Here is a 284,407-nt window from a genome sequence, read left to right as displayed (position 1 = left end):
CACCTCCTGAAGCCCGGAGACCCAGAAGGCGGGTGGTGTTCGCAGACACCAAGGGGCCCTCGCTGACGTCGGTGCACAGATTTGAAGATGCTGTGGGCGGAGACTCGGAGGAGGACTCCTGCCGCGGGTCCAGCTGCGCGCGTCCTGCACAGCCCAGCTCGCCAGAGCCAAGCCTCTAGGCTCCGGGCTGCCCCGCCACAGGCAGGACCCCGGGATCTCGGGAGGCGTCTGCAGACCCCTCGGGCGCCGGGAGCAGTGCGCGGGGCCGGCGGCCTCCTGCGAGGCGCGGTGCGGGCGCGCGGGCTGGGATTCCAGAAGGTGTTGCAGGTGCGCATCGCCTTGGATGCCTGGGGTCTGTCCTTGAAGCGCCGCGTGTCACACGCCCGGTCCTGGCGGAACGGACAACACGTCGGCGCGGTGTTGCCGCGAGGTCCCCCGAGGCGGGGGGCACCATCCAGTCCTGCTTCTCTTTAGAGTGTGTTCAGAGCTTTCGAGGGACGATGATCAAGGTCAAAATTATTGCTTGGCGCCTAGTTCACAGTCCTGCTCATCGGAATGAAAGTGAACTCGGCGAGGGCCCACAGACGGGAGCCCTCGGGGGTACTTTTTATGCGCAAAGCTTCAATCTCTTGCCCAGGACGTGCGCCTTTCCTCTCTCCCCTGGAGCCCATCTCAGACCCTTCCAGCTCCTGCATCACAGTGGGCAGACAGGAATGACGCAACTCCTAATCCTCCAATAAGCCTTGAATGCCTTGCATTCTTATCCCACAAGGTCAGGAAGTAGACCAAAGAGATGAGATTTCCTTTAGGAAGATGCCGCCAATGGCGCCCTTCATCCTCTGCAGGAAAGCCTTTGGAGTGTGGAAACAGAAGAAATGTAAACAAAGCTTTTCTATATAATTTGTTCAAAGGCCTGGCAGGGAGTGTCTGTAAGGACGGTGGGGGAGGGGAGGAGGGGTGAGGGAGGGGTTCTTTACATTGAAGGCAGGAGAATGCAGCACAGAAATAGACTCTTTTACTTCCCTCCCCGTTTGGAAAGGCCTCGTTTTCTGGTAACTCGAAATCGTCTTGCTTCTTCAACTTTGGCCAAGGGAAATATTTGTTAAAGCATTTTCAAGTTGTAAACACTTGACCTTTCCCCTCTTCAGCAGATAAGAGGCAGGGACAAGTCTGTCTACCTTAAAGTAGGTAGACTTTAAAAAATTAATGGTTTAGTACCGTTTCTTTCAAGCCATAATTTACTGAGGCCCAGAAGGCTGACCTTTGCTCCCATGGCCACCCACACTTTCCCTGTTGTATTTACTACCCCGTGAAACTGCTGACTGAACTGTGCCTCCGTAAGGTAAAGAATGTTGCCCACCCTCCAGCTCTACAAGAATCAAGTCGTTAGCCAATGCAGTCGCTGGCCTACAACACACTCTGAAAGGAATTCAGGGCGAAGATCAGGATGGGGCACTTTGTGCTCTGTGAAAACAGGCCAAATGAGCCCTTAGATAGTTAGAAATATTGCAGGAGAAATTTTTTATGAACGTGGATTCGTGCATCTTCCTCTCCTTAGAAAAGCACTAAAATCATTAACTGAGATACCTGCTCTTTGTAACTAGCCGCAACCCTTCTGCTGAGATGTACGCTTGAGTGCACATACCCTTTTGCCAAAGTCACATGTATACGGATCTTATCTCTTCGGAGCAGGTGCCTCAGAGCTATCTGAGAGGCTGTCTCCCTGGCTATAGTCCTTAATAAGTTCCCCAATAAAGCTGAAACAGCTCTCACGTCGTGGGGGTTTATTTCAGTCAACAACTCCCTCAGGTCTGGGGAGGCTGGGACAGGCCTGCCATGTACACTGCTGGCCCCCAGCCTGGCCACCGCTGAGACGCCCAGAACGTATGGGTTGGTATAATTAATACATGAGTATTTGTGCCAAGTATGCTTCTAGCTTCAGTTTACAATATTCTGAGATCTTTAGGCTTTGGAAGATTTTAATCTCTTTTCAGAGTTTGTTCATTCTCTCAGATTATTGTTCATGGATGACAAATTTTAAATAACCGTGCTTTTTAAAAAATCTTTATCTGTTCTGATCCTTGACTTGTTGGGCTACAATTGTTTGTGCCAGTGGCTGGCTGTATAAATGCAGTCATAGTGGTCGAGCAAGCAACATTCTCTTTATTTTTCTCCCTAAAGGGCCTGCCCTGGCCAATTCGCTCTGTAAAACAACCAGGTGGTTAACATCGTAAAGAGAGAGGCACCCAAACACACAGGCTTCCAGGGACAGTGTGAACACAGCTGCAACTTCCTCATCTGAAAAGGGATGCTATCGTGACCGCCCCCGTTTCCTCCCCATCCCTATATCCTGCCTCTAGTCCTGACTCCATTAAGGGATGATGGGGAATAGGGTAGGTGGTCCCCACAGGGTATGTTGTCAGGATTGGGGAACGAACGCTCTCTGAAATTAAAGCTGGTAAGACTTGTCCATGAAAAAGTTAATCAACAGTCAATCTAAGAAAGAAACGGAAAATTTTATTCATGCCAACCGGAGGATTATAACCCAGGAGACAGTCTTTTAGAAGGCTCTGAGGACTCTTTCGAAGAGGTAAAGGGGGAAGCCAGTATATGTGTGACTTTGGCAAATGGTTTGTGCAATCAAGCAATCATCTTGGTAGAAGGTTACTGCTATTCACGATGAATAGATATCTTAGTTAATGGTTTTAGTGCTTTTCTAAGTATGGGAAGATGCAAGAAACTGGATTCATAAAATTTTCTCCTGAAAATATCTAACTGCCTCAGGGCCAGTTTGGCCAGTTTTCCCAGAGCACAAAGTGCCTCATACTGATCTTCCCCCAGAATTCCTTTCAGGGTGTCCTGTAGGTCAGCGACTGCAGTGGCTAATGACCTGATTCTTGTAGAACTGGATGGTGGGCAACATTCTTTATCTTACAATCCCCTCCCTTGCGGTCTTAATTTAGACCAAGGTTTGGGAAGCATTTCATGACCAGTTTGTCTCACGTCGCTAGGAATGCTCATTCCCAGGTCAGGCGAGGATTTTCTTGATAGGCCTCTCAATGTGCTATTACTGCATTTGGTCCTGTTAATAGTAGCTCAAAGCCTCTGGATCGCCAGTCTTACTGGTCTCTTATGGTCCAGGAAATGGTTCCCTCTTCTTGCTTCTTCCCTTATCTAGAGTTACAATATATTACAGTCATTGATCTTATAGAACTATCTAGTTCATCAATCATTTCAAGTCACCTAATAATCATTAACTTTGAGACTCAGTCACACATTTGCAAGAAACAATAATCTTGTAAAATCGGCAGAATACAAGTATCAATAATATAGCTAGTAGCATTAATAAGGTCATAAGTAAGTATTTAAGCTAAGAACTTCCATTAGGTGTGGCCCAGTGTCTCCCCAGGTCATCTGACCAGTCTGTTCTACACCAATCACTATCTTTAAGGGAAACAATCTTTTGGCATTGTACAGAAAGCTCACCAAAGGTGTCGGCACATACAAGGTGAGTGGTGGGTCATTATGACCCCTTACAAGATTGAGGAAGGAATGTTATCTTCTAAGGAGTTACATGGCTGGCGCCAGAAGAAGAAAAATGGATCTATATGGCAAGCATTTCTGCCATTGGAGAGGTCTGGTTAACTCATAATACAGGTGCACAGTGCACACTGGAGGGGAGAGAAGAGGCCTCAAAGGACAGATTTTATGTTTAAATTTTGTGGGTTTTTTTGGTTTATATTTATTTTATATTTTATGTTTAATTTTTTGTTTATTTTCTATTTTATGTTTTATTTTTGTTTAGTTTTATTTTATTTCAATTTTATGTCTTGCCTTAAAATGTGAATTTTTATTTCATCAGTGTCAACAGAAAAAGTAAGTAGCCAGCTATAAAGGTGACTTACCCCTAGAAATGTGTTGTAATATATTTGTAATGAAATTAAGGTTTCTAAAATCTCATCGATGAGCCTTTGAAAAAATACAACTCATGTCAGAACTCACCACTGGGGAGGGGAAGTCTGGAAGACCACGTGGGTCTGGTCTCACAATTATGGGGACCTGGAATCTAGGCTTTTGATATTATCTCCAATGACGTTATGCATGCCACCACAGCCACAGCTAACAGGATTGAAAAAAGATGCTACTCACCATCATCTGTGAATTTCGCAAGCCTGTAGTGCACTTTGAATTAATATTTGGTATTTTATAAAGCCTTATCTTGTAAATTGCACAACTGTGCTTATTGCCCCCTTTTCTGTTAGAATTGCTGATTTTGGAAATACGCACATGTACTATATGTCACAATAATAATCCTGTAATTCTTTTTTTATAGTGACAATCTCAAAAAAAATGAAAGTGGCTCAGGACCCTCTTGACCTCTGAAGACTCCAGACTAAGATAAACTGGTCTAATTTATAACACCCTTTCTTATCTGGGTAATATTTCCATTCACTGAGCTCTGATCTTTTTGCTGTTAAGAACCCCTTTTACTATTTTTCCCACACACAGTGTGTGCTGTCTACCAAATTTCATGCATTCAGTACTAGTTCATTTCATGATTTCATTAACTGCGTAAATAACTTGTCAAGTTTCTGATGGTTACATTGTGTAGTTTTTACTCATTCAACAAACATTGAGCAAGTGCTATGTGCCAGATACTAACTACTAGGGATGGAAAGATGAATTTAAAAAATTCACAATCCAGTGAGGGAAGCCAGCCATATAAATAGATAATAAAAATGAATAGGGAATTCCCTGGCCGTCCAGTGGTTAGAACTCCGTGATTTCACTGCCAAGGGAGGGAGGGCGTGTGTTCAATCCCTGGTCAGGGAACTAGGAGTGTTACGGACACGAGGGAGAAATCAGAGACCACTTCCTGTTGGAGTTGACCGCTATCATGAGTCCCTACAAGCTGAGCAGATGTTTGCCAGAAATTGCATTTTAGTTAGCTTAAGTGGCCTTATTTACATATGTAATTTCTACTAGACTTTTTCAATTAAAGCAACCGAAGCTCCCCTTTTCTTTTCTTGAGACTCTCTGGAAGGCAGCCATTGTCTTAATGGAGGTGATAATGGCTGATGGGTGTGAATTTTAGAAAATGGAGAGCCTGGCGAAGAGGAGTAGTTTCCCATATTCATCCAAGAGGATGCTTTGCTCAACCAAGGTTTTTTCAGCTACGTGGCAGGTAGAATGCTGTACAAGTAGAATTTCCGGGGTGTATCAAATTGCCAGAGCCTTTACAGTCACACATTTCCTTTTTAGAATGTTATAGTCAACAACAACCTATTGGTATTGATTTGGTTTCCCAAGTAGATTTCCTACCGCTAAGGGTATGAACTGACCTATGGATTCTATTATCCCAGTTATATCATTCTATTATTCTAGTTAATTAAGCATTTTCAATTATCCACCTAAATTAATAAGTAAGCCTTATCTTGTTATCAGTGTCTCCTGTTGGTTTGATTACTACAGATCAATCCCCAGAGCCAGATCATCCTGCTGTGAATTGGCAAAATTGAGTCTGTGTATTTTCAAACTGAGGACCACAGTGTGGATACAAACTGAAAAACTTGTCTTCATTTTGCTCTTAACTGCAAAGTCCTACTTAAGACCGAGTGTTCCTGTATTAATCTGATCCAACATGTATATCATCCATATTCTGATGATTCTTAAATTTATATTACTAGCCTGGATCTCTCCTCCCAACTCCAGACTCATATATCAAAGAATAGCATCTCAAATGGTGGTTCCCCCCAAGTTAAAAAGAGAACTACCACACAATTCAGCAATCCCATTTTGGGGTATATAACCAAATGAACTGAAAGCAGGAACTCAGATATTTGTACGTTCACGTCCCAGCAGCATTATTCACAGTAGCCAAAAGGTGGGAGCAACTCAAATGCCCACCAATGGATGACCAGGTAAAGAAAATGTGGTCTATACATACAATGGAATATTATTCAGCCTTAAAAAGGAAGGAAATTCTGGATGAAGCTGGAGGGCATTATGCTAATTGAAATAAGCCAGTCACAAAAAGACCAAAACTGTGTAATTTCACTTATATGAGATATGAGTACTCAAACTCATAGAAATTGAGAGTAGAATGGTGGTTGCCTGGAGCTGGGGGAAAAAGATTAGGGAGTATTTGTTTAATGGATACAGAGTTTCCTTTTTTCAAAATGATAAATTTCTAGAGATTGAGTGCACAATAACATGAATATACTGAACACTACCGAACTGTACACTTAGAAGTGCTTAGGATGGTCAATTTTATGTGTATTTCACCACAATGAAAACATATTTTAAAAAGAACCCAACTTTTGCTTAGTTTGGCCTTTTCTCTAGGGGCTTGGAAATGAGCATTGCTGTTGCTGGTTGTGGATTCACCTCTCAATAAATGTCAAAGGCTTTGCACACATAAAGGTGACTTGGATGGGAGAGAAGTTATACAGCACACGAACGGGATTATTCTACTGGGGGAAGGAGTATCTTTTAAAAGGAGTATCTTCCCAGTTCATAGCACTGTGTGCCACACACACAGCAAACACAGTGATCGCAGAGGCGCATTTTGGGAAATGAGCTCAAGGTTAGGACGGCGTGGGAGGTTATTAAACTTCTCACTGAGCTCTTACACACTGTGATCCCCTGCTCTTAATGGACTATCCTTCATCAGGTTTTTTAAATTACTCACGTAATTTTTGTAGTATGAGAGTATATTCATTCTAGAATGTGAAAATACCTTTAACAATAATCTAAAAGTCCAAATTCACCGTGACAAGGAGTTTACTGTTGGATATAAGCTGATCATGCTATAGGCAAGAGGCCTCCTCTGTAGGTAAGCCTACTTTGTGTCTAACTTTTCAAGCTACTTGCTCATTTTCTCTCTCCCATTTGTATTTCTCATGCCTAGAAATGACCATGACAGAGATGTGACCAGATCACTGACCTTTGCAAACAAAAGTTTGGAGCCTAAGGGAATTATATTAACCCGGTTCTTATTGGCTTCCTCTTCGGAGAGAAGTTTGATTGCCTTCCTGCACTCAAGAAGTTTAGAGATGATCTCAGGGAACGTGTACATATTCTCTCGCGCGTGTGTGTGCGTGCATGTGTGTGTGTGTGTGTGTGTGTTGATATAAAACAACTGAGTCTACTATTTGGTTGGGCAAAGAATCAGTCAACACCATTTGTGTTCAGTTTCTAGTATGTGTAAAACATTTTTAAATTTCAAAATTATTATGTACAAAGAAATGTAGTGTATGGTAAGAATTGTGAGGAAATTTAAACATGAATATATATGAGCAAAGCAGGTGAATGGACGACTTCTACATTTTGACTGATTCTGGATCAAGAAAGGAGAGCAGATGTAAGAACCCAAAGAGCATTTATGATGGTGGTGGCCACTTTAAAGCCCTATGCCTCGCGTTGATGATGTCCAGTTTCTCCTTTTATGGAACTTAATCTAGTTGAAGATTAGACATAGCCATGCATTGTTCGGCTTTGCGTCATTGGGACCAAAATTTGTTAAATGAATGGATAAATGATTGAGTTAATGAATATGGGATAAGTCCCACAGGTGTGGTAGCATTTAGCATGGGGATGAGCGGTCCAGTGTTTGAGAGCAGAGCCATCATTCTTATACGATGATTTTGAGGTCTAAGAATATGGACTTTACCCTCAAGCCTTACTATCAGATCATTTAGCATTTGGCAATCTGACAGCTGTGTGCAGAATAAACTAGGAGGGAGGGCTTGATCTTTTAAGAACAGGAAGGAAAAGGGCTAATTTCTTTTTTAAGGAGAACCAATTTTAGGACAGATGATACAGGCTTGGGTTAGGCGTTTGAAGTTTAAAGAGATGGTGAGCAATACACATGCAAACTCCAGCAGGTAGCAACTAGACTTTAGCAGAGAAGTAAGTTACAAGTTGAGGTAGACGTTGGAAAGTTGCAGCTGCGAGGGAACAGGGAGATGCCTACACCAACCCTTGAACTCCTTGGCTCCGCTAGTTGGCAAATGAGACTCGGATGATGATGGTGGTGGTGATGACAGCTAATATTTCTTGAGCGTGCCGGCCGCAAGCTAAGTTCTTTCCATACCGATCTGTATCTCACTGTATACTCACAACAGCCCCAAGATGACAAGGCCATTTGGTGACTCAAATCTCTTCTCGCTAATCAGGGCTGATTTCACTCTCTCCAGAACCTATAAGAGTGTTCTTTGCGGGAAGCAGCCAGCATTCGGGCCCTGGCGCAGCTCAGAAGCGTGGAGACCTCTCTTTAGGAAGTGCTCCCCTTATCACAGCAGGAGTCTCGGGGGCACGCGCCAGGCTAGCAGCAGGCGACCAGGGCCCGGCGCACACAGTACCAGTCTCTGCAGCAGGTGGCCCGGCCCAGGCAGCGGTCCTCGCCCGCCAGGTGGCAGCTTGGCGAGTCCCGGGCGCGCCCACCTGGGGCTCGTAACGCGGAGCCCCGCCTCCCCGCCTCCTCGGCCCTCAATTCGGCTCTCCGTCTGCCCGTCTCCCCGGCGCCCCGCCCTTCGGAGCCCCTTCTCCCCATCGCCCCTCCCCTCGGCGCCCCGCCTCCCCTCCTCCCCGGCCCAAGACTTGGCGCCCCGTCCGCTCATCTCCCGGCGCCCCGCCCCCATCTCCCCGCCCCTCGGGGCCCCGCCCAGCCCGACCGGGCGCGCGCCAGCGCGTGGGTACGGGGCGTGAGGTTAGATGACGGAAGGGTGGGGACTGGACGCGAGGGTCACGTCAAGGCGGCATAGACAAAGGGCGGGCACGCGCACGTCCTTACGCACGCCTTGGCCGGCGGCGGCGGCGGCGGCGGCGAGGGCGGGACGGACGATCCCCGGAGGGATTTGCCGCCTGGAGCCTCGAGGTAGGTGAGTACGGTCCGGCCGGCCCGTTCCTGAAGGTCACGGGCCTCTGGGGGAGCTGGGGTTTGGGCCGGCGCCCAGGAGGGCTACGGTCGGGCGGCCCCGCTCCCTGCGCCCCCCTCCGCCCCCGGCGTTGGGAGGCACCATTGGCGCTGCCGGGGGGTTCCCGGCGCCGGAACGTGCCGCTCTCCCTGCGGTGGAGCGGGCCCGCCCGTCCCCGCGGCGCCCTCCGGCCCGCGCCCCCGCGTGTCCTGCCGAATCCCGGCCCCCGCGGCCTGCCCTCCGCGCGCTCGGGAGGGTGAGAGATCGCGGGGAAGCGCCTTCACCGTGACTGCTCAAGTTCTTTGGTGTCCCTGGGATGTACGTTTTCCGCTCCTGTTCTCCAGAGGATCCCCATTTTGCTTTCTTCAGGATTTCTTAACCCTCGATATCCCTTGCCTTTCCGTTTTGATTTCACGCCCTGCGAAGCATCCTCCTACCGGAGGGTCTTGTTTATTTCCTCACTCTCGGTGTCACAGAGGGCTTTAACTTTCACAGTTAAAAAAAAGTTAGGGAAAATATACCATATGAAACATACTGTAGTTCTGTGGAAGTAAGCTCCATGCTGTACTAGATATCAGTGCCTCACTGCTCAAGGCCTCTGTGCCGCGGACCTTCTCGCTGATAAGTTTCTTGAGATCCGTTGAAGAATTTGCTTTCTGGTTCATTTTTCTTAATTTTGGCTGAAGTTTGAGTACCTCTGTTTAGTTTCATGTCTTGTAGATTCTATCTCAACCCAAGGGAAACGGTATGAAAAGCAATTATCCTTATGCCACAGATGGTAGAAAAGAGTCCTATTAATGCCAGTTCGGTATTATTTTCTCACTTTGACAGTGATGTTTTTTTCAACCTTGTATTATGGAGAATTTCAGACATGGAAGAGTAGATAGAATAGTGAACCAGCATGTACCCATCATCCAGCCTCAAGAACTCACCTATGACTGAGCATGTCTAATCCACATCCCCCTTCCGCGCGCCCCCATGTCTCTGGGATAAATCCTTGATGTCAAAAGTAGCTTGAGAGTCAAAATAAAAATCTTACTTTACAATTTTATGGAGTAAAGCCATAACTTACTTTTATTGGGACATAGTCTATTACAAGTCCTTCAAGTCAGAAATGCACAATAGCATTGGAGAAGCACCAGAAAAGGGCATCTAAAATAATTAAGCGGCTGGAGGACAGGTTAAAACAGAAGGTGTGGATGAGAACTTCCAGATCACCTTGTCTTTTTCATTTTTGATGAGCCGTTAAGGCCCAGAGAGGTTCAGTGACTTGTCCAGATCTACAGGGAATGAGAGGTCGAACTGAGGCTGGAAAAGACATCTCCCAGCTCCGCATCTAGTCTTTCTCCCGTACCATGCTGCTTGCGTTTACGTTGTTTCCTTTGGGAAAGAGAAATGTGTGGGAGGGCTATGACTGAAAACTCTTCCGATGAAGGGCTTGGGTAGGCAAATAGGAACCTTTCCACCAAAATCTGGAATAATGAAACTAGGGGATAGGCCTTAAATCATTTCTTAAGCTAGATTTGGGACAAATTGAGGAGTTCTCATCATAGCTTTTAGGAAACATGGGAAGATGCTGACCTTAAAAGTGGAATTCCAAACAGAATAAGCACAAGCTTTAAAAGATTTGGACGACATTTCATAGCTACTGAATGAAGAGTGACTAAGGGAAACTGGAATGATTTTTAGGGGGTGTACCCCTGAGGTTATGCTCTTGTGGCCGAGAGAACAGTAGCACTCTGCCATAAAAATATCCTTCCTTGCCGTGAGCAGGTAAGAATCCTGGGCTGGGTGCATCATGGGTTAGGCTTTTTTTTTTTAAAAAACAAAACCATGGTCTGCATTTCCTAGCACACTTTAAGCAATTAAGTTTCCATATCTCAAGAAAGACAGCTAAATTCAGTACTTGGACCTCAATTTTTTTTACCCTTAAATGCTGCCCGAGGGATGCTGTGAACAAGGGAATCCTTGTGTGTAGACTTCTTGGAGTTTGCTTGTAAGTTCAGTTTATATGATGTGACATAATTGTTTATAAATTTACTTTCAGGATGGACTTTTCTTCTGTGAGTTTGTGACCTAAATACAATAGTTGTCGTGCACATCCAGTTTATGGAAATGCCGCTCAAATGAACAGCATCAGGGTGTCTTGGTAAATCATCGCCCCTGAAGACATGAGGGGGTGGGGGAATTGTATGTTTTGGAGGAGGGGTTGGTGTGTGTTAGAGAATATTTGGTCCTGGTTAAGCTTGAGCTGTACTGCAGAATTGTTTCTTCACGTAAAACAACCTCCCTCATCATGGCATGTCATTTACTTCTAACTGTATCATTACACTCACGGGGAGGACCTGAGCAAATGTCATCAGTTTCCTGTATAATAATGCTTACTCTATAGCATGATGAATGCTTTTTAAGAGCACAGAATTTTAGAGTTAGGAGGAGCGTTGTAAGTGCTTGGAGTTTTTCGTAAGTCCTTAAAGGTACTCTCTCCTTTAAAACACATTGATACGTGCACACGCCACCCAGCCATACAGGCTGGTTTGCTCTCTCTGGGAGCTCTTTTTATTTTGTCTTCATAATAGTTGTTAGTGTGTTTGCCTTCTATTAAACTGTTAGCTCAAGATCTGCAATTCTAGAATGATGCTTTGTAAAAATTAGGCACATGATACGCTTTTGTTGACTTTTTGAATTAAAAAAACAGAAACCAAAAAGCTGGTGAGGAAACTTAAATCCACAGAAGGTGAATGACTTATTGAAGGTCACACAGAGCAGAGAGTAACAGAGCTGGGCCTCCAACCTCAGACGACTCCTGAGTCCAGTTCTCAGCCCCTTCCTTTGCACTGTTCTCTTCACACCTCAGAGGAGGAGGGCGGGGAAGATATTATATGTATGTATTTTTTCCCTTACCAGTTGGAGATACAGTATCTCCAGGGTCTGCCTTAAAAGTGTGCGGTCAGTGCTATCTAATAGAAACATAACACAAACCACATGTACAGTTTTTTAAATTTTATAGTAGCCACTTTAAAAAAAGTAAAAAGAAACAGGTGAAGTTTAATAATACATTTTATTTGACCCAGATTATCTAGAATATCACTTCAACGTGTAATCAGTGTACAAATTATTAACGAGATCTTTTACATTCATTTTTTTCACCCTAAATCACTGAAATTCCAGTGTCTGTTTTACATTTACAACACGTTTCAGTTTAGACTGGCCACATCTCCGGTGCTCAAGGGTCAGATGTGGTTAGCGGCTGCTGTGTTGGACGGTGCAGAATCACTGTCAGCTGAGCATAGAGATGAAAGAGCATTTTATGTTCCTGGTAATATACAGGTCTGAGGTTAGAGTTTGTGGTTTTGGTGACTTTTCTTTGCACAATTAGGGTTGTTTCAACCTTGTGGCAAGTTGAACCGAGAAGTCTGATGTTTCACAGATTTTGTGCCTTTGTGATGAAATGCTTTCTCATTGTAAAGAGACTGCTTAGTCATGGGGGGGGGAATGTTTGACTTTTAAAAAATGGCTAGTGATAAAACTCAGTAATAAAATAACCTGATAAAAAGTAGGCGAAAGATCTGAGCGCTTCACCAGGGAGGATAGACAGCTGGCCAGTAAGCACGTGGAAGACGCTTCATGTCATTGGTCACGAGGGAAACATTAAAACCCTGAGATACCACCTGACATCCATCAGCATGTCCAAAATTAGAGAGACTGATCATACTGAGTGTTGGTGAAGATGTAGAGCACGTGGAACTTTCAGACACTGCTGGTGAGAATTAATGCAAGATGGTACAACCAGTTCAGAAGCCAGTTTGGCCGTTTCATTAAAAGTTAAACGTACACTTATGTCATTCCACTCCTAGGTATTTATGCAGGAGAAATGAAAGTGTATGTCCATGCAAGGCTTGTAGATAGCGGCTTTATTCGTAACAGTCCCCAACTGGAAGGACCCATCACTAGGTGAGTGAATAAAGAAACCGTGGCCTGTTCTACCAAGGGAAACAGCTCGGCAATGGGGAATGAACTGTTGACACGGGCAGCAGCATGAATGATTCTCAGAGTGATTATGCTAAGTAAAATAAGCCAGACACAAATTTTTGAAAAAAGAAGGCCAGGAAGTTGCTTCCAGTTACATATACAATACTCAGATGTCAAAGCACTGATTTTGAAATGGAGGTCTGAGAGCGGTGTTCAGGTTGGGTAACGAAACCTCTTGGCTCTTATAGCCCTAGCAAATGAAATTGTCCTTTCTTAAACTGATGGCCCCAGAATGTCAGTGTATCCTGTATCTTTGTCCTTTTTTTCTTTTCCAGCTTTGCAGGTTATGTTGCTTTGGGTTGAACTTGGTACCATGTTTCTTGTTACCCAGGTCCAGCTGACGTGAGGCCTTTCTAGGCAAGGAGAAAGTACTGAGGGTCAGAATGACCTTAGTTAAGACCAAGACCCTGAAACTGACCATGTTCCTGTCTTCTTCCTAGTGAGTTGAGTCATCCTTGAGCCTGACACATCCTGGCTTTGTCTTGGACCATCTGTTTTATCCAGGATTGCTGTCGGCTGTAAGCATGTCCCTGGTTTTTCAGCAGTTCAGGTTCACTTCACCTAGCAGCTCTGTGCTGTCCCAACTCCTTGGAAGCATTTTTACACCTTTCCTCCTAAGCAGCAGCGTCCTATTCAGGCATATTTCTTATACTCCACTACTCTGACATGCTTGACATCAAATTCCCCCCCAGTGTGCATTTCCTCTGTGTACGTGCATTTATTTACCATCACATCAGAATGGGGGCATTTGCTGGGTCTGTGACCTGACAGAGTAAACTAGGAAAAATGGATGGCTTTCCTCTCAAGTGTAACCTGCCCCAAAGCAAAGGAGAGACTAGCCTGGGGAGCAGAAAGACCACAAGACGGGGGGTTGGGGGGCAGATGTAAGTTCTAGTCCTGCCTCTGTTACTGGCCAATTTTGTAGCTTGTCGCCTCACTCAACTCTTCCAAGCCTCAATAATTTAAGCCATTAGAGGAGCTTGCATTAGAATTCTCAGTGATTCACTAATAAAGTTGTGGTTTGCGCCAGCCACCTTAGGGATTGTAAACACCTTTAGGCAGGAGTGGTGTTGAAAGATTTCTTGTCAGTGTAATGTCATGACTTCTTGGGAAATACCTTCCAGTGCCTCCTTCTCCTTCATAATAACAGGAACTTAGTGTAGCAGTAATATAACAGTTAATGTATTTTGAACATTTACCTTGTTCTAGGCACTGTGAAGTGTGAACAGTCTGTTTAGAAGATGTTGAGCAGAAGTTTAAAGAGATTAAGTAATTCACGCAAAGTCACACTCACACTACCAGTTAAGTGATCGAGTGAGGATTCAAACCCTGATGTGTTTGTTTCGGTTCTTGAATCATGAGTCTGTTACCTATTCAAAAAGATAAACACAGTTTTAAAAGTACCAAAAAGATAGAGTGATGCCTTCCTTCCGTTCCTAGAGGCAGCTGCCATTGCCAGTCTCCTGTGTCTCTTCCCAGAGGTGTGTGTCTTTGCAGGTACACATGCACACTGTATGTATTTGTCCTTTTCCTCCCTCCCTCACAGTTGGTATTTGCAGTGGACCTTGTTGTTCTGCATCTCACTGGGAGGTTGTTTCTTCTCGGTGCATATGTAGATGTCTCACTCTCTTTTTTTTTAACGGATGACTAGTATTCCACTATATCCTTGACTGTCGGACAGTGATGTTTCTCTTGATGTTACAGACAGTACTGGAGTCAGTAACCTTGCACACACCTCCTTTTGCACGGGGTTTCTCAGCCTCCGCACCGTTGCCGTTTGGGGCTGGACACCTCCTTGTGGTGGCAGGGGCGGCCTGGGCTGTGTAGGACGTTTAGCAGCATCCCTGTCCGCAGTCAGCGCTGGATGCCAGGAGCCCCGCTTCGCAAGTTAGGACAATCACAGATGTCTGCAGACATTACCAGGTGTTCCCCAGGGGGCTACAGTCAATCGCCCCTGGTTGAGAGCTACTGTTGCAGTTTAGCATAAGTTTTTAGAAGTAGAGTTGCTGGATCTAAGGTTATATGTATTTCAAGTTCTGACGGTGATTGCCGAATTGTTCTGCATAGAGGTTGTACTGTTGTACACTCCAGTCAGCAGTATTTGAGGGTATTTTCTCATTTTTACCAGTAGGGTGGGTTATAAGAAACTTTTTTTGCCCCTCACTGTACTTTTAATTCACATTTCTTGGCTTTACAGCTGACCTTTGTATGAGCACTTAGTGCTTGCTAGGCACCACGGAGTAGTTTTTGGTTTGTGGGTTTTGTGACATACTTTGAAATGCCTTCCTCTGTATCTAGCCCTCTTAAAAAGTGGGGTACTTAGAACTGCAGACAGTGCTCTGGGTGTCTTCTGATCGGAATGAAGTGATAATATGTGCCATGTATTGAGATCTAATATATATAACAGACATTGTGCTTAGTGTGCTTTAAAAATGCATTATCCCTGTGTAGCCTAAGCACTTATTTTTAATAAAATGGCATATCTTCTCCTTTTTGAGTTCATATGTGGCGTGTCTCTGGACATATTCTGGTAGTAGGTATGGTCCCCTGAAGTGTAGGATGTGTCACAGAGTCATGGAGAGCTAGCAGAAAAGAAGTTTCTATAGCTACAAATCATAATAGTCCCTGCCTTGTGATCGAGTCAGAACTGGTTTAGAAGCCCTGATTTAAATTTGTAAGTTCCCTCCTTTATTTTCTCTTCCAGGACTCTTATATTCTGTTTTTGTTTTTGTTTTTGTTTTTAGTTGAAGTGTAGTTGATGTACAATATTATGTAAGTTACAGGTGTACAAAATAGTGATTCACAATTTTTAAAGGTTATACTCCATTTATAGTTACTGTAGAATATTGACTGTATCCTCAGTGTTGTACCGTATACCCTTGTAGCTTATTTTATATCTAATAGTTTGTACCTCTTAGTTCCCCACCCCTATATTACCCCTTCACCCTCCTCACCGATAACCACTAGTTTTCCCTCTATATCTGTGAGTCTGCTTCTTTTTTGTTATATTCACTAGTTTGTTGTATTTTTTAGATTCCACATGTAAGTGGTAGCCATACAGGATTTGTGTTTCTCTGTCTGACTTATGTCAGTTAGCATAATGCCCTCCAAGTTCATCCATGTTGCTGCCAATGGCAAAATTTCATTCTTTTTTATGGCTGAATAGTATTCCATTGTATATATGTACCACATCTTCTTTGTCCATTTATCTCTTGATGGACACTTAGGTTGCTTCTGTATCTTGCCTATTGTAAATAATACTTCAGTGAACATTGGGGTGCATGGATCTTTTCGAATTAATGTTTTTGTTTTCTTTGGATAAATGCCCAGGAGTGGGATTGCTGGATCATATGGTAGCTCTGTTTTTAGTTTTCTGAGAAACCTCCATACTGTTTTCTGTCATGGCTGCACCAATTTACACTCCCACCAACAGTGCAGGAGGGTTCCTCTTTCTCCACCCAGGACTCTCTTCTTGTTGGCAGTCATCGAAGTGGGAAGTGATGACTGTGTATGTGCCTGTTTGCTGAGTACTTGTCTCTAGGCACTGAATGCCTAATGCCTAACATGGTGTGTGGCACATAGTATGTGCCCTGATGTCGTCACCCTGAGAACTGAGAAGCCCTGGAAAGTGGGCCATTTGGGGGCCCAGATTTGCCATTCAGTGGGTTGAAGAGTTTCATTAGCTTAGTGGTGGACTGTCACATTCCTAGGATGAGGCCATCTTCCCTCCTAAAAGGCTCAGAACTAGTTGGGTCTTCTGTTTTTCTCTGGACCATGTGGACTGTTGGGGGAACATTGGTTCAAGCAACTCTCAGTGGATTTGGCTGAAAGGTGTGGAATGGAAGAGAAGGGGTAACTAGTGCTTTAAGCTGATAGCTTCCCCTGCCTCCTACCAAGGAGTTGTGGTTATACTTGAGGCAAAGTGATAGCCTCTCTTACAAAAGCATTTATCTAGAAATTGTGGTGTGATGGAGTTCTCATGTGAGCAGTTTCCCGATATTTCCAGAGACTAAAGTCTGTGTTAAGGGGCCTTAAGACGCCAGCACCTCTGGCTGTGATGGCTGGTTCGCTAGTCCGGCAAGACGTTTGGAGGCCTGTTTGATAACCACAGCTTGCTGGCCTCGTCTTTGCCTCTAAGAATTCTCGGGAGGATTGTTAAATTTGGCCACAGAACTCGTTTGGCTAGTTGCTGTTGTGAGTTCTGGAGTCTCTGGGGGTGCGGGGAGTGGAGGGCAACAAGGGGGAGGTCACTGCCTCGGAGGGGAGGAAAGAGCAGCAGGGACAGAGGTCTGCACACTGTTGCTGTAAAGGGTCAGATAGTAAGTAGTTGAGGTTTTGCTGGCCGTGGTCTCTGTCACATGTTATTCTTTTTTTTTTTTTTTTTACAACTTTTTAAAGATGTAAACACCGTTCCTAGGACACGAGCCTTGTAAAAACTGGCCCAGGTTTGTCCTGTGGGCCTGGTGTGTCCACCTCTGAACTAGGTGACGAAATTATTGCTAACTGTGTTTACTTTGATGTTTTGGGGACACGAACCCAGAATAATCTTGGGAATTCTCAGTTGATTGTGATCCAGAGGAAAGAGATCTAAGCTCTGGCTTGGGACGTCAAAGTGACCCCGGTGTTGGTCGCCTTAGGTTCATGGAACTCAAGGTAACCTTGGCTAATGTGACAGCAGCTGTGCAGTGGGACAGGGATGGGAGAGTGGGACGGAGGTGTGGCCCTGGAATTAGGCTGGAATTGGACAGGTTTAAGGAATACAGTGACTCAGCGAATTGACTTAAGTCTCAGAAATACATCTAATTTCCTGAACCTCCGTTTGGCTGTCATTAGAAATCTGGCATGTACTGTCGGCTTGGCCAGTTTATAAAAATGAACGAGCAGGTTTGTACCTTGGATTCTGAGAACACCGAATTCCGATGCATGAATCCAGGTTTGTCTTGTGGTTTTTCTCTGATGGCAAGAAGTTCTATCGAGCAGGCCTGGCGTGAAGGAAGTGTTAATGTAGCTCAAGGTAGTTTGAGAGCTAGGAGGGCCTGGTGGTTAAAGAGCGGGGCTGTGAGATAGGCGCACTTGTCCAAATTCCTCCTGTGCCATTTATAGCTGTGTGACTCCGGGTGACTTTGTCCTCTAAGCCTCCGCTCCCTCACCTCTCATAGCACTGATGGTAACTCCCCTGGGGGGTGGTTGTGAGCCTTCAGTGAGGATGGCGTGTGCACAGTGCTTGCTGTATTAGCTCAGCGTCCGTGCTGTGAGCGGTCAGTAAACGTTAGCAGTGATAATGGTCACGTGAAAGTGGAAGAAGTGGAGGATCCCTGCCACTGAAACGTTGTCTTTTTAATTTAATTGCTAGGTGTGTGGGATGTAATGGGAGCCGTTAGGAGTCAGAGAACGGGATCCGTGTCTCCCTCGCTTAGTTTCCTAACTGGTAAAATGGAAAGAATACATACTGACAGGTTGTGAGATAACATGAGAAAGGGCTTTGAATTCTAAACAGCACTGGACAGAACTCAAGGTGAAGTCAGTCACCTGTTCATTTGTTCCATTTCTTGAACTTCTAAAAGTATTGGAACCGAGCCAGAAGGTGATTGGCGTGAGGCCAAAATGTTTGCCAGAAAGACATGATAGGATGCTCCCAAGTTCAGAACTTGGAGTGGTAACTTGTGGTTAAGAAAGAGTAATATAAAACTGAAATAGTGAAATTTTAAAAAATAAGTGGCTGTATTAAGTAAAAGAAGCCAAGATGGCTACATACTCTGTGATTCCAACCATACGACATTCTGGGAAAAGCCAAACTATGGAGACAGTGAAAAGACCGGTGATTGCCAGGGGTTGGGGGTAGGGAGGGATGAATAATCTGAGCACAGAGGATTTTTAGAGCAGTGAAAATATTCTGTGTGGTACCTTAGTGGTGGATACATGTCATTATACATTTGTCAAAACCCATAGAATGTACACCACCAAGCGTGATCCCCAATGTAAATAGTCTTAAAGAAAAAAAAAAAAAGAGTGGCCAGGGTGGCCAGAAAGGCTGGAGGAGTTAATCTATGTAGAAAATGTGACAATATCTTGTAATATTAAAACTGTATTTCCTAAGTCAGAAGCGAAAGACAAATACTGTGTATTCTCACATAAATGTGGAATCCAGAAAATATGAACTTGTAGAAGCAGAGAAAAGAATGGTGGTTACCCGGGATCAAGGGGTAGGAGAAGTTGGGAAATGTTGGGCAGAGGGTGGAAACTTCCAGTTATAAAATGAATAAGTTCTGGGGATCTAATGGACAGTGTGGTGCTTATAGTTAACAGTACTGTATTAGATACTTGAAAGTTGCTGAGAGGGTAGATCTTAAATGTTCCCACCACACACACAAAAAAGGTAAATATTTGGCTAATACTCTGTGGATGTCATGTTGTGATATGCAGGTGTGCAATATGTAGGTGTATCAATCATGCTTTGTACTCTGCAGACTTGCTCAGTATTATCTGTCAGTTAAATGTCAGTAAATCGGGGGGGGGGAATAAATAAAAACAAGAGTTATTATTTTTTTAAAACCTAGATTTCCTTTTCCCCTGCAATTCCACTTCTAGGAATTGATCCTGCAAATATGTTTGCGTGTGCATTTTGTATGCTGAATCATGTAGGCATATTCATTACATTATTTATAATAAAAAAAGGGTAGGAACATTGGTGTCCAACCTCAGGAAAGCAGTTAACCAAATCAGGGAACATTCTTACGGTTGAGAACTATGCACCTGCAAAGAGTAAGGGAGCTCCGTGTGCACTGCGGGAACACTCTCCCAAGACATGTTAAGCTACAAAACAAAACAAAAAGCGGTGTTCGTAGTGTGCCGTCATTACTGTTGCCTGGGTGCGAGGTGGGCCGGAGTGGTTTCCTCGTGTGCGCGTAGAACGTCTCAGGAAGAACACGAAGCTGATGATGCGGTTGCATCTGTGGACAAGAACTCGGCAGTGGGGGACAAGTGGGAGGCACGTGTACTCCGCCAGGTGTGCCCTCCTTGTCTTTTGAGATGCGTCTTATGTCCGTGTATTTTCTTTTTCTTCTGTTTGAAGTCTAAGGTATTGATTTTTTTTTCTTTAATTGAAGTATAGTTGATGTACAACGTTGGGTTAGTTTCTGCTGTGCAGCCGAGTGACTCAGTTATACATACACATTCTTTTTCGTATTCTTTTCCACCATGGTTTATCCCAGGACATTGAATATAGTTCCCTGTGCTCTACAGCAGGACCTTGTAGTCCGTCCAGTCTATACGTAATAGTTTGCCTCTACTAACCCCAAATATGCATACATTTTCTATTAGAAAAGTTTGAGCGGCCACAGGTCATCGTTTCATCGGGGTTGAAAACTGTGTGAAACATCTGTGGTTCTCCTCCGCACGGTCCCTTTGACCTTGACGTTGTGAGAGCGGCACAGGCTCTAGGCTGACCCCAAAACGCACCGGGCCCCACCCCAGAGCATCGTGATGTCTCTCCCCTTGCTTTGTGTTTGTGTGACGGATGGTGTTTCTGTCTCCACCTCCAGCTTCGGCAGCATGTGAGCAGCTTCTTGCCAAGAACCCGGGTCACCGCTGAGAAGGGGGCCTTAGGGAGAAAAGTATCCAGAGGAAACCAGCGCCAGACGCGTCTGGAATTCCACGCACCGCAGGCAGCATGAGGTGTGCTGTGCCAGCACCTGCGGCCTCCCGGCGCGGCCTCTAGCTCTCCAGAGAGGAGGGTCCTGGGAGCAGTGTGCCCGGAGCCTCTCCAGAGCAAGCACGGGGCCGGGTGTGAACGCTCTACGATGGACGCCATTTTCAGCTTATGAAGGAGTTTTAAGGAAAACAGTTATTTAATTTCCACATATTCACGTTCGCTAGCCTTCTGTGGGAAGTGCCAGCAGTCACCCTCCTCCACTGGAGTTATCAGGAATTTTCTGGCACCAAGTTGAACTCTTCTTGGTACTTCTGGCAATGACACATCCTCAGGAGAGATTTATCTGCTAAATGCTCTTGGACAGGAGAAAAAGTAAAACTTCTGGAAGCAGCGCGAGAGTAGCAGAGCCCAGATTGCGCCCTCGCCGCTCACTCGCCCAGACACTCTGCCTGGCCTCGGATGCTGGCACTGAAGACTGACCCTGCCCCGTCCACCCCTGCAGCCCGTCTCTTCTGGGGAGGGCTGGCCGCCTCGGGGGCCCCCTTCTGCTCTCATCCTACTCCCAGGCTCTCTGTTCCGGCCGTCGAGTGACGTGAACTTGGGAATGGAGTTGGTGCCCCTCCCCAGGCCGGTGCTGTCGGAGAGGACCATCTGAGGCCGAGCTTTGTTCGTGGGGAGGAGGGCGCTGGCCTGGCCTGCATCCTCCACCATGTTCCTCTTGCTGCCTTTTGACAGCCTGATTGTCAGCCTCCTGGGCATCTCCCTGACCGTCCTCTTCACCCTCCTCCTGGTTTTCATCATCGTCCCCGCCGTTTTCGGGGTCTCCTTTGGCATCCGAAAGCTCTACATGAAAACTTTGTTAAAGATCTTTGCGGTGAGTGTGCTGTTTACAAACGGTTGCTTCACAGAGGAGGGAGGAAGTGCCATTAGCAAAAAGAGTTGTTCTTGTCTGGTTAATTGTGAACTCGCTGCTGGATGTGGAGAAAGTTGGGAGAATGGGAAGGAAGTGGCACTTTGAGTAAAAAGAATAACTAAACGTGAGCTTGTGAAAGCCTTCAGCAGTCTTTCTTTTGAGCTAAGGGACTTGTGTGTTTGGTCTGTCTGAGCAAAGGCACCTATTCCATGACCCCACACCTTGCCTGTTTATTTCAAACGGAGGGACTTAGAATTAAAGAAAAAATCACTGCCGGACAGTGATGTAACAGATACTGCAACTCAAAGCTGCTGCTGGCATATTCCCTGACTGATAAGTATGGGAGAGTCTTTTCTCTCTTTCAAATGTTTATCTTAAATACGTTCTTGCACTTCAGACAAAAAGAAGTAACAGAAAAGGGCATTTGATGAATTTTTCTATTTTCTGAAAGATAGAGGAGGAGAAGAGTATATTTCTTAACATATGTCAGAACTTAAGTCATTATACCGCTGAACAGAACTGGTCACAGTGGGAAGGAAATGAGTGAGAAGTGATATTTCCTGGAAGTTGATCTCTGCCACAAGCCTTTTAACTATCTCTTCAGAGATGTGGTGATTTATTAGCAGGATCTGTTTTCAGTAGTCACCAGATCTTCAGGTTCATCTTTTCCACGGCTGAGACCATAATAGGAAGCACAACGCAGTTATATTTGTTCAGATAGTATGTTATGGTTCAGAATAGTCTCACTCGTTTTCCTTTGGTTCCCTGTAATTCTGCAGTGGCCCAGGGTATCTATCAGTGATAGATTTAACCAGTGAAGAAACAGTGACTCTGGAAGATGAAGTGAGCTGTATGAAATGCTACATTACAGCAGGAAATATTTTTAGGTATATTACTGAATCTTGAGTTTTGGTATTTTATATAAGAATATGACTTTTTTTCACATTAAAAAAATTGAGGTGAAATTGACAGAACATAAAGGTAACCATTTAAAGGGAACAGTTTGCCGGGTTTGCGGTAGTTGCGGTATTGCACGGTCACCACCTCTGTGTAGCTCCACCACACTCTCACCTCTCTGGAAGGAGGCCCCATACTCATTAAGCACTTGCCCTCCTTTTTTCCCTCCCCCGGCTCTGACAACCGTGAATCTGTGTTCTGTCTCTGGCTTGACCTATTCTGGATATTTCATTTTCATGGAATTATATAAAGTGTGCTCTTTTGTGACTGGCTCCTTTCATGTAGCATAACTTTGTAACATGTTTCAGTACTTTGGTTTTTATGGCCGAGTAATATTCCACTGTGTGTCTGTACCATAATCCGCTTATCCATTCATCCATTGACGGGCCATTTTCACCTTCCGGCTGCTGTCCGTAATGCTGCTGTGGTGCGCTTGTACTTACTTAAGTACTTAGGTTCAACCGTAAGATTCCTGAGCCCTACCTATGGCCTCTGGGGTTGTCTTGCTACTCAGAGAGTGCTCTGAGACCAGCAGCTGAGTGTCACCCAAGACTGGTTAGAAATGCAGGTCACAGGCCCCCTCCAGACCCACTGAATTAGGATCAGCATTCCAGCGAGCCCCAGGTGCACAGTAAAGTTTGAGAAGTAGTAATCTCGTCAGTCTTTAGTGTTTGTTTTAATTAATCAGGAAATGTAATTTTCTTAAACTTCAGTCCCTGAAAATCTTCAGTAGAACCCAGGGTTCCTGTGAACCACGTAACTACCCATGCCCGTTTGCCACTGAAAACCGTACATCAGTATAGAGTGAGTAGAACAGCTGGTAAACTTCTAGGAGACAACAGTGAGTGATGTCTAGCTTTTATTCAAGTTTATAAGCAAGTGATTAATTCATAGACCTATGGAAGTACTTATTCTTAAAACATAAAAATAGGAGTAATCAGACCAGAGTTCTTTGGTAGTAGCTAAATTTTTAAAATTTGGATCACTTTGGGTGGAACAAAAGACCTAGAATCCATATGCATTCCCTATTCCATTTTGAAAATGTCCCCTCAAATTAGTATTTTAAAGTTCATAGCCAAGTAAATCCTTATTACTGTTGACTGTGTTTTTCAGATGTACATTCTTGTGGCTTTTAATGTCGATTATAATTATATATTTTTGGGCCAATCCATGGGACAGGTAATCTTTTTTTTTTCCTTTTTAATTAATTTATTTTTGGCTGCGTTCGTTGCTGAGCGTGGGCTCCCTCCAGCTGCGGTGAGCGGGGGCTACTCTTTGCTGCAGTGCGCGGGCTTCCCATTGCAGTGGCTTCCCCCGTGGTGGAGCACGGGCTGTAGGCATGTGGGCCTCAGCAGTTGTGGCTCACGGGCTCCAGAGTGCAGGCTCAGCAGTCGTGGCGTATGGGCTTAGCCGCTTGGCAGCATGTGGGATCTTCCCGGACCAGGGCTCAAACCCGTGTCCCCTGCATTGGCAGGCGGATTCTTAACCACTGCACCACCAGGGAGGCCCTTAGTTGCCGCAGAGCAACTAAGCCCGTGCACCACAACTACTGAGCATGCGCTCTAGAGCCCGTGAGCCACAACTGCTGAGCCCGTGTGCCACAACTGCTGAAGCCCGCACGCCTAGAGCTCCGCAACAAGAGAAGCCACCGCAATGAGAAGCCCACACACCGCAACGAAGAGTAGCCCCCGCTCGCCACAACCCGAGAAAAGCCTGCACGCAGCAACGAAGACCCAACACAGCCAAAAATAAAAAATAAATAAATTTAAAAAAATAAAATAAAATAAAATACACCTATACTCGTGGGTGCTTTTTAATAAAGACGAGACCTTTATTTTGCCTTTTTTATCCTCGTCATCCCTTCCTAAACTGGGGTACTATATGTAATTTTGCAGTTGGAAGGAAGCTCAGAGATCATCTTAATTCCGTGGGTCTCTTCCTAACTACACATCTGAATCACCTGGGGAGTGTTTAAAAAATACTTGTTTGGGAGCACTAGAATCTCCCCAGAAATTCTGATTTAATTGGTTTGGGTGAGCATTTTTAAAAAGCTCCCCAAGTGATTCTAACATCTACCATCAAAAGGTGGAGTCTGATTACCCTCCTCTTGAGTTGGGGATCTGCCTTGGTGACTCGTTTCTAACATATAGAATGTGGTGGCCATGACGCTGTGTGACGTGTGAGGTTAGGTTAGAAGTGACAGTATAACTTCCGCCTGCCTCTGGATACTTGCCCCTGGAGCCCGGCTGCCACTTTGTGAGGAAGCCTAGGCCCCGTATAGGTGTTCCAGCTCCCAGTCCCAGGGGAGCTGTGACAACCAGCATCAGCTGACACCCAGCCGATGCCGGACCCTGTGCAGTTTGCAGATTCATGAGCAGAATAAATGGTGGTGGTATTTTAAGCCAGTATTATGGGGTGGTTTGTTACACAGCAGTAGATGACCAGACAAATAATGTAATAGTAAAGAATTTTAAACATTCATTCATGTCTCACAGCTGACAACACCTTAAAAATTTTTTTGTTACCTTTCAGTCTTGGCAATATTTTATGGCTGTGTTAATGGCATGTACATTTAATTTTATGTCTACATTTTCTTTTGGGATCTTGTAAGCCGGTTTTACAGCTTAGTAGGTAATCTTCATAAAGGTGATTCCAGCTGGATGTCTGGTAGTCCATGCAGTACACACACCTTGCTTTGGGGGGACCTGGGTCGGCGCAGCTTGACAGATGGTTTCCCACGATCAGCTCATCTCTCCATATAAAGGAACCTTGGGGTACCTGCCAAGGGGGGATGTGTGCGTGGGCGGGTCCTCCAGGTCTTTCCTCCTGGAAGACAGCTCGGTGCAGGTCCTTTTAATGCTGAGTTGCGGGAGACGGTCGTGTGCGGAGGGCAGCGTGTTACTTAAAGTACTTTAGTTATCTTAGTGTTTGTGCTTCAGATGTACCCTCTGTACAGCAATGATGGTATTGTTTCGGGTAGAATTCCTAGGAGTGGACTTCCAACTGAGTTGAGAATGATTTGGAAAAGGAGAGAAGAAAGCCTGGGTATAAAGGAGAAAGATGAAAGAAAAAAAAAAACAACGACTTGAGTTTTCTTGCCTGATGTGAAGGGGGTTGATCAGGTCAGGTCAGAGAAGATGGGCCAGCTGTAATAAGTGACGTTAAGCTCCACAGCAGAATGGGTTGGAAACCAGTGATGGTTGTGAGGAGGCTGAAGAGACTGGACAGGTCGCGGGATCGTGGTGGGATAGGCGTGACTTTTTTGAGGGTTCTTTACCAACTCTGAAACTTGACCGAAGTCCCCAGACCCTGCAATCTACGTCATCCTCCAGGGAGTGGGAGCAGTAATGCCTCCTTCACATGGGTGCGGTCCGTGCCCCTGCCCCCCGTCCCAGCATCACCGGGAGTAGCTTAAAGGCTGAACTGAAGGAGAAGAGAGTGGGATTATGGCGGGGAGGGTGCTAGGAAGTGGTTTTAGGTTCAGGTCTGTCTTTCATACGGAGACCTTGATGAAGAGAAATATTGGGAGCTGGTGAATTAAATGCAGCCCTTATCTACTGCCTGCGAAGTGCAGGGCGCTTGGTCAGATTCTGCTGGACCGTGGGTATGGGTGGGTTCTGGCTCCTGCCCCTCGAGGCAGTTGTAGTTTAGTAGGAAAGACAGATATCTGCATACAGAACTAATTCAGAATGTGACGCCAGTTAAAATACACAGGCGGAGACGAACTGTGACTGCAGGAATTGGGTAGGTAGCATTTCATGTAAGATTTGGCCTTTGAACTGGATCTTAAAAGGGAGAAAGCATTCTAGAAGTGCAGTGGGTAGAGACGAGAAATTGCAGTCTGGTTTAGAGACAGTACCTAGTTCAGAAGAGAAGAGCCTTTGGGTGCCTGGAGGGGATGAGGTGGCCTATAAATCCAGCTGTTGCATGGTGAGACGGGAGCGCGTGTCCAGATGGCTTGGAGCGAGGAAGGCGGGGGAGAGAGCTGTAGGTAGGAGAAGCAGCGGGTGGACAAAGGGGTGGCCTGACACTGGCATCCAGGGAGGACCCTTCTCGGGCGGGGAAGCTTGGGGACCGTGGGAGGAGGGCCGGGCGGAGGGGAGCACGTTGGGGTCGGGTGTGTGCGGCTGCCTCTCACTCTCAGGCCGGGTGTGAGGATGCGGGGACTTGCACGCGGTCATGACCAGCAGGTGATTGGAAACGTGAGGTTGACGCCGCTGTGCAGTCAGGATTGTTGATTTGACAGTAGCTACTGAGAGATTCCCGCTGAAGCAGGGAGAGATGTTGTCGCTGCCTGGGCAGAGGATGGTGACGGGTGCTGGGAGCCTGGCCTCTGGGGTCTGGTTCTTTGGGTGTCTCTGGTGTGGTCGTGCGAAGCGCGGTGGAGGCTGGCTGAGAAGAGGGGCGGGTCTCCGCTGAGATGAGTGCTGCAGAGACTGTCAGGCCTTCCCCGTGTGCTCGGTCCCTAACCCGCAGTGCTCAACAGAGTGAGCAAGCAGCAAAGATGCACCGTGGCGCCGCCCACACCTCTCGGGGCTGGGCCTGCGTTGTTCACCTGCGAGGGCTGTGGTGGGTTTACTGTTAGCTCGAGTGCGGCATTATCCTTGCCCCTAACAGTCTCTGTCTGGGAGATGCTGAAAAGGGAATAATTAAGTAATCTGGTCCTGAACATCCCGGATCAAAGGAAGGGAGGGGGCTTGTGGGGAAATGACCTCTGAACCTGGAGCTCTCGCTTTTATTCTGGGTGTCTGGACGCGGTGCTCCTTGAAGTGAAGCCAGGGAAGCCAGGTGCGTAGCTCTCAGTGCCGCTGGCTCCGTTGCCCTCCCATGAGTCACCGCACCAAGTCACCGCAGCAAGGCGGAGCAGCCCATCTCGAGCGCTGGCCCCTGGCAGCCCCGCCCGGCGCTCTTCCCCTGCTTTGCTGACCTTGGACAGTTCTCTCCTCAACGCAGAGACATTTTGTGATGTGCCTGAAGTTTGGAAAAGTAAAGCTAAAGTACAAAGCGGGAGGGCAGGAGGATGTGTATGACAGAGCTAGGGGACTGGAATCTCATGAAACCAGCACCTTTCCAGTTAAAACAGAAACCACAGCCTTCCTGCACATTCCGTCGTGAGGCAGTCCTCACAGACGGTGAGTCGTAGTGCTCCAGCGGCCTGAAAGCAGGTGCTCACTGCCCGTTAAAATCGGATCCAAGTATCAGAAGTGTCAATACAGAACCAAGCTTCTCTGGCTCTGTGCCTTGCAGCTCCAGTGCAGAGTCCTGGCCAGAACGGGCAACCCTCAGCTCTGGTGTGCCAGGCTTGTTGTGAGCTCTCTCGCCCCTTAGCCACCTCTTCCCTCGATGGCATTCCCAGATGGACTTCGTCTTCCTCCATTGTAGGAGCTAAGTTTACATTTTCTTCTAGAAGGAAATCACCTGTGCCAGAAGCCATCAAGGGTTAACTACCTGAAATGGGCTGTGTGAGTTTTCCTGCCTTAGACCTTTAACTTGGTGACTCTGTAAGCTCTGTTTTCTCTAGACAGTGGTGTTTGAAGAAATTTCCAGATGAGGTCAGACGGCTGATTAAGCTCGTGTCCTGCTTCTGGCTCTGCTGCCTTGCTAACACTTCAGGCTCTGCCAGCAGAATCTCACCAGAGGCTTTGTGCCGTGTGGATCCTGCTGCGTCATGGAATGACGGGGTTCTTTTCTACCTTGCAGAACTGTGGAAACAGAAGTTTGAAAACACACCTTTTAAAATGTCCGTTCTGCTTCCTTGACTCACCGCAGTCATAACTTTGTGTTCTGCGGTACCACATTGCAGGAGGGCGGACGGGAGCTCGTGTGTTCGCCTCTCAGCATGTGAGAGCAGGAGGGACCCAGCCTCTGGCTCTCTTAAGACAGCTGAAAGGATCTTAATGAAGGAAGGGAGGATCTAGGAAGAGCCTCACTTTCCTGGAGCCCATATTATTTCAGTGGTACTGAGGACAATTCGGGGGGTTTGCCGTTTCCCGAGTTCTGTCACATGTGGTCTCATTGGATCCTCGTGAAGTAGGACGTTGAAGGACCATCATCCTGTTTTGTGGATAGAGAAGAGCAGCATCCAGAGTGTTGGAATGAGTTGCTTAAGAGACACAGCATAACTGTCAAACTTGGGATTTGAACCTAGTTTTGTTTTTGTTTTTGTTTTTTATCTCCAAATACTGTTTTTTTAACACTTTTTTTTTTTTTTTTTTTTAAACCACTAAGCTACTCTCAGGCTTTCTGTGTCAAGTTTGTGGGGTCTCCTGTTAGAGGTTACTCAGAGGGTGAATGGGCAGTCCAGACATATATATTATTTAAACCCTTTATCGACTTGAAAACTAAAATTGTTGCTTTCTTGGAATAATTTGGGAGGCAGGCAGCACCAGGTGGCGGGCAGAAGCTTAAAACGTGCTTGGTTTTGCTGTTGGTGAAGCGCTGCTGTTTGGCAGAAACGAAGGAACCCTGAGGTCCGTGGACTGTCGGCTCCTTAAGGACCCAGGAGGCCATGAGAGGCGAGGCCCGAGCAGCTCAGCCCAGCCCTAGTTCCCAGCTCGTGCCCGCCGGGGACGTGGCTTTCGGTCCAGGTTATCTGGGACGGGTGTGCTCTAGGAGGAGAGGGCTCCGAGTTTCCTTCCAGAACCAGTGCGCTCTCGGCCGCAGTCCGCTCTCTGGGGACCGGGCTTGAGGCTGGCACGGAACGGAAGTGGAGGTGCCCCCGAGCGAGAAGGGGGCTCATCGCGGTGTGTGGCTCTTCCCTCCGCAGTGGGCGACCTTGAGGATGGAGCGAGGAGCCAAGGAGAGGAACCACCAGCTCTACAAGCCCTACACCAACGGTAAGGCGGGGTCTCCGTCCCCTCCCCAGCGGCCCCCCGGAACCACGTGCCTGCGCGCTTTCGCCCCGCCCCCACTCGCCACTGCTGAGCACCTCGAGCATTCCCAGCGGGCCGCTTGACCGGCTGTTCTCTTGCAGGAATCATTGCAAAAGAGCCCACGTCACTAGAAGAAGAGATCAAAGAAATTCGCCGGAGCGGTAGCAGTAAGGCTCTGGACAACACTCTCGAGTTTGAGCTCTCTGACATTTTCTACTTCTGCCGGAAAGGGGTGGAGACCATTATGGACGATGAGGTGACAAAGAGGTTCTCGGCAGAGGAGTTGGAGTCCTGGAACTTGCTGAGCAGGACCAATTATAACTTCCAGTACATCAGCCTTCGGCTCACGGTGCTCTGGGGCTTAGGAGTGCTGATTCGGTACTGCTTCCTCCTGCCCCTCAGGTGAGGCAGGGCCTAGCCCGACGCCTGATCTGCCCGCCCATGCCCCCGGCCCCTCCGCTTCGCTCTCCCGCTTTAGAGAGGAGGACAGTACCGTTCTGTCCCCGGCCAGGCCATCTGGCTCTCAGAAGGCTGCACCGGGGCTTGTCCTTTAAGGGCCCTCGGATTGTCTGCGTATCAGACGTAGCTGGGTTTCTCAAAGACAAATTGCTTGTCTGGACTGACTAAACACAGGGACGGGGAACACGATGTTCTTCTGGCCACCCCTCCCCGGGCCTGGCTGATGCTGTTCCTGCAGCTTCCTCTCCAGGACAGAGGCGGTATTGATCTCCCAGTGTCTCTGTACCACGGGCTATTCTGAGTATGTCTTGCCGGCTGCTGGTACCTCGGGCCCTACTTCCTATTGCTTCACAGCGAAGCTGGGCTTCTGCCAGGGTTTTAAGCCAAAGGGAAGGGTAAGACCACAGGGCAGCAGGTGCCTGAGGGCGGCGCAGCCATCAGTAGACCGTCCCATCCTTCTGGCTGCTGCCACTGCCTGCGGAGAGGGTGTCGGCTGAACGCCAAATCCATGGTGTCCTGCCACTCTGGAAGCAGAACGCCCTCTGGTTCTGATAGGCCTGGCCGCGTTTCTAGGGACCAGGACTCCTGTCTGGGTCCAGGTGATCAGATCTTGCGGGGAGTTTTCGTGATGCCCACTTCCGTTTTCACACGTCCAGTTCTGTACTCGGGGCACAGATTTGTCTGCTGTGTTGTAACTTGTCTTCTCGTTACAGGATAGCTCTTGCTTTCACGGGGATTAGCCTCCTGGTGGTGGGCACAACGGTGGTGGGATACCTGCCAAACGGGAGGTGAGCAGAGCGCGGGCATCCGAGTCTACAGGTACTGGGGGACGGCTCCCATCTTGAAGGCCAGGCCACTTCTTCGGGCGTAGCCCAAACCACAGACTCTTAGAGGGAGAAAGTAACCCAACGACAGCAATGACACAGGCAGGAAAGTTTTTTTCCAACTGATCTTGATCTGTGACTGTGTTCTTTTTGCCCTCCAGCCCTCACACTCTTCCCATTTTAAAGGCAAAAGGGAGAAACCACAAGCCCGTAGAGTCCAGGGCTAGCAGGTTTTATAGCATGTTGTTGAGTTTTCAGCATTCTACTGTGTTGATGAATTGGTAAGAGGATAAGACGTGTAGGTAGGGCCTTTTTGTTTATTCGCTTTTTTTTTTTTTTTTTTTAGTAAGAGAAATTGGCTCCTTCTGCTAAGTTATGGGGCTGGCAAACCTCTCTTTTCCCCGGGCTGGTGGGGAGATTTGACTCTCTGGCCTTTGCCCTGCCTCTGGGTGTTGACCAGCAAGAAGGAAAGGAATCTAGGAGACTCAGGTGTGCTGGAAATTCTAGGGCTGTGAATTCTAAGCCCATTACCTTAGGTGAATTTGAGTAGCCCTCATCATTTCTTTCTTTCTTTATCTGTAGACAGAAAGATGCTAATACCGAGTTTTACCATAAACACTAACATTTATAAAAATACTTGGCAGTCATAAAGGCCGTAGGCAGTGATGGTTAGATGGTTGGACTCACACCTTTTCCTGTCTTCCTGTATGTATGAAAAATAAAAACAAACCTCTGTCCTGTTGTCGCAGGTTTAAGGAGTTCCTGAGTAAGCACGTTCACCTAATGTGCTATCGCATCTGCGTACGAGCCCTGACGGCCATCATTACCTACCACGACAGGTGAGGGGGCTCGGGATGGGACAGAGGGGTGGCGCTGGCGGAACACGAGGGGCTGGCAGCCGGCCCGTGGGCCCTCAGAGCGTCGTTAGAGCCGTTAGGAAGCTGCCGAGGCCAGGCGTGAGTTCCAGATGAATTGCTTCACACTGATTTTTGTTGCTTTGCCTACAATTTAAACACAGGAAGAACCGGCCTAGAAACGGCGGCATCTGTGTGGCCAATCATACGTCTCCCATTGACGTCATCATTTTGGCCAGTGACGGCTATTACGCCATGGTAAGGCCTCTCTCTGTCGCTCCTTTAGGCTGGTCAGGGCTGGGAGCTCTTTCTTAAGGGTGTGAACAGGTAAGCACGTTTTTATACACGGGCCTGACCTAGGTTGTTGCCTTTGTTACTGTGGCCTTGGGGACTCCTTGGGACCTGGATGTTGTGAGCAGAGTGAGCAGCGTGGGGAGGGGTGAAGGTGGGGAGGGGTGAAGGTGGGGAGGGTTGAAGGTGGGGAGGGGTGAAGGTGGGGGGGTGAAGGTGGGGGGAGTGAAGGTGGGGAGGGGTGAAGGTGGGGAGGGGTGAAGGTGGGGGGGGTGAAGGTGGGGGGAGTGAAGGTGGGGAGGGTTGAAGGTGGGGAGGGGTGAAGGTGGGGGGAGTGAAGATGGGGAGGGGTGAAGGTGGGGAGGGGTGAAGGGGGGGTGAAGGTGGGGAGGGGTGAAGGTGGGGAGGGGTGAAGGTGGGGAGGGGTGAAGGGGGGGGTGAAGGTGGGGAGGGGTGAAGGTGGGGAGGGGTGAAGGTGGGAGTGAAGGTGGGGGGGTGAAGGTGGGGAGGGGTGAAGGTGGGGGGGTGAAGGTGGGGAGGGGTGAAGGTGGGGGGGTGAAGGTGGGGAGGGGTGAAGGTGGGGAGGGGTGAAGGTGGGAGTGAAGGTGGGGGGGTGAAGGTGGGGAGGGGTGAAGGTGGGGGGGTGAAGGTGGGGAGGGGTGAAGGTGGGGAGGGGTGAAGGTGGGAGTGAAGGTGGGGGGGTGAAGGGGGGGTGAAGGTGGGGGGGTGAAGGTGGGGAGGAGTGAAGGTGGGAGTGAAGGTGGGGGGGTGAAGGTGGGGAGGGGTGAAGGTGGGGAGGGGTGAAGGTGGGAGTGAAGGTGGGGGGGTGAAGGTGGGGGGGGTGACGGGGAGGGGTGAAGGTGGGGGGTGAAGGTGGGGAGGGGTGAAGGTGGGGAGGGGTGAAGGTGGGAGTGAAGGTGGGGGGGTGAAGGTGGGGAGGAGTGAAGGTGGGAGTGAAGGTGGGGGGGGGAAGGTGGGGGGGTGAAGGTGGGGAGGGGTGAAGGTGGGGTGAGTGAAGGTGGGGAGGGGTGAAGGTGGGGAGGGGTGAAGGTGGGAGTGAAGGTGGGGGGTGAAGGTGGGGAGGGGTGAAGGTGGGGGGGTGAAGGTGGGGGGGTGAAGGTGGGGGGGTGAAGGTGGGGAGGGGTGAGGGTGGGGGGGTGAAGGTGGGGGGGTGAAGGTGGGGAGGGGTGAAGGTGGGGGGAGTGAAGGTGGGGAGGGGTGAAGGTGGGGGGTGAAGGTGGGGGGTGAAGGTGGGGGGTGAAGGTGGGGAGGGGTGAAGGTGGGGAGGGGTGAAAGTGGGGAGGGAGGATTTGAAGGCACTGGGCTCGGGGGCTTTGGATAATCCGCCCAGGTAGGGCGTTTGGACACAGGTGTGCTCCGCTTCACGGTTCGTTTTAGGGTTTTCAGCTGTGTTTTTATTAATAGTTACACATCTCTGGTATCACTGATTAGAAGGAGAATTTAAATTCAGAGAGTCTAATGGTGGTTTCTGAACAGTGAGAGCCTGTGGTTACTGATAAAGCGTTACGGGCTGAGAGGTTGGGGTCCGTGTCTCGGGGGACCTGGGGGCTTGCGTGAGGACGGCTTCGCTGCCCTTGCTCCTTTGTCTGAGAGCAGGTGGGACAGGTGCACGGCGGCCTCATGGGCGTCATCCAGAGAGCCATGGTGAAGGCCTGCCCCCACGTCTGGTTCGAGCGCTCGGAAGTGAAGGATCGCCACCTGGTGGCTAAAAGGTAAACAAGTGACACGCAGTCTGCGCTTAGGGGAAGCTGTGCCTCTACAGCCTTCTCCACTGAGCCCCAGCTGCTTTCATAGTAGTTTTTTTTTTGAAACATGGAGTATAAAAAGTATCAAAACCCTAGTGTTATTACTAACCCAAGGTAGTAATGTTTGTAACCTTTTTTATTCCTTGTACCCATTGTAATGAACACTATATGAACTTTTAATGCGATTTGATTTTTCTTTTTTAATATTTATTTGGTAGTGCCGGGTCTTAGTTGCGGCTTCCCGGCTCCTTAGTTGCAGCACGTGGGCTCCTTCGTTGCGGCAGGCGGGCTCCTTAGTTGCGGCTCGCTGGCTGCTTAGTTGTGGCATGCAAACTTCGTTGCGGCATGCATGTGGGATCTAGGAAAATCTCAAAATGAATTCATTGTCACAAATGAAAACACACTTAAAGCAACAGAACAGAGTGCAGCTAAAAAAAAAAAAGTAAACGTGCAGGTGATGGTGAGAGCTTTGCAGTAAATTGAGAGGAAGCAAGCCTCAGCCGAGACCCGCTCCCCAGGAATGGTGGGTCGTCCCTGAATTGCCTGCGCTGTGTCTCGGGGGCTGCAGGTCCCACCCAGCATGGCTGTAGGAAGTCGGGGGTGAGCGTTTCTCGAGGCTGCTCTTTGCCGGCCTCTGTGGAGGGTGAGCCCTTTAGACAGTCCTAGGTCTGAGCCACGGCCCCTGTGCACAGACTCACGTACTTCATTGAACAGCTGTGCACATTAAGTAGTAATCATCCGGTGTTCCCTGTCCTTGGGAGTTTTGTCTATTAGCCCGTGGGTTTATAAAAGAGAGGATCGTGTTTGCTAACCCGCTTTTATACCACATCCAGCGTCACGTCTAGACAGGGTGTTGATAGATGCATTTGGATGATGACGGACGTGAGGCTGTCTGACCCTTTGTTTTATTTTCCTCTTGTAAAGGCTGACCGAGCACGTGCAGGATAAAAGCAAGCTGCCCATCCTCATCTTCCCGGAGGGTAAGCGTCTGTGTGGGGAGGCCGTGCAGGAGGGTGAGTCCAGTGTCGTGTTGGAGCCCAGGCCCTCACCCCTGTTGGGGGTACCTGTCTTCACTGAGTAACGTGGGGGCCCTTTAGATTGGTCGTGGGACTGAAGACTCAGAGGATTCAGAATATGGACTCGGAGTGCCGTCGTGTGGCCTTCCCCGCCGCGGGAGCCCCTTCTGTAGTGTTGCTGCTGGGCTCCTCGAGCTTCTTGCGGAGTCCTCCCTGGGCCCTCCCGAGTCGGCCGGGGCCTCTGGCCTCTCATCTGGGCTGCCGTGGGAACCAGGGAAGACGGTCCTATAAGAAGAGAAGAGGAAGCAGCGCAGTAGTCTGTTCATCTGTTTTCAGTGTGCGTTCAGGAGCTGGGGAGATGACGGGTTTATCCTCTTTGAAGAGCCATTAGAGTGATTTTTATTATTATATTTAATCCTTGAACTCCTAATCTCTGGGGTAAAGGACCGAAGGAAACAGCATTTTACTCTCTCCTGCATTTCAGGAACCTGCATCAACAATACATCTGTGATGATGTTCAAAAAGGGAAGTTTTGAAATTGGAGCCACAGTTTACCCCGTCGCGATCAAGGTACGAGCCCTCTGAGGCCACGTGATCGCCGCGGCCGCCGTGACGCGCAGTGGGGAGCTGGGCCCCCTCTCCGTGGAGCAGCCCACACTGCGGAGCCCTGAGCTTGGTGCATCTCCCCCACGGGTTCCTCTTTCTTCCTAAGCCCCGCCAGTATGGAAGGCAGTCCACCTGAGGGGCTTCCTGCGGGCACGGGGCTGCCCAGCTGGGTCTGTGCCTTTGGTCGGTCAGAGGTGAGGGTGGGTAGGTGCAGATGTGTCCTTGCTGCTGGAGGAAGAGACAGCCCCGCTGCTGTGGCTCACGTGGCATCTGACAGACCGAAGGCCACTCGTGAAAGTAAAGGGGCCTTAAACGAACCTGTTAGTCTGCCCCGCCTTTTAGGAACTTGAACCTCTGAGAGTCCAAACTCGCTTAGGAAGATGGGACGCACTCAGCCAGTTTCCCTTTTTCCTCCTCCTCTCTCTCCACGCTTGTATCCATCTGATTTTTAAATAGATCCACATAATTATTTCTAAAAGAATGCTGTTATACTACTTTCTCCAAAAAAAACACAGCCTTTGTCACTATGTTTAGAGTATTTAGGTTGACGTCTCAGATCGGGGTAAGAGTGAGTCAGAGTTGTTAGAATTTAGTCTGCATACTTCTGCGAGCGTCTTTTGTCTGCAAAGGCTTCTGAAGAAATATTCCTCATTGTCACCTGGCAGCACAGCTGGTGCTTTTGGGGGAGGAGGTTCTTCTTGGTTAAGCGAACGCTGCTTTCCCAGGTAGGCCGAGCACCAGGGCAGGGATGGCGAATGAGGAGTGGCTGCACAGTTACAGGTCCCTGGACCAGGGCCGCCCACGGGATTCGTTGAGGATGCTGGGTCTGGAGCAGCAGAAAACTTTCTGTCCGTAGTGTGTGCCACGGGTGTGGGAACGGGGAGAGATGTTTGCATTGCGTGCGTGCCGTCCCGCAGTTTAATGTCCTGGGAGCCCAGTGCCTCACCCTGCGTGTTCATTAAAAACCGGCTGCTGCACAGAAGCCCTTCCTGCTCGCTCCAGAGCATCGCTTCTGTGCAGCTGCATCAGCATCACCTGGTGGGGCTGTGAAAAGGCAGATCGTTGGGCCCCACGCCCAGAATTTCTGAACTTGCGTTTCTGACCCGTCCCTGGGCGCTGCTGACACTGCTGGTCGGGAACCACACTGAGAGCCTGCCCTTCGCCAGTTTTGGAACATGGACCCTTAGACAGTTATGCCCGCTCCAGAACACGGGCGTGTAAATTTTCCTTCCACCCGCAGGTTTATTAAAGCTCACATGTGATTAAGAACTTCTGCTTTCCCAGATACTTCTCTAGTTTTTGTGAAGACGTCATTGGTAACCAAACTTGTATGACCTTAGCGGTTTTAAAGCTCTTGTTACATTTCCACCAAAATTAAGCCATTGTCTGACTTTGAGGAATGTATTGCTGTTTTGAACTTTTGCCTTGTTTTTCTCTCCACGGTGTCTGCCCAGCATGGAATAGAGAATCAGCCCTCAGCAAAGGTTTCTCTCCAATCATGCTGTGTAAACTGTAACAGCACTTTCTTCCAGTCACACACACTAGCTCCTGTTTAAGACTCGTTCTTCTCCCACATTTCTTCGTGGTGTTATAACACGAACCCGTTAAGCCTTCTGTAGTTACATTCCGATTTTTTAGTTTCTGTAATTAAGTCTAAATGTCTTCATTTCTATAGTCAGGTGTGCAGTTAGGCAAAATTCTCTACTTTTTATTCTGAGAATCATAAAATTTAGGCTTGAAAGGCCTGAAAAAAATCATATAGTTCTAACCGAGCCCCCTCACCCCCAAGTGTAAGAACCTGCACTCGGGCACCTTGGCCGGTGTCCCTTCCCAGGGTCTCCGGGGAGGGGCGTCCTCCACACTGGTGGCAGCTGGGTCCTGTGAGACCGCTCGTGAAACTGCGTCTCTTTTGGTTTTTTCACTCGGGTCCCGGGTCTTTGCGTCGCAGTCACGCACTCCATCTGACGGCTTGTCTCTGAGAGCCCTTCAGACGTGCAGTGGCAGTTCAGCCCTGACCCTTTTCAGGCTTTCTCCTCAGGGACCGGTTCCTCTTGCTGCCCCTTGTGTAACTTCCTGCGGCAGCTCTCCCTCCCGGCTCACCTGCACTTGCTCTTCTTTTTGGGGAGAACGAGGGTCGCAGCTGTGGCCACATGGCCCACAAAATGCCCCTGAGGCACAGCCCTCGCCTGCCTCGGAGCGGCTGGCAGGTGACAGTATCCGACGCCCGCCCGCCCGCCGTGGCCACTGCCACTTCCTCGGGGCAGCGCCGCCCCCTCACACAGACAGGCAGCTCCGTTAGAAGTGTTGTGACACAAGCAGAGCTTTCTGGTTGTTTTCTCCTTGGTCTGGGCACCAGAAGCGATCTTTGAAAGCTGGCAGTTGTGTAAGAAAGTCTCTCTCTGGGGAGGTACGTGTCGAAGTCTTTGTGAGTGTGTGACGTGGCGGGAGGGGTTGATGGAGCAGGTGGGGTGAAACGCTGGGGATTGTTGACTCGGGGCATGGATCTCTGGAGGATGTGCTCCTGTTCTGTTTGCGGACGTGCTTGAGGACTTGAAGAACAGACGATAGATACCTGTGAGTGAGACAGGCCCCTGGCTCAGAGAGGGAGGACCTTGGAGGAAGCTGCTGGTCCTCCTTAGTGATCTGCGCTCGGGGGTGGATGTTGCTAGGTGTCACACGTGCCCAGGTGTGGGGTCCCTGCGGCAGTGTCCGCATAGGGGGCTGGGAGCAGCGTCCTAGTACCGACCCTGCCCCGGACGTGGCGGGGACGTTCAGCAAAGCTGCCGTTGATGCGCACACACGTTAGAACTCCTGATTTCTCACCATCCGGCGTTCCCTTGTCTTGCAGTACGACCCACAGTTCGGTGATGCTTTCTGGAACAGCAGCAAGTACGGGATGGTGACGTACCTGCTGAGGATGATGACCAGCTGGGCCATCGTCTGCAGCGTGTGGTACCTGCCTTCCATGACCAGAGAGGCCGAGGAGGATGCCGTCCAGTTCGCAAACAGGGTGAAGTCCGCCATTGCCAGGCAGGGAGGCCTTGTGGACCTGCTGTGGTGAGTCCGAGCCGGATCTTACCAGCCGAGTCCAGGAGGACGTGAATGTGTGAAGCGGGTGCTGGGTGGTGGACTCCATTTACGAAGGATCCTCCTCTCCCTGGTGTGGAGAGCGAGCCCACCAGTCCTGGAGAGTCAGCAGTTTGACTCACTCTCAGAAGCCTAGGATGTTTGGACGAAGCGGTGGATTTGGCGCCCCTTCCTGGGGACACAGTCCGCCTGCGCACCGGGACAGCCCTGTCTCTGCGGGCAGGGACTCCGTGCCAACCCGGAAACCTCGGACGGGCATTGGGCTCTCTCATCTTGTGTATTTGGCAAATTGGACCTTCCTTAGACCAGTTTTGGTTTTTTGTAGCTTGTTACCTACTAGAGCCGGAGTTGGCAAACTTTTTCTGAAAAGAGTCAGTACGTATTTTAGACTCTGGGCCATGTGGTCTCTGGTGCGACTGCTTGACTCTGCCATTGTAGCGGGAAAGCAGCCAGAGACAGTCCAGGAGTGGGTCCGTGTGCCAGTGAAACTCCACTTAGAGACGCAGGCGTCGGGTGGATCCGGCCCTTGGGCCGTAGTTTGCAGACCCTTACGCTAGGGTGTGAGGTGGTTATACTCCAGCTAACAGGAGGTTGATGCGCTTGAACACTGGGTCAGGGGGGCTAATCCCCCCTCCTGGGACCCTTAGGTTTAAGTGCAGGGGTCAGCTCTGGAGCGCATTTGACTGAGTGGGCGTTTAAATTGCCCTGTAACCCTTTTTTTTTTTAATTAATTTTTTTATTGGAGTATGGTTGATTTACACTTGTGTTAGTTTCTGCTGTACAGCGAAGTGAGTCGGCCATACATATGCGTATATCCACCCTCTTCCAGACGCCACTCCCACATAGGTCACCACAGAGCACAGAATAGAGTTCCCTGTGCTATACAGTGGGTTCTTCGTAGTAGTTATCTTTTATATGTCATAGTGTGTATGTGTTAATCCCAGTCTCCCAATTTATTCCTCCCCTCCCCTCTCCCCCTTGGTAACCGTTAAGTTTTCTACATCCCTGACTCAACTTCTGTTTTGTAAATACGTTCATTTGTATCATTTTTTTTTTAGATTTCACATATAAGCGATACCGTGATATTTGTCTTTCTCTGTCTGACTGACTTCACTCGGTATGGCAGTCTCTAGGTCTGCTTGGCCCTTTTTAAAAACGCTAACATTTATTGGGCGCCAACTGTGCCAGACAGTGCTGCTGCTGCTCTGATGATCTCGTCTCACCCTCAGGGTAACTCCATGAGTAGGAAAACTTACTGCCATTTTTCAGATGAGAAACTGAAACTCGGAGAGGTTAAGTAACTGTCTTTCAAAGCCACAGAATAAGCCCTGGAGTCGCATGTTGAGCTCAGGTCTGACCGGCTTGAATGTTTAGCCACTGGCCCACGTTCCCTGTCGCTGAAGCCCAACGAAGACAAGGGTGGCTGCTTTCTAAAGGAGGCCTTTGCTGGGGATTTTAAAGGATGTGGCAGGTGTCAGGGCTCCCAGGGTAAGGCGGGTCCGGTGGTGAGGGCTTCACCAGAGACTTTTCCTACCAGCCCGCCTGCACACTCAAAGTGTAAGAGAAAGACTGCGGTGGGCTTGGTTTTGCATCAGTCACCGAAGATGATGATGATTCTAGGGTGCAGGCAAGGCGTTGGGGCGTCAGGTGGGGGGAGACTTTGAAGAAGCGAACCCACGTTTAGAGGATTTCTTTGGGGCTATTGGAGGAGATGGGTGGTTAGCCCCACACTCTGCGTTACTTCCATTCCCTTACAGGACCATCCCGTGAGCACGAAGCAGTAAGAACTTGTATTTTCCGTTGTGTTCATTTGCATGAATTTGGAGAATCCCGGGATCTGAATTATACAGATTTTATTTTGCAGATCAGTTTTACAGATTCATTATAAGTCCTAGTATTTCTTAAAGCTTGGCTCACCTTCCATAAAGCCAGGGCCTCCTTTGCTTTCTGTAAGGTGAGGATGAACGTTTGAGCAGAAAGAACTTTTAACTCCTTGGCAGGTGTGAGCAATTAGAAAGCACCCTGGATAAGAGGAGTGAGCTCTGACCCCAAGGCAGGGGTGAGAGTTGTAAGGCAGAGAGGGTGGGTTTCCGCAGGCCCAGGGCCGGTTTCCGAGGCCACCGTGATGAGGGAGCTGCTGCGTCTCTGGCGGGCTTCTCCGGGCGGGAGTGGCGCGGGCAGCCGGTGGGGGGCACGTCTGGCCGGGGCGCGGGGCGGCAACGGGGCTTCTCTGCTCTTGCATCCAGCACTTCTTCTCTCGTCAGGGACGGTGGTCTGAAGCGGGAGAAGGTGAAGGACACGTTCAAGGAGGAGCAGCAGAAGCTGTACAGCAAGATGATTGTTGGCAACCACGAGGACCGGAGCCGGTCCTGAGCCCGCGCTGCCGCCGGGCCACCTCCGCCCGGGACGCAGGCGCCGCGGGCCGCCGCGCGCACAGGACTCTTCGGGCTTCTTTGAGCCGCCCGGGCCGCTCCCAGGACGAGCTGCCTTCTTGTTCCTTCTCCGCGGGAGGAGTGCCGTTAAAGTCCCCTCCCCACCGTGCCCGTGCGGCCTGAGTGCTGGGCCAGAGCCTGCCATCCCCACTCGGGACCCGGGGTGTGGTCTGTCCCCGAGGCCCGCGTGCGGGCGGGGACCTCACCGGGCCAGGCCCGCCCCGAGGAAGGCGCAGCCTCGGGGCCCCGCAGACTCGAGAAGAGAACGTGTGGTCTGTAGGGGCCCTCGGCAGACTAACGGTCCCCGGCCTGGGCCGCTGGACCTCCCACTCCGGCCACACTCTGCCAGCTCGGCCTCGGCTGCCCCGCTGTCCCCTGGGCTGGGGGGGTGGTGGCGACACCTACCTCACCGGGTTGCTGTGGCAGGTCACGTGCTACCACGGGGCGGGGAGGACGGTCAGCTCGGCGTTGCGGATCCAGGGCGGGGGAGGGGCGGGACGAGGGGAGCTGGAGCCGCCCATGGGGCTCTGGATTTGTTTCTGTGAGTAAATAAAATTGTCTTCGATGGTGACTGAATTGCGGGGTCCTTTCCTTCACGCGCCCTCCCCTGGCTGGGGGCCCGAGCAGCACGCTTCCCAGCAGCAGTCTGGTTCTCTGACTTGAGCCATCGCGGGGACTTGGCTTCTGGAACACGGACTAGCGCGGGTGGGAAGAAGGTAGAGCCCTCCTGTTAGGTGTTTGCGCAGCTCTGGGTGGTTTGGGATTCCCCACATGGGTGCCGTGGGACTAGAGGTGTGTGACAGCGGGTGGAGGGCGTGCAAGACGGTCTGGAGGTGAGGGCGGGGAAAGCGACGAGAAAATCCGCGGACAGGGCAGCAGCGGGGGCTTTGGGGGTTGGGTGCCCCGTGGGCTTCACGCAGCCGGAGGGAAGCCGCCGGCCGCCTGCGCCAGCCTGTGGTCACCTGGAGGCAGGTCCGAAGCCAGGCCCCCTCCCCCTTACGCTTCAAGGCTCGCTGAATTCACATCCCTCAGGGGAGAGCTGCCTCTCCCCCCACTTCTCCGTCCGCCTGCCTGTCCGTCCCTCCCCGCTCCCTGCTCTGGCAGAGCAGCCACCACACCCTTCAGGGTTTTGCAGCGGCCAGGGGCGAGTCAGCTGTCCAAGCCGCCCTCCGGCCTCCACGTGGGGAGGTGGCGGCAGTGAGCCTGGTTCCAGGGCCTTCTGACCTCAGGCTGAGTCTCCACCCAGCTGCCGGCTGCGCCTGCCCCCTGGGTAGCCTCTCATTTCCTCCTACCCGCCCCCGCCAGCGGGCGGGAAACTCTGTTTCTCTTTCTAGTCCATTTCTCTCAAACTAAAACACTGTTAGGGCAGTAAGAACAGCCTCTTATGAGCTGTTTCACAAAATGTGCAAGAATAAACAGTGATTCTTAGTCTTTTATAGGCAGTACTGTTCAGTGTTTAAAAGCTATCTGGGGACTTCCCTGGTGACACGGTGGTTAAGAATCTGCCTGCCAATGCAGGGGACATGGGTTCGAGCCCTGGTCCGGGAAGATCCCACATGCCGCGGAGCAACTAAGCCTGTGTGCCACAACTACTGAGCCTGCGCTCTGGAGCCCGCGAGCCACAACTACTGAGCCCATGCGCCACAACTACTGAAGCCCACGTGCCTAGAGCCCGTGCTCTGCAACAAGAGAAGCCACCACAATGAGAAGCCCGTGCACTGCAACGAAGAGTAGCCCCCGCTCGCCGCAACTAGAGAAAACCCGCGCACAGCAACGAAGACCCAAGGCGGCCAAAAATAAATAAATTTTAAAAAACAAAAACTCACCATTTAAAAAAAAAAAAGCTATCTGGAATAATCTTTACAAACTGGTCTTAAAGATCAAGTTCCATTTTTAAAAGTTCCCTTTTCTTTCTGCCATTTAGTACATTTATTTCATAATTTTCATAGGTACTTTTAAACATTTTGGCTTTAGTTTTCTCATTCTTTTCAGCACATCTGTCTGTTGCTGATGACATAGCAGAGGACTGCAAGAACCTGGTCTAGAATTGCTGCTATGTAAAGAAGTACTTGTGGAGACTAAGTAATGTTTTTTTTTACTGTTACCAGCTGAGACAGGATGTGAATTACACCCCTATAAATAGAAATCTCTAAAAATTTTATTTAGTGCTTGTTACAAGTGTACAGACTCATCAGACCTCTCCATCCTTTTAAATTGGGGACCCTGCAGGCCCCCAGTTATTCGTAATTGATTTGGGATAACTGAGTCGGTCCTGTATGGTTAAACCTCCCGACATTTAGGAATAACAACAAGGAAGCACGTAAAGCAACGTAATGTACAAAATACGCTCACTTCTGGGACCCCAGCACCCAGGAGGACCGTCTTGGAATGAAACCAAGTGGTATTAAGTAGTGGGATGAGTACCGGCCAGCATCAAATCACCTTCCAGACCTGCTACTCATTTGCCGTTTGGGCTTTATTTCTATTTCCTGATCCATAACTTGGGACTTGGGCTAGGTGACCCCTAAGGCCCTTTCCACATCTGAAATGTCTGTAATTTTTAAACCCCTAGTTCAGACAACTTTGAGCTGTAAAGTCATCTGGGTTCAGACATAAATGAGTTTGAATCCTTTTGCTTCCTGCAGAACATTGGGCTAGTGAAACTCTTTTGGAGAGTGTCACAACGTGTCAGAGAGTCCCCAGGGTTTTAGGTGGTAGTGGGGCTGGGTGGATTTGATTGTGCATCTTGGGAAGACTTTTTTCACTGAAACCTGAGCTACTTTTTTCCCAGCTAGTTGGAGAAGGAATTTTGTGAAAAGGGTGGTAAAATCCCCCTGACGGGAAGCTCTGTAGAAGGCTGTCTCCAGGCCGGGGCTCAGGGAGCTCAGCTTGGCCGAGCAGTCTGAGGTGACGTCCAACTTCAGAATTTGATTCTTTACTGGGTCAGACTCCACTGCCGGTGGCCGCCCTGCAGCCCGATGTGAAGTGTGTGTGTGTGTGTGTGTGTGTGTGTGTGTGTGTGTGTGTTTTGGGGGGACGGGCCGCAGAGGCCTGAGTGCCCAGACCAGGCCGGGACGAGCCCTCGGGCACCACCCCAGCTCAGCCCTTCACGACAGCACCTCCCCAGCCGTGGGCACTAACGCTGCTGTCCTGTGGAAGTCCTCCAGGTCTATAAACCCTGCCGTTTCCTTCCTGGAGTTGACCGAAACCTCAGTGGTCTGGGGGATGGCGCTTCCAGCGGTCCCTGATGACCAGAGTCCACGGCATGGCAGGTCCCATCCACCTGCTTTGTGTCCCGGGCGGCCAGACTTGACTTCTCTGGTCGCACTCGCCCTGAGTGGCCCGACGCCCGGGCTGGGAGGGCAGCTGCACACACACTGCCTCTGGACAGGCTCAGAGACCACCATCCCGCCATCCGTCTTGCGCTGCGCTAACCCTCCTCTCCCGCAGTCAATATGTCTCTCTCCGATGGGAAAGTTAATAAATTTTGCTCTAGATTAAAAGTATCGATCATTTCATTTGTAAACGATAAATAAAAAGGGGGAACTTTTCATCGCACCAGGGGTAACGTCAGGTGTGTTTTGCGGGTGAAATTGCGCTGGCTGTCGGGGGGGTGGGCTTCTTATATGCATTCCAGCCGGTCAGCTGCATTGATTTCCTATTAGTCTCCCAGCACCACCCAGTACCACATCATTCCGGTACCTGCTATTAATGGTCTTTTGATAAATAATCACTTGTAAGTCAATAAATTTTTATTAAACAGTGTGGCTCTTTGATTTATTAAAATCCGACCGTGTTTGTCTGGGAGAAAAAGGATGCTGAATTGAAGTGGAGGTTTTCATACATCTTCCTGACGCTGAGCAGTCACGGCACACTCCAGAGAAAAACAATTGCGTTTTAACAGAAACAAAACAGCCGAGTTTGGAACTTGGGCCCGGGGAAACTTTATCTCCAGCAGCCTTGAGGTTCACTCTGCAGGGAGCAGCTGCAGGCCGGGGGCGCCGAGTCAAGAACTTGCTGTTTGCTTCCGAGAGGGGCGAGGTGCCGGGGCTGGGTCCCCACGATTGCCATCTGGGCAGCACAGACCCTCGTGCTGCAGACGGCCCGCCGTGCACCCTGGAGTAGTCACCCTGGACAGACAGACGTTTGGGATCCATGAGGAAAGTTGGACGGTGGGACCTCTTAGCTTCCTCCCTGGTCAAATCCCCAAAGTCACATCTTGTGGCAGGAAATGCCAGGAGGTGGTTCATGTGTTAGGTGGAGATCTGGCTATATGGATTATCTTAGAAAGTGGGCTAAAGACCTGAAGATTGGAGTCTTTTTTTGGTGAGATTGTCATTGGCGTAAAATTCGCTGTAAAGGGTTTAATTTGCTGTAAAGGGTTTGGCAAGTTTTCACTGAGACTGATATGGCCCCAAACAGACTTGTGTACAGAGAGGCCCAACCACTGAGTACAGAACCAGAACTTCCAGCCCGGAGGGAAGTATGAGACCCGGGAAATGCTCTTATTAGAACTGATGGCTGTCCCCAACGCTGCCCTGATTCAGGCCACTGCTGCACCCTCTTTTCCATTCATAACCAGCATGACAGGTATTAACGGGAAGGGCTGCTGAAGCGAGGGTGGCTAGTAAGAAGTTCAGCTGAGGGTTTTAATGTTTTTAAACCTATTATAAAACGTTTAAATCACATTTTAAGATGTTTTAAAATTTTAATATTTTAAACCTGCTGCAAGGTTTCTCTTGTTGCTTGAGTTCCTTTTCTGTCCTGGTCTTGGGGGCGACAGCTGCAGCATCAGGGACCCTGAAGGTGGGCAGGACTCAGGTGCGCAGGGCAGGTGAGTTGTGACACGGCTGTCCTGGAGCATGGCCCATTCTGCCCCATTTTGGGGGGTTGCCCGAGATGCCCAGCCTCTCCCCGGAGGAGCTTTGGGTCCTGTCCCTAGGGGTTGGTCCCACCCACCCCTAGTGGGGCGTAGAGGTGAGCCCAGGCCGGGAAGCCACAGGACAGCTGTCTAGAACGTGAATAACAGTAAGTATATTCTGCACTTTACACGTGCACAATTCAAGTCCACTTTCAAGGTGAAACCGGAGATGTGGCCCATGCTTCACCTGGGGTTCACTTCTAGCCTTCGTTAATTCTCCCCGACTTCCCTCTCCTGTCCTTGTTCATTCAACTCTGCGTTAGGACTTCAGTGGGGAAGCTGGAGAAGACTCATCTTAGGGTTTCTTGTACTCTGTGAGTTGCCTTCCGGGGATTCTGAGTCAAGTACATTAACTTGGGAGAGAAGTGACTCCTGCTGTCTGGCTTCTGTTCCAGCTGACAGCAGGGGTCGGGGGCGAGTGAGGTCGGCACCAGGAGTTAGAGGGGCATCTGGCCAGCGCCAGGCAGGCACCTGCCGCTCCTGTAGGCATAGCCAGGCAGGAGGCGGCGGGGGACGGTGGACCGTGGGAAGCTCTGTTTCCCTAGAGAGTAAGAGTGGAGGCCTGAAGCTTCTAGAATGGAGGACCCAGTGATCCCAGAGAACTGTGACCCCAGGGTCCGCAAACTGCACTTCACTGCACGTAATGCTCCGCGTATACAGACTCAGCGCCGAGGGGCGGGGACTGGGGTCGGGAGGCGAGCTGGTACCTTCGCACCTGATGCCATCCGGAACCCTGGGGCAAAATGTTCTGCTCCCCCCCGCCCGCCCCCTCCTGCCCTGTTCTGGGGGTCTGGACAGACACCGCCCCTCCCGAGCTGAGGAGCGGCTCTGCAGGGGGGACGAGGGCGCCCAGCTCTTGGGGCGCCTGGTTGGGCGGCTGCAACCCGGGCTCGGGAAGGGCTGTGAGCGCTCGGATTGATCCCCCAGCCGTGATCTGTCATTTCTCCGAGGCAGGCGCTGTTTTCTCTTGCTTCGGGAGCCCCTTCGACACCTGCTTTATTTTTCTTCCCGTGCTGATGTGACGGGAGACAGGTGTTAAACTACTTAATCACTTTAAAATTGTTTTAATTTTCTGTTTTTTATTGATCTCTCCAGCACCAATTAATCAGCTCACTGGACCAGGCAGTTAGTACATTAAAAATTGTCAGGGAGGCCGTGCATCTTGCAAAATGTCTAAAAAATATTCGGCTAGCAAATTTCGTTTTTCTTTGGCATGCAGCAGCCCTTGGGCCGCAGAACTCCCACTCTCGAGGGGCCTCTGCCTCTGGGGCTCGAGTCCGGGAGTATTCGGGGTGCAGGGGGCTTCCGGTAGGAAGGACGGAAGCAGGTGCCTGTTTCGTCACTGATTTGCATCTTTCCTTCCACTTTTGTTCTCTGCTTCCCAAACAACATTGGCTCTCCTTTCCCCAAGAGGGTTGGGAATTTTCGGGGACGCAGTGCTCGCTCTGGACCCCATGTCTGGACCCCCATGGGCAGGACTCCGCCATCTGTAACTGCCCTTGCGACCGGCCGGGCACCAGGCCCGCAGCCAGGGTCCCTTTCCCCAGGACGTGGGCACTTTTAACTTGCCCCGATGACGCCAAAGCCACCTCTCTGGGGCAGCGGCGCTGCTAAACTTGGTAAACTCTGTTGGCAGGTGGCTGCGTGTCACGCCGCCTTGTCCCTGGCAGCCGGCAGTGAGCCTGAAGTCCGTCCATGGAATGTTCTGCACAGCCCCACCCCGTCGGTCACCCAGTCCTGTGCGGCAAAACTTTGCCACTTGCCTTTTATCACCTGATTAACTGCTTGGCTGTACTTTCTTTTTTTAAAAAAATTCATTTATTTTAAATTTAGATTCTAGTGGAGTCTAGTTGATTTACAAGGTTGTGTGAGTTCCAGGTGTACAGCAAAGTCATTCGGTTATACATACACGTATATTCATTCTGTTTTAGATTCTTTTGTACTTTCTAAATTAAATAAAACGTGGACCGAATAAACCAGGGGCTTCCAAAATCATTTCTTGGGGGTAGAAATTTGTTTTCCAGTTTTCCCATTTTTGCCATTTTTTGCCGCTCACTTTCCAGAAGCAAGCCCCGTATGTCTTCTGTGGCGAACGAAGTCTCAAGCAGCCTGTCTGCGTGGTCTGAGTTGTGTGCTCTCTTCCGGTGGGTACCACCCTCGCAAGCATCTCTCACCCACCGCGCCCTTTTCCTTCTGCCCCCAGCTGATTGCGGGAAGCTCTCTTTCTCTTCCTCCCCGCTTCCTTCCCCGACCCTTCACCGTTCAGTCTGGGGCCCCCTCTGGAACCAGGGCCTGCAGCCCCATCTGAGCTGGGGGGCAGGTACAGGCAGCGCCCGCCTGTGGCTGGGGGACTTACCTCCCCCAGCACCCGGCCGCACCCGTGCTTATTAATTGGTATATGATTGGGCTGGGACATATAATCTCATATTGATTTTCCCTCTGGACGCCACAGCTTTATTTGCTCACATCTGCCCTGTGTTTAATTGGTGCTTTGCTCTGGAAAGGAGGGATCTTATCGGCCGGTTTGGTTTCTTTTCCTGGGGCACACAGGCATGCACACACCCTCACGCTCAAGTCAGTGGCCCAGCCCGGCCCCTCCCCGCCCCTCCCTCAGTGAGCCATTCCTGGGGGGGGGAGGGCGGGGCGGTGGAGAATGACCCAGAAAGGCCTTCTGGAGACTTCCCGTCTTTACACTTTGCCTCACGCGTTGTGCCTGATCCCGCCTGCGGTGAAAGTGCCTGTGTGAGGCTTACTGGGGAAACGCTGGCTTTGGAGTCGGACCCACCTGTTCAAGCCCACCTGCTCTCCGTGTGTGGCCTTGAGGCTAACCTATTGCATTTTTCTGCACTGCAGTACCTTCCTTTTTAAAAATTTATTTATTTATTTAATTGAAGTATAGTTGATTCACAATGTTGTGCTAATTTCTGCTGTACAGCTTGCAGTATCTTCTTTATCTGAGAAAAAGGCAGCATACCTGCTTTGGAGGATTCTTGGGAAATATGGGTCAGTCACCACACACAGTGCCGGGCACTTAGTAGGTGCTCAGTAAACAGTGGCCCCAGTCAGCCCGTGCTGGTGTGAGAGATCATAGCCTTGTGTGCTGGGAAGAAACAGAAAAAGGTGTCTCTGGCAGCCATTGTGTCCCCGTGGGGTGGGGAGCATGTGTCCCTAGGCCCATGGTGCAGGGAGAGAGTCTCTGCCCCGATGCACTGCTGTTACCACCCCCTTGTCTGAGGCCAGCACCTGGGCTGCGAGGTTTTGTTTTTCTCTTCTAACTAGAGTCCCGCATCTGGGCTGGTCCACCCTGGGGTGTTCATAGCAAAGGGAAGACATAAAGGCCAGAGGTAAACACGAATTTCCTATTGACACAACATTAATTCTCCTGCTTGGACAGGTGAATGTGCTTTCACTCACTTTACCAAGATTAATGATGTGTGTTTGCCCACTAAGAGAGGCCTAATGAAGGGCCCTGAATGCGAGCCTTCTGGGTTGGCTGTGGGAAAGAGGCCGGCAAGCTGCTCTACGTGGGGGGCAACCAGCCTCTCCACCACTGCCAACATCACCGCCTTCCCCCTGGAAGGAGCAGGACGAGACAACTGTTGGTTTAAGAATGTGTCCTGGGGACTTCCCTGGTGGCGCAGTGCTTAAGAATCCACCTGCCAACGCAGGGGACACGGGTTTGATCCCTGGTCCAGGAAGATCCCACATGCCGTGGAGCAACTAAGACCGCACGCCACAACTACTGAGCCTGTGCTCTAGAGCCCGTGTACCGCAACTACTGAGCCCACATGCCGCAACTACTGAAATCCACGTGCCTAGAGCCCGTGCTTTGCAACAAGAAAAGCCACCGCAATGAGAAGCCCATGCACCGCAACGAAGAGTAGCCCCTGCTCGCCGCAACTAGAGAAAGCCCGTGCGCAGCAACGAAGACCCAACGCAGCCAAAAAATTTAAAAAAGTAAAAAAAAATTTTCCACATATCAAAACACTAAAAAAAAACCCACAAAGAATGTGTCCTGTCCCAGGGGGTTCTGATGGAGGTCAGCCCACCCAGCACCCCCGCCTGTCCTCTGAAGCTCTCTTCCCACCTGTGCAAACCGGGTCCTCGCCCCACCTGCCCCCAAAGCTGTTGTCAAAGGTCGGGTCAGTCTCTGGTTCATTGCTCTAAAGAGTGACAGAGTATTGGAGGGGCCAGGTCAGGGCATCTAAGGTGGGGCTTCTGGCAGAGAAGCATCAGGACCACCGAGGATGCTCTGAGCCCTTAGGGCAGAAGGCTCCTGGGCCTGCAAGTGACGTGGTAACAAGACTGGATCTGAGCAGCTTCTGTTCTGTTACTCGTAGGCTCAGCACAGCTCAAACATGGCAAGAAGGGGCCTGCAGCTCGACTCTTCTCAGCAGAGCAGCACCAGACAGATGATACAGGAGGCTGCAGGGGGTGGCACGGCAGGCGTGGGAGGCAGTTGCTACTCCAAATCCTGGACTCTAGGGTCTCTGGAGGATGTCCTCAGCCTTGGGGGTGGGGCGGACAGACCGGCCACCTCCTCCCAGGCAGCCTGAGCCGGCAGACACGCCGCCACCCACCCGCCGCAACCTGAGTGTGGCTCCCCAGCAGGGCTAGGCGCTGCTCTCATCAGGAATCCGATCCCGGCTCGGAAGAATACAAGCTGGGGATGGGAGGTTTAACCCGGTCCCTTCCTGTCACGAACGATGGTCCATTACCGGGGGCCAGAGCCGAGAGAGGAGAGCCGGGGAATAAAGAGAGGAAGTGCGGGGACAGCTGTCGAGGAAGGAAGGCTGGGAAACCCGAACCCAGGGCAGCTCCCCTTTGGCCATCTGTCCCCGTGTCCCTACAGTCTCCCTGGCAGGGCCAGCCTATAAGCAAACAACAGGGTTAAAAGAAACATTTTTTTACTGCAATAGTGTTCTTTGAGCTGTAAATTATAGAAACGCAGCTCGACCAGACTAAAGACAAAAGGGTGTGTCTTGTCTCCTGAAAAGGCTAGGCTTGGCTGAAACATTGTCACCAGTTCAGTCCCGCTCTCAGATCCTCTTTCCACCGGGCTGGCCCCCTTCCCGGGCACGCCGAAGGCCAGGCAACTTGGCGCTCCAGGTAGAGAGGGAAGCGGGCGCTCCCCAGAGCAACGTGGTCCTTCGCTCATTGGTCGGGACTGAGCCGCGGGCCCATCCCTGGACCAATCCATCACATGACCAGGGAGGTGGCATTCGCTGATTGGCTTAGAATGGTGTCAATCATCCGCCCCCGGAGATGGGGGTGGGTCGGCCCGCCCACACTAGATCAATCAAAAATGGCAGGTAGGTTGTTCTCCGTGGAAAATCAGGGTGGCCTTATCAGAGGCCGCAGGGGTCCGCGCCTGGCGAGCCCAAACCACAGAAGTGCGCTGTGCCCTTTTCCTCCTCGCAGAGGGGAAGCTGCCGTTCACTGGGCAGTGCAAAGTACTCTACAGTTTTCCTGCAGCTGGGCTGCAGAGCCCTCTGCCCTGGCTGTTTGCACCGTGGCATGAGGTGCCCCGGGCAAAGCAGCGCTGGAACTGCAAGGCCAACGCTGCTTTCTCTTCCAGAACATAGAGGCAGCGAGTTAGCAAATTCCTTAGTTAGGGCAGGGCCTCTCCCAAGAGCCCTTGGAGGTTTGAGTGTATTAGATCTTTCCATAGTATCACAGGCGCAGGACTGATGCCAGTGGCAGCAGGAAACCAGAAGGGTCCTGCCATCTGTCTGTGCTTCCTGAGGAAGAAGATCCAGACCCTTTGCACCTTTTCTTGCACCCCCGCTGCCTTCCCTGCCTATGTGAGTCTTTGTCTCCTGGACAGGAAGGAAAAGTTGCAGAATTCAACGTGGGTCACTGAACAACTCAGGGAGAGCCAACGTGAATTTAAGTCAAGTTGGGCTTCTAAGATCACCATTTGCCAAATTTGTCTACTCCCAAGTCCTGGGGCACTTGTTAACCAGGCACATTCCAGGGCCACACCTGCCCAACTGGGTCAGAACATCCCGGAAGGGCCCTGGGTATCTGTATGTCTGACAAGGCCTAGCGTCAGGCAAGCTTAGGAAACTGCCTAAATGAATATTTTCTCTGGCTGTGGCGTATCTGCTCCATCCAGGGACACTGGCCATCAATTATAAAGCAGCAGAAACCACACCAAGAAAAACGGTGTTCACTGTAATCGTGCACTGCAGTGCACTTGATCAGTGAGCCTTTGATGAGGGGACCTCACCTGGTCCTCTGTAGCTTTCAGGTCCTCATACACCTGGCAGTTGACACAGCCCTGGCCTTAGAATGGAAAGACAAGGAGTTTTGACCTTGGGTATGTAGATTCATAGCATTTGAAACCACATCAAACACAGTTAGAACCCGACTGTGAGCAAAAGAAGAGATCATTCTGGGGACAAGAAAGCAGCTGCTCCAAGGCACACACACAGCCCTCCCAGGCAAGGCCGGAGCCACCTCAGGTGCAAGACTAGACTCAGAGAGGCCCAGAGCCGAAACGCAGGGCGGCAACTGTTAGCAGTGGCTGACAAAGGAGAAAGGGGGATTTCAGAAGCACAGGTCCCCGTGGGCATTTGGTGATGGGATAGAAAGCCCAGCTTAGGTCAGTGCATCTCTATGTATCTAACAGTTTTTTACTGAGCACCTAATTTGGGCCAGGCTCTGTGCTCTGAGAAAAGGAGGGTTGTCCATACACACTCACACGGTCATACCCACCGTCCATCTTCCCGCGCCTACAAACCACCTGGGGATCTTGCTACAAATGCAGATTTGGATTCGGGAGGGCTGAGATGGGGCCTGAGAGTCTGCATTTCTAACAAGTGCCCAGGGGAGGCGGCTGCTGCTCGTCCACGGACCATGTCTTAGGGTATCGAGGCTTCAGAGCAGGACGTATAGACCCACATGCCTTCAGGGATCAGGCAGGGGATGGACCTTGTGGGGACCAGGCCCGGGGATGTGCCAGGAAATCGTGAGGATCATGCACGGGACCAGGCTTGCTCGGCCTACAGACCGGCTAAAGTTTCTGTAAATGCACTGTTCTGCCCCTCAAAGAAACACATCTGCAAACTGAATTCAGCCCTCAGCATCTGACTTGACTCCGTGCCCCAGAGTCCAGAACCTCAGGCTTTTGCCAGGTAAATGAATCTGGTCACACACGAGGCCTTCCACAACCTCCAGATAGCAGTTGACCTGCCGGGGCTTGAGTACTTATAGGAATGGGTAGCTGTGACTTTGAACCTGCCTGTCCCACTGTGAAGAAGACCCGCTTAGGACTGGCTCTGCCGCTTCCTGGCAGAAGGAAGGAGAGGGTGTGAGCACGCTGATATAGGAATGCCCACCCCCTTTTACACCTTGCAGGTGATTTCAGTGCATCTTCTGCTGGGTCTTGCTGATAACCGTATCAGCTTCACTTTACAGATGAGGAGGCTGGATTTCAAGAGGTTACCTAACTTGGTCATGGTGACCCAGCAACTACTTGGTGACATGGGGACCCAGACTCAGGACTGTTGGCCTCCACAGCCCTCTTGAAATAACATAGCAGATACTGTTGGGTGTCTGTATATGCCACGCACGCTCGTGAGTTCTGATCTTACAGAGACTGTGCGAGGTATGTATAATTACTCCCATCTTACAGATGAGTAAACTGAGGCTCAGAGGTTAACTCACTCGCCCAGTGACACAGAGAGTGGTGGCGCCAGTGTTCGAGCCCAACTCTAACCGAACCCAGTCCCCTCTGCCATGCTCAGGCAAAGACTCGGGCTGGCTGGTATCTAGGCGCAAATCCTGGGGGTGGCTGAGAAGGAGGAGGGATTGCCAGCAGTGCGATTTCAGTCCCCAGTCTTTTGATTGTTGCCATCTGGATATGGCCATTCGGAACCTGCTAAGACACTGTCATCCCTAGCTTCAGCCCCGCCCTGCTCGGGACACATCAGGTCTTTCCTACACTGGAAGCCGCAAGCGGGAGGGCTGTTGATGGGGCAGAATCTTGCTTGCCTTGGGAGCCTCCTGGGCTGCTGGCAGGGCAGGACTCGGTCGCTCTCGGGAGCCCAGGGCTGAGCGTCTTTCTCTTTGTTCATCCCTGAAAAGTTTCTCCTGTGGTCAGAGGGAAGTTGCCAGAAGCATGAATAGTCTTAAAGTTGTGTAGTTTTGTTTAACTCAGCATATAACAAGAAGGCCCTTTGTGATCAGGAACGGAGAAGAGAAGGGGGGTGCTATGGCTTATGATTTCTTTATGATGGATGAAGTGAAATAGTCCTGAGTTCCTCCCAGCTACACACACACACAACACACGAGTGTGCCCGCATCCGCAGAGGGCAAAACTTATCCCAAATTACCCTCGGGCATCTGGGCCATTCACCTTTGGCTCTTCTCCTTCTTCAAACTGGGAATCTGGTCCCTTGATGAGGCCTGAGCAGTGCCTCTTCCTCGTTTGGCCCCGTACTTGGGAGCAGGGGTGAGGGAGGGGGACTCCAGGAAGGCTGGAGTCCTTGACCCAGAGGTGCCAGTGGCAGGTGTCCCAGAACTTGGACATTGGAGGAGGTTTTGTTTAGCTCAGCAAATGTTTCCTCGGCGGAAAAAATTTTCCCTCCACTTGATATAATACTGACCCCAAACAATGTGAATCAGACATGCAAGAATTATAGCTATAATAGAGTGTTAGGATTGTAATACACTTACGAAGAAGGCAAACGAGCCCAGTTTTCTTGTTCCTGGCTTCTCCCCACACCTGCCTCATGACTTTGCACCTGCATTATGTTGAAAGCCTCCTCTGGCCAGCAGGCCCCAGACTCTCCTCAAAGTGCTCAGGAAATCCTGGGCCCCGCCTGGCTCGCAGAGTTTTTCTTCTCTGTGGCTGTACCCGGAGGGTCCTTAGGTCCTCTCAGGTGGCCGTCCGGCCTGCTGCAGCTCAGGACCCTCGTGTCAGCTTGTGGTCAGGAGCACACAGGGCAGGTGCTTCCTTATTATTTCCTTCCCACCTTACGTGGAGAGAGACCGAGTGTGGGCCTCGTTGTGGAATAAGGATCACAGCTCAAAAGCGTCCTACATCTTCTTGTTATGGCCCTCCGTCCTCTGGGTCCAGTAGGGTTATGATGAAGGCTTGGTGCCTCCGTTTCCAAGAGGCCCCGAGCTGGGGTCTCCCTCCCACCCTCTTTCCCGCTCCAGGCGGACTCCACCAGCCCAATTCTCCCACCCTTTGGGGCCCAAGGGACCACAGAAGGACTTGCTGGGACAGCAGAGGGGGCAGGCTGCTCACAGCTTGGAGGCCTTGCTGGAGCTGGCGTGGACGGTTACAGCTGGAAGGTCCTGAGAGCACATCTCATCCCAGCCTCTGGTTTTACAGGAGAGGCCTGTAAAAGGCGCTGCCCCTCGCGGTAGACGTGAGGGCCTGGGCGTCAGCTCAGGTGGCCTCATCCCACTTCTGGAACTTGGTGTAGGTACCTTCTGGGCCTGTGTTCTCTCATCCATGCAAGAGGGACAATCCCTCCTCCCGGGTTTCTGGTGGGGTCACGTGACAGAGTCGGGCCTTCCACGTGGGAAGAGTTAGTAGGTGTGCAGTCCTTGTCATTGCTGCTCTTCTCTGCCCCGGGATCTTTTCCTTACGGTACCGAATTCCCCACAGATAATTTCCCCCATGAGGCTGTGAGCGCCTACAGGTCAAGGACCCCGCTGAACGCCTCTCGGGTTTCTGTACTATGGCGCTGCCTGGTGCATACCACCGAGACTTGAGACTGACCGATGCCTGCAGGTTTCCTGATTCCCAGAGCCCTGTCCCCTGGGGGCAGAGACGCTGCCCTCTGGAGGGCACCCCCGGCAGCTGGCACGCCTGGGACCCCACAGACAGTTTTTCGGAAACACATGAGCCATGGGGAGGTTTCTGGGACTTTTATTTTTACCCTTTATTTTTTAAAAGCCAGTGAAGATGGGCGACCGCTTGGTGCCTTTTGTGCTGCATTCCTCTAGGGCCACCCCACTCACCCACCCCCGCCTGCTGCAGCCCCTGTCCTTCTCACCGTCTGGGCAGCGCCCTCCGCAGCACCAGCTCCAAGGCCAGGCTGCAGGGCGCCCCAGGGAATGGAGGCTCGTGGGTTCCATGCGAGCCCCTCCCGCCAGGTCCTCTCCTCTCCTGTGGGGGTACCGCGTTGGAGGAACAGGGGGTTCTGAGGTGCCTTCCTGCCCCGAGTCCCTCCCCGGCGGGAGGCTCCCTTCTCTCTGGGGGTCCTGTCCTTGCACTGGCAGGCACCGAGGGGAGCCCAGGTGGGAGGCTCTGGGGTGCAGCAAGCATGCCGGCGTTTCTCACCTTCTCTCTGCCTCTTCCCCCAGTGGGCGCTTCTAATCTCTTCCCGTCCTGGGTTGGGGGATCCCCTCTGAGGGCAGAGTGGAGAAGGGAGCACAGGAGGACTGCTCCCCCCAGGGGCACGATCCTTGAGTTGGGGTGTCAGGGATATTCCTTCTTTGCTGGGACCCATTTCCCCTCCCTGGGGTGGGTTTCCTCCCACCTGGATTAGGTTTTGGGCTCTGGCCCCTCAAGTGGGATCCTTCCTGTGCCAGGGTCTGAGGAGGGTCCCTGGACATGCCAGCTCTCCTTCTGCAGTCAGCCCACAGGGAGACCGTTGCCGGAGCCAACTGTTTCCCTGGGGGAAGGCTCCCCCCCCGCAGCTACCACGGTGGCCTCTCTGGGACCCCACGGCCAGTGTCCTGGCCGCAGAGCCCGATCGCTTTTCAGCTACCTGTGTACTTAGAATCTGCAGAGCTGGCAGGGCCAGGCCTGGGCCCACAGAGGTGCAAGACGGCAGAAGGGGTGCCCGGTCTCAGGACAAGTTCACGCCTCCCCCTTTGCCCCCTCTTCCCTTAGGAGACTGGCCTCCTCCCCCCCTCTTCCCCTCCATCTCCTGCTCCTCCCATTCCTCCTCGTCTCCCTCCATCGTCCATCCTCCCCCTCCTTCCTCCCCCCTCCCCCCTCCTCCTCCGCAGCCCCCGTTAGCCTTTTGGGAACCGCGGGGACGCGGAGGCCGGCGGGGTCAGCCGTGCGCGCCCAGGCTGAGCACCGAGAAGGCGGCGCGGTGCTTGCGGAGCAGCAGCCGGATCTTCTCGTCGTCCGAGTCGGGGTCCAGCGGCTTGTTGTACTCGTCGTCATCATTCTCCGAGGCCGCGCGGTCCCCGCCCGAGGCCCGGGGCGTGGAGGACGAGGGTTCCAGGGCACTCTTCTTCCGCCACTTGGTCCTCCGGTTCTGGAACCACACCTGGGAGGAGAAGGGCCCTGAGGATCACGCTGGCGCGCGGCGCACACAGGGCCCCTTTGGGGAGGGCGGCTCCACTGGGTGGCAAGTATCCCCCCAGCCTCATCTTTATCGTAAAATAAATGGTTCAGCAATGGACTAGGCAGTCATAGTCACACTACTTTTTTTTTTTGAGGGGGGCAATAAAATAAAAATAAATGTGAGTGCAGCAGCCCTTTCGTCTTAGCTCTAACCCTCCCTGTGGTGTATCTGCCTCTCCTTTGCCATCTGGGTACTTGGGTGGAAGGGGCTGACATACTTTTAACCTCACAGACCTTCACTGAGCTTCACGAATCATTGCCCCCCAACTGTGAAAATAACACACGCTCATTACTGGAGACAGGAGCGTGCAGGAAGGACCCAAAGAAGCGGAGTGATACGGAAAGGTCTTCCTCTTAGACTCGGCGCTTCCTCTCCTTCGGAGTTAACATTGGGCGGAGGGAGCTGCCCGGGTGGGTGGCCGGCTGGAGGTGCAGGGCCCTGAGGGAGCCCAGGCCTGGGTCCGCAGCTGCCCCTGTGCTTCCTTCTCCCCTCAAGCCCGTCGCCTTATCACAGTGCCGGGTAGTTACAGCATAGCCCAGAGCTGGCTTCTTTGGTGCCCACCCCAGAGCCCCTCAGGGAACAGTGAGCCTCTGAGTTGCCAGGGGTGCCCCTGGGAGCCTGAGGGGACAGAAGCTGCCTTACCCACCGAGTTCAGGCCCGAGGTGTGCAGTTTCAGAGGGAGCCTTGCCCTGAGCTGAGCAAAGAGGCTCAGACTTCACGGGCAGGCATGGGGAGGAGTTATCTTCACTTTCGAGTTTGGTGAACCAAGGTGGGCTTGTTTGCCTGGCTAACGGAACAAGCCTGAAGCCAGTTCTGATCCGGCCCAGCGGCTGCCATCAGCTCTTGAAACTTTTAGCCTCGACCGTGCAGAGGAGGGGAAGGCATGAGGTTAGAGCCCTATAATCCAGGGTACTCACTTACCAGCCGGTGACCTGGGGCAAGAGGCTCAGCTGAGATTGTTTCTTCTCCTGTAAGATGGGTAATAAGGCCCACCGCCAGGTTGCTGTGAGGTTTAAATGGGCTGCTACAAATAAGGCTCTCAGAATAGGGCTCAGGAGATGACAGCCATTTGGCGTTAGGGTCATATTACCGTCTCCAGGGTTAGGTGGGCAGGCGGTGCCCAAACACCAGGACGGCCTCCCACTGAGCTGCACTTGCCAGGTGAGGCTCCTCGCTGCCAGGCAGACACCTTCTTGTCCCTCACACACTCACCTTGACCTGCGACTCGGTCATCCCCAGTGAGTATGCCAGCCGCGCCCTCTCGGGACCTGCCAAGTACTTGGTCTGCTCGAAGGTCTTCTCCAGGGCAAAGATCTGGTGCCCCGTGAAGGTGGGCCGGGTGTGCTTTTTCTTGTGGATGCTGTCGCTCAGGGGGTCCGGGGCTGGTGGGAGGAAGGAAGTGTGCGGTTCGCGGGGTTGGGGGGTGCCAGCCCTGCCCCGCCTTTCCCACAGGGTGAGCGCCCGTATGGAGAAGCTGCTGAGGTTGCAGGGGCACGGTGGCACCTCTCACCCAAGCAGCATACCTCTGCCGTGTCTGGGTGGGCGGGGACCCCGAGGGCGCCTGCCCCAGGTTTCAGCTAATTAGGGCCAGAGGATGCTTAGAACTGGGTCTCCTTGTGTAACGCCCTCCCTACGCAGTGATGCAGCCGCACCCCGAGGGGCGGGAGGAGTTTCCTCTGGGTCTCAGGGACGTTCTTGCAGGTCACCGAGAAACGGATTTAGCACCTTCCACCAACCGTCAGGGTCCCAGGGGCCCGGGAGTTCCTCCACTTCCTTGCTCTTGAGATCCCATTTTCCAGGTTTCCGGGAAACCAGAACCCTAAGCTCCAAGTTACTGCTCTCCCCTGTCACCAGGCCTGGGAGTCATGTGGCTTCAACCCCATGGAGAGTCCGGACGCGGAGCCTCAAGAACTGACCCCTGCCCCGCCAGGGCAGCCTCTCAGGAGCTCGGCGGGGGGGTGGGCGGGGGGTGGATGGGACCAGGGGAAGCAGAATGCCCACGTGCAGGGCCTCGTGCAGTGCAGCCGACCCTCACATCCCATGTCCTCACTTTACAGGTGAGGAAGCCGAGGCACAGAAAGGAGACGAGACCTCCTGAGAGGCTGTCACCCTCAGTCCCCTCCCCTTGTGTTAATCCAGCCACTGACTCAGATACTTCCCTGTGTGTATACATGCATTCGGGGTTGAAGAGCAGGGGTGTGGAAACGGGGTGCGTGTGGGTAGGGGGGCATGGAAGGGAGAGACAGGGATAGCTCAGGCCTAAAGCACCCGCAAACCAGGTTATAGCATAGCTTCCAAGAGATGAGGTCTTGGCCCCCTGTGGGACTCGCCGTGTTTCAGGCTGACGAGGGGTGTGAGGGTCCCAAGCAGCATAGCGGGCGGAAGGCAGGTGTGCTTCGGGCTTTCCTGGGCCGCCCCAAGCCCCTGTGCCAGTGGAGGAGCCCCCAGGTGGGACAGAAGTGGAGGCCCCCTCTGCCCCTGCCTGATCCGGGCCCAGGGGTGGTTTCTGCAGCCCCTGTCACTCCCCCTGCCTCCCGGCTGACGCTCCCCTGCCTGTGCATGACCTGCCACCTCCTCCAGGCCTGACTGGCATCCTGGGGGCCCCAGACCAACTCTCTGAAAACCACGGTTTGGGGATGGGTGGGTGAGGTCCCCCGACAGCGAGGGCCCCGTGGGGCTGGACTCAGCAGCTGCTCCTGGAGGCTGGGTGGTACGGGTGCTGCTGTTGACATAAACCCCGAGGAGGGAAGCAGGCCCCCTTGATCGCAGCGGGACCGAGATGGGTTCAGGGTACATTCAGTGTCCCTGAGTGCTGCCGGCACACGCGCTGGGGGCTCTTTGGGAAGGTGATGCAGTGGCAGATTCTCACTGGGGATGGTATTTGCCTGCTTGGACGAAGTGGTGACACGGGCTCTGGGCGGGAGAAGGAAGGTGAGCAGGACCGTACACAGGGTGGGGTTGAGCCGTGTGGTCTCCCGGGACCCCAGCTTCCCCAGGAGGGCCGCTGGTGAGGAGTGAGGGCGGGGGTCAAGACGCCCATCCGAGCGAAGCCGGGGTGGGAGGGGGAGGGGAGAAGCCTGTGCTGCACCAGGTGGAGGGCCGGACCCTGGGGTCCGCCCCAGGCTGTCGGATGGCGGCCAAGGACCCCTGTGAGCGTCCGTTCCCGTCCCCCGTCACCCCCTCCTCCCCATACTCACTGTTGCCGCACGGCCGCCCGCCTCGCCAGTCCTGGCCCGTGTCCGCCCAGCAGTTCCGGGTCCGGGTGGGGTACTCGTTCCCTGCCTTGGAGAAATTCCCCACCTGGGGACCGTAGTAGACCCCCTGGGAGCCGAGCCCACCGAAGCCGGCCACGTGGGGGTAGCCGGAGAGCAGGCAGCTGTTCGGCGCGGCCACGGGCCTGCTGAGGATGTCCGAGATGCCGTGTGGGGTCCCGGCGGGCGGCTGGGGGCCCAGCCCCTGGGGGCTGAGCTTGTAGAAGGCGTTCTGCACGGAGTACTGGCACACAGGGGCCTTCACCTCCGAGAACTGAGCCAGCGGCGCGTTGTTCAGCAGGAACGGGCCCGGCAGGTTGGACTCCATGGCCCCTCAAAGGGCCAAGGGGAGGTGGGAAGCCCAAATCCAGGCCCCTAGAGCCCCCGAGCTGCGGCCCAGATTCTCATGGCAGCTCTGGAGGGTCAAAGCTGCCCGAGCCCCAGGCCGCCCTCCCACCCAGGCATCCGGCCCAGCCCTTGCCCGGGGCCGGGACCACGTCAGCCGCGGGAAGTCAGGTGCTCCCAGGGCAGGTGCGAGCCCTCCCAGCGCCCCTGCCTTCAGTCCCTGCCCGGCCTGGGGAGAAGTGGCTCCCCCCGCCTCAGCTCAGGCCCCTTCTCTGCTTCAGAGTCTGGGGACCCTCCATGAGAAGTTTCAAGTTCAGAGAAGCAACCTTTCCCTGATAAAGATGGGGCCCATTAGAATACAGACCCGAGACTGGCTGAGCTGCTCGAGCCGCGTCGCCATTGGTGGAAACCCTCACGGGCCTCACATTGGCTTTTCCTAGACAAATTGCACTTTGAAAGATTGACTGTAAAATCAGCCAGCGTGAGTGTGTGTGTGTGTGTGTGTGTGCACGCGCGCGTCAGAGAGAGAGAGCGAGAGAGAGATGGGGGGTTGGGGAGAGAGGGGGGGGGAGAAAGAAAAGAGAGAGCGCTCTGGAACCTATGTTCATTCTCAGAGGGTCCACCAGCTCCTGGTCCCCCAAGTGAGCATCTAGGAAAAAGCGCCCTGGGAGGCCCCTGGGGCAGCTGGAGGGCACAGTTCCTCCAGCTGCCCCCCGTGCGGGCTCAGGGGATGCGGTCCTGAGGTGTCCAGGCCCCTTCCTGTGCACACGCCCAAGCCTCTGGGGGAGCGTGCGGTCTGGACACAGATGCTTCGCCTCCCTCCTCCCTGCTGGGACGGGTAAGTGGGGAGGCTGGACTTTGGGGCCTGAGAGCCTGGGGCAGGGGGTGGCAGTGGGGCACCTCTGGGAGTGCTGGCTGTGGGTCCTTCCTGGCTCTGCCTCTGCCTCTGGGCAGCCCTCCCTGATCCCCCTGTCCTCCCTTCCTCCTCCTCCGAGGACTCATTTGTGCCTCTGTCATGTTCTGCCTGGCTGGGCACCTGGGGTGGAAACCTTTGATGGCTGAGATGGCCGTTGATTCAGTGGCGGTGCCTGTGCCGGGCTCTTGGTTGGCGCTCAGTAAATACTGGACGGATGAGAGCAGGGTGAACCGCCAAGCACCCACATGCCCTTCTTTTCCTAATGAATTTTTACAACATACAAGGCTCTGCTGGGGTCTCTCTCCTGTTTTACCAACAGGGAAAATGCGGTAAATAACTTCGGTCATTTCTGCACGGAACAGCATCCTTTCCTGCAGTTTTAAAAAAAAATGGCAATCAGCATGTCGCTGGTCTGGACATGCAAAACGACAGGAAAAACAGTGGCTGCCTGACAGATGGACTTCTGTCCCTCCTCTGCCTGGCAGTCCCAAAGCCGCTTCTGACCAGCCCAGGGTCGCCCTTTGGCAGGTGGAGACAAGCCTGCTTCTGGGTTTCCTGCAGGAGGCCAAGGGCCCAGGCTGCGGGGAGGCTCCCCTCTCACAGAGAGCTGGCTCTCCCCATGCTGCTGTCATCTGCTCGGGCTGGAATTGGCCATGACCCTGTAGCGTAGATGACGTAGGTTAACACAAGAAAGACCTCACCAAGGCTGTGGACCTTGTTTTTCTGGAAATTTGGATTAAAAATGAGAAAAGTTCTTATCGGTCTGAATTGGCTGTGCTCCAAAGCTGCCCATCACAACCATTTGGGAAACTGAACTCCAGTTCCCAGTGTTGCTGCAGGAATCACCTAGGAAGTCGTGATTCTGAGCCCGTGCTTTACAAAACCCTCTGGGCGAGGCCGGTGCACAGCCATGGCTGGTTCCTTGGCCTGGATGTCTTTTCTGATGCCGAGAGAGAAGCTTCACAGTCAGAGTGAGTGCGGGGAGCGCTCCTAGGACCCTGTGACTGTGATTTGGCCATCCCCCGACCCCCACCAATGATGGGAACTTGTGAGGAGGAAAATCTGCAGTAAATAACTTGATTCTTATTTATCGCCAAGCTTGACAAAGGCATTTGTGTTCAGGACTCCCAGGATGACAAACTGAAGAGACTTTTGCAATCGCTTAATCCCTTCCCCCACTTGACAGATGAGGAAACTGAGGCCAGCTTGGTGACCAGCCTTGCATGAAATGTTAGGAACTAGTTAGGAACAGAGCGATTTTCTTGGAAGTTCTTGAACTCTGAATGGCATTGCCTGCAGGGTCCAGATGCCTTCACAGGGAGCACTGGGGGGGAGGGTCCCCCTTGGTGTATGCCCACTGTGGGCTCAGCCACGTACCCTGGTGTTTGTGGCGCGCCCCCCTCCCAACATCTTGGACTTGCCCCCATCACATGGTCCTCAGGTGGGACAGAAATCTGCTTTACCATCTGCGGGGTGGGGAGTGCCTCTCCTAGAGTGGGTGGTCCTGATTAAGGGGATGTCCAGGTTTCCAGAGAAGGTGGGCGCCTCCCTGGGGCGCAGGCCTTCCTGCAGACTGATCACCCCCAGACTCCCCCAGCGCCCCCTCTCCACACTCCCCAAAGATGCACCGGGAAGGAGAGATGGAGGCCTGTGCCATGAGTCGAGTTCTTTATTAATTTTGACATTTGTTCAGCTGGTGTAGGGAGAATGGTCTATACATCAGAGTGGAGTGGGGTGTGCGGTGGGAAGTCCCTCCCAAGAACAGAGCGTGTGGGAGTCAAGAAAAGAATCATTTTCATAACAATTTAAAAAATCAAGGTGATTCCAAAACTTCTAAACAGCGTCTAAGGTGCAGACTGCAGCATTCTCTAGGCATTGTGTGGCGACCCCAAACCTCTCCCCTACAGCTCCTACTAGCAGCGGACGCAGCATGCCGCCGGGGGCCGGGGGCCGGCGGGCCAAGCAGCCAAGCCAGACAGAGCGAGGAGCCAAAGCGCAACCGGGGCCTGGGCCGCGGCTCTACAGGAGCTACTGGGTCGGGGGCGGCGGCGCCCGGGCGAGGCGGCGGCAGATCGCGGCGGGAGGCGGCCCTGCGCCTGTCTTCCTCGGCCTTCACCGAGTCCGGCCGGCCGCGGCGGGGCGGAGGGACCGGCCGGCGGGGATGCTCTGCGCGCGGCCCCCGCAGGGGCTGGATCTGGGGCTCGCGGACAGACGCGCGCGCTCGGGCTCCCACTCCCCGCCCACCCCTCGGGGAGCCCGGCCAGCCCCGCCCGGACCCACCAGAACACTTGTGCGCCGGGGCCAGCCGGGGCCTCAGGGGCTCTGACACCGAGGGAGCTTCTGTGCTACTTGGAAGGTTCGGATGTGTTCTGAGGACATCTCGGCAGAGAGGCAGGAAGGAAGGTGACCGGACATCCACACACAGTGGCCCTTGGGCGGGCGAGAAGAGCCTGCAGTCTCTCTCCTGGCCCGGAGGGCGCCGCGCGGGGCGGGCGCGTTGTGCTGATTCGGGCCTCCCTCTGCCGGGGGCTCTGGTGTAACTTAAGGCTCTTCCCCGATGGCACCGAGGCGAGGAACAGCCGGCCGCCGTCTCTGTCCTGCCCTGACGGGGCCCTGGCACAGGAGGGTCTCCTTCCAGGCTGGGGCCTCCTGGTGGTCAGCCATTTCTCCCCCTGCGCTGCCTCTCCAGGGGGTTCGGGGTGGGGCGTTGGTCAGATGGGGGTACTGAGGTTGCCCAGCCCAGGCCCCCCATCCCGCGGCTGCCTGGACCTAGAGCACCAAGTTCGCTCTGGGAGACCTCGGGCTGGCGGCTGACCTAAGAACGGGCAGGTGCAATCCCTAGCCCTACTCCCTTCCTTCCTCTTTCACTGAAAGACAGGCTGTAGCTCCTTCTCCCGCAGCCTGGAGAAGTCCTCAGGAGCTGAGCTATTAGTGCTTTGTACATACTGCTAAAGTGTTTCTATTGGTTTGCATAGTATTTATTGTTTTTCATATACACAAGGCTGATTACTGTACAGTTGACACTTTGAACACGGACTATGATATAAGTGCTTGAAGATATAGAAAACCTCTTCTCTATTGAACATGCTGGTGCAATCCTGGGACAGCCACCGGCCTTCCCCCAGCTGAGAGTGAAGACCCTTTCGGATGGGCACTGGCTCCCTCGGAGCCCTACAGCTAAGCCTGGGGGTCCTCGCCTCAGAGTCTTAAGTCCCTAACACGAGGAACCCCGAATGCACTCTGAAGGTAATGATTTTCCATTGGAAGATGATTAAAACTAAAACTGGCAGAGAGAGCGACAACATAAAAAAAATTCCAGTTTATCCACAGGAGAGTCTATACAACTTCGGATGTCACAGTAAAATCTGTGTGTATACTGAGCAGAGGGGAGAGGGGTGTGTGTGTGTGTGTGCGTGTGTGTGTCCTGATGCCATGTAGAGCGTTCTGGAAGGTTCCGTCCACGGGGGAGTGGCAGGGCTGGTCACACATGGAGCGTGGAGGTGTAGGGAAGGCTGGCGGATGAGGGTAAGGGATTAAGGTGTGGAACTGATTTCATGTCTAGTTTTCTTTTTTTTTCTTTTTTTTCCTTTCCAGGAAGCTCACATGGATTTCTTACAGATGAGGTTGAAAAAAAAGTACCCTGTAACAAGTCGAAATTGAAATGATTTAAAAAAATATCTCATCCCAGCCACAAAAGAGCCCTTGTTTGCTGTTGCGTTCGGTGCTCTCCTGCGCTTGTTTTACGTCCCCCTCTCTCTCTCCCCCCTCTTGCTGTTTCCGTCCAGACTCCCGAAAGAGATCCACCGTCGCTAGAGGCAGGATAGAGGACTGTAGGTCATGCGTCTACAGTCGGTCGTTCATGCGAACAGGTGACTAAAGGACGTCCCTTACAGAGGTCATGCCGTAAGCCTCCAGGGACGTGTGCGCGGCTTCCGGGGCCTCGGTCCAGCTCTCGGGTGCGTGGCGGAGTGTGTGGAGTTCAAGGGTTGGGTGTCGAGGTGTGATCCTGAGGGACACACAGAGAGGAGTCACTTAGAATTTAGAGGTGCAACTCCCAGCAAAAACCCACTATCCGGAGTTTTGTGCTGGCAGCTCGGGCAGGGGTGAGTCAGGAAAAGCAGCCTCCCCAAGCCAGGCAGGAGCTGAAAGGCGCTGAGCTCGGCCCGGACCTTCCTGAAACACCAGCCATCCTTATCCCACTGCCCGATGCAGAGGCTGCCACTAGCTCCGTGCCCATCGATGAGCTCCCCGGGAGACCCTCCTGTGGGGTGCTCTGTGCCCGCGCGGTCACCTGGGGAGAGGTCCCCGTGTACCCAGCACCTAGGAGAGGGGCAATGTGCTCGAGCCCAGAAAGGGCCAGGCTAGGCGGTGGCAGCACCCTGGCTTGTTTGGTTTGGTTCAGCCAACATGCATTGATGTCTCCTGTGTGCCAGCCTGGGGACCCGGGGACGGAGCAGACATGGCCTCGGGAGCTCACGGCCTCAAGGGACCTCAGCGCCTCTTCGGCTCTGGTCCACACCCCTTACTGTCGGGGCCTCGGGCTCCTCTCCCCATGCCCTTTGGATGGACAACCTCTCTTGGGGCAAAGAGATCTTTGAAAAACAGATGGCTTCTCCCCAGGGGACTATGTATGTTAGGCTGGAAGACAGCAGCTTTGCCAAAGTGAAGTTCAACTCTGCAGCCTGGGAATCACAGCGACACAGGGCTCCTGCCACCCCATGGGGCCTGCTCTTCCAGCCTGGGGGAACAACTCCATCTCCAAGACCAGCCACCCAGGGTTCTGTCTGCAGGGACTTAACATTAAGAGGAGCTGACAATCTCCTGGGTGGGGTGGGAAGTGACACAGAAAGGTGGAAACTCACTTGAGGCACAGCTGTCCCCGGACAGGGAGCTTGTCGTGGCTGTTATAGGTTCCGGGGCTGGGGAGGAGGCTGGAGGTGATCAAGGGGAACTCAACCCTGAGTGGTTCCCCAGGGATGGAGGGTGGGGCTAAGCTCCTCCTCCCCAGAGTGAAAGGCCAGGCCTTCTACTGCCGTGGCCTGAGGAGCTGTTGCCCTGGAGGGGACTCTCCCATCACTGCCAGCCAAGCCGCCTCCTCCAAGTCCAAACCCGCACGCCCGCCACTGCCTGCCTTTGTCGTCGGCTCCCCCGTCAAGGACACCATCCGGTCTCCACTTGGCTGAGGTTCTGCCCACCACCCTTCAGACCTCTCCTCCACAAGGCCTTCCTGAAGACTTCAGCTTCCCCTTATCTGTCCTCTCCTGTTGCTGCCTTGCATGCAGAGTAATCTCAGAGTGCAGTTAAGAGTATGAACTCTGAAGCCGGTCTGCCTGCGTTCATATCCTGTCTCTGCCAATTTCCTGCTGTGTGGCCTCGGTCAAGTTACTTACACTCTCTGGGACTCAGTTTCCTCTGCTGTAAGACGAGGGCAGTAGCAGGACACACCTCGTTTGACTGTTGTGATGTTGGAGAGCTAACGACCCAGGAAGCACTCAGGACACTGAGCGGTATTGGATGCCGCCGTGCTTGGGCTCCAGAAACGCCCTGTCCTGTCTGTCCTCTCTCGTCTGCTTACTTCCCTGGCTAGAGTATAAACACTCTGAGGGCAAGAGCAAAGCCCTTACCCTTCCTACCAGTCCCAGAGCGCCTACCCCAGCGCTAAATAAGCACGCCTCACATAGGAGATGTTATGAAAGCTTGAGCCTGGGGAAGACAGGCTACCATCTCCCTCCCACTCTTCTGCCCGGACACAGAGCAGAGGAGAAAGTTCAAGGCTGAGAGATCATTCTAGCGTAACCGTTCTTCCCATCTCTGGGTGAGCTGAGGCTCCAGGAGGCGCAGGGACGGGCCCGGCGGGAGCATCGGGGCAGCAGCAGGGGTGGGAATACAGTGCGTGTCTATTAGACTCTAATAGAGCCGCAATCTCCAGCTATGTCCAGTACTCTGCCACCGCCCTGGGTGCCCCTGGACACGGTCTCACCCTATAAACGCTTAGAAAATAGCCTCCTGCCGCTCCTAGTGGCTGTGCCGGTCGGGCTTTTTTCCTCGTGTCATCTCTCTGTGCTGTGCCACCTGCCCCCTCCCCCGCCAGCGTCTGCGGCTCTCGCCTCTCTCCTCTCTCCTGCAGCCCCAGACTCTGATACGCCTGCCGGGGCTGGCGAGTGAGGGTGGACTGTCTCATAAAAGAGCAAAGTAAAACACGACCCCTGGCCTCCTTGCCTCCTCCTATTGAGATGACTAATAGACTAAGTTTCAAATTTACTAAAATACTCTATTTAGTCAGAGCCAACACAGGTCTTGCAACCACAGTGCCCAAATGGAAAGTGTCTCTTAAAAAGCGAAACAAGAAAACAACAAGAGCCGTCTCATGGCTGGTGCCACCCAGCGCCCGGCCGGGTGCCTCTAATCCAAGGACACAGGCTGCCTGCTGCCCTCTGTCCTCTGGCAGCGCTGACACCCTGGTTCTTGGACCTACGTACTTGGGCACAGAGCAAAACCCACCAGCTGCTACTGTCTGCTGCACACCATCAGGCTTGACTCCACAGCTATTTTCTAACTGCTTAAGTACAACCAGAAAGCACCCCTCACCCACACGCCGGGTCTCCTGCAAAATCCTTCCCAAGGTTGGGCGTGACTGCAGGGGAATCGGAACAGGCGCCTAGGATTGGGGTGTTCGGCCCTCTGGGGCGTTCCAGGGCTTTGAACAATGTCGCCATCACTCATCTCTGCTCACCCTTTAGGTGTAAATTCTACAACTGTGCCACGGCACCTCCGGGAGGTTTGGGAAGGAAAACCAGAATTGGTCCTGATAACCCACTCTTCAATCTGCGTCAAAATCACTCGAGCTTGCGGCCAAATCCTGAGTTCCAGGATTGTCATTCGGTAGGTGTGGGTCAGGGGCCAGGAGTCTGCATCCTAACCAGACTCTCGGGTGACTGTGATGTGGATGGCACTTTGAGAACTGGTGGATTAGGACTTGACAATTCAGAAAGCCTCTCACGAACAGAAACCCATCGATCGCCGTACAGAGGGAATATCGGCGTTATTGCCACTTTACAGCTGGGGCGCCTGAGGCTTGGAGAGGTCAACTGACCCGCCCCGGGTCACGCTACACGTAAGACCTGCAACTGGTTGAGCGCCAGAATACACCGTTCTCCTTACTCCTCACAGCCAACCTCACAGTTACCCTGGTTATTTTCAAGCCTTTTTACACCAGTGTGACACACAGAGGGACTAATTTCATCCTCCCTCGAGGAGAGGGAAGCTTAGGGAGTGAAACAACATGTAAGGTAACCTGGAAACTGGAGGAGCCAGGCCTGGACCCTGGGCCCCAACCCACTTTCACTCTCTCTGAAACAGTCAATTCCCCTTGTTCGCAGGAGGCAAGTTCTCTCAGGTCGCCAGGAGCCCTGAATTAACCAATACTGGGACCACTGATCCCGAGGAAAGTACAGTGCAGGGTTCCTGCCAGCCTCTGGTCACAACAGTTTTGTCAACCAATGAACACACAACCTTGTGTGTCTCTCTTTAAAGACAACATATTTCATGTACAATTGACCCTTGAACAATGTGGGTTTGAATTGCACAGGTCCACTTATACATTGGCTTTTTCCAATAAATACAGTATCTGCATTTTCATTTTACAGATCTTTAAATGAACTAAGTGTGGGGAAAAGTTTGTATTGGATTACAGATCACAACACATAGAAATAAAAGAACTAGAGTTTGACCCCAGGATTCTATCCAAGCTGTTTCAGCTTCCCACCCTGGGGGTGAGTCATTCATCAATTCCTTCGCTTTTGAGGCAGAGAGAGCAGTGCTGGGATTTACAACTGCCTGGGGGTTGGCGCCCCTAACCCCCGAGTTGTTCAAGGGTCAACTGTATACCGTTGCTTTAGTAACACTGAACTCATGTCCGACAGAGCTATAACTCGTGCCTGAACGAAGCTCCTCTAAACACGGACTTCCCACGCACGGCCCATCACAGCCCTGCTGCTCTTAGGAACACTAGACAGCAGGGCCATTTCAAACAGCGAAATCACCAACAAACAGCACAAAAATGCAAAAAAAGAAACCCCGTGACACTGAATAGACCGCAAAAAGGGCAATTGTTCAGAGTGTGAACTGAAACGGGGAGAGAGAGAAGGGCTCCTTGTTTGACCTCAGCTGGGAACAGGCACGCAGGGCATTCGGTGCTTCACCACTGGGCGCGCGGCCCTGCAAGGCCACGGGCGGGAAGTGCTGGGGCTGCTGCGTTTGGGGTTACAATAAACTGTAGCTAGTAGGCGAATTCGCACGTTTGCAGTCATTCGGAATCTGTCAACGCTGGGGACCGTGCATCATGCTTGCGAGAGGCAGGCAGTACGTACGGAGGACCAGAGAGCCCTCAGCGGTCTTTGTCTTGCTCAGAGGGTAGAGCATGGCAGGCTGTCCCCCGGGCTGTCCCTCCCGAACGCTGGCTTCCGCACCGCTGTCCCCACCGCAGGCTCCCTGGCCTCCTCCTGGCGGAGGCCCTGGCCCTGTGCTGCTGCCTGGCTGCCCTGCTCCGCGCCCCTGACACCCACGCCCGGTGGTCTGGAGCCACATCCCCTGGGGGGGGTTCAGCCACTTTGCAGATCACCTACAGAAACATTTTTTGAAAAATGTCTAGGCTCCTCCCTTCCCCTCGCCTGGCTTCTGGGCTGCCTCTCTCCTGTTCGGGAACGTCAGCAGAACCTGAGCCAAACAGAAGCTGGAATTTAAAGCTTCTGTCTCTGCCCTAAGAAAAATAAGGCCCAAGAGTGTACTTTTCACTCCACTCTCTGGTTTTTCGAATTACTTGCACCTCTGGACTATTTCCAGGACTGATCACAGCTGATGTCCTAAACCAGCAGCCCGGCGGACCCCTGGCAGTGCGGGGGTTAACACTGTGACCTCCTTAAGCTGCTGAGAAGTCAGGTCTAATTTTATCCTATAACTGGATCAGCCAGACCTTTTTCTTTTGCCCAAGTGCTGAGGGAAGCCCCGAGTCAGCACTTCTGGGGGCTCGGGAGGCGGCGGCCCTGCTTTTTGCCGAATGCGGAAGGGGAGCCTGCTGGCCGCGGGCCCAGAGCCAGGCCCTGGGGGTGTAGGTGACAACAACCTGGTGCCAGCGGGAGCTGGGGCCACGTGCTTCCTGCTTCCGGCCGACTCCCACCCCGACGTGCCCGGTACTGAGCTGGCCCGAGCTGGGCACAGCGAAGGGCCTCGGGGCAGCTCAGTACAGGACCCCTCAGGGAGGACGGAGGTCCGAGCTGGCCCCGAAGCCCCCAGCACTGCTCAGCCCGCTGGAGAGCCTTTGCCACGTCTTCTCGGCCTCCCTCCCTCCCTCACTGCACATCACGCCCCTGCCCCCCAGCCATCAGTGCTCCCACAGCCTCCTGTTAACTTCGCCTCTTCCTAGAAAGCAAGGGCGCGACATGCTTCAGGAAATACCAAGGAGGATGGGAGCCTTGGGTTCAAGGTTCAAGGCACAGCTGGGCTCCAGGCCTCTCCCTGTCCAGCTCTTCCTGGCCACGTGCACGGAAACAGCACAGCCTAGCAGACCCCACTGCACCCTCCGGGGCCCCGCCCCTCCTCCTCCAGACCCCCTTGCTGGGCTTCCAGGATAACATTCCTACTGAGATGTACCGAGTGCTTTGCACTCATGGAAGAACTTTTTCAAATCTGTATGTTTGCGCTTGCCGAGGAACAGGTCAGCAGATGCTGCTGTTTTCTCTCGGAGGCAATGGAGCTCAGAGGCGCCGTTAGCAGGTGGGAGTCTGTGCTTGGAGCCCACAGCAGTGCCTGGTCCTCCCGTGTCATGCTGGGCAGCGGGGAGGGGCTGGGAGGGGAGGGAGTTCCAGGAGGAGGCGGGTAGGGGTGCGCAAGTCCGCAGCCTCTCGGCGGGGCGTCGTGGGGGACCAGGCCATGCAGAGAAGATGGAGAACGACGGCATTACCTCCAAAGAGGCCATTCCACAGGGAGGGGCTCGAGATCACTGTTTCCCCCTTTTGAGGCTGGCCCGCTTCACTATCTGAGCCCCCTTCCTGCCCTCTATCAGGTCCGGCTGCAGGCTACTGTACCCTCTCAGCTCCACCTGGAGACAGCAGTGCAGACACAAGGCAGGACAGATCACACACAGAGATGGCAAGAGAACACAGGCGCCCTACGGTGGTGGGAACAGTGCCACCAGGGGCAGGAGGCTCGAGGGGGAGCAGAGAGGTGAGAGGTGAACCCCAAGGGGGCTGGTGCAGAGGGCAGCAGAAGTCACGGGCCGGCCCCTCGGAAGAGCGAGGGCCTGGGAGGCTGCAGCTCGGGCAGTACCTTGGCGTGAGTCATAAAGTAATCAATATCGGCCTCCATCTCACTAGGGTCCTCCAGGGGCCCCTCAGAAATCACCTCCTCGTGCTCCTGGGTGTCACCGGCTCCGGATGGGTCGATGTGGAGGACGACTTTGCGAATGACCTGCAGCAGAGAGGGAGGGGAGAAGGGGCTGGGGAAGCCGGCCAGACAGAGCTTGGAAAGAGCAGGTCGCGGAACGAGGCGGGGGGTCAGAAGCAGCCTTTGTCCCCAGGTGCCCTTCCTTGCGCGGCCAAGATCAGGGACGGCCTCTCACCCCCCATCGGGTGGGGAGTTCGCACTGGGCAGCCTCAGAGGGGCTGGAATTTGTGGGGGGTTCTTAGCGAGGCTCATGGATGATCAAGGTCTCACCAGCCCCCCCCACCGCTCCCCGACTTCTATCTCTAGCCCAGGGCGGTCCATCCTGCCTCCTGGTGTGCTGGAAGTTTACGCCCTCTGTCTTCCCCTTACGACTGTGAGCCCCTGAAGGGCAGGGCGTTCCTGTCCCTTGGGTCCACCTGTTCCCTATTCACGCATCCAAATATTCCAAGGACGGTCTGCTCTGCACCTACCGCGTGCGAGCAGTGGGAGGTGAGAACGCAAACAAGCACGAAGCTCCCCGTGCAGGAGGGAAGACGGGGTCCTGCTCTGACCTAGCATGAGCCCCGGAGCAACACAGGTCTGCCTTCTGCCTACACCTAGCACCGTGCCCAGCACCTGTTAGGCAGAACCACGTCTCCTGGTGTAAACCTACTGCCAACCCCATGCATTCCCACGTCCTTTTATCTCAGGAGGCCCACAGGGACCCCCGTACTGCTGTCGTACAGCTGTTTTCAGGGCCAGGCATCACAGGACTACGTTTGGGGTGTTCCACGGGGCCCGGTCCTTCTGGAACCCAGTAGGAGGAGCTGAATTCAGGCTGAATCAGGCCAAGTGGCTGTAAGGAATGTCACGTCTGGACTGCGGCAGGTGTCTACCCCTCTGTTAGGGCAGCAGCAAGAAGCTGGGGGCGAGTCCACCGCCTTTTCAAGCTTCTAGCCCGCCTGTCTCTGCCCAGCTCCGGGGGACTCTGCACCCACCTTCTTGGTGACGACGTTGCCCTGCTCATCTGTGAAATGCTCCTCTGTCACCTGCTCCCCTGGAATATCCTGAAGCTCATCCCCCTGGAATTAGAGAAAGGGAGAAAACTCGAGATTGATAAGCGGGCATTTGGGAATAAGGACAGAGGATGAAGAAATAAAGTAGCGCCAGCAGTAGCCACAGTCCCACGAGTCCCCACCCTGGCAGGAAACTGCAACTCGGCCGCCAAACCGGGCTCTGCGTGAGGGGCACCCCGGGAGGTCCTGGGCCCGAGGACCGGAGGGAGCCCTGGGCTCCCAGGAGCGCTGCCACAGCAGCTGGGGTGGGCAAAACACGGGCGATTATGCGGGCTTTACGGAGAGGGAGGGAGGCCCCCGATTTCTACTCCAACGGCACTTGACAGGGAAGAACCCCCTGCCCCAGACGCCCTCGCCCCGAGGGTGACTTGCTGCCTCACTGAGCTGGCTGGGGACAGAAACAGGAGGGGGCCGGCTTCCCAAGTCCCAGAGCCGAGCCTTCTCTGCCGTGTCGGGGAGTCGGGGGTGGGCCGGGCACTGAGTGCCGCCCAGCTCTGGCCCCGCACGTTCCACCCGAGGCCCGCCTGGCCTTCTCTTCCAGCAGGCGTCCTACACATCCCAGCGCGGCGCCCGCAGCCCCGGCCTGCCCCCTCCTGGGTTACCTTCAGGAGGACCCGGCGCCGGACCACCCTGGTGGAGATGGTCTCGTCGTCGTCGCTCAGGCCCTCGTTCTCCCCCAGCTCCTTGTCCAGCTCCTGGTGGATGTGCTTCAGCACAAAGCACAGGGAGCCCCGGACGATGTGCATCACGTTCTGGCAGCTGACCAGGAAGAAGCCCAGCAGCACCAGGGTGACCAGGAGCTGGGTGATGAAGGCCCACATCCTCACCTCCTCACCAGTCTGGCCCTCCAGGGCCTGCGCAGCCAGGGGGCCACCAGGCGGGGGTCCAGCCTCTCATTCTCCTCTGGGACTCCGGAGGCCCCCTGGGACACCCTTCATTTTCTCCCCGCGAGGGAGGCTGCGGGGCCCCTAGTGGAACTGCCGCCAGAGTGCCCTCCTGCTGCGAGCCCAGCTCTGCCCTCGGCCTGGGTGACGTCAGGCTCCAGTAATTTTAGCTCCCAAGCCAGCTGCCGGGCTGTCCGGCGGGGCTAGAAGGAAGCAGGCAGGTGTGCGTGTCCTGGGCGCTGTAGGCGCGTGTTAAAGTCACCGGGTACGACACCAGCCCTGAGAGCTTGCAGGGGCCGGTGGCCTTGTGACAGCTAGAGGCAGCTGTGTCCAGGAAAACTGTCCCATTCGGACTTGGGAAAGTAAGATGTCTGCAGAACGTGGCTACTTTGTGTGTCCCTGGGCTGCTACTGCCATGATCAGAATGATGTCACCCGCTTGCTCATGGCATGGGGCTGGCTGACACCCTGGAGGGTGCAGGGTTTGTTTCAAAAATAGCCCCGGGTGAGTGACTTGCTCAGGCCCAGCCCTGGGAGTGCAGGCGTCCAGGGAGGGCCCTGGGAGCCCGTGCAACTCCATTAGCCCCTCCGGCCTCGGTCCCCGCTTACGCGGCACAGCAACCCCAAATGCAAGCGTGTCACTGGTGTGTCTATTTAAGGCCTGTCCTTAAAGGCTCTTCCCAGGCTGGGCTGTCAATACCAGGGCAGGAACCATGCGCATTAAACTCGCCTTTGCAGAGCTGACTCCCTAATGCAGCCCAGCAGCTGCGGCTGAAAGGAATTCCCCTCTCGGGATCAGGCCGTTCCTCTCTGGGCTGCAGCCGGCGTGGCAGAAAGAACCAGGATCTGGACCCGGCACACTGACCCTGCGGCTTCCCGCTGTGGGGCTCAGGGAAGCGGGGCGCCTTCTCTGGGCCTCGGTTTCCCCGGCGGTCAAACAGGGGCGGGTTCAGGAGCTCTCCTCCCGTTCTGAGTGCCGGGAGGTCGCACGGTTTGTGAGCCCACCGCTAGGGGCGGTGACAGCAAACACCCAACGCAGCCCGCTGCCCAGGAGGGGCTCTGTGTGCGTTTCACACACTAACTCGGTTACGCCTGCAGCACCCCGCATCGCGTCTCTGATTTTCCCATCTCACACAAAGGAAACGGAGGCACAGAGAGCTTGATAACTTGCTATGTGAAAGAGTAAGGAAACGAGGGTCAGATTTCCAGCTCCGACCCCGGCACAATCCTACCTCATCTCCACAAGACAGCACCTGGGACACAGAAGCCACACGTGCAAGGGGGCACGAGAGCCCTGGGTCTGAGCCCAGCCTAGGAGTTCAAGGTCAGATGCTGCCCACGGGGGCCGCAGAGAGGGACTGGCTGCCTTGCAGGTTCAGGCCCCCCGTTATACCCCACTCCCCGACCCCGTGTTTTTTGAGACTCACTGGAAATACTAGCAAATAGGCGCTTTGCAAACCGTCACCTTAAACAGGGCTCATCATCATCCTCTGGAGCCCCGGCAGATGATTAGGAAACAGCTCACCTACCCTCCCATCCGCCCTAGACAGGGAGGTACCAGCTCACTGGGACTGGGGATCAGGAGGTCCCAGACTCTCCTGGGCCTGACGTCGGCCTTCTGGGCCTCAGTTTCCTCATCTGTAAATGAGGCAGTTCGGCCAAATGACCTAGAGGGTTTCTCTCGCGGTCCCCCGGGGTGGTCCTGCTTCCTCTCCAGGCCTCCACTCACCAAAGCCAACCGCAGAGACGCTCCTTCCCCAGGACTCCAGGCGGGGGCGGGGCACAGACCCGGAGGGGGGCCATCTGTGCTCTGGGACAAGCGCTCGATACTGGGAGCGGCAGCAGAGGGGCCCGCGGAACAGCCCCACGGCCAAGAACACACGGGGTGGCCTGGGGTTAAAAAATGGGTGCAGCCGCCCAGCCGTCAGTGGTGCGGACTCGGCAGGGACGCCTTCTAAATACTACCCTGTTTAATTCCTGGCAGCGCTTGGCAGCCAGCAGCCCAGGTCATTGTGGAGCCCGCCTGGTCCTGGGGTCCTCAGAGCTGCCTTCGAGGCTCGGGCTCGGAAAGGAGCGAGGGGAGGGGAGGAGAGGGCAGCGGAGGGGAGGGAGGATGAGGAACCGATGCTGACCGAAGAGAAGAAACCAGGGAGGCGCGGAGCACATTGTTACGCACGTGTTAAAACCACACGTGCACAGAGCAGCGACGCGAACTTTACAAAATCGCGCGAATTAAAAAGACACATTCAAAAAAAAAAAAGACACATTCGTAAGATGTCTGGGATTAACGTCAAGATAACGTGGGGGGAACCCTCGGGGGTGGGGGGGGCGATGAAACCAGGGGGGCCACCAGCAGGCAGTGGCAGTGCCTGGGCGCTGGGTGTGTGCAAAGGTGACAGACTGTTCTGTCTGGTTTGGTATCTATTTGCAATTTTTCATAATAAAACTGTTTCCAAAACCACATTAAAATGATGTCTATGGGAATGGGGAGTGAAGATAAAAGCAAATAAATAAAATAAATAAGTAGGGAGGATTGAAGGGAGGCCGGGAGGGCGGAGGGTGCAGGCAGCCGGAGCCTGTGCTGGGATCGCACCCTTGGTCCCAGCCTGTTCCACCCGGGGAGCCCACCCGCACAGGCAAGGAGTCCCCAGTGAACCCTGGCGACAATCGTTTCTCTACCTCGTTTACACGAGGGAACCCGGGGCGGGGAGAGTGGCTGGTCCTCGTCCCTACAGACACGGTGGGACCCGAGTTAGCCTGGCCTCCAGGTCTCTGGTGCTAAGCCCTTCTTCCTAAACCACAACGGAAAAAGAAAGCAAACAAAACTATGGCTTTGGCGCCAGCCCTGCAAAGACGACCTCTGACCCTGTGACGTTGGGCATCTGGAGGGCAGTGGAGGGGAGGTGCCTGGAAGTCTCTGGAGCTCCATCAAGCTGAGCCCCTCCCCTCCCTCTCAGGGATCAAGGAGGCAGACATGTGGAAAGAGAAAAAGAGAAGCCACTGCCACAATTTTTAAAGCCGGAAAACATGCCCGGCTAGGGGCCTGAGCAAGTGAGCAGATGCCCCAGGCCCGGCCCTCTGGCTGGAGCATTCTTGGCGGCTCCCCGGGGGCTCTCACCTTTACCTGGCGGGAGAAGGTGCTGACAGCCTCCTGCATCCACTCCCTGGGGCCCTGTGGTCTCTGGTCCCTGTCGGCCTCGGGCTGCTCCGTGTGTGTGCGCTCCGGTGCAGAGCCCAGGACCTCCTCGTGCTCCCAAGACCTGCTGATGGTCCTCTGGAAGGAGTGTGGGCCTTGCACGGCCTCCTCCCCCAAGGAGCCTCGTGTGGCCTCTTGCAGATAGGAGACGATGGAGCCTTCCGCATCCCAGTCCTGCAGTCTGGGGCCCAGGAAGAGACCGAGGACACCAGTCACCCCCAGTCTCCGCTTTCAGAGACCCTCCCCCTCCAGAGCCCTGGCCCATCCAGGAAGGATCCTGTACTGCCCACTGGAGGTTGGGAGAGCGTGAGCTATCGCACAGCGACTGCCCTGTCCAGAGGGGCCCGCGTGGGCCACCCTTGCTGTCCCGGTGGAGAGGGCCACGGACACCAGTGGCGCCGGGCCCCGCCCTGTGAATGGACGGCTCCACGCTCTGCGCTCCCGAGGCACGTGGCTCACGGTCCGGTCATCGGGGTCCCCACACCCGTCATCCCACCCACCACCCTCCAGCCCCTCAGGTCACTCCCACCGCATGGTCCTCACGCCTGGGCTCAGCTGGCAAAATGACCACCCCTCCCCCTTGAAGCAGGCTCTTCCACGGCCTCCGGGACACATTTGCCTGCTTTTCCCTCCCTCTCTGGCCGTTCCTTCTCAGCATCCTTTGCGAGATCCTCCTAATTTCCCTGGCTTCTGACCCTGGAAGGCCCCAGACTCAGTTCTTCTCTGTCTACACCCACGTTCTCCGCAAGCTCATTCAACCCGTGGCCTTAATCCCAGATGTGAGTCCCCAGCAACTCTTCCTTGAACTGCAGGTGTGCGTGTCCAACTGCCTCCTCGACGTCTGTCCTTGGGGTTTCTGATGGGCATCGCATGGGCAGCCCGGCCAAGTCCACACTTAGGGTCTTCTCCCCGGACCTGTTCCAGCCGTCCTCCCACTGCAGTAGATGGCAACCTCGTCCCGCCAGGTGTCAGGTCAAGGACACGCGTGTTGTCGTGGACGTCCCTCTTTCTCTCACACTCTGCATCTTATTTGCCAGGAAACCTTTTTGGTTCAACTTTCAAAAACACACCCTGAACACGACCACTCCTGGCCACCAAACTGCCACCATCTTGGTCCACGTCACCATCGACTCTTGCTTCCAGCTCACCTTCCTGCCTCTACCCTTGGCTGTGGCCGGCCGTGGCCAGATCACATCGCTCCTCTGCTCAAAACCCTCCAATGGTTCTCCATCCCACCCAGGAAATGCCAATCTTTCCAGGACCCCAAGGCCTGACATGTCCGGCCCCATCACTTCCCTGACCTCATCTCCCGTGATCACACTGCTCTAGGCACAGGCACCTTCTCGCCGCCCCTCGAATGTGCGGGTCGCACTCTGCTCCGAGGCCTCTGCCCTGGCTGGGCCTTCTGCTGGCTCCGCTCAGGCGTTCACATCGTTCATCACCTGAATTCCTTTATGTCTTTCCTGTGAGTCACTCTCAGGTGTCCCTGCCCGCCCCGTCTATGATTTCAACCACCCCCTTCCCTGCTTTAGTCTTCTGTTTAGCACTTAGCATTAATTAGCATCTCTCTTTTAATTACTTTTAATTCCATTTACTTTATCTGCTTTTATTGTCAGTTTCCCCACTAGAACATAAACGTCTTGCAGGTAGAGACTATCTGCTTTGCTCAATGCCACACCCAGGCTCCGAGGCACTTCATGCAGGGGCCTGGCACACAGTAGGCATTCAATACACACTGTTGAGTGAGTGAATGAAATTCATCTGTCCCCACGGGAGGGCTGACCCAGGTCACAGAGCCATCCTGTAACGTTCCGAGGCCTGGCCCCCAGGCCTCTGGTCCCTGTCTAGGGACCCTGCTGTCACAGTGGTGCAGTGGGCGGCGCACAGGGGCATCCAATCAGTGCTTGTTGAGTGAACGGCACTCGCCAGTGGTTGGAAGGTCGGATTTCACTTTGAATCCTCACAGCTCAGTGTGCCGAATTTTCCTGACGCATCGAAGGATTCGTTTGGGACACTAAATGAATCCTTGCTGTCTTGTCTCCTAAGCGACTTTGTTTTCCCTCCTGCTGGGGGATGCGGGCCACACTGCGTGGAGCCTGGGGAAGGGCCGTCTGCCCGGGCTTCTGGGAGGAGGATGCGGGTGGGAAGAGGAAATGAGAATAGATTTCCCACGGCCTGGCCGGATCTGAGCTCCCTGGGTGGCCACAGCCTTCTGGGAGCACAGGAACCATCTCCTTGCTTTAGGGAAATTCAGGCAGCAAAGCAACACGGAGGAAAGGGCCTTTGCCACTCCCTTCCTGTGCCAGCCCCAGAGGCCAAGGCCATACCTGTCACTGTCTGTCTCTCTCGCTCCACGCCCCCCTCTGCAGTCAGCCCAGCGCTGGAGTGTGGCCCACGTCCACTGCATGCACGTGGCCTGGGGACTCTGTGTCCCAGAGGGGCATCAGGCCATCTGCCTGCACTGCCAACGGGCATCCTGCTGCTGGGCCTGTCATCACAGGCCTTCTCATCGCAGGAAGTGTGGTAAGGCGCTACCCAGGAGAATAACCATCTTCAACAGCTGAAGCTCTGTCCTGCCCCTGATAAGCCTGCCGGCCTCACTCCTTCAAAAGGGTGTAAGTAGAAAGGGCAGCCTTATCAGCTCTGTCACACGCAGGCTGTGTGACTGCACACATAGCTTCCCTGGGCCCTGGTGCTTCTAGGTTTCCAAATATGGTTTGATTTCAGCGATCAACGCACAACAGCGACGGGGGCCCAGAGTACCCAGCTCAGCTGTACTTCAGGGACGTGGCTTCTTCCAGCCTTACAATCTCTCTCCCAAGGATGCGCTCCCCTCTCCCAACACCCTCAGCCTCTCTCCTGCTGGTTGAAAGATGGGGTTGGCGAGGTGGGGGGCGGGGTGTGGTTCTGGGGGGGGGACTGGCCTTTGCAGACAGCTCCACTCTCACAAGACAGAGGCCTGAGCACGGGCTGGGTGGCTTCAGAGGCGAGCTGGCGCCTTACTGAATTTATTTGCTCCAGTGTGTTTAGAACACAGGGTCGGGGGACAGCGGCGTCCGAGTTCCCTCTGGACTCGCTGCCAGGCACAGCATCCCCCGGAAGCCCCGGACGGTGCAAGGCATCCCGCACGGCGGCCCAGCCCTTACCTGTCCTGGCTGGAGTCCATCACCCGACTCACGGTGTGGGATTCTGTGATGTGGGCTTGTACCCTCTGCTGGCCTGAAACAAGAGACACTTCATTCCCTGAGCCCTGCCCGGCACCTGTCGAGTCCTCCTGCCTCTCATGACCTGGCAGCTTCTCTTCTGACCTCTGACCTTCCTCCTGGTCAAGCAAATCGATAAGGCCACTTGTGGCATCTGAATCCACTGTGTCGTCCTGCACGAGGCCCAGAGAGCCCAGCGTGGGGCCCTGGGGTCCCTCGGAGAGCGCCCCCTCCAGCTTCCACTCGTGGCCGGTGGCGTCCGAGTCCTCGGCCTTGCTGCACCCCAGAGAGGAGTCCTCAGCAGTGACCAGCGAGGGCGTGGGGCCCGCGGACCACACCTGCGTGTCAGACATCTCCAGCGTGGCGTCATGCTCCGTGCCCGCCAAGGGGATGGCGTCTAGGACGGCCACCTCGCTCCAGTACTGGTCTGCGCGCAGCGGAGAGGGGAGCGCATAGTGCAGGGAGGCGGGGGACAGCAGCTCGTCCTGCAGCGAGGAGTAACCTGGATGGGCAGACAGAGGGCGACATGCTCCAGCTGCGACCTTCCATCACTCGCGCTCACGTGCAGGTCACGCGCGCACAGGCACGGCCACTGACGCGCATGCGCATTCCGGCGGTGCGGGCCTTCCCAAGCCTTGTGGCTTCTGCCCAGGCACCCGGGCAAGAGAACAAGGCTCTGGGGGCTGAGGAAGAGGGGGCAGCCAGGGGCGAGGGCGGGGAGGGGGCTCCTTTGCTGGACGCAAAGAGAAGAGGTTGGAATGCTTTCTCTTCCAGTCCAGAGCGGGGATCAAGACGTCTTGATCCAGAGGCTGGAGCTCGAGGCGTCCGCGATCAGGTGAAAGCCCCGCTGCTCAGCGGCCGCGCGGAAGGCAGGGCTGCTCTCGCTTTGCACCAGCGCCCCTTGGGCACAGCCCCTGGGGGCTCTGTTAGGAACGCCCCTCCAAGGGAGGGGGCAGCGCCGGAGCCAGGGTCGGTGACGGAGCCCGGGGGGCTGGCGAGCACACCGAGCGCCCACAGACCGCGGCGCGGTGGTCCAACGGGAAACCGCTCGGTTTGGGATGAAGTCACTTATCCGCAAGCGGTGTATGCGTTCCAGGAACCGTGAATGAGCCACAGTGGCACAAGGGAGGGTCCTCAGGGCTCACAGCACGAGGCCAGGTCAGAGGGCGCACGAGGTCCCAGGCACAATGCTGTTTCCTCAGAACTCTGCCTGCCGATCCCGCCAGGTCAGCTGTGACCCGGGGGAAGGGAGCCAGCGGGCCCAGGCCCCTACCGCGCAGCCCTGTGGTCAGCAAAGCCCGTTCCCTGGGGACGGGCTCGGACACAAGTCCCTGACAGTCTCCTGGTTGGGTCTGGTGTGCAGACCAGGATGCTGAGGGGGCAGCAGGTTTAAGTGTGGGATCAGTGTGCGTGTTATGGACGGGGTTCCCTTGGGTGGTGCCTCTGCTCTCCTCCAGCTTGTGGGGGGGGGCGGTCCCTGCAGCAGGGGAAGAGGGCCTCTGCCTCCCCTTCGGAGCAGGTGCCAGTCTGAGGGGGGCCTAGAAGGCAAGATTCTCCACTTGGCCCAGCCTGTCTGGGCACCCGGGAGCAGGTGTGTGCCCACAACCTCTGAAGATCCAGCAGAGCCGAAGGGGACCCTGGGCATGGGTGGGGCTGCCCCTGCAGGGTCTCCAGGGACCTTCCTGCCACGTCCCGAGAGGCCCCTAACCCAGTGTCCGCAATCTTCATCCTGCCATTCAGCCCTCACTGCTCCCCACCCCTGTGTCCGGCTTAACCTCTCTCCTGGCCAGACGGGCCCTCCTCACTCCCAGCTGGGCCTCAGCTCCTGTCCTCCAGCTTCTCTGCTTCTGACAGAACTCAGCTGTCCTCCTTCACTCACTTCTTCAACCAGAAAATATTAACTGAGGTCTGCTTCCATGCCAGGTACCATACATGCTAAAGGGTTGGGGATTATAAACACACGCAGACACACACACACACAGACATACACACACACACGACAGTTTCTCTTTGTCCTCTTTCTTTCACGACGTTTTCCCAACGACTCCAGCTCACCTTGGACTCCCCCATCTTTGAGCCCGTCCTGGTTCGCATGACTCTCAACTCCAAGAACAGGGAACCTGTCTATGCTGTCCCGGTGCAGAGCTTTCAGATGTGACGGGGACACAGGAGCCAGAACCGATGACCTAGCCCATATGCGGTGAAACCGAAATTGCTAACGATTACAGGTGTTCAAGGTGCCGGCAACCAGGCCACGTGCTTGACATTCATTCTCCCTTGTAATCCTTCCGGAGAGTTTTCCTCCTGACTGATCTCTACAAGTCTACGTGGTTCCAGATTCCAAAATTAGGAGAACGAGAACAGACCATGGCGGGGGGAAGGGGGGGAGTTGGCTGGGGGGTAGGGCTGTGCAGTGACAGGGACCAAGGGACCCCTCCAGCTCTGGCCAAACTAGGAGGGACAAAGAGGAGGAGGGTGGTGGGGGAAATGGGTGGGTCAGATCTTCCCACGACAGTAACACCAAGTCACTGCACGTGAAACTGTGACCTAACTCGGAAACCAGGGCAAAGGTCTTCCAACCCTCTACGGAAATCTCTCCAGATATCTGCGAGCAGAACATTTAATAATCACATAATTTTTTTTCTTCTTGAAAGCATTATTCTATTATTACCATTACTAATTGAGCTCTCTTTCATATGAAGTATATCCAACATGTTACTTTTAATTGTCACGACAACATTGTTCCTACTTTATAGATTAGGAAACTAGAGATTTAGCAACTTGCTTAAGGAACACAGTGAGAGTGGTCCTTTCACTAGATTTTGCCATTAATATATTTTAAAGATAGCTTCATGGAGGTATAGTTGGCATACAATAAATCCACATATTTAAAGTAGATAATCTGATCATTTCTGATACAGGGAAATACCCATGAAACCATCACCACAGTGAAGAGAAGGGCCATTCATCATCCCTGAAAGGTTTCCTCAGGATTCTTTGTAACCCTTCATTCTGCCACCCCACTCCCAGGTAACCACTAATCTGCTTTCTGTCACTATACATTAGCTGCATTTGCCAGAATTTTATATAAATGGAACTATACAGTGTGGAATCTTTTTTGTCTGTTTTTTTTTTTTCACTCAGCCTAATTTCATCCATGTTGTTGCATATATTGATAATTCATCCATTGTTATTGCTGAATGTCTAGATCACACTGTAGGTATATGTTTAACTTTTTAAGAAACAACCAAAGTTTTTTCCAAAGTGATTGTCCCATTTACATCCCCACGAGCAGCGCATGGGCTCCCAGTTCCTCCACATCCTCCTCAACACTTGGTATGTTTTTTGTTTTTTTTGTTTTTTATTCTAGCTCTTCTTATAGATGTGTAGCGTATCTACTTATAGTTTTAATTTGTATTTCTCTGATGACTAACGCTGAGCATCTTTTTGTGTGCTTATTTGATATTTGTCTATCTTCTGGGTTAAGTTCAAATCTTTTGCTCACTCTAAAACTTGGGTTGTTTTCTTATTATTGAGTTTTGAGAGCTCTTTATGTATTGTGGATACAAGTCCTATATCAGATGATTATTTGCCAATACTTTCTCCCAATCAGTAGCTTGTTCTTTTTTTTCTTCACTTTTTTAAACAGTGCATTTTAAAGTGCAGAAGTTTTAAATTTTGATGAAGTCCAACTTATCCATTTGTTCTTTTATGGATTGTACTTTTGGTGTTGCACGTAAGAAATATTTGCCTTATCCAAGATCTCTAAGGTTTTCTCTTATGTTTAACCAAGAATTTTTATAGTCACAGGTTTTACATTTAATCTATGATCCATTTTGAGGTAATTTTTGTATGTGATGTAAGGTGTGAATCCCAGTTCATTTCTGCATATGAATATCCAAGTGTTCCAGCACCCATGTTGTAAAGATTATCCACTGAATTGCCTTTGCACCTTTGCTGAAGATGAGTTGTTCCTACATGTGCGGTTTTATTATTTCTGGATTCTATTGTGTTCCACTGACCTATCTGTCTTTATGGCAATACCACACCGTATTGATCACTGTAGCTTTGTAATAAATTTTGAAGTCAGTGTAAGTCCTCCAACTTTGTTCTTTTTCAAAGCTGTTTTGGATGTTCTAGGTCTTTTCCATATGAATTTTAGAACTACTTTGTCACTTTCCACAGAAAAGCCTACTGGAATTTTGACTGGGGTTGCATCAAATATATAGATTGTTTCAGGGAGAACTGACAAAGTATCGAGTCTTCTGACCCATGAACACCGGTGTATCTCTACATTTATTTAGGTCTTTTTAAATTCCTCTGGGCAACGTTTTGTAGTTTTCAATGTATGTCTTTCACATCTTTTATCAGATTCAGCTCCAAGTGTTTCAATTTTTTCCAATGCTATCATAAAGGGTATTCTTTTTTCAATTTCAATTTCCACTTGTTCATTCCTAGTATATAGAATTCAATTGATTTTTTTTATGTACTGAAATTGTATCCTGCAACCTTACCAAACTCATTTGTTAGATTCCATTGGATTTTTATCTATATCATGTTGTCTGTGAACAAAGACAGTTTACTTCTTCCTCTCCAATCTGGCTGCCTTTTATTTCTCTTACTTGCCTTATTGTACCGGCAGCACCTTTAGGACAAGGTTGAACAGAAGCCGGGGGAGCAGACATCACTGGCTTGTTACTGCACTTAGAGGGAAAGCACTCAGTCTTTCACCATTAAGTGTAATGCTAGCTTCAGGTCTTTGGTAGGTGCCCTTTAGGGCTCTGCTATCAGACTCTCCAGTTTGGGGGACAGCAATTTGCCCTAAGTCCTCACTTCTCTTACAGACCCTGGAAGAGTTACTGATTTTCCAAACCGTGTAGCTTTTCACTTGTTGTTAGCATGGAGTGGTGACATCCAAGGTCCTTACATGCAGAACCAGATGCTGATTTATTTTAGAATATTCAACCATTTTGCCTTCCTTGGATAAACCCCACTTGGTCACGATGCACTATCCTTTTATATAGTGTTGGATTTGATTTGCTAAAATTTAGTTTAGATTTTTTTGCATAAATGTTCATGAAGGATATTGGTCTGTAGTTTTCCTGTAATGGCTTTCTTTTTTTTGACCAAAAATGTAATGCTGGCCTCATAGAATGAGTTGGGAAGCATTATGTCCTTTACAATTTTCTTAATGAGTTATTTCTTCCTTAAATGTCTGGTAGCATTCACCACTTAAGTCCTCTAGGCTTGGAGTTTTCTTGGTGGGAATATTGGTTTTTAAAAAAACTTATTTTATTGAAGTATAGTTGATTTACAATGTAGTGTTAATTTCTACTGTACAGCAAAGCGATTCAGTTATACATAAATATACATTCTTTTTCATAGTTTTTTTCTATCATGGTTTATCACAGGATATTGAATATAGTTCCCTGTGCTATACAGTAGGACCTTGTTGTTTATCCATTCTATACATAATAGTTTGCATCTACTAATCCCAGCCTCCCATCCACCATTCCCCCACCCTCCCTCCCCCTTGGCAACCACAAGTTTGTTCTCTATGTCTGTGAATCTGTTTCTGTTTCATAGATACGTTCATTTGTGTCATATTTTAGATTCCACATATAAGTTATATCATATGGTATTTGTCTTTCTTTTTAAATAAATTTATTTAGTTATTTATTTATTGGCTGCATTGGGTCTTCGTTGCTGTGCGCGGGCTTTCTCTAGTTGCGGTCAGCGGGGGCTACTCTCCGTTGCCGTGCGCGGGCTTCTCACTGCAGTGGCTTCTCTTGTTGCAGAGCATGGGCTCTAGGTGCACGGGCTTCAGTAGTTGTGGCACACGGGCTCAGTTGTTGTGGTTCATGGGCTTAGTTGCTCCGTGGCATATGGGATCTTCCTGGACCACAGATCGAACCCGTGTCCCCTGCACTGGCAGAAGGATTCTTAACCACTGTGCCACCAGGGAAGTCCCTATCTCTGCCTTTTAATGTGGGTTACTTAGGTCATTTACATTTAATGAGATTATTAATATGGTTAGGTTTAAACCTGTCATTTGCTAATTTCTACTTTCGTCCCGTCTGTTTTCTTTTTCCTCTTTTGGATTAATTGAAATTTTCCATTTTATCTATTTTGATTGCTTATTAGCTATAATTCTTTGATTATTTTAGTAGTTGCTTTAGGGCTTTTAGTATACATCCTTAAACTATCACAGTCTACTTTTAAGTGATGTTATATAACGCTTGGCATATAGTATAAGAACCTTACAATAATATACTTCCATATTTCTCTCTCAAACTTTTTGACTTTTGTACCATTGTTGTAATATATTTTACTTTTATACATGTTATAAACCCAACATTATATTGTTATTTTTGTTATCTTTTAAAGAGATTTAAATAACAAGAAAATTATGTATTTATTTTTATAGTTAACATTTTTGGCAGTTCATTCCTTCATGTAGATCCGTGTTTCTGTATGGTATCGTTTTTCTTTGGCCTGAAGGATTTTGTTTTTAAACTTTGCTTGTAGCAGGCACCTCCTGGTGATGAATTTTCAGGTTTTGTGTGTATGGGAAAGTCTTTATTTGCCTTCGTTTTTGGAAGTTATTTTTGCTGGGTATAGAAGTCTGCATTACTTTAGAGATGTGATTCTTTCAAGATGTGTTCTACTTTAAAGATATTGTTTCACTGTCTTACTTCCATTGTTCCTATGAGAAATCTTATGTAATCCTTATCTTTATCCCCTTGTATATAACGGGTCTTGCTTTTTTCCTTTGGCTACTTTTAAACCTTTCTCTATCACGGGTTCTGACCAATTTGTTTAAAATGTGCCTTGGCATAGTAGCTTCCATGTTTCATGTGGTTAACTGAACTTCTTGGATCTGTATATTTACAGTTTTTATCAAATTGGAAAATTCTGGGCCATTAACTCTTCAAATACGTTTTCAGCCCCCTTCTCTGCTGGAAACTCTAATTTCACAAATATTAGGTCACTTGATTTCCCCACAGTTCACTGATGCTTTTTTTTTTCTTCCTGTGTTTCATTTTGGAGTTTCTATTGCTATGTTGCCAAGTTCCCTTCTTCTTCTGTAATGTCTAATCCCATTCAGTGTACTTCATTCATCCTATACCTTATAGTTTCATCTCTAGGAGATTGGTTTGGGTCTTTAAAAAATATCTTCCAGGGCTTCCCTGGTGGCACAGTGGTTAAGAATCCGCCTGCCAATGCAGGGGACACGGGTTCGAGCCCTGGTCCGGGAAGATCCCACGTGCCGCAGAGCAACTAAGCCCCTGCGCCACAACTACAGAGCCTGCACTCTAGAGCCCGTGAGCCACAACTACTGAGCCCACGTGTCACAACTACTGAAGCCCGCGCGCCTAGACCCCGTGCTCCACATCAAGAGAAGCCACCACAATGAGAAGTCTGCGCACTGCAACAAAGGGTAGCCCCCGCTTGCCACAACTAGAGAAAGCCCGCGTGCAGCAACGAAGACCCAACGCAGTCAAAAAAAAAAAAAAATCTTCCAAGTCTCTACTTGACTTTTTTTTTTTTGACTTTTTAAACATCTGAAATAGTTATAACTGTTTTACCATTCTTGTTTGCTAATTCTAATATCTGCGTCAGTTTCAGTTGATTGATTTTTCTCCTTATTATGGGTTATGTTTCCCTGCCTCTTTGTATGTATGTCTGGTAATCTTTAATTGGATGTTGTGACTTTTATCTAGTTGGGTGCTGGGTATTTTTGTATTCCTACAACAATTCTTGAACTTTGTTCTGTTATGTAGTTGAGTTCCTTGGAAACAGTTTGATCCTTCTGAGTTTTGCTTTCAAGGTTTATTAGGTGGGAGCATTGATCAACCTAGGGCTAATCACTCTCCATTTTTGAGACAGGACCATTCTGTGTTCCCTCTGCAGTGTCTGTGAACGATCAGTCTGACTGTTGGGAATAGATGATTAATATTCAACCAAAACTTGCGGGGGACCTTCTGGAGGTCTCCAGAGCTCTCTCTCTGTGCAGCTGTCTCTCTAGGGAACTCTAGCTGCCCTGGTCTCCTTGGACTCCCAGCGACTTCTCCTTAACCAGGGAGTCTTCTTGGATTTCTCTTCCTTCTGCCATGACTTAGAAACTCTTTCGAGGCAGTGATCTAGGCAACTGTAGGGTTCACCTCATTTATTTTCCATGTCTCATAGATCACTGTCCTTTGCTGCCTGATGTCCAATGTCTCGAAAACCGTTGTTTCATATAATTTGTCCATTTTTTGCTTGTTTCAAGCAGGAGCGTATATTCAGTCCCTGTTGCCTCATCTTGGCCGGAAGTGGAATGCATCTCAGACAGCCCCTCAGATATGGCCGGATAAACATTTTCACTCCTGGGAATCTCAGTAAGACTTCATAAAGGCTGGGAGAGGGTAACTCTGCTGGTCACAGAACACCCGAGGCTCATTCTTGGTGACTTCTCCACCTTGAAACTTCCTGGGGTTCATGTGAATGGAATTTCACCCACGCAAAAATGTGTCCATGAAGAGAACTTGTGCAACCCTCCCCCAGGACTTCTTTCTGCCTTGTGTTTTGTCCTGGAGGCCCTCCCCTGGTCGCAGTGTTTAGGGGCTATGCCCCCTGCTCCCTCTCAGTCTCCAAAAGACCCCACTGACCCCACTCTCACCCCCGCAAGTGTGGATCTGGGGCTGTAGGTGTCCATACTCAGTGGAGCGGGGATTACTACTGATAGGGGCCATGCTCGGCGAGGACCATCTCACACGGTCTGGGGTGGACCACAGCACAGGAAGGTTTGCTGAGTCCCCTGGGTTGAGCTCCAGAAGTGCCTGTCTCTCTGGCAGTCTCATGTGGCCCTGCCATACCTGGGTCACCAGCCCATCCCTCAGTCTAGAGCTCTCCCCTCTGGGGTTGCCTTTTGGGGAAATCAGATAACAGGCAACCAGACACACAGCTTTGGAGCAGAGCCGTCCAGCAGTGGCCCGCCCCCCAGCCTCCCCTCATCTGGGCTGTCACACTGGGTCTCTGTTAACCTAGGCCTAACGCTGCCCCCACTAGTTTGATGTCAGCAGCAAACCAGACAAGGGTGGACAGACAACCCTAACTCAGGCAGGAGCTGCACTTCACTAGCTGTGTTCACTAAGAGTCCCTAGAAATGAGACATATTGTATTTCCAAGTAGACATTATGTCCAACTCATCAAACCAAATGGAGTTGACCAAACAGGATGTGAGATGTCCATTTTTTCCTTTCACATGAGAAATCTGTTTTATTTTTAGGAACATGCTTTTTTTTCGCTCCACGGGCAATTTTTTTTTTCATGTTTATTCCAAGGGCCTGGGATAGTTCCCTCCTGTGCAAGAGAAGCAAACTGGCTTTTTGACTTAAAGCCCCTTCTACTCTGGCCAGTCCAGGCAAACACAGCAAGAAGAGCCACGAAGGAAAGACAAGAGACCTCAGGTTCCTATCTTCCTGACACCACAGAGCAACCAATCCCTGCCCTGAGTGCCCACAGGGAGGCTGAGACGAGCAGAGAACGAGGTAAAGCACAGAGGAGGCAAGGTACCGCCGTGGCCATCGGTGCAGAGGCCTGGGCTGGCCCAGGACAGAAAGCCAGAGGAAGCGCAGGAGGCTGCTGTCCCCCTTTCCTTCCACCTCCGATCCCTCCTGCTCCTTCTCTCCGGGCCAGAAGGGCACCCAGATGTGGGATGGTCTTCCTGGGACTGGAAAGAAGGCAGGAAAAATACACAGAAGCCAGCTCTGGTGCCCAGAAAGGCAGGATGGACCAAGCGGGCGTCTGTTTCTGAGTGTCTGCTCCGGCCTGGGGGAGCGTGCACACAGGGCACACGGCCTGCGTTTGCCGGGACACCTGCTGGACGAGGGGGTTCAGGAGGGCTGACAGGCGACAGAGCAGCCAGGAAGCACAGAAGCATTCAGAGTGTGACGTCTGCAACCAAAGCAGGGGAGGATCCCTTGTAAACTTGTTCCATCTTGTGACCCCTCTGCTCCAAACCTACAGCGGCTCTCCATCACCCTCCCAGTAAAACCAGCGTCCTCAGGATGGCCTGGAGGAGCCGCCCTCCTGCTGCCCCTGCCCTTCCTTCCTCCCCTCTGGCCCCTCACTGTTCTGTGGATGCACCAAGCACGCCCACTCAGGGCCACTGCCCGGGTTGCTTGTCTTGGTGCTCTCTCCCGGGTTTACACACCCACTGCCTCCTCTCCCTCCAGCCTTTGTTCAGATGCCACCCACTCCCACCCCACTATTTAATCCCCCAAGCCCAGCACTCTGATCCCCCTTGCTTGAGTCTTTTTCCACCATCTACTTGCTAGCACATTATACAATTCACTTGCATACTGTATTTTTGTTCGCCTCTCTAAACAAAAGGTAAGCTCCATGAAGGCAGAGTTTGGGACTTTTCTTTCTTTCTTTTTTTTTTTTTTTTTTTGGTCTGTTTGAGAACTGACTTATCTGCCCTGCTTAGAACAGCCCCTGGCATGTGGCAGGTGTTCAGAAAATATTTGCCAAATGAGCTGACCAACTGCACAGCCTTTCCACAGTCACGGAGCACAGGACCCAGCCCCACGGGGGTTCGAACTCTGCTCAGGCGTTAGATGAGAGTCTCCAGGCCCAGCTGGAATCCTGAGGCCAGTGGAGACATTCATGAACACCTGGGTCCCTAACTGCCCTTTTAAACAGTTTTTTTTTATTGTGATAAGAACACTTGACATGGGATCTATCCTCTTGACAGATTTTTAATTGTTATAACTGCCTTGTTTATACTCATGTAATTTTATGGGCCTAGTGTCCATAGAATTGGGGCACAAAACCCCCAAAACTTGAGTTGACTTGATTGAAACAGCTCTGGGGATGTTAAGAAACCCAACCAAGTCACCAGTTATCATGTAAAAAAGGGAGAAGTGTTTTGTCACTTGATTTCCCCCAGTTTGCAGCACTCAGCCCCCTTCCCTCGGTCCTCGTGAAAGGGAGTTGGTCACTTAGCAGTCCCTGCTGTGTCCAGCTAGTCCCCCAAGAGCGGGGAGAGGGCCAGCCTGGGAGCCCTCAATGCTGGGTCTGAGGGCCAAGCCTCCTCCATGGGAACAGCCCCGAGGGCACACAGGCCCCAGCAGGCAGAGAGGACGCCCCAGCGTCAGGCCAGGGGTCCTTGGTGACATGCATCAGTGGAGGCTGAGGGCCCCTGAACACCTGGCCCAGGTGAGACAGTGGAGACAGGCAGTGGGGGAGAGAGCAGACTTGCAGGCCAGGTGAGGTCAGAGGCAGAAGAGAAAGGCCACAGGACGCGGTCAACAGATGAGCCCTGTGCCCAGGGGCCCTGGATGGCATGTTTCAGGAGACACAGGATGTGGGAGAGTCACCCGTGTCAGGGACGCGGCATCCCCCTGGGCAGGGCCCCTGTCCCCACCCTCCACTCACAAGCCCCGGCCACAGGGACTCACACGGCGCACGCACGTGCACGTGGCCGGGAAGGCTGGTGACCTAGGAGCTGGGGGCCGACAGCGACGCAGCTGCGGGATGGGGCATGTGCCGGCCTCATGGAAGCCGGTTCACAGAACCATACTGTTTTTCAAGGCCTGTGAGGAGCCTCAGGTCTCTAATCCAACTTGCTGATTTTAGAGAAGAGGCTGATGACTCAGCAGTGGAGTCAGGAGGAAAGAAGGGACTAGAAGCCGGCCTCCCGTCTCCCACCGCAGGGTAGGGCCTCCGCCCTGCTTCTGCGCCCCTGGTCAGCGACAGAGATGGAGGGGCAAGGGGGGTCCCGGCCCTGCTTCTCACTCGGCCGCTTCCCCTGCTAAAAGGAAGGTGTCCTCAAAGGCCGCGGGGGGGGGGGGTGCTGGGGGCAAAGGTCAGGGCCCCCCGGGGCCCGGTCACATGGGGGCTTCTTGGCATGCCGAACCACATCAAAACGAGTCAGGGGAAAGAGATGGGGCGAGATAAAAGGGAGAGAAAAGCAGAGACCGGCCTGAAGAAAAGATCCCGCTTAGTCTCAGAGAAGGGGCGGCAACAGGGCTTCAGGACGCGCCCTGGCTGGTCCCCACGGGACCTGCGCCAGAACCTAGCGCCCTTGCGTCTCCCCACCGACTGGGTCGCCGATGGGTCCGCGCATGCGCAGAGCTGGGGGGCGTGCGGCACGCGGGGCCGCCGAGCGGGGCCTCGGCTCCTCCCGTCCTGCCCGGGCCTCGGGCGCCCCCCCATCACCTCTGCGTTCACCACCGCCCGTCCAGAGAAAGACTGACCTCCGGCCACCGGGAGAGAAGGTTCCAGGGAGAGTCAGGAGGCGGCGGCTCGGCCCCTTCGTCCAGGAGACACTCACCATTCATCTGGGAGGGGGACGACGAGTAGTCCCGGTCCGCGGGCCGGCGGTCGGGCTTCAGGTTGCGGCCCTGCCTGCCCGAGCCCTCCAGCATGTTCACGATCTCGCCGCGGTCGATGTTCCGCAGGGCCGCGTACAGGTTCTCCACTGCGGGCAGAGGGGAGGAAGGAGGGCGCTGGGGGAATCGCTACCCATCGCAGGGCGCGTGGGACGCCCGGCTCTGAACTCTGGCGGGGTGGGGGGAAGACTGCGAGGAGGGGGATTGCAGGCCTCCGCTTTTGTCAAAGTCAAAGCAAACTGCCTCTTCGGAGAAGACGGCAGACCTGAGGACACTGCGGTTGCCGTCCAGCCCACGCAATAAAGCCAAAATCGCGGTAAAGCGAGAACATGAATGTTGTTTTCCCAGTGCATATAAAAGTTATGTTTACACTACACTCTAGTCTATTAAGTGTGCAATAGCATTCTGTCTAGAAAGACAAGGCATCTACCTTACCTTTAAAATATTTTATGGCTAAAAAACGCTAACTGTCCTCTGAGCCTTCAGTGAGTCTTAACAGTCACATAAGGATCACTGATAACAGATCAGCGTAACAAATGCAATCATAATGAGAAATTTTGAAATATTGAGAGAATTACCCAAATGTGACAGACACGAAGTCAGCAAATGCTGTTGGAAATTGGCGCCAAAAGACCTGCTGAATTTGATTGGGAAAAAAACACAATATCTGCGAAGCGCCATAAAGTGAGGTAGGCCTGTGTTTCGTTATCCTTTAACAGATCTTTTCCAGACCCTAACAGTGGCGAATTTCAAGGCACGGGAAGTGTTTTTTTGTAACCTAAGAGGAATACTACAAGAAGATGAGAGTGAGAATAATTGGATTCTATCTTCTGGAAATCCTTGGTCCTTGCCAGTTGATTTGCCATGCAAACGTAAACACTCAATTTCCTCTTAGTGCTTTGTGTTCGGGAATGGGGTGGAGGAGGGGCTGAAAAGAGTGAGACAAATCTTCCCTCCCGTTGGAGAAAATCCTGGAAGAACTCCATCAGAGGGGGAACTCCTCACTGGGCTCTGTCCCAAGGGGACAATCCTCATTTGTTTGAGAAATTCAACCGGAAGGCACACACCCTACACAGATGCCGTCTTCTAAAGGTCCTGGTGCGATTGTGAACTCATTCTGAGGATGGGAAGAGATCACGGCCAAGATTCTCTGAAATTCCCTCCTGGCAGGCTTGCCCAGAAGACCAGGGATCCTGAGAGGTGCATGTGTGCGTGAGTGTGCGTGTATGTATGTGTGAGACAGAGTGTGCAGAAGGAGATTGGTTCCAAAGGCCAACACCACCCAGGGAATTTGGAGGGAGAACTACTTGGTGAGAAGAGGTCCTGGCACAGGCTTTGGGGAGAGAAGGCTCCCCAGCCCATCGGTACTGACTCTTTGCATCTTGGCCTTCACGGATGACCCAGAGGTTCAACAAGGCCACGCTCTGCTCCAGCAAGGAGTTGGGGTTCTCCACGCGGATCCTGTTGATGTCATCCACGCTGAACTGCAGCTCGCGGGCCAGCTCTGCACACAAAGAACCAAGAACGGGTGTGAGCCCAGCCGGAGCCCAGCCCCGGCCGCCGAGCCCGCGCATGGAGTGGGGCGCCGGCAGGGACCAGGAGATAAAGAGCAATCTCCCTCTGGATTCGGTATTCCTTCTTCCCAAGGAAATACCTAGTGAAATGCTGACACTCACACTGTTGTATCCCCAGGGAATGAGCCCGGAGGAGGCATGTGCCCAGGAGAGTAAATAGGTATTGAATGAATGAGACTGAGCCACTTATCCAAGGTCACAGGACAGGCTGGGGCCACAGCGGGAGAGGGACCAACCCGCTGACTCCCTCGGTGCTGCACTGCATGCCACCGCCTTTCCCGCGAGAAGCAGTTATAATGGAAATGTATTTCTGTGTTTACGTTTCTTCCCGGAAAGGTGTTGTTCACATTTAAAATGAAAATACAATTTCTCATCTAAATGCAAGGCAATAACACAGAATGCTAGCTCTTCCCCTCCCGTGATTTTTATTGTTATTTCTCACAGGTGCTTTAGATGAGAGAACAGCATTGGAGTCTCATTTCAAGGATGAGGAAGACCGGAGGGGAAAGTGATGGTGAGAATCAGCATATGCATGTACCCCCTCCACACACACACACACCACACATACACACACTCACACACACCACATAAACACCACACGCATCACATACGCACACCCACACACAACACACAAGTCACACACACACACCACACATACCACATCTCTCACACACACCACATACAAACCACACACACACAACACACACAAACACACACAAAACCAAGAAGCAGCAGCAGATGTGCTTTTTTGGCTTAAGGAAGGAACAGTCTCTGAACTTCTGTTGAGAGCTCCGTCACACCGCCTTCCAAGAAGTTACTGCTAAGGTTTCTGAGCTTGTCTGAAGCCCCCTCTGCAGATGGCTGAGTGAAGGGGGTCTGTTCATACAGAATCTCACAGGAAAGGGGGGATTAAGTCATAGGGCCTGCGACTGAGTAAAACGCAGTCTGAGCTGTCACTGCCTCAGTTGAGTCAGGTCTCCCCTCATGGTGGACGGGACTTGTGTATGACTTCAGCTACGGCCAGAGATGACAAATGAAAAACATCCAGACTTGTCCTTCTTCCCTCCCTTCCCTCAACAATGCCAGCCTGTAGGACCGGCGACGTGTACGGTGCAGGGAGCTGTGGGCAGGCAGTCGGGATGCACATTTTTTGTTTGCTTTTGTGTTTGTTCTTGGTTTGCTGGCTTTTCAGGGCCCTGTCACTAACTCACTGCACAACTAAAGTCACCCCAGTTAGCTAGATCTCAGCCTCCCCATCTGTAAAATGGGCAGCCTGGATCCATTCTAAGCTCTCCTGTAATGTCCAAAGTTGAGTTTCTAAAAAGGAAGACCAGAGAGAAGTGGGGGACGGAGGGAGCCCCCCCTCTATTGGTACCCATGGCGACAATCCCAGGTCAGGTGTGCACCGGTGCTGGGAAGAGGTTTAGAAACGCCTTCATCAGCTGCCCTTTAGCGGAGAGGAGGTGTAGAGGTAGGTGTAGACAGGCAAAGTGCTCTTCTGCCCCAACTCCCCGACTCACCGGCCCAGCTGAGGCCCAGGTGCTCTGATATAATAGCCATCTTCATGTCCGCCCGGTCTGCGCCGCTGAGGAAACCTGGGGGAAGCATCGCATTCCATTTAGTAGCCTTGGCGGGACACGGAACCGTCAAGCGTGGGCGAGGGACCTCAGAGGGCGCTCAGGGCACGCTCCGTGTCCACCCGATTGGGGGCTGAGCCTGAGAGGGTCAGTGGAGACCCCAGCCAAGGGCTGAGCCAGTGGTGTCAGCTCGGAGCTCCCGTCGGGGTGAGGGGACGCCGCCTCCCTCACCGCCCCCGGGAAGGGGGTGAGCACAGAGAGGTTGGTACCCAATGCGGACTCGCTGAGAACGCTGTATCGCAGGGCCAGCGGCGTCGGGGTCCTCCTCTGGTCATCAGCTCCACTGCCCTGCAGGACAGAGACCAGGAAAGGGCGCTGTGGGTGCAGGCGGGGAGGACGCCCGGCCTGGCAGACGATGGGCAGCTGCACTTCCTGGAGCCTCGACGCACAGGGTAGAAGTGTGGGCAGAGGGGGGGCGAGAGGGAGTCTCACGTACTTTATTATTATTATTATTATTAATAAGGATAAGCTCACATGGCCCTTATCACGTGCCAGGCCCTGCTTGATGGACACAACCCCCTATGAGGTAGGTACCATCATTCCTCCCATCTCACCGGGGAGGGGGAAACTGAGACCCAGAGGGCGGGCTAACCCGCCCAAGGTAACTCAGCCAGTAAGCGGGTGGAGCTGGAGTTTGAATTTTAAAAAAAGGTTTTCTTTTTGGATTCCTTTCTGCTCAAAAGACCCGTTTTTGATGCCCAAGCCTTCGCACGCTGTGGCAAAGCACCGGGATGCTTGTTCAAGGCTGTGGGAAACCCGCCTGTGAAAGAGAAGTCGGTTCTCCCTAGTCCTCAGACAGAAAGGAGAAAACGAGCCTCGGATGCCTGGATGTGACCTTGTTTGTCTAGTCTGGCATGAAAGGCTGATGACAAAAATGACAGGACGACACCAACCAAAGAGACCCCCCCCTCCAGTGCAGCGGAGACCCAGCTGCTCCCAGGCGCCAGTGATGCTTGGTGCTCATGCCTCTGCTGGGCTCGGAGCCCTGGGCGAGCGCAGGGCTGAGACACCAGGCTTCCCTTCTCTGAGGGCCTGGGCAAGACAAGCAAGTACAGGAAAAAGAGGCTCCGAAAAAGCCCTGACGTGGCTGGGACACCTTGAGCCACCGGCCACCCGGTTGTCAGGCCTCGCCTTCCAACGTCCTGGAAGGGGCGTCCTGGGGAGCTCGGGGCCTCGGTGTGAGCACGCGTGTCGCCCCCACACCCTGACATTTGTTCCCGAGCTTTGCGGGAAGGGCTGGGCCACAGCCCGTGTCGGGGAGAGCCCAGGGCCTTTCTCCACCTGTTCGGCTGAGAGTCCTGGCAGGGCGCGCACCTTGGTGCAGGGTGGCATGCTGATGTTCAGGTGGCAGAGGATGTGCTGTGTGTCCTCGTACTTCATCGCCTTGCGCAGGAATGACAAGGACCCTGCTGGGTCTCGACTGCTGTCCCTCACCTAGACTCAGTCACACAAAAGGGAGAGTCAGGGCCCGCCCCACTGGCCACCAGCCCAGCTGGCTCAGAGCTCTCCGCCTCCCGGACTTCTAGACCCGGGCGAGGGGTGGGCGAGAGGAGGCCGCACCTTGACGGGAATGGCCAACCGGTTCTCCCGGAAAGACTGGAAGAGGAAACTCCGCTGCTGGGCGGCCTTCTTGACGGGCACCAGGTTCCCGGAGAGCTCTGCGAAGAGGGGCATTCCTTCCAAAACCTGCAGGAAAGGGAAAGCAAATGCAGCTGGTCAGGAGCAATGCCCAGATGCCCGGTCCCGCCTGTCAGCTCCCGTCTCTGCTTCCCCACGACGCCCCAGGTGCCGTGCTCTGGGAAGCCCCACTGAGTGTTTCGGAAAGGTTACGGTGGATGCTTCCTTACTTCAGAGGATTTTATAATGAGCAGGAATCTTCGTATATCCCTGCGTGGTTGATCAACATTGCCATCAGAGTACTCTAGAACTCCACCAGGAAATCATAATACGGCTTCCAAAAGACATTTATCTCTTTTAACACCATCCAACAATGTTTACTTTATATGAGTGCCAGAAGGACCATGTTGTGTTTTAATCTCACCCATAATATAATGATCCCTACTGTGTATATAATGCTTTCAGCTGAGAAGTTATCGTGAACCCATTTGACAGTTGAGGAAACTGAGGCCCAAAGAGACTGGTTAGTGCCCAAAACAGCATTAGAGGCAGGTCCCAGCCCTGTGCTCCTTCTTCTGGGCCCTCAGAGCCCCCAGAAGGCTCAGCACAGCCTCTGAGGCCAGATCTTCAGAAAGGTCCTGCTTTGTCACATATCTTAACCTGAGTGAGGACCCTGGGATGGGTAACACGTTCAAACCTAGTCCCCGTTCTTTACTGCTCCCCCATCTGCCCAGCCTCTCCCCTGCTTCCTCATCTGGGTGCTGCCAAACCCCTGGCGTGGCAGGGAAAGTGGGCTCTGCGGTCGGACTCCTAGGACAAATCCTTTCTCTGCCATTTACTCAGCTATGTGACCTTGGGCAAGTTGCTTAACCTCCCTCAGTCTCGTTTTCCTCATCTGTAAATGGGGGATAACAAAAGGACACACAGTTATGAGAATCAGGGGAGATGGGGAGATGATGCCACTCAAACACTTTTTGCTTTTGGGCCACACGGTGCGGCACGCGGGATCTTAGTTCCCCGACCAGGGATTGAACCCATGCCCCTGCAGTGGAAGCGTGGAGTCTTAACCAGGGGACGGCCAGGGAAGTCCCACTCAAGCACTTTTAAAAGTACCTGGGGTGTAAGAACTTAAATAAATGTCAGCTCCTAGCACCACAAATCACTGGGCTGACAGCCTGCTGTCTCCTTGACCCACATGGTGTCCCTCGGCTCTGGGGAAGCTTCCCGTTGACGCTTCTTAAAGGGACACGGCCCAGGAGCCCCTCTGCAGAGGCCGCCCTCCTGACAGCCCTGGGTCCCAGAAACAACGGCTGCCTGCGAGGTGGGAGCCCAGGGGGGCCAGGCCCCTAACTCTGTGTCCCTGCTCTGGGCCACGAGGCGGGAGCCCAGGGGGCCAGGCCCTACCTCTATGTCCCTGCTCCGGGCCACGAGACGGGAGTCCAGGGGGCCAGGCCCCTACCTCTGTGTCCCCGCTCCGGGCCACGAGGCGGGAGCCCAGGGGCCAGGCCCTACCTCTATGTCCCCGCTCCGGGCCACAAGGCGGGAGCCCAGGGGGCCAGGCCGCTACCTCTGTGTCCCCGCTCCGGGCCACGAGGCGGGAGCCCGGGGGCCAGGCCCTACCTCTATGTCCCGGCTCCGCGCCACCTCCACGAAGTTCTCGCGCTGCTCCAGCGTCTTGTCCGCCTTGTCGTCCGTCGTCATGCAGTAGCAGCGCAGTCGCCCTTCTCGCGGATCGTTCATCTTGGCGAAAATGACAAACTTGGCCATGTAGGGCACCACGGTGAGCTCCTTGTACAGCAGGGTGGCGAAGTTCACGGCTTCAGCCGTCCGAGGACAGTCCGACAGCCAGAACCTGAGAAGAGGACAGCCGTGAGCCTGTCCCTAAATGCCTGAGGGGGAGCGTCTCCGCCATCCAGTGGCCTGTAAGCCGAGCGGTGGCCTCTCCGACAGCCCCGGTGGTGGGGTGGGCAGGTGACGGCCTAAGCATGGCCACCCATGGGGACAGCGCTGCCCCCTCGTGCGGGGCCCGGGGACCCGTGGGGCCGGGCAGGCGGGGTGTCACCTGGCAGAGACGTTGGTGGTGAAGGTGGCGCACTCGTTGGCGTACATGAGCTTGGTGGTCCCCGTGATGTCTTCCCACTGGGCCTGGTCTGTCCCTCCTGTGACAGCAGTAGAAAGGGCTTGGGGGACCGTCTCCAGAGGCCAACGCGGGACGTGCACAGCTGGCTGTGGCCCCGAGAGCACACCAGCCCCTCCGCCCCTCCCCTCGGAGCAGCCCTCCTCTGGGGTCAGAGGGCTCTTCGGGGACGAGGCAGCTCTACTCAGACGCAGCTCCTCATCCCTGCGTGGAGCCCATCACTCCCTAGCTCTGTGTCCTCCCGTCTCCCCAGGTGTGCGTGGAAGGAGCTGCCGCCCAGAAGGCAGGGCAGGGCGGGGGCACCGCTCACCAATGACGCTGCAGAGCAGCCGCAGGCTGGTGGTGTCTCCCTCCCCGCTGTCCCGCGGGTTATCCGTCCAGGAGGGAGGGAGTGGGATCCGAAGCCCGATGGGGCGGTGGAACTTGCGGCGCCTCGGCTCCACAGTGACAATGGGGCTGAACGTGGCCTGGTTGCCCAGGAGTTTGGTGACCAGCTCATCGGGTACAGGCTGGGCCTGCGAAGTGCCCAGGGGGTACACTCAGCCCCGGAGCAGCAGAGGGGCTCATGGACGGAGGAAGAGAGCGGCTGTCCGGGCAGGTGCGAAGGCTCCCGGGGGGTGGGGGGTGGGGTCCCGCTCCTGCTGACGGCCAACCTGGCTCTCCTCTCTGAGCCCCCGTCCCCATTTCCTTGCTGCTCCCCACTCCCGGGGGCCTTGCTCAGCATCAGGCACCTCTCCAGGAAGCCAAGTGGCTTCCCCTCACGCTAAGCCTGTGGTTTAACACGTTATCTAGGGTTTTCTGCAACTTACCGGAGCGTCTGCCCTATCCCACCCACCCAACCTTCTTCTGAGCTTTAAGGTCAGGGCTCTAATGGGACTCTTCAGGCCCTGGACCAACAGGTGGAGATGTCCTGGGGAGGAGGGTCATCTCTGAGCGCCTTGACGCCTTCCATCCCTGAACCCAGTCCAGGTGATGGGGCCCCAGCAAGTAAGGAGGGGCTGTGTCACCTGCAGGGCCAGCTTCACTTTCTTGGTGACAGCATTTTCTGGGAAGGTGGCCTGCACCAGGGGGACAAGCTTGCTTTTCAGGGAGCCCCCCTCGGGGCCGATGGTGTCATAGTCCTGGTAGAGCCTTGACATGATCACGAAGTACAAGGGGAAGTCGGTGGTAACAATGCGGCAGACCCTCTTCTTCTCCAGCTCCTCCAGGCTCCCCAGCTCTGCAACCACAGGCCCGTGCCCGCCCGTCACCACGGTGGCTTCCCAGGGCCCCTGATCCCCACTCTGGTGCCCCCTCCCCAGGCCCCGGCAGGGGCAGCAGGCTGGGCCACCTGGAAGGAGAAAGGTCCTGGCCCAGCGGGTCCTGCACAGGAGACCAGGCTGCAGGGGCCCGGGCGCCGGAGCTGGGCCGTCTCTGGCTTCTCAGGGGGTCCCACTCTGGGAGGCCCCGACAGCCCACCCCAAAGTGCAACCCCAAGCCCCAAGGCCCATCCTCCAGGAGGAGGGCCGTGCTCCGGATCCCTGGGGCTCGCGCACCTTCGTCCATCCCGTTGAGGATCTGATCCAGGTAGCTTTCTCCATAGCGGTTCTTGTGTTCCTTCCACACGGAGCCGTTTTCACTCCGCAGCACCACGAGCTCGCGGTCCCCACGGCCTTGGGAGGCGAAGTGCGGGACCTCCACGATGACAGGGCTGGGGGGACAGGGGACAGTGGGGAGGGGCCTGGATGCAGGTGTGCGTGCTGTGTGGGTGGCAGCCACGGGCTCAGTAGGGAAGAGCAGCTGGGTCCTGCCTGGAAAGCGTCCGTCCCGTCTGCAGGCTGGTCCTCACAGACAGACAGACCTGCCTCAGGTTCCTGAGACACCCCCAGGACCCTCTCGCTCCCCACCAGGCCCCAACCTCAGTTCACAGGGGGCTCTCCTGCCATGGCCACACGGCCGAGGCTCAGCAGAATAAAGCTGCCCTTGGACCTGACCCCGAGAGCCCGCCTGACGTCCTAGACCCACCCCCTCTGAACCTCAGCTTCCTCTGTCAGTGTGTGAGAGGACATTTCCTTGGGAGGACGGCTTTGAGGACTACATGTAAAGGGGAAGTCACCGTGAAAGCGTTTTACGGCTGCTTTACAATCGGTGGATGAAAGCTTGGAAGCAGGGACAGGCCGTGGACGGAGACGGGAGGACGGGGCCTCCTGGGCAAGACCTGTTCCAACATAGAGCCCGTGGCGCCTGAGGGACGCAGAGCTCCAAGGAGAAGCCCTTTTGCTGCGGGAAAGGTGAGGACCGAGCCTCTGAAACCATCAGTCTTGTCCTTGGGGGCCATGCTGCAGGGCCGCCTTCTAGGAAGACCGTTTCAGAGCTTAAACAATCAAACCCTGGGGGCCCCGAAAGTGGCCATCTTCACCCCCCCTCTAGCGTCACACAGGAGCTGAGGGCGTTAAGCTCCCCCTGAGGAACAGACTCCTACATGTACCTAGAACAGGCCGTGGAAGGAACACAGTGGGTCCTGGTTCTGACCGGTCAGGACACAGAGAGCACGGGTGCGGGCTCCAGGCTCGCCTCCCCGCTGCCCGGGCTGGGCTGGGGCTGGGTGGCCACAGCGCGGCAGGGACAGGTCGGGGGCATGGGAGTGACCTCTCACCTCAGGAACTGGACTCCCGTGGGGCCCAGGGCGATGACCCTGCTGGCAAGGCCCTCCTCCTCGGCCAGCGGGGGCGGCGTGGGCAGCTTGTGGGGCTTCACCAGGCGGCAGGTGATGCGAGTGGGTGCTGCGCACGTCCGGGGCGGGACCACCACCCTCAGGCCGTTGTGCCTGCTGCCCCGCATGGAGCCCCCGCGGGCGTCCACCATGAAGCTCACCAGGAACCTAGGGCACAGCGGGTCTGTGTTGGCTTCTCCTGGGTGGGCGAGCAGGGCCAGAGCTGCCAGCCCCTCCCAGGCCACTCACCCTGTGTGCACAGGGCTGGCCACCGGGCTGATGTTGTCTGAGGTCTCTGTGGCCGGGCTGCTGGGGATCAGTGAGTCTTCATCATACTCCTTAGATGCCTGCAGAGGGGAGAAAGGCCAGCTGTCCTATCACCCCTGGGCCACGGCTGATGGTCTCGGCCAAGGTCGGGGAGGCTCAGCCATGAACCAAGGGGCCCAGCGTAGGAGGCGCTCCCCACTCCCCACCGACCCGTTGGGACAGAGCTCACCCGGAGTCTAAAAGGAAGCACGGGCTTCCTCGTACCGACACGGACGGCCTCTCCTTGGCTCAGGACCCTGGGCCAGAGCTTCGGATAATGGAGCGAGTCCTCCCTCCCGTCCGGCCTCGGTCTCAGCTCCTGCACCACACGCGCTCCTAACCTGCCCGCGTCCTCCAGCTCCTCCCCACCGCTCCGCCCCTGACGCGAACCCTCCGCTCTACACAGCTCGGTTTCACACTAGAGCTGGCGTTGCTTCCCCACGCCGTCGCCTATGAGCTGTTTGGCTCTGGGCAAGCCACGTGTCCTGGGGCATCGAGGGGCACGAGAGAAACAGACCCTCGTCCCGGGGGCTTCCCTCTTCCTCATCTGCAGGTGGGACAGCCCCTTCCTCGCAGTGCTGTTGTGACGTGGGGACCACAGGGCTGCCTCGCCCAGGCCTCGTACGTGGCGAGGACTCACTGAAGCCAGCGGTGCCCTGCAGGTTTCCTCTCAACTCTGCCCTCGCTCTCGCTGCCCCGTCGGTCCGGACACCCACCTCCCTCTCCTTCGCTGGGCGCCCCTGTTCGTTTTTCGCCTCTCGCCTCCTGTGTGAAGCCTTCCCCTTGACTCCGATCTGGAAGGGCTCCCGCCACACAGCTGGGCCCTGCGGTAGTCACCCTCCCTGCGTTCTGAGCCCCTCCCCAGCTGGACCATCTCCTCCCACATCCTCCCACCCCACACGGGGCACAGCGGGACGCCAGGAGACACCTGCCGCCTCGGGTTCATGACTTAGGCAAGGACTCAGAGGGCACGGTTGGCCAGGGAACAGCAAGACCTGGGTCCGCTCGGATCCTTCTCATTGTCGTCTTCGGCGGCCCCCGGGGAACGTGCCGCAGCAGTCCCAGGGCCATGTTTGACCGGATCTCCCAAATGCCACCCGGGGCGTGACACCAAGGTCACACCACTGTGACGTGCCCGAGGGTGGAACGGCGGATTGGACGGCGTCACAGCCGCCTCCTCCTGGCGCCACTTTCGGGTCGAGGGGACACGCATGCCTTCAGTGGCAGGGGAAGAGACCAGCCTCAGCTGGAAAACGGACAAGCCCAGCTCGGTGATCGGGCCTCAGGGTGGCCAGTCCCAACCTTCAAATACCACACTGCTTTCTTTTTATCCTAGAAAACCCCTTTGCCCAGGTGAAAAAGTGCCAAATGGCCTAAAATTAAACCAAGAGGAATTACATTGTTTTAAACCATCCCACCGATCTTGGAGACAAATTCAGGTGGCATCCAGGGAAGCCACAAAATAGGGTATTGTAATGAGTAACAGCCCACGCTGGGAACAGCTCTCCTTGACATCCTCTTTCCATCTGTATTGGTATTTTAAGCTCCCAGTAATCCCTTGAGGAAGGTGAGGCAGAAACTGTCCCCTTTTTTTTTATGGATGTGAAAGAAAAAAAGTTCAGAGCTCCAGAGTCGCCCGCAGCTTCATAGAAGTGCAGATGCAGCCTCAGGCTCCCTCTCTGGCGCCGGGACCCTTGGCCCCAACAGGTGCATAAGCCGTGTGCTCAGGGGCTGTGGCCCCGAGAACATGGGCTTTGAAGCCAAAACTTCTGGAGTCAGTTCTCAGCCCCACTGAGACCAGCGTGAGGGTGTCCCACACGCCCTTGGGCTCTCCGAGACCCAGATCATCAATAGCTAGGACAAGAGCACTGACAGCACAAGTGCTACCAAGAACACGTGGAGTCTGGGATCTGCAGGGCTTGGTAAATGCTGCCAGCTTTCAGCTATGAGTTCCTATCGTCCTGCAGGTCATCTCAAAACAGTCACCGTCCAGGGGACCTGCTCACTGCCAAGGGGAAGTAAGAGAAAGGATGCTTCTTACCTGTTCTGCCTCTTCAGATCTGATCACCACCGTCTCAGGTGTGACGCAAGGAATCCGAGGGATGGCTGGGGACTCCACCCTGTGTGCCGAGAACATTGGGACATCAAGGGATGATCCTTCTGAGTCGCCCCATGTTCCACGGAAGGCCTTAGTGAAACACCTCTGTACCCCCAGGATCACCTATCCGATCCGACCGCTCGCCACGACCTGAACCCCACTGGCACGTGTGGTACATCCTGGCCTTCACACACTGACCAGCCTCCTCCCTCTGCCTCCATGCCTGTCCCCAGAGCCCGACTGTCCTGGCTGAGCAAAGGACCTGCATCCTCCAGGAAGTCTTCCTGCATGCACCACCCCCGTTCTGCAGCCTTCCACCCCTTGGTGAGGGAACCCTCGCTCTGGCCATTACATCTTATTCTGCATCACGATCTGTCCACTGGGTGTGTGTTTTGATTCTACCAAATACATCTGTAGGTTCTCCATGGTCAGGGTCCGAGTCTCATGTTTCTTTCTAAACGAAGTTCAGTAAATACTAATCATAGTTTTCCTTCTCCTTGGTCCATTGCCCTATTTTGTATAAGCCCTGGGACCAAGCTGGCACACGTCTGTCTTTTCAGAAAATACCGAGGGCTCAGTGCTTCTAGAAAGCTGTCACTTTTAGATTCCTTCACAAAGTCCCCGGGTGTGGCGATGCACCCACATCGCAGTAGCACAGCATCTCAGGGAGGAATGAGAAACACAGGCAGACACAAACCCTCCGTGGGTCTTCCCTAATGGACAGGCCGACGGAGGGACGTGGCCGGCCTCTGAGGCCAGCTTGGCAAAAGTTCCTTTCTTTTTTTTTATTATTTAAATTCTTTTAATTGAATGAAAGATTTAAAAAATTCTGTAGTGCTTTGCAATTTTCAAAAGTTTCACACACATGATTTCATATAATCCCATAATAATCCCCCCCACCCCCTTTTTGGCGATGGTTTCTAATGGCAATCTCCCTTAGTGGATTTTTTTCTGGTGAGAAGCTGAGTGTGTGAGAAGGGGAGGGGTATGGATAGGAGACTGAGCGAGGAGAGGAGGAACAGTGTGGGGGCAGGGACCCTGGAGAGGGTGGCTCGCAGTAGGAGAGACCTCTGCCCCCGCCTGGCACCCCTGGTGCAGGGCTAGCTTATCCTAAGGTGCTGGACCAGCGCTCTGTCCAGGCCCGGCCTTCCTGGAACCTTCCCGCTCTGGAATCCTCCTACTCTGCGTCCCCGGGGTGGATCTGGACCTGCCCCGGCACGAGCATTTCTTACACTTGGTCCAGCTTCGGCACAAAATCCAGCAGCTCTTTCTCTTCATCTATATCCCTGGAATCCTGCTTCTCAGCCTTGAAGCCAACAAGTTCTTCCCCTGAAACCACACAAGTTTAAGTGAGTGACAGGATGGAGATTCCCTCTTTCTTTTTCAAAAGAAAAGAGGGAATCTGCTGCTCCTCCTCTCAACGCTCGCCCCCGAGGAGTGGGGGAAGGTCTCAGATGCTCCAAGGGGACCATAGCAATGTCTTCGACCAGCCCTGACCCTGTTCCTCCAGCCCTGGTACCTGGAGCCGGGCAGCCAGCCCCTAATATCTTAGTCTGCACCGGGCTTTGGAGAAGAAAACAGTTCCATCAGAAAGAACTTTTTTGGCCTGACAAGTTCCACTTCAAAACAGCCCTTGTGGCGTGTGCAGTGACACCAAAGAAAGAGGTGCTTCTGTTCTTTTCCACATCACACGCGACAGAAGAATAAACGACCGTGGAACCAAACCCATCCATTTTGAGAGGCTCTAGGAACTTTAATAACCATGGCGGCGGAACCCTCATTATTTCCTAAGTGCATCACCAGGAGGTTCAAAGTCTGCCTGCAAACCAGACTCTGCCTCTTTGTTTCTCTCGCCTCCTTGCACTGGAGTTGGAGCCCTGAACCTTGCAGGGTCCTTTACTGCCCCTCAGCAGTGTGTGTCCTGGCGTTGTGATCTGGAGCCGACAGAATGGAATCACAGCAGCTCATGCAGTTATGATCACAGACACAGTGGCATGGGCACAGACACAGACATGGACAGGCCAGAGCCGCCCGCCAGGGCATGGATCTTACGGGTGGAAATTTTCTGTTTTAGTCAAGCTCTGATTGTTATGAAAACCAGGGATGGATTAATGAGATCTTGGATTGCTTAGAGTGAAATGCGCTTGTGAGAAAGGACCACAGGGAACAGAAAGTGTTTCATACCCATTATAGTTATATGAGCAGTTCCTGGAAAGCAAAGAAGAGCCAAGTTTAAGGATGGATAGGATTGAAGTCAGTTAAATTAAGAGGCATATCATCAAAGGGGATACAGGAGAGCTTTCATCACCTAGTTGACAAAACTACATGACCCCTGGGTTACCGATATATGCAAGGGGCCAGAGAGAAATCTGATCCAGCCCCATCCTTTTTTTATCACGATCTTTCTCTTCCAAGTTAAGTGGGAAGACAGGCTTGCCTGGGGCAGGAAAAATGCCACAAGTACCCATGGCCACAGAAGTTGAAACTATAGTCATTTCATAATGACTGACTGTCGACCCAGCGCGTGGTCAGAAGAGCAGCTTATGAAAAGCAATTCTTCCAGATTTTAAATGCAACAGCTTTGCTCAAAGCACAAGGAACGCACCAAGTGGAATTTTATGACAGTTCCTTACAGCTCTGAGAGTTGACTGAGTTGAGTCAAAGTCCTTGTATGATATAGGCAGACACACATGTATTTGTGAAACTTTGTGGGATTTTATATTTTAATCCCCGCGATGTAGATTTCCTTCTCCTAAAATCACATTAAAGGAGTCTTTTGGATAACGGACAGCATCTTTAGAGCTTGGTTCTGTCCAGCTCCGACTCGGACGGCAGAGGCGGGCATGCTGTGAGGTGCCCCGGGGCGGCAGCAGGGGGCCCCCCACCCCGGAGTGTTCAGAGCCCCGAGCATCCCCTTCAGCCTGACTTGACCCGGACGCGGTGTTGATCCCAGCCTGTACCTTCATCTTCCGAGACGTCCAGGATCTCATCCACCGTCTCGGGGAAGCTCATCCGGTGCTTGTCGCTGACCAACTAAAAACGAGGAAAAGCAAAGACGTCAACCCAAACACAGCAGTGGGCCCTTTCACCCATTCAGCAGTTACCTGGTTGTGAGTGTGGAGACAGGAAGGAGATGGCAAAGGAGGTTTGTCCAAAATGAAGAAAATGACAGCTAAGAGGGTCTCTGGGGTCTGGCAGGAACCGCAGAGGGATGAACGGAACCCCAGCTTCCCGGCGCCTGGTCCCTGCCCCCAGTCCCATCCAGGGCTGCCCGCTCCGGTCTGGTGGCGGCACCTACTCCTCCGGCCGCTAGGTGGCAGTAAAGACCCGCCTGATGAAGGAGGAGCCCCGCCCCCAATTCTTTTGGCTCTGAGCTTCCCGCGGGAATCCTAGGACCCCTAGGCTCCCTTTCCCGGGGTACCCCAAGGGGCGCCCTGCGGCCAGGCGGTGTGTGTCCAGGGTAGGGGTGCAGGGGAGGAGCAGACGTACCGCGACACTGGTTTCATCGGTGACAACCTTGAGCACGTCTGTTACAGAAATGTAGCCCAAGCGCTTGGCTATGGCCAGAGGTGTGGTTCCATTCTGGGGAGACCAGCAGAGGGAGGGCGAGATCAGACCGAGCTCACGCCCCAATCGTTCATACCCAGAGCAAGACCCCTGCACACGCGTGGGCCCAGATGTGTGTCGCCGACGCCCGCAGCAACGGGTGCGGGCGAGAGGAGGCCACGGTATTTGCACCTGCAGCCCTGGGTGCACGAGCCTTGAACGGGAGCAGGGGAGATATTACCACCAAAGTCAAGGGTGGCCAAGAGGAGAGCCAGCGGGAAGGTCAGGGTCAGGGGGGCACCAGATGCAGTTGTAGGAATAGGAGGGCACAGGGCAGTACTGCCCACGGCTCCCAAGGCCGGTTCTTTGGGTGTCAGTTACTGAGCATTCAAATAGTTAAAGTAATCCACATACTTCAAATGAGCTCTTTTCAGGCCAATCAGAAATCACAAGTCACCAGAAACAGGGGAGGGGTCTATTTCTACTCTGACTTTAAAAGGCAGAGCTAAGTGACACTAAACGGATATTGAGGCTTTCTTTTCTTCTAAGTTCTCTGGTCGCAGGGTGTGCCCCGCTCCGATTCAGCCCCATCCACAGTTACGGTTTCAGCAACCCCACCTACAATCAAAGGCCTGCACGCTTGCTGAGCTGGAAGCGGCTGCGGATATAACCTAGTGAAGCTGACAATCGCGTCATCTAGGGGAGGAAGTTCACCCTGAACGGTGGCCACGGACATGGCTGAAGACCCCGAGGCCCCCAAGCATCACAAACCACTCAAGACATTTGGCTTTGTTCACTCCCACAGATTTCAGAAAGGGTTTTGACAATATTTAAAAAAAAATAAAAAGGGGGGAGGGGAAACAGTGCTACCAGGATAACCTTCTGTCTTCCAGAAGGAGGCACTAATCCCAACAGCCCACGTCCTGGGGAGCCCATCCAGGCCCCAGACGCGCAGGAGGATGACCTGAGCTTCCCTGGTGAAGGGATATCGCATGGGGCCGCCCGTGAGAGCAGGTCTCTGAAATCAGGAACCGGGTGGGTACTTACCGAGCTGACCTCGTTTGGGGAAGCACCATTTTTGAGAAGCAGTGTCACGATGTCTGTATGGCCTTGTTGAGCTGCCTGGTGCAGGGGACTGTATCCGAGCTGTAAAGCAGGCAGACGTTTGGCAGGATGAGCTAGCTACGAGAGAAAGCACTGCCCACCTGCCACAGAGCATGTGCGTCTTCTGTGTGCAACAGAGAAAGGCATTTTCCCCATTTCCTCCTCCAGCGTCAAAGCTGAAAGTTGTAGTGGAGCCCCAAGTGTGCCCGGAGTGAGCCTGGCTGCATCTGAATTTGGCACTGCTCTCAGGCATCCCAGTACCTTAGTCTTGGCATTGACGTCTGCCTGGTGCTGTAGCAGGAACTTCACCAGCTTGATATTCCCATAATGGCTGGCCACGTGGAGTGGAGTGTATCCCGTCTGGAAAGCAAGAGAGGAGAGAGGGTGACCAGCAAGGCTTCGGGGGACACCACGAGCCGTTCTGAGCTGGACGGGAATGCCAGTCTCACGACAACGGTGACTGAAGGAGAGGATGGACGAGGAGGCCCTTTGCAAGGTCGGCAGTGGGATACCACGGGCCTGGGAGGGACAGGGCTGGGTGTCAGTCAAGTGCAGTGTGAGATGACTAGGAGAGACCCAAGCGGAGAGGTTAAGTAGGTGATTGGAAACCCGACACTGAGCCCCGGGGAAGAGGGCAAGGCAAGGAGGCACCTGAGGGGAGTTGAAAGTCTTGGAGGTGAGAGAGGTCCCCCAGGATAAGTGTGGAGAGAAAAAGTGGGGCCCACGGACTGAGGCAGTACTTACAGGGAGCTCAGGAAAGAGGACGGGGAGGGAGCAGCAAAGAGGAGGGAGGAAAGCCAGGAGAGACCCGTGTTGCAGAAGCCAAAAGGGGTCATCCCCAGAAGGAGGGAACCGCCAGCAGACCCTGGGAGGGCAGCAGACTCAGATGCCAGCAGCAGCACAGAGAGCAGCGCAGAGATCACTGCCGACCCAGACAAGACCTGCCTTGCACACTTATTTCCACTAGAAAGGTGAAATCCCACTGAAAAACTCCCCAGAAGGCTGTCTAGGTTACAGAGTTGTACCCTAGTGGAATTTATAGGAACTGGCCATGGCTTGAAATCAGTGGCTTTGGGCATTTATTCATTTGAGTTTTGTCTGCAAAGGAGGTAATTGTCAAGAAAGCCGTTCTGCTGAATATTTTAATGCTCCCTCCAAACGCCAAAAAGCCAAGGCTTTCTGGGCTCCTAAGTGTCCCTGGGGAGCCCGGTCCCAGAGATGGCCCGGACCCAGACCCTGCAGGCTATACCTGGAGTGATGGGGTGGCTTTGGAACCCCCAAGTTCTAACCCACAACATAGGGGCAGGACCCCAAAAGACTAAACCAGGCCCACAAAAGAAGCCTCAAAGATCCAGAACATTCTTGGGTTTAAAGCAGGTTCCTTTTGAAGCTATAGGCAGTTGGGGATAAAATATGTCTCTGGATTTTTCTCAGGGAGGCTTCAATGTCACACTGCTGACCGATGTGCCTGAGGAACGCTGGAGGGGGCTGGAGCTACAGGGGTGTCACTTCGTCCCTTCCTTTTAATACCATTGCCTTTCGGTGAAAAGGAACAAAATGCCACTTCTTCCAGGAAGCCTCTTCCTTCCACCAAATGGAAACACCCTCTCCTCCCTCTGTGCTCCGTGTGGTTCACGAGAACCCCCCTTGCACCGCATATCACACCGGCTGTCCCTTCCTGCCTCTTATGTCATCTGCAGATGCCTTGAGGCAGATTGCACTGTGTGCTGGGCACCAGGTCATCCTCCACCCCCCCACCCCCCCAGAGCTCCCTGCACACACAGAGGCTCAAAGAATGCTGACCTGCTTTTAGCCAAATGCCGGAGTAGAAGGGGCGGAATTTTCCAGTGCATCCTGGGAAGCCTGACATTTTGACACCTTGCTCATGTAAGACAGGGCTTGGAATCATGATTAAACGTTCCTTTCACTACAGAGGATCAAAGGTCTAGCCAACTTTTTAGACTCCCCACTGGAAAGTGAGCCCATTGGCCTGGGGTCCTCAAACTCCACTGCCGCCCCTAGGAAGTGACAGACAGGAATGGGCCACTGGGTCCTCGGGGTATCAAAGCTCCTCAGATGGACCAGTGAGGGAGGCTGGAGTGGGTAGGCCTGTGGGTGCAGGGGGAAGAGGGGAGTCCCTGTGGACAGAGCGCCGGCTGCTGGCCTTACCCGGGTGGTGGCGTCCACCGTGACACCATGTTTGATCAGCACGTCTGCCACTGGAACGTGACCTTCTTGTGCGACCAGATGAAGGGGAGTGAGTCCACTCTGGAAAGGAAAAGCAGTTCATCAGCTTGGAGCCAGGAAAGAATTCCAGGCTACACTGAAAGAGCACTGAGGTTTGGGAGTCGAACTTGGCTTTGCACGCTCCAACCAGTTGTTTGACCTTGGGCAAGCTCTTCTAGGCCCCCCACCCCCGACCCTTATCTAAAATATGAGGTGGTTAGACTGAATCAGAGGTCAGCAACAGTTTCTGTTAAGGGCCAGATGGTCAATATTTTAGGCTTGTGTCTCTCTTGCAACTACCCAGCTCCGCCAGTTATAGTGAGAAAGCAGCTATGCCAACACATAACTGAATGGGCATGGCTGGGTTCCAATAAAACTTTATTTGTACAAACAAGTGGTGGGCCGGATTTGGACCCCAGGCCGTAGTTTGCTGATTTCTGAACTAGAGGAACTTTATGATCCTTTCCAGTGGTAACATTTCCTATTTCCATGACTCGAGATGAGCTTCGAAGCCTTGGTTTGCTTATTGAGAAAATCGGGATTATGACTGACGAATCTCAAGGGCAAAGGAAGGCTCACTTGAGAAAACAGACGAAAATGCGTTGTAAACCACGATGTGACATTTAAATGCAGCCTGTGATCAGCACATCCCAGCCAGTAAACAGGGTGGAGGATCCTGCTGGGACCGAAAACCCCAGATTCTTGGAGTTTTCATCACAGCTTTCTCCTGAGGATGGTGATGCCCCAGCGATCTTGACTGACATGTGCGCATTCACGCAAAAATGCCAGGAAAGGCTGCCCTCCCCCGGAGCCCGCTCAATATGCCTTACTAACCGTGGGGCAAACAGGGCTGCAGCTCCTCTGTCATCGGAGCCAGTGGGCAGGGCCTGTCCCCTCTCCAGAGACTCCACTCGCCCTCCCCTGCCATCTGCACTTCCCCCCAGGCTGATGGGCGGCCCAGCGGTGCTCCTCCCCAGCTGAAGCCTGCGCAGGCAGGCGGGGCTGCCCACGTAAGAACAGGTCCTGGGTTGGTCACAAGCGTCCGGGTGCCTTGCCTGATCCTTGGGATAACACAGTAACCTGACTGGTGAGTGTGGATGTGGACGAGTGGGGATGTCTCAGGGCAGGGCATACTGGCTCACTTAAATGGCACCAGCAAGAAACCAAGAGTCCTGTCCAACATAATGGTCCTGCCCTAACAGTTCCCTCCTGGGGGTCACCTGTCCAAAGCTGTCCAGATAGAGCCAATGGATCCACACGCTTTGAAGAAATCTTAAGTTACCCTCAAAATGCTTGCCTTTCTGAAACTGTATTATGTTCATTTATCGTCTAAAGAAGTGACTCTTCATATCGTATGATTCCATTTGTAAGAAATGTCCAGAACAGGCAAATTCATAGTGACAGAGAGTAGATGAGTTGCCAGGGGATGGGGGTTTGAGGGAAATGGGATGCGGCTGCTAATGGGTCTGAGGCTTCCTTTGGGGGTGATGGAAAGGTTCTACAGTTAGACAGTGGTGGTGTTCGTCCAATTCTGCAAATATACCAAAAAAACCACTGAATAGTACAGTTCAAAAGAGTGAATTTTATGGTACGTGAATTATATTTCAGTAAAATTGTTGTTTAACAAAAGAAGTGACTCAGTCTTTCTTGGGTCATGCGTTCTTTTGAGAAGCTGATGAAAACCATGAGGATGTCACCGGGGAACAGCTCCCATGCCCATCCTCCCACGTGCCAGGTACACCATAGAGAGGGTTTCCTGCTCACACATCAACAGCCCCTGGACTGAGACCCCATTTAAGGAACAGGTTGGCACTGAAAACAATATCTTCCTCACAGAAAAAGAATATTTAGTCCCAGCTTACTTAGTACATTCCTGAATGTAGACGCTGGCCTATATTTGGGAAAGCATGCAGTGGATTTCAATAGTGATCTTTTTGTAGATTCTTGAGTCAACCTCTTTAGAAAGGACCAGCCAAAGCTTTGGCATCAGGTAGGCTTGGGGTCCTGCAATCTTGAAATAAGCAACCTTTCTGAACCTGTTTATTCATTTACAAAACTGAGATAAAACCTACACAGGGGGACTTCCCTGGTGGTCCAGTGGTTAGGAATCTGCCTTCCAGTGCAGGGGACGCAGGTTTGATCCCTGGTCAGGGAACTAAGATCCCACATGCCACGGGGCAACTAAAGCCCGCGAGCCGCAACTACTGAGCCCATGCGCCACAACTAGAGAGAAGCCCACACGCTGCAACAAAGAACACACACACACACACGCACACACACACATGCGCAGGTGTGCGTGCGCATCACCTGATTCAGAACCCGGGCACACAGCCGGTGCTCGATCCTGAGATGCAGTGTGCCGTCAGCTGACCCCCTAATGTGATTGAGTCTATAGGGATATCTGCAGACGCGTGTTTACCTTGTTGCCCAGGTTGCCGTTGGCCTGTTTGGAGAGCAGGAGAGCCACCATGTCCGCGTGACCCTCCTGGGCCGCCAGGTGGAGGGGGGTCACGCCTTGCACGGACTCTGCGTTCGCCGAGCCCCCGTACTGCAGCAGGCTGCGGGCCACCTCCATCTGGTTCTGCTTGGCAGCGATGTGCAGAGGGGTGTAGCCGTTCTGAAAGAGAAGGGGCCGCCGGAGCCTGGTTCCAGGAGTGCTGAGTTGACAAGCTTAGCGCATGCCTTACGTTTTAGATCCTCTGAGGAGGGGCCAGGAGGCCTGGTTCAGGGCTGGTGTCACCCGGGAGGGCCACTTCAGTAAACAAACCAACCAACCGAGTCCATTTGGTTTGGAGAGGCTCCCAGAGCCAGCAAATGCCCTACCCGTTCTCTCCATCTATCTTCTGTGCACAAGGTGCTCTGTCCCCAGCAGATGCTAGGATTCAACCAGGCGGCAGGCCTACAGAACACCCAGCAAGCTAGGCACACAAGTAGATGAAAGGCTTCCATGCCCTCTTTCCTGCAGTAAGAAACATGCCCCCCAAAGACAGTTCATAGAGGAAAAGGAACAGAGCCTTTCTCTCCTCGTGACGTTGGGCCAAGAGCTCCCCCTGGGCCTGGTGGCTTCAGGCAGGTGGCGTTAAGAGTACATGTCCCCAGCAAGGGACCTGGGGGTGTGGAGTCAGTCCTTGGTCCACTTTAACCGGCCATGTGACTAGGGGCAAGATCGTCAACTAGACTTCCTTTTGTATTTTTTAAGCCATTGAAAGTGGATGGTAACATCTACCTTGTTCTTAAAGTTGTTGAATGGATCAAATATGATAATATATGTGAAGGTGCTTTCCAAAATTGAGATAGAAAATTAATAATCCTTTGTATGGTTTTGCAGTGCCCTGGTTCACAAATCTGTTAAGTCCGTTATGAGACGAGGAGATTGGTCCCACAGTAAATCAGCTACGTCACTGTGCACCCTCTATTCAGCTGGCTTTCCTTTCCCCTTTGTCTTGGGAGGAAGACTTTCTCAATGAAGGAAGCAGTGCATGGGAGCAAACTCCATACCCCACTGCAGGCAGCCTACTTTGATCATCACTGTTGGAAACCACTTCCACCTACATTATCCTTTTCGAGCTTCACTGCAACCCATGTACAGCAAGTAAGACAGGCATTTTTATTATTACCCTGCTTTGTGGATAAAGAAGCCAGTTCTCGGACAGGCTAAATGCCTTTTCTAGTGTCACATAGTAAGTGAAACAACAGAGAACCCAAGTCTGGTCTTGTGACTCCAGATTCCAGGTTCTTTCAACTGGAGCCAAGATTCCACTTGGAATCTCCGTAAAATGCAGATTCTGACTCAGACGGTATAGGGAGGCCCTGGACTCTGCATTTCCAACAAGCGTCTGGGTAAGGCTGATGTTGTTGGCCACAAAGCATTCAGGGCTAAGGGGGATGCCAGGCCTGAGGACCTCCGAGCAGGACCCAGGACTTTCTAAGCATATGCCCACCCAGTCCCAGAGCAGATGGCATAAGGCATATGGTCTCCTGCCACGGCCAGCATCCTTCTGGCCATCCCACAGAACTGAACCTCCTTTGCCCGCCACTGCCTTATTGTGGAAATCGACATTTCTGATTCTGCCAGGATCCACTGATCAGGGAAGAGAAACAGAAAAAAAGGGGCTGACCAATACAGTAAAATCCCAGTTTAAAGCACTGGGGGACAGGGTGAGATCCGCCTGTCTGCAAAGTAGATTTTGCGGACAGGAAAGTTGTCATTTACCCAAAGAATTAAATTGAATCATAAAAATCCTTCTCTCTGAGTAATTATGTAAGATGATTCATCCTACTGTTCTGCCTTTTAAATTTGATTATGTTATGAGAAAACATTCAATTCTCTGTAGGTTGTGTTGCCCTGACAAGACTGGCATTTTGACTGTAATAAAATCCATTAAACAAAACGAGGTTTGTACTGTATCAAGAGGGAGCAAAGAAAAGAGGTGCGGTTCCGTGGATCAGGCCTGACATTTGCAGTCATCCCCAAATGGAGATCCTTCTCTCTGATTATCAGAGAATCTTCCGACTCCAGAGCCCAGGTCTTCTAGCTGGAGCCGTGCTTCTCAAACTTGAATGTGTATGGAATCACTTGGGATCTCGGTAAAGTGCAGATTCTGACTGGGGGGCCCCAGATTCTGCATGCGTAACGAGCTCCCAAGTCAGGATGAAATGGGGTGAGGCCGTTGCTCACCTAGGGTGCCTGACTGCAGCTTGCCTTCCATTCCCCGCATGCAAGCGAGGATTATTAGGACCTCTTTTACTGAACAAAGGACAGGAACTTGAGTACTTATTCACGTTCGTATAATCAGGAGTCCAGGCCACTTGGGCAATGGAGGATGTCTGCACTGGGAGAACGGCATCCCGTCCAGGTCAGGCTGCCAGGTGACCCCCAGTTAAAACCAAGATACAAGAACAACCGTCAGTCTCAGATCAGGGACCAACCCCTGTGAGCTTTCTCCAAGCTGGGACTACAGGGAATGAATGACCTTCTGTAGGTGACAGGGACGAGGGGCAGGGAGGCAGGAGAGTCGGGGGAAAGATTCCGGAACGGTGTGAGCCAGTAAAAGGCTCCTCTTTCCCAAGGAAATGAGCTCGTCCAAAGGAATGCACACCCTAGAGAGAGATCTGCCTAAACATTAAAACAACATTAGCATCAAAATTAGAAAGGGGTGGGTTTGGTTTGGGTGCAGAGAGACTTGCATGCGAAATTCTACAAAATTGCCAGACTGCTTTGGAAACTATTTTTTGCCATGGAAACAAAACCCATCTGTGCAGGGTTTGTGCTTGGATAAAGCTCCCTTTAAATACCATGAGCCTGGCTCTGATTTCTTTTATATAAGGAGCCGTGCGAGGAGGAGGGGAGTCCAGCGTTTTATTTTTAGAAGCAGGAGTAAGTCACGTCCCAGCAGGGCTGCGCGCTGTCTACACAGTGATGTGGGCTCTGCTACAACAGCGCGGGACCAGAGCCCAGGGAGACGGGGTGTCTGGGAGACGCTGTGTCTGCAGGAAAGTGAGGCTGTAAAATTCAGATGAGCATCCATTCTGAGAGGGGAAGACAAGCTGAAGCCCGGCCCTGACTTTCCCTGCGTCCCCACGGAAGTCAGCAGGTGTCGGCTGGAATCACACTCTGACCCACCCGTGGCTCCCTCCTGCCGCAGGGCTGAGCACTGTGGTGAGCTCAGGGACCGCGACTGTCCTTTGCACCCGAGCCCTGCCCCCTCTCCTCGCCCCTCATCTGCGGGGCCACCAGCCCCCTCGGCCCCCCCTCCCCTCACAGACCCTGCACACCTTCTCATCCCACAGGGGACGGCCTGTCCCCCCAAAATGATCCTCGCATCCAGCTTTATCCCTGTACCTCGTACAGCGCCCCCTCAGTCCACTCCTACATAAGCCCCATCCACTCCCTACACTCAGGGTCCCTCGGGGGCGATGCACCCATGGCTCTGAGCATCTCAGGGGCTGGTGTGAGGGTGCACGCCGGCCACACCTCAACGCGTAACGTATGTACAGAAACGGCGCCATCTCAGAGCCGGAACTCCAGAGAGAAACAGATCTGGGGGAGACTATTCGCGTTCAAGACAGGTTCCTCGCTCCAAGGTTCTGGTGAGTTCACCCCCAGCCCTGAATATTCTCCAAGTGTGCCCCTGGTCCCGGAATCCACGAACACGCTGTACATGCTGACCTCTGACGCCAGTTTGGGGTACACATTAGTTGTGTGAAACGAGCTCCACGTCTGCGAAGTGACCTGTGGCTGAGAAGTGCTCCCCAGTTCCCGGCCCGCTCCGGTCCCCAGTCAGCAGCCGTCGCACTGCAGGTAATCGGGCTGCTTCTGCACGGCCCTCCCTGAGGGGTGGCGGCCGCCTGCTGTCCCGGGGTGGGGACAGGGTGAGGACGCGGTGGGGACCAGGAGGCTTACCCAGGCCAGGCTGTGCGGGGAGCCGCCCCGGGGCAGCAGCAGCTTGACGACGTCCAGGTGGTTGTGGTGCACGGCGACGTGCAGGGGCGTCAGGCCACTCTGCGGGGAGATGGACAGGGGACAGCCTTCACTCAGGGGACGTCCCACTGGCCATGCCTGTGGCTCCAGGCAGCACCACGTGGGGATCCGTATTCACTTTCCTGTTACACAGGAAATCTGCTTGACACCATTTCAGAGCCAGTCTTGAGCTGAAGTCACTAAAGAACACAAGCAGCTGGACCTGGGCCACCTCCTCATTCCCGGGGGGTCACCTCCTCAGTCCTGGAGGTCACCGCCTCAGTCCTGGGGTCATCGCCTCAGTCCTGGGGGGATCACCTCCTCCTCAGTCCTGGGGGTCACCTCCTCAGTCCTGGGGGTCACCTCCTCAGTCCTGGGGGTCACCGCCTCATTCCTGGGGTCACCGCCTCAGTCCTGGGGGGGTCACCTCCTCAGTCCTGGGGGGTCACCTCCTCATTCCTGGGGGTCCTAGGGGCTGATGGGGCAGTGCAGCACCCTCGCTCAGAGGGGCCACCGGGTCTTTCTAGAAGGGCAAGGCCTCTGTCAGAAAGATCTGTCTTCCCAGAGGCCATTCTTCCTGGACGGCTGCCCATTCGCAAGGGGGACGCAGTGGGCTCAGGCAGAGACGACCACCCGGGCGCAGCTGCCCCTCTGCCCCGGCTGCACCCCGGCGGGAGGGAAGGTCAAGCTCACCTTCCCGGCGGCGTCTGGGCGCGCGCCATGCTCCAGCAGCAGCTGTGCCACGCGCACCTTCCCGTACTTGGCCGCCACGTGGAGAGGGGTAAATCCTTTCTGAGGAGAAACACAGGCCGTCGGAACCGTGGGGAGGCCCGCCATCCTCCCTGGAGAAAGGGCCCGCGGCGAAGGAGATGTCCCACCCCGACTGGCGTGGAGACGCCAGTAGAATAAAGGGCACAGAAGGTGTGATCCCGCTGAGACTCCCAGAGCCCAGGGGGCTGCCACCTGCCCCCCTCGCGACGGAGTCAAAACCACTGGTGCTGTTATTTGACAGCCAGCTGGCTGAGGGCAGGGGCTGGGCCGCCAGCCTTCTCGCATCCCAGAGCCTGTCTGGTCTGGCCAGAGCAGATCCTAAGCCATTCCATGATAAACAGACGAGGGCTGGTGGCTGGATGAGAAACTACAGTTCACCTTCCTGGGGAAGGACGGGACACATCCGGCTCACAGGTGGCGGCCAGTCCTGTGGGTCCATTCCTCCCAGCAGCCCTCAGCACAGTCGAGGCGATACAGAGGACCAGGTGGGAACGCCCTCCCCTGCCCCAGGCCCAGCTGGGACCAGTCTGCCGCTCTGGAGAACAGGAGGAGGAATGCTGTACCTTGGTCATGCACGCCTGGGACGCCTCCTTTTCCAGAAGGGCCAGGGCCGTTTCCACGTGGCCCTCTCGGGCCGCGATGTGCAGGGGGGTGTGCCCGGCAGTGGTGGCCAGGTTGGGGTTGGCGTTATTTTCTAGCAGGAGCTTCACCATGTTTGTGTGGCCAATGCGAGCTGCACAGTGAAGTGGGGTCTGGTCATCCTGGAACCCAAAGCAAAAACAAAGAACAGGGAACGCTAAGGTTACCTAACCCAACTCTTCATTTTATAAAGAAGGCAGGTGAGGCCCAGAGAGGTTAAGTGACTTTCTCAAGGCCACACAGCTAGTAAGAGGAAGAGCTGAGATTCAAATCTCTGAGTTATGGGAACGAATATGTTTTATATTATTTAATCCTTATAACAACCTTTCAAGTTAGTTGTTACTCTTACTTGATTGCCCAAAGGCTCAGCCTTCCCATCTGTAAAATGGGAATAATGGTATTGACCTCATAGGGCTATGGTTAGGATCAAGCAGGCAGCGTGTATAAGATGTTTCACACCACGTTTGGCACAAACTATACATTGTGGTTGCTCTTACAGGCAGACCTCGGAGACACTGTGGGCTCAGCTCCAGACCACCGCAATAAATTGGGTAACACGGTAAAGCGAGTCACATGAATCTTTTTGGTTTCCCTGTGCATATAAAAGTTATTTACATGCCATTACACTCCATTATGTGTGCAATAGGATTATGTCTAAAAAATACACTTACCTTAATTAAAAAATACTTTACTGCTAGAAAAATGCTATCCACCTGACAACGCGGGGTTACCACAAAACTTCAAATTCTAAAAAACACATTATCTGCAAAGCATACTAAAGCGAAGGGCAATCAAATGAGGTGAACCGTACTGTCTCCTGAGTCCTGTCTAAGCGTCCACTTGTCTTTCTGTCTGAAGGCTACCCTGGTTTTCTCTAAGCCAGGGGTGATGGGAGGGTCAGACCTGGGGAAAGATGACTTTTCATCCCAGCTCCCACCCCCTGCCCCTTCCAGTTTCCTCCGGAAGCTGAGGGGGTCAGTGGGCAGGGTCTCTGTGTTACTGGGCCCAGCTGGGGGCCTCCCTCACGTGGCTCAAACCCAAACCACAGTCCTGACACTAAACAGAGGCTCTGTGGTCTGTGTGGTAGGAAAGCCTGATCCTGGCCAAAGCCAGACTGCAAACTCATCAGGTCTTCTTACCCTTTGCTCACTCAGTCCCTCAGAGATGCCTTTTACATCGCGGGGGCATCTTGATTTTCACCGGCAACCCTTTCTTCAAAAAGTTGCTTCTCTACTGATACTGTGACTGTAACCCACACGCAACCTTTCAGCCCCCCGCCCCAATACTGTTTCTTGGCCTTTTGTTGATGCCAACACGTCTCTGGCCTTCTCAGAACCCTTGCAAAGCAGAACCAAGCAGGTGTGACAAGGAATCCCGGCGCCACGAGCCCTGCAGCCTGGTCTCCGATCAGGGAGGATGGCTCCTCCTGTGCTTGAATCGCTTCTGTCTGGGATCCCTCCCATCTCCAGAACTCACCTTGGCCTTGGCATTGACTTTGGCTTTGTTCTGGAGCAAATATTTGGCCACTTCCATGTGCCCTGCTCTGGCTGCCATGTGTAGCGGGGTCTCCACTTTCTGTAAGATAACAAAATTATGGAAGTGTTAACACCTGCTGGGTTTCCAAAAGGGCACACACAGAGCTCCGCAGTGCCAGCCTGGAGTAGCTTGGCGGGCATTCATCCAAGAGGTGGAGTTGCCCCAGCAAGCAACTTCAGCCTTTAGTCTGCTGATGCCCGGTGTGTGTGTGTGTGTGTGTGTGTGTGTGTGTGTGTGTAAGATACACTTAAAAGTAAACCCCAGAGCTAAGGAATGTTTAAAAACATACATGTATTCCCAGATAACACTCACTGAAGTTCCCAAATGATCGTCCAAAATAAAACCCCCAAGACTTACAGATGGGTGACACGTTTAACTGGGAAAGCGTCAGTACAAACAGTCTTCCTCCCCAAGTCCGAGGCCCCTGCTATTCTGAGAATTCTACCTCTGTCCTCGAGAGGAGAGCTTGGGATCGCTGGCAAACGCTCGCCTCTGAGCCCTCCGTCCACAGGAAGGGCCTGCTCTCCCCACGGACTCACCACATTGGAGACGTTGGGCGATGCTTCCCGCTGCACCAGGCTCTTCACGATGGGCAGGTGCCCCATGAAGGAGGCCACGTGGAGAGGTGTCAGGCCGGACTGGAACAGACCAGACAGGAGTGAGACGGGGGGAGCCTTTCCCGCTCCTCCAGAGACACAGCCAGATGGATCTTAACCTTTCCTGCCTCTAGGGGCTCCAGAACAATCTTCCAAGGAAAGGGAGTTCTATGAAATGGGTCTGCTTCCAGGAAAATGGCCGGAGGGGGGAAAAAAACACTGCAGGGTGATTCCACCCACATGTACAACTCAAAACATTTTGCATCTGACCTTGGACAGCTCCCTGAGATCTGACACCAGCTCCCGGTCTTAGCGACCCCTGATGTATTCCTCTGAGAGTTCTAGACTAGCACACACAGCCACACACACGCACACACGCACACACACACACACGCAGCCACAAAGAACAACTCTCAAGATGGCTATGGAAGAAGACTTGTGGAGACCGTCCACTCGCCTGCGGAGTTTCTCCTACCTCAGTGACAGCATCGATGGAGGCCCCGGTCTTCAGCAGCAACTCCATGACGCGGATATGGTTCTTCTTGCAGGCGATGTGTAAGGGGGTAAAGCCATTCTGCAGCCCCACACAAAGGGAGACAGGCAAGCAGGGGCTCACACTCAAGCCCAAGGAACACCCAGACCACCCTGCTGATGAAAAGGCAGCCCCTGCCCAGCCTAAACGTCAATCACTGTGAATCACGGAAGAGGCGGGCGGCTCTCACTGCACCAGGCGAGGTCCTGGATACGTTGTCTGTAAACCCTTTTTCCAAATTAAGTCATATTTTTGGACGCACTGAAAGAGCCTGCCGTTTAAAGTTTCCTTAAGGGGAAATTTACAATAAAGAGAACTGCTGTGAAGCACAGCACGTGCCCTGAAACCGCCGTGCGTTTCTAGTCAAATGGATTTCTGTACCTCAGCCCTGCTCGAACATGATACGCTAGGATGTAAACCCCACCAGGGCAGGGATTTCTGTTTGTTTGCTGGGTTTTGTCTGCCTGCTTGTGTTTTCAGTGCTTTATCCCCTAGGGCAGTGGTTCTCAATGTGAGGGGAGGGGATTTTGTCTCACCACCTATCCCCCACCCCGGGGACACTTGGCGATGTCTAGAGACGTTTTTGATTGTCACAACGAGGGGAGGAGTGCTATTAGCGCCTAGTGGGCGGAGGCCAGGGGCGCTGCTAAACATCTATTCACGGGTCAGTCTCCCCACAACAAAGAATATCGGGCCCCAAATGTCAGTAGTGCTGAGGTTGAGAAACCCCAACTACCCCAGGCAGAGCCTGGCAAGTGGGGACTGCTCGGTGAAAGCTTTCTGAACAAATGAATGAATAAATGAATGAACGAGCCATCCTTGCGGCCTGGAGGCTGTCCGGCCTTCCGAATTCTCCTCCTCTGGGAATGGGCAGAGGGGAGATGGGGGGTGTGGGCAGGCTCCGTGCAGCGCTCCGGCCCCGCCAGCAACTTCCCTGGGAGCCCCCGGCCTGGGGCGAGCGAAAGGAACCACAGTCCCCGGAGGGAACTTGCTTTAGGCCTGAACTCACCTCTGCTCAAGCACCATGACCACCGTGAGCCCCTCTGCAGAGGAAGGATGCTTAGCTGAGCCCATTTCACTCACCCCCAAAGCAGATCAAAAACCCAGGCAGTCGCTAGAAATCACCATCCCTCAGCTCTGGGCACGGACGGGAGGGACCTCCCGCATACCTACCGCACGCACTGCTTGTGAGTCAGGTGTCCTGGGCCCAAACCCACCCGGACCTCAGCCTGTTACGGGGGCTCGGTCATTATGTGTGGGATGCGGCAGGGAGTAAGGTCACATCCGCCTGTGCACTGCCACGCCCCACGGGCCTCAGCACCCCCCTCCCACCCCGACACTGTCCCCGCCCTGAATCTCCAGGGCAGCTCCAGGCACCAGTGGGTACCTCCCTGGGGGCCTCAGCCATGCAGCTCTGGCCCCAGCCCCTCTGGCACCTTCTCCGATAGCCTCCCACTCACCAGGGCTCTGGAGTTTGGTTTGGCCCCTTTATCCAAAAGGACCTTGGCCACCCTGTGGTGGCCGCAGTGGGCGGCCACGTGGAGCGGGGTCAGGTGGTCCAGCGTGATGTCGTCTATCTCTGCATTGTATTGCAGTAGGAGTCGGACACAGTCGAGGTGGTCCCCCTGAGCCGCCATGTGGATTGGGGACAAGCCATTCTGGTGAAGAGGGAAAACAACCAGTCGCAAAGGAAACGAACACGGAAATTCAAGGCAGGCAATGATTCCAACCTCACTTCCCACCTCCTCCCTGCACAGGGCTTCCACGTGGCTCCCGGGTGAGCCTGGTTCATTCCGGCCTCCGCGTTCCTGCTGGTCTCTGATTGCAAACCTTCTTCTCACCCCGCCAAATCCTCCAGGCCAGCTCTAGCCAGGCCCACCTCTTCCACGAAGCCTCCCCTGGCCACCTTTGATTCCTGTGGGCTTTTCTCATCTGCACCCCTCACTCGGACCGTACTTACATACTTGCCGAATTGTTTTCATAATTAACTTTTCAGGTGTATGTATCTTCTCTCCTTCCTTAGAAGCTTCTTAAGATCAGTGACTGTGCCTAGTATCTCTTACACGCCCCACGCACGCATGAAACACACACAGTGGTCCTTAATCAATGTGGTCTTGAACGAACGAATGATGCTAAAATGGAATTTGGATCTAAAACCCTCCGTCCTTTGTCCCTGACAAGTGCACGTCACTTCAAGAAACTGTTAAGGATCCTCACTGTTTCTTAAACAGCAATTTATTTCAAAACACTAAAGACAGAGAAGACTCACTCACTCATTCATTCAGACATTAATTCAGCAAATATTAAGTGATCAAAGTGCACCAGGTATGGGATCAGCTCTGGGGAAACAGAACAGACAGAATTCCAGGCCAAGGAAGCTGGCAGACTAGTAGGTTAAAGATGGGGAAAGAGATACATTGTTGCCACTCCGTGTGGTGACGTCAGGGAGGCGTGATAAAGCACAGAGGAGCAGGGGAGGGTGGAGTCATGATGGGGTCGGGGGGACATGGGGAGAGAAGGCTTCCCGGGGAGGTGATCCCTGAGCTAGGACCTCGCCGGGGAGAAGACACAGGAAGAGCATCCCCGAGAAGGGAATGGCATGTGCAGTGCCACAGAGGGAGCCGCCCTGGGACCCAGGGAACTCCATGCAGGTAAACATGCGGGAGGCCACGGGCGTAGAGCTGGACTCCAGGGGCAGGCGGGAGCTGCATCATGAAAGCCCCAGAGCGAGGAAACTGGGACGTTAGGTTTTAGCAAGAGACAACAGAAAGAAGGATTTTCAGCGAGGGAGAAACACAATCAAGCTGCATGATGGCTATTGTTAGTGTCTGAATTGAACTGTGTCCCTCAAAATTCACATGTTGAAGTCCTAAAGTCCAGGACCTCGTGATGTGGCCTCATTTGGAAATAGGATCATTGCAGATGTAGTTAGTTAAGATGAGGTCACTGGTGTAGACCTTAATCCAATATGACTGCTGTCCTTATAAAAAGGGGAAATGTACACACACACACACACACACGACAGCCTGGGCCGTGAACATGACCCAGATTTCAGAGAGCTCCATTGAACACTCACATGACCCTCGGTCAGGGAATAAATTGCTTTTATGGTGTAGAATCTTATGACAGGGAGCTGCGCACAGAAAACCTCGGGAGTGACCATGGGTGGGTCTGGTTTCTGCCTTGCTCTGTTCTGACCACCTTCTAAATTCACCCCAAGAACGAGGCAGCGGGCCTGGAGGCGGTGTAGGCAACAACACGTAGTCTGACAGCTTTAGCCCCAGTAAGACTCAAGACCTCATATTAGAACTGAGGGCCGGGCTTTTGCTCTGGCCCCGAAAGGACCTTGAGAAGAACCGTTTTGTTTTCTTTTCAACATCATCCAGTCCGGCCCAGGCTCTGAAGACTCCCCAAGTGCTTAGTTCCTGTCTTTTCTGGAGCCAGGGTAAAAGAGATGAGGCCTGATCTAGAGCTGTACAGACAAATGACAGCCCTTGGGTCAAATCCAGCCTGCTGTCTGTGCTTGGCAATAAAGTTTTATTAGAACAGGGCTGCTAGTTTGCACATTATCCACGGCTGCTGCCCCACAACAGTGGTAGACTTGAATTGTTGTGACATTGACCAGGGCCTGCAAAGCCTAAAAATATTTACTATCTGGCCCTTTAGAGAGAAAGGGTGCCAACCTTGATCTAGATAATAATTAGAGCTGAGTGCCTCCTGTGTGACAGACATTGGGGTCAACGCCACACACACTGGCTGAGTTAGTAGAATTAACATCTCTGTTTCTCAGAAATGGGATTCGTCCCGGGTCGGCCTGACCTGGAGCCCTGCCTAAGAGATGTTCCTCGCAGAAAGGAAGCTCGCACCTTGGTTTTGGCTTGGATGGGCGCCCCGTGGTCCAGCAGGATCTCTGAGATTCGCAGGTGCCCATTCCGAGCTGCACAGTGGAGAGGTGTCAATTCATCCTTTAAAAGACAGTCAAAAAGAGAAAGCCCCAGAGGCACCCATCAGAGGTCGCTGGAGAGGAGGCACCTGTGGCATCATTCCAGCCGGAGAGGCACGAGAAGGCTTCCTTAAGGGCCAGCTCGGTGCAGCAGTCTGGTCTCCAGCTGCCCCTGTGGGCTGTTCTTCCCTAGCTGGTCATGGGGAGCCCACTACCTGGGTGGGGCCCTGGCAGGCAGCACTCCCTCCCCTGGCCTTGCCGGGCAGCTTGTTGGCACCCACCTTGGTCCTTGTTTCTATCTGGGCGCCGCGGTCCAGCAGAAGCCGCACCATGATCACGTTTCCCCTGCGGGAAGCGATGTGGAGCGGCGTGATGCCGTTCTGGAGGGGAGGAAGGGACTGGTCAGGGCGTGCATCCTTGTCTGGGAGGCAGCTGCTCTGCGCCCTGCTCCCCTGTGGCCCTGCCCCAGCCCAAGGCAAGCGGCCACTCTGAGCCCACTGTTAGGACTCTTCTCGCCTGAGAAAGATTTCAAAGCCTCTAAGGACACGCCAGCCTCTTGGTTCATCACAGCAAGCTGGCTGAGCCCAGGTCCCCCAGAATCAAAAACACAGGCTGCAATTTCTTAGAAACCCATCCAGGGCTGTCTCGCCCGCAGGCATGTCTGCAGTGCGGGGATGTCCTTGGTGCCACGAGAGGGGGGCACTGGGTTCCCCCAGTCCCTGCACGCACGGGTGGCCTCACCAAAGGGCCTCACCTGGGGTGTGAAGTTGACACTGGCTCCCCGGTTGAGGAGCAGCTGGGCCACGTTGAGGTTCTCGTAATGAGCTGCGATGTGGAGGGGGGTGAATCCCGTCTGGCACACAACAGAGGGGGACAAGGTGTCACAGGCCACATACTGGCATTTCTACCTGAGGATCAGCCTGGGGGTCTGAAAAGCCGGCAGGACCAGCCGACCTCACACGGCAGGCAGATTCGGACGGAAGGGGTCAAGAGATGTCCCACGGCAAGTTACATCCAAAAGTGAGGTGCTACCTCTGGGGACACCCAGTCTCCGTGGTTCATGTGGACAAACCGTGGACCAGGGTCGCCTCCCACCCTGCAGGCAGGGCCCGTTCCTCTGAACGGTTACTTCTGAAGAGATTTTAATGAATGAGTGAGAAGTGTTATGGGGTCCATGACCTTAATCCTCGGGACGGTTTCAGCCCCTATAGGGGTGTGGTGGCCGCTGGGTGGCCAGCTGGGTGGCCAGGGTGGCCCTTTGACCCTCGGTGGGTCCCTTGTCATCCTTCTGTTCCTAACCCCCGACCACGCCTAACGATCCAGGCAGCGGTTTTCCAGGCGGAACCCCGTGACCGTGGGGCAGGGGCCTGTGTGACTGACTCAGCGCAAGTTCATTCCCAGCGGGAGGGAGACGTTAAGTTTAGACGTTAAGTCTAAACTTACAGGTAGTGAAAACATCGGACAGCGTGTGCAGACGGCGGGCTGTCCAGGCCCCTGGGAGGCCCCTCCCCGGTCCCATCTCCATGTGGGGACCCTTCCCTCCCTCCCTCCAACCGGGGGAAAGCTGGGGAAAGAGCTGGAATAAACTTCTAGAACACCACCTGGGTGGGGGGGATGGATTGCAAAGTCCTCCTCTGGCCAGAGGCCCCTCCTGCCCCGCTTGGACGCTGTTCTGGGTGACCTGGAGCCACATCGAGCACACGTCCTTCGGCGTTGCCCAGGGATTTAAAGGGGGGCGTCCCCTGTGGCGCTCGGCTGGCTGGTGGAACGGCGGGCACAGCGGGGCGGGCGCTTGGGGTGCACGCCGGGGCTTCTGTGGTCTGGGCTGGTTCCGAGTAACTGCCGGGAACCGGTGGAGACCCCGAGGGCCCCCGGTCCGGGCCCCGGCATGATCCCGGCCCCGCCGGCCGCCTCACCTTGGAAAGCACGTCGGGGTTGGGGTCGTTCTGCAGCAGCACCGCGGCCGTCCGCGTGTCATCGTTGCGGGCCGCGATGTGCAGGGCAGGGAGGCGCACCTTCCCCTTTGTTCCGTAGTTGATGAGGTGCGCCACCACGTTCTCGTGGCCCTGCTGCAGGGCCACGGCCAGAGGGGTGAAGCCATCCTGACCGGGGGGAGAGGAGAGGAGAGACCATTTGCTCTGACCGTCCTGACCGCTCGGTCCTCAGGGCAGGACACGTGCTTTCGAGCTCAGGGCTCTTGCCCTCTGCCCGAGAGGACCTCCCTCCTCCACAGCCTGCAAGCTGGGCTTAGATGCCACCTCCTCCCTGACGCCGCTCTTGGCCCTGCTTTCGTTCCCTGCCGTCTCACAGCACCTCCAGTAATTTCCCTCTGGCGCGTAATTTAACGTTTCCTTTATGACATGCTCCTAGTCTGAGTGTTGATGAGACCTTTTACTGCCCTGTCTCTTTGCCTCTCTCTCACCCCGTCACCCGGTGTCAGGACAGTGCCGTGAACTGACGGCCGACCATCGTTCCTTCATTCATTTCACAAGTATTACTGAACGTCTACCAAACGCTGGAAACCACACCAGGCACCGAGGTTTCAATTGTGAGCTACTGTTATTAATCTCCTTGGTGTGTACTAGGGGCACAGGGCCCCCTGAACTGGCAAAGCAGATGTCATCTGATGCTAAGAGTCAAGAGAAGCTTTGGTTCCACCTAGTCCAATTTCATCATTTCACCAGGGACAAAACTCAGGGTCGAGTGACTTGTCCAAGAGTGTACGTGGGTTCCCGGCAAGAGCCTTCCTCATGAAGGTCCGAGGCAGACCTGTCACCCACACATGAGCGCACACGTGCACACACACACACACACACGTGCACACACGCCCCCAACCCCAGCCCGGTCTCCAGTGTTTGTCACAGTGGGAATGACAGGCTCACCCCCGCTGTCATTTCTCTGGCACGTGTCTGGGCATCCCTGAACGGCCATAACTTTGTCTCTTACCCCCTGCAGGGTCCGACAGCACCCAGGACGTTGATCATGGCAGAGGATGCATCCCAAGCCATGTCCCAGGAACACACTCCCCTGGGACCGTGCCCTCCCCCCGAGACATTCAGCCGTGAGGCCGTGTCCCCAAGGTACTTACCTCTGTGGCTACATTCTGATTAGCTCCGTTTTCCAGCAAAAACTTAACCACCTCCAAGTGATTCTCTTGTGCTGCCATGTACAGGGGTGTAAAGCCTTTCTGTAAGCCAAGAGAAAAAGCCATTGGAATTCACCCACGTTAGTGACAGATGCTAAAACCGATGCAAAATCCTCCAAACTCGCGGACAGCTCTCCCTGCATCCTGTTTCCACCCAGCCCTTGTGGCAACGTCCCCACCTGTGTCTCCAGCTATAAAAACACACGGACACTGCAATGGCATAGCGGGGTTACTGCAAAAGGCCACCAGGTGGGGTGATCCTCTCCAGAAGTCTGCTTCTGCCCCTCCCAGAATGGTCAGCCTCTTCTGCACACCCACCCCCGCTAATTTCACTCCCTTCCTCATCCCCCCTCACGTCCCCCCCATACACAGATGAGCCACAACTAAATATATTATTCTGCTAAAGGAACAGAGACGGGGTCCACAGTGACCCACCCCATCATGCTTAGAATGTCCACTGTGAAGCAGGAAAAAGCAAGAAGGTGCTTGCAGACATTTGAATACATTTGGACTCAGCCACACAGCGCGTCCACCCGGGTGAAGGGGACGGGCAGCCCCACGGCCTGGGGCCCTGAGCATCACCTGTGACTGGGCGTTGACGTTGGCGCCATAGTTGACGAGCTCCCGCACCACCTGGTCCTGACCCGCCAGGGCGGCAATGTGCAGCGCCGTGTTCCCCTTCTGAAACACGGGGAGGGAAGACAGGAGGTTCCCAGGGGCCCGTCACAGGTACAGGGCTGTCACAGGTGCGGGATAAGGGTGTCGTCTGCGGGGAGGCAGCGGGCTTCCTTTATGGCCCCAAGGGGCGGACCGCACACACTTGTGTGCCTGACCCATCAGACATCGTGAACAGCCCTGGCAGCCCAGGGAGGGAAGTTCTTCCCGTTCTCCTGAAAAAAGAATGCCCCAGAACAAGAAAGCCAACTTCTCAGCACGGATCTGCTGCACTTGGGCTCGGCGTCCCAACATCGGCCGACGGGCAGTCAGAATTCCCCAGGACACCTGTGGAAGGGCTGCCAGGCAAGCTGGTTCCTTGGACGTCCGGCTCCTCCCAGGCTGTGGCCCTGCAGGACGGGGCGGAGGCCCCGAGCTCCAGGGAAAAGGAGGCCACAGATCCCGCGGGCCCAGCTTCCTCGTGCCATTATAGCAACATGCACCGGCCAAAGGCTGGACCAAAGGGGGCACGGGGTGAGGGGTAGTCAAGCATCAGATAGAAGCGGGAAGGGCAGAAATAGGTAAAGGAGTTGGGGAGGGGGGTTAGTAAAAGGAACTATATAATGTACTCAGAAGAAAAGAAAAATATGAAACTAAGTGTGGAAAAATAAATAGAATAGAACCTGGCAGAGGAAAACACAAAGGAAGAACGTGAATAAGTAAAATACAGTGAGTCAGAGTTCACCAAGTCAGAGAGGAGAGAAGAAACGCTAGAAGCAAATGAGATTCACAGCTGTTTTAAGGTAAACTTTTCAAAAGCTGAGAACTGGTAACAGAGACTAAGAGGCCAGGCAGGCTCTGAAGGTGGCGGTAGAGGCGGGGACGTGTGAGGTTTCTTATCTGCATCCATCCTGGGCACTTAACAGCACTTCCTGGACGGGCGGGCTCAGGTCCAGCAGGCGGCTTCCGTTTCCGGGATGCGCCTCCCTGCCAGGCTCCTTCCTGCCTCCCTCCCAAGTCCCTCTTCCCCCACGTGACCCCACGGGCATCCCTGCTCCGGGAGGGGCAGGCAGGGCAGGCCCACTTGACAACGTCCATCAAACAGGGACCACAGCTGGACCCATCTGTCCCTCTGCTACTTACGGAGCACAGATCTCACACGACCTCACGTTTTCTAGTTCAGACGGCATATAGCTTTTAACTAAACTACATGAACACTTGCCAATCCATCTCAGGAAACCCACCAAACAGGGACTTCAAATCTAGTCTGTGCACTGGGGCCACTGGCCACTGGGAGCCAAGCACCTCCCCCAGGGGGTCTGAGCATCACAGGGTCTGGGCATCACAGGGCCACCCGGCGGCGCCCCAGGGCTCATGTTTCTGTCTCTAAAGCGCGGCCTGTCTCAGGCAGGAGGGTCCTCTCGTTACCTCCCAAATGTGTCTTTCTGATTTCTCCTTAAGTCCCATTTGATAAGCAGAAGGGTCCTTCCTCAAATATCCATCAGAGAACAAGTGCCAGAAATGAGTATATAGATGCTAAGTAATCTTTTTTTCTTCGAAGTCTGAAGAGCCTCCACTTAGACACCTTGGCACCTGGGTCCGACTCACTCGCTGTACCAAGAGGAACAGGGCTGCTGGCACCAGAACCTTCTCTAGGAATCAGGACTCAGACCTCCACGCCTCCCCACCTAGAAGGAGGCGTGCCGTGTCCATTCATCCATTCACCACACGCTGAGCACGTGTGTGTCAGGCACTGGGCCAGCTCAAGAAGGGAATTCCGAACATTTCTTTCCGTCTGCCCCTTCCTGCCTGAAATCCCACGACGACAGGACTCACCCCGTATAAACCCACGCGGAGGGAAGCTGGCCAGGGAGAGATGTGGAGGCCTGGCTGTGGGACTCGGCCCGTGACATCTTCAGAACCTGGGCTGAGAGCAGCCCTGGTGAGGAATGCATGCCCCCCTCCACACACACATGCACATGCCGCAAGGCTCAAGAAGACCCCCAGCCTCAGGTCCGGAGTCACAGGGAGATGGGGTTTTTTCTGCCTCTCCCTCAGCATGAAGGAACGTGCCCTCAAAGAAGCAGGAAACATTACTTAGCTATATTTGGATCCACAAAGACCCAATTTCTCCATTTCCAGGGAGTCCCAGAGCTCATGGCAGGGTGGGTGGCCGCAGTGGGTGCTGAGTGAGTGCCCGGGCTGGGGAGGGGTGGGCTGACGCGGCTCTGATCCCCACCAGCTTGGATGCTGAGCTGGCCTCTGGGGGGTGCAGGGGGAGGCAAAGAATACATTTGTTTCACGCTTTTAAATTTTCTAAGCACAGTTTAGGAACCTATATTGGTTTTGGCTTTTTAGTCTTTTCTTTTTTTAATCTCGCTCCTGCTTGCGAGACCCATTACAATTCCCCAATCTGTTGTGACTCTTGCTTTGCCCACGGTTTCAGCTTCACCCTTTTTTTCCTCCCTCTGTTGGGCCCTCAGAAACCACGCTGGCTTATACAATTTCTATAAATAACAGAGACACACCAAGCGTTCGCTTGCAAAATACCGATCCAAGGGGGAAATTCGGAGAGAGTAAAACGTGCTGAAGCGTAGTGTTTCTGCAGCTCTTGTGGGGATGCCAGGGGGAGGACAGCCCTCTGGCCACCACAGCCGGTCAGATGGCACCATGCTCGCGGCCAGGCAGCTGACGGCATCAGATGAGAAATAACCACCTCCCTTTCATCCACAGAAGAAGCCGGGTGGAAACAATTGGTATTTGTCATGGGGTTAGAAAAAAAATGCCCTGTACACATTCAGAAAGAGCAAGTCAGTCTATTTCATCCGTGAGATCTCTTCACCTTTGGGAAATGACATGAAAATTACAGAATTTTACCTCGAGAGATGAGTCTACCTTCATAATATTTTGGTAGTTCACTTCATAACCATAAATTATATCTGTTCTCTACCTGTTGCTCTTCTGGTTCTCTGCTCGCGAGGCAGTAAAACGTTTGCTGCGTGGAACTGAAATCGGGGCTGTGCATGAGACCACGTTGAATAAACAGCAAATGGAAAATAAGAGGCTGCCGGGAGCAGCCCAGGAAGAAAACCATGGGATGTAACAAAGGAGGGGGGAGAAGAGGAAACAGTACTTGACACAGTAAACAGAGGTGATTTTTTTGGTTTAATTTTGTTTGTTTTTAAATACTGGCTGCTTGTTGCTTAGTAAACAAATAAGATGCATAAGAAATGAAACTGATTTTGCAACATGTAGATGCGTCAATTTCATGACTGCAGTTTCTGGACTTAAGTCACTGGTGTTTATAATCTACTGCTTTGGGGAGAAACGTCCTGCTGTGAGAGGTGTGACATCACACAAATGCTTGGAGTAAAGAGAACACTCTTCACTGTTCAAGGGACCCAGTAAGGAGAGGAAATGGGTTTGGGGCTGAGCAAGGAAGACTCGCTGGAGAAGGATGAATGAGAGGGATGTGGGCTCTTCCACAGCCCTCATGAACGACACAGTCACCAATATTTATTGATTTCTTCCTATATAGGCATTATATATTCACTACCACATTTGATTTTCATACCAATCCTGCAACTACATATTATAATCTCCATTTTAAAGATGAGTAAACTGAGGCTTCTCACTGGATGAGTAACTTGCTTCAGGTCACAGAGTATGAAACAACTCAGCGAGGATTTGGACCCAAGGCACCTGCCTGTGGACCTCTTAGCTTGGGAAAGCATGAAGCCACTGGGCAAAGGGTGTTATTTTTAGATTTACAGTCGAGTGATCAGGATAAAGGCCCCCTGAATCCTTGTGGAAATGGGGTCCTGTGTTTTTCGGGTGACTTCAGGGGCTCACAGGACTAGGAACTGACTGCAAGGATGAGAGAAGTTCAGAAGCAGGCTTGGGTTTCTGTCAGGAAGGGCTGGTTTCTATGTCTTTAGGGTTTGGGACAATATGTGAATTTTGATGGAAACCTCCCGCCCCCGCCCTCGCAAGAGACGTACCTTGGTTGTCGTTTCCAGGATGATCTCTTTGTGCAGAAGTTCGACCACCATCTTCACGTGGCCTTCTTTAGAGGCCAGATGCAAGCCGTTCAGCCCATTCTGTGAAGAGCAGAGAGGCAGGAATGGTGGGGTTAGAGGGCCCATGCGTCCTGCTGGTCCAGGTGGCTGGACCGAGGTCTCTGACCGCGAGGGGCCGTGCGAAGGGCCCGAAGGGGAGACCCCACGTGGTGTTGACATAGGCGCAGGGCAGAGCCAGCCTGTGACCAAAGCTTGTCTGACAGTTAAATTTTAGGGGAAGAAAAACAAACATTTTCCAGGGCCAACCATCAAGTCCACAAAAGCAGAACTCTCACTGGGTAGTTAAAGTTCCAGCCGCCCGGGCTCTAAAGAAAGCAGCCAGCGCAAGCCTCACTGGTCCCCTCCTGCTTTGGACCCTTCTGACCCTTGCACTTAGATGTCTTGAAACTTTCTGGCAAAAGCTGCCTTCAAAGAGAGCTACTCAGAACACAAATAACTGACTACACGATGGAACTAGCTTTCAGTTCCAATGGAGAAGTAGATCTTGGCTGCACACAGAGAATGATTTTCATCGGTCAGTGATCTCCACCCCTCTCCTTCCCCACCAGCAATCTCCCCTCTTCCTGTCTCCTCCTTCCTGTCTCCTCTGCTGGTCAACTCTGTTCTCCCATGTCCCCTTTCAGGGGGTGCCCCAGGGCCACCGTGGGCTCTGGCTGATAAGAAAGACCCTCATCACCAAGATGGAGGGGTTGGCTCCTGATGGTGTGAATGGAGGGGTCCCTGGCTCACCATCTTCAAATATCTCTGCAGCCCCACCATGGGGTCCTGAAACCCCCACTCTCCCTTTGTATCAGGGCATCATTTTCAGGAGATTCCAATTAAAACACAAATATTCTGCCTGGGAGTGCTAGTGCATTAACCCATTAACAGATCAGTCCTATTGCTTTGCTAAAACCAGCACTGGAAAGTACTGAGTGATTACTGCCATAACGCGACACAGGTGCCTCGTGATGGGAGAATGGAACGTGTATAAGACCCTCTTTACGTCGGGGCCTTGGACGGGGCAAATATAACAGGTGCCTTGGGTGTCAGACAACAGCCCAGAGTAGGCTTGAAGGGAACTTTACCTACTTCCTATTTAGATCAGACCCACCCTGCGCCCCAAACACACAGAGTACGGTTGGCCAAATCTTTGCCCGTCAGCACGGCCAGCCTTGCCAGGGTGGGTGTATGTGGAGGGGATGGGAGGTGGGGTATGGGAGAGCCCGTTGTAATATTTCCTCTTGCCAATGCCTGAAAATCTCCGTTAGATTTCTTCCTCCTGCAGATTTTGGACACCATGAAAACGTAGGGTCCAAAGCTGTGTGAATAATCTACACCCCAGTGTGAATGAGAGTTTATCAGATAAAGGCTAGGTCAGAGCCCGTTTTGATAACAGAAAGGGAGAAAGTGGTTTAAGGCAAGACAGCAGGTCTTTGACTGCAGGAATCTGAGGGAGGGGGAGGAGCTCGGGGCTGAAGTATGCCAGTTCCCCTCAAATCATTCTGCAAAACACAAACTTGCAGAAAAGCCTTTGTCAGGTGACCCGCTCGGGGCACCTGGAGCCACTCTCTCCAGCTTTGTGTCATGACTCTACCCCGGGGAAGGGTCTGCACCTGAGGGAGCCACTCCTTCCCCAGCGCTGCGATCTACAATCCCCTCTTCACACCCAGCAGCGCCTTGTCTGGAAGGTTCCGGGCGCTGAGCGCAGGCACCCTGTGGTCACGTGGGAATCCGGGATGGGCGTATCACTGTGGGAATCACAGTCTGCTCACTGCAGGGCAGTCGGCTGGGGCTTCGAGCGTGCGTGTGCTGACTGCGGGGCTTTCAGCGCTGCCGGGGGGTGCAGTCACTTTCCAGGAGCAGTCGCTGCTCCTGAATGCCTCAAAGCTGGGGAAGTGGCCAGTCTACAAGGAAAATGCTAATGTTTGCTGCTAACACCCCAGGGGTGGCTGGCCCTGCTCTTTGGAGCCAGAGTCAGGATCTCAATCCACAGGGATTCTAGACACACAGTCTGCCCAGAGGATGCTGGCGTCCAAAGGGTTATTGGAGATCCCTGAATGCTGAGGAAACCAAGGCCCAGAGAAGTCAAATGATTGGCTCAGGTCACACAGCCTTTCTAGGTCATAGCTACATATAGAACCAACCTGGATGCCCCAGGAGGAAAGAGTTTGGGGCTTTTTTTTAACCCGAGGAACTAGTATGTTTCTTTTCATCAGCTGCTGAAAGCACAGGTTCCCTTTGTGATTACCAGGCAGCTTAGAGGGGCTGCTCAGTCACCATAACCATCCGTGTGGGTCTGGTCACGACCGCTGTAGGTGGTCCCCAGGATTTTACTCGCTGCCCTGGTCCCTAGGAAGCCCCTCTGCTTCCCTCCCTGGGTCACATACCCCCCTCCCAAAGCTGAACTCTGGCAGAAGGCAAGGAACTGTCTAAATATCAATAGATCTGTATCTCTAATAGTTTTACTTAGCTTCCACCTCGGATCCTGGTTCAAAGATCTCTTTCTTCTTTATGACTTGATTTTTCTCACTTTATTTTTGATTTGTTTCCAACACAGTCACACTAAGTTACTTCCAAGTCCATTACTGTGATGATCTGAATCCAGCACCCTCACCAGGGCCACAGAACAAGCCCATGTGGCACAGCTATGACAGGTGTGCAAGAAGACCCAGGAATCTAGTGCAGAGCAAAATCACACAGGGGCACAGCTATGACAAACTCTTGTCCCAACTACAGTTACCTCACGCCGAGCAAGCACTTAATCCGCTTCAGCAAACATTTACTGAGAAGCTATCTGTGCCTGGCACTATGCTAAGGATGCCTAAAACACAAACCCTGACCCTCGAAGAACTCAGTTTAGGACAGAAAGGAGATGCATAAAAATAAATGCGAAATCACGTGAAAAATGCCCAAAATGCAGGTATAAGACTGAAAGTAGCACAGAGGAGAAAGGAGCTGCTTGGTTAAGGGGTCAGGAAAGCTTCGCAGAGGGCTTTTCAGGGCAGTCTGCACACAGCCAGGGGTGCAAGTCCATTAACAATGGCAACGTGAGTTTAAACGTGTCTGAGTTTAAATTCTAAACCCATGAGCTCAGATTTTAGAAACTATGCTCTCGGCCATTCTCATCAAGTGCCCTCCTCTTTCTTCCAAGAAGCATCTGGATTCCAGGAACGTACAAACATCCACACCCACTGCAGCAAGTTTTCTCCAGCAACTGGCCTCAGCAGATGCGTGGATGGCCACATCCAGCAGCTGAAGTCGCTGAAAGCCTGAAAACAAGTTTAGGGCATATGTACCCAAAGGAGCTTGTACAACTGTCTTATCAGAGGCATAACCAGTCTATGCAGGAGACCACTTCCAGTATTTCAAAAAGAGCGTTTCATGGATAAATACTACATTTCATACTTTCTTTTTCTTTAAGCAGACTTGTTATTGCTCAAATCAGAAGGGGGGAGGGGTGCAAATTCTGGGAGCTACTTGTTGTTAACTAAAACTATGGACAGAGACAAACTGCAACTGACCACCTCTTTAAAATCAGGATCCGTGTGTTGTATTTGAGTCAAATCAAGTTTAAGTTACGGCTAAGAGTAAAAGGCAGGCTGCTGAATCTTCCTCATACCTTTTCAGCTACTCCAGCTAACTTGACAGCCACTCCACTCCACGCTGAATGGCAGACAGAATACTGAGGGGGATTACAGGGAGAAATCACATATTTCTTCCCCCAAATAACTGGGTGTAGAAGATAAACAAGAAGGAGGTGGAGGGATATTAGAGGAACTTCTTCAGCTAAATTAGAAGCTAGGGAAGAAAGCAGTAGCTACTTGTGGGCATTTTTGTAACCACACGCTTTTCTCAGGAATATGCCAGCTTGCCAAATTCTTCTTCCCGAAGACATCTGCTTCTGGGTCTCCAGTTACGCGCATGTTAGACTAACTGATTTTGTTCCACAGCCCTTGACTGCTCTTTTCTGTTTTTCTTTCATCACTCTTTTTCTATTTTTTGTTTCAATTTTGATCATTTCTACCGACATGCCTTCAAGTTCTTTGATTCTTTCCTCAGCTGTGTCCAGTCTACTCTTGAGCCTGTTGAAGAAATTCCTCATTGCCATGAAAGTTTTAAAAAATTTCTAGCATTCACTGGGCTCTTTCTTACAGTCGCCATCTCTCTGCTGAAATCCCCTATCTGCCCATGAACGGTGTCCACTTTTCCTACTAGATCCTTTAACATATTAAGCATAGTTATTTCAAAGTCCATCTGATAGTTCCAATATCCAGGTCATCTCTAAGTATGGTTCTGTTGATTGCTTTGTCTATTGACAATGCTTTGTTGCTGTTTTTTTCTTACGGTGTGTATTGTAATTTTTAATTGAATGCCAGACACTATATATAGAAGAGCAGTAGAGACTGAAATAATTTGTGCCTGGAAATGGACATGCTTCTGCTTCTGTGAAGCTGTTAGCACAGGGCTGGGGACGGGGGCTGAGTCAATCTAGTCAGGAGTTGACCTGCATCTGGGTTTTGTTGTTACCACTGGTGCGCACAGCCTTCAGATTATTCCAGAGGTAGGCTGCTGTCACCCGGAGCTCAGGTGCCAGAGGGTTGTTCTGTGTTCCTGACTGCCACTCAGCTTCCAGCCATCCTTTTGCGCCTGTGCCTCAATCGGGGTCTTTCTCCACGCTCTTGCCCCCTCCCAGCAGTCCTATGCTCTTCCTTGTTACAAGGTAGGAGCAGAGCTTCTCTTTTGTCCTGCTCCAGCTTCAGTCTTAGGCAGGCTTTGCTCCTGGACCTCAAAGGTGGGATTTTTTTTTTCCATCATTTTTCCCCTCTTCTCTGCAGCAGCAAAACCTGCCTTGTCTCTGTACTTGGTGCTGAGTGAGATTCCCTTGCTCCTCCCCCAGTGGTAGCAGACCTCTGCTTTTTATTGGCATAAGGCAGTTATTGGCCCCAAATGGCTTCCCGCCATCCCTAGGAGTGCAGGGGTTGTGCCTCCCCCTTTCCTGAAGCAGCGCTGGGTCTCTGCCTGTGTCCTGGGGCTGGAAGGTTTCCTACCCTCCCCAGGGCAAGAGGGAGTTTGCCACTACTCCCCCTCTGGAGAAGGGATTTTGCCTGAGGTCTGAAGGGGAGAGGGTCTGTTTTGGCTTCACACAGGGGAGAGTCTGGGGCCACCCCCCAGCCCCACCGTCACAGGCACCACCTGCTCTCCTGTGCTGCCCGTGGGTGTCCTGTGGTCTCCTGAGTTACCCCACTATTTCTCAGGAGCACCTGGTGGAGGCCTGGGGCTCCAGACACACTCAAGCCACACTGGCCTGCAAGAGTCTGTTAAGACCTTGGCTTGCATGGCAACTGCTTTTCTCTCCTGCATCTGCCAAAGCTGCAACGGTGGCCCTCTTCTGGGAGGGCTCATCCCTTTTTGGAATTCAGCTAAAAGTCCACTGCCCTGTGGCCTCAGCCCTCTGACGGGCTCAGGGAAGACTGTAATTCTGTAGATTATCCAAGCTTTTCTCTCTCTGTTAGGGTGGGAGCAATGTTCTCTGAAGCTTTTTACATCCTAGAAACTCCCTATCCTGAGCCTCTGAGGCCACCTGGTCCCATATGATCTCATCCCACACGGTCTTAACACGGCAGACAACCATTTTAGGATCTTTTGGGCAAAGATATTCATGCCAAACATGCACACCTGGAGTTTCTCATCTGCCTTTGCTCTGTTTTTTTCAGGTAAAATGCCCATCTAAAGGATCCTTCTGAGCAACAATCTGTCTGATGGGAGGGGAGGAGATCTCCGCCAGGCTGTGTCTCTTCTAACATTTTTAAGAAGAAGAAGAAGGAGAAAAATAAAGTCTCATTCAGCCTGAATGATTTAATTTGGAGTATTCTCTTGTACCAACTGTGAGAAATTCCACTGGCAAAATAGACAATTCCAGACATTTGTTCTCAGTAAATGATCCCTCTGTTTCACGTCTCTGATTGCCCCAATTACACTAATTGATTCCTCAATGTACAAATCCAGTAGACGTGTCACAGGAAATTAAACTCTCACCCTGTCCAGAGCAGAGGACGATTTCAAACCGAGAGGCCTTGGTGTCCGGAGATCCTCTGCCTCTTTGAAAACTCCAAGAATACCTCCGAGGCTGCTGCTGGCGTTCTCGTGTGGACACGCTCCATTCCACTCCTTTTCTCACACCCGGTGATTTCACGCACACACACAGCTGGCCCTGGAGCAGCCCCAGGCTGTGTCCTGAGGACCCTCCTGCCCACCTGTCCCTGCCACCCCACGGCCCCTGAACCTCATGATTGCAGCCCCTACGCCCTTTCTTTGAGCTAAGCAGTGTGTGCTCCTGTAGCAGCTGGGAAACATGGCCTTTTTATTCAGAAGCACTTACTACCCTGTTATTGGCTCTGCTTAGCAGATTAATTGGCTGCCCTATTATCAGAGGCTATGGAGCCTTGGGCAGGGGAGGCTTCGACGGGGAAGGAAAGGAGTGGAGCCCTGGAAGAAGAGAAGGCCAAGAGGCCGAGGGCCCCAGAGGGGAACAAGAGGCAGCGGGGGAGGAGTTTCTAGGTATCTTGCCTTCAGGCCACACCCACTTTACCCAGGCAGTCAGCCAGCAGTGAAGGCCTCGCCCATAAAGGACAAGGTTGTATACACAGAGGATCATGCACCTAGTTCTTATACTTTATGTGCTACTTTCCCACCCAGTCCAGATCCTCTATCAGCTTGTTATATCTGTCCAGGGAAGATAAGTATAATACTCTATGTTACAGAAGCTTAATTCCCCGAATAACAACCCGCCTGTACATTTGTGACCTCTAGCTTTGCTCTATTATTGGTTCCTATTTGTGGGGCACGATCACTGACGTTACATATTTCCAGGTCTGCAGCCCTGAAACAGAGTAGGAGATAAGAATCTAAACAGGGCTATGGAGAGAGAAAAGGATTGAAATGGTTGCCATCCCTACTCCGAATCCTGAAATTGATGAGAAAGAGGGAAGGAATGAGGGAAGAAGGAAAGGCAGAGACCATGGAAACCAAAGACAGAGGGGACGATGAGAAACAAGAGGTGATGGGAAAGGAAAGATGGAGTGACTGTCACTCTGGGCTCAATGAGAGGAGGGCATGAATTAAGCTGCTGGCAAAGAAATTGCTACAACAATATAAATCTTGGGTACGCTCCTCAAATTGCCTGCATTAAATTTTCAGCCCAAACAGAAATGAAATCAAAAGGGAACAGGGGTTTTCCCATCTTCCCTTCTCTTCCTGTTCCCTCCCCTCACCTCCCAGCTGGAGGATGCCGGCATCTGAGGAAGGAGGACAGTGAACCTGAGGGGTGCCCTGCAGAGGCATCTGAGAGGGAGGAGGGGGCCGCTCCGGAGTGCTTAGGAGGTTGGCACATCGAGCGAATAAACAAACATGTTAAGCATGATGCGAATCCGTGGTAGTCAGATTTCTCACTGTCTGAAGGGATTTAAAACCTGGAAAGAGGAAAGGCTAGGAAGAACCCTGAGGTCCTGGACCAGGATTACAAGTATTGGCTTGACCTCATGGGTTTTTAAAAATACACATACACAGATAGATGTAGAAATAGTTACAGATGTGTGTACACACATGACAAGCAGTAGCAGTGGGCACACCGAGTGATCAGATTTTGGTGTCTACATACCAGCCTCCACTAAAAGGAAACAGGGGGCCTTGGAAAAGTGGCTGATCCAGGGCTGGGGCAGGGCAAGTACAAAATGCCGCTGGGATAACTTACGCCAGAAAGTAAGGAAATCAAGAATGATGCAAACACGTCACATAACACAGAAGCCCGCTTATTGAAAGGGCTCCCAATGGCCCGGTTTAGATCTGAACATCAAAATAAGTCATGAGAGTATCAGATTACAGCCCATCAAATAAAACAGGAACCCATGAGTCTGAACAGACTCATTATAAATAAATAATGAAAAAAAACAAATCAATGAGGGAGAAGGGAAAGCTTATCCTTCAGTGGAATGCCAGCTAATAAACGCAGAAGAAATGATGGAGAATCACTCCTTGGAACCACCATAGTGGTAGTGATGCAGGCAGAAGTCATCAGTCTATGCCAGGAATGGTGGCTGGGAGTTTGATGAGGAACAGGATATTGGCATCATATCGGAATATTCCTCCCCGAGAAAATACTGATCAACTACAAAGGGAAAAACTGATGATTTCACGGTAGAAAAACTTGGCAGACACCAACTTCAGCAGGTGATCAAGGTTAACATCCTTGGAGTGGAAAGGGAGCATGATTTCTACAGGCTCCTGCTAAGAATGCACCGCCTCAGCCTGGTCACCAGGAAACATCAGCAGACACAGTTGAGGTTCAAACTACAGAACGGAAGACGGTCAAAAAGAGGAGACACAGGCCAAGACTGAGGAAGCATTCCAGGTTGAAGGAGGCCGATAAGCCATGACAAGTGATCCCAGAGGGTGTTCCTGGAGAGACTCTGTGTCATGTGGGAAAGTGTCCTGACTTCTGGGTTGTACTCACTGGCTGTTTAGGGGTGATGGGGAATTACATCATCTGCAGTACATATTACAGATCAGTAGAGAGGAAAGGTCGCAGAGAGTCTGGGTAAGGTAGATGTGGGGATTCTTTGTACGGTTCTTGCCAATTTTCTATAGGTTTGAAATGCTACAATTTTAAAAAAGAAAGTGGGGGGTAGGAAGGAGCCGCGTGGGAGGGGTAGAAGAGGTTGTCAGAGAAGCAGATGCAGAGCTCTGAGTTACTCTGGGCTCTGGCTCTGGCGGGAGAGGATGGGCAGCCCTTTGGGGTTCCCGCACGGGTAAGGATCAAAGCCAGAGTGACAGGCTGAGCACGCGCGTCCCTCCTATTTTACAGGCCCTGCGAGGGGCGACCTTTACCGGAGTTGAGAAGACCATTCTAGGCTGGAAACCCCGGAGAGCAGCCGAAGCCCCGCGTGGGAACCAGCTGACAGGAGGGCAGGGCAGGGCCCCGCACATGGCACCGCAGCCTCCTTCTGACCCGGCTATCGCGTGGCTCCCTGGAGACCGCTTGGTGGGAAAGGTCTGCTAAAAATACGTGACCCTGGATCTAACACATCGGAAGCCAGAAAGAACTGAGGCGACTGCTGTCACCCTGGCGGGAAATCACCCCTCGTCTCCTCTGCCATCCTGTCTCCGGTCCAGGGCCGGGGAAGGTAAAAGAAGCTCAGAAACTGAGAGGAAGGCGTACAGTCAGAGGGAAAGGCACAGGACCAGCTCTGCGCGAGCCCCTGCTCTGCTTTATTACAATCGAAGTTTACCTCCTTACCCAGGCAGCGCTTATGATTTAGAGGTTACTGGATATTCACAAGGAGAAAAACACTTGAATGCTTTCATTATCTTAAGAAAAAAAAAAAAAGAAAGAAAAAACCAGAAACCCACACCTCTTTGGGAGCTCCGGGAGGAGATGCCTCGACCTGGTCCCCTTCCCTCTCCTCTCCGGACACACCTGGGCAGCCTCCTGTGCTCAGCAGCCCAGCGGCCGCAGGGGCTGGAGGCCCTTGGGGACACTGAGGAAGGTGTGAGCTCAGGTTAATGAGACAACGGGACTAACGGGACTCTGAAATTCAGCTCAGCAGCTAAGAATATCTCCTATGGACTAGAAAGGGTATCCTCGTCCGAGATCTCAGCATTCCTTTAACTGGATAAAAAGAACCAGCTCTTCAGAAGCAGGGCAGTGGGGTTTAGAGGCAAGAACGTCGGACACGGGACGAGGGCCTCTAAACTGTCCTCCTGAGGTCTAGACGTGTCACTTCACCTGCCAGGCCTCAGCCTGTGAATCTTCAAAATGACAGGCCTGCTTCTCTTAATTCCACAATTCCAGAATCAGTGTAGGCGCTCTCAGAAAACAACTAAGCTAGGGGAGAGTGGGATGAATTGGGAGATGAGGTTTGACAGAAATACACTACCATGTGTAAAATAGATGGCTAGTGGGAACCTGCTGTATAGCACAGGGAGCTCAGCTCGGTGCTCTATGATGACCTAGATGGGTGGGATGGGGGGTGGGAGGGAGGTCCAAGAGGGAGGGGATATAGGTATACATAGAGCTGATTCGCTTCACTGTACAGCAGAAACTAACAACATTGTAAAGCAATTTTACTCCAATAAAAAAAAAATATGTGTTTTTGCACATAGAGGTGCAGAAACACATATGACAAGACTCATGCCAAACTGTTCACAGTGATCTGGGCGGAGGGGGAGTAGAAGGGGAGACTTACAGAAGACTGACTTTCTGTGTTTCTGTAAAGTGTGAAATTTTCAACAACTACCCTGCATTCGTTTCGTTGTTAAATGAAAAATCTCAAAACACACTCAGGGACATGGTTGTCACAAATGACAGAAACGGGGCCTGGCACACACCGTGTGTTCCCTAAGAGTTGACGGAACTGAATTCTCACACGTGCAACCTGACACACACACACACAGCTATCTTTCTTCTTAGCCTCCTGAGACTAAGAATGCCACATCTAGTCTTCACATTGTAAAGTCACAGCAATCAAACCATAAAGTGGACTTTGGAGGGTGTGCTTTCCTTGGAATACGTTCCAGATCCTTCCTGACGATGCTATCACCCTTTTTAGTCCCTCGGATCCCAGAGATGTCCCCGTTGTTGCTACAAGTGGACATCTTTATATACCTGAAGAAGTCAGTTAACTCTCCCTTCACCGAGAGGGGAGGGAAATGAAAATAAAACCAGGCAGCCTGTCCGTGGGGTTCGGTGCACAGAGGCCAGGCTGGGGGTTGGGGGACCCCGGCTCCAGCTCAGGAAGACTCTTTGCCTCTTCACCGACCTCACTTATCGAGCACCTGCTCTAACCACTCCACAGGGGTGATGTGAGCCTTCAAAGCGGCCGTGCCTGGAAGGGCTTGGGAAAGCAGAGACACCAGAGAACTGAAATCTGTGATTCTTAAAACACCGTGGGTCACTCTGATTCATGTCAAGCAATCAACTTCCTTTCAAACTATAAATTAGCCGCTGTAATTAGCAAGATGAACACCAAATAGCTCATTTCTGCCGCGATGCAGAAGTAATTTACCTATTTAAAATAATTCAGGGGAAGGAGGTTTTCAGGTTCTGTCTTTTTCACTAGTACCTTTTCTAGCAGGAACCGGAGCTCCAGAAGAGTCCCTGGAACCAGGCGCTGGGGCGTCTAGTGTTCCCCTTGTACACCTGCACACCCCGGACCACCACTCTCCCACATGGGGGCTGCAATCACACACCCTTCCCCCTCCTTCTTCACTATTCCAGAGCTGCAACAAACAGCACATTTCCAGAAGGCTTAATGTTACCATGTGATCGCATGGAGAGGCCTTCTGTGTGAGTTGGGGGGTGCAGGTAGAATTAGGGAACAATGTAGTTGAACATGATCTCTACGCCTGTCAGCAGTTCCTAAGCAAAAGATGATGCCAGAGGGGACTTCCCCAGTGGTCCAGTGGTTAAGACTCCACACTTCCACTGCGGGGGACCTGGGTTCGATCCCTGGTCGGGGAACGAAGATCCCGCATGCTGAGCAGTGCGGCCGGAAAAAAAAAAAAAAAAAGATGATGCCAGAGGAGAGTAACAGGCTGCATATTGGCCCTGATCCAGATGTACCCTCCTTAGCCTGATCACCCCTCCTCCCCTCTTACATTTCATGTACTCCAAGCTCACCCACCTCCCTGCTGCCTGTGCCCTGCGCCACCCCTGCCTCTGCACAGTCTGCTCCTTCCCGCTGCAGTTCCCCGTTCCCAATTTCCCTGGCAAACTCCCACTCTTCCTTCCAGGGCTTTCTCTGACTCACTCCAGCCACCACCCCCAGACTAGAAGCGATGGGGGAGCGCTCACTTTTGAGTGGCGAGCACGTGGCTTAGTAGAGCAGCTCAAGAAATGTGTTGAGTGAATGAATAAGTGAGTGAGAACAGCCTCTGTGCTCATTCTGGATGGCGCTGGATTTGTAACCTTCTATGTACAAGCTGGACTTCTTTACTGGCCTCCAAGTTCTTTGAGAGCAGGGCATGGATGAACTTAGTGTTTACCAAGGTCCTGGGGGTGTTCTAAGTGCTCAATACATGTTTGTAGAACCAGGGTATAGAGAACGGGTAAGCAACAAGGTCCTGCTGTGGAGCACAGGGAACTATATTCAATATCCTGTGATGAACCAGAATGGAAACGAATCTGAAAAAGAATATATATATGTGTATAACTAAGTCACTTGGCTGGACAGCAGAAATTAACACAACATTGTAAATCAACTATACTTCAATAAAATAAAATGCATTTTAAAAAAGGAAAAAAGTGAATTAAAAGAAAAATGTAAACATACATGTTTGTTGAGTACATGAATGAGCAGAGAAACTTCAGGGGGTCTTTGCCAGCCCACCTCTCCAAATCCAAAGTTATAAAGCTCAGAAGATATTCAGAAGTAACCTCTAGACCTCAGCTTTCCGAGTTATAAAGTGACACAGAGTTGAATGACAAGATCTCCTCTAAGTTCTAAGACTATAATTTGGAAAGGTAGCAATTATCACAAATCCTGATCAAAACACTTGGCATTTGGCTGCTGTAGAAAAGATTATTCTGGAGCTCTTGTTCAGGTGCTCCATTTATTTGAAATGCTGAAAACCCTTCACCTTCAAGATAAACAAGTACCCAGCAGTGCTGGGTGCATGTGGAAGGCACATGTGGAAATTTAAGGAACATCAATGGAACTAGCATGGTTTCACACGCTCTCCTGGGATGTGTCGGGAATTGTTTATGTTTTTGTGATGGCTCAGATGGTCGAGCTTCTGGATACGGCAGCAAACACTGCCACATATTTGATGAGTGTGGCTGGTGCCAGAACTATCATCACGCAGGAGAGTCATTATCCTAAGAGGGACTATTTCACGCTGCTCTTAAAAGTGGCACTGCTTACGACGACATGGATGGACCTAGAGATGATCATACTAAGTAAAGTAAGCCAGACAGAGAAAGGCAAATACCATATGATATCACTTATATGTGGAATCTAAAAAAAAAAAAAAAAAGATACAAATGAACTCACAAAACAGAAATAGACTCACAGACACAGAAAACAAACTTATGGTTACCAAAGCAGAAGGCAAACTTATGGTTACCAAAGCAGAAGGGAGGGATAAATTAGGAGTTGGGGATTAAAATATACACACTACTGTATACAAAAGAGACAACCACCAAGGACCTACTGTATGGCACAGGGGACTATACTCAATATCTTATAATAAACTATCATGGAAGAGAGTGTAAAAAAAGAATACATATATGTATAACTAAATCACTTTGCTGTACACCTGAAACAAACACAACATTGTAAATCAACTATATTTCAATAAAAATTTAAAAATAAATAAATAAATTTTAAAAACTCAAAAAGAAAAAGTGGCAGTGCTTAGATGGAGTTCCTACATGGGCTAAGCATCAAATAAATAAGGTTTCATCATTAGTGGTTACAGCAGACTAGAGAGCTACCGACTGATTTTATGAGCACCTACTATGTGCAAGGCAGAATCCTGACAAGGAGCGCTGAATAAAGCAAAGTCCTCTCCCTTCGAGGTGCCTCCACTGTAGCAGGGAAGACAGAGAGTGATGAGGAGAGACACAGACGCATAGCAAGTCAGGCAGTAGTAAGTACCACGGAGAAGAATAAGACAGGCTAAGGGGATGGAGGTTGCCTGGGATGCTCCAGAAAACCCTTCTTCTAACTCTCTGCCTTATGCCAGCGCTGCAGACAACAAGGCCTCTGCTGTTGGAGTGAAATTTCCTTTATTCCCATCAGGAGGGGCAATGAGCCAGGGTTTGTGAGCGTCATAAGAACAGAGCAGAAACCTGAAACAGTGAGGCTTTTCGCCCCTGGAGTTAGAGCTGGCCGTTCCCAGTGGAGCCCCACGTAGACCCGGCAATTCTAGGAATTCGGGAGAACAGAGGCTCTTGACTTGCTGTCCTCTCGTTCTCTTTTTATTGGGCTAACTGCTAAGCACGTAAGGTCGATCAGTGCATCCCAGAAAGTATGTTTTTTTCTTGCTATGGCCTCCATAATAAACTATTTTGATATAAGTAATCTAGCAATAATTCTGGAAATTGGACACATGAGGCTGCTGTTAGTATGCGTCTAATTATGGAGCCATTTATTCAAGCCAGTATCGACCATATGACACGTCGTGTGCCGCGTGTTGAGGGGCAGAGGCAGCTACGGGCTTCGCCACCAGGTCGCTTAGCATCTACTAGGACAGATAAGACGACTTTGCTATGCTCTACGGTCGGACACGGCTGAGCTGTGAGAGGATCGGGGTGACGACAGTGGACATTGCTTCAGGCCCTGGGGACAACTGTGTCTTCACAATGGCTTTTGAGCTGAGACGCGACCCAACCAGCCCGCTGCCGTGTGCGAGAACGACACGGTCCCGGGCTGAGTCAGGGCCCCTGGCCCACAGGTGCCCTGTGCCATGTGTGCTGAGACCACCACAGCCAGGGCGACAACCCTGTGAGCCTGGGGGGGCAAGTCCCTGGGCTTCGCTCCCGACCTTCTCCCCCCTTATTCAGAGCCCCTCGGGATTCTGCCTGGTCCCCTGCCTCAGCTTCCCCCAACCCCAGTCTCCCCGCTTCTGTCCCTGTGCCCCAAGTCGATTCTCCACACGGCAGCCAGGGTGATCTCTTAAATACCTAAGTTAGATGGAGCACCTTCCAAAGGCGTCCATCACCCTTGAAGCAAGATCCAGATCCTCACTGTGGCCTGAAAGCCCTTCAAGATTCCGCCCTGGCAATTTCTCCCACCTCCCCGCCTACCACGCCTCCCTTCCATCCTTCCACTGCAGCCACGCTGTTCTTGCTCTTCCGCAAACAAACCAAGCTCACCCCTGCCCCAGGACCTTAGCACATGCCCTCCTCCAGGAACGCTCACCTCCAGAAACCACCTGGTTCTCCCTTACTTCTTTTTAAATCATCCCCTTAGAGAGGCCTGCCTTAACGACCCTCTAGATTAGGCCCCTTTCCCTCCCTCCTTCATGGGATGTCTCATTAGCTGATGTTATATATTTGTTCATTTTCTTGCTAACTGTCTGTCTTCTTCACCAGCTATAAATGTCACGAGGGCACAGACTTTGTCTCTTTTGTCTATCTTGCTCAGTGCCTAATACCTGGCACAAACGAGGTGTTTAATATATACGTGTGAAATGACCCCCACGAAGACACTGGGGGGTTAGATTCAACACACCTCTCGGCCCTGTTCTCACCAGCCAACGCCAGCGTTCCACTTCCTTGAGTGCTGAATGGCTTCCAAATATCTATCTTTGGGTTGGACCTCTTATCTGAGTTCCAGGCTCAAATATCCAATTGCTTACTGTATATTTCACTGGATTCCTCAAAGACTCCCTAAGAGGATGCCCGCCCAGCCCTGCTCTCTGCTTCTCATCCCGTTTCCACACACCGAGGCTGCTCCCAGTTCTTCTGTCCGTGAGCGGTGCCACCCTCCACAGCCCGCACAGGTCAGACATCTGAGGGTCCCTGTTGAAGTCTCCTTACCCTGTCCCACCCCCATCCAGCTCATCCATCCCCATGGCCACGACCCTGATCCAGGCCTCTGACGTGTCTCTCTTGGACTATTGCTGTCATCTTATAACCCAGGGGTCCCCTACCCCCCGGGCACGGACCACTACTGGTCCACGGCCTGTTAGGAACTGGGCTGCCCAGCCGCTCCCCATCTCCATTACTGCCTGAACTGCCATCCGTGGAAAAACTGTCTTCCACGAAACCGGTCCCTTGTGCCAAAAAGGTTGGGGACTGCTGTTATAACTGGCTTCCCTGTCTCCACCTGTGGGCCCTTCCACCTGTCGTGTTCACAGTGGGCACCTGCGGCCCTGTCACTCCTGTGCCTGAATCTGTGGTCGCTCCCCTTGGCTCTTAGGATAAAGATCAGAATCCTTAACCGGGTCTGCAAGCCGGGTGGATGCGCTACCAGGACACGCGGATGCAGCTGTGCAGGTGGTCAAAGGCTGAAATCCCTCCATCCTTCTCGGTCAGTCCCTCTACTCCTGCCGTTCTGGTCCCTCCCCAAGACCCTTCTCCTCACTCGGCAACGTGGGGCGCAGCAGGAAACACTGGCGCACACGTGCCCACACTCGTGATGCACACACACGGCTCTGGCCCTGGGGCACGCTGACCCAGTTGTTGGCTGCTGTGACCTTTGCCCCTGCCTCTCGGGTCCAGCACAGCCCTGAGGTCACCTCTCCGGCCTCATCTGGTCCCTGTTCTCTCCGCCTGCAGCCGTTCTGGCCGCCACTAAAGTCTCCAGGCTTTTCTCTGCCTCTGGAATGTTCTTCCCTCCCCTCCCTCATTAACCCCATCTCACCCCTCAGCTCAATATCTCTTCCTCTAGGAGTCTTCTCTGACCTCCAGCCCTATCCTACATCTTTCTTACACATTCTCCTAACACCCTCTGCCTTTCCTCATGGCTCCTAACGTAGTTTGGTCTGCAGATCCATTTGCGTGATTATTTGACTTAACAGCTCTCACAGCCAGTAGACTATAGTTCAGAGACGATGAGGATGACGGCTTTTTTCTTTTTTTAACCACTAAATTCCTAAAGCCCAGCTCTACACGTGAGGAGGTATCCAGGAAGACATTGGCTACCGGATCTGAAGCTCGAAAAATGTTTGGATAAGTGAAAGACGCGGGTATTCATGGAAAGATACTGGCGTAGGCACATGTAGACATGTGTCCTTGTGTGTGGACTTGTTCTTTTCTATAACTATAATCATGGGGATCAAAATCAGTAGACATAATCTATGCAACAAGAAAGCTTCCCTGCATATTCAGATGTCTCTTAAATAAGGCTCTTTTCACACTACTTAGCGTAATTATTTCTGAGTATGGCAAACAACTCCTATTCTTTCCACGAAACATACTCTTTGAAAGCGTGTTGCTTATATGAGGATCAGCATTTGCCATATTACTGCTATCATGGTCCACTGGCTCCAAAGATTCGAGCAAAAGCAAATTCTCGAGCCGTGACCCCAGGACAAGAGCCTGTTTTTATCTTCTCAAAACAGTGAATGCACGCTTTAAAGAGAAGAAGCTCTCATCCCATAAGGAGGATGGGTCTGTGCGCATCACAGGGCAAGGGCGTTGCCCGGATGGTGCGCTGAGGTTAACCGAGGTTCGAGTTCTAGCCCCGCTGCGCCCCACCGTTCAGTCCTCTCCCCCCTTCCCCGCCCCGCCCAACACGCTCCACTCAGAGCAAAAGCCAAATCGCCTGCTAACACCAGAAGGAGGCTCCAGCGACGCTGGCACTCCTGGGTGGGTCTGCAGTTCTGCCCCTGCGGCAGCACAAGACAAAGAGCAGCAGGGCCCAGATCTGGGGGAGGGGGTGAAGGAGCCGCGGGGCTAAACCAGCAGGAGGGGCTGTGCACCTTGGGTATCCCTCCTTTCACACACCCGCCCTCCACATTATTTCCTCGCCTGCAGCAGTTAGCAGTTTCCTCTGGCGCTAAGCCCATGGGAAAGCGTGTCCATAAAGAGCAAATATTGCCTCATGCTCGTGGAGCCTGAGATGAACCGAGGAGGTGCCTTAGAGGAGCGACGGCAGAGGGACAGGCCATTCACACGCCGGGGCCTCACCAGCAGCAGCCCGATCCGGACCGAGCCCCTCCCGGTGTCATCAGAATCTTCCAATTTCACACGGAAAATCAGCTCTGGCTCAGGGCTTAGGGACATGCAGTTGCCCCCATTTCTGCTAAGTGGCTCCTTTGAGAGCTGGCGTCTTAACCCTTGGAAGGCCTCTGAGGGGCTGGTGCGTCTCAGGCGGGCGCACTGCGGACACTCAGCTGGGTTTCTGGGCCTGAACAAAGGAAGCCAGAACTCGCATCGCTGCCGCCCAGGAATGCATCCGCAGGTGTCCCCACGGGGCTGGGGGGTGGTTGGCGACACCAAGACAGCTCACGCAGCCCCTCTCCTGAGCCCCCTGATCCCAGGACTCTCCCTTGGCCCCCAGACTTTGCGCCTACTGTCCCTCCCCATGAAAGAAATGGGTCCAGAGTGTCAATCTCTCCAAAGGCGACCTTTAGGGCTGTACATTTACTGAGAATCACCTCGAATGTCCTCAGGCCTGTGGATGCGCGCAGGCTGGGATATTTGGGTGGAGGGATGACAGAAGGGGGGCTTGCTTCTCCCCATCTAGTTTGCACCCCCAAGTCCGTCCACACGCCTGTCTCCCCTCTGAAGTTCACAGCCATAGCTGCTGCTTCATATCACACACCTACTTGTTTCCCATCACACCCCCCCCGCCCCATCCTCTCTGATCTTCCAGCTGTGGATTTAGACCACAGAAGACCAACTGGATCCAAAAGGGGTCTTGGCACAGGGTATTGTCCATCTTAAGTAGGATGAGGGCCGGAGGCACGCCGCCAGTGGAAAAATTAAGCTGCATTCCTGGTATTTCCCCTGCTGGCTTGTAAAAGTCATCCAGTCCAGCACAACACGGATGGACCCTGAGGACACCGTGCTCCGTGAAATAAGCCAGTCAAAGACATACACTGCATGAGTCCACTGATATGCATGAGGTACCTGGAGCAGTCAGATTCCTAGAGGCAGACAGGAGGTTGGCAGTCACCAGGGGCTGGAGAGGAGGGAAGGGCGAGCTGCTGTTTAATGGGTGCAGAGATTCAGTTTTATGAGAGGAAAAGAGCCCTGGGGATGACATCCATGGATGTACTTAAGGCCACTGAACTGTACACTTACAAACGCTTAAGATGGTCGATTCTATGTTATGTGCCTTTCACCACAATTAAAAACAATTTTTTTAATGGTTAAGATGATTTTTTAAAAAGTCACAATCGGTAACTTTCTTCTCAATCAGAAACGGAATCAGCTGTGTACCTGAACAACTGGCAGAAACAAACAAACACAACAGAAGTCATCCGATCCACGGCCCTGGACACACCCCTGTCCTCCTTCTTGGGAGTCAGATCCTCTCTATTCAGTCAGTGCCTAGATTTCTGGCCCCAAACCTGACTCTCTGTCTTCCAATCCATCCTGCACACTTTCAGTCCCCTCCCCCTCCCTAAACCAATCCCTGTCACTCAGCACCAGAAACATCCAGAGAAGTCCTTTCAGCCTCGCTAGTTCTCAGTCTCTGTCAACATACGACAGAGCAAGTCCTCAGCACTGTTTCCTTCTCAGCCCAGCAGCGCACCCACAAAGGCCGCTGGTGGACAAAGGAGATGAATGTCACCACTGACACAGCATCCTTCAAAGGCCCTTCCTCCAGCCCACTTTCAAAGGCCACAAATTCTAAGACCGCAGCAGGGACCAGCCGAGACTTCTAAGGGGAGAGGCCGCAGGGGATGGAGCCGGGTGCAGCCCACACTGTTCGGGCACCAGCGCTTCTCTATGGGACCCTGGGCCGCTGCAGGGCCACAAACACCAGGGTTAGGGCCTTCAGCGGGCGGGAGCCCTGAGGGATATTTGAGGCCACTGGGAAAAGGTGAATAGAGGCAGATTCAAGCCTTCAGGAAAGGGCACCAGGCAAGAGCCGCTCTTCAGAGACCACATGCCTGCCTGCACCCTGCATCTCACTTACCTGGTTACAGGTGTTAACGTCTACCCCGTTCCGCAGGTGGTCCAAAGCTTTGTCCAAGTTACCTGATCTTGCTGCCCTCAGGAAGCTGGTAGCAGCATCGGCCTGTGAGGAGAGACAGCGGCTGTGAGTGGGTCTGTGTGACAAAGATGTCACGATCCATTCAAGCCCAGAGCTGTGCAAAAGGGCCAAGGTCACGGCGGCAGCCGGCACACCCTCCTGCCCAGGTGCCCACCATGGTCCCCAGGCGTGTACAGGCCTGGAGCCCCTGGACAGACCGCTCTCGGCCCACGTGCGGGGCGGCCTTCAGAGCCCAGCCTCCCTTCCTTTTGGTGTCTTTATGAGCAAGCGATCTTGGCTAGGACCCGGGAGGGGCCGGCCTTCGAGAGGGTTCCCGTTCCACCAGTGACCGCTCAGCAGGCCTGGCGTCTCACTGCCTCCATGCTCCCACGGGCTCCGCCTTCCTACTGAGGAGCCCAAATCACACTGCCCGGCCCCACCCACTGAGTCACAGACGGAGGCACCACAGGAGCCAGACGCAAGCTCTTTGGTGCTCTTTTGTGGTTTTGTTTTTAAGTAAACAGCACGTAGCACTTACTCCTCGCCCAGAACCATTATCGGCACTTGACATATAATACGTATCAACCCCCACACACACACACAGAGATGCATTTCGTCATTTCAAATATCCCCAAGAGGTAAGTACTATTGCCGTCCCCATTTTACAGATGAGGGAACGGAGGCCCAGAGAGCCCAAGTGACTTGTGCAGGTTCACACAGCAGGGAAGAGGCACAGCAGGCAGTCTGGCTCTGCCACCTGACCTGGCAGGTGCCCCTCGCCAGTTTTCCTGAATGACAATAAAGCACTTGGGGTCTGTATGCTGAGGCTCAACCACCTACAGGCACATCCAGATCCTGCCCAGGAGATTGGTTTGTATTAGAGATGAATGATGGCCAGAGAGTGAGAGCTGGGGGGACGGCAGACAACTTCAGGGGCTCCGAGTAGCTCCCCTGCGTCTAGGGGGGCCCTGCAGTCTGCAGGTACCTCTGCTCCTGTGTTCTTATCTGTAAGCCAGGGAGGGAGGGGGGCAAGGCCTTTCCCACACCCTGGCTGTGAAGCTGAAAGGACATATTATACATGATTATAATTATTACATCAGCACAAGCGCTGAGCACGGTGCTTGCACACGGTGTGCACTCTGGGTGAGTTTAACAGGTGAGAGCTGTCACGTGAAAAGCCACGTGTGAAGTGGGGGGAGGTTAGGGTTGGGGGGCTTATGATGTTCCTCCAGAAGATCCACCCAGGGGTGCTGTGTCTCCTTCCATGCTCCCCTCCTCCAAGAACGTGCTGTAGCGGGCTGAACTGTGGCCCCCCAAGATACGCCTGCACCCTAACCCCTGGAGCCTCTGAATGTGACCTTACTTGCAAAAAAAGTCTTTGCAGATGTAAGTATTATGGGGCTTGAGATGAGATTGTCCTAGATTACCTAGGTTGGCCCTAAATCCAGTGATAAGTGTCCTTATAAAAGACAGAACACACACACACACACACACACACACACACACGAGATGTAGGCAGAGGTCGGAGTGACGCGGCCACAAGCCAAGGAAGCTGGCAACCAGCAGAAGCTAGAAGCGGTCAAGAACAGTCGCCCCTGGAGCCTCCAGAGGGAGCGAGGCCCTGCCAACACCCTGATTCAGACCTCTGGCCTCCAGACTGTGAGAGAAGATATTTCTCCTGTTTTAAGCCACCAAGTTTGTGGTACTTTGTTAGAGCAGTCACAGGGATGAAGGTCCCTAAACATGGAAGATTCAAAATCTACAGCCAACAATCTCAGTGTCCTGCAATTAAACCAAAGCAGGGCTGCACACCTTCACCAATTAAACAGTTAATCCAGGGCAGGAAAGATTCTCCAGCCTTACAGATCTTCACAATGGAGGGCTGCCCCGTGCCCCCGTCCCTGCCACCTCAGGCCTCTAGAGCTGCTCTAGAACTCCTGGTCGACCCCTCGCTGACCTTCCTAAACTCCTGATGTCCTGCCAGCCCTCCCCGACTCCAGGCCCGCAAGGGTCCTGCTATAACCCAAGCTCAGACCCAAGCTCTGAGTCTGCTGGTTCACGACACACGTGGCTCTCCATGCCGCCAGCAGGGCGGGAGGGCCCCTTCCTCCTCCCTCCTCCCTCCCTGTCCCGCCACGGCATTCCCACGCTCTGTCTCCCACCAGGCCCACACCCTCGCTATCCGGGGGTCCTGACGTCCTCTCACTTGTTATGCCCGATCTTGTCTTTCTTCCTAGTCCACTCAGCCCCTATGTCCTCTACGATGCTAACCTTGGATACTCAATACTTACCATCTTTAAATCTAGGAACAGGAGCCTGATTTTTTTAAAAAATACATTTTAAATACACCTTCCTCTAGTTCTTATATTTATACAAGGCTTGTCTCCCCCCACCAAATTGTTGGCTTCTCAGGGCAGGGACCAAATCTTCTATCACTTTTGAATCCTTCAAAGCATGAAGCATCTGCTAGGCCAAGACCTCCCCTGGCCTAAAACACAGGGCATCTAACATCCCCAGGCTCCTTGCCAGGGCATCTGTAGAGAAGGAATTATTTCAGAAATGAGGATTAATCTGTTGGTTCCTCATGAGCTGGATTCCCAGAAAAATCAGGCTCAAGGTTCAGTCCCTCCGAAAATGTCTGTCTGTGCCTGCTGGTTCAGAAAACCTGTCTGGACTCAGCTGTTTGGAAAAAAATAGTACATTATTTCCCCAAAATGAGAGTATTAGAGAGAGACACATCTCCCACTTGTCCAAACTATCTTCTGCAGCACAATCATAGGATTTGGGATGAAAACCTAAGCATGGTGGATACAAATAGATATAACACCAACTAATGACACTGTCACTATTCAAAGCATTGAATCTAGGAAGCAAAGGAGAATATTTATGACAGACAGACAAGCAGATAAACAGAGGGCTGGGGAAGCCCAATCTGGATGAGACTGAAGAAGGCTCAATAGTTTCTGTTGTGTGTCTAACTGAACCATGAAATTATAATACTAATATCAAGCAATTCTATCTTTCAATCCTGATCACAACCTGTGAGGCAGGTATAATTATTATGTCCATTTTAGAGGTGACAAAACTGAGGTTTGGGGAGGTTAATAACTTGCCCAAGTTCTGTGTTAGTTAACACTCAGGGATTCAGCCCAGGACGCCCTGAATCAAGCCAAAACCTTCCTACTGCCTTTGACCCTGAGGTGCATTCTCAGCGATTTCAAACCTGAGGGTGACCAGAAAGCCATGACAGGTGTAGGGGCTGGGAGGGCCCCCATGCCTTTCCCAATTAAACAGTGAATCTATGGCAGAGAAAGGGTTCCCGGCAGGTCCTGGCTCGGACCCTGACCTGCTGCGTTGAGGCCAAGACAGGCCTCTAGGAAGGAATCATCTAGCCCCAGTCCTTCCCTTCCCTGATGATAAAACTGATGGTAAAAATAAAGTGACCGGCTAAGGTCACCTAGATAGTTAGAGGTGAAGTTCAATTGCTAAGGCGTTTTCATTTTCTTTTTAGTCTTCTCTGGGCATAGAGTCATCAGGACCCAGGTAGGATCTTCAGGGTATCTTACAGGTGGATTGTAGGTAGTAATGGTGTCATTCCACTGTGTATCCCCCAGTTTAATTCTACAACTTATTTCCTGAGGTCCTGTTTCAAGTCCAGAATCCTGCCAGGGCAAAGAGAGAGAGTAAAAATTCTGAATATAGGTCTCTGCCCTGGTGATTTGAAAAACAAAGTGACAGAGTTAGAAAGTGATCCATTCCACAAGCACGCAGTGGGCACCTCCTAGGTGCCGGAGAATATTTCAGCTGCAGAGCAAATGGCGCTCTTTGGAATATGAGACCCACTCTTGCCATCTTGTTCTGCTGAACCTCTAACTCAATTTCCTGCAACTTAATGATCTGTCCTAGCTGCCGTTTCCTGGCGCGTCTAGGAACAGTCTGTAACCCAGTAGGGCAGAAAGAGAGTCAAAAGAATCCAATATGCTCCATTTAGAATATCTACCTGAGTAAATACCAACCAGAAAAACAATAATAATGACAAAATACAAACCAGACTATCTCAGCGCTAGGATAAATTGGAGCAGAGCCCCTGGCCCTCCCTGAGTGCCCCGTCCCTGCAGGGCAGCCTCAGAGAGGCCTCCCTGTGTGGAGAGACCAGAGGAGCTAAAGAAGGCTGCTCGTTGCGTCCAGAAAAATCAGTCCACAATGGCCCTAAACCCTGTACCACCACCGAGAGCTGTCACCCCTCTGAGAGCCCACACCAAGGCTGCCCACTTGCGCCTTTGCCCCTTCCTCATCTTGAGCTTTATTTTAACCTAATTTTACTCGTGAGAAAACTGCCAGCATTGAGGGGAGGGGGGGCACACACATCTCATTGCATACCCGGCCCACATCCCTGCAGATTAACCCATGTGATGTCCCCGAACTTCTTTTCACAATGAAACAAGTTACCTTCATAAAGCCCTTCCTATGTGTTAAGCCCTCTGCACCAACGACTTCATTGGTTCCTCCCAATAATCTCCAGAGGCAGGTACTTTGTCTCCTCTTCACAGATGAGGTAAATGAGTCACAGAGACGTTAAGCATCTTGTCCGAGGTCACACAGCGCATCCTGGCTGGGCAGGAATCAAGCAGTGCTTCCTCACTAGCCATGTTCTAGTGCCCAGAGATTCCACTCCAGTTCAGCTCAGGCTGGAGGGAGCCTTCCGCCTGCACTCAGAGGCTGTGCCCACTTCAGCCCTCGCTTCAGGAGGAAGGAAGCAGAGGGGAAAGGAAGGGAATGGAATTCCTCTTGGGACTCAAGTTCTCATCAGGGCTGCTCATCAGAAAAGGGAGGTGAACCCTTGGTTACCTGAGATGCCCGACTATTATTAAACTTGCACTTCCTGAGTGGGGCAATACGAATATAGCAATAGATAAGTAGCAGAGGGGACTCCAGTGTCCGGGGAGGGAGAGCCGGAAGCAGGCAGCTAAATGTCAGCAAGCCTTCCCCCCGGGGGCAGCGGAGGCTGCCGAAACACCGGAGCCAGGGGGAGTCTAGGTTTAGACCAGGTGGGAGAACCCAGGGCCTCCTCACGCCTTCTCTGGGGCTTGAGATGGCCTGAGTTTTCCCAGGACAAATCATGACTGACTTTTTCAAGGTCTCCCAGTGCAAAATCTCATCTAAAAAGATGAATGGAAACTGAGCTCTCATTAATTTCTGTAAACAGTGATAAGACAATATCTCCTTCCCAAAGGGTCTTGCTTGGGCAAAAGGCAGAGTCACTGTCACAACTCCCAGTAGAGGTTCTGGACCTTTCCCTGAGGGGCTGCAGCACATCCAGAAGACCAAGTACAGCAGGCGGTGTTCGGCCTGTATATGGGAGTTGCCCTTCACATCTGAGAGTCCCTTCATACTCAGCGCCCGGGTGTTCCTTGGAGCCCAGGTCGGGCCTCCAAGAGAGAACAGGCAGCGCCCGCCTGCACACACCTGTGTGGCCCCTGCATTAGGCTACTGATGACAGAGAAGCAGAAGTGAACCCTGGGCCCCAGTGTGCGTTTTCATTAGGTTTCTTTCATTTTTCTTTCCAGAAAGTTGTGCTATTAAAGGTGTCACTGAGGAAACGAGGTGTGTAAGCCAGAGTCCCGGGTCCTCTTATGACCTCTCCGCGCAAGTACAAGGCCTTGGGGGAAACCCCGTCCATTCCTGCGCTCGTCCAGCTTCATGCTGGGAGGCTGGGTGATGCAGGATGTGAGAAAAGCCACAGTGGACCCTGACGTTGGACAGACCTGGCGTGAAGCCCCGCTCCGCCACTTGATGCTGTGCCTCAAACAAGTTCCCAGACCTCAATTCCATTGCTAAAATGGGGACAGTGCACAGCTCGCCGGGGGGGCCCCGGCTCCCTCTCACCCCCATTCATTTCCCGCTGACTCTGGACCTCCGGGCGCGGGCGCTCGTGTTTCTAAGGTCTAGGGCTCAGGCGTGCCGCGGGCGCCCGAGGCGGCCCTTCTCCGGCCAAGGCCAAGGCCGGGGCATCCCCGCGGGTCCGAGTTGGTCCCCGCGAGGGGCGGCCGGTCGCCCCCCACCGCAGAGTCAGCCCGGCGGGACTGTCCTCCGGGCACCTCCGCGCGCCCGCCCGGCCGCCCGGCCACGGGTCCGGCCGCCTCCCGGCACCAGCCCCTCCGCGGCGGCGGCCTCCGGGCCAGAGGAATTTTCCTCTGGATCCCGCTAGAAGCCTCGGCGCCCGCGGGCGTGAGGCAACAGAAGGGCGGCCGGCGCGCGTCCCCGCCCGCGCCCGCGCCGGGAAAGTTGGCGGCCGGCGAGCCCGCGGCGGGGGGCGCGGCGGCGGGGACCCAGCCCGGCGCGGGCCGGCCTGGCACTCACCGCGGCGTCTGGACCCGACCTGCGCGGTCGCGCTGCCATCGTCCGGCGCCCGCGCGGAAATCCGAGCCCGCGGCCGGCTCCCCTCCCCCGTTATCTGCTCGGCGGCGCGCGGAGCGCCAGCAAGTTAAGCGGCATCAGGCTAAAAATACAGGCGCCCGCCGCTCGCCTCGGCTCGGCTGGGCTCCGGCGCGCGGACCCCGGCGCCCGCCCGCCGCCAGCCGCTAGTGGGGCCTCTTCATTTCCTCCCCATCCTCGCGTCTGACGCGAAAGGCAACGCGGAGCGATCTCCGGAGACGAGGCCCCTGCGGCCGAGCCCCGCGGCGCGGGCGCGTGGAGGGCCGCGTCCTGCGGCTGCAGGCGGGAGGCGCACACGTCCAGGCGAGGTGAGGAGCCCCACGCTGCATGGCGCTCCCGCCCTGCCTCTTGCCTCCCCGACCGCCCGGGTGAGTGGGCCCCGGGGCCGGCGGAGACGGCCAGGGCGAGCTCAGCAGAGGCTATTTATGCCCCATCACCGATCTGCATGCTTCCAGCTCTTGCAGCGTGTCCTGAGATGCCAGCTCATCAGCCTCTTCCAGCTGCTGCCAGGAGCCGCGCGGCGGAGTGAAGCTGAGACGCGGATCTGTTACTACGTCTCCCTCATCCCTCCAGTCTGACCGTGTTTTAGGGAATGTCACCCAAGGCCGGAGGAAGCTCCCAGATTCTGCTCTGGGACCATCCTCACCTTTTTGTGCGGTCATTTCGGGGACAGATGTCAAGAGCATGTGGGGGGGGGGGTGACACCAGGGATTACGCTGAGTGATGAGCAATGGCCAGCAGAAGCAGTGACAGGGATTGTCACAGCCACGGGCGATACTGCTTGTCCCATCATGGATGTTCTGTATCATGAGCCCAGCTTCATGCTCTCTTCAAATAGCAGTCTAGACACGACACCAAATGCTCTTTTCCCACCCCTCCTGCCCCGAAGCATGGGGGGCACCGGACGCCTGTGTGTTTGGGAAGAATTAACCCACTGAGTACCTATTAGGTGAAGGACATATTGCGTTACCTCATTTAACCGTCGCAGGCGCCTCTTGAGGTAGAAGATGCTATTGTAGTTGTGTGGGTGGAGAAGCTGAGCCCAGGGAGGTTAAGGTCAGGACCAAGGTTACTACCAGTAAACAGAGGGTCCAGCTGACCCAAAGCCCTTCCATTAGCAACACTGGCAAGATCCCCAGCCCAAGTGTGCCCAGTGCCAGGAGGATACAACGCGCGGGATACCCTGAGGTTAGAAAAAACTGAGTGTTTTCCACGGTAAGGTGCTCTTGTAAATTGGTGGAGCCACTTTGGAAAACAGTATGGAGGTTCCTCAGAAAACTAAAAATAGAACTACCATATGATCCAGCAATTTCACTCCTGGCTGTTTATCCGAAGAAAACAAAAACACCAATTTGCATGCACCTCAGTGTTCACAGCAGCTCTATTTACAATAGCCAAGACATGGAAGCCACCTAAGCGTCCATCAACAGATGAATGGATACAGAAGATGTGGTACATATATACAATGGAATATTACTTGGCCATGAAAAAGAATGAAATTTTGCCATTGGCAACAACATGGATGGACCTGGAGGGTATTATGTTTAGTGAAACTGAGTCAGACAGAGAAGGACAAACACTATGCTTTTTCACTTATATGTGGAAACGGAACCATAAAACAAATGAATATAACAAAACAGAAATAGATTTACAGATACAGAAAACTAGTGCTTACCAGTGGGGAGGGGGGTGAGGGAAGGGCAAGATACGGGAAGGGAATTAAGAGGTACAAACTACTGGGTATAATATAAATAAGATATGAGGATGTAATGTACAGCACAGGGAATATAGCCGATATTTTATAATAACTTTAAATGGAGTATAATCTATAAAAATATTAAATCACTATGCTGTACACCTGAAACTAAAAACTAATATAATATTATAAACTATCTCTACTTCAAGTAAAAGAAAAAAAGTAAGGTGCTCTTCAAATCCATTTGACAATTAGGGGAATGTCCCAAATAAATGGAATAAATAAAGATCCAGAGAGAAGTACAGGATGTTGCCGAAAAAGAGTGATCTGAAGTGTGTAATGCAACTAACCTCTCCCATGTGGATGAAAACACTGGAATTTGAAGACAGCGGCATCAGAATTTTCCAGGCCTGAGACCCTCAACACCATCAGAGGACAGGCAACCTCTGAAAGGTGGAAAACGCCACACCCCTGTACCAAAGGCAGGTGTCTGGCTGGGGGAGTCACCACGGCCCCTTCTCTGAGCACAAAAATGCACACATTGTAAAGACACGGGTTACCCTACAGGTCTCTTGCTCTGTGCTTCTTAAAACTGCCTCTCAGATTTGCTAAAAGCCTCTACATAGAGAGCTTCAATTAATAAATTATGGTTACTGGAACAGCCCTGATCATAGCCCAGTGCAATATCTCAAGGGATTCCAAAGCACTGTTCCAACATTAATATTTAGAGAGAGAGAAATGCCCTACTCAAATGGCAGATGAACAATATGAACAATATAACAGTTTCAAAAGCACTAATTCAATTGACTCACACGATGAACTGAAAAATAGACCATTTTTAACAGCTGTATTGAAGTGTAACCGACACACTATAAACTGCATATTTAAAATGTACCATTTAGTAAGTTTATATATATATATATAACCCTATAAAACCATCTCTACAATCAAGACAATGTACCTCCAAAATCACCTCCAAAAGTTTCCTTCTTCCCCTTTGTAGCCCCTCCCGTTGGTCCCTACCCTTGCCAACACTTGGTATGGTTAGCCTTAATTTAGACATTCTAATAGATGTGTAGTAGTATTTCATTGTGGTTTTGATTTGCATTGCCTAATAACTAATGAGGCTAAACATCTTTTCAGGGGCCTACTTGCCATCCACATAGCTTCTTTGGTGATGTATCTGTTCAAATCTTTTGCCAATTTTTAAATTGGGTTGTTTGTTTTCTGATTACTGAATTTTGAGAGTTCTTTCTAGACAGCACATCTATTTTAAAGGTGAGATGAACTGAGATCTTACACGTAAAGTGAAATGTTCAAAGTTAAATAGCAAAAATTCCCAACCCAATTCTGATACCCAGGTAGTATAACTCCTAAGCCCAGGGTTCTTTATACCATAATTGCTATGGGTTATATACAATCACAAAGAAAAAAGATGAACTAGTTATAGTGGACCAGAAGCTGAATACAACCCATGGTACTGTTGCGAGAATGGGAAAGGGACTGAGGTATTATCAGAGGACTTGAGTACTCAGGACTGCCAAAAATTCTGTTTTTTTTTTTGGCTGTGCTGGGTCTCGGTTGCTGCATGCAGGCTTTCTCTAGTTGCGGCGAGCGGGGGCTACTCTTCATTGCGGTGCACGGGCTTCTCGTTGCAGTGGTTTCTCTTGTTGCGGAGCACGGGCTCTAGGCACACGGGCTTCAGTAGTTGTGACACGTGGGCTCAGTAGTTGCGGCTCGCAGGCTCTATAGTGCAGGCTCACTAGTTGTGGTGCAAGGGCTCAGTTGCTCCGCAAGGACTGCCACGAATTCTTGACTTTGGTTGTGACCTCAGTAGGGTTGAGGTTTTGCAACTTAGATATGCAGAGTCGGACAAAGTCCAAGAGGAGAAGAAGGAAACAACTTCAGGCACGTTACCCAATAAGGCCTGAGGTTAAAGGACCTGGGATGATCGACATTAAAGAAGAGAAGGCTCAAGGAGATAGCCCTTAAGATGTAAACCCCTCCAGCACTAGACCCTGGATCTCAGATTGGGACTACTTCTATGGTGCCCCTTTCCAGGTGCCATAACCACCATGATTCAATTCTAAGCTTCCTACAGGTAGAGGCAGCTCGGTTCACGTGTCCCATATTCCCAGTCCCTCTCCTTCACTTTTCCCACCTGCTCCCCTATGTGACTAGCACAGACCTGGGCAGTGGTGCTGACTGCTGTATGAACATTTCCTCAGGTCATAAGGAAACGGTAAATCATGGGGTTAAATTGATGTGGAGAAGGTTTAGATCAGACAGAAAGAATTTTTCCAGTGGTAAGGGATGCGACTTAACAGAACTCGTTATTCAGAAAGAGCTGAATCTTTGCTGGGGATCTTCGGGGTAGCAGAGAAACATAACTCATCCTTTGATATGGTGTAGAGAAGCGCAGGATAAACTAGATGACTTGGAAGGGTTTCTTTGGGCTCTAGGGATTCAGAAAGATAAGCCCTTATTTTTTTTTTACCATTAATTGACTGTCCCTCCTCAACCCTCCATCACTCCCATACCCTTCGACAACAAAGAATCATCCTGCTCCTTGCCTGTTTCCTAATTTTTTTCATACCTTAGGGCTGCGCTTTTATTACAGGTATTTAGCGTACCCGGGAGATTTGCCTGTGAGAATCACTGAAACCAAAGCAAACAACCAAGGCAAAGGACCAGAAAGGAATTGATGGGCTAAAGAAAAAGACGAGGGGAGCTTGGTAAGGACCCCTTGTTCTATCTTTCAGGTTCATGGCGTGTGCAGTTTTTTTCCAGTCGTGCTAAATATTTTACCAGCTGTCTCTGCAGTTCCTCACAGGCAAGCGTAACGAGGAGCTGGAGGCTTCGGCCGTGGAGTTCTGTCCTCCAGGCCACATCAGCTACGTCAGGAGGAGACAGTGTGGGGAGAAGAAAGGGATGCAGCACGCAGAACCCCTGGATGGAGTGGGAGCCTGGCACGGCTCCGGGGCCCCCCTGCCACGAACTCCCCCATGAATCTTTAGTTCTTCCAGAAACTAGGAGGATGCTTCTTCTTGCTCAAAAGCCTGAAGCAAAGGATCCCAGGTGCGCGGGGCTCCCGGATGAACCCCAGGATGCTTTGGGGGAACAGAGCTTCAGGCGGCAGCCAGCCTGGACGCAGGCTGGCTCCTCTCTACAGGGACGTCAAAGCTGAGATTCAGGGCAGACCCGGGATTCCAGAGACGGGCCACCTGGCACCTCATGCCCCGAGCAGTGACCACTTCTCTCCCCCTGCAGGTCACTGGAGGGCAGAGGGCCTCCTGCTCCTCTCATTTTAATCCTCTGCAGTCAAGTCAGACTTGGTCCTCACTGAATTGCAACGTCATCATTTGCTTTTCCGGGCAGCCTTAAAATACTCAAAATTAGCAGGCCGCCGACAGTCGAGCTGTGTAACTTCTGATGAAGGGAAGTAACTTTTCTGAGCATGGGTTTCCTCATCAGTGACATGAAAATAACCTTCCCCTGGCCCCCACCCCCAGGTATTGGGAGAATTATGTAAAAATGCCCAGCACCACTGCAGGCACGTAGTAGGTCCTCAGTAAACGACAGGGATGCTTTTTTCCTCAGCCCCTCCCTTCCTTCACCAAAGCTTGGGTCAAAGGTCAACTCCCGCCTCCCGCTCTGAGGTAGGGGGTGTGACTGATTTTGCTTCTACGCTGGAAAATTAGGGCCCCGTCACCGCTTCTGCAAGGTCAGAACACCCACGGCAGGATACAGGCCCCCAGGCATCCCCAGCACGCTGCTGGAGCCACTGGACCTCTTGGGCTTTCTTTCACTGCATCATTTTCAATTTCCATTGTCTCTGCGGTGGAGAACCAATTCTCAGGGTGCGTGTACAGCTGAAGCCTTGCTCCCGATCCCAGCCCGGGTCCACAGCTCCTCCCCTGCTGACAAGGCTCGCTTTGCCCCCCGCCATTCTTCTATCAGCGTCGCCCCGCACGCGCTCAGGGAGTTGCCCCGGCCCCCTGAGTCTCTCTGTACGAGGCCGATAAGGGCGCGCGCCAGGAGCCCCGCCCTTTACTGAGAAAGGCAGGCTGGCTTATCACCACCTGGGGCAGTGGTCAACCACCCGGGGAGTCTGTGAACCACCTAGAGCATCGCTGCCGGGGGTGGGGGTTGGGGGGAATGTCTTTCGTCGTGTGCGCACTAGTGCACCCTCCCGCCCTAACCCCCTCCGCAGTTAATTAGGAAGGAACTGCACAGAATAGATGCTCCAGCTGGCGTGTTGAATGGACCAAGAAATCCAGTGTGACTCCTTCAGACCTTTGGTAGTGAGAGAGGAGAGAGAGGCGAGGAAAGAGAGCCTGGCTTGTTTTTCCATTTAACTCTGTGTGGTGAGCTCCGCGCGGCCAATTCAGCTGGCTCAAGGATGCCGGGTGCGGCGCCTATTTAGGGAAGTGATCGGAGCCGGGTATCAGGTGCCACGGTGCTGGCACTGGGCTCTATCGTGTTCCTTTTAAGAGGGTTCGCAGGCCCGGAGTCTATTTTTAAACCTATGAGAAGGTGCTACATGGATTCCACGGAAGGCCAACGTTAAACCCGAGATCACACCAGGGAGGCGGGGAGAGTGCAGCTGAATCTAGGATTTTCTCTTCGTGTACACACAGGGCTTCCCCTCAGCCCTGGGACCAGATACTGATGGTCCATCGAAAGGATCTCTTTAGTTGCAGGCCCCTCTTGGACATGACCTTGTGGAATTTGACTCCTGACCATGAACGCTTGAGCTACCCGCTGGGACTATGTTTCAGTATTGAGATTTTAAAAATATACCGGCCCCCCCCACCCGCCCTGTGAAAAATCAACATGCCTTTTTATATGTCTGTCATCTCTCTTCTGATTTTCAAATCAGGAACAGCAACCCGCACATTCTGCCCGCCCCCCAGCACTGCACGCCCACAGTCAAGTTTGCCAAGGAGAGGATGCAAGCAAAGCCTGACCTCTGCAGGGGTCTCTGTGCCCACCCCCCACCCTGGAAATCTCGTCCCTGTGCTGGAGAGAAGGGTGGGAAGAGGGCTCGAGGGGCGAGTCTGCAGGGCACGGGATTATTCTCCCAGTAGTGAGAAGCCAACAGGCACCAGACATCAGCTTCTCATCAAATAACCAGATGAAGAGAACACAATGTTTTATGTACAATAACAAGTTTCAGCTTCAGTATCCATTTCTCTTTTTGGATAAGAAATAGACCTGGAATTCCTAAAGAACGAACTGCCCTGAGAACAAGCAAGTGCTTCTGCTGAGCAGTTCTGGGACCACCCAGGACCACCAGACAGGGCAGTCAGGATGCGACGAGGCACCTTCTCCTGTGCGTCTCAGACTCCCCATGCCCAGCACAGAAGCCACTCTCAATAAGCGTCTCAGCTGAATGGGAGCTTCAGCCAGGCCGGGTCAAAACGAGTGTTAGCACGATCCTGGCCACACACCAGAGGCTCAGTAAACGTTAGCCAAATTGGAATCTGAATTGATTGATTCCGATTTGTAACTGTCACATCAGTGAAAAAAAAAAAATCAGATGTCCAGGGCTGTTTGACAAACTGTTCATTTCCCCGTAAGCCATGATGGTCCCTGTGGATATAGCCTTGGAACCACTGTCGTTTCCTAGGTGGGGAGGTTATGATCCTAGGTGAACTGCGCCGCAGGCAAGGATCCCAGACCGCAGCCCACACCTCCCAGCTCTTACCCACAGTCTCCAGCAGCACCAAATTGCCAGTCCAGGCCCCACAGAGCAGCTCCGTCTCCTCACTCCCAGGACAACGAGGCAGACAGGTCTGCAGAGGCTGGGAAAGTGGTGAGATTTCATGAGAGGCATCAGTATCCTGCCAAGAGCATCCCCCATCGTCAGGTGCACCGGTCCACATCGGACCATCATGCTTCGCTTTCCCCACAGTGTGAGGCGCTGGCTACGTTCAGAACTGACGCTTCAGAACATGTTGCCTGACTGCTGATTGCGGAGCCCAGACGCGGGGCGGAAATTACACACATTTTGGAAAACATGTGTGAGACGCTATGCGCCGCCGGGATGGTCCCGTTGACTGAACTATGCCCACCCAGTGCTTCCACACCTCACGGAACCTGCCCCTGTAGCCTGCTGGCATGGGAAGAAGCGTGTGATAACTGGAGAAAATGCACAACTACACTCACTTCTCACTTGCATGTGCTAAGATGGAAACCCCTTTTTTTCTTTCAAATTGCCCAGTGGGCTTGCGTATCGGCAATGAAACCCATGGTTCCAGAGTTTCTGAAGGATGCTCAAGTGTCAGTTCAGACAGCCCTGCATGGCCACCCAGTAGATCCTTTATTTGAACAGTTCTCCCTAAAGGGACAGAGCCAGGATGGGTGGTGGCCCATCGCCAGCCACCTGGAGACTTTCCTGAAGAATTCCAGGGGGGCCCCAAGGTTGTCCAGCCTGTGTAGCAAGGCTTTCCCAGATTGGCAGAGGTGGCCTTGGGACATCCACTAGGAACGGGGGCCTGGGAAGATGATGCTGGGTGACCCCTTCCATGCCCTGTGTGACCTATAATACTTTACTGTAGTGACAATGCAATACAGATGAAAGGGCAGGAGAAGGAAACGGTTTGAAAATAATAATAGCTGAAATTTGCAAGCCAGGCGCCATTCGAAGCCATTTAGATGTCTTAACACCTTTAGTCCTCAGCAACCACCCTATGAGGTAGCTTACTGTCCCCACTTTACAGAAGACAAAGTGAAGGCACAAAGACATTAAATAATTTACCCAAAGTCACCAAAGAGTAATAGGATGCTTGGGGTGGTGTGTGGAGCAGAGTGAAGGTAGTTGCTCTGGCTTTTGCTTGATTACATGAGCCTAAGGTATTTTTAGGGTGTGTGAGAAACGTGAATTTCAATATTCTCCAGAAAGAATTGCTCAGCCTTGGAAATTTGAGTGCAACTAGGGCCTCTCTATTAATTTGGCCATTCTCTCTAGTCAGAAAAGACCCCAGCCACTGCTCCAAGGCATGTTCAATGCAGAAATGTTAGACCACTGTTTCTATGAACCCAGGCCTTAAAGGGTTATTTGTTTTGTTTTGTTTTTAACTGAAATATAGTTGATTTACTGTATTATATTAGTTTCAGGTGTATAATGTAGTGATTCAATATTTTTATAGATTATGCTCCATTGAGAGTTATTATGACATTTAGCTATATTTCCCTGTGCTGTACAATATATCCTTGTATTTATTTTATACATAGTAGCTTGTGTCTCTTAATCCCCTACCCCTCCTGGTAACCACTAGTTTGTTCTCTGTATCTGTGTCTGTTTCTCTTTTGTTATATTAAAGGTTTAATTAGAGATGATTGAAACTGTCCTTCCCAGAGGGTTGGGAAAATGGAGAGTCTTGAAACTATAAGGTTGACCTTAATCCCAGGCTACCCCAGTTGAGTTCTCTAGAATCATAACCATGACTTTAGTACCAACCCCTTCTGAAGCAGGCGAGGAAATGTCCAACTTGACAACAGGAAGGCAGGCTCTTTCCTTCGAGATGCTCTTAAGCTCCTTTCAACGGGGTACTTAGTGGCCACCACAGAAAAGCACCTTGGCATCTGCCTTCTACTTCTTGATCCTATTCTCTTTACTGCCAAGGCAACAGGACAGATGCCACACATAATATCTCACACAGGGCTCATCATAGTATTCTTAATAATTGAATAGAGACCATTATCTTTCTATTTAATCCTCTTGTGAATTCTGGCTGGCTTCTCTTTTGAATATCTTTTCATGCAGTGTATTTATCACCCCTTTTACAATTATTTAAATGAAAAAAGGTGAGGAAATAAGCTATAAATCATCAGCCTGATCTACCTTTCTCTACATCCTGCTTCATCTGCAGAAAACCCCACCTACCACAGGTGAATCCTGAGGTATGTTTCTCATTTGGACATTTCAAATCTAGACAATGATGAAGCATGACTAGACTGTCCCTCTCTGAAACCTTGGCTTCATATCTTTTGAAAGAAATAAAATGTTATAGATGTATTGATGTTCTTTCCATCTCCAAAATGTTATGACTTTATGAAGACCTCATTTTTACTCTAAAATCACGCTTGACAACCACCCCCATGAGCTACTTTTCAACATGACTTTTCTTAGCATCCTGACTTTGAACTCCTAAATAAAGGAAGGATAAGTATTAGAGAAAGAAAGTGAGAAATGGGCAGTGAATCAATTATCACTAACACAACCATTATTGTTTCTGTAATGACTGAGCTAGTTCTTAGCCTTCAGAGAAAGACATTTCCAGGATTTCTGAAATCAGATACCTAGAGGCCAATCAACATTTCCAAAGGAAAATCATTGTCAATATTCGCATCAACCTTTAGTTCCACAAGCGCTTTTAGGGTGGGGGTAGTGGAGGTAAATTATCGACACTGCAGGACTTTTAGTGGTACTGATAGGTCTGCTTCTCCTCATTCATTTACCCTTCCAGTCAAACTGCCGAATTGCCATGCGCAATCCGAGAACACGATGGCAGACACAAATAAGCATATTCTGTGGTTCCTAGCCTTCGGAAGATTGCAAACTAGTAGAGGTGAAAGATATAGCTATATGGAAAATACATAGAACAATAAACGGGTTAAAGATTCAGTAAGACAATAGCTCAAGAGATACTCCATGAGTGTATGATTAAAAGGAAATGAGGGACTTCCCTGGTGGCTCAGTGGTTAAGAATCCACCTGCCAATGCAGGGGACAGGGGTTCAAGCCCTGGTCCGGGAAGATCCCACATGCCACGGAGAAACTAAGCCCATGTGCCACAACTACTGAGCCCGCGTACCGCAACTACTGAAGCCCTCGCACCTAGAGCCCGTGCTCTGCAACATGAGAAGCCACCGCAATGAGAAGCCTGTGCACCTCAATGAAGAGTAGCCCCCGCTCACCGCAACTAGAGAAAGCCTGCGCGCAGCAGCGAAGACCCAATGCAGCCAAAAATAAAAATTAATTAATTAATTAATAAAAATGGAGGAAATGAGAATGTCCATCGACAGAGGAATGGATAAAGAAGATGTGGTACATATATACAATTGAATATTACTCAGCCATAAAAAAGAAGAAAATAATGCCATTTGTAGCAACATGGATGGACCTAGAGATTATCATACTAAGTGAAGTAAGTCAGGCAAAGAAAGACAAATATCATATGATATCACTCATATGTGGAATCTAATTTATAAAATGATACAAATGAACTTATAGAAACAGACTTAACAGATATCAAAAACAAACTTATGGTTACCAAAGGGGAAAGGTCGGGGGGAGGGATAAATCAGGAGCTTGGGGTTAACATATATACACTACTATATATAAAATAGATAACCAACAAGGACCTACTGTATAGCACAGGGAACTCTACTCAATATGTTGTGATAACAACCTATATGAGAAAAGAATCTGAAAAAGAGTAGATATATGTATATGTATAACTGAATCACTTTGCTGTACGCCTGAAACTAACACAACATTGTAAATCAACTAGCCTCCAGTAAAATTCTTTAAAAAAAGGAAATGAGAGGTTCGAACAAGAAGTTCCAGGAATTCAAAGGAAAGGTTGAGATCAGAGGGGAATATGGCACTCGGAGGAATCTTTTATTGAGCAGTGAGATTTGAACCAAGCCTTAAGGGCTGCCAGTTTTTAGGGAGTCACCGGGATCAATTTCAATGCCACGGATGCTTATTTGGAGGCCCCTGTGTTCTAGGTGTTTGGTTCTAGAAGATAAAGGGAATGCATTCTTCCAACAGAAGGCGGGGATCCAGAAACAAACACTTGTCAATTAAAAATATGTATGTTAGTCAACAAAATAAATATGCCTACTCTAGGAAATGGTGTGAAAATTACGTACAAGAATAATTTATTTCTGACGATAGTACAGCCTTTAAAGTTTGAAATGTCTCCCATCATGAGGTTGAAGGGAGTTTCCATCCCTCACAAAGATGGTTATGCAAAGAGGAAGATGAGATGAGAGTTGTTAGATTCATTTGTTTCTTTAACAAATATCTGTGTGCCTGCTAGGTGCTGGGACTGTTGAGGACCCAGCACGTCCACAGACGGACAACCTGCTCTCACAGAGCTTGCCTTCTGACGGGAGAAGGGAAGTGGTTAGGGCAGTAAGACACAGGTACACGTCTCCTATGGGGAAGTGATAACTGCCAAGCAAGGAAAGGGATGGAGAGCCATGTGGGATGCAGCCCTAGACACATGTGGCCTCTCTGAGGAGGTGACACTGGAGCAGAGGCCTGACTGCAGGCAGGGATGGGCATTGTGTGTCTGGAAATGCAAAGTTCGTGAGAGGTAAGCTTGATGCAGGCAAGAAACACTCTAATGCCCTCCCCAGCCCTCTCCCATCACAGGATACACCTCTTGCCGGGTCTGGAATGCCCTCCCCTACACCCACAGATTCTGTGCATCTTTTGATGCTTATGGGACCGGAAGAGGCGCTGGTAGAGAAACCAAAAGAAAGAAAAAGAAGTAACATTTCGGGGGTGCTTACTGCGTGCTAGGCACTGTTCTAAGCATTTTACAAGTGTCAACTCATTCAATCCTCACAGCCACATCGGAAGGTAGATGCTCTAATTGTCCTTATTTTCCGAGCGGAAAGCGGGGGCGCAGAGACGTTAAGAAACTTGCCCAAAGTCACACAGCATATAAGGGGTAGAGTCAGGATTTGAACTCTGCAATCTGGAGCCAAGCCCACTGCTGTAAACATTGTGCTCTAGGGGACGATGAGACTAGAAGCATAGAAACCCCGGGGAACTTGGAGAAAGCAATAAATAAGAGATGGCAGGTCTGGCTGGGAAAGAGAGGAGAGAAAGCCTGGGAAGGTCTCTGTTCTCTAAGGGCAGCTTGGTGTGTTCTATGGCCGTGCAGATTCCAGGCACTTGCTCTAGTGATCATCTCTCATTTGCTAAGTGCCGACCCTGTCCCAGAGCCCATCAGGGAGGCTGAAGTCACAGACCTTCCTGGGTCTTCCCGGGACCTCATCTGGAACGCAGCTGGCTAATCAGACCAGCTTGGAGGCCCCAGTTCACCTCCTCTTCATTTTGAACCAGTATCTTTCCATGATTTCCTCTTGGACTGAGTTCATAAATAGCATGAACATTTTTCAAGTGTCTGTAGGAGTTTGTTGAGTTAACCTGCGTGACTCATTACTAAAGCATCCAGCTTCTTCTCCTCCCCGGGATGGGATGACACATCCTCCTGCATCCCAACACCCCCCCCCCGGGGGCGGGGCGCTGGAGCAGGCTCTTCTCTTCTACTAGATCCTTCCCACCCACGTGATTGATGCTTCCCGGGCCACAGGTGGTGCTTTTCCCAGACTCCAAGGCCGGAGTGGCTCCCATACTTGCCCAGGGAATGGGTGTGCATCTGTGTGCGTGTGTATGCACGTGTGCACACGCGTGCGTGTGTGTGACTGTGTGTGAGTGTGTGTGGACCGTCACTGTCGGGGCAACCTCGGACGTGGAGACAAAGAGTGGGTCAGAGGGCGTTAGACTCCGGGGCTGGGGGCTGGGTTGGGGGAGGGTGCTGAGGAGGGCAGTGGCCTGCTGGGTTCACCATCTTTTCTGTGGGTGGATGTGTTACGGTTTTACTAGAGAGGTTACTCAAAGAGGGTAAAGGCAGGTGGGGTGGGGCTACACCACGTACACACAAAAAATCAGGAGTGTTTTTGGCATTTAACATCTCACCATGCCTCACTAGAAAACGGGTAAAATCCCTAACCAGCAATGCTAAAGAGAAATGTCTCTGCCCTGTGCTTCTACATTTGTAGGAAGTCTCCCTCTCTGGGGAAAAAAAGAAAGTCATCCTTTTATGTTTTAACTGGGGGGACTCCGTTTGGAAGGCTCGAGAGAGGAGAAGAAAGTCATTCAGAGGTTGTGATGGGGAGTGGGATTCCTGTGCGCCCCTCACCCCCAAGCCTCCTCGGCACCTCCACCTTCCCTGCCCTCTGCAGTTTTCCTAGACGGTCAGCAAGCTTCGGATCGTCCACAAACATTTAGGGGTGCTTCCCTAATTGCTTTGGAATCCCCCTAATTTTTGTGTGATCCGAGAGATCCCTTTCAGGCCGGGGACCACAAGGAGCATCCCCTCCCAGGAGTGGTGCCGCCTGCCTTCCGCTTGGGACCACACCCCAGGGATCCCAGCAAGACCACCTTCCCAGGCTCCCTGACCCCGGTGCTCAGGCTCTGCTCTTGCCACCTTCCCTCCCCGCCCTCTTTTTATTTCCACCACACACACTGCTCTTGCCTTCTGCAGAGGGGTCAGCCTGCAGTCGTTCCTAATCCCAACCAGAGTGGAAATCAAAAACCAAATTCGGAGTCGCACGCTCTGGGTGCAGATGGAAAGGCACAGATCTTGGGACCCGGGAACAACCCTTCAACTCTAGGTCTGGAAAGATGAAGCGATTGGCTCAAGGTCACAGGTCACGGTGGAAGTAGGACCAGAAACCAAGTCGTCCGTCCTCTGGTCCAGCACGTTCCACACCCCTGGATGGCCACACTCCTTCTCTCTGCCCTTCCTGGGTGAGAGTGTGTGCTCAGGACATAGAGCTAGAACCAACGGGCCCAGGAGAGGGGAGCAGGGGAGGGGAGGCACAAGGTCCCCAAGGCCCAGAGGGTCAAGTTCAGGTCCCATCCCAGAGTCCAGGGCTCGGCAGGAGAGAGCAAGTGCTGGGAGTAAGGAGCAGATTGAGGGGCGGCTGGGGGCCCATGGCTGTTCCCAACTCACTTGCATGAGCAGCTGGGGCGGCCCCCCTAAATGAAGGCCAAGGACAGAGCAGTCAGAGACAGCTCTGGCCAAATGGGGAATGGAGCTAAGCAACCCAAGGATGTAAATCATTGGTACAAAACAGGAGCTCAGCCAGTATATGCTGAGTCCTTGGTTTAGAGACAGTAGACCCTTCATATGCCGGATACCAGCTTCTTTAAGGGTGCCAGGAGCCCTCCAGCACAGGGATGTGCCTGCCACGCCCTCATCCCAGATAGGAAGTCATCCCCCAGCCCACCCCAGTTCCGGGAGGTCTACCCCTGCTCTGAGGCTGCCTGATGGAAGAAGGAATATTTCCTGGGGGGCTGTTAAACTGAACATGCACGCTCTCAAGCCGAATACAGGGCCAGGACAAACAGAGTATGTTGTAGAAATGCACATCGGTGCTGATGAGGATATGCCTGGTGCTCCCTGGTGGGTATCTCAAACTGGGAGAGCAAAAAGCTGCCCTCCTTCAGGCTTCCTAATGTCACCCCCTGCATGTCTCCCTGGATCTGTTTGCCAGCAAGCAAGTCACCCAACCATTCCGCTCCTCTGTCTCCACCTCCGCGAGATGAGATCTTATTTCCCAGCGGGAGTGGCATACCGAGTGAGTCACTTCTGCGTCCTGCAGGCCTGTCCCTAAATATCTGTACCGTCCTCCCACCCCCCACCCCCTGGGTATTTCCTAACGCCCATGGGGGGAAGGTGCTGCCTGCTGAGAAGATCTCAGGGGGCATCTCTTGGATCCTTAGTGAATCAAAATCTGAGCATTTTATCTGAATCAAAAGATAGCACATCGCATAAATTAATTTTTATTTCATCTTACATGTTTGGAATTAGGACCTCTCTATCTCTAATCACCTATGCAAATCTAAGTGAATAAGATGTAACTCTGGATCCCAAATTAGATGAAAGAATTCCATCCTATTCAGCTTATACAATTTCAAGGATTTCACCGACTTGATCATTAGACACCAGCTAATCAGAACATCCCAAGATTTTTAACTGCCGTATATACTAAATGGTAGAGGCATTCCTAAAATACCCACACTGGAAAAAGCTCCTTTTCTCATCCCAAATCCATTTCCCCTGATTGAATGATTTTCTCATTTCCACAGAGAGCTGTTAAACCAGCCATGCGAGTATCAAGGCCCCACAGACCCAGCAGGAGAAAGAAATTAGAGAAAGAAATTAGATGACGTTTAGATAAGTCAACCCCCTACCAAAGTAACTGTGCACCGAAGTGAACGCAGCACATGGGGTGTTTGTTAACCGAACCCTGCTTCCGGGCTGAGTCATGTATCTTACCATCACATCATTCAGGGTTATCATTTCCAAGGTCATCTAAGTCTTTGTCCCGGTCCACCTAGCTCCTCTTCCTGACCTTCTTGACAGGCCTCTGATCAAACCCTTCCCTCTTTGGAGAGTTCTAATCGTTGGAAAGTTCTTTCTCATTCAAAATTGGGACCCTACATATGTACTCCAGTGATCAACATCTGCCCTGAAATGAAAATCTGAACACCATCCTCTCCATGGAAACTGAGACTCCATTTCCCAAAGTGTGTTCCCAGGAACACCAGCCTTGTGCAATGTCACCCACTGCATCCCAAGGGTGCGCTGGCCAGGTAAGCGTGGGAAATGCAAACTTTATCCTTAGAGATTCAAAAACAAGGGAGCATATTAAGGCTCTGAGCCTTCTTGGGGAAACCCTGATCAGGGGTGTTTAAGCCCATGTACCCCCATGGCATTTGACTCTATTTATTTTCGCCCACGTGAGGAAAGTCTGGTCATTTCACTATGACTGATGTCCAGCTAGTTAAGCCTTACAACACTTCATTGCTCTGTCGCCCTAACATCCCCGCTCGCCCCCAATCTCCTCGGCCCCCATGAACTAATAACATAAAAACAAGAACTGCAATAGCAAACTATATTTAGTGGATTCCTTCCTAAAGTAAAACATCCCTTGGGGATATAATTAATCAATTCCATAATTCTCCTGTTTGGGACATGTGAACTCGATTACATCTTCAGTTCTTCAGCAAGACCTGTAAAACAATTCAGTGCTACCACATGGATACTTTTTTTAGGTGATTGATGTTTGCCATTAAATTCACTGACAAATATGAAAGGCAAGGAGAAAACTGGAAACATTTTTAGGTACTTTCAGCATGTACAGTATATCTGAGTCTATTCAGTTAAAGCTTTTTTTTCCTTTTTTTTTTTTTCTTTTTGCCTTCCATGGAAGTTTTTATATATTATAATATTCCTATGCACTTGGGAGCTAGCTACTTAAAGAAACCCCACGGTGAAGCTTTTGCAAATTAAGTAAACATCCTGCCACACATCTGGTTCTTGAGTTCAGATGGGTACCTGCTTACTGAGGTGGTTCTGCTTTGGTTTATAGAGCACAGGGGGCCCAATAAGCCTCGGCTGAAGGAATGAGTAGAGGGGGTGATGCGAAGGGTCCAAAAGCCAAACCTGCAGGATCCCGCCACAGAGCCGCACACTGGCACCCTGGAGTCAAGCATTCAGCCAATGGGCTCGAGAGTTCCACATGAAATGCCACCACAGGACCCGGCAAGATGGACGCCAGCCGTCCCCAGCCCCTGCCTCTCCTTTTGAGCCTCCTGCTTCTGCAGCTCGCATGAAAGCAGAATAAGGTACTGGCTCAGAAGCCAGGCTCTGGGGCCCGCTTTCCTGGCCACTCATCCTAGTTCCACTGCATACTTGCTGTTGTAGCCGTGGGCAGATTCATCTCTCTGTGCCTCTGTGTCCTCAGCGTCACACGCAATGACCTCACAGAGCCGTGGCTGGGGTCCTGTCTATCCTGAGAATAGAGCCTGCACTCAGGAAGTGTCAGCGACAGTTCCCTTCCTCAGCTCCATCATCACTCGCATCCACTGCTTTCCATGTCACACCGTGGATCAGGGCTTCATCACTTCTCGCCTGGACCACTCAGCAGCCATCTCCCAAGTACCCCCTCCTCCTGGCTCCCTCCCGTGAAACTTACACGCCAGTGCAGGAGTCAGTTTCCTGAACCTCAGCCAGGATCCTGCTCCTTCCCCGCTCAGAACTCCTCCGTCGTTCCTCAGTGCTTTCCAGGTCCTTTGGACACCCTGGCAGGTCATCCCCAGGTCCTTCCTGGTCCCCTTTCCGGCTAAGCTTCCAACCTGACCTCATACCTCCGTTCCTGTCCTGCCCCGAACCGACTGAAGATGAGCTGACCACTCAGGGCTGTCCGCACACTCTGTTCCCTCCCTTGGGACACCCTTCCGTGCTCTCCTCTCCCTCCACCCTCGACTGTCTGCACCAAACCTGTCCCTTACAGCCAACTTGTACTATCTCTGTGGAACTTCCCTTGATTTGCTCTGCTCGCAGGATTCTCTCTCTTCTGAATTTCCAAAGCCTTTTATCCCTTGTGGCAGATTCCTTCCTTCTTTGGAATCTTGTGGTTTCTGTACTTGCCTCCTCTCCCCTTTCCGGCTGCAAGTGCTTTTTTTTTTTTTTTAATAAATTTATTTATTTTTGGCTGCGTCAGGTCTTTGCTGCTGCGCACGGGCTTTCTCTAGTTGCGACGAGTGGGGGCTACTCTTCCGTTGCAGTGCGCGGGCTTCTCTTGTTGCAGAGCACGGGCTCTAGGCATGCAGGCTTCCGTAGTTGTGGCACGTGGGCTCAGTAGTTGTGGCATGCGGGCTCTAGAGCTCCGGCTCAGTAGTTGTGGCGCACGGGCTTAGTTGCTCCGTGGCATGTGGGATCTTCCCGTACCAGAGCTTGAACCAGTGTCCCTTGCATTGGCAGGCGGATTCTTAACCACTGCACCACCAGGGAAGCCCCTGCAAGTGCTTTAAGAGTGGCCACCCCAGGCTTAATGTCTGTAGCCCCCCAGGACTTTGCCCATCTCAGGAGCTCAGTAATCACTCACCAGCTTGGGAAATGATCCAGAATAAGACTCTGAAGGAACAGGAGCGAGGGCAAGGCTTGCTGGGGATGAGGGAAGAAGGAAATTTCAGAGGAAGGTCTCCATGTGGGAAAGGCATGATGGAAGGGAGTCTCCAGGCAGCTCTGCATGTCACCCTGGGCCCCGGCACAGCTGCCTCAAGAGGGGGCCCACTAGATCGTGGGGGACCCCAGAGACAGACTCCCCAGCTCAGCCATCAGCAATTTCTCTAAGCAGGGCACACCTGCGTTGTTACACAAACAAAATTAGACACCTAGACACCAACAAGCAAAGCAAAGACTTTGTTGACTTTCAATCAACAACTTAAGGCTGAGGACATGGAAACAACCTAAATGTCCATTGACAGATGAATGGATAAAGAAGATGTGGCACATATATACAATGGAATATTACTCAGCCATAAAAAAGAATGAAATCATGCCATTTACAGCAACATGGAGGGACCTAGAGATGATCATACTAAGTGAAGTAAGTCAGCAAGAGAAAGACAAATACCATACGATATCACTTACATGTGGAATCTAAAATATGACACAAATGAATCCATCTCCAAAACAGAAACAGACTCACGGACATAGAGAACAGACAGGTTATTGCCATGGGGGAGGGGTTTGGGGGAGGGATGGAGTGGGAGGCTGGGGTCAGCAGATGTAAGCTATTACATAGAGAATGGATAAACAACAAGGTTCTACTGTATAGCACAGGGAACTATATTCAATATCCTGTAATAAACCATAATGGAAAAGAATATTAAAAAGAGTGTATATATTACATGTAGAACTGAATCACTTTGCTGTACAATTGATTGTAAATCAACTATACTTCAATTAAAAAAAAAAAACAAACCTTAAGGCTGCCCTATGCACTACACACTCCAAATATATCCCATTTATTCAACAGCTGGAGACGAAGTTCCCAGTGGCCACTTTGGTGGTGAATGGGGTACAGAGAAAGGGCTCGGACAGGGATCCTAATCCCAGAGCATCTATCTGAGCGTCACTGCGTGCCCGAGACGTGCAGGACAACCTGTTAACATGAACTCAGCGCCTGACACCAAACTCCTTTGTGGTCCTCGGTACCAAGTGCATGTTTTCAGATGGAGAAACAAGCACTTTCAAAATGAAGTGATTTTTCAAAACACTACAGGAAGACAGTTTAGATGGAGACTGAAAACCCAAACCTCCCAGCTTGTCAGTTCACCACTCCATCTGCAAATGTTTTTTAACCAAATCTGAGAAAGGCTGCAATTCTCCTTAAAGGCAGTTTCAGTGAGGGAGGGTCCATAAGGAGAAGAACAAAGGCAGCGGTAGAACACGTGCCACTGACTTGTCATTCAGTGCAACAAACTCCACACATTGTCACATTTCACACACACACACACACACACAGAGGTCAGAGGTGGTGTTCAATGGTTATTCACTTTTTTCACACCGTAAATATTTATTTATTTGGTCCAGAGCCATCCCAATGCAGAGATGCATCGCCTGCTAGATGAGGACACAGCCTGGGGAGGACAGGAGGGCGGTGGGGTCATGGGAGCTGGGGAGGGGGGACCGTGGAACCCTCTCCGGCCCAAAGGAGGGTGGCATTTGGATGGGCACAGAGAGATGGGGGTGGAGGCAGGCCCGGCCCAGAGGCCAACAGTCCTGCTTTGTTGGTGATTCTATCAAAACTTTGGTTGGGGAAGTTGGGTTGGAAAGCTCCATTCTAACAGGGACATGAGTGGCAACTCACACATGTGTGGGGAGGAGGCAGCCTCCACTGCCATCGCTTCAGTGCCGGGGGCAGTGGGCTCCATGTCCCCACAGACTGGGGTCTGCGCGTGGACCCTGCCACTTCCTGGCTCTCTGACCTGAATTTAACCCCTGAACCTGACAGTGGCAGCCAGGAAAGACATGTGCTATAATCTCACCTTCTGAGAGGTAACCAGCAAAATCAGTACCCAATGCACAGAGCTGGTTCGCTTCAGACGTCTTGACAGATTGGATTTCTCTCAAATAAGTAGCAGTCAGAACGTGGCTCATGTGAATACGGCTCAAACAAAGAAGAAGAACAGAGAGAAGAAAAAAACAACGATGGCCAGAAATTGCTGCTATTAACACTCCAACCCTCCCCCACCTGGCGCCCCGGAAGACGTTGCTAATTTATCACACATGCTTTCCCACGCGCCTGAAAGTGGCTCCAGAATGTCTCATCACAGCACCCCAGGCAGCCGCTACCAATCGGATCGGTGTTGACACAGGCAATAAGGCCCATTTTCTATTCCAGTGTTGTTTAGCAGTTTGTAACGAGTGTGATGCTCTCGGCTGTGGGGCAAGAGTAGGTCATCAGGCCTCATCACGGTCTTGACGACATGTTCTTCAAGATGATTTGGCCCCTGTTCCTCTGATTGCACGCTCACCAGACACTGCTATAACTCACTGGCCATTTAGATTCTCTTAAAGGGACGAATGCACTGACCGGAGAACACAACAAGACAGCAGGACACCAGAGGGCCAGAAAAGCCATACTTCTCCTTGTGAAGTTGGTGAGCAAGTGTCCACACCAGACTCCTGTGGGTTGGATTAGCATCAAGTCACTTCCCAAACCTGCTTGTCCTCTGGCTGTGCCTCCAAGTCAAGTTGCTGAGACTGCAAGCTGAGGACTGGATCCCAGACCACAGGGGCACCCTTATGAGGCCCCAGACAGCAACCTTATTTCCTCGCCCTTCCTGGCTGCAGCAAGACCCGGTTTCCTCCTTGGTAAAGCGGGTAGTGATTCCTGGTGGGGCTGCTGTGAGCACTGGATGAGCTGAGGTGTGTGACTTGCACAGCACGGTGGCTGGTACCCTCAACAATGTCAACCGTCCGCCATCCTCTTAATTAGGACCTCATCCAGTGTCTCCTGGAGAGGGCAACGTTTTCCTAACTGGTTTCCACTCCCCACCACTCCAATGGCCCCTCTTCCTCTCCCGGCCAGAGCCAGCGTTCCAGGCGTGACACTGTCCTACCCAAAGCCCTTTGCTGGCTCCCCAGCAGCTGTAGAAGAAAGCCCAGAGTCTGAAGCTGCCGCTCAGAAACGTTCACCCTCCAGCCTCTACCATCCTCTTCATCCTCATCCCCCACCACGGTCCACTACCTGCCCATACCTGAGCACCGGGCCCCTGCCCTGGCCTCGCTCATGACCATGCTTCCTCCGATGCCCGCGCCTTCCCAGTCTCTGTGAAATTCTACTGATTCTGCCAGGCCCGTGCAAAGCCCTCTTCCTCTGCGGCGTTTCCCTGACCGACTCCCTTGTTCTCCCGACAAGCGGACCTCATTCTGCCTCATCCCAGTCCCCCAGTAATGGCGCATTTACCACTTCTTGAGGGTTTTTTAATCTTGTTTCCTACTCAGCAGACTCTGTTGACCTGAATTGAAGATACATTGAAGGAAGAAAGATTTTTTTTTTTTAATTCCCGAAGTTCTTAGCATGTTGGAAGTTATGGGTCCAGAGCCAAACGTGTGATTCCAAAAAAATCGTAATAACCAACATTTTCTGGTATGCCAGGCTCCAATCTCATGTACGACTCCAGGACAACCACCATTGTCTCCAATTTACAGATGAGAATATAGAGGTACAGGGAGAGTTTATAGCAATTTGGGTATATAAACAATTTGGTTTCACCAAATTGCTGGTTAAACAACACTGGAATAGAAAACGGGTCTCAATGCCTGTGTCAGCGCCGATCTGGTTGGTAGCAGCTGTCTGGGATGTTGTGCTGAGGATTCTGGAGCCACTATCCAGCTCGTGGGAAAGCACGTGTGATAAATTAGCAGCGTCTTCTAGGCGCCAGGTGGGGGAGGGTTGGGGTGTTAGTGGGAGGGTCACAGCAGCCATTTCTGGCCATTGTTGCTTTTCTTTTTCTTATCTCTGTCTTTCTCTTCTTCCATTGAGCCGTAATCAGATGAGCTGTGTTCTGACTGCTATTTATCTGAGAGACATCCAATCTGCCAAGGAGACGTCTGAAGTGAACCAGTTCCAGGGTGCCACCTCGAAAGTGGCAGAGCAGGAATTCTAACCCAGGTAGTCAGGCTGCAGAGCTCAGAGGCTGGACCACTGTGGTCACAGCATCAGCCTTTAGTGATGCTCGTGTGAGACCCCCTGCCCTGTACAGCGTGGGCACTGGGGTGCAGACCAGTGGGGAGACGGGCACATAAAATAGTGATTTCAGCATGACCAGTGCGTGAGATGAGCAAGATTCGCACCCGTGAGCATCGTCTGTAGGGTGTTAGGAGACAGACAAGAGCCGGGAACCTGGCTGTGGGACTTGGGCCAGTCAGCCTCTACTTCCTCATCTGGAAAGCAGGGATAATAATATCCACCTCACGGGGTGGTCTCAAGATCACATTCAGATGAAGTATGCAAAGCAAGTGCTACATTACTCTACGTAGATTAATGTAATAATGCAACACTACATTATTCCGCACAGCGTTTGAAAGTCTAGTGGAGGGTAAGAGATAAAACCCTGGGCACTGGGGCCGAGAAGCCCAGCTGACTCCTGAACTGACAGCACAGCCACCTGGATGGCATGTGCACGAGGAGGGGATTCAAAATCCGAGTAACTCCACCATTGGTCCCTACTTCCACTTTTAGTCCAACATTGTTTATCAAACTCCACACTGTGACAGGAACACAGACCGCCTGGAACCCACATCCTGGGACGTGCGAATACCTAGAAGGAGTCTTGGGCCCAGTTGCTGTCCTAAGCAAGGGGTGAACTTTTCCTCCCTTTAGCCCCTCTATCCTCACCTCATCCCTCTCCATCCCATTCCATGAACCTGCCCTAAATTCCACTCCTCCCTTTTGCCTAATCCTAGGCTAATCCCACAAGATAAGAATTAGATCCTTGCATCTGCAAGATTCGAGATCCTATTGGAAAGACTTAAGTGTATGCAATGAATGGAAGACTTTCAGAGATGAAAATCCGTTTAAGAACTTACGGGATGCTTTCTAACGGTGGAACTTCGGGCTTCACAGCCGAAGGGTACCTTTAAATCACACCACTTAGACAGACATGTCAGCCAGCCCCGGGGGGCGACATACAGATGACACCCCCCCAGCCATTCCCTTCCTTTGGAGAAAAAGAAAACCACAGGTACACACCGTGACCCACCCCACCGGGAGGAGAGGTTGCCACAGTGGAAAAGAGAGTGGAGCCCAGAATGGGTTTTCAGAGCAGCTGGAATTTGTTCTGATGTTTGCAAATCATCATCCCCCTCCATCAATGGCTGGACCAAAGCCAGCTTCTTTTCAGCTTTTAGAGGCATGAGTTTTCCAAAGGAAACTGAAACTGGGAACTCTTCCTTACAAATTATGCGGCTTCACAATCCATCCATCCTGGAAAGGCAGAGCGGTATTCTGACCAATACGGTCTTGGGGAGGGGGGCAAGACAGGCCTCCCACTGCCCACTCTGTATCCTGGCAACTCCGGTGCCTGCAGCTTCCTTAGGATGGAACTGAGTTCCAGTCACCGCCCCTGGGCAGGAGAGAAGGGCTGGGGGCAGGGGGCTGTTTGCTTGTTTTGTTTTCACTCATCTCTCCATAAGCGAGTTTCCCGTCAAGCCATCCAGGCCGCCTCCATCCCGCCCGCCTTCCCCTGCCGGCTGACAGATTTCAGCGCAGGCTGCTCAGGCCCATGAGCCGTGGGACCGCTTCCTCCCTGAATGCGCCTTCCTTCCTGGGCCGTGACAGTAAATTCAGGAGATAAATCAGCCTGGGCTCGGAGAGCAAGCCGCAGAGGGACGGTGGTGGTCAGGGGTGAGCGGGAGGCAAGGGAGAACGCAATTCAGCTTCTCACTAGAGCTCTAATTGGTTGTCGCTGCCTGTCAGGGAATGATGACAAACTTCGAGCCTGCCCTGGGCCAGCTCACATGGACCTCCATCCACGCCGGGCATCTCAGAGAACCCGGGCTGTATGGCCGGCTGGGCACCGGGCTGTGACTGCGGCTTCTGCATGGGGTCTGCAGGAGATTGATTTTCCGAATAAACGCCCCGATATATTCCTAACACTCAGTCAGGGCTCACAGTGTGGGTAAGTGAAGGAGAAGCCAGAGCTCAGGCTCATTCATTGGTTTTAAACGACTTCATTGAACAAATATGTTTTTTTTCAGCCCCACGTTCAAGACCTGGGTTGGTACCTGGGAACATAAAGTGACTCAGACATGAGTCAGCTGGGCTGTTCCCTCTTCCTGTCGCCCTGGCCTGCGGGAGATGACACCCGTGTAAATAAATGAAAGACATCGAAAATGACAAGTGCCTCAAGGGAGGTTCCAATAAAATGCAAGGAGGCTTCAGAGGAAGGAGAAACTATCTTGTGGGTTAAAAAAAAAAAATCCCAAGAGCAGAGCATCTAAAAAGTCACACACACAAACCACTAGAGCTCGGACTGCAGGTTTGTGACCAAACTAGTGAGCAGCAATCAGTCATGAGGTGCTTTTTGCAAGTAATTTTTTGTTCATTCACGCATGCAACGGTATTTCATGAGCACCTGCTACGTGCTGGGCACTGTGCTACGTGCCGAGGAAACAACAGTGAACAAAGCAAGCACAAGACCCCACGTGTGAAGTTTACAAATGCAACAGAACAATTTCCAAGTTTGGAGGAGTTGACAGTTCTGGCAGCGCAGAGTAGGAAGCAGGGCGGGGAAAGATGGGCTGGCAGGGCGGGAGGGGTCCCAGGAAGGAGTCTGGACTCCATCCTAAGAACAAGGTGAAACCATAGAAGATTCACAGCAGGGCCGTGACAGGGTGGGACGTGCTCGCTACAGAATCACCTTGGTCGTGTGTAAAGAATGGATCCCGGGGTTTCCCTGGTGGCGCAGTGGTTGAGAATCTGCCTGCCAATGCAGGGGACACGGGTTCGAGCCCTGGTCTGGGAAGATCCCACATGCCGCGGAGCAACTAGGCCCGTGAGCCACAACTGCTGAGCCTGCGCGTCTGGAGCCTGTGCTCCGCAACAAGAGAGGCCGCGATAGTGAGAGGCCCGCGCACCGTGATGAAGAGTGGCCCCCGCTTGCCACAACTAGAGAAAGCCCTCACACAGAAACGAAGACCCAACACAGCCATAAATAAATAATTTAAAAATGGTCCACATCAAAAAAAAAAAAAAAATCTTTAAAAAAAAAAAAAAAGAATGGATTCTGGGGACTTCCCTGGTGGCTCAGTGGTTAAGAATCCGCCTGCCAACGCAGGGGACACGGGTTCGAGCCCTGGTCTGGGAAGATCCCACATGCTACGGAGCAACTAAGCCCGTGTGCCACAACTAATGAAGCCAGTGAGCCACAACTACTGAAGCCAGAGAGCCACAACTACTGAAGCCCGCGCGCCTAGAGCCCGTGCTCTGCAACAAGAGAAGCCACCGCAATGAGAAGCCCGTGCGCAGCAACAAAGACCCAATGCAGCCAAAAATAAATCAGTAAATAAATTTATTTTTTTAAAAAAAAGAAGAATGGATCCCAGGGAGCAAGGCTTTCTATAGGAAGACCATTACTACTTTTCAAAACTTAGAGCAAATTCAAGCTTCCGCCTCTGGCAGCTCCGCTTCCTCATGCTAACCCAGTAAGCTTTCTGCACAGCCAGCGTTCCAGAACCTCAGCCTGCTCCATCCACACAGAGGTCCAGAGAAAACAACGGACCAGCAGCAGCTGGGATTGTGACCTGCTGTACTGCGTGTGAACTGTGATTTTATAGTGGCTTCTGTTTCCTTTTCAGTTTTACCCATGGCAAGTTTTTAAGTAAAGAGCATCTGCGGCACTATTTGTTTTCTCATTAAATTGCAGAATGTAAGGGAGAGGGGGTTACCAATACCCAGGGGGTGGCCGTGAAATCGGTCATCTGCAACTATGTCAGCAGTCAGCCTTGTGCGCCCCAGAGGAAAAAAAAAGGCTGAGAACAATTGCATGAGAGGTCAGAGATAACTCCGTCCCTCGGAGTTTGGTTTCAAAGGCGTTAGAAGGTCATGGGTCTAGGGATAAGTCAAATCATACCATCTGTCCAATCCCAAGACTGTCTAGCGCCTCTTATCTTGCTCAGGGTAAAAGTAATGTCCTTCTGATGGTGCACAAGGCCTCACGTGTTCTGTACCACTGCCCCTGCCCCTGCCCCATCCTCCCCTTCTGCCACCGCTGCGACCCCACTCCCTCTTACTCCGCCCTCCTCCTGCTCCAGTCACGCCTGCCGCAGGGCCTTGGCATCTGTCATTTTATTTTTTTAAATATTTATTTATTTATGGCTGCGTTGGGTCTTCATTGCTGCGCGAGGGCTTTTCTCTAGTTGCAGCGAGCAGGGGCTACTCTTTATTGCTGTGTGTGGGCTTCTCATTGCGGTGGCTTCTCTTGTTGCGGAGAATGGGGCTCTAGGCGCACGGGCTCAGTAGTTGTGGCGCACGGGCTCAGTAGTTGCGGCGCACGGGCTTAGTTGCTCCGCGGCATGTGGGATCTTCCCGGATCAGGGATCGAACCCGTGTCCCTGCATTGGCAGGCGGATCCTTAACCACTGCGCCACCAGGGAAGCCCGGCATCTGCCATTTTTTCCAGAGCCCTGCAGGACCTCCCTCACCTCCTTCAAGTCTTTGCTCAGCGGTTTTTTGTTTGTTTTTTTTAATAGGAGGTGTAAAAAATAATATTCTTTGTCCTTAAGAATATTCCTAACCAAGATCATTATATTCGTCGGTGCCCATAACACATTTAACTAGCCACGCTATACAAGTTCCCCCCCTCCCCAAATCACAGTGGGCAAATACAATCATCAGCAGTTTGACATGAGAAATCCTGGCAACCCAGAGGCAAGAGGCCTAAAATGTCATCCATGCAGCTGGGCCAGCCAGAAAGGCGCGCATCCAGCCTGGGACCACCGGAGCCTCACAGGGCAGCGTACGCAAGCACCACAAATTCTGCTGGATTCCAAGGGGACCTGTCTCAACGGTGATGATGTGACTGAGAAATCTGTAGCTTCTGACAATCAACACAGTCTGATATTTAAGATTCTGGACAGCAAATTACAATCCTTTATTAATAGTCCTGTGGAATCCAGCTTTGAAACACAACAGCCAAAGTCAACCTCCCTGAGGCCTGCTGAGTGCCTATTTTCACGGCATAAGTCCCCACGCATCTTAGCCCCTACCTGCTCCCCGCCTCACAGCAACTCTCATCTTTTAATAAATGAGGACTCATTTATTTTGTTTTCAGTCTGTCTCCATGTCCTGCTGGACCGTCAGTTCCACAGGGCAGGGGTGCGTGTGTTTTGTTCGCGGCCGCGTCCCCAGAGCCACACCAGGAGTGACGCAGCAATACGCGAGGAAGGCTGCTTAAATGCTGAACAGACTCCGAAGACAGCGATTTTCTGTTACTTTGCCTTTGTCTTTGCCTCTCTTATCTTTCTTACTTTCTCTCTTTTATTTTTTTGGCAACAGCAACAATGAAAAGCCTGCCTTTCTCAACATGTTCCGCTTACCTGAACCTCAAGATAAGTCAGCTGATTTTGCAAAGACACTGGGGGGTGAGGGGTGGCAACCTGGGTTTAGAAGCTCGTAATCGTTGACCCCTGAAGTCAGGGGTCAGCTGAGTTTAGACAACCCTGCTTATGGAAGCCACCCTCAAGACTTATTTCCTTTCCTAAGGTTTTCACATTCAGCTTCAGAGCAGACCCAGTTTCCAGAGAGAGAAAGAAACACACAGAAAACAGTGACTCGCCCAAGGCAATTTGGTCGATGAAGGTAATCACGCTGATTTTAAACACGTCGTTCATAAGCCATTCCTCATTCATTCCTGCAAAACGTCGGGCGTGTATTTGGCTCTGGAGACAGTCCCTGTGTCCTACGTGCCATCCACAGCCACTTCCCTGCGTCCTGAGGTCCGGAGTGAGCAGACCTCCAAGACTCAATGCGAACCTGAGGCCCAGGTGACCAAGTGAAAGGAAAAGACTCCGGTGACCTTAACCTGACTCGTGCTGCTGAAGAGACTAAAACGGGGTCCCTGGCTTCCTCCACAGACCCTCCCCCTTCCTGGGGGGGGGGGGGAAAGATCAATCATCAGAAAAGCAAACCGTGAAGATGCCAAACCACTAAAAAGAAATTCCCACGAAGTATCGTTTCTCCCGCACCCAAAGACTTTCAGACGAGGGGAAGGGCAGATGTCCTTCCTGAAGGCTACTCCAGGGTCCCTCTCAGCCTGTGGCCTGGGGTCCATCTCTGGCCTGAATCCACCACCAAAACCAAAGAACCTCACCCTGACCCAGGACACCTTACAAACGGCACGGCTGGAGGTACTGTGACACGGTGATACGTCCTATCATCACCGGGAGAATCAGGGGTGGGGTGACCCCTGGGTGGGGTAACGCTCTGTGGCCGCTTTAAGAACACCCTCAGACCTTCTATCCCGGAGCCACCTTCAGCCCTTCTTTCTTAGACATTTTCCCTCTCCTTAGTCAGCAACATGAATCCAAAGTTCAGTGTTTCAACAACGGAGCAGTCGTGACAATGAGGTGACTGGCTTTTGTGGGTCTTTGCGAAAACAAGCCCCTTCCAGACAGGGTGACCCGGCCCCCCTCAGAGCCCCCCCGACAGGTGCCCTTATGCTCCCTCAGGGCCACAGGCCTGTGACCACACACCTGGAAAATGCATGGCTCAGTAGCAGCAAAGGAAAGCTTCTAGAATCTCCACAGACAGACTGAAGAAATAGAACCCAAAGATTCTCCTTCCCAACCCCTAATGCAGAGAGAACATAGTTCAGAGACCCAGGTAGGCGGAACTCAATGTGACAGCAAGTTTCGGGCTGTAAAAAATATGAACTGGATTAACCGAGTCAAGCAGAGGCCACCTGCTACCTTCGGCAACGGAGAGAATGAGTGATGATGTGATCGTAAAGCTCAGAGCCCAGGGATGCGTGCCCTCGGTGAACACACAGGTCCGCTCCTTCCCACCCACGCCTGCTTCCTCATCTTTCCCGAGCACCCGCTCCAGTACTCACTGTGCTGAAGCCCGGGAAGTGCATCCCTACCAGGATCTCTGAGATCGCTCACCGCTGGCTGCGGGAACAGCTGGGGCTGCTGCAGCCACGACACCTCTGCGGGGCCTGGTAGGCTGGAGCCTGGGGACTTTATCAGCAGCAGAGGCGCTATCGGGCCCCGGAGCTGAGCAGAGGGGAGGCGCCCGCCTGGGCCGTGCAGATTGCAGGGGTGCCCTCGCCCGCGCGCTCAGCCCGGAGGCCTGACCCCACTCCCCCAGGCCCCTCGGGCTGTGAGCAGAACGGGCAGCTCCTCCAAGAGCTGGGAGCAAGGGGACCCCCTGCCCACCTCCCCCTGGTTTGGGTGCAGGAGTCCTGCAGAGACGGGGCTGCCTGGAGGAGGCGTCTGGAGAGGACAAGGTCCCCAAGTGAGGGTGGCACCCCTTCCACGGGCAGAGGGCTCTCCGGCAGCCGATTAACCAGCCCTGGGGCTGCAGGGACACGAGGTCTAGGTTTTTACCTGCTTTCACTGGGGGCCCCTGTCTTTCTTCACTGCTGATTTGCAGGGAATCTGGGCCCGATCTTAATAACACTGGGGTCCAAAATAAACATGTTCCTGGGAACCAGAGGTGAGTCACCACAAACAGCGGCTGCGAGGGAAGGGGACCAGGAGTCGGGGCTGCCCCGCGGGTCCAGCCACGGCCATGCCCCCGAGGCCTGGCTTGGAAGGCTTCTTTTGCAAAACCTGTCCATTGCCCGATGGGATGAGGGGGCACCTGCTCGGAGTGGCTTTATCCGGTGAGGACACGGTGGCCTGGAATCGCAGTCAGTGGCCGAGGGTGAGGACGAAATGGGAGGCCTGGCGGGTGGCGGCTCCCGTGGGCCTGGGGGTGGCCTTCCCTGTGTGTGGGCCGCCACTTAGGTGTTCCACATCCGTGTTTTTGCTTCTCCAGGTGTATGGACACCGCTGGGTTCAGTCCTGCCTGAGAAGGGTCTCTCCAGCCTCCCTCCTGTGCCCCTCGGCCTCCCTCTGGGCTGAGGCTGGTCCAGGTCCCCCAGTGGGCAGCCATCTGGCCTCCGAGCTTTTCTGCAGATCCACACGGGCCCTGCTGTGTGGCCACAGCTGCCGTGAGAAACGCCACCAAAGGCTGCTCTGTGACCCACTGTTTCCACAGCAGCTGGAAGGCCCCGGTGGAGGCCGGGCCATCCCCCAGCAAACCAGCAGCTGACACGGCTATGGAGGGCAAAGCAGGCTCCAGGCCACGTTTAGACTAAAAATACCCACCACAGTCATTATAGCATAGAATTCAGAACAATGGCTGTTTTTTTTTTTTGAGGGGCGAGAAAGGTAAAAAATGTAACAGAAGCAGGTCATGTGAGGCTTGCCTTCAAGCAAGTCGACCACAGGACAAACGGTCTTATATGGTGACAATGGTTGGGCTAGGCTGGTTCACGGTGGCAGGGCCCTGCCCACGCCCACTGGGTGTGGGAGGACTTTGCAGTCGTAGGAATTGGCACAGAAGTGTCAGTGGAGGTTCTGGACGGATCTATGGTTGTCACCAGCAGGGTGATGAGACCAAGAAACCGTTTCCCTATCCGGGGGAGAGGAGAAACTGTTTTCCTCTTCAGAGTCCCTGAGCTCTGAGGAGAACACGCCAGCAACACCTAAACGCAGAGCATAACAATGACTTAGAAAACGCCTGTAGTAGAAACTGTAACTTCAGATCTTTGGCAAGGGGACTGTCAGGCAGGCTGGATTCTGCGAGGCCCTTGGGTGGTGCTTGCAGCAACAAGATGGGCCTCACAGGCCCCTGAGCCTTGAACCTCCAGCAGCTCTGGGTCCCCGGGACCCAGGGTGCCTTGGAATTTACCCCAGAACCAGCCCTGCGGGCAACGCAAGGCTCTTCTCCCATGGATCCATCAAGAGGGAAAGGCCAGGCGCACACAGGGTAAACCCAACAATCAGGCTCCGCTGGGTTCCAAAGAGCCGGCCTCACAACGCACTGAGGCCCCACTTCTTCCCTGGAGCTGGGTTTCCGTGACAACCAGGCTAAGGGTGGGTGCGCTGTGTGATGGGGGATGAAGTGACATTGTCACCGCTGGTCAGCAGACTGCTCCCAACAGCTTTCACAAATTTTCTGCCTTTCTTTTTTCTTAATCTCTTAAAGGGAGCCGCAGAAGCTGTCCCAACCCGTGAAGTGCAAGGCCTGGTTATGTCAGGATCGCCAGGATCCCCTCAAAATTCAGCACTGCCCCCTTCCCAAGCCCCTCCTCCTTTGTTCCACTGACTTATTAATGCACAAGCTTATACCTGGGGCTTTCTATGTGCCAGACTGTTCTAAGCATGTGACATTCACGTGTATAATCCTTATACTTACCTATAAGGTATTCATAGCCTTACACCCAGTTTACAGAAGAGGTCAATGAGGCACAGAAAGAACAAGAAACCTACTCAAGAAACAGAGCCAGTTTCCAACCCCAGCAGTCTGCACCCAGGGCCTGGAGGCCAAGTCACCATCTTGCTTCGGGATGAACACTAATTCCATTCAAACAGTTGGCCAGCCTGTTTTCCTTAATAAGCATGGACTTCAACAACTGTCTGAATGCTTCAAGGGTTCTTATCTCGGTGTTCCATTTTTAGAAGATGATAAATAAGTTGATGGAAGAGGTTTTTAATAGATTTTTAATTATAAAGGTAATGACTCCTCATTGAAAATTTTTTGAAAAATGCAGGTATCACCTATAATCTTAGCCCCTGCACCCCCCAACACTACCACACCCAGATTTTGATGTATTTCCCTCCAGACTCTCTTTCTACATGTTTCTTTATATATATAAATTTAATTTATTTATTTTTGGCTGCATTGGGTCTTCGTTGCTGCGCACGGGCTTTCTGTAGTTGCGGCGAGCGGGGGCTACTCTTCGTTGCGGTGCACGGCCTTCTCATTGCGGTGGCTTCTCTTGTTGCAGAGCACGGGCTCTAGGCGTGGGGGCTTCAGTAGTTGCGGAGTGTGGGCTCAGTAGTTGTGGCTCGCGGGCTCTAGAGCGCAGGCTCAGTAGTTGTGGCGCATGGGCTTAGTTGCTCCGCAGCGTGTGGGATCTTCCCGGACGAGGGCTCGAACCTGTGTCCCCTACATTGGCAGGCGGATTCTTAACCACTGCGCCACCAGGAAGCCCCCTGCACATGTTTCTTTTCCTTCAATATTTTTATTAGGAAATATTTCAAACAAAAAGAAAATTACAGAGAATGTCTATACACATACTCCTGTGCCCATTTCACAGCTTCATCAAAATTTTGCCATGTGTCAGGTTTTCTAAAGAAATAAAACATAATTGATACTTTTTTTTGTTTTTTTATGGAATATCATCTCTTGCTCAGTGGAACTGATGGGGTTTACATCTATTCTTTCCCATTAGATTGTGAGGAAGAGCGATTTCACGTGCTACTGATATGTTCTCACAAATATATATATATGTATATTTTTTCAACTTTTTATTTTACATTGGAGTATAGTTGATTTACAATGTTGTGTTCGTTTCAGTTGTACAACAAAGTGATTCAGTTATACCTATACATGTATCTATTCTCCTTCAAATTCTTTTCCCAATTAGGTTGCTACATAATATTGAGCAGAGTTCCCTGTGCTCTACTGTTAAAGGCCCAGTGCAATGCACCTCAATCCCATCCCCCTCTTGCTTAGAGGTAACAACTAACCAGACTTTGGTGTTTATCAGTCCCATGAATTTTCAATACAAAAAAACCCTATTCCATGTGGAAGGCATAAAGAAAGATATTCAAATGAACACCAAGTACCCTGACCCAGCTAATGAAGAGAAGGTTATAGGTGCCCACGCCCACGTCTTCCATCTGATTCCTTCTACCTTATGCCCTCATCCCGCCCCCCAGATGCAAACACTATCCTAAATTTTGTGTTTATCATTCCCTTGCCTATGGTTTTACCACTTCCGGATGTGTCCCTCAAAAATATATTGTTTAGTTTTGCACGTTTTCTAACTTTGCGTAAGTAGAATTATGCTGTACAGATTCTTCTACTGCTTGCATTTTTTATGCAACATAATTCCTGAGATTCAGCTGGAGTAATTTATTCCTTTCCACTGCTGGTAGGTGTTCTGTGGGACGCAAATATCACAAATTATTTATCCATTTTGCAGATAATGGAATTTGATTGGTCTTCAGGTTTTTGCTATTTACTGCTATGAATGTTCTTATAAGCACTTCCTGCTGCAATTGTGCAAGATCCATCTGGTGTGTGTGCTGGCGGGAGAGAAATCACGGGATTGTAATTTGCACACTCTAGCTCTCAGACCCCTCTGAGCTGTGTGTGAAACTCCCAAGATCAGAATATACAGTTTCTCCCCAGTCTTATCAGAACTTGCTACTGTCAGACTTTTACACTTTTGTCAGCCGGGTGGGTGTAAGATGGTCCGATGTCATGGTTTTAATTTGCATTTCCTGAATTACTAATGAGGTTGGGCATCTTTTCACATGTTTCTTGGCCATTTATTTCTTGTCTCCGGTGAAATGATTGTGAAGCTCTTTGCCTGTTTTTCTGTTCTGTTGTTTGTCTTTTTCTTAGTGAGGTGTAGGAGCTCTTGACATAGTCTGGATACCAATCGTCTCTCAGTTACACACATTATAAATAGCTTCTCCCAGGATGCGGCTCAGTTTTTCACTTTTTAAAATAGTGTCTTTTCATAGAGTACACTTGTGGTTGCCAAAGGGGTGGGGGGTAGGGGAGGGATGGAGTGGGAGTTTGGGGTTAGCAGGTGCAAACTAGTGTATATAGGATGGATAAACAACAAGGTCCTACTGTATAGCACAGGGAACTATATTCAATATCCTGCGATGAACCAGAATGGAAACGAATAAGAAAAAGAATATATATATGTATAACTGAATCATCTTGCTGTACAGCAGAAATGAACACAACATTGTAAATCAACTATACTTCAAAAAAATAAATTTTTTAAAAAAATAGTGTCTTTGAATGAACAGAAGTTGTAAATTGTAATGTAGTCGAATGAATCCATCTTTTCCTATTTAGTTTGTTCTTTTTCTGTTCTGTTAAGAACTCCATCCCTCCTCGGAGCTCATAAACCCATTTTCCTGTATTATAAGTATTTTCTAGTTTTGGATTTCATATTTAGGGGTTTAAATCCACCTGACTCATGTTGGTGTGAGCTAAGAGTTCTCATTTTTTTCCATATAGATGGGCAGTTATCCCAGCACCATTTTCTGAAGAGTCCATCCTTTCTGCCCTGGACTGCAATTCCTCCGACATCATTTGTTAAGTATCTGTGTACATAGGTCTGTGGCAGCTCCCTCCCATCACCCACTGGCCTGTGCATCTATCTCAGCGCCAATATCACAGTCTTCACTGCTATTGCTTCATCATGAGTTCAGTGTCATTTGTGATAAGCCTTAATATCAGTGAGGTAAGTCTCTTGGCTTCATCCCTCTTTAAAAGTGTCACAGCTTCTCTTGGCCCTTTGCTTTTCCATGTACATTTGGAAAAAACTCTGTAGGGATTTTTACTGCAATTCCATAAACTTGTTTACAAATCTCAAGAGAACTGACAACTTTATTATACTTTGATATATATACAAGGTACAGTGTATCTCTCTTCAGGCCTTCTACAATGTTTTATAATTTCATAATTTTCTCCATCAAAGATCTTGCCCATTTTTATTAGGTTGGGTAAGACATCCAATACACTATTGAATGGAAGCAGTGATATCAGCCTATTTATCTAGTTGCTGACTTAAATGGGGCTGCTTTTAAAGCTTCACCATTAAGTGTGATGCTTGTGTAGGTAACCGTTTATCAGTTAAGAAAGTTACCTTCTAATCTCAGTTTATTAAAAGTTTTTAACCATGCATAAATGCTGAAATTAAAGTTTTTGTTCTCCTTTCTGTGAAGGTAGTGCATTGCATTAACAGATTTTTCTAAAGCTAAACTATCCTTGCATTCCTGGGTTAAACCTTTCTTGGCTATAATGTATTATTTTTAATCTAGCACCACTGAATTAGAGTTGTGAGGTTTTATACAGAATTTTTGCATTCATAAGTTATATTGGTTGTATTAGTTTGCTACTGCCACATAACAAATTACTCCAAAATTTTAGTGATTTAAAATATACACAAATTTATTACTTCATGGTTTCTCTGGGTCAAGAATTCATGGGCAGTACTATATATAAAGCAGATAATCAACAAGGACCTATTGTATAGCACAGGGAGCTCTACTCAATATTCTGTAATAACCTAAATGGGAAAAGAATCTGAAAAAGCATATATATATATATATATATATATATATATATATATATATATATATATATACACACACACACACACACACACACACACACATATATATATGTATACATATATATATGTATGTATAACTGAACCACTTTGCTGTATATCTGAAACTGCACAACATTGTAAATCAACTATATTCTGGTATAAAATAAAAACTAAAAAAAAAAAAGGATTCAAGAGCAGCTTATCTGGGTGATCAAACTCAGGGTCTTTCATGAAATTGCAGTCAAGGTGTCAACTAGGGCTGCAGTCACCCAATGGCTCAACTCAGGCTGAAGGCTCTGCTTCCAAGGCTCTGCTTCTCAGGTGGGTCACTCAAATGGCTTTTGGCAGAAGGCTTCAATTCCTCACCGCATGGACCTCTCCATAGGGCTGCTTGAGTGTCCTCATAACATGGCGGCTGGCTGCCCCCAGGACACACGAGAGCAAGGTAGAAGCCACAAGCCTCTTATGACCTAGTCTGGACATCATACACCATCACTTCTACCAGATTCTATTTGCTAGAAACATGTCACTAAATCCAGCCCACACCCAAGGGCAAGAGTATTGTCAAAGGGAAGTGTAACAAAGAGTTTGTGGACATATTTTAAACCACCACATTGGTCTACTATTTTCTTTTCTTATATTGTCTTCAGTTTTCTTATCATGCTGTACTAAACTCACAAAATGAGTCGGATAGCTTTTCTTCCTTTTCTGCAATGGTTTATCTATCAGAGGGGTTAATTGTCTGCAAAATCATCTCGTCCTTTGTCTTTTTCAAAGCGAGGGTGACTATTGGAAGGGAGAATAATGACTTGTTTTATTTAATGTTATACATGTATTCAGGCTACAAGTTTGACAAGAGATCAATATTTTTATATCAATATTTTATCAACATATTCCAGACTCTGAAAACTTTACTCCCATTTTCTTAAACCTTATACATCTTTATCTGCTCAGCACTGGCCTAGTGTTGCTGCAAAATTCTTACATTCAGGTGAAACACTAAAACAGAGAAGTGACCTCACTCACTTAAAAAAGTATTTCAGCATGAAGAGTTGGGGAAAGTAAAAGGTTAAAGAGGTTAAATAATAGACACTTAGTTAATAACAAGTTATCCAATGGTAGACTGTCACTCATTCTGGTAAATTTAGAATAGTGACTCTCCAACTTTTTGGTCTCAGGACTGCTTTAACTTTTAAAATAATTGAGGACCCCGTAGAGCTTTATCTTAAGTGTGGGTTTTATCTATTGATATTTACTGTATTAGCAATTAAATCTGAGAGTCTTTCTAAACTAGTGTTTACTAATTCACTTGAACATGGCCTAATAAGCCCATTTCACAATAACATAGGTAACATTTCTATGAAAAATAACTATATATTTTTAAAACGTCAGAAGAGGGTCATTGCTATTTTTGCAGATCTGTCTGATGTCTGGCTTAAAAGAAAAGGCAGCTGAATTCTCATCTGCCTCGGCATTCAGTTGTTGTAATATGTCATTTTGGTTGAGGTACATGGAGATCTGGCCTCACTCGGGTGTGTAGGTGGGAAAGGGAAGAGTATTTCACAGCCTTTTAAGTTAATCATATAAATTCTAGTTTCAACCTTGGACACACCCCCCCATCTCCCACTCCTGCTGAAAGCGCCTGGTAGACTCCCTAAAACTTTCAAAACTGCAGATACGGGCACTCAGATATTCTCTAACGCTGAGCTATTAAAGAATAATTGCGGAACCAGAGCATGAGAGACTGATCATGACTCAGAGAGCAGCCACGCCTGTGTCCTCACTGTGAAAACGAAATTGCAGCCCAGGAGGTAGGGTGACTTGTTCACGGCTTTGGCAGAGCCAAACCCTGAGTCCTCTACTTTTCCCGCTCCTGGGTGAAAAAAAAGAGGAGGAAGATGGAGAAAAGAAAGACGAAGAGGGGCTTTCCTGGTGGTGCTGTGGTTAAGAATCCACCTGCCAATGCAAGGGACACGGGTTCGAGCCCTGGTCCGGGAAGATCCCACATGCCGTGGAGCACCTAAGCCCGTGCACCACAACTACTGAGCCCGTGAGCCACAACTACTGAGCCCGTGTGCCACGACTACGGAAGCCCGTGAGCCTAGAGCCCATGCTCCGCAACAAGAGAAGCCACTGCAATGAGAAGCCCGTAAACCGCAACGAAGAGTAGCCCCCGCTCGCTACAACTAGAGAAAGCCCGCGCGCAGCAACAAAGACCCTACACAGCTAAAAATAAATAAATTAAATAAATAAATTTTAAAAAAAAGAAGAGGAAGAGGATAGTACAGCAGCAACACAATGTTCTAACATAGCCAACTACAACAGACCCCTCTTGTACTGTTTTACGTGCTGATTTTCCAACAGATGGCTTTTTCAGGCCCTTCTCTTCCTCAGAAATCCCTTGTTAATGCTGCATCGGACCATTCTCTTATTTTGAACAGTTTCACCATCAGTAGTCAGCAGAAAAACAGGTAATCAAATTCAAATCGACAGAACTGTACTTCTTATCCTTTTAAGAAGAGGGGTGGAAGAATTAAATTCTTGACAATAATAATAATAGCCTTTATTAAGCTCTTATCATGAGCTTGTTCATTCATTTATTCATTCATTCACTTTTCTTTCCTCCCCCTTCCCTTTCTCCCCTCCTTCTTTCTATCTTTCAATATTTACCAAGCAAATATTACATGCCACACATGGAACCAGGGACACAGTGGTAAAGAAAACAGACACAGTCTAAATGCTTTGCATCCATCAAATTACTCCATCAATTTGATGGGGTAGATGCTGTGATAACCCCCATTTTCGTGATGAAGTAACCAAGGCAGGAAAGGTGCTTACCAAGGCCATGGAGCTAGTGAAGGAATGCATGTCTTACTCTGGAGCGGTTTCCCTTCACCACAACGGTGCATTGTCTGCAAATGGCTCTGAGCCATTTGCAGTTCACTTACCTGAATCTATGCCCCCCTGAAGTCCAGTGTGGAAAATAGAGTCACTGTTAGCCCACCCCTTTCAACCCTCTCACCCTCTTTCTCTGAGTGTCTAACCCAACATTGTGACCTTATATCCAAGAGTCTGATGTTGCTGCTGCAACTTGACAGGAGATGGAGCTTAAGAGACGGCTGTGTGCTGCGCCGTGATGGATCTCATGGTGATGGTGGTGATGGTGATGATGACAGTGATGAGGCAGGGCGGTACCCAAAACCTTCGGCCATCTCTAAGACGTCCTGAGATAATCGTTAAAAATCTAAGGACATTAAGTTCCTCTCTTTTATTTTTAAATTGGAGAATAAAACACTGGTCTTCAAGGGGCCTTAGTTGAAGAAGGTCAGATTCACGTCAGTGAAACTTCCTTTTCTACAAGTGTCTACAAAAAGGAGAAGAAAGGGGAGTGTTGGGTTTCTCTGTAGGAGAAGGGGGAGTGTGGAAGAGGAGGAGGAGGGGGAGGAGGTGAGGGAAGAGGTGGGGCGGAGGTGGGGGAGAAGGGGAAGGAGGAGAGGGAGGAGGGGGAGGAGGTGGTGGAGAAGGGGAAGGAGGAGGGGGAGGAGGGGAAGGCGGAGAGTACCTTTCTGGAGAAAGAGCCTGTCTGGCCCATTCCAGGTCAGCAGCTCTCTGCTCTGAGCCGGACCCAAAAAGTGTCCTCGTGGATGGAATCAGGGCACGACCTCCTCGGGGGCACAAGGCTTTGCTTTCTGCTGCACTGACTCAGACATCCCTGCTGCAGACCCACCACCCAACTTCAGTCCCACCCAAACTCCCATAGATGTGTTTCCACTCCAGAACAACTCTTCCTGAAAGAAACACTGGACTAGGAATCATAGGGTCTCAGTTTTAATGGAGCCTTTGTTACTTCGGGCCGTGGAGCCTGGGACAGGCCACTCACCGTTTCTGAGCCTCAGTGTTCCTCATCTACAAAGTGGGTATAAAAATACCTTCCCTGCCTGCTTCGTGGGATTGTTATGAGAACGACAAGTGCTTTATTATGATCCACTGAACAATGTCATGCTCCAGGGTTATGTATTCCCCTGTTCCTACAATTCAATAAGCTAGGGCCATATTCAAAATGCCAGTAGTGGGCTTCCTTGGTGGCGCAGTGGGCTTCCTTGGTGGCGCAGTGGTTAAGAATCTGCCTGCCAATGCAGGGGACACGGGTTCGAGCCCTGGTCCGGGAAGATCCCACATGCCTCGGAGCAACTAAGCCCGTGCGCCTCAACTACTGAGCCTGCGCTCTAGAGCCAAACTACTGAGCCTGCGCACCACAACTACTGAAGCCCACACGCCTAGAGCCCGTGCTCCGCAACAAGAGAAGCCACCGCAATGAGAAGCCCGCGCACCGCAATGAAGAGTAGCCCCTGCCCACCGCAACTATAGGAAGCCTGCGTGCAGCAACGAAGACCCAATGCAGCCAAAAATAAATAAATTTATTTTTTAAAAAAATGCCAGTAGCCTCTGGTACCCAATCATTCCCTGTGTTGACTTCCCCATCTGATCCAATCGGGAGGAACACGCTTATTTTTTAAATACACATGCAATGAGAATTTATCATCAGATAAATGTTTTTAAAAAACCAAGTAGTTTAGAAAAATAATAAAAGTAACTCGTAATCTCACGGTTCGAATAGAACTACTACTGAGAGGAAGGTTGTATCAAAACAGGGTTTTCAACCCCAGCTTTGGAATCAGACGGACCTGGTTCTGCCCCTTAGCAGCTGCACAAGCTTGGGCTCCTTACTAACTGCTCTCAGCCCCTGAATCACCTCCCACTGTGGGATAAGAACACACCTGCTTGCTTCGGGGGTCGGTGAGAGGTCTACATTGGATAACGCATGCGTGGAGCCAGCCCCGTAGCCAGTGCTCCAGAAGCGTTAGGGGGTATTATTATTCAAGTGACTGCACCCCAGACCTCTAAAAATACATACATAGCGCATATGAACATACATGTGACTCCAAAAATAGGATTCATGGTGCTTTACATCCTGCTTTTGTTAACAACGTATTTCATATTTTTCAATATGAAATATTATTTCATGTTAAGATATTCAGATGTGAGAAAAATACAGATCTGCTTATCTTTTATTAGCTGCAGAGTAAGGGTTCCTAAGAAGGTTTGCTATTTCACTTAACCCATCCCCTATTGCTGAATACTTAGGTTCTTCCTAAAATATCTTGCCAGTTTAAACAATGTTACAGTTAATACCTTTGTGTTCTTGAATGTGATGATTTCTTTAAGATCGTTCCTGGGTATTTTCCTAGGCTGGCTGGAGTCAAAGGTTATAAACATTTCTGGGGCTTTGATGGGCATTGTCAATTTTCCTCCAGAAAATGGGTGCAACTGTTTCCCGGCACCCAGCTGGCAATGGGGATTTATTATTCTTTTTAAACTCTTTGAAAAGTGAAGTTCTTCCAGTAGGATTATCACCCCGCGCCACTCACCCAGCTGCGTGCCAGCCCTGCGAGTTGTGGTCTGGCCTGGGGGCCTGATGCGGACAGCCAGACTCACCACGCCGTTGGGGCTCCACCCAGGGCCTGCGCGCCCTCAGGGACGGCTTTCGAGAACCGTCCTTATCTGGGGAGCAGCGCCACCTCCCCACTGTGCTCGCCTTCCTTACTGCTCCTCTGTGTCCACATTACAAGGTAAGGCCATGCCCACCTGGTTGGGCAGTTACACATCCTGGCTTAGCAGAGATTTATTTACGTAATTATCCCACCCTTTGAGGAGCCATAAAACAAAACCTGCGGGGCTTCCCTGGTGGCTCAGTGGTTGAGAGTCTGCCTGCCAATGCAGGGGACACGGGTTCGAGCCCTGGTCTGGGAAGATCCCACATGCCGCGGAGCAACTAGGCCCGTGAGCCACAGCTACTGAGCCTGCGCGTCTGGAGCCTGTGCTCCACAGCAGGAGAGGCCGCGACAGTGAGAGGCACGCGCACCGCAATGAAGAGTGGCCCCCGCTCGCCACAACTAGAGAAAGCCCTCGCACAGAAACGAAGACCCAACACAGCCATAAATAAATAAATAAATAAATATTTAAAAAAAAAAACAAAACAAAACAAAAAAAAACAAAACCTGCATTTACAGCAAATACGCACCTCTGTAAAAAACCTCCAAAGCAGCGGGAGGTTTCCATCTTATAATAGTCATGGTAATAATGTACATTTGCAGAGCAGTTTGCAAACGCTCATCGGCTTACAGTGTGATGTGTAATACACAGGACAATCCCGGATTTTTTATTATCATTAAGAGTGATGATTATTATTTGCTTTTACAAGGTGGGGAATGGAAACACAGAAAATCAAGCTGAGTCGCCTTGGTCCTGCAGCTAATTAGTGACTGAGGCTGGAATCCATCCTTCCGACTCAATCCCAGACTCACACTGCACGGCTTCCCCTACTTTGTGAAAGTAAATCAATCATGTTGTTGGGGGTTAACTGATCACAGGTGCTTTTTCATCATGATTTTAGAGTGACCCATAGGTATCTGATGGATGGGGGTGGTGGTGTGTATGTTAGGGGTGAGGAGAGAAGCCAAGGGGGACGGAGGGAAAGAAAGAGAGAGAGAGAGAGAGAGAATTTCCCTCCGGATCCCCTTCAATTCCATCTTTATCCTTGATCTAACGATAATAACGTTTAAAGTGTGGAATGTTCTGTCTCTCAGTCATTTTCCAACCAGGAGGGCATTTAGACGTGTCAATTCTTCAGCTTATGCTTTCCGATATGGCGCAGTTTGTCTGATTATTTATAGTCTGGCATTTCCTACATCTAGGCAGTGTTTGGGGAGAGAGTCAGCCATACTGACAAATGCTGACGGTTCAAAATTCAGCTGAATGATCAGTGGATCTAAAGTTTCATGTTAGAAGGTATCAAGGTTGAAGATTGATTTTTATTCCTCCCCCAAAAGGCAAATCTCAGGTAACAGCAACTCATGCTGGTTCCCTCCGCCCCTCAGGCCATGGATCCGGCCTCTCTGGAAAGGAGCTGCTTTCCACAGGGAAGCCATCTGTGGCTTCTCCACGGAGGCCGCCCGGAGCCAGATCAATGACGCTTTTAAGGGTGGCAAACCCGCTGTGTACACAGGCTCTGCGGGTCCAATGTTTCACACGCACCATGGAACTCAAAGTGGTAACAGACCCTAAGGCCCTCTAGTGCCAGAATCCCTCTTCTGATGGGGAGTAGGGCCACCTCCCCTTGACCATCCAGGATGACTGCTCCAGAGGTTCAGAAGGTCCTGCCTACACACCGGGGCTGCCACCCTGTACCTGCTCGCTTTGGCTCCACCTCCGCAGGCCACCTTCCCTCCCGGCCACAGCTCTAGGTCCTTGCCCCAGCCCTGGGCGGCCGGGCAGGCTTGGGTACCCTCCCTAAACCTCAGCGTGTCCAGCTGTCTGGTGGGAACGAGCATAGTGGCCACCTTGCAGGGCTTCTGTGAGGACTCGCGAGATCATGTGTGTACAAGCTCACCATGCACGTAGTGTGTGCTCAGGAAACACTGCTATTATTATTATCATTACCTTTATTTCCTCCACACTTCCTTCTAGTCCGCCTGTGTGTCTCCAAGTCTTTCATCTGGAGAGCCTGATGAAATATTCCAGCACGTTCCAGCGCAGGACAGAGGGCAATCACAGTCTCCATTCACATGAACGCATGCAGCGCTCGCCTTCCCCCAGACTTACGCGAATACGTTTGCTACGTCTGCAGGCAAACTGGGGGGTTAACTAGTGCCCACCAAGGATGGGACCTAGTGCACATCACCAAAGCCCTCTCCTGGGGCTGGTAAAGGTCCACCAAGTAATCCACTTTGGGTATGGTTGTTCAACTCGTTTCAAGTCACCTAACTATTATCACCCAACCCAAACTGTCTTCAGTTTTCTTCATTTGGTCCACAAAGACATCATGTGCAGCTCTGCCAATATAAAACATATACAAAATGGAAAATTGGAATATGATATTTAAAAATAAATGTTTTAGAAGTTCTAGTGTTTTCCTTCCTCCCTGAAATGGGTGGCCCTGCTGTCAGGATCGCTGCCCTAGAGTATCCTCCTGATGCCAAATCCTGGTCACATTTGTTTATAATAGAACCACCTTGCTTATAATAGAACCACTATGTGGCGCCCAAGAAATACTCTATTTTATTAGAGGTATTTGTGTACATGTTGGTCTCCTTTATTAAAAGGAAAGCTCTTTGGGGGCAGAGATTCCAACATATTCATCATTAGATGTTATCCAAGCATGAGATCTTAAGCATAATAGATGCTCACAAATTACCTGTCAAGTGGACCATGAATTGTATGCACGCATGAAAAAATGAATGAACGAACAATTTCTCCCAATAAACCATTGTCGAGTATTAAGAAGCAAAGGAATTCAGTTGGGTGGATTCATTCCTGCTAAACCCATGCCAGCTGCCAGAGACCGTGATTTCCCCTAACTGGTCATAAACCATCTGCTTAATAATCCATGTTAAATTTTTTTTCCAGGAATGTGGCACTGTGAAATCTGCTTTCTTGAAAAGTGAGACATCTACCCGCCTCCACTTTTCCTCTCCAACTTTTCAGAATTTCACCGACATTCCCCAGAGTGTCTCTGTGACCTCACATCCAATGTTCTCAGCACCAGGGAGAATATGTGTCTGGACAAGAAGACTTGGGCTCATGTCACACGCGTGTGCTAACACAGCGGCTGATTGGAAACAAGATGGATCAGTGCAGTTGAGTAGACTTTGCGAAGCCTCCAAACTTTTTCAATTGCACACTCCTATTAATACAAGTATTTTTGAGCGTATACCTTCAATATCTGGTTAATTATTTACCCATAAATCATACACGTGTACTACTGTACCAATGCATTATGTACATTATAAAGCACACAATGAGATAGAAACTGTTAAAGGATAGATATCTTCTTCCTGCATCTTCTTGCACACCGATGGGGATACATGGACCCCAGTTTGGAGACCACAGGACTGTCAGGTTCATGAGCCAATTCTGCTGCAGGCCAGAGAGATTCACTGCCCTGCACAGCCACCTAGCTTGTATTCTTAACCCTCTAAGCATCTCCCAAATGGGAGCCACTGGTCCCAAGGTGGAAAGCCCCAAAACGCGGCGGGATCTGCACCCCTTTATGGGGAGCACAGCTCGAGAACACGGGCAGCCGAGGCCAATTTGGGTGTGAGCCCCAATGAGCCAGACTGTGACTGGGGACTGCCCAGGGGTGACGTATCCTGGGCAAGCTGCTGAGGACCACCAAGCTCCATCCCTCATCTATAAAGTAGGAAAGCTAATACCTACGTCTCAGGCTGTTACAAGGATTAAATGAGGTAACAGGTGCCATGTGGGCACAGAACTGGTGCCCAGCCAACAACGTCTGTCCCCTGTCACGTACAACGCATGGTCTTTTTATTTAGAAGGTGGTGTCTGGAAGAAACGAAGCCGCTCAGATCACATCAAGAGCCCCCATCTTGATGCATGGAAGTGTTTTTCTTCTAGCCGGTGGTTGAAGATATAATAACTTAGAAACGCTGGAAGGGACAATCTAGGGAGAGAGAAGTGGTTGGTGTAGATAAGGAAGGGAGTGGGACTAGGAGAGACTTGAGAAAAAAAGCGCCCAACTTTGGCGAGGAACAGACATATTTACTCAACCTTCCCGCCCTCCACTTTTTCTCCAGTGAAGCAATCTTTATGTTAGAGATATCTTTTACCTGTAGTTTTATTTATATTTAAAATGTATCCTACAACACTGAAGACATACCAAAAGAGGATACAGAAAAATATGCTACACAGCTATATATCCAATACTCAGCTCAAGAAATAAAACATTGGCAACAGTTAAATGCAACTTCCTCCCAACCCAATCATGTTAATTTGGTATTTATCACTCCACACACGTCTATACATCTTTATAACATATGTATGTATCCCTAAGCAGCGTCTAGCATTTTACTAGTGAAGCAGTGAAGTATTTTTAAACTTAAAAAATGTCTTATTATTACATCATTTTGATCACGTTGCTTCATTAACTCATCCACACAACAGATATCTATAAAGCGCCTACTGTTCTCTCTGTGCCACGATGAATTATACTATAAAGGGAAATCCCTTCGCTTCCCCAGAAAGATGTCAGTACCAACTACGTGAAAAATGATTCCTTTACAAAATCATTTTCAGACTTTGCAAATTCCTATTGCTTCTATTTCACTGTCTCTAGAGAGAACCCACTGCTCTGTTATTAGGCAGAGCAATGAGGGATACTGTGCTTTGAGAAATGAGGCATAAAAACATGTCACAGATGCCTAAACGGGTTCTCCCCTAGAAGGCCGGCTTGGTGTCCAGGACAGGGCAGGTTCCGCCTCGAACCCCCCCTCCACAAGGCTTCAGCTCTAGACCACGGAGTTCAGAACAGAGCGGGATTCTCCTGAATCGCATCCCAGAGAGTTTAGCTGTGGAGGCATCTGTGTAGGAGTTTATGCGAAAGACCCTCCTGACCCTCCCAGCTCCATCCACAGGTAGCTGTGTGTGCAGAGGGCTGGCTACAGACCCGCTGTGAGGCCTGGGACCGTGTGCCCTTCACAGGCTCCAGCCATGCGTCTCCTAGGGGTGAACACCTCAAGGCCCGGCTTCTTGCCTCCCACTGGTCACCAGTGGGCGGGGCGAGAAAGTGCGGTCAATTTCACCAATCCCCAGCAGAGTAGCTGGGGTGACCGCTGCAGCCAGTCTGGTTCTCTGTTCCACGGGCTTCTGGAGTTCACGGCGCTCTTGTCCTTGGGACGAGATACGTAGAAATCCTTCTATGAACGTAAGTGATCAACACGCTATTCATCTTTCATTGCAATTGTTTGTAAGTTGCAAAACTCGTCCAGCCTCTGTCCCCCCAGAATTGACCTTGGGGTCACGTTTTTGGTTAATCACACTCACACAGAGGTGTTCACTGACTGCACCCCTTATTCTGGGTGGGAAAACCACCTCCCGCCCCCAAGGGACGGAAGTCAGTGACGTTTACCAGGGAAAATCTAGTGTTTCTCGGGTCTCTGGATGGGTGAGTCCCGGTTAGGTGAGCAGTGGCATTAGCGCTGATTCCGTCCTAAGCGAAATGCGGTTGCTCTTCCGCACCTGGAAATGGCCATGCAACGCCCCAGGGCCCTCCTGATGTGCCCCCCACACTCAGGGCCACCTGTGTGGTCAAAGCTGTCCCGCTGGCCAAGCGGAGGTTCCCGGAGTCCTAGGCAGGTGCTCGGCACCAGGGAACCACCACCTTTCCGGGCAGGCCTTTGGGACAGAGTGATGGGATCTCACCCCAATCCTGCCTGCAGCGATCATGGATCCATCGGCCCCAATCCAAAGACGCCCGGAAACTTGGGAACTCTCACCACTTGCTGATGGAGGTTTTGGGGCTCAGGGCAGCCCCAAAATACGCCTCCATGGCATATTGGTTACTTTGAATTAAAGTTACCTGAGAAATGCAAGAGGGACACGCTGACCCTCCTCTCTGTTTCCCCGAAAGCAGGACATAAATCTTCTATGTGAAAGGTGCCCTCCCCACATCTGGAGGTAGAAGGACACCCTTGTCGCCAATGTTGGGGAACTGGGGCCGAGAATCCTGTATAAACAAATCCTGGTACCTCTTTAAGTGATGACCCTGAGGCCAGTGAAGAACTCTGATTGTTCACTAATTGAGCCCCCAAACCCTAAGTTCCTTTGTCCTGTCAATTCCTCACAATTTTAACGTTTCCTTGTCTAAAAAGTATAAAAGCTTCCTGCTTTGGTCACTTTTTAGGTCCCATTTCTATGAGACCTCCGTGGGCACGAGCTGAGATTTGTTTCTCTTTTCTCCTGTTAGTCCGTCTTGTGTCAATTTTATTATTAGTCCAGCCACAAGAACTCAAGATGAGTAGTGGGGGATTTTCCCTCCCCAACGGAGGGCATCCAATCCTAGAGATGGAAAAGGTCATCTCAGGGCCTCTCAGTGCTCCGGACAGCCCACTGTTAGATGCTCTATCCTCCATTTCTCATCTGTACAATTGCCCTGTTTTTCTAGAAAAGGTTTTCTCTGGCCCAGCCAGTTTTCTCACTGTCCATGACACACGGGGGCCGAGGCTCTCGTTCCCTTGGTTCTGAATCATTCACTGTAACCGCCTCTGAGCTGGTCCTCCCCAGTCACCCCCGCCTCCCCCCACTGCTGGACAGGAGGCAAATGCAGCCTGCAGGGCACCGCCCTCTCCACACCACCCACTGGCCCTCACCTCCCCGCCGCTGGGGCCAGGCTCTCCACGCACACATCTGCCCAGTGCTGGTCTGCGTGATCTCAGGCATACCCTCCCTGGGCGGCCAGGTGTTGGCCACAGGTACGTGAGTACATCCCTCTCTTAATAAGGAAGACTGCGTTTTGTTTCTTTTTTCTGGCTATAAGACTAAATCATTTCATTATAAACAAAAAAATACCAAGAAGTAAAAAAGGGAAACTAAAAATCACCCATCATCCCTCCATCACGTGACAAGCATTGTTTATATTTTGATACATTTGCTTGCAGTTTTTTCTTGCATATGAATTAAACATATTTTTTCAAAATTGGATTTATACCATGTATAATAGTTTGTACCCTGCGATTTTTTTTTTCCAGCCTCACTCCCACAATAAACACATCACTCTTATTCTTGCCTCTGTATCTCAGGCGTACTATTCTCAAATTCCCCTCCCCTCCCCTCCATCCATCTAAATTTCCCCCTACCTTTAATTCCTGGTCCTGCAAAGCCTTGCCTGATAATCCCAGTCTGTATTAATTTCGTTCCAGTCAATATGTTCTGCCTTTGTTATACAGATTGCATAATTCAGTGCTTCATCTAGCTTCTTGTCTTTTCTAGTTGAATTGGTCTTATGTCCCTGGAATTAATATAAGCCCCTAAAGGTCAGCAACTGTGCCTCACGCATAGTAGGTGCTGAATAAGTATTTGCTGATTTTCAGACAGCTTCGTAGTTTGCGAATTCCATTACTCCCCCTGCCCTCTGTTGTTTGTACACAAAAGTGGAAATTCTCAGAGAAGCCACCAGAAGTCGGGAATAAACACCAATCTCATGGTAAAAACACTTCTGTCAAGTTGATCCTAGAAAAGTATGGGGCTCACATCTTGTATTTTCCTAATTCAGCCCTTCCCTTGGCCGGTGGAGGAGACATAACATGGTTCGATAACAAGAACCATCCTGGATCTTTCTGAGCTGGAGTTTCCCAAGGGTGGACCATCCCAGAGCTGGACCGGTTCAAGCATCAAGCAAAGAAATAATGGGGTGCAAGCTCTCCTTCTCATACTCTCTTCAAAACTTAAAAATGAATAAAATAAAAAGGTCGTCAAAAGAAAATTTAGGCTCAGTGGGACTGCAAATTAAGAGTCATTTGCTAACATTGAAGTAGCATTTTTCTGACCTTATTTTGCAAAGGCTATTCCCTCCCACTCCCACACACAGATTCCTCCCCCACCCCCAGCCGGAGCAAGAAAGAGCCAGGGCCCCGCTTTCTGCAACTCACCTATTAGTGATAATGGACCAAGATCATTCGTGAGTCCAGTGCTGTCCCAGGGCCGCAGAAACTAAATGGAACACTTCCTCCCTAGCTCACCAGGGGAGGGGTGGGGTGGATTTTAACTCGAGAGCTCGGCATCCACTTGGAGTTATCAGTTCTCCATCCATTGGTGTTTAGTGCTCATTTTCACATTAAAGGCTGCGTGCTGGGTGACGAGGAAACAGGAGGTCTGGGTGCTTCCCCTCCCCCAGACCCTCCGCCATTCCTCCCCGTGCTCCCCACCCCGACCCTGCACTTGCTTAGTTAGCTGTGTGACTTGGACAAATCACTTTACCTCTCTGAGCTACTTCTCCTTTTTCATACATGCACGGCAGCCTCCTTCCAACATTCTGTGGAATACCTTCTCCACCTTCCCCATCTCACGTTCCAGATTTCAAAGTGCTGTCCGAGGGGTGTGATGGGGCGACAGAGGTGCAGGCTCCATCTGAGGACACCAGCCTCTAAGTCCTGCCCGACTCCCCTTCCCTGAAACAGCCACCCCGGCACACCCCAGATGGCACCTCCTCCAGGAAGCCTTTCTTTCCTTGTGCTTATCATCCCCACCACCACCAGATGGAATGAACCCGCTCTGTGCTCCAAGTGCGTTTTGTTTGTTCCTCTGTGGTGAGTCTTATACCCACGCTCTCTGTCCTGCAAACAGGGCCACTGAAATGCCCTTGGGTGCAACTGTTATTGGATTAGTCCTGCTCCCAGGGCTGGAGAGAGGGCACTTGTAACAAAAATAGGCGTTGTTTCTCACGCGTGCTCCGCAGCCCTTGACATTTTGGTGAGACAGTTACTTTTCATTTCCCTTTAAATGTTCCACGCAAAGCTGGAGACTTTGGGGGCAGGAGTTTTGCAAAACGGGCGGGGAGGGGGGAGGTGCTGGAGGGCTGCCCCTCCTCCTGGAGAACCTCGAAAACGGCAGGGGGAGGAGCGGTTCCCCATCACTTGGCCGCCCGCGGAGACCCAGGCCCTCCCGTCCCCGCTCCGGTCCAGCAGCGCCCATCCTCCCGGCGCCGGCCTCCCCGCAGCGCCCCCTGGCGGCCGCTGGGCCGTCTGGGTCCCACGGGCCGCAAGCAGAGGACAGGCTCACTGCTTAAGATCAAATGAAATTAATCCTATCTTGACCGGACTTTAGAACCGTTAGTGGGGGGCTCTGGAGGGATGGTCCCCCGCTCACTGCACAGCCTGCCACCATCTCCCCTCCCGGCCTCCTCCGCCTCCTGTGGTGACCACTGTTTACACAGCTGGGGCATTTGGGGGAAGCACCTTCCCAGATCTGTGAGCTGCTTTTCAGAAGCTTCCCTCACAAGGCTTCAAGGGTAAACCTCAACTGCGGCCTCTCCCAGAAAAAAAAACATCTGCGGTTTCTTCCTGTGGCTTCATGATCTTAGACGGTGTTTCTGAGGATTGCAGAACAATCCTCATGAGGCGGTGCCATCACTACCCCCATTTTGCAGGTGCAGAAGTTGAGGCTCAGAGAGGCTAAGTGCTCGAGGCTCTGCAAGCAGTGAATGGAGCTGGCTTTGAACACAGGCAGTCCGACTCCAGAGTCCCCATCCTCGCCCTAGGCTCTGCTTTCTCCTGGTCTAACCCACTCTCCAAGATCTGGAATTTAGAGTTCCCTAGCATAGCGTAAATCGTCTTCCAAAATTCAGATTCTCTTTTTGATTCTCCATTTGAAGTGCACTAGGGGACTTCACTGTTTAAAGGACTGCCATCCCCCAAACTGGAGTTTTACAAAGAAAAACATGACCTGGCAAGTCATTTTGTTTTTTATAAGTGAGGTTCCCATACCTTTGCCCATATATTCCTCAGATAATATAAATGAAAGTACCTAGCAGGTTTTGCCTGGCACGCAGCGGGTACTCAATATTTGTTGAATCTAATTTTGTGCCTTCATGAATGCAACTGGAAACATCCACTCGGCCATCACCTGACTTCTCGGCTTGAGGGACACCGTGGGTCCCTATGCAGAAGCAAGTGTGTCAAGCTGGGACAGTCAGTACACACCCCGATGAGAGGCTGGCAGAGCACATCTCCTTTCCTTCAAAATGCACACATTTCTTCAAGGTACACAGACTACCAGATAAGCAAGCAGTTGCTCTCTGGGGTCATCTGTTCCTGATGAGAATTATTGAAATAGGAAACTATTTTTAAGCTAAATCATCAATCAAAAAGTACTCTCCATTCTGGCATGGCTGATTTCCACAGATAATAAAATCCCATCAACTGCTCCAAAGAAAAAATGACCTACATAACAATGACAGTGAGAATAACAATTAATCCTCCAAGGAAATGTTCAAAAGCTGGGATTGTAGTCAAGGCAAGATTCCCAGGGAGTATCAGGACCTGCTGTCTGGATTCTAAACTTGGAGCAGGTAAAGGAAGTGCTGCCTGGGACTCGAACTTGCAGGGACAGGACGCAAGTCCCAGATGACAGTCAGGCGCTGGGGTACGATGCAGTCAGAACTGAACAAGACAAAGCAAACGTAACCAGTGCCCAAGGGAAAACACAGAAAACCGGTTCTGTGTGGATTCTGCTTGAGAAGATCTCAGAAGAATCATTTAGTAGATGAATCACAGAAGAATTCTTTTGTAGGTGACTCCATCATTGCCAACCAGCCAGGGCAAGGGCTGTGTCTGTGGTCCCCTCATAACCCTTGAAGAGCAATTCCACTCATTGATGTGGCCGTGTTTACACAACCACTTGGCTTTCTCCACCAAATGGATTAATCCTTTTGGTCACGTTCCTTATCAATGGATGTTGAAGCTCCATGGTGGTTGGCAGGTGTGTCCCCCAAGGGCCTCCCATGAGAATGAAGTCACAGCTGAAGCTGACGAAGGGGGGTGTAAGACACAGCAGAAAGGTGACCCAGGAAGGGGACACCCAGGCTCTGGCCTGGCCCCTGATGCAATCAGCTCTAAAACTCTGCAGTAGTCATTTGACCTTCTGGGTCTCCATCTCCCCCTCTGGAAAAATGCCATATGGCGATACGGTGCCATCGACCGAAAAGTGCGGGAGACTGTGAGTACCCACCAGGTTCCCCATAACCAGCAGGCCCGAGAGCTTCTTATAACGTCAGACATAGACTCAGCATGTGCTAGCAAGCCCACTGGTGGGTATGTGTCCAAGGTAAGTGAAAACCTACGTTCACACAAAAAACCCATACGTGAATGTCTATGGCGGCTTTATTTATAATGGCCCCAAACTGGACTCAACCCAGATGCCCTTGGCAGGCGAGTGGATGAACGCTGGCACATCCATACAGCGGATCACTACTCAGGAATGAACCACTGATACAGCCAATGACACCGATGCCTTTCAGATGCACTGGGCACGATCCCGGTTATAGGCCATTCAGGAAAAGGCGAAACCAGGCGCAGAGAACAGCACTGTGGGTATGGGGCGGGGAGGATCTGACTAGTAAGGGGCAGCGTGAAAGAATTTGGGGAGCGATGGAATTGTTCTGATCTTCACTGGGACAGCACAGGACTCCGTGCATTTGTCCCAACTCACAGGACTGAACAAAAAGAGAGGTGGATTTTACCATTACTGAATTTTTTTTTGAAAGTAAAAGTTATTTTAAAACTCAAGCCCAGGGCTTCCTGGTGGCGCAGTGGTTGAGAATCTGCCTGCTAATGCAGGGGACACAGGTTCGAGCCCTGGTCTGGGAAGATCCCACATGCCACGGAGCAACTGGGCCTGTGAGCCACAACTACTGAGCCTGCGCGTCTGGAGCCTGTGCTCCGCAACGGGAGAGGCCGCGATAGTGAGAGGCCCGCGCACCGCGATGAAGAGTGGCCTCCGCTTGCCACAACTGGAGAAAGCCCTCGCACAGAAACGAAGACCCAACACAGCCAAAAATAAGTTAATTAAAAAGGGTCACCAGGGGACTTCCCTGGCGGTCCAGTGGTTAAGACTCTGCGCTTCCAATGCCAGGGGTGCGGGTTCAATCCCTGGTCAGGGAACTAAGATCCCACATGCTGTGAGGTGCAGCCGAAAAAGTATTTAAAAAAAAAAAAAAAAAACTCAAGCCCAGATCTTCCAAGACTGAAAAGAGAGGAGGGCTCCCCACTGGGAGGAGAGAGGCAGGGAAAGAGAAGTGGTTCCCAAGTGAACTCGGTTCCCTGGGGCCCACTTCCCACACCCATCTGCGGGCCTCCATGGGTACTGCTGCCCCTCGAGGACCACACCCTGCCCCTCCCCCCGATGCTCTCAGCCCTCAGACTAAAGGCTTGGGGCCAACAAGGGGGAAGGAAACCCAGAGATTAACACCCAGCTCATGGGCCCCCTGCCTAGCTCTGCTCAGCATCAATGGGACAGAGGCCACTTCTCCTATCACCAGGCTGGCCAAAGACCCGAAACCCCAAGAGAGCAAAGCCAAGAAGAGTGACCTTGGTACCTGGGCCCAGCTTCCCATTCCCCTTCTCCTGCATGAGGACCTGCTTCGGATTGATTGACACCGGGAAGGCCCACCCCCTTCAAGGGAGCCGTCTCCACCAGGACTGCCAGAGAAAATACAGGAAGCCTCATAAATTTGAATTTCAGATAAATAACGAGTAACGTTTTGGTGTCAGTATGTCCCGTGCAATATTCGCATGTGTTTTTATTTGCTAGATCTGGCAACCCTATCCTTCCCCCTCCCGACCCCCTCGGTGTGGCCCCTCCTACCACACGTCAGAAGGTAGTTCATTACATCTCCATCAGTCCAGATCCACGCCCTCACGTTGCCTGCCTCCTGGTGCATCCCCTGGGGATTACACACCCGAGTCTGTTAGGAAAACCTCTCTACAAACCCGGCCCCAAAGCAGGCTGGGGCCCTGGGGAAGGGGGAGAAAAGGCCAGGCAAAGGGCATACCCTCTTCAACCTCTACTCCCCAGCAGAAGCTGGACTCCAAGGCCAAGTGTGGGCAGGTAGGTGGGTGCGTGGGGAAGGGAAACCCAGCCTGAGACTCTGCTCACAAGCAGGCTGGGGCGAAGGCCGCCCTGCCCATCCTAGCCCCCCCTCCAGGATGCATCAGACCCTAGCGATATCAGGGGTCACCTTAGGGACACCCCCCCCAGATGGACTCTGCCATCAGCCCACCTCCTGGGTCCTCCCCCGTCACCCCTGGGGGACTCACACTTTCTGAGGCCCTGTGATTATAACAGGTGTCTGGGGGAGGTGCCCTCCACAGGCCCCCGCCATGTAGGGAAGGGGGTGCCGCTTCCTTTCTGGGGCTTTTTATTTAGCCATTAACAGAGGGAAAATCTGTCCATAATTTATATTAAAACTCCAGCAGACGCGAAGCAGCTGCTCTCCATCTGTAGGGCTGATGGAACAAGGTTAAACTGAAGCACCAGAGATTTTGGTTCGATTAGATCTCGGGAAGCAGTGGTGAAAAGAAAGATAGTCAAAGGTAGGAATGGTCCCTGCTTACAATCGGTCATCTCTGCTCCTGGGTTCCCCCAACGTGGGTGAGAGTTGCCTGGCAGAGGGTCAGACAGTGTCTCAACCTCATCCTGTCCTACCATTCACCTGTTTCCTGACCACACATCTCCTGGGCGCCTCTGTGCTCCTGACGCTGTGTTAGTGCTGTGGTTACACAGCCATGTCCAGAGTGCTGCCACTCAAGGAGATCACATCCTGGGGACCACCAGCACCCAACGGGCCATGCTGATAACAGAGCTGGGAGCACAGCGGGGGCTGAAGCAGGAGAGTTGGCCGGGTTTCCTGGAGGCCACGTCTGAGCTGAGTCTGAAAGGACAAGCAGAGGTGAGCCAGGAGGAGGTGGGGCTGGAGACTGGAGGAGGATGGCACTCCAGGCAGGGGACCCAGCTCGGCCAGAGGCACGGAGGCGAGAAAAGCGGAGAGTGTCCAGGAAACAGTGTGGCCGGAGCAGAAAATCGGAGCATGGCAAGAGATGGGAGTGGAGGGCCTGGTGGGCTTGGCATGACAGGTTAGGGGGTCTGACTGGATCCTGGGAGCATGAGGGTTTTCAGCAGGTCAAAGTACCAAGCCCAAGTGCATCTCAGGACCGGTGCTCGGCGGCAGAGGAGCGGGGCTGGTCTAGGGTTAGGATGCCGAGGTCTTGAGTAGCAGACTGGTTTGAAAAGCACTTGGGAGGCGATACAGCAGACCTGGGGATGAACTGGATGTGGGAGGAGAGGCAGAGGTGGGGAAGGTGAGCACCAGCTTTCTAGAATCCGTGGCCCTTCAGGCTTTGAACACCAGTCAGCTAGCGGGGATGATATAAATGGAGTGGCTCTGATGTCAGGGGGCAGTAGTGGGGTTTCATTCTCGCAAAGTCCGGCAGCATCCCAAGCACCTGCCCGGCCGCTCAAGCCCATCCCCAGCCCGACAGCAAGGTCCTCTCTGCAGCGTCTCCAGCCTGGCCCAGCCCCGCCCCCATCGTTGCAGCACTGGTGCACAGGTGCAGCTGGACCGGGATCTGCAGAGAGGTGATCAGGGTCCAGAACGGACTTTTAGTGGTCACCACGGGGATGTCCTGAAGGCATCAAAGAGGTCCCACAAAGTACAAGAATATGGCCCAATCTTGGTGGAAACAATGTGGCGGATGGAACCCCAGGTGAGGATTCTGGAGCACCTGCCCCCACTCTGGAGCTGGGCATCCTTGTCTGCCCAGTGAGGAGTATGCAAAGGCCACAGTCCTGCGGGGTCCGAGGATCCTGCTGAGGGTGAAAATGAATGAATGCAGCTCAGTGCTGCCGCCTACTGCTTTCCTCCTGCCATTGCATACACTCAGCATCACTGACCGCCCACTCCCCCAGATGCACTTCCCCTGGCAGGGCTCTGACTGGGATGGTCACCGAGCGCCAGGGCCGGGCTAATTCCCAGTAACTGAACTTCTGAACTGAAGGCAGGTGTCCCAGAGACCAGTGAGCCTTTTCACATCCATTCGCAGGAGTGATGGGTGACCACTGCTGGGAAGACATTCAGGCCAGGGCTGGACAAACACCTGGTCATGGGGGCGGTGGGGGGGGGAAGGGGGTGGGTGCTTCAGGAGGCAGGAGAAGGAACATGGACCAGATCGGGGTTGGCTAACTTTGGCCCCCAGGCCAAATCCAGCCACTGGCTGTTTTTGTACAGCTCACTAGCTAAGAAGGTCTTTTACATTTTTAAATGGTTGAAAAAAATCAATCAAGAATAACAGTTGTGACAGAAACTGCATGGTCTGCAAAATCTAGGGTATTTGCTGTCTGGCCTTTTACAGAAGTTTCCCGACTCCTGGCCTAGGGGGCAGCTGAGGTCTCTCCCATCTGAGATGTTGACCGGGGCCAGGCTGCCCTGGAGCACCGTCACCAGAGGTCCTGGTTCCTCCAGCAGACAGGCCCCACCCGCCCCAGACCCTCACGTGCAGCATCCAGCACGGCCAGTCTCCTGCGAGCCCGACCAGGGAAAGGGGAGAGGAGCCGAGGGCAGGGAGGGCGGAAAGACCTGGAAGGGAGCAGCCCGGGTCCATGTGCTGCCCCCCAGGGCCCTCTGCACCCAGCACAGCTGCTCCAGTGCGGGAAGGGGTGACGCTTCCCCCTTGGACTCTGTCAGGGATGACACAGCTCTCTGAGGCCTCGGAAAAATACTTCAGCAGTTCTGGTGGGCCCAGATTCGCCAGAAAGTTCCCCTGTGCCCAGCACAACTCACAGGACTTGTCAAGATGACCTCCTTTCATGCTGCAAATCCCTCCTCCACGAGGAAAACCTGCTGATGATTCAGTTCCTTTGTTAACAACCTCAATTTTTTTAGAAAAAGAAGGAAGAAAACCTCAGTTCTTGCTCTTTCGGAGGGGAGAGGAAGTCATCTGTAACATAAATAAATGCGGCAAGGTTTTCACCCTCCAGTGATTCTTGCTCTGTCTCCTGTCTGCAATGGCAGGAACCATCTGATTAAAGCACAAGCGCCCGATGACGGGTCCTGGTGCTGTGAGCACAGCCCACGTGCCGGACGCCGTGCCAGGCCCTTTACTGACAATACTGTCCCAGCAGTGCTGGCCGGGCTCCTGCCTTCCCCCCGGGGGTGGTGTTAGGGTGGCGAGTATCATGGGATCCTAGGCCAAGTTCCATTTCTCAGCGCCCCAGCTTCTAATGGCAGCAGCTCAGCCTGGGCTAAGGGCCGTGAGAGCAGGGACCTCTGGAAAGGAGGGCAAGGGGAAGTGGGGCAGCACATGGGCCTGGCCGTTGTCCTGGCTCTGCAGTCTGCAGCTGGGGACACCTCCTCAGAGACTACTTGCATGGATTAAACAAGGTTACACCCGCAAAACGTCCCCCTGCAGAAGACCCCAGGTAAGTGTTAATTCTCCATACATTTCCTTGACCCCAAAGCTGTAGATCACGTCATCAACCCCTTTCCCACAGCGTGGTTCTGAGGCTGGGGTGAGACGAAGGAAGCGATAGAGCTATAAACTACAAATCTCAACAGTTGTGTATTCACTCAGCAAACACTGATTAAACACTTAATTCGGTGCCACTTCTTGGACTAAGGTCAGGGATGACGGTAACAAGACAGAAACAGCCCTTGCTCTGGCAGAAATGTAAGTCTACTTTTCATAATAAGGATGCTGTGCTTTTAATTACTGGAGCACATGATCTTTGTGGTCAAGCGTTGGGGAGCAAATGCAAGGACCCATGGACACACATTGTCAACGGTCTTGTGACATGTGGATGGATATGTGAGCCTTTGTTGCTCTACCTGTAAAATGGGATAATGTTTGTGAAAATTAAGTTGAAATAATATACATGAAAGCATGGAGCGTAGTGTGTGGCACAGGGCAGAACTTTAAAAAAAACGTTACCTTAATCAGATGACACCCCAATAAACAATATAGGGGAGCAGAAGCATATTCACCTTCAAGACTGAGGCTGTGGGGAAAGCTCGGGTAACCTGAGTCCCCAGCGGAGGGGGGACTGCACCTCAGAGGCCACCTCCTGCACACTTCCACGCCTCCCCATTGGTGATCTCTCCTGAGCCCCTGATCAACGCCTTCCACAAAGGTCGTGCCCACAGATGTGTTAATGACACCATTCACTCCTGTTTATTGAGCACTTACTATATGCCACACCTGTCATCTCATTTAATCCTCACAACAATACTCTAAGAAAGTGGCACTGTTATCCCCATTTTACAGATGGGGAAAGTGAGGCACAGAAAGTTTTGGTAAATTACCTGAGATCACAGAGCTGGTGGTGAGAGTGTTACCGACCAGGGTTCTTGGCCTTCCTTATTCAATAGAAATTGATAAGAGGCCAGGCAAGGAATTTGGACAAGGCTTTATTGGGGCCCCTGCTGCAGCAGGGGGGAGTGAGAACAAGTAACATCTTCCCTTGCTCACTCCCCAAGGTGCGGGGAGCTAGTTCCTTACATGAGGTCAGGGTAGGGGTGTGTCCAGGGGTCTGGCCTGAAGGGTGGCTTAGGTGCTCTGCCCACCCCTTTGGTGGTGTTGTGTGCAGGGGGGCATGCGCAGTACCTGCTTTTGCTCCCAACACCCTGTTTTTGTTCCCGGCTCTTCAGAAGTGACAGTTGGGTTTTGGTCTTTTTGTATTTTGTCTTTCATAATTTGCCCCAGCTGTGCATGCACGCAGTTATTTTTAGTCCCTTATCGTTTCTTTGTATTTCGTTGCTGGAGGAGACATCTAGCCCTACAGCAGAGGGTTCCTGGTCCCAGCCTGTCTCAAGAGCAGCCAGGATTTGAACCCTCGTCCACCTGACCTCAGAGCCCATGGGTTATCCATGGGGCTATAGGACAGGAATCACCTGGGAGGGTCAGGGGGCCGGCAATGAGCCCAGGTGCCTGCGAAACATACTATCCTAATGATAGCTGAGGTTTGTGAAGAATTTACTATGTGCCACACACTCTTGTACTGTGTCTTAAAGAGATCTTAAAAGTATAAGAACAACCATACCACCTGCATCAGTTAGGAACGGTGTCGCAGAAGAGAACTCACCTGTCTCCTCTGTGTGTCAGTGATTTCCAGTCACAACTGGTGCTTGTATATCGGAACAACAGTGGTGACTTGGTGCCAGGCGCGTCCAAGCTCTCTACACAAACTGACTAAGATGGGTGCTGCTGTCACCCTCCTGTCGACCGAGGTGAAGATGCCGAGTCACGTGGCAGGGGGTATGGGCTGCAGGGGCACAGCTGGATGCAGACCCAGGTGGTGGGGCTCCAGAGCCGCCCAGCACCCCTCCCTGAGCTTCGCAGGCTTGGCCTCCCCTGGCCCTGGACGCGGCTTCCATCTCTGGCTCGCACAGATGGGTGGGATGAGAATTCCTCTGATTGAAATTTTGCCCAGGAAATTAGTGTATTTAGCTCCAAATCCTCATCCACTGCAGGAACTCCCCAACATAAGGCTTGGACAGCGTCAGTTGGGGGCCTCGCCCTCACCAATGACTGAAAACAAACAATCAGCCAAAATGACATCCTAGAAAACCAGTGGCCACCAGTGCTCCCCAAATGTCAGCGTCATCAAAAACAAGGACAGTCTGAGACACTGCACAGCCAAGAGGAGCCTAAGGACACACGATCCCTGTAGTGTGGCATCAGGGATGATATCCTGGAACAGAAAAAGGACGTGAGGAAAGGACTAAGAAAATCTGAATAAAGTGGACTTTTAGTGAATAAAACTGTATCAGCTTTGGGTCATTAACTGTAACAAATATACCACACGAATGTAAGATGCTAATAATAGGGGAAACTGGGTGCAGTGCATATGGGAACTCTCTATATGTGCAATTTTCTGTAAATCTAAAATTGTTCTAAAAATAAAGTGTATTATAAAAAATGCACACTCATTAATGATACTACTTAAATTTACAGCTATGTCCACTTTTCATATTTCAATTTGTCTTAGTCAACTTGGGCTGCTATAACAAAATACCATAGACTGGGTGGCTTAAAAACAGACACTAATTTCTCACAGTTCTAGACGCTGGAAGTCCAAGGTCAAGGTGCTGGCCGACTCAGTTCTTGGTGAGGACCCTCTTCCTGGATGGCACACGGCTACTTTCTGGCTGTGTCCTCACATAGCTGAAGTTCTGCTGTCTCTTCCTCTTCTTATAAGGGCACTAACCCTATCATGAGGGCCTCACCCTCATGACCTCATCTAACCCTAACCACCTCCCCAAAGGACTCACCTCCTAACACTATCACACTGGGGGTTAGAGCTTCGACGTACAAATCTGGGGAGAAAGCACTCAGTCCATAACACAATTGACTTTAATAACGGTATATGAATGCCAAAAAAGAAAAAAGTGGTCCATTCAAAATGAAAGTGATCCTTCCTACTGCCGCACACTTGTCAGGGTGGCTGTTATCAAAAGGGATAACAAGTGTTGGCGAGGATGTGGAGAAACTGGAACACTTGTGCACTGTTGCTGGGCAAGTAAGATGGTGTGGCTGCTTTTGAAAGCAGCATGGAGGTTCCTAAAAAAAATTAAAAACAGGACTACCTTGTAATCCAGCAATCCCACGTTGGGGTGTGTATCCAAAAGAACTGAAATCAGGATCTCAAAGAGACATTAGCATTGCCATGTTCATTGCAGCTTTTTTCAAAATAGTATGGAAACCACTCAATACCCATCGACAGATGAATGGATAAAGAAAATGTGGTGAATACACATATAATCACTATTACTCAGCCTTAAAAAAGGAAGGGAATCTTGCCATTTGTGACAACATGGATGGACCTAGAAGACATTATGCTGAGTGAAATAAGTCAGACACAGAAGGACAAACACTGCCTGACTTCACTTGCACAAGGGACCCAGAGTAGTGAATCTTACAGACACAGACAGTGGGATGGTGGTTATCAGGGGCTGCCGGAGGGGAAATGCAGCCACTGTTCAGTGGGTACATTGTTACAATTATACAAGATGAGGAAGTTCCAGAGATCTGCTGTACAACTTTGTGCCAATAGTTAACAATACGGTATTGTGCACTTAAAAACTTAAGAGGGTAGATCTCATGTTGTGTTCTTACACACACACACACAAAACCCTAAAACTAAAAGAACAAAACAAAGGGACACAAGGAAACTTCTGGAAGTGATGGACATGTTTATTACCACGATTGTGGTAATGGTATCATGGTGTACGCATATGCCCAAATTCATCAGATTACATACATCTAACATGCAGCTTTTTAATATATCAATCATACCTCAATAAAGCTGAATGGAAGGAAGGGAGGGAGGGAGGGAAGAAAGAAAGAAAAGAAAAAGAGAAAGAAGGGGCTTCCCTGGTGGCACGGTGGTTGAGAATCCGCCTGCCAATGCAGGGGACACGGGTTCAGTCCCTGGTCCGGGAAGATCGCACATGCCGCGGAGCAGCTAGGCCCGTGAGCCACAACTACTGACCCTGCGCTCCGGAGACCACGAGCCACAACTACTGAGCCCATGCGCCTAGAGCCCGTGCTCCACAACGGGAGAGGCCACTGCAATGAGAAGTCCGTGCACCACAGGGAAGAGTGGCCCTCGCTCGCCTCAAATAATGAAAGCCCACGCACAGCAGCGAAGACCCAACGCAGCCAAAAATGAATAAATTAAAATAAAATAAATTTTTAAAAAAAAAGAGAAAGAAAAGAAAGAAGAGGAAGAAAGAAAAACAAAAAAGAGAGAAAGAAAGGAAAAGAGAAAAGAAAGAAAAAGAGACAGGAGAGGACAGGAGAGAAAGAAAGGAAGAAAGGAAGAAAGAAAGAAGGAAGGAAGGAATAAAGAAAGAAAGAAAGGGAGGGAGGGAGAGAGAGAGAGGGAGGGAGGGAGGAAAAGTGATGCTTCCCGCCACTCATCAGGGCCCGTTCCTTCTGGGGGGCGCGCTCTGGCAGGTCCCGCAGGAGGGGAGCAACACACATCCCTCAGCCACCAGCTCTGTCTACTGGGATCATCACTTCCAGAAAAAACAGCCTGCTGATCCTAGAGACGGGGTGACAGCCGTGCTTAGAGCTGGGCGGAAGCTAGAGGGCGCTGTACCAATCACTAGCCCGGCCGCCCTGCAGCCGGAGAAGGACAGGGGGTGGCAAGAGGGCCAGGACTCAGCGGGTCCCGGGCAGAAAGGCGGGACGCACAGGGTGGCTTCTTGGAGGCGCTGTAGGCTTCAGGTGAAGGTGTGGCGGCGGGCCTTGGCTTCGTCATGTCCCAGCTCAGGGACCCCAGGCAAACCACGTGTCTCCTTTAAGACTCAGTCTCCTCATCTGTTAAGTGGAGACACTCTGAGCAGCTGCCTCTCGTGGTGGAGATTAACCGAGAGCGTGTGTTAATATTGAGATAGGAGGCCCAAAGACCTAAGCGGAGAAGCAGTTAAAGCTGCTTTGCTGGGCATCTGGGCCAGGTTGGAGGGGATAGGGGAGGGGCTGTTGCTTTCAATGAACCACGTGCATCCATTATTTGGATAAAGTTACTTGGAAAGCATGTTTACGGGTGAGATTGTGCACGTAAAGCTCAGCCCAGTGTCAGCAGCACACAGAGCCAGCTCTTGGCACTGGTGCAAACTGGGTGGCCAGGGTCGGAAGATTCCTTCTGTCACATGAGGCAATCCCTGGGGCTTCCTGGGGAGGCCAAAGTGATGACGGTGATGGGAGTCTGGGCAATCTCAAGGAGGGGGACCTGGGGATGCTAACTTGTTTACCAAACCCCGGAACGCACAGCAAGCTGATCTCTCTCGAAGTTTGAAGGTGGTGATTTGGGAACGAATTTACAGCAGCTTATAAATGCATGGAGTTTGTTAACCCCAGATACACTGCGGCCTGGAAATCAGAGAGAAGGAGGTTGGGAGGGCTTCCAGAAATCTCCAGAAATCTTCCAGAAATCATGAAACCATACATTTGTCACTGAGGAGGCCAGCAGGCGTGGCAGTGTCGCTGGTCTTCTGAAGTTGATGTCTCAGAAACCAACTGTGCCCCGCCCCATCCAACCCTCTACCTGCCAGACCCTGGTACCCTCCCTGGGACGTCCACAGGCAAACTGTGGGTGTGCCCTGGTCTAATAAGGACGGCCGGACACAGGTGCAACGTCGGAGCTGTGGGCGTCCAGGCAGACCCGGGTCATGAAGGGGGATGGACAGGGCCCCGAGCCCCTGCACCTGCTGACCCAGGACAAGCCAGCACACGTGACAGCCTCCCCGACCTCCATCACCCCTGCACACCCCCTACCTCACCCCTACGCACACAGGCACACACCAGACACAGCACACACACACGCTGCCGTGGAGGGGTGAGCACAGGATACAGAGTCGGGCTGTACTGGTCCCCGGCACGTCATTTAATCTCCCCACAACTCTGGGTACAGACCTACCACCAAAGAGACTTGATAAAGAACAAACAGGAAAGGAAAAGTCTGTGAAAGAGCTGTGTAAATTGTAAATCAGATTATAAATGTAGGCTGTTGCTGTTATTAAGCGGTCGGTTCTGTTCTCGAGCATATCAAGTGAGGCCGAAGAGCAGGGGCGGGGCGGAGGTGCAGGAAGGGCTGGGGAGGGCGGGTCGGAAGCAGCAGCCTGGAAGGCGCCCTCGGGACCACCTTTCTGGACCCACCTGCAGCTCCACGGGCCAGAGACCGGCCCTGCGCCAGCCACAGGATCGCAGGGAAGGAAAAAAAGCATCCTTACTCAGCTAATCCACCGGTTCATTTTTATTCTGAAAGAGACACTCCACCCCCCAAAACAGCAGGGCAGCCAATCTCAGCATGCAAAGATGAGAATTTCTTAGCTGATGGATGCTTCATTCAGCTCTCATCCTGCAGTGGCCCCCTGGCTGGGGTTTTGCCGCAGGGGCTGCTCCCTAGAAGGCCTAAGGGACCCCCAGTGGGAAGGGGGCGTTGGGGGTGAGACTTGGGGGGGGGTGTTGATTGTGAAACGGTGAGTCACTCCCTTCCTGCCGCAGTTCCCCGCACTCCGTGGGGGGTAAAGGAGGAACGATTAACACTAGGAAAGCGGATCATTTGCCGAGAGGAACGTAAACGGTGTGTTCCTACAAAATAATCCGCCCAGAGCCCAGGCGAAAGGAAATGAGCCTTCCTGCTCCTCTTCACCGTCTGTTTTTCTCCCTCCCCTCCCACAACTTTCTCAAACATCCCAACACGATCTTAAGCTTCCACATGCAAAAAGTACATGTCACTGCATATATCCCAGAGATTTGCGGAATGTTTATACACTGGGGTCACCAACAAGTCCCACTTTCTTCCATCTTTTCCCCCCGCCTCATCCCCAAACTCATCTCTGCTATCTTGTCTGCAAAAGGGGATGCTTCAGATTTCCGTGTTCATTGTTCACAGCACCTGAGAATTCTTGAGCTATGGGGCGCGTAGTAATGAACCAGACCGGATGCTCCAGAGGGAGTCTGTGCCGTACTGTCTCCCTGGGTCTAAAATTGGACAAACAAGTCCCCCTTGACCATCGTAGAGACGAGAAACAGGCCCAGAGCATGGCTGTGGCCAGGTTCACACAGCCTGCTGTTGACACTTCCACGCTGACCCGTCGTACTGGCAAGCTGGTCCACTGGGCTGACTCATCTTCCTGCCCTAAAGACCCCTTTCCAGCAGTACTCACCCACAGATCAGGAGTGCCAGATGAGCCAGGCCTGGAGCTAGGACACAGCTCTGCCGAGGCCCACGTGGGCCGCAGCGCATGCAGGCGCGTGTCACCTGTCCCCATCTGAGCCGGCTCCGGAGACCAGCAGCTCTGAAGGCTCGCAGGGCCTGGCATTCATCCCAGGAACAGGGGCCAAGGGCAAATCGCTTCTTAATTACTGCTTACGGTGCAAGTTTTTGCTTTGGCCTGGGCAACGGCTAACCCCGCACAGCACATCGAGTCTCTTATCAGCCTGCAGTGAATTGATCCTGGGAACTGAGCCTTGCCTGATCCATGGGTTCTACTGTAACTGGAGAAGCGGCAGCAACCATCTCCAGACACAGGTTCCTCCCTGCAGCTGGCGGATGACTGAAAGCCCTCTTCCTGAGCCCCTCTCTCCCACCCCACCCTCCCGGGCCCTTCAGACAGTCTGAGGCCATGCCTTCCTTCTCAGGAGCCTCACCGCTCAGCCTGGCCTGTACCACGTGGGCCCCTTCACAGCCACAGAGCAGTTTCACAATCATCTCCTATTGGGTTTTCACAGACAACCCTCCAAGGATTTAGGAGAAGATATATTAGGGTGATTATCACATCAGCATTGCCAACAAACAACCCCCAAATGTCAATGGCTCAACACAAATATGTCCGCTTCTTGCTTATGTCACCATCTACTGTGCGCTGGGTGGCTTTCCAGGTGGCTGTCCTCCAAGAGACCTCTATCTCTAATGTTCACCTGGGGAGGTAACCGTGAGGAGGACGGTGCGGGTGGATTTGTGGCGAGAACACGTGTACAGCACTTCTGCTCACAATTCATTGGCCAGAACTAGTCATGTGACTGCTAAATGCAAGGGAGGCTGGGAAATGTAGTCTTCCTGTGGGACCAGGAAGAGGAAATGGACAGGTGAGCATCTAATCACTCTGCTCCAGAGGAATGATGACACTTTTCTTGATGGAGTTCTCTGTGCCACGCCTTGTGCGGGCAGGTACATAAACATCATCTCATTCAACCCCCGTGACAGCTCACTGAAGATTATTCATCTTTGTTTACACATGAGGCAACTCAGAGAATCCAGGGCTCTGACTCCAAATCCCCTGCTCTGACACATGAACATAGTCTCCCTGGACAAAACTGAAACAGTGTAGAGAAGACTAGAATCCTTTTTGGCCATCCTACCTTCCATCCCAGATCCCTCCCAAATTCACCGTTGTTATCAGTTTGATGTGTGTCTTCGTGGATCTTTGTGTACGTGCATTTATATTGCATGAATGTACTCACAGTGATTATCCAATCGATTTGTCATTTTCTTTAAAAAATAGACCTGTACTACATACATTATTTTGTAACAAAATCTAATGCACACCTCCTTATAAGTATCCAGTGTTTTATCACCAGATCACGCAACCTCCCAGATTTCAACCAAGGAGTAATTCTTTGGGCCTAAGGTACCATCTCCATAAGGTCTTGGCTAAAATGCAAATACCTCCCAAGAGAAATGCAGAGCATGAAGCATGAATAGTCATTCACGCCTTAGCTCAACATCATTTGCCTCTGTAGAGCCAGACCCAGGACAGGGCCAATGTCTTCTCTCGCCAGCAGCTGGCCCTTGGCCCATTGCCTGGTTTGGGGACACTCACATCTGTACCTGAGACTCTGTCCTATGTCGACTATCTTTTAAACCACCCAGGATATTGGGGGCTGGGAAAAATGGGTCCCTGAGGGTGAAGGAAAAACTCACCCTTTTGGAAAGTGGGATTAGACGAAACCAATTTGAAAACAGTGCGAGTCTGGACAGCTGAGTATACTGTGCCCTCAAGCTACCTCGTAATCTTCACAATAATCCCTACTATGCAGAGGGTTTGGTTACCCCCATTTCACAGCTGGAACCGCCAAGTCCAAGCGGGGAGGCGGACTGCCCAAGGCTGGCTGCACAGTCATTCCCCCACCTGCACGTGATGCTGCCTCCCCAGGCCTGGGGCCAGCAGCCCACCCTGAAGCTTTATTTAATGGGCTTCTACTCTCCAGTGCCAGACAGGGCCCCAGGGATTTGAACCAAACCTAAAAATGATCTGAAAAGTGCTAAACTGTATGAACTTTGAACCAAGTTTCGACATCATTTCATTGACCTCTGAACCATATTAGGAGGGATTACTCTCTCTCCCGCCCATCCTTGAAGACCTAACAGAAACCCAGAAACCCGTCTTCCAGATAAGGCTGCCCTGATGGCTCTGCATGAAGGCATCTGTTCTCCTCTGAACTCAGGAGTACATAATGTCTGCAGAATTAACGGGCCGATTAATCCACTTCACCTTGTGTCAGCTCTTTTTCAGTGCTGGGCTGCTATTTAAATAATTTGTTGTCATAATTTATCAGGAGCTTCTGTTGTGTCTCCCCAAATAGAGGATAATCTCCTCGAAGGCAAAGGCAAACACCTGACCTTGACCGTGAGCCCCCAGAACGCAGCTGGATGCCTTCGCTCACGTGTATGAGGTCCTCTCCACCCTGCATTCAGGGCCCAGAGCGAGCGGGTGCACCCCTCGCTCTTACTGACCCACTCTCTGTTTCATGGCTAATGACTTCGAACAGCCCCGACTCTCTGTACACCTGCCTCCCGTCCTAGACGCCTTCCCAAGGCATCCTTGTGCCCTCCGGCCTCCCCTTCAAGGCTCAGCATCCCAAACTCTGCTCTCCTTCCCTCCACTTGAATTCTCCCTCACAGGTAGGTGGCCAGGGCTCAACCACCTACCGTGATCTTGGTCCACCAGCCTTCATCCTGAAGCTGCAGAACGGGGTGATGGTGCCTGACTGATAAGGTCCTGAAGACCGAGGATCACGTGCTGAGAGCCCCGGATCCTGGTTATTGTTTTGAGCGGTTTTGAGCTGAGCCGGCAAACATATTTGCACTCGGCGGAAGCCTGCAATACTTGGACGCGAAGGAGTCATCCCCAGAGGCAGAGACGCTGAGGAGCGAGGGCCGCAGGCAGGCGGGAGGGAGGGGAGAAGCGCGGCTGAGAGCCCGCTCTGTGCCAGGCCCTGTGCCAGGCCCTGCTGTTGGCTTAGCCTCGTGAGAACCCTCTCTGCACCTCTGGGTCCCCTGGGTCTAGTTCTAGGAGATTTAGGTCTAGTTGGTGGCAAGGTGGGCCCTGGCCTTCCGGCTGACCCTGTAACAGCCATGTCTCCCAAGTTCTGTGCTGTTCTCGGGCCTGGAGTAGCCTTTGAGAGAGAAAGAGAAAGAAGAGAGAGGGAGAGGAAGGCAGAGTGAGGAGAGCGGAGGAAACTGATGACCATGCCGTGCTGTTAATATTGATCCAGATGCAATCGATTTCCTTCTGTGAACTCTGCAGCGCCGCTGTTGATCCCTAAGCGCTAAAATCGAATAGGAAGGCATCTTACTGTCAGAAGGTGGGCGCGCCAGCCAGCTCTGGTGCTGGAGCGCATTTTGAGCGAGGGGACACAGGTAAGATTGCTGTGGAGGGACCTTCCTTTCCAGAACTGCTGGAATCTCTTCGAAGGACTTCCTTGTGGTGGCAATTCATCCCCTTGGCGTGGGGATGCGCAAGTGGGCTTTGGGGTGAAGCCCACCGGGGTTTGGCTCCGGCTCAGCTGCTTCCTTTCCTAGCACATTGCACAAGCTTTTCATTCATTTGTTTTCCATTCAATAACTATTTATTGAGCATCTACTATATACTGGGTACTTGGAATACACCAGTGAAGGTGTTAGGTCTGATACCTGTTTTAATAACATTCTTTTTTTCTCTTGCTTGGAAAGATAACTTTTTATTTTAAATTTTATTATGAAGAATGTCAAATATACACAGAAGAAGAGGTTTCACTAAATCCCCACTCATTACGGGGCACTGTAACGCATGCTAAAGAAGTTGCTCTGAGACCCAAAGTGAGACCTGAAGTGTCTCCAGTGCCCCAGGGATTTGAGCCCCTCTAAGCCTCAGTTTCTTCATCTGCAAAATGGGGGGAAAATGCACTTACCTTAGAGGGCAGTACAGAGGATTAAATGCTGTGCTTCATGTCCTGTGCTTAGGGCCCTGAATGCAGGGTGGAGAGGACCTCATACACGTGAGTGAACATACGGCTACTGGGAGGAGTCAGTGAAAGATGTCTGAGGGACGGTGAAGGGATAGTAACAGTGGGACAAGGGAACATTGGGATCACTGTTGTGACGCTGGCTGCTTACAGCAAGTGCCTGACCAATAGCAGACCCTCAATAGGTGAGAATAATGATGAAGAAGATGACGATGGTGGTGGTGATAATGGTGATGACGATGATGGTGATGGTGGTGATTCTGCCCTGGGTGCCTGGGGCGGGGAACGTGAGGGCAGCAGCTTGGTATAAAAACTAGATGGCGCCTGTGACGTTCCGGTGTCCCCGCACTTGTGAGAGATTCTGCTGGTGGATCTTGGCCCTCCCCACACAGATCACAGGGAGAAATACCACCTTTAGGAGACGGTAAGAACAGCCAAAGTAGGGCACGAATGGGAGAAGTGGGGAAAACACAGGATATCCCAGCTGGGTCAAGGGGCTCTGCACCAAAACACCCCGGGGCTCTCCCTAAACGTGGCTACCGGCTTACAGAGCATCTGCTGCTTGCCTGGCGCAGTCCTGGTTCATCCTGCAGCACTTCTAAGGGCAACAGCCTCAGCCCAGAGTTGAGGAATTGCAGGCACTGAGGTTGGACGAGTTTTCTAGGACACAGCTGGTGGCTGATGGAACCAGGAGCCAAAGCCAGTTTGGCCTGGCCCCCTCCTGGTACCCTCACCACTTAGGATGTGGATTCGTCCGGCTCCTAATGGCCTTCCGTGAAGAAGGCTGCTCTAAGGCATCCCTGCAGCTGGCCTGACTCTCCGAAAGGGTCTCCCAGCCTGAACCCTGAAGACTGCGATTGGGACAGATTATTCCTCCTTCCCGTCTCTTTATCTACAGGTGGTCCCTGCTCTGAGCAGACAAAATATACACAAATCCAAACCTAGGAAAAAAATTTTAATTGCAAAACAAGAGACAGAGAGAAAGTATTCATTTAACCAAACGGCTTCTTTGTTTTTACGGGATTCCCCTAGTGCATTCAAAAATAAGACTCAATTTACAAAATTCATTTGACACTCAACTTTTCAGGAACAGAACTATCATCAGTTTACAAGAGAACAAAACTGTTCTCTTTCCTGGCTTTCCTCCTGATGCCGACGTGCCGAAGAGAGTCAGGGTTTGCTGAAAAACGGTTTGCTCTACAAAAACGTTCTGGCAGCTTTGCTTACGATGTCTCTTTAGTGCAGTGTTCAAATAAACTTCTGGAATTTCTGCATTGCGAAAACCAGCAAACTTGAAAATGCTCTAATGAGATCAATGAAATATATTGTAGATTCTTCCTTCTTCTGGGGTCTGAACACTTCATGTTTTTCTTCCTCTGGGTAATTTTTCAACTTGAGATTTTATTATTGATTTTGCTCTAGGCGATATTGATGTACCGCTCCTTTTAAAAATCACATTTATTTTAATTCTTATACCTTAAAGACGGTGAAAGGATGAGACTAGAATAAACTGCTTCTTGTCTTCCCTGAGTTCAATCCCCTCACATCCCCGCCACCTTGTAACAGACAGAGGATGGGCGTTCCTCAAACACAAGGTCACCTCCCCTTGGGTTAACGCTATATCGGTTAAGAAAGGTGTGCCACCGGCTCAACCTAGGCATAGGATACAACATACCCATTTCCCCATGCAGGACAGGAATACTTTCTCCTTATCAGCCTCACTTTTAGTATAGTATTTATTCACTAAATAATCTTGGATTAAATATTTGGCTATTTCTTACGGCTGCCAATCTTGCCAATTAGTTAAATGGCAAAATCACATCTTTCTGCAGCAGGCCACTGCTCCTCACTGGGTGGTACTGGGTCCCGTGGGTGGTACAGGTCCTGTGTAATCTCAGGAGAAAGAGAACGTTCTTCACAGAAAAGCTCACGTGAAATGGAGGGAGGGGAAGCAGGAAGAGGGGACTTAGTGTATGTGACCACCTGGTCTTTTTTATTTTAAATGAAGTACAGTTGATTTACAATATTGTTTTAGTTTCAGGTGTACAGCACAGTGATTCAGTTATATATATATATATATATATAGTCATCAAAGTTAGTGGCCTATAATTTTCTTTTTTGGTAATGTCTTTGTCTGGTTTTGGTATCAGGGTGATGGTGGCTTCATCGAATGACTTTGGGAGTGTTCCTTCCTCTTCAGTCTTTTGGAAGAGTTTGAGAAGGATTGGTATAAGTTCTTCTTTGTATGTTTGGTAGAATTCCCCTGTGAAGCCATATATATATATATATATATATATATATATATATATATATATATATACACACACACACACACACACACACACACATACATATATACACACACATATATATTCTTTTTCACATTCTTTGGGATTAACATTACACACTACTGTATATAAAATAGATAACCAACAAGGACCTACTGCATAGCACAGGGAACTGTACTCAATATTTTGTAATAACCTATAAGGGAAAAGAATCTGAAAAAGAACCTGATCTAACTTTGAACCAAGATTAAAACTTGCATCTTCTGGCATCCACATACCCCAGTTCCACTGAGTCAACCAGGAGGCCAATAACACCTCCAACAGAACCATCCACATCACCTAACTGTCTGAAGACCCAGAAGGGATTCTCGTAAGAACAAACATCCTATTTGACAAGTACCTTCTGCTTTTCAAAAGTGCCTTCATATACACCAACCCACTGGATCCTCACAATGGCGCTGAGAAGATGGGGGCCGGGGGTCGGGGACACATCAAGGACCTCAGAGCCACCTGCTCCCAGGCCAGGAGCGTCAGCACCACCAGCGAGCATTTTAAAAACACAGAACTCCGGGTCCAGGCCTACAACTCAGAATCTGCCTTTTAACGGGATTCCTGGGGATTTGTCTGCACACTGACGTTGAGAAGCGTTGCTCTAGTATTTAGACCTCAGAGACTATGTTTTATTCATCTTTGTGCTCCGGACTGTGGTGTTGGTTAATAGCTGATACTCAAGAAATGTTAGCTGAACAGATGATAAATTAGATAGATAGATAGATAGATAGACAGATAGGCCAATGCATGGACAATTGTACAAATAAACAAGATACGCTGTGATGGGACACAGAAAATGTCAGGTGATCAAAGCCACAGAGGTGTGGACCAAGTAGAATCCAGGTCATCTCTAGGCTCATTCTCTTTCCATTTTTTATTTCAAGGTGAAGAAAGTGGGCTGCACGGCCTGGCAGGAGCCTGCCCTTTAGAACATGCCTGGGCGGAGGAAGATGTACGATGAACCGTACTGCACAGACGCCATCCATCCTCCCTTGGTCAACATTTCAGATCACTGGGTCATGTTTAGAGAGAATTTTTCACAGTCCAATTCAATGAAAGAAGCCACCTGATGTATGGAGAAACGCACAGAGTCCCTGTGATGTGTTTGTTTTTCAGCCATGTTGCAAATCGAATTATTCTGAGTAAAAGAAGTCAGGAGGAAGGGCTCTGCCTACCCAAGATAACCGACTCTATTTTTATAAAAGTGAACACCATGACGACACTGGATTATCTGCATCCGGACGTGGCTCTGAGCGCGTCCTACAGCCTGGACACACTCTTCCCCTCCGCTCGCCTGGCATCAGCAAGATCGCCGGAATACATTAACCAGAGAGGGCACAGCCTCCCTCGGAACCTGCCCCTGCCAAGTGGAAAATCCTGCAGCTCCTGGCTCCCTACCATCCACCTTCTGTCACATCCAATTCATCACCCAGCGTAGGATGGGCCTGGAGACTGAAGTCGCCATGGATTTAGAGCCAGGACATCCCGAATCCTGAACTTCAAAGGGGCTTTGAGAGACCTTCTGACTCTGATTCCCTCCTGAATACACGTGAAATTCTGCCAACGACCCATCAGAAGTCCACAGATGAAATGTCCTTTGGGAATCTGTCTTCTGTCCCTCTAAACTGGAAAACTTTAACCTTTTTTTGAGTCATGGAACCTGTGAGAAAGTGGCCTGTGGAAGGCTCCTCTCCCTCTTCCAGGGAAAATGCACATGAACACACTTTTTGCTTTTAATTTTAAGGGAACTTCTTGAGAGCTATTCACAGAATCTCTAGGGTCCAGAAATTCTAGGTTAATAATCCCTGATAGAAATGCAAGCTTGAAGCCTTTTGCTCTGGTTTTTTAAACATGACTGAACCTCATCAAATGTTGACACCAACAAGAATTGATTTAAATTTTTGGCCTAAAGCTTACTTAGGAATTAGAGAGAAGAGGTTTTGCGCAGGGTGGGAACTATACGGATTCTCATCAGAGAAACCTGGGTTTGAGTCTCAATTCTTCATTTAACAGCTCTGTGTATTGGCAAAGTCACTTCGTCTCTCTGAGTCTCATTTTCTCATCTGAAAAGCAGGAATAGTAATACTACCTCGTAGTTTTCAGACAATGCATGAAAAGTGACTACTATGTATTACACTTTGATGCTTAATACATATTATTCCACAGTCCCTCCCTCTCTTTTCCTTTTCCTTAATGAGAACTGACAGACCCCCCAAGAAAGCTTCTTCCCCTAAAATACCTTGAACCCCCTCTTTGACTCGTCCCTTTGCGCTAAGACATTGATTGATGGGCTCTGTTAAAAATCCACCTTGGATGAGGGGGTAATGCCCACAAACGTCGAGAAACATTTGTTTAACACTTCTTTCCATGTGAGTCACCAGGGGAGGTAGCATGGGATGGTCCTCAGATTGTAAGTTGAAATGAACATAACCCATCCAAAAAGACCATGTGACACAGATCGTGGCTACCAAGTGCCAGGTGAGCCATTCAGACAGTGAGTGCAGACACTGAGGGGCACCTGAGGGCCTGGTGATCAGAGCCTGGGCTCAGAGGGCAGGCAGACCTCAGTCTGAAGGCTGGCCCCCCGACTTACCACCTATAAAATACAGGGCAAGGTCATCTTAGTCTCCTGGTCTGAAAAAACCAACAACAGAAAAGGGCAACAGTAAAACCTACTTCGCAGGGTTGTGCATGGATTAAATGACTTGCTTACATAAACGCCGAGCCTGGGATGCCACTTAGGGCATTGAATACATCAAGGCCGTGCTCACGCCTGTGTGGGGTGAGGGTGACGGAGGAGGCTTTGGGGCAGGGTGGATAATGCACACTGAAGAGCAGAGAGGATTCAGAGCAGGCGGAGGGGGGGAGAGTGAGGGCAGAAATGGGAGCAGGGGGTCTCCCATGCACCTTGCCACCGTCGTCAGAGACGGTGCCCTGGGGAAGAAGGATGCTGAACAGGGGACCAATGCCATCAGATCCTGGGGGTTACCCATCCGAAAAGGGCAGGCCTGGGTGGCCCCATGGGGGTTTCTGAGGCCCCGAGGTGCTCCACGAGAGCCTAAGGCCAGGCCACAGGCATGGGCACAACGGGACAGCAGGTGGTTCCCCAGGGCTGGGAGGGCAGGAGGCCGGTGTGGCCCATCAGCACCTACAGGAATGTTCCCGGGGCTTGGCTCTCTCACAGTAGCTGAGTCTCTTAAATCCAGATTGCTTCAGTGGCTACCTTTTTTGACAGTTGCAGACTACGTGCTCAATAAATACTTACGGATTGATTGATTTCTTCCTTGGCTACTGTTGCCAGGAATGAAACTATCTGTGCAGTGTCTCAAGCACAGGGTTATGAGCGTGACAGGGCCAGCAGGGGTTGGCCGGGCCGCAACAACAAAGGGCAGCTTGACCGGTGAGTCTGGCCCCAGTCAACTGGCAGAATCAATGTGTCCACAGACCAGATTCCCTAGAAAATTGCCAGTGCCCCAATTGACATCTGCCACCAAGGCCTCCCTCGCAGTAAAGAAGGGAAAATGAGGAGGCGGACACGGTCAGAGAGAAGGGTCTGGAACAAGGACCCACCCTCCTGACGCCTAAATCAACAAACAAGACAGATATAGACAGAACCTGCTCAAACATTTATGACACAAAAGGGGGCGGAGCCAAGCGGGGCAGGGCCTGTGCTCTCCATGGATTCTTTAAAATAAGTCTCCAAGGCCTGGAGGCGCCAGGTCATTAAAATCTTGTCTCTTCAGGCCAAGAATAGCTCAAGATTTATGCCCCACGTTGGAGAGTCCTGCTCGGCCTGGGTGCTGCCTCTGGGTAAGAGGAGAAACCTTGCTGTGGCTTTGACCAGCTCCAAGGCTGAGGCTCACAGGCCAGGCCGCCCAGTCTATAAAGGGCGAGAGCCTCCGCAGTCAAGGAGATGGGGCAGTCAACAAACAGTCAGGGCCAAACCTGACACCCTTAGTGAAAACGTGGCCAGGACAAGACAGTGACCCCCGTGAAAGCACTCAGGAGGCACCCAGGTGCTGAGGGCTGCGCTCAAGGCCGTGAGTTGTGGTGGAAACGTTAGCTGTGTGACGTGGGCAGGTCACTTAGCCTCTCTGAACCTCAGGTTCCGCATCTGCAAGACGGGAGTAATAAAAGTCCCCACCTCATAGGACTGTTGTGAGGCTCAATACAGGCAATGCCTGGAACCAAGTAAGCAATCAACAGGAATCGTTGTTTTTGGTTTTTTTTCCTATGCGAGGGCTTTCTCTAGTTGCGGCGAGCAGGGGCCACTCTTCACCGCGGTGCGCGGGCCTCTCACTGTCGCGGCCTCTCTTGTTGCGGAGCACAAGCTCCAGACGCGCAGGCTCAGTAGTCGTGGCTCACGGGCCCAGTTGCTCCGCGGTATGTGGGATCTTCCCAGATCAGGGCTCGAACCCGTGTCCCCTGCATTGGCAGGCAGATTCCCAACCACTGCGCCACCAGGGAAGCCCGGAATCGTTGTTTTTAATGTCAGCATCTCTCCCAAATTCGGGGAAAATAAATAAGCAAAGGAGTGTCCGGGTGACTGAGAACATTCTCCAGGAGGTGGTCTTCCTAGGGCACCGTGGGAGCCAAATGAGAAACAGAACGGGGTGAGGCAGGTCCTTGGAGCACCACCCCTGTGTGCCCAGAGCAACGCCCAATGTCCAATAAACTTTCCCACAACCAGGCTGCAACGCTGCCAACAGAAACAACGGGGACGGGTCACGTATTCTCAACGGCTGCTTCCAGAACACCCCTCTGTCCTCGTAACAACCTCAGAAATGCTCCATCCTAGAAACACTGGGACGAGGGGTTGAAATACTAGCCGGGTCCCTGGAACCACGACTTCACGGGACAATCAACAGGAGCTAAGGTCTCCGCGCGTGGCCGAGGAGGAAGGCTGTCTGGGCGAGATGTTCTTGGAAGAGAGACCGACAAACACCAACCTCGGGGGGAATTAACTCTCAAGAAGCACAGCAACGATGTGCACTGGATACAGCAAAGCTCTCCTTCCGATGAGGCGGGAGCTGACGGGCATGGCTTACAGGGTGCAGACTTTGACAGTCCTCACAGTATCCCCGGGAGCGGCACTTCCCAGGGTAGTCTGTGGAAACCATCCTAGAACGTGCTCCATTTTTAAAGGGGTCCGTGGTCAGAAGCGTTTGGGAAACCCTGCCGAATGGAACCCCCCTCCCCTCGTCCGTTTGCAATGCAAGGGAAAGGCACCAAGGGCCCCTGTGGTTCATCTGCGCCTGGAAGTGTGTTTGGTTTGCGGTAGAACCCACGGAACCCACTTTGGGGGTGCCGCGGTGGAGCTCTGCTATGGAAGAAAAGCCGGGCTGGGGGTCCCCACTCTGCAGCTAAGTCAGCTGTCACCTCCTGTCCCCAGGACCCTTCACTCATGATCCACCAGCCCCCAGCAAGCCCGCCAGGGACAGCTAGGCCTAACGACCTTGCGACACTGCAGCAGAAATGAACACAGGGGGGACCCCAGGGTTGGGGGGCGTGGTGCGCAGCCGCTCTCTGGATTCCTGCTTCCCTTGCTAAGTCTTAAGAGAGACTTGTGTTTTACTTTATTAGCATGCCTTCTTAGAAAAAGCATTATAATCTCACCAGCCAAGGGTAATTTCCAAACTGTGTACAACTTGATGACTGTCCTGGCAGGCACTTTGGGTTTGCAAATATTTATTTTCTGACCAAAATGACATCATACAACATCTACTGCTTGGTAATTTGCTTTTTGTCCTGAATGCACATTAATACATGCATTTTATTATGCACATCCATACATAATAAATAAAAATACATTGTTTGCTTTTGATCACGGTCACAGAATCTTAGCTTTGGGCACGAAGGCCCTGGATGGATTAGTTGAAAAGTCTTCCGAAAGCACCCTTGTCAGAGAAGTGTTATTAATTCACCCCATTTTGTGGATGAAGCGACTGAGGCCCAGAACGGTGCCTTAGGAAGGTCAGACAAGCTGTAAGAGGTGGACTGGGGCCCAGAGCTGAGGCCTCCTGCCTTCTGGAACGGCAAATAGTCTTCCTTTTCAGGCTGTTCTTAAGAGTCTTGGGACTGAAAAAGTGCCAGAGGTCAGTTCATATTTGTTCTTATTATATAACATTAGGTACAAAGAATGAGTCAGCTTTGTATTAAGCGCTTTCTTTAACCATTTCCTCCAAAAGTCAACTGGAATATTATTTCTCCCATTGCATTACATACAAAAAAGCCGACATGAAGATTTCCTTATTTGAACCCCCAGGATAATTGTCAGTGGCCACAGGGGCCGTGGACAGCTGGTCCTGCAGAGGCGAGGTGCTGGCGTGTGTGCCCGGCTGTGAAGGAACCGTCTAAACATGCAGGCCCTCCCTCCCTACCCGGGGCTCCTCCCTCCGTGGAAAACGGCCTCACATCAGAGCGCAGGATTTATTGTCTGGTAACCATGCTGGGCTGCGTCGTAAACAACAGCAAACCACAAACACTAGTTCATCATCAATAAAATGAACGGAAGAATTTAAGGAAAATTAAGCCCTTCAGGGACATTAGCATGGAGAGGGTGAAGCAGAAGGGGGAAATGATCACTCAGGCCTCCCCATCACCATCGCCATGGGGGTCATTGAACCCGTGGATGGTGTGCTGAGCGGTCCAGGACCCCAGCCGACACGATCCCCCCACTCCCTCTTCCAGGCGTCCCGATCCAAGCTGTGAGCACATGAAGCTAAGTGCCTGGGTTTGCGTGAACTGTTTCCTACTAAACCTTCCGCAGCCCAAGCAACTCAGCTCTCCCACCCCCTCAGGAAAGGTGTGTCTCTGGCTGGAATGTGGACCAGCCTGATCACAAGCTGACAAGAGGGCAGTCGGGGTAACTTTCCTTCAGGAAGCCTTGAGCCCCCAGGGACCCAGGATACAGTCCCCATTCCTGCCATCCACTTGTGGCCCGGCTGTGAGCTCTGGGCACGGGCCCGGCTGCAGACACCATCTGGCTCTGTGTCTCAGATCCTCCGTCTCCAAAGACTCCACGGGCTTCGGATCTATGGGCACAAACCGCCTGCTGCACCCAGTTTGGACTCAGAAACACAGATGCCTGAGTTAGCATAAGCAGGGGCAAACCTTCTGTTTCAGTCTTAGCAAAAAACAACAGAACTCACAAGGCCGCTGACGGCTGCGTGGGTGAGGGCTAGCAGATTTCACTCCCATAGATTCAAACGTTAAAAACTTGGCCACACATCCCGTGGGATTTTACTCTTTTATAGGAACAATATCGCATATTATGAAGGAGCCGCTACGTGAGTTACTATAAACTCCACACTTTCAGGGGTGGTGTTAACTCCGCAGGTGCCGCGGGCCCCGGCGTCCAGTGACTCTGAGGAGGGGCTTTAAACCACCGTCTAAAGATGGTGGTCTCGGGACTTGCCTGGTGGTGCAGTGGTTAAGAATCCGCCTGCCAACACAGGGGACACAGGTTCGGGCCCTGGTCCGGGAGGAACTCACATGCCGCGGAGCAACTAAGCCCATGCACCACAACTACTGAGCCTGCGCTCTAGAGCCCGTGAGCCACAACTACTGAAGCCCATATGCCTAGAGCCCGTGCTCCGCAACAAGAGAAGCCACCGCAATGAGAAGCCCACGCTCCGCAACAAAGAGTAGCCCCCGTTCGCCACAACTAGAGAAGGCCCGCGCATGGCAACGAAGACCCAACACAGCCAAAAATAAATAAATAAATATATTTTAAGAATTTAAAAAAATAAAGATGACGGTCTCCTTGGAGCAGCAGGGCCTGCTCTGGGCTGAGCTGGGCCTTCCCCTATCTGTATTCCTAGCAAAGGGCCCAGTCCATACACGATGCTCGGCCCATCTTCCCTGAGCACGTAACCAAGGGAACGTTTGTCCCCCGCTATGCCCAGCACGGTGTTTGACTCCAAGCTGGACTCAGTGGACACTGGCTGGTTGAGTAAGTGAATGGCTTCCTCACTGATCCAGCTGGACCTGTGCCGCGCCTTCTCCCAAGTCTGTGTCTCTGTTCCAGCCCTTCCTCCTTTATGCCAAATCCATGCCCCCCAATGGCTACCCGAGCAGATGACCCAGGGGCACCTCAGGCTCCCACCTCCTCAGCTCCCCTCCTCCCCACCTAGGGCCTTGGAAACAGTTCCTCTCCATCCTCCACTGCTTCCCTCAGGCTTCCATCACCTTCCAGCTGGACCACTGTGTCACCTCCTAATTGCCCCCAGACTCTTCCTCAGCACCATCACTCCCCTGTCCCTGCACCGTCCCCCAGAGCCGTGGTCCACAGCGATCCCAGAAAGTCTTCCTAAAATGCCAGTGTGACAGGGCCACTCCACGGGTCTCCAACACCCCTGGTGTACAAGCCGATTCACGCCCAGCCACCACCAGCCTCTCTGCCCTCTCTCTCCTCCCTGCCACCAGCTTCCATTGAACTTGGAGGGACTCTGCAGACACCCCTTCAGTGGAGGGGCTGGCCCCCCTCCTTTTTTATGTTTCCTTTTCAAATACACAGGACCACCCAGTGGTAACCTGTATTCTCTTTTGTTCTCTGCCTTCACCTTTCCCCAAATCGAATTTCCTTTTTTTTTTTTAATTGGGTGAAATATATGTAACGTAAAATTTACCATTTTAGCCACTTTTAAGGGTACAGTTCAGTGGCATTAAGTACGTTCATATTGTTGTGCACCCGTCACCTCCATCCATCCCCAGAACTCTCTTCACCTCGCAAAACTGCAACTGCGCCCCATTAAACCGTAGCTCCCCATTCCTGCCTCCCCGCTGCCCCTGGTGACCACCGTCCTGCTTTCTGTTGTGATGAATTTGACTCCTCTGGGACCTCATTTGAATGGAACCATCCAGTACTTGTCCTTCTGTGACTGGCTTATTTCACTCAGCATAGTGTCCTCAAGGTTCATCCGTGCTGTAGCATGTGTCAGACTCGCCTTCCTTTTTAAGGCTAAAAATAATATTCCGTTGTATGTATTACTACATTCTGCTTCTCCGTTCATCCGTCGACGGACACTTGAGTTGCTTCCACGTTTTGACTATTGTGAACGGTGCTGCTGTGAATGTGGGTGGACAGATATCTATTTGAGTCCCCGCTTTCTATTCTTCTGGGGCATATATACCTAGATGTAGAATAGTTGGATCAGATGGTCGTTCTGTTTAATTTTTTGAGGAACCACCAGACTCTTTTCCATCCAAACGTCATTTTTTCCATCCATCTCACCTACTGATTCTGAATTCAGGGCGGACAGACTCCAACCCCCGGAGAAGCAGCCAAGGTGCAAGATGCTAAACGTTCCTTCGGAAGCCTTAGAGTGAGACCTCTCAGGGCAAGAGTCTTTGTGAGAAAGGTGAGGGTCGGGCTAGCCCCACAGCTCTGATAACTCTCCTCTCCCCTCGTCTTACGATGGGCTTGTTCCAGGGTCGAAGGGGGCGAGAGCCGGGAGGCAGCCGTGAAGGTCTGCGGAGGGAAGAACTGTCTTCTCGGAAATAAGCCACTCGAGGGCCACGCGGAGATGCTCGTGCCCTGTTTCCCACGGTGTCCAGCTGATATCATGAGACCAGTAAAAATCTCTGAAAATGCTGTCAGCCAGGCCTCAGGAGCAGCGCTTCTGAAAGGGGAGATTCTGGTCTGGGCAGCCCACCCCTCCCCGACTCAGGTGCCCTCCATTCCGGCCACAGCCAACGACAGGCCCTCTGGGTCTCGGCAAGTAGGTTCCCTCCACCCCGGAGCAGCTGCCCTCCCCCTCCAGCCTCCCGCCAGTCTCTTATTTACGCTCCAGGATCTCATTCAAGCACCACCTTCCCAGGGGAGCCTTCCCAGCCGGCCCTGCAGGCTTGCTATGCCCGCCTCTGTGCTCCAAGCCGCTCGGTACATCGCCATCAGCCGGCTTCTGCTTTTCTTTCCATCACTCCCACGAAACTGTGTTCCTTTGTTGAAAAGACCTCTCTGTATCCCCCAAACCTAGCACAGTTGAAGCTCTCTCTATATTTTTGGACAGGCGAAGGATATTTCTCAGGCAGGTTTTGAGGCCAAGAACATTGGTATGAAGTGAGATAAGGCCTCTCTTGACCTCGGCACTATTGACGCGAGGGCTGGAGAATTCTTTGCTGGGGCGGAGGGGGCTGTCCTTGTGCATTGTGGGATGTTTAGCAGCAGCCCTGGCCTTGACCTGCCCACTTGCAACAACTGAAATGTTTCTGGACTTTGCCAAATGTCCCCCGGGGATGCGGGGGTTGGCGGGGGAACCACTCCCAGGCAGAACCGCAGCACGGAGAGGATGTAGGTTTTGGGCAGAGTCCCCTTGGGAACCTTTTAAAAGTGCACGGCCTGGATACAGATTCCAACGTATGAAATCTCATCAGAAATATTCACCACATTCATTATCATCTCGTGAATGATGTATAACTTTATATATCTTGTGAATACTTAAGAAAGGTGCCTGGGAACCTCTTCCAACAGATCGTCTGATAGGAATCTTCAATCATTCGCCATAAGATCTTGACCCCGGTCTGATTCATTATTTACAAACTTCACTAAAGCCTGGGCTGAGGAAATGCTGCATCAAAGCGGTTCCCTTCCAAATCTTTTTAAAAGAACTTAGAAAATTTGAGGGGGGTGGTGAGGGGAGCAAAGCCCCTGGAACAAAAGTTTATAAAGGCCCAAACTTTCAGATGGAAGAAATTTCACACAAGGTCTATTTAAGAGAAGAGGATGAGGCTTGGGGAGGGAGGAAGAGTAGGAACCCCCAGGGTTTTAGCACCAGGTGAAGCGTGTCCTAATCAGAAAGGGGCAGGAGGAATACTGGCTAAACACGTTTCATATTCTCGAGTTCCATATACACTGGTTTCCTTTGGGGACCTTCCTGTGCCGAGAGGGGAAAGTCACAGGCCCAGAGCAGGGAGAGATCAGAAAATGGCCGCCTCCTCATCTCAAAATCTGTGCGCCTGGACAAGCTTGGTCTCCAGTGGCTCCCAGCTCTCAGGACTAGCAGGTCCCCGTCTACTTCATGCCATCTTTAAGGTCCCAGGCAGGGAGGCAAAAGCTGTGATTCTGGAACGTTCCCAAGCAGAACCATCAGGGATCTTGCTGAAAATGCAGACTTGGGGACCGCATCCTTGGAGATAGTCGTTCAGTCATTCTGAGGCAGGACCCAGATGCTGCGTTTTTACAACAGGCTCTGCACCCTGACCCGGGTGAGACCAGGACCGCCCTAAGAAAGAAAGCAGCCCAAGGACTTGCAGGGGCTGCGCCCCTGGGGGCCTGGGGACGCTTTCCAACACCCGGATGCTCTGTAGCTGCGGTCAACTGACACAAGATTTTAAAATGCGGTGACACCCTGCACAGTAAAAGTGGATGTCAGTCAAATGGTAACTAGGAGTTACATGTATTTTCAGTTTTGCCACAAATTCAAACGTTCAATCATTTAGCAATAATGTTGGTCTCTCAAACTTTAGCATACAGAGACTTACCTAAGAAGAAAGATCCAAAATACAGATTCTTGAGATCTACCCCAGAGAATCCAATTCAGTAGATTGAGGAGGGCAGGACTCTGGGATTTTTTTTTTTTTTTTTTTTATGGCTGCGTTGGGCCTTCGTTGCTGCACACGGGCTTTCTCTAAGTTGCAGCGAGCGGGGGCTACTCTTCCGTTGCGGTGCGCAGGCTTCTCATTGTGGTGGCTTCTCTTGTTGCGGAGCACAGGCTCTAGGCGCGGGCTTCCGTAGTTGTGGCATGCGGGCTCAGTAGTTGTGGCTCGCAGGCTCTAGAGTGCAGGCTCAGTAGCTGTGGCGCACGGGCTTCGTTGCTCCATGGCATGTGGGATCTTCCCGGACCAGGGTTCGAACCCATGTCCCCTGCATTGGCAGGCGGATTCTTAACCACTGTGTCACCAGGGAAGCCCAGGACTCTGGGATTTTAACAGGCTCTGTGGACAACTGGGATTCAGGTGGTGGCAGGACCACACCACAGGGAACCCAAGTACAGCTGCCAGGGGCCTCTCGTTAACCCCTAGCTCCACGGGTCACAGATCAGCAAGGCTGCCAGGGGCCCACAAAGCAGGCGGCCGTGGGCAAGAGCATCGCTAAGAGGCTCAATTCTTGGGACGATGAGCAGAGACGAGTTCTGGAGAGCCAATGAAATCGATTCTGAGTCTGTGCAGGGGCAAGCTGGGAGAGGCTGGCGCGAGGGGCGGGCGCAGCACACAGCAGCCGAGCCCCGTGGCTTCCGCAGCGGCAGCCCAAGCTCGCACCCACAGAGCTCTTGGTCCTGCTGGTGATGCTTTGCAGGGCACCTGGGTTCTGCCTCCCAGGGGTGCACAGGGCAAGGGGCACCACTGCGGAGAGTGGGCCGCTGCCTCCGCCTGGTAAAAAGCTCTACCCAGAATCCAGGACAAGCACATGGCCTGTCTGTCCCTTCCCGTCCTTTTCTTTCCTTGTCCTCCAAACTCATGTCCAGCAGTCACTGTCACTCAAGAAGTGCCCTCTCTACAGCCTCCATGTCCAGAGCAAGTCCCCCTGTCTCCTCCCAGACCACACACCCACCCAGGCCAGCCCCTTCCACCAGGCAGGCCCGTTACCCAGTCCCCTGGAGCTTCGGCGGAGACCACGACTTGTCTACTCAGACCCATGTAGACCATAACATAGCTCTTGTATCAGCCTCCAACTTCTTTCTTTCTTTCTTTCTTTCTTTTTCTTAATTTTTATTGGAGCATAGTGGATTTACAATGTTGTGTTACTCTCTGCTGTACAATAAAGTGAATCAGTTATACATAGACACATATCCACTCTTTTCTAGATTCTTTTCCCATGTAGATCATTACAGAGTATTGAGTAGAGTTCCCTGTGCTATACAGTAGGTCCTTATTAGTTACCTATTTTATATGTAGTAGTGTGTAGATGTCAATCCCAATTCTGATTCATCTCTGAGTCTGAATCTTCTCTCCCCAGCTGGACTCGAAGCCACTGGAAGATAGGGCTCTGGATATGCCCACCTAATTTCCCCACAATCCTGGGCAGGGGCTGGGTCCACAGAGGGTGCTTCAACAAATCCGTACTGAATAGACTCGCCCCCCTCCCCCTCTTTCCCACCAATCATTAGATCCAAGCATCACTTCTAAGGCAGCACACAGTGGAAAATGGAAAGAGGGGGAACTTCGCTGTGGACCAACTGGATCCTAATTCCAGGTCCACCACTACCCATGCAATGCAATCTTTGGCCAGTTACCTAACTTCTCCGAGCCTTGATTTTCTCATCCTTAACACAGGGGTGGAAACTCAACAATAACAACAGAAAAAAAAAAAATCTGATTCAAAAATGGGCAAAGGACTTGAGTAGACATTTCTCCAGAGAAGATATACGAATATGGCCAATGAGCACATGAAAAGATGTTCAGCATCACTAATCATTAGAGAAATGCAAATCAAAACCACAATGAGATACCACCTCACACCTATTAGGATGGCTACTATCAGAAAAGCGGAAAACAATAAGTGTTAGTGAGGATGTGGAGAAACTGGAACCCCCAAACAGATGTTTGTGTACCATGTTCATAGCAGCACTAGTCACAATAGCCAAAACGTGGAAGTAACCCAAATGTCCATCGACAGATGGATGAATAAGCAAGATGTCGTATATATATATATATATATATATATATATATATATATATACATATATACATATATGTATAATGGAATATTATTCAGCCTTAAATAGGAGAGAAAATGCTGCAATATGTTGCAACATGGATTAATCTTGAAGACATTATGCTAAATGAAATAATCCAGTCACAAAAGACAAACACTGTATAAGTCCACTTACACGAGGTACTTAGAACGGTCAAATTCATGGAGACAGATAGGAGGATGGTGGTTGCCAAGGGCTGGGGGAGGGGAGAATGGGGAGTTACTGTTTAATGGGCACAGAGTTTCAGATCTGTGAGATGAAAAGCGCTCCGTGGATGCATGGCAGTGGTGGTGGCACAGCAATGTGACGGTACTTATTGCCACTGAACTTAAACATGGCTAAGATGGTAAATTTCAGGTTATATGTATTTTGCCACAATAAAAGAAAGGAAAAATGGGGAGGGTCATATCCAGCGTCGATATTCTCATAAAAGTCAAACGAGGTGTGAAAGCATCTGGCGCCCCCTAAGCGTTTCCTCCCCTCCCTCTCCCCACCAGTCATGGAAACACATGCCCTGGACCCAACAGTTCCAGCAAAGGGGGCGCGGAGTGAGGTGACAAGCCCACCGGCCTGGGGTCCAGGCAGCCGGCGTTCTGCCCCGGGGGCTCCCCCTTTCAGAGCCTATTCCTCGTCAGTAAATGAGGGGGTCCCCACCGGCTCTGAGAGCCCAGAGATTCCAGGGTCCAGAGCCCCTCTCCAGGGACGGTCCAGGGTTTCTGGGTGACACTGTCCACGGCTTGTGACCCCAGGCACACAAGTTCAGCACAGGCTCACCCACGTGCTATGGGCTGAATTACGTTCCCCACACCACCCCCCGAAAGAAACAACGATACACTGAAGTCCTAACCCCCAGTACCTCGGAATGTGACCTTATTTGGAAATAAGGTCTTTACAGAAGTAATCAAGTTAAAATGAGGTCGATATGACTGGCGTCTTATAAAAGGGGGAAACGTGGACACAGAGACAGACACGCACATGGGGAGAAGGCCACGCGAACATGAAGGCAGAGATGGGGGTGACTGTCTACAAGCCACGGAACACGAAAGGTTTGCAGCAAACCACCAGCAGCCAGGAGAGAGGCCTGGAACACTTCCCTGTCATAGCCTCAGAAGGAACCAAGCCTGCTGACACCTTGATCTTGGACTTCCAGCCTCCAGAACTGCGAAAGAGTAATATTCTGTGGTTTAAGCCACCCAGTTGGTAGTACTTTGTTATGTCTGCTGCCCTAGCAAACAAACACACCATGTATGTAAAAGCCCCGCTAGACAGCGTGTGTTTGGAGCCTGGGAGGAGGCACACAGCCGTGGTAGCCGCCTTGGAGCAGAGGGCAGGGGCTGCGCTTGCCATGGAGCCATGCATCGTGAAAAGCCCCTCCCGAGGGCCCCGGCTTGGGAGGAGAGCCCCTTGGGGTGGGGGAGGGCCAGGCCCAGGAGAGGCACCCACACTCTGGAGGACAGGGCCTCAGCAGCCCCAGGTGGTTTATTATTTATAAGCCACTGTCATCGCTCTGTTCTAACTCACTTCAGAGAGTTTTTAATATTTCAGAAACAGATGAGTCTAGCATCGCCCAAGCTGATTCATACTCTTAGTCATACAAATCACTTCCTCCAAAGGGATGCAGCAAGATGACTTCAAGTTCAACATCTCAGAGGTTGTGCAGAGGGAAGAAGCCGGAACACAGCCGCCAGGAGCTCCTGGCCGCACTGAGCCCAGCTTGCCCTTCCGTCCGTCCCCCGCCTCCCTGCCTGCCACCGTCCGGCTCCATCTGCCGGGCACCGGGCCAGGCTCTCTGTGCGTACCATCCCAGGGACCCCTCCAATGCCACTATTCCCCCATTTCAGAGAAAAAGAAACTCAGGTCCAAAGAAGTTCAAAAACACGCCAGACGCCCCCCTGGTGGTGATCTGAAGCCAGGATTCTAATCTAGCTCTAAAGCCCGAACTCCCAGGTTTTCCTCCTAACTGCGCCATCCTTCTGGAAGAGCATTCCAGGCGAAGGTGACAGTGAGAGCAAAGACCCAGAGTCAGACCCTGAGAGCCATGGGGACACGTCCAGCCGTGGGTGTCTGATCAGCACAGCTGGGGCAAGTGCCAAACAGGGTGGGCGGCCCTCGCTTCATCCTCAGCCTGGATCATAAAAGGAATTGAAGATTTTGTTTTTGAAAGTGAAGCACCTGCAGAAAGGCTTCACAAAGCCTTGGAAAGAAGGGAGGTTTGCCCAGGTCTCTCCCTGGAATGATCTTTAAGGGATTTGCTGGTGTCCCCCTTCCCACACGGCTACCCACTGCCCTGACCCCAAGTCTCAGAGCCCATCCTCCCCTCCATCCCCTGCAGTGGCGGAGGCGGCAGAGGGCCCACGTCCCTGGGGACAGAGGCAGAGGATCTGTGGCAGAACCACCGGCACTTATGGAGCCTGGGGTGGCAGGTGGGTGGGCACAGAACCGGGCTGGAAGGGGCGGGGATGACCAGGTTCCCCTCTTCCTGCCCCCTCTCTCCCCTCTCCTCAACGCCAAGCCCTCCTGCCTGTTCCTCCAGGCCCTGGAGGCCAGAAGCTGGGTGTCTGCGGCCCGCTGGCACACGGCACCAGGCTCCCCGCACGCAGAGGCTGGCGGCAGCAGCCGTGGCTTAGGAATCTGGGTGGAGAGCAGGGAGGGGACGATGCAGAGAATGGGTCTGTGTCGGATGCTCGGCCTCAGGGCTGACACTGGACAACTAAGAAGGTGAGAAGAGAAAAGCGCCACGTGGCCCAGGTGGGTGGAGCCTATTCTTGACCCCAGATCACCCGACCCCCAAATCCCGGCTCTCTCCAACGGGCCACCCAGCGTCAGGGCCAAGTCAGTGCCACGGTCAGACACGTGCACACATAGTAGGTGGACCCTTGCACCGTCCTGCTCACTCCGTCTGCTGTGCCAGGTCCCCGGTAACTGCTGCCAGAACGACTGTCAGCCCACGGGTCTCTCCTCCTAAGCGCATGGGGCGCGCGGCCACTTACAGGAAAGCGTAGGCTCTCCAGTGCGGAACGGATTCCCGCCCGTCACCAGAGCGCCGTGGCACCCCTCTCTCCCACAGGGATTGCAGCTCCTCTGTTCTTTTTGCTGTGTTTTCAGGTGATCTAATGCAGCAAGTGCCAGGGGCTGGGGGGCAGCCGGGCGGGAGAGGAGGGCCCAAGGACACCTCCTCCGCTTTCATCAGCGGGTTGCCTCTGAGGCGCCCCTCGGGCCCAGCGCATGCCTGGCGCGGCCTGGGGTGGCACCTTTCCACCAGGACAGGAGCCCCTTCGCCATCTACCTGCGCTCGCCTTGCTGCCCAAACACAGAAGCCGATCTCCTTCCCGCAGGCTGTGGGCAGCGCACGCCCACTGGCCGCCCTGTCCTCACGCCTGCGCTCCCACGGCACCCATCCCCCGACCCCACCTGGAAAAGGGCTGACCTTGAGCTTGCACCTGAGTCGGCGGAGGGGTGCGTTTAACATTTCCTTTAACCTCCAAGCCACGCAGAGGGGTTGAGGAGGGACAGATGACCTATTTTACAAGTAAGAAAACTGAGGCTCAGATGAGCTAAAAAAGCATGTGGTGTAGCTCAGATTGAGGGGAGATCTGTCCAACCCCAGAACCTGTGTGCTTTCCTTTTACACCGACCACTGAAAGGTTCGACTCCCAACCTGAACGCTGAAGAATGTAAAAAGAAATCTCCAAAATCCCTTTACCTGGTCCTCACTGGATTGATTGATTTTATTAAGAAACCAAGATTTGTTGGGTAGCCCTCACATTTCTGTACCACTTCTAACTCTTCCGAGCAGTTTTGCGTACGCCATCACTTGTTCACGGGGTGATCCATCAGGGTTCAGGCAGGTTTTGTGGAATTTTTTATGTTCAGAAAAGGCCACTTGATCAATATAGAACTAGTGTAAAATGTAAAACTAAATGTGATTTAGTGGAAAGACCCATTTCAAAATTTGCAAATCAAAATCATTTCTGTGTCCAATATTTTAGAAAAACAAAAATATTTTATGGAACTTCCACACTGTCATAGAAGGACCCCAGGAAAGGAATCACCAGGCACAGCACAGGTCAGAAAAGCGAGACCCCTGGACTTCCCTGGTGGCACAGCGGTTAAGAATCCGCCTGCCAGTGCAGGGGACACGGGTTTGAGCCCTGGTCCGGGAAGATCCCAAATGCCACGGAGCAACTAAGCCCGTGAGCCACAATTACTGAGCGCGCGCTCTAGAGCCCGTGAGCCACAACTACTGAAACCCACGTGCCACAACTACTGAAGCCCACGCACTCCGCAACAAGAGAAGCCACCGCAATGAGAAGCCCACGCATCACAACAAAGAGTAGCCCCCGCTTGCCACAACTAGAGAAAGCCTGCACACAGCAAACGAAGACCCAACACAGCCAAAAATAATTAATTAATTAATTAATTAATTTTTAAAAAAAAAGAAGAAAAGAAAAGCGAGACCCCAGCTGCAGAAGTACACAGACGCTCCTGATGTGAACTCCAGGTTGGGTCGGGGGCCGGGTCTTTGGAGAGGCGGCACACCTGTGCCTCTGGTGGCACACCTGGGCTGTGGAGCCCGCAATATCCCTCCTCTCTAAGCTGTGGGACCTTGGGCAGGTTTCTGAATTGCTCCAGGGTCTCAGTCTCCCCATCTATAAGAGGAGGCTGATGGTACCTAATTTACAGGAGGGTAGGGAGGATGCATCACTTCGTTCAATAAATACTTATTAAGCGCCTACTGTGTGCCACACACTCTTCTAGACTCTGGAAATAGAGTAGTGAATGAGACAGACAAGGTCCCTGGTCTCAGAGAATGTATTTTTTAATGCAGGGAGGGGGAGGCAGATAAAAAACCAGAGACAGGATGATTCCAGATAATGAAGAAAATTAAACAGAATGATGTGATGGGGGATGGACGGTCGGTGGGGGGTTGAGTTGGGACTTCAGAGTAGTCTTTTCTAAGGAAGTGACATTTGCGCTGAGACAGACAAAAAGGAGCCAGGGAGCTCCGGGAGGACAGTGACACAGACAATGTCAAGTGCCAAGGCCCTGGGCAGGGCAGGGCGGGGCGAGGCAGGTGCGCCTGGGGAGCGGATCACAGGCCAGCGTGTGAGAGAGAGGCTGGGGCTTGGCTGTCACACCTGGTACCCAGCCGGGGTCAGCGACCTGCGGCCGTGCTCACTCCTGGCAGAACATAGCCCACTAGAAGCACAGGCACCGATATTCTAGAAGGTGGCAGGTCCAGCAGCAGTCCCGGACACCCCCGGACACCCACTCCCCTCAAGCTCATTCTGAGACCTATGAAATCATCCCAAATGCCATCTGCAACAGTGACAAAAACTAATAGAGAGCTTCATCTGCACCAGACCCGGAGAGCAGGGATGGCTCTGAAGAGTGGAGCCCGCTGGGAAGACAGCACCCAAAGATTCATCGTGCACCCAGCCGGGTGCCACAGTCATAGGCAGCGGAGGGCACTTCTTTGCATCTTCAACTTCACCTCTGACGGGAGAATGGGAGAATCGTCCCCTGCACACACGGGGACACACACCTGCCCCGTGGTCCAGGGCAAAGAATGTGGAAGGGGGAGGAGCTGGGGGCTGACCGGCTGGCCTTCTCGCCAGAAGCCACGCAGGAATCTCACCTTGAGCCAGGGTCGGGGAACTTGTTTATAAAAAGATGCTCCTCTGAACATCCCAGCTGCCACGGCCAAGGTCAGATCACACCCAAGGTTAACCAGATAGAAATATACAAGTGCTGGACTTCCCTGGTGGCGCAGTGGTTAAGAATCCACCTGCCAGGGCAGGGAACATGGGTTCGAGCCCTGGTCCGGGAAGATCCCACATGCTGCGGAGCAACTAAGCCCATGCGCCACAACTACGGAGCCTGCGCTCTAGAGCTCGTGAGCCACAACTACTGAGCCCGAGTGCCACAACTACTGAAGCCCATGCGCCTAAAGCCCGTGCTCTGCAACAAGAGAAGCCACCCAATAAGAAGCCCGCGAACAGCAACGAACAGTAGCCCCCACTCGCCGCAACTAGAGAAAGCCCGCGCACAGCAACAAAGACCCAAGGCAGCCAAAAAAATTAATTAATTAATTTAAAAAAAAAAAAAAGAAATATACAAGTGCCGTGGCCCACGAAGACAATCTCATGGCCAGGGCTGGCTGCATACTTTGTGTGGCCCAGTGCAAAATGAAAATGCAGTGTTAAAAAATGAGGAATAATTCAGAATAACCATAGCAGAGCATGAAAGCAAGCACAGGACTTATCAAAGGGCAGGACCCCCTGCATTTTTAAGGGGTTCCCAGCCTTGCTCACAGCTCAAAAAACGAGGCACAAAGTTTTCAAACTCCAGCACTAGTGAGACAGAAGCCACCTAGGACTCAGACCCGTGTGACCTGGTAACTAACGCCCCCGGTCCCCTGGGGATGGGGTCCTCTGGGCCGAGTTTGCTATGAGCGATCAGATCAGATAATGAAGGTGGAAGGGCCGGGGCGGCAAGCGCTACACAAACAGAAGGGATTACTATTATTCACCCAGACCGGCGGAGCGCCTGGATTTCTGAGGAACGTTGACATCCCCCAGCAATTAAGTCAAATCAGCATAATTCCAACAAAACATCTAATTTTAGCTAGGTGTGACAATTCCCCCTCAGCAGAACAGACACTGCTGTCTCTTATCAGAGGCGCGGGAAGGAAACCTAGGCGCTGTGACACAGGCCTTCCCCCCAGGAAGGCACCAGATTGTTTCTATTTTCACAATCGAAAGACACGCTCCTGGACGGCTGCTCCCACACCCCACAGCCCAGCCATCCTGCTGGCACGGCTCCTCCAAGTTCCCCCAGCGACTGAGGGGACTCAGCATCCAGAGCAGCAGCACCCCTGCTGGAGGTGAGGCCCTGAGGCTCTTCCGTGGACCAGTCCTCCAGCCTCAGTTTTCCTGTCTGTGAAATAGGGGCAATAATGCCCCTCACACCTCCATCCCTCAAAGGATCCTTTAAGAAGTTAATCATTATCATTCTCTATCTGCACGTGTGTTGAAAGTAAATCACTAGATTCATTCATTCAGCCAGCAGGTTCTGGGGACGCAGAGATGACCACGGCACAGCCTCTGTGCAAGGTGTAACAAGGAAACAGCATTTAATCTGCGGCTTGGCAAGCTGTTACCTAAGGGCCAGATCCAGCTTTTTGGCAGTTCTTGTACAGCCCACAAGCTAAGAATGGCTTTCACATTTTTAAATGGTAGGAGGAAAAGAAAGAATAACATTTCGTAACACGTGAAAATGAGCTGAAATCCAAATTTCAGTGTCCATAAATAAAGTTTTATTGGCACCCAGCCATGCTCATTCATTTGCATACTGTCTATGGCTGCTTTTGTGCCAGAATGGCAGAGTTGAATACTTCCAACAGAGACTAAGAAAATATTTACTATCCGGCCTTTTAAAAGTTCGCCCTCCTCTGGTTGAAACAAACAAAACAATGACTGCTGTGATAGTGAGATTAGCAGGGCTGATGGAACATAAAAGAGGAGGCAATTATTTCTGCTTAGTAGTCAGGGAAGGCTTCCCGGAAGAGATGGTAGTTTTTCTGGATTTGAAAGATGAATAGGAGTTCATTGGGAGGCCAAGGGGAGGAGGGTTTCGAATTTTGTGTGCAGCATCATGTGTATGAATAAGGCCTGGCGGGGGGGGGGGTATGGCAGCATGTAGGCAACGGCCCTGCACGTATTTAGAGATTAAGAGTGGGAAGGCAGGGGAGAAGCTAAAGCTGGAAAGATGGGCTCAGACCAAGTATGAAGAACACAGTGTGCCTGCAAGGGAGCTTTTCTTATTTTCTCTTTCCCCAAGAAAGAGCACAATAAAATAGTAGGTAACTAAGATAGATAGATAGATAGATAGATAGATAGATAGATAGATAGATAGATAGATATAGATAGATAGACACGTTTGGTAACTCAAGGGGCAACCAGACCTTCCCTCCAAACAGTACTCAGAAGGCCCAGGTTCAGGCCCCGCGCAGCCGTGCTCCTGGGAGAGGTGAACCCACCCCAACCCAGGCCTCAGTTCCCGTGTGTAGAATGAGGAGTTGTACTTGATGAGGGTGCCCCTGAGGCCACAGATGCACGGAACAAACTCAGTGTCCACAGCAGGCCGTGGCTGGCAGCGTACCAGGCCCTGAATGCGCCCCGAGCTGCACGTGGCACCGAAGCGCACTAATGAGGGCAGTGGGATGAAGGCCTGTTGGAACAACCTATCCAGGGCACGTTTCCTTCCACCAGGCCCAGAGAGGGCTGAGGCTTCTGCGCCCAAACCCAGCTCTCTGGCCCCTGGCAGCCTCCTCCCTGCCGGGGGCGCCCGGCGGGCCCTGAATGATGCCCCCAGCCCCTCCACCCGCAGTGCGGAGGGAAACATCCCATCTCTGCAGGCTCTTCCACTGGCTGCCTGACCTTGGTGGGGCTGTTTCCACGCAGAACCAAAGGACCAGAGTCCCTCATCCCTTCTCTGAGTTCCTCCTACCATGTTGTTCTCAACGAATCACAGCTTGTAAGGGCTGAGGCTTCTCACCAGAGCACACAAGAGCCGAGCCTGGAGGCCTGGCTCTAGTATTTGCTTGGCCACAAAGAATAGCTATGTGATCTGGACAAGTCATTTCCTTTCTCTGGACTGCAGTTTCCCCATGAAGAAGCGGGGGTGTGAGATGCTATGTCAGCTAGCCTACTCCAGGCCCGCTATGCTGCAGGTGAGAAAACAGAGGCCCAGAGAGGTGACGGGATGTTCCCAAGGTCACCCAGCCACTTCCTGAGAGGCAGAGTCAGGACCAGCTTCTTTAGTTCCTAATGCTCCCATTACAAGAAACGGGTCAGGTACTGCCTTGTATCTGTCTGTATCCGTCTCCAAGTCTCTGTCTATCTGGGCTCCTCTGGGGGAATGTATGCCTTCTCTTCCCCAGTGGTTTGCAGGCCCACACAAGGCGGGATGTATTTCATCCTGCAGAGTCAAGGAACTGACCTGTGGAGTTCGCATCTGTCTCTAGGCTCTGTGTCAAGTGCTTGTAAAATGTTCTCCATTTTTGGCCTCTCATCTTTCTGCCCTTAGGAATATACTTCGTTCTGTCTAATCCTCATCACAGCCCGAGAGGCAGTAAAGGTGAAGGTTTTCACATCAGGCAGCTGGTGTGAAACCCAGCCCTGGCTCTGATCAGGTGTGTGACCTTGGGCCGGTTACGTAACCTTCCTGAGCCCTCCAACGTCCTGTAAAATGGGCCATTCAGACAGCCCCTCGGGTTGAGTGGGCTCAGATGAGTCATGTGCCCCTCAGGGGGTCCCCTGCTGTCCCTTCTGTCCTTCATGGCGAGAACACTGGCCACCAATGGCCAGGTCTCGCTGTGTTCCTGCGGGTGGCAGCTGATGGTTGCAGAAAACAGAAAACGACATGAATTTCAATCCACAGCACCCTGCATCTGCTACTGCCTGCTTGTTACAAAAATCCAGGACTTCAGAGAGAGACAGCCCAAGGTTGCAGCCACAGGACAGGCACGTCCCGATGGTGTGAACCGCACTTAGTCTTCCCAGTCTTACCGTCCTCCCCCGTGAGACGGACCTGGTACCCGCCTCTCTGCAGGGCCGCTGAGAGCAGAGCAAAGTAACGCACGGGCTGCGCTGGCCACCCGTCCAGCTCTGTGTGACGATGGCCACTGTCCACGGGGCTATTTGAGGCCTGAGACCCGGGCGCTCATCTCCCAGGAGATGCAACCACTGGAGAAGGTTCCGGACGTGGAGACCCCCTTCCTGGGACGTTTCTCCTTCCCCTCCCAGCCCCAGCTGAGCAGCCCCTGGAGAAAACTGGACTGGTTTTCAGTCCCCTGGGGCACTGTATTCCCGGGAGAAGGAAAGGGCGACAGGGGCAGAGACTGAAATCAAAAAAGAGCTTCAGTTGGGGCTAAATTGCGGGACTGTCCTCTCCTGAAAATACTGGCTCCTTGGAATCTCAGTGAGTGACGAAGCAGGGATTTTCCAAAATTACGCGATTCATCTCTAAAAGCAGTGTCTCTGAAAAGCCAGGACTGTCTGACAAACCGCATGGCGTACCCCACAGCGCATCCCCTGTTCTTTGGGCTGGGGGTTTGCTGAGTCTGCTTTCCAGGAAAACGCAAGTAGCAAGGGCCGCTTGAGCCCCTTCCCCCATCAGAGTCAGGGCTTCCTGGGCTCCTCCAAACTCACAGAGGACGCTGGCTTTGCTCATGACCTTGAAAGCAGGTGACAGACCCAGTCGCCGTGCACTGAAAATAGAAGGTGCCTGCGTCTTGCATCCTCCATTCACCTGTGCAGGCGCCCTCCGCCCTCCCAGACGCTGCTCTTTGTGACAGATGTAGGAGGTGGCACCGAATTGGCTGCAGCAGGAAGTCTGAAGAGTCACGGGGCTGCCTGATCACACGGGCTCTCCAGGGCCACGCACCCAGGGGAACAGATCTGTTGACCTTGAGCACGGCCGCCTTCCGGCAGCCCGTGTGACCCTGGCCCTTTGCCGCACACCCTCCTCTCCTTGGCCTGCCCGTGACAGCGCCAGCCTCGTGGAGATGACACATCGGGGGGGGGTGGTGAGTGTCCACACGCTGAACCAGCACCCCGGGCTATGCGGTCTTTCACATTTGCCAACATCCCTATGCCCTGGGGTCTGGTATCCATCAGAGCTGGACCTCGACACCTGACAGCCTCCTCCATCCAGACGTCCCGCCCAGCACACCAGAGGCCAGGGCAAGCTAGCTGGCCTCTGGGAACCATTCTGCTCTGGCCTTGGAAATTCACATATTCACGGAATTACCAGCACCCCCAGAAGAATCTTAGAAGCTCACTAAACCAATCCCCTTGCTTTAGAGGCATGGAAACCGAGGCTCGGAGAAGTGTCCAAAGCTACGCAAGAGAGTGGAAAGAACCAGAACGCATGGCCACCTCTCCTGACTCCCCGGCCTGCTCTTCTCATCCACAACCACGCGTAGCTAATGCTCGCACATCTGGGGGTGATTCTCATCCACAACCACGCGTAGCTAATGCTCGCACATCTGGGGGTGATAGGAGAGGAAGGGGAGGTCCGTACAACCCACATCACGCATGGGCGTCATTAGCTGAGAAATGCAAGGTAACGGGCCCATACTCCTGTGTTGTCCTAGGACTTGGTTGAAAGTGCCATTATCTGTGAAAGACGGCCGAGTGGGAAGGGGTCCTGGACACGGCCTCACCGACCTCCCTTCTTCTATGGCATCTCTGACCCAGACTCGGGAGAGCTTCTTGGAGGAGGCGAAGCTGGGCGTGGGGGGTGGGGGGCGGGGGGGTGGTGGCAGGGCGGCACCACAAACCCGGGGGGCCTGGTGGGGGGGTGGGGTAAGCCCCCAGGGGTAGGCAGGGCGCCCACGGCCTCGGAAGCCATGGGAAAGAGTCTGACTTTATCCTAAAGGTGATGGGAGGGAAATGGAGGGTCTCACGAAGGGGAGTGGCACCATGGAGGTTGCAGCAGGATGAAGGCTGGATTGGAAAAGCGACCGGGGAGGCCCGGGCAGGAGCAGTGGAGGTGCAAGCCAAGTGGAAGAAGCTGCGTGCATGGGCGGGAGCCTACACGCTCTTCCGGAAGGATCTAACGACGCTGTAGCGCCTACCTCAGTACCGCATCACGAAGGATGTTCTTTCCACCTGCCTCTTCTAAGTCCTGTCGTGTGGGTGGCAACACTGACAAGTGGGTTAAAGTGCCAAGAGTCAACCATGCGGCTTGTAGCCCAGATGTCCTTCAGGTGCATATCCGCTCAAGAACGAGGTCCACGTGCTGTGACACACGCGAGAAGCCAGAAGGCAGCGTCAAAAGAAAGACCAACCATCGGACTGCGGTTTGCTCCACCTGCAGCAGAAAGCGAGGCCCAGCTGCAGCATCGTGGCTCCCAGGACGCTGCTCCACGTCTACAGAGGCACTGGGTCCCGAGCAGCGGCCGCACCACGTAAGCTGGGATCAGCACGCCAGACTTCCCGCTTCCCAGGTGGCAGAGACCAAAGCAGCTCTTTCCAAGGGCATTAAAATGAATCTGCCAAGCCTCCACGCCACAGGAGAATGTAACATCTCCAGAGATTCAATACAGCTCCACCGACATTTCAGACTTTGACATTTTTCTGACTTGGGCTGTTTCCCCGATTCTTCGCTTTCACTGGCATTTGAGATCACATTTCTCCAGGTTTCCCTAATTCATTTAAGAAATTGGCAGTGATGCTAGATGAGCACTACCAACCTTGGAATGAATCCTTGATGGCCATCTCTGGAAAGGAACTCACAGCCTGCCAAGGGTCACACCTTGGATTTCATTGATTGCTCCCACTGGGGGCGGGGGGGTGGGCAGGAATGGGTATGAGTGGGAACTAAGGCGTCATCGGAACCGGACCTGGCATGTATTGAGTGCTTACTGTATCCCAGGTGCTTTACCATCCTTCCACCAACCCTGCATGGTTGTCCAGTAGGTATTATTCCCTCCACCCTACAACTGGCAAAACCAAGACTCAGAGAGGAAAACTGAGCGCCTTGCCCAGAGTCGCCCAGTTAGTAAACATCCAGGGCACGAGCCCTGGACCATCTGACTCCATCTAAAGCCACTGCCGGCATCTCTTCTCCGCTGCTCCGACATCTCGATCAAAGACGCCCTCCTGGCACACACGGACGTCCATGCAATCTCCTGGTTGCCTTACGGGGCAGTGTAGCCTAACCTCATCTAGCACCTGGGAGGCAAGGTTTAAACTGAATTCTGACAGAGGAGCTGGCGTTAGTGTTTGAGGCCAAAGATTCAGCCGACAGAAGATCTGAAGGCAGAGAACGCGCGTGTATCCTACGTCCTAGAAGAAGTTCGGAGGACAGCTGAGTGCAGCCTGCAGGAGAGAAAGACGATTCGGGAACGGCAGCTACGGGCTCCCCGGGGGGCCTCGGACGCTGGAGTAACCCGCCAGGACTTTATTCTAAGGGCAGTTCGGAAGCCACCGAGGGACTCAAAAGGCAGGAGTGTGAGGATCTGATCTGCATTTTTGGAAGGTCACTCTGGCTGCGGAGTGGAGTATTCCACCCAACACACACACATTTTCAAGCTGGTTTACAATGGGTGGCTTCCCACGCCAAGACCCAGCTGCTCAGACTCTCAGGACCGCACTCCAGCTCCACTTGGAGTCAGAACATTCCGTTACCTACTGGGCTCTAGTCCACATCACCTTGGAATTCTCTCCTGGGGTGTGAGGTCATCCATCCATCCCAGCTTGTGTCTGCAGGAGACACGCAGGCGGAGAAGGCCTGGCTCCCCTCCTTGGCAAGCAAGGCATCCTCCATCTTTCCTTTTAATTACATCACATTACATTTTTTAATGACATTACAGCTGAAGCATAGTCCTGAATTTTTATTAGAAGCATATTCTTAAAAACCTATAATTTTAAGCATCGTTTTGAGTGAATGCATAGCATTTCACCATTTGGGTGATGGCACCAAAGTCACATGTTTAAGAGTGGCGAGGGAAGTTCCTGGTGGCCCAGTGGTCAGGACTTGGCTCTCCCCCTGCCGAGGGCCCGGGTTCCACCCCCGGCTGGGGAACTAAGATCGCGAGCCCTGCCTTCCTGCAGCCCACGTGTGGCCCCAGGGCCCTGCTTTCCCTGCCATCGTCAGTAGCCACCAGTCAGATGCCTTAGCTCCCGCCAGGCCTCGCAGGCTTTGTCACGTGCACGCGCCCTATTTAAGGCAACCTCTCAGAAGACCTGCAGGCCAGGGCTTCGCTGGTGAGCTTGGACTTGGACAGACGGTCTTTCCTTTCCATGGAGCCTCACAGCTTCCCGCACTTTGAAGGACACTTTCTATTAGCTCTCCCGCCATCACATGAGAGCCCCAGGAAGCTACCTAACAGCATATTCCATAAAAAGGACTTGTCATTTTCCTCCTAACCTGTTCCCAGCTCAACGAAAGGCACCACCAACGAACTACCCCAACACCAAGTCAGATATGAGGCCCTGCTGACATTTAATTCACACACACACACACACACACACACACACGCACACGCGCACACGCACGCGCGCGCAGATATGTTAACATATGTCAGGAAGAAACCCACAGCAGCATTGCTGATTACTTACACCCACTTTGTTACTCACAAAGACCAACTTCCTCCACCGCCCAGATGCCTCCAGTCTGTCACATGCTCCATCCCCACTGGCCACCCTAGCACAAGACACCCTATCCCTCCACTGGACCATTCCTCCGCGTTCTAGATGCCCTGCTTATCATGAAGCCGCACGGTCCCATTTCTGCACTGAAGGCACAGTAGCCTTTCAGACTCCTGCCTGGAGTGCCTCGGGCTTCCTCTGTGCTCTGGACCCCGGCTAGCCCCATCTCAGCTTCCTCTCCGGCTCACCCTGACCTCCCCAGCCCGCTCTTTTGGCTCCTGCTATTGGGCCCAGAGGTCCTGGACCACCTCCTCCTCCAGACCCCACTCCCTCACGTTCCACCCATGCTATTGCCTCAGCTGAATGTCCTGCCCCCATTCACCAGGCTGACCCCTAACAGTCCATGAAGACCCAGCCTCTCCCCCCAGGATGCTGCCCCAGGCCCTGGTCCTGGCCAGGATCACCTCTCCCATAGGACTGGCCACGGTGCTCAAGTCAACTCTTTCCTTGCCCACTTCCTTTGGGAAAGTGGATACAGAATAAATAATAAGTAAATACAAATCCCCTACCATCTCCCCTCTTTCCTTCATCTCCTGGCTTGATTGTCCCTTAGTTTTACAACCACCCATCAACTGGCTCCTGTCCATCTGCTAGAACAGAGGCTCCACTCTGCTCTGTGCGAGCTCCACCCGAGGGGACCTTGCTGGACATGTGGGTACCTGGCCCCATAGTGCCCAGCATCTGATTCTGCAGGTGGGCAGTGGGGCAGGTCTGCATGTAACAAGCCCTGTCCCCAAGGTGGTTCTGACATCAGCAAAGTTGAGGGGCCTCTGGGACCATTTCTCCCCTTCCTCTTTCCCTGTGGGTCTCACCGTGAGTATCTGGGGCCATCCCTCCAACCTCAGAATTGGGTTTAAGAGTCATGGCTCTGGCCAGTCCGTAATTAAACACCTCCTTTCCTCTCCTGTGATGCTTCCTCTGACTCCATCCTGACACTCCCAATTCTACTTTAACGCTAGTCTGTGCCTTTTAAGCTCCCAAGCCTGTTTTCTCCCTGACTGCACTCCTCTTCGTGGGCATCACTTAGCCCGCTTGACTTCTTAGGGGAAGGAAAAGAAACCACGGAAATCCAAGGGAGTGACGTGAGAGGTCTGGGCAACAGCCGGGCCGTGCTCGTTTCCGTTCCCACCCATCCAAGTCGGGCTCCTGGTAAGTGTTTCTCATGCAGGCCCAGGACCTCAGAGGCCCTCTACGCATCCACAAAAAAAGCAGAAGTCCCAGAAAGTAAGGAAAAATAGATGAAAACGGCAGACACGTTATCACTCTGTAACTCCATGTAGAAGCAGGTTATTAAACGATCATGTGGAGAAGATGCCAGCTCTGTGGTAGGAAGAGAAATCTCCAAAACAGAAAGTAAAGGGGGAAATAACCATTTGGTGAGGCGGACGAGACAGAAGCGGAGCAGGTGAGCCCTAGGAGTCACTTGTCATCTGGCCTCTTGCCTTAACCCAAGGCCTGAAGAGGGGCTTCACCATCACGCCGGCTGCTGCAGAGACGCTCAGAGAAGCCCAGGGACAGACGCCACGCTCCGCCTGCAATCTGGACACTAGCCCTTCTGTCCTGAGCCCAGACCACCTGCCTCGATTCTCTGCCTCAGGTTACTTCCCGCTCTGGCAGTTTTCCCACTAACTGCAAGTCCTGCACGAGAAGGCAGGAAAGATACCCTCAGCTCTGACTCCCCTCCCAGGGCCCACATAGCCTTGAGCATCCTGAGGATGTAACAAACACGGAAGAAGGCAGCCTAGTGCAGAGGCCTGTGAACAAGCTTTGGAGCCAGGCCCCAGCTCTGCGGTCACCGGCTGTTGCAGGATCCAGCGAGACAATGCCCATAGGACACGTAGTCTCTCAATAAAGACAGGCCCTCCTTGGATAAGCAAAGGTTGTTTGTAGCTATCATTGGTGACAGTGCTCTGAAATGGATAAAAAATGTATTAACCCACACTGAAAAAGTACTATCACCTTAGCAAAAACACAGAACATTTTTCTTCGAGGGGAAGCGTCCAGTCACACAGGAAGCAAAGGAGAAAAGAAAGGTTTTTTTGTTCAAAATTGGCTGGCCATTCAATCTTCTCTATTTTACCTTTGAGGGTTCATAATGCAAGTTCTCCTTTCTTGGAGGATGTGCTATGCTTACACTCCTAAGATGTACAGAGTCTCCCTGGAGGAGTCTGGTCTGCCCATAACAACACGTGTTCCATTGTCTGTGATATTCCACACCCCAGATTTATCAGCCCGGGCCCTAACAGGGATGGCATTCTCAGAAAGTTCAGGAACCACTTTTATGTTCTCCTTTTGATATACAGCTATAATTGCCATGCAGGGCTTTAATAAAGTCCATCTCAAAGTTGTAGACTGCCCCCATGGAGATAACTAAGTCTGCGATAATAAATCTTGTCAAAATAGGAAATTCATTTCTTTCCTGAAAATGAAATGAAGAAAATGATTTAAAGTGTCCTTTTCTCATTTACCAGCACTGAAATAATAATGTGCTGGCCTTCCCAAGCAAACGTCAAGACTCCATGCAACCTCTGGAAGGCGGGGCCGGAGCTTTGGATTTATTAGAAAGAATAATTTAATTAACAATCATTATTATGTTATAACTGTAACCTCTTAAATATACGGGAGTTTTAAATTTTACAAAGCACACTCTCCTTTGATTCTCATCCCAATTTTACAGATGAGGAAACTGAGGCTCATAGAAATTCGGCAGCTTATTCATGCCCAGGTAGCTAATAAGTACAAGAGCTGAAACTGGAATCCAGGCGTCTGACTCCCAGCCCAGCGCTCTGCACGAGGTAGATGTCTGAGCTGCTTTTCAAGAACCGGGAATGGATAGATGGAGCCAAGCAAAGCTTATTTGCTTTTCCCAAAAACCAAACACTGATGGCAGCAGCCTTTGCTTTAGTCAGAATAATTCAGGGAAAAAAACAGATTTACTTGGTTCCACTTCTATAGCGCCAGCTCTACCAACATCAAATAGAAAGACCAAGAAAAAAAAATCTGAACCAGGGCTTCCCTGGTGGCGCAGTGGTTGAGAATCCGTCTGCCAATGCGGGAGACACGGGTTCGAGCCCTGGTCCAGGAGGATCCCGCATGCCGCGGAGCAGCTGGGCCCGTGCGCCACAACTACTGAGCCTGCACTCTAGAGCCTGTGAGCCACAACTGGTGAGTCCGTGTGCCGCAGCTGCTAAAGCCCACGCACCTGGAGCCCGTGCTCCACAATGGGAGAGGCCGCCGCAGTGGGAGGCCCGCGCACCGCGACGGGGAGTGGCCCCTGCTCGCCGCAACTAGAGAAAGCCCGCACACAGCAGAGAAGACCCAACGCAGCCAAAAATAAATAAATAATTAAAAAAAAAATCTGAACCAGTTAAATGCAGCTTCTGAGTCATTTCAAGCCATAAATATTTATTGAGTGGTTATGTGCAAAGACTCTGGCTTTGGCTTCAAGGAGCTTACAATTTAGTAGAAGGGATAAAACAAGAACACGTGTCTCACACACATGCACACACGCCAGAACAAAAGCTGGAGCAACCCAGAGTGCAGAGAAAGAGTGATGGGGGGCATTCAGGAAAGGTTTCTTGAAGAAGAGTGTGATGGGCTTTGACAATGAAGGTGGAAGAAATGACTGATGGATCCACTTATAGAGGCGAAGGCCGGGAATGAGCCAACACACAGGAAAATTGCCTGGCACGTGGTCCCCACTCACTAAAGCTTGCTCGTTTTTAGAGAAAGAAGGCAGAAGCGTCCTTAGACTGAAGTTAAAATAAAAGCTCTTCCATACTGCGAGGAGAAAGCAGAACTGGTGAGCAAGAGAAGGGTCCCAGGGCTGGCTCCCGCTCCCTTTCACAGGGAGGGCCCTCGCCTCAGGCTCCAAATTTCAGCTGCCGCCCGACCTCCTTGGAGCCATGACTGTGAGGCGCCAAGCACACAGTGCTGGCTGCATCTGAGGGTGTAACATCTCCTCTGCCCGCAACATCCTGCTCTCTTGGTCTAGTGGACGGTTGCGGGGGACCGTAGCTCCCAGGGAACAGCCCCACCACTACTGTAGCACAGAGGGAGGCGCTGGATTGGAAGATGGGTAGACAGGGAGTTGGGAGAGTTCCCACATCTTCAGCCAGTGCCCGAGAGGAGGAGGGCCACTTGCATTATTTGAGGCTCCCCAGGTACTGAAATAAGAAGAGGTACCACAGGGCGGGTACCCAAGTTGTGGTGTATTTTAAAGGCTCAGAACTAAATAAATTAACACGTTTAATAATTAACATGCAATGAGACATCCTTATGCTCTTCAACATCCAAACAGAGACTTTATATACAGATATCAGTTCATACCGCAACAGTTATACTAGGGCTGTGGTTCCGCAGCAGGACCTAGGTTTAAGGATGCGTGAGGAACATGATTCTTTTTGATCCTGTACGTTCTTTCTTGGATTGAATATATAGCCTCATTTGGAGATAGCAGCAGAAGTTTACATTTGAGACCCTCTACGAATGGGAGACGCGGGCCCCCATGACCCTCCTGCCTAATCTCCTGCCCTTCATCCCACTCTTATTCACCGCCCCACTCCCCATCCTAACCCACCTCCCGGGGGTAAGCCCTGGCCACAGTCTCGGCTCATGCCTGTGATTCTGGTCACTGGATCAACCAAAGACGTCTCCGCAGTCCAGGAGCAGGGCCTGGTCCGGCTATGTGAGGAAGGCCGAGGGCCCTCCGGGGATGCTGCAGAGACTGGCAGGGCTGACAATGTTGCCTGCACGGCTAAGTGGGGATGGCCACTTTCCGCGCCCGGGCTTGCTTTTTTTCTTCCTGCACCCTCCTCTGCTCGGCTCCTTGGGGTCCAGTGCAAACACTGCTGTTCCCAATGGCTGAAAGCACTTGTCATTTAGTGCAGCAGAGACCCTGCAAGGAACTAACTACAGGCTCGGTGGCAGAATTCACTGCACCAAAAAATTAGATGGTTCCACTGCCTGCCTACAAATCTCTGTTGGTTTGCAAATGATTCGAAAAGAAAGAAGTGTCAGGCTTTCTTCAGATGCCCCCCAAAAAGGGTGCATTGTTCATCTGGACACAAGCCGACGACCAAGAAACCTCTAAGTGAACAGAGACAGACATACGACCCCATTCATTCAAGCACTTGTCCCCCGCGTTCATGGCATGCCCGCTGTGTGTCAGGTGCTGAGCTAGGTATTGGGTAGACAGCTATGTACAGGGCCTGGTCCACTCCTTCACCAACATCAGAGGATGAAGGAGGTGGACAGAACAAGAGAAAAGGAGAGAGCTCAGTAAACGCTACCCCAGGGAACTTACTGGCACTGCAGGCTGAGTGTCACCACTTAAAGCAGGGCTGAGATGTCAGCCCCCTTCTCTCCCTGTCTGCTTCCCTCACCCCTCCTCCTCTCCTCCTTTCTTTAACTCTGTCCCTCTTCTTCCTCATCCATCCTTGGCCTCACCTTTTCTCCAACCTCCCCACCCTCCTCTCCCAACCTCAAGCTCTGAGTAAACAGAAAAAGCGCACACATCCTTATGCCCAAGGCCTCCTCAGCCCTAGAAAGCTGCCGTTCTTAATGCAAATGCCTGCTTGACACATGCTTTGCAATTTATTTACTTCCAACCCCATCTTCAGAAGCAGGGGACTTATCAGTCAGCGTCATAAATACTGGCTCTTTTTTTTTTTTTTCCCAAAAAACTGCAGCTCCAACAGCAAGCATCTGATGAGGACGTGTGCTGCACAAGCAGAAAACTGAATGAAGCCCCAGAAGGATGCAGGCCTTTCTCGAGCTCCAGAGCTTTAGCTCGATTGCCTGAGTCGAGGTGGTTTCTATCTGTGTCAGTCAGTGCGTCACAACATCAGCCTCCAGCCCCGCTGCACAGCACCGTCAGCCAGCGCCTTCCCACACAATACCACCAACTGTAAAGGCTGCAACCACCGTTGAAGTTACAACCGCGATGATTTCTACAAATGGGGAGGGATGCGGTTCTGCTCAGTTAGTCCCCTGTGATAGGTAGGTTGCCCGTGGGACAAACACCTTTCCTTTTAGTAAATACAGAATACCCTTGCTCAGCTACACGTTCACCCAAATCACCAATCACTGGCATCAAATGTCTATCTGCACATGTGAAGTTCTTTCTTCCTGCTGAAATGCGCGTGGTTCCACAGCAACCCCAAGCCTGGGGTGACCAGGGTAGAGTCCTCAGCTGCTTGATCTTAATATACTTTGCCTTAAGAAAATGACTTCATTTGTGGAAAACGGGTCTTCATTAGACCTCACCTTATATGAACCTTCACTCTGGCCCCCAGCCCCACCTCGGCCATCTGTTCAACCAGCTCCTACACGAGTGCCCTCTGCCCTCTCTAAAGAGGCTTTCCACATTGCTCTACCTCCCGTACCTTTCTCCTGAGGGCCTTCCACTTTCTTGTGATTTTGTATTTTGCTATAAATTTTAACTCTGCTCTCTAAGATGGCTCTCAAGACCCGGCCGATGGCGAAAAGAGCTCACCATCATTACGACACACAAACCAAGCACCCGGACTTCCCTGGTGGCGCAGTGGTTAAGAATCTGCCTGCCAATGCAGGGGACATGGGTTCGAGCCCTGGTTCAGGAAGATCCCACATGCCGCAGAGCAACTAAGCCCCTGCGCCACAACTACTGAGCCTGCGCTCTAGAGCCCGCGAGCCACAACTACTGAAGCCCGCATGCCTAGAGCCTGTGCTCTGCAACAAGAGAAGCCACCGCAATGAGAAGTCCGCACTCTGCAACAAAGAGTAGCCCCCGTTCGCCGCAACTAGAGAAAGCCCATGTGCAGCAACAAAGACCCAACACAGCCAAAAATAAATAAATAAAAATAAATAAATTTATTAAAAAAAACACAAGCACCCTCACACCTCACCCCATACCATATCGCCCCTCACCCCAAGAATTTAAGAGTTTACATCATCACTATCACTTTGAATTAAGATGTCCTTATTATTGTTGGATCCATCCTAGCACCCAGGACACTGCATAAAATAAGGAAAATCTGTACATGGCAGATTTTCAAATGCTTACTGACGCAGTATGCTATGACCAGCTAGTAAAACAAAATAACACAACTAGGGGGTGGGGAAGGGAATATATTATCATCCAGCACTCACCATGGAGATCAAGTTCACCAGGAATGTAAAGACTAAGATCAAGGAACAAAAAGAATATTGGAGTTGCCACTTTTCTATGTGTGTATTACGTGCAGTCAGGATTCAGAGTTCTACTGAAGGGAGTTACAGTGAATGGAAAGAACTCACAAAAGAGAAGAAAGGGAGAGTTTTGTTTTGACTATGGCTCCCAAAAAAAAAAAATTTATTTATAGTCTCAGGAGCATCAGGGAAGGAGCTGGGGAGCAAGAAGCGGGATAAAAACATAGAGTGAGCAGTTTGGGAGAGGATGGGCTTCGCTCCTAAAGCACTAGGCAGGGATGGAAATAGAGAGCACGCTTTCCTCAGAAGAAGTTTACATTCATGCCAAGAAAGTGGGTGAGCTCTGTCAGATGTAACCAGACTTCCCCCTGCCTGACTCACAAGATGGGCTCTGGTATTTCAGACCCAACAGAAGGACCTGATGGGACTCTCTCTCTCAGTGGCAACAACCCAAACTCCGATTCCCCGTGGGCCTGGAGAAGGCTTCTTTCTAGGTCCTGCTAAAGGGGTGGTGCCTTTGCGAAACTACTATTTACACACGAGACGGCAGTCCGGCGGGGTGGGGGGGGAGTCGGGGGGAGGGCCGCCTTTGGAAGGGGTACGGCGAAGCCTAGCACGCCGGTTATTCTGGGTACGGTTAGAGAACATCTCTGCCCCTGGGTCTCATCTCGAGGAACAGGCTGGATGTGGGTCCTGCTGACCAAGTGGTATGAGGAGCCTGACCCACAGGCAGCCTGTCCCCTCTCTGCTGTCAACCAGAGGCTCCAAACTTCTTTCCCAGAGTGAGACAGTTTCAAGAAAAAATGTTTCCTTCTCAACGAGGAAGGCCTGAGTCTCAGCCCTGGAACCCCGGGGGCCCCATTCCCCAGTGAAGGGCTTGCAGGCCGTGCTCCGCCTTGACGTCCGCAGGTTGAAATGGCGCTGCGGGAGCTGAAGTTAGTTCAGCCCAATCTCCAATCCAAAGAATCGCATCCATGGACTCCCGGCCTCCTGCACAGGGGGCTCTGAAACAGCTCTGCTGGAGCCCTGGCCCAGTCAGCTAACGCCCTCCCTTCACAAGGGAAGGTGTCTCTCACCAAAGCTGTTTCTAAAGGCGCTTTGAGTTGGGGGTAGGAAGGCCCCAGACCCAGAAGGGAAGCGCTGAACACAGCAGCGGTTGCCCTGAGGGGTCTGGGCCTTTGCTGGGGGGTGTCTTGTGCCCCGACTCCTCCACAGAGAGGAGACCTGTTCTCTGAGCAGGCCCTCGGGCCAGGCTGGACAGCACCCGCGCCCGACTTCCAAAGGAACTTCCCCTCCTGGCCATCCGCCGCTCCTCTCCAGTGACAAGAACAGGAGACGTTGCCAAGTGACGCCGGGCCGAGCCGTTCTTTCCCCGGGCACACAGGGTTGGGAAAGGCGCTGCCTGGGCTCGAGGAGGGTCGGGAGGGGCAGGGCAGAGCCCCGGGAACGAGGCCCTCCGCGCTCCGAGAGTGGGTCACCACCGGCGAGGGGCAGGGCAGAGCAGCCTCGGAGCCCGGAGCCGCGTTTCCCCAAACCGGCTTCCCTGCAAAGCCCGGCGAGGCCGCGCGCCGGAGCGGAGCAGCCCAGCATCCCGCCGCCGCCCGAGGCCGGAAAAGTTCCTCCGGGCGCGGCGCAGCGCGGGCCCGCCGGCGTCTGTCCAGGGTGCTGAAGGGGCTGCGCGGGCAGCGCGCGGGCCGGCTTCCGCGCGCTCTCAGCCTCCGCGCCGCCCGCTCTGCCCTTCCAGACTCCTGCCCTGTCCTCCTCCGGCCGCACCGAAGCCTCTTCCCCGCTCCCCTCCCGCCCCGCGCCCTCCACCCGGCGGCTCCGACTCGGCCGGCCCCGGGGCCCCGCGCCCCTCCCCGCTCCCGGCTCTGCCGAGCCGCTTCTCCCCGCAGCCTCCTCCGGGCGCCTCTGCCGCCGGGCTGTCGCCGCCGCCCCCCTTACCTTCTTCTTTCGGTCACGGGAGCGGTTCCTCCGCTTCCTGTTGGATTCCTCCTTCTCCTTCTGCTCCTGGAGGGCCTGCGCCTCAATGTCTTTGATTTTCTTCAGCTGTTTGGCCGCTTGAGCCATGGCCGGCCACGGTGCCCCGCTCGGTCCCCGCCTCCCGGACCCCTAACACTTGGCGATCCAGGTGGCGACACCCTCCCGGGGAGGAAAAAAGGAGTCTGCGCGCCGGCGGAGTGGGGAGCGGCGTTCCTCGCCGCGGGAAGGCGGCTGCCGGGTCGGCGGGGGACGCGGCCGCGAGACGCGCGGAGGGCGAGGCTGCCCCCGGATGGCGCCTCCCGCCGCGGCCGGAGCTCCTCGCCGGCGCCCGGGACGGGCTCTGGGCTCGGCCCCGCCGCCGCCTCCCCCCTCCCCTCCCCCCTCCCTCCCCCCGTCCCCCTCCCTCTCCTGCGGCGGCTGCGGGGAGGCGGCTCGTACTGCGGCTAGCGGCGAACGGCGGGGAGGAGGCGGACTCCAGCAGTTAACGCAGGGCGGCGCGGGGGCAGCTGGCGGCCGGGGGGCCCGGCCAGCCCGACGAGGCTCGGCGCCCGCGCTCGGCGCCAGCGCTGGCGCATTGCGAGCGCCCGGCTGCGGGCGCGCGGGCCGGCCGGGCTCCGCCACTGCAGGGCCGCCGCCGCAGCCGCCGCCGCCAGACGCATGGGCCCCCGCGCCGTCGGGTCGCGGCAACAAAGCCGCCGCGCTCCCCAGAGCTGCCGGGGCGCCGCGGAGGGCCCTCCTGCGGGCGGCCTCGCTGTGCCGGGGGCCGGGAGGACGCTGCGGCGGGCGACGGGCCCCGCGCCGAGGCCACCCCGTGGACCGGCGCGCTGGAGGCGGCGGCGGAAGCGACCGCATCGCGGGGCGAGGAGGCCGCGGCGGGGGCGGCGGCCGCGGGGTCCGGGACGCAGCCCCCCGAGCCCGCCCTGCCGTCCGCCCCGGGCGCCCGCCGAGGGGCGCGGTGGCCAGGATCCCCGGGAAGCGCCCGTTCCCCCAGCCGCTCTCCTGGAGCTGGATTTGCCCCGTCAGACCATGGGGGCCTTTCATTTGCATATTTTCCCGGTACAGATAGAAAACGCGTCCGAGGTGAAGAGAGTTTTCCTTCGGTCGTCTTTTGTCGGGAGTGGAGCTGGTCTCAGCGCCGGGCACCGCCCACCCCCCATTCCCGGCCTCTCGCGCCCGCGCTGGGCGACGCCGCCTGCGCCCGTGTGCAGCGGGAAAGGGCTGCACCCCTGGCCGTGCGGGTCACCGGCCACAGAGCCAGGCTGCGGGAGGGGAAGGGGCCTCGCGCTCATCCGCCCACGCCCTCGCGTGGCCGAGGCCCCGGCTCGCGAACCCCTGTCCCTCGGCCCCGTGCCGCTCCCGACGCACTCCTGGCCCGTCCGCGGGGACGGAGCTGCTCGTCCCCAGGGGCTAGAGAGGGACTGGTGGAAGACAATATTCAGGAGTGGGTGAGAAGTTCTTGGGAAGCAGTCTGCTTCTTCGGGCCCTCCTAAGCTGAGGGCTTGATGCAGGCTAACCAGCCGGACTAGAGCCTGCGGAGGAGGCGTCGGCTACACTGTGGGCCGGGAATGACGCTCAGAGGACTCCACGCTGGGCACCGGCCCCCGACAGCACAAACTTGGGGAGCGGCTGAGTCGGCCACCTCCTCTTCAGTTCCTTCTGGAACCTTCCCTCCCCAGCCCTCCCCACTCCCCTTCCATCTCCCTATCCCGGGCAACCCTCTCCACCTAGCTGCTTGCCAATAGTTTAAAAGTACCGGCTGAAAGCTTGCTTTGAACACCGTCCTTTCCCAAGGCTGGTCCAGGACCCTCTCCTCTCCTCACAATAGCTCAGCGTTGTCCAGCTGAAACACAACGGGAGCCACAAACGCCAATCCCGTATGTAATTTAAATTTTCAAGGAGCCACGTTTTTTTAAAGTTCAAAGAAACTGGTAAAATTAATTTTAATAATATATTTTATTCAATTCAATGTATCTAAAATATTATCATTTAAACATGCAACCAATACAAAAGTATCAGTGAGATAGTTCACCTTGTTTTAGACTAAGGCTTCAAAATTCAGTGTGTATTTTACGCTCAGCACATCTAAATTCAGAGGAGGCACGTGTTAGTCACTTAGGCACTGCATGTGACTCATGGTTACTGTACTGTACAAGGGGTCTCTAGACCCTCTCCCCAGGGCAGCCCACCTGTACCCCTGGCTGCAATCACCCGGCCAACAAGGCACATATTTTATCTCTGGCCCAGACCTCTAGGACGCTGGGGGGCACAGGGGCATGAGCCCATGCCCCTGTGCCCCCCAGCCTCCTACCATTGCGCCTGCATCCGCTCTGCTCACCCACAATCCATGCCCCACACTGCAGTCACACTAATCTTTTCTTTTCTTTCGGCAGGGGGGAAGGGGGTGAAATAGAAAAGAATAGCTTTATTGCTTTGCCAGGCAAAGAGGGCCACAGCAGGCTAATGCCCTCAAAACTGTGTGTCCCGACCTGGGTGGGGTAGTGAGGAGTTTTGGTATACTAATCTTTTCAAAACACAGATCTGATGGTTGTCACGTCTCAGCTCACCATCCTTCTCTTGCTCTGAGCATGAAGATGAAAATCTTTTTAAATTTCTTTTCTTTTCTTTTTTTGGCTGCACTGTGTCTTCGTTGCTGTGCGCGGGCTTTCTTTAGTTGCGGCGAGCGGAGGCTACTCTTCGTTGCGGTGTGCGGGCTTCTCGTGGCAGTGGCTTCTCTTGTTGCGGAGCATGGGCTCTAGGCGCACGGGCTTCAGTAGTTGTGGCACACGGGCTCAGTAGTTGTGCCTCGCAGGCTCTAGAGCGCAGGCTCAGTAGTTGTGGCGCACGGGCTTAGTTGCTCCGCGGCATGTGGGAATCTTCCCAGACCAGGGCTCAAGCCCATGTCCCCTGCATTGGCAGGCAGATTCTCAACCACTGCACCACCAGGGAAGTCCTGATGAAAATCTTTGATGTGGCCTGCAAGGCCCTGAATGATCGGGCTCTTCCTCCCACCTATGGGTCTTACCCCAGGTCTGCCCTGGTACCAGTGCTCCAGCCTCAGCAGTCTTTGAAAGGGTCAGTGCTGTCCTTCCACAGGGCCTTTGTCCTTGCTGCCCTCTGCTCAGACTGTTCTGTCTGACCACCCACACACACACACACACCCCCGCCATCCCCATGCTGGCTAAGTCCAGCTCACTCATCAGACATCAAGGTGGTCTTCACTTCCTCAAGGAAGCACTTCTGGACGGGCCCTTCTGGAGCCCCTGACCAACTCTACCTTCCCATTTGCACCGCACGGTGCCTCCCTCCTTCATGGCACCTGCCCTAGTACAATTGTACATGAGTGTGACTGTTTTGATTGATGCCCGTCTTCCTCACTAGACGTTAAGCTCCACGAGGGAAGGAACAGTGTCTGGTTTTGCTCACCCTTGTATCGTCAGTACCTTGCATGGTGCCTGGCCCATAGTAGCGGTTCAATAAACGGGTGTTGAAGGAATCAACAAGTCTACTGTGTACTGGTTCAAGGAATACAGGCTACCTCGTATTATTGCATTTCGCTTTCTTGCACTTCCCAGATACATTTTTTACAAAGTGAAGGTTTGTGGCAACCCTGCGTTGTCAGATGATGGTTAGCATTTTGTAGCAAGAAAGTGTTTTTTAATTAAGGTATGCACATTTTAAAAGATGTAATGCTTTTGCACACCTAGTAGACCACAGTAGAGTGTACACATAACTTTTATTTGCACTGGGAAACCAAAAAAATTTGGATGACTCACTTTATTGACATATTTGCTTTACTGCGGTGGTCTGGAACAGAACCCACAGTATCTCCAAGGTCTGCCTGCAACAATAAAACTAGCGGACCTTCGTTCAGCCCCTCCACTGCACCGGGCGTTACCGCCGTTTTACAGATGGGGACAAGGTCACACAGCTAGTCAACAGTGGAGGCAGATTTTGAACCCTAGCAGTCTGGTTCCAGAGTGCATTTTCTGGAACCAGACTGTGCTGCACTGAACTTCCATTTCTTAAAGGCAACGAGTTGGACAATTTGGTGTCCAATGCCATTTTCAGCTCCAGAACCCTGATTTCTCTTATGTATCCATATCCTTATAGGAGCCTTTTGAAGATCAAAAGCAAAACAAAAACCCTCTGAGATGCAAAGGGGAAACATTGTCATTGATCAACAGTCGGTGTCATTGATCTGCTGCCTCGGTTCCCCCAAATCACCACTAGTGATGGCCCTGGATTTCCAAAATCTCAGTGGGGCAAGACGAAAGTCTGGTCCATTTCCAGGGGTCACTTGTACGGTTGTTCCCTTGGATCTTATTCTATATTGAGAAGATTGCAAACTCAGAAGGAGAAAATGGGATTGTGCTGTCTGAAGGCATCTGTTCCAACAGGGTGATCTGGACACGGGCGGGGTGAAGAGGGGACTGCCGGGCTCTCGTTGAGTTCCGCCAGCAGATGAAGAGACCGGAGAAAACGGTGACGTCGGCCACCTTGGCCGCTGGAAGGGCTTCCTCCCTCCTGGTCAGAGGACAGACGGTGTCGGGCATCTATGCGGTACAGAAGATAACCCTTCTAGACACTCCTATGTCAACAGACTATAGTGATAAGAGTCCCCATTTATGAATGGTTTGCTATGCCCGAGGCACTGATAGTCATTTGTGTAACATTTACTTCTCACAAGAGCGTTTTTATCCCTGTTCCCCACATGAGGAAACTGAGGCCGAGCGTGTTTACCTAAGTTCCCCGAGGTCATACACCTTGTGGGCAGAGTCAGAATTCAGACCCCAGCTCCCTAACTCCAAGGCTGACCTAAAGGAAGCCAGCAGGAGACTGGTTTGGCCAGTGATTCAGCAGGCCCCCGCAGTGCGGAAGTAGTAGTAACTACTTGAGTTAGACACATGTGATACTATCCCCAGGCAGGCAACCAAAGGGCCAGCCTATCCCTCTGAAGCTGTAGAAGCAGAACCCACAGAGCACGGCATCGCCAGGGGCCATCTCCCGCATCTCTTGTTCAGCTGGCGGCGTTGGGCTGTGGTCCCTCTTCGGGCTCTTCTTGCCTTTTCTCCTTGCTCCCCGGGGTCCTGCGTGCACCCACGGTCAGCGCGGGCTGTTCACTCAGATGTACAGGAGCGCGGCGTGAGACGCATGTTGAAACCCCAGCATAAGAGACAGTCCCTAGAAGCCCCTCTTTTTCTTTCTCCCCAGAGACAATTATTACTCAAGTAAATTCTGTATTTCAGTGGAGCCTTTGAATTTTGCTGTTAAGTGAAGGGAAAGGGATCCATTTATTTATTTTTCCTTTCTTCCCTAAGATTTCCAACTGGTTCCCCCAACCCCATTCTGTTATTATGAGTTTATGCAACTGGACCGATTTGTGTTCTTAAAAGAAACATTGTCAAAAAAAAAAAAAAAGAAACATTGTCAATAATTAATAAAGCTTCCCAAGATAAAAGCTGCCTCCTGCGTTAAATAATATAAATAGCTAAAATATACTGAGTGCGCCAGGCATTCTTCTGAGCACATTTGACGCTAAGAACAACTCCATGTGGGGCGGTGCCATTTCACCGTCACCATTTTACAGGTGAGGAGACTGAGGCACCGAGAATGAGTAACTTGTTCTAGATCGATGGCTGGTAAGTCACGGGACCTAGGGTTGAAACATAAAGTCAATCTTTAGAGTCTGTGTTTTTACTGCGGTGCTAGGGCTGACATCCTCGATGGAGAGTGGGTTTTGAAGGTCTCTCCTGTTCTGTCCCTGCGCCCTAATCTCTTTTAGGAAAGAAGGTACCACCAAGCCTCTAGCAGCTCCTGAGCCCTCTGGAGACAGAGGCTGTCCCAACCATCCGACCAGTGCCACCCCCTACAGGTGTGCAATTCAGGTTTGAGTCAGGAAAGGCCCAAAATCAGAATCTCAGAATTCGAAGGAATTGCCTTTCCATTTCCCAACCAACGTGAGAACTGGATTTCTCTGTTCACTATCATGTTCCCAGGCCAAATCGCTCCCTGAACGGCCTGCCCCAGAGGGCCGATCCTCTGTTCCACCTGAGTCCAAACCATCTCCCCGAGTGTGTGCACATCAGACCCTGCGCTGCCCTCTGGCCAGACACGAAGACTATTCAAACCCTCCTTCCATGTGATGTCCCTTTAAATATTTGAGGAGAGCTTTCACTTCTCTCCTATGCTTGTCCAAAATAATGTCAGAAGTTCATAGCAAAGGTGAATATTGAGCTCAAGAATTCCTCATTTCCTGCCCAAGGTTTACAAAGGAAGGCGACTTACCATTTTAATCACTGCATTTTCCAGAGTGGAATTTGAAGAGGTAAAACAGCATAAAGCCAAGGCATTCTGAAAATGCTGGAATAAAATTCATGTATTCACTCACCCTGCACTGGGCCCCCAGAGCCCGCAGAGATGCCGTCTGCTACCCTCCTGTCTGCTCCTCTCCACCCCAATCCTGCCCTCCCCTGTCACTCTCCACAGATGCCAGTGTCTTCTACTTCACAGAAGAAACAGAAGCCGCCAGGTTGACCATCCTCAGCTTCCTCCCCATCCTCAGCATTTGTGCTTGTCTAAACCCACCCCCTTGTCAATGCTCTTCCTTTGGTTTATCTTCTGGATCTCATCCCTTCTCACCTCCTCAGAAAACACGGCTTCAATCACCCCTTCCCTTGGCAGACATCCACAGCGTGCCTCTCCACAAGCCATACCCACCATCTCTTCCCTCCATGGCCAAGCTGCCCCAAAGCACGGTCACTGCATCCCCATCCCTTGTCCCTCACCCTGAATTCTGTCCTCGCACCGTGGAACCTACAGCCACAGTTCCATCTTGAAACTAACTCCCTGTTGGCATTTGGCCTGGTTGCAAACTTCCCTAGTTCCCAAGACCCTGCTCTCGCCTGGTTCCCCTCCTGCCTCCTGAATGCTCTTTTAAGGGCTCATTAATAAGAACTCCTGCCTGGTCCCTTTCAGTCTAGCGCTCCTCCCGCCATGATCCCAGTCTCGGTGTCAACCTGCACCCACTTTCCAACAACACTGGGTCTCTAACTCCAGCTTTGATCTCTCTCCTCAGGAGACAAGTAGTGGACCCAAGCCTTCTAGACAGCATTGTCAGAGGTCACATCCAGCATCACCCCTCCTGGCATCTCAATTCCCAGGTAACAGCACCACCGTTCACCTATCACTCAAGCTGGGAACCTGAGGTCCCATGGAGCTCCCCCCTTCCTCTCCTTTCCACCCCCAGTGCCATTGCCCACTAGATGCCAGAGTTTTTCTTCAAAACCTGTTCTCAAATTTGAATGCACATTCAAATCACCTAGGGATCTGTTAAAATGCAGGCTTGGAGGTGGCAAGTAGGGATGGATTGCAACAATGGCCCCTATTCTCCGTCCCTCCCTTACACGACAATTTAATCCGTCCACCCTGTGTAACACCACTCAGATCAAGCTAAGGAATGTTTCCAGCGTATATCAGGAGTGGGTTCTTTGCCATTACTGTGCAGTATATTCCACAGTGTGAGTGTACGACAGTTTACCCATTCTCATGCTGACAGACATGGGCTGTTTCTGCTTCAAGGCCGCTACAAATAAAGCTGCTATGGACACAGCACTCATGTATGTTCCTTTTGGTGGACAGAAGCACAGATATGCAGCTGTGCTGGGTGTGGACCCAGGAGTGAAATGGCTGGATCATTGGGCATACACGTATTTTGCTTTGTTGGGTACTGCCAAGCACTTTTCCGAAGTGGTTGTACCGACTTGCGTTCCCACCGGCAACGTAAGAGCATTCTGGGGCCTCCACGTCCTCGCCAGCACTTGGTATCGTCCTTGGTTCTGAGTTCAGCCCTTCCAGTGAGCGAGCCGTGCTCACCTACTGTGGTTTTACTTTGCATTTTCTGATGACTAGAGAAGCTGTGCACACCTCTGTGTGTTTATCGGCCACTTTAATACTCCTCTTGATGGAAGCTTCGCCCACGTCGCTCCTCAGGCCGCGCTCACCCCTGGATGGACCCCAGTCTCCGTCTGGATTTCTAACCGCCTCTCTAAGGCCAGGGGCTTCAACACACCCAACACTGAGCCCCTGGCGGTCCCCCACCCGGCTCCATCCCAGGTGCTGGCGGCTGCGTCCTTCCAGCCGCTCAGAACAAAAACACTGCAGAGCTCTCCACTCTTCTCTTTCTATCACATTCTACGTGAGATTCGTCAGCCAATCCTACCGGCTCTGCCTTCAAAATACAGCCAGAATCCAGCCACGTTTTATCAAACCCTCTGCCGCACCCTCGTGCAAGCTGCCATCACGTCTCATTGGAAGCTCTGAGCTGCCTCCTGAGTGGTGCCCCGGCTAACTCCCTCGCCGGTCTGACGTCTGCGCGCAAGTCAGCAGCCGGAACGCCTCTGTTAAAATGTAGGTCAGAGCATGTCTCACTTCTCTGTCCAAAACCCTCCAGCACTTTCCCATCGCGGGGTAAAAGCCAGAGCTCCCCCCGCTCCGCCACCTGCCTCCCCAGACCCCCTGCTACCTCTCTGCCCACCCCCTTGCTGCTCTGTCCCGGCACACGGGGCATATCCCTGCCTCAGGGCCTTTGTACTTGCTTGTCCACCTCCCCCCTCACCCCTGCTGGCTCGTCCCCTTGCTTTCTCAGTGAGGTCTTTGTATGAGTTCGCTAAGGCTGCCGTAACAAAGTACCACACACCGAGTGGCTTGAGAAACACAAACTGATGTCTCGCTGATCTGGAGGCTAGAAGTCTGAGACCAAGGTGTCGGCAGGGCTGGTTTCCTCTGAGGCCTCCCTCCTGGGCTTGTAGACGGTCATCTTCTCCCCGTGTCCTCACACAATCGTCCTTGTGTGCGTCTGTGTCCCAATCTTCTCTCCTTATTAGGTCACGAGTCACACTGGATCAGGGCCCACCCTAATGATCTCGTTTTAACTTAATTAGCTCTTTATAGGCCCTGTCTCCAAATACAGTCACATTGGGACGTGCTGGCAAGTTAGGATTTCAGCATATGAATCTGGGGAGACACAATTCAAGCCCATCCTAGTCTTCTTTAACCATTTTCCCTAAAATTTCATCCCCTCCACCCCACACACTTCATATCTCCCTTTCCTGCTTATATTTTGCTCCTTAGCCCTCATCACTTATTGGTCACACTGTGTATTTTAAATCTGTATTTTATTTCTCATCTGTCTCCCCACTTGAATGTCAGCCCCGTGAGGGCGGAGTTTTGTCTCTTGTGTTCACTGCATTACCCCCATGCCTCTAACAGAGCCTGGGACACAGCAGACGCTAGGCTAATACAACATCATTAACATATATAATTCATACATGTTTAATTAATTAAAGACACAACTATTTTTACAAGGCCTCCATAACACCCTGGTGCTCATATTTCTTTCTTTGGATATTTTTATTAAAGATTTTTTTTTTAAATTTTTTTCTTCCTTATGATGAGAATTCTTTTTTTTTTTTAATTAATTTATTTATTTTATTTTTGCCTGTGTTGGGTCTTCGTTTCTGTGTGAGGGCCTTCTCTAGTTGCGGCGAGCGGGGGCCACTCCTCATCGCGGTGCACGGGCCCCTCACCGTCGCGGCCTCTCTTGTTTCGGAGCACAGGCTCCAGACGCGCAGGCTCAGTAGTTGTGGCTCACGGGCCCAGTTGCTCCGTGGCATGTGGGATCCTCCCAGACCAGGGCTCGAACCCGTGTCCCCTGCAATGGCAGGCAGATTCTCAACCATTGCGCCACCAGGGAAGCCCTAAAGATTTCTTTTAATGAACTTTGAAAATGGACTCATCGTCTAAAACATTTGCTGTCATCATAAGCGGCAGGCGTTGCTCATCTATTAGTGGACTGTTTTTTCCCTGGTACCTTTCCCTCAATCCAACTGTAAAAGGCCTTTTCGTTTCTTAATCTCTTTTTGGCACAAGAAGGCGTGTAATTTTTTTCCCTCCTGCCCTTCTATTTGGTATTTAAAAACACACCCTGAGAGGCATAAATGCAGGCTTTTTCTCCCTCCAGTGAATTTTCTGTAATTGTGGGCCTTGCTTTAAGAAGACTCAATACATAAAAAGTTGAAAATGCCAAAAACATCAGCTAAAGGTAGGGGGCAAAAGGGAAGGGCGATTTCTTCAGTAAGATATTTTTTTAAAAAAATTATTAGCAATCTACAGATTCAATGCAATCCCTAGCAAACTACCACTGGCATTTTTCACAGAACTAGAACAAAACATTTCACAATTTGTATGGAAACACAAAAGACCCCGAATAGCCAAAGCAATCTTGAGAAAGAAAAACGGAGCTGGAGGGATCAGGCTCCCAGATTTCAGACTATACTACAAAGCTACAGTAATCGAGACAGTATGGTACTGGCACAAAAACAGAAATATAGATCAATGGAACAGGATAGAAAGCCCAGAGATAAACCCATGCACCTATGGTCAACTAATCTATGACAAAGGAGGCAAAGATATACAATGGAGAAAAGACAGCCTCTTCAATAAGTGGTGCTGGGAAAACTGGACAGCTACATGTAAAAGAATGAAATTAGAACACTCCCTAACACCATACACAAAAATAAACTAAAAATGGATTAAAGACCTAAATGTAAGGCCAGACACTATAAAACTCTTAGAGGAAAACATAGGCAGAACACGCTATGACATAAATCACAGCAAGATCCTTTTTGACCCACCTCCTAGAGAAATGGAAATAAAAACAAAAATAAACAAATGGGACCTAATGAAACTTAAAAGCTTTTGCACAGCAAAGGAAACCATAAACAAGATGAAAAGACAACCCTCAGAATGGGAGAAAATATTTGCAAATGAAGCAACTGACAAAGGATTAATCTCCAAAATTTACAAGCAGCTCATGCAGCTCAATATCAAAAAAACAAACAACCCAATCCAAAAATGGGCAGACGACCTAAGTAGACATTTCTCCAAAGATATACAGATTGCCAACAAACACATGAAAGGATGCTCAACATCACTAATCATTAGAGAAATGCAAATCAAAACTACAATGAAGTATCTCCTCACACCACTCAGAATGGCCATCATCAAAAAATCTACAAACAGTAAATGCTGGAGAGGGTGTGGAGAAAAGGGAACCCTCTTGCACTGTTGGTGGGAATGTAAATTGATACAGCCACTATGGAGAACAGTATGGAGGTTCCTTAAAAAACTAAAAATAGAACTACCATATGACCCAGCAATCCCACTACTGGGCATATACCCTGAGAAAACCATAATTCAAAAAGAGTCATGTACCACAATGTTCATTGCAGCACTATTTACGATAGCCAGGACACGGAAGCAACCTAAATGCTTATCGACAGACAAATGGATAAAGAAGATGTGGTACATATATACAATGGAATATTACTCAGCCATAAAAGGAAACGAAATTGAGTTATTTGTAGTGAAGTGGATGGACCTAGAGTCTGTCATACAGGGTGAAGTAAGTCAGAAAGAGAAAAACAAATACCGTATGCTAACACATATATATGGAATCTAAAAAAAAAAAAATTGGTCATGAAGAACCTAGGGACAGGACTGGAATAAAGACGCAGACATAGAGAATGGACTTGAGGACACGGGGAGGGGGAAGGGTAAGCTGGGACAAAGTGAGAGAGTGGCATGTACATATATACACTACCAAATGTAAAACCGATAGCCAGTGGGAAGCAGTCGCATAGCACAGGGAGATCAGCTCGGTGCTTTGTGACCACCTAGAGGGGTGGGATAGGGAGGGTGGAAGGGAGACGCAAGAGGGAGGAGATATGGGGATATATGTATATGTATAGCTGATCACTTTTTTATACAGCAGAAACTAACACACCATTGTAAAGCAATTATACTCCAATAAAGATGTTAAAAAAAAAAAGAAGATTCTGTAGAAATATATTTAATTGCATGGAATGGTGTTCTTACCGTACTAAGTGAATAAAATAAATTATAAATTAAAGAAAAATTATTAGTTTCTCTTTAATGATTAGGTGTGCATTTCCTCAATAGTGGTTTTCCTCTGGTGCTTTTAAAATGTGGACTGACATACGCATTTGCATTCATACAGTACCACACAGAGCACTCGTGCTGCATCAAGTTAGGTACAGCTGTCCTGGCATTTCTTTGGTAAAAGGCCTTTCCTTGACCTTTTCATCTTTTCGCCCTAGAATTTCTAAATGGCTGCCCTGGCTCCCAATTTTGGAATCAAGAGCGTGTGTGGGCAGAGGGCACGGGGTGGTGATTTGGGGTAACGGGGAGGGGTCGGGGAGGGAGGCCGGCCCACGCGCACCTCTGCTCCTCAGTGCCCGGGGGCGGGCGGATGGGGGCTCCCAGCTTCCTTTAACTTCACCTGTGACCAGGGACAAGCCACCTCTCAGCAGGGGGCTTAGAAGATTTCACAGGCATCCCCCTCGCTCCTCAGGATATCAAGGCCACCAAGGAGGGCGGCCTCCAGGACCCAGGCTGCCGGCGGAATCCCCGATGTCGGAGCCAAAGGCTCGCCAAGATCTTCCGACCCTCCTCCTGCAGAGGAGAAACTGAGGTACAGCGTGGGGAGGGGGCGTGACTTGGAGGGGTCAGGAGAGAAGGCCAGGTCTCCCGAGACGTGCTGGGCCCGGGCTCAGGGACCCTGGAACCCACGGAGGGGTGCGAGGCCCGAGGCGAGCAGCACGGTGAGCCCACCGGGTTCACGTGGCCCAGCGATCGCAGCCTGAGGTCGCACCTCAAACAGAGTGGCGCGGGCTGCAAGAAAGGCCAAAGGTGCCATCAACCAAGAGCCCCGCATCCCATGGGGCCCCGAGGGTAAGTACGGCGGGGGAGGGCAGGAGGGAGGGAAAGGGCCGCGGGGAGGGGGCAGACGATGCGGCCATGCCTAGGCCATCCGGAGCCGAGTCCAGAGCGGGACAGGCCGTGTGGCCTCTTCCTAGCGGTGACCACCAGGATCCACACTGGGACAAGCGACACTGAGCCTCAGCAGGCGGGGGCGAGGCTCCTCTGGTCCCTCTGCCCCTTCACGGCTGTAGCTTCAGCCTCCTCCAGCCTCTGGCCGTGAATGCTTTTTGAGTGAATGAGCGAGACCCATTTCCATATCCACAGTCACACACAGCCTCAAAGTGACCATCACGTCGTGTGACCGCAGGCAGGCCCCCAGAGCCTCACCGCCCTGGGCCCGGCCCCTCATGTCTGCAAGGAGCTGCTCTGCAAGGCCCCGCCCCCTGGATACGCCCACAGCCCGTGATGTACAAGTTAAAAATCTCAGCTACTAAGACCAAACACGCTTTAAATGTAGACCTCTCCAGAAATATGCATATATCATCACGTTGGACCTTTGATTGTGGGTTTGGCTTTATTCTAATCGAGCAGAAGGTGAAGGCCCTCTGGGTGGACAGGCCGCCTGGACGAGAGTAGAGGGTAAGGCTGTGAAGGTGGAGGTGTGTGGGGGGCCATCCCCCCAAAGGCAGCTCAGGAGGAAGGAAGCAAGAAGCCGGGTAGGAGGGAGGAAAGAAAATGAACAAGGAGGAAAAGCAAATGAGGAAGAGCGGAGCGGGAAAGGCTGTGCAGGGCAGAGAGGTTTCTAGGGCCAGAGGATGGACCAGGTTCCGCGTGATTCATTGCAGGGCTGACCGAGCACGTGGGCCACGCAGCCCTGTGCAGAGAAGACACCGCGGGGCAGGGGCACCTGAGTACCAGCCAAGGCCACCAGGAGAGACCGCGCGGCCCCGGGGAGAAGTGGAAAGGGGTTTGCATTAGCCTATAACGAAACATTTCCCCGTGATGGAAAACCTGCAGCCTTTACAAAGAAAACGGCAATTCCATGTGCAGTGATGGCTGCACGGAACCCCTCCGAGAGGGAGCCAGGGATACAGAGAAGAGGAAGAACAGCGTTGATGGTGGGCTTGCATCTGGGGAGTGAAACCGGAGAGCTACACGCATGCTCTAAACAGAAGGTGTCTGCAAAGATCCAGGGAGATCTTAACGAGGCTGCCCCTGGGGGAGGGAACGGAGGAGACGGGAGGAGAGAGGAATTAACTGTTCATTGCAAACATACACTTCTATGTGGTTTTACTTCTCTAACGCGTGTGTGTCTTACTTTACTTACTACTAATTACCAGTTAATTGCTCCCAGAAGCATCACTTTTCGTCTCCTCTTTGGTTGTTCTCTCCCGGACGGTCTCAGTTACCTCTTTGCAGGGCCCCGATAAAGGACTCATGTCTGAGCTGGCATAAGCCTAGATAAGACGGTTCTGGTTCTCTCCCTTGTGTTCCCTTCTTGTGGGTACTGTCAGCAGCTTTTCAGCTCTTCTCCCATCAGTGGTTTGAGCCGGCTGTGCCAGGTGTTGACCCCCCAGACCCCCGTCCTGCTGGCACATGGGTGTTTGAGACCCCCCAGACCTGCAGTCACGGCTCTCTCAGAAGACGTACAAAGAAAAAAATTGGTCCCTAGCTCCCCTTTGTTGGGTCTTTCCCTTCTCTTCTTTTAAAAATTGTTGTAACATATATATAACATAAATTTTAGCATTTTAAGCATTTTTAAATGTACCATAGCATTAAGTATATCCACATTGTTGTGAAACCATCACCACCATTCCCCTCCAGAACTTTTTCATCTTCCCAAACTCTGAACCCATCAAACACTCCCCATCCCTCCCCACTCCCAGCCCCTGGTAACCACCATTCTACCTTCTCTCTACGAACTTAACTCCTCCAGGTACTTCATTTAAGTAGTATCATTAGTGTTTGTCCTTTCGTGTCTGGCTTATTTCACTTAGCATAATGTCTTCAAGTGTCATCCACATTGTATGATAGCAGGTGTCAGAATGTCCCTCCTTTCTAAGACTGAATAATATTCCATTGTATGTATAGTTCACATTTTGTTTATCTATTCATCCAGCAGTGGACACTTGGGTGGCTTCCACTTTGGGGCTCTAATGCATAATGCAGCTGTGAACATGGGTGTACAACTAACTCCTGTTTTGTTTTGTTTTGAAATCAAATGTAATGAGGGATAACTTATATACAACAAAATTTACCCATTTTACGTGTGCAGTTTGATTAGTGTTGACTAGATATAGGACATGTCCATCACCTCAAAAGTCCATTGTGCCTTTTCACAGTCAATCCCTCTCCCCACCCCTAGGCCACAACTGATCTGCTTTCTGTCACTAGAGATTAGTTTTGCCTTTTCTAGAATTTTATATAAATGGAATGATAGAGAAAGTACTCTTTTGAATCTGACTTCTGGTCCTCGGAATAGTGTTTGTTTTTTTTTTAATAAATTTTATTTATTTAGCTATTTTTGGCTATGTTGGGTCTTCGTTGCTGCGCACAGGCTTTCTCTAGTTGCAGCGAGCGGGGGCTACTCTTCGTCGCAGTGCGTGGGCTTCTCACTGCGGTGGCTTCTCTTGTTGCGGAGCACGGGCTCTAGGCACAAGGGCTTCAGTAGTTGTGGCACACGGGCTCAGTAGTTGTGGCTCGCGGGCTCTAGAGCGCAGGCTCAGTAGTTGTGGTGCATGGGCTCAGTAGTTTTGGGTCGCAGGCTCTAGAGCACAGGCTCAGTAGTTGTGGTGCATGGGCTTAGTTGCTCAGCAGCATGTGAGATCTTCCTGGACCAGGGCTTGAACCCATGTCCCCTGCATTGGCAGGCGGATTCTTAACCACTGTGCCACCAGGGAAGTCCCAGCATAGTGTTTTTGAGATTCGTCTCTGCTGTTATATATCTGTAGTTTTTCCTTTATCGCAGAATACGTTAGTCAATCGGATGGATAGACCACATTTGTTCATCCATTCAGCACTGGGTTCTTTCCAGGGTCGGGCATTTGTGAAACAAGCTGCTATGAGTATTTTCAGATCAGTCTTTGGGAAGATGTATGCTTCCATTGCTTTTGGGTAAAAACCAGGGAGTGGACGTGCAGTGAAGTATGTGGTCAGTTTATGTTTGACTTTATAAGAAACTGCCGAACTTTTGCAAAGTGGTGGTATCATGCACATTCCCACCAGTGCTATGTGAAAGTTCAGAGCGCTCCACATCCTTATCCACAGGTCATAAGGTCAGCCTTTTCCTTCCTAGTCGTGTGAAGTGATGTCTCATTGTGGTCTTAATTTACATTTTCTTGATGACTAACGATGTGAATATCTTTTCACACACTTATTGGTCGGTCATTTATACGTCATTT

General features: G+C 51.9%; 3 protein-coding genes and 2 long non-coding RNA genes across 18 annotated transcripts; 2 read left to right on the top strand and 3 right to left on the bottom strand.

Annotated features, from left to right (window-relative positions):
- The first annotated feature begins 8,683 nt into the window (after positions 1–8,683).
- On the top strand, positions 8,684–41,254 carry GPAT4 (glycerol-3-phosphate acyltransferase 4). 7 transcript variants are annotated; one of them, XM_082444355.1, is made up of 13 exons: positions 8,702–8,878; positions 12,776–12,872; positions 20,492–21,475; positions 29,238–29,307; positions 29,445–29,745; positions 30,516–30,590; positions 31,376–31,465; positions 31,645–31,738; positions 33,389–33,504; positions 34,462–34,517; positions 35,038–35,123; positions 38,008–38,216; positions 40,511–41,254. In XM_082444355.1, exons 3-13 carry the CDS (start codon positions 21,311–21,313, stop codon positions 40,617–40,619), a joined length of 1,371 nt encoding a protein of 456 aa, XP_082300481.1. In that variant the 5' UTR covers positions 8,702–8,878; positions 12,776–12,872; positions 20,492–21,310; the 3' UTR covers positions 40,620–41,254. The 7 variants fall into 7 exon arrangements, with proteins under 7 accessions (XP_082300484.1, XP_082300481.1, XP_082300480.1 ...); XM_082444354.1 differs by having other exon boundaries at positions 8,702–8,882; XM_082444356.1 differs by lacking the exon at positions 8,702–8,878 and adding an exon at positions 11,050–11,067.
- LOC309651539 lies at positions 23,944–28,165 on the bottom strand. The gene is made up of 2 exons (XR_014258218.1): positions 24,092–28,165; positions 23,944–24,033 (listed from the first exon to the last, which is right to left on the bottom strand). It is a non-coding gene; the product is annotated as an uncharacterized lncRNA (long non-coding RNA).
- A 15,319-nt stretch (positions 41,255–56,573) lies between the features above and the next one.
- NKX6-3 (NK6 homeobox 3) lies at positions 56,574–60,976 on the bottom strand. Its single transcript, XM_082444369.1, has 3 exons — positions 60,121–60,976; positions 58,136–58,305; positions 56,574–56,845 (listed from the first exon to the last, which is right to left on the bottom strand). The coding sequence occupies exons 1-3, from the start codon at positions 60,500–60,502 to the stop codon at positions 56,624–56,626; spliced, it is 774 nt and encodes a 257-aa protein (XP_082300495.1). The 5' UTR covers positions 60,503–60,976; the 3' UTR covers positions 56,574–56,623.
- On the top strand, positions 56,754–69,725 carry LOC309651534. The gene is made up of 2 exons (XR_014258212.1): positions 56,754–58,253; positions 68,176–69,725. It is a non-coding gene; the product is annotated as an uncharacterized lncRNA (long non-coding RNA).
- ANK1 (ankyrin 1) lies at positions 63,090–268,512 on the bottom strand. 8 transcript variants are annotated; one of them, XM_082444304.1, is made up of 44 exons: positions 268,188–268,465; positions 153,459–153,560; positions 133,807–133,905; positions 129,734–129,832; positions 129,095–129,193; positions 127,923–128,108; positions 126,761–126,859; positions 126,288–126,386; positions 125,930–126,028; positions 123,524–123,721; positions 122,007–122,105; positions 121,475–121,573; positions 120,876–120,974; positions 119,324–119,521; positions 118,683–118,781; positions 117,933–118,031; positions 113,949–114,146; positions 111,473–111,571; positions 109,565–109,663; positions 109,247–109,345; positions 108,143–108,235; positions 107,614–107,686; positions 106,838–106,861; positions 105,886–105,982; positions 104,597–104,675; positions 102,499–102,596; positions 102,193–102,417; positions 101,093–101,247; positions 100,565–100,776; positions 99,868–100,072; positions 99,483–99,579; positions 99,041–99,272; positions 97,364–97,489; positions 97,118–97,237; positions 96,013–96,091; positions 95,687–95,761; positions 93,965–94,096; positions 92,535–92,681; positions 80,156–80,714; positions 76,932–77,190; positions 72,853–72,936; positions 71,759–71,899; positions 71,394–71,531; positions 63,090–65,441 (listed from the first exon to the last, which is right to left on the bottom strand). In XM_082444304.1, exons 1-43 carry the CDS (start codon positions 268,311–268,313, stop codon positions 71,430–71,432), a joined length of 5,808 nt encoding a protein of 1,935 aa, XP_082300430.1. In that variant the 5' UTR covers positions 268,314–268,465; the 3' UTR covers positions 63,090–65,441; positions 71,394–71,429. The 8 variants fall into 8 exon arrangements, with proteins under 8 accessions (XP_082300430.1, XP_082300431.1, XP_082300432.1 ...); XM_082444305.1 differs by having other exon boundaries at positions 71,834–71,899; positions 268,188–268,367; XM_082444306.1 differs by lacking the exon at positions 268,188–268,465 and adding an exon at positions 159,876–160,365.
- Between the last annotated feature and the right edge of the window lie 15,895 nt (positions 268,513–284,407).

The sequence above is a fragment of the Balaenoptera physalus genome, assembly GCF_965194825.1.
Source record: "Balaenoptera physalus genome assembly, chromosome: 21".
NCBI lineage: Eukaryota > Metazoa > Chordata > Mammalia > Artiodactyla > Balaenopteridae > Balaenoptera > Balaenoptera physalus.
This window is presented reverse-complemented; position numbering and strand designations above follow the sequence as displayed.

Bases quoted from the DNA above. Each gene is read 5' to 3' on its own strand.
- GPAT4 (XM_082444357.1), top strand. From the start codon at position 21,311: ATGTTCCTCTTGCTGCCTTTTGACAGCCTGATTGTCAGCCTCCTGGGC. The intron at 33,505-34,461 runs GTAAACAAGTGA...CCTCTTGTAAAG, and splicing joins CGCCACCTGGTGGCTAAAAG to GCTGACCGAGCACGTGCAGG. The intron at 34,518-35,037 runs GTAAGCGTCTGT...CCTGCATTTCAG, and splicing joins CATCCTCATCTTCCCGGAGG to GAACCTGCATCAACAATACA.
- NKX6-3 (XM_082444369.1), bottom strand. From the start codon at position 60,502: ATGGAGTCCAACCTGCCGGGCCCGTTCCTGCTGAACAACGCGCCGCTG. The intron at 58,306-60,120 runs GTGAGTATGGGG...TCCTCCCACCAG, and splicing joins CGGGCGGCCGTGCGGCAACA to CCCCGGACCCCCTGAGCGAC. The intron at 56,846-58,135 runs GTGAGTGTGTGA...TTCTCCTCCCAG, and splicing joins TGACCGAGTCGCAGGTCAAG to GTGTGGTTCCAGAACCGGAG.
- ANK1 (XM_082444304.1), bottom strand. From the start codon at position 268,313: ATGGCTCAAGCGGCCAAACAGCTGAAGAAAATCAAAGACATTGAGGCG. The intron at 119,522-120,875 runs GTGAGTTCTGGA...TTTGGGTTCCAG, and splicing joins AAGTCAATGCCAAGGCCAAG to GATGACCAGACCCCACTTCA. The intron at 109,346-109,564 runs GTACTGGGATGC...CCTGCTTTACAG, and splicing joins ACGTCAATGCCAAGACTAAG to CTCGGATACAGTCCCCTGCA.